At 41.8% G+C, this 288,358-nt stretch overlaps 1 protein-coding gene, 1 long non-coding RNA gene, 2 other non-coding genes and 1 pseudogene across 18 annotated transcripts; 3 read left to right on the top strand and 2 right to left on the bottom strand.

Annotated features, from left to right (window-relative positions):
- The first annotated feature begins 63,596 nt into the window (after positions 1 to 63,596).
- LOC115894231 lies at positions 63,597 to 89,059 on the top strand. 2 transcript variants are annotated; one of them, XR_004054264.1, is made up of 4 exons: positions 63,597 to 63,961; positions 64,098 to 64,232; positions 69,718 to 69,821; positions 88,324 to 89,059. It is a non-coding gene; the product is annotated as an uncharacterized LOC115894231 (long non-coding RNA). The 2 variants fall into 2 exon arrangements; XR_004054265.1 differs by having other exon boundaries at positions 88,320 to 89,059.
- On the bottom strand, positions 71,040 to 71,143 carry LOC115894457. Its single transcript, XR_004054575.1, has one exon. It is a non-coding gene; the product is annotated as a small nucleolar RNA U13 (small nucleolar RNA).
- An 11,242-nt stretch (positions 89,060 to 100,301) lies between the features above and the next one.
- On the top strand, positions 100,302 to 282,326 carry AAK1 (AP2 associated kinase 1). 14 transcript variants are annotated; one of them, XM_030920851.1, is made up of 22 exons: positions 100,302 to 101,265; positions 101,783 to 102,172; positions 188,403 to 188,521; positions 204,404 to 204,512; positions 206,247 to 206,389; positions 214,181 to 214,302; positions 215,638 to 215,719; positions 216,203 to 216,335; positions 219,034 to 219,137; positions 221,232 to 221,311; positions 225,359 to 225,513; positions 227,073 to 227,362; positions 231,500 to 231,778; positions 236,455 to 236,687; positions 238,432 to 238,589; positions 240,322 to 240,426; positions 249,764 to 249,859; positions 263,220 to 263,321; positions 265,407 to 265,508; positions 267,204 to 267,314; positions 269,597 to 269,707; positions 280,379 to 282,326. In XM_030920851.1, the coding sequence occupies exons 2-22, from the start codon at positions 102,010 to 102,012 to the stop codon at positions 281,491 to 281,493; spliced, it is 3,912 nt and encodes a 1,303-aa protein (XP_030776711.1). In that variant the 5' UTR covers positions 100,302 to 101,265; positions 101,783 to 102,009; the 3' UTR covers positions 281,494 to 282,326. The 14 variants fall into 14 exon arrangements, with proteins under 14 accessions (XP_030776711.1, XP_030776712.1, XP_030776709.1 ...); XM_030920852.1 differs by having other exon boundaries at positions 100,302 to 101,482; positions 236,458 to 236,687; XM_030920849.1 differs by having other exon boundaries at positions 100,302 to 101,482.
- On the bottom strand, positions 146,056 to 155,207 carry LOC104665729 (annotated as a pseudogene).
- On the top strand, positions 226,169 to 226,299 carry LOC115894439. The gene has a single exon (XR_004054558.1). It is a non-coding gene; the product is annotated as a small nucleolar RNA SNORA36 family (small nucleolar RNA).
- Positions 282,327 to 288,358: the final 6,032 nt, after the last annotated feature.

Here is a 288,358-nt window from a genome sequence, read left to right as displayed (position 1 = left end):
TTTTTTTTTTTTTTTTTTTGAGACGGAGTCTCGCTCTGTCGCCCAGGTTGGAGTGCAGTGGCCGGATCTCAGCTCACTGCAAGCTCCGCCTCCCGGGCTTACTGCCATTCTCCTGCCTCAGCCTCCCAGGTAGCTGGGACTACAGGCGCCCGCCACCTCGCCCGGCTAGTTTTTTGTATTTTTTAGTAGAGACGGGGTTTCACTGTGTTAGCCAGGATAGTCTCGATCTCCTGACCTCGTGATCCGCCCGTCTCGGCCTCCCAAAGTGCTGGGATTACAGGCTTGAGCCACCGCGCCCGGCCCAAGCCCATTAGTTTTTAAATGTGCACAAAAATGGTCGTAATATATAACCAGCTGAACTTCCAGAAAACTTGGTATGCCTTGGAGCTTTTCCATGTTTTAAAATATATAAGCCAGGGGCCCATGGATTTTTCGGCTCCTTTTATGTTAGGGGAAGGGAGAACAGAGAGGGGTTAAGGTCTAGAGGTGATTGGTGACCACAGACATCTGGGCATCAGCAGGGGTCCGAAGAGGTTGCGAAACTTCTTTGTTCATGGTCAAATGCTTGTTAGGTCCACCTTATTGCTATAAATCGTTAAGACAGCATTGTTTAAATGTTGTGTGCATACTTCCTTATCTCCTCAGGGGCCTATTTCAAAACAGAGGTAATCATTAGTTCTACAGTTAAACTATAATCTAAATTCTTTCCATGATTAGCTTAGCCTACATGTAGGAACACATGAAGGCTGTTAGCTTGTGAGGTTAGAAGCAAGATGGAGTCAGCTATGTTTGATTCCTCTCACTGTTACAATATTGGCAATGGTAGTCTCAGGAGGATGGCCAGGCCACATCCAGTCTGGCTGTAGTCCCAGCTACTCGGGAGGCTGAGGCAGGAGAATGGCTTGAACCCAGGAGACGGAGCTTGCAGTGAGCCGAGATCGTGCCACTGCACTCCAGCCTGGGTGACAGAGCGAGACTCCATCTCAAAAAAAAAAAAAAGTCACAGATCATGGTCTCCGAGGAAAAGGTGACACCCACAGCTTGCTCTACATCCAACCTAGGCCTCTAAATAATGTAAGGCATAGCAAGGCAACTGATAAGCAACATGCCTTCGATCAGCACAACTTCTTGACTGGGGTCCGCTTTTGGCACTGTAATAATGGTTTTTCTTTTTTCTTTTTTAGAGATGGATTTTTGCTCTTATTGCCCAGGCTGGAGTGCAATGGTGTGATCTCGACTCACTGCAACTTCCACCTCCTGGGTTCAAGTGATTCTCTTACCTCAGCCTCCCGAGTAGCTGGGATTACAGGCATGTGCCACCAGGCCTGGCTAATTTTGTATTTTTAGTAGAGACGGGGTTTCTCCCTGTTGGTCAGGCTGGCCTCGAACCCCCAATCTCAGGTGATCTGCCCACCTTGGCCTCCCAAAGTGCTGGGATTACAGGCGTGAGCCACTGCGCCGGGCCGGCACTGTAACAGTCTTTACTCGATGAACTCTACTGCTGTTTGGGAAGAGGCATTGCCGGTTTATGTCACTTCTAGATATCAGATATTAGATATTCTCAGAACTTCTTGTTTACCTGATCTACAGACACAGTGAACAACACCCCCAAACCCACTCCCATCAAGGGTAAAACCTAATATTCTACAGAACATGTAACTAAGAAATAGCATCAGCATTTGGTATTTCTGTTTTTTCCTGCCCCAAAAGAGTGGCACCTTTTCTTTCCTTCCCCAAAACCTGTTTTGCTTACCATGCACTGCTGCAGCTCAACAAAAAGAGGAACCTTATTTGACCACAGGGAGGTTAATCATTTGCATTATATCAGTATAAAGTCCAGCATAGTTTGACAGTCAAATATGCATTTGCAGACCATTGCTTCCGAGGAAGTGTCCTACCCTACCCTTTACTCAGATGCATGACAGCTGACCAGGAAGGCAGTTTTTATTCAATTATTGGTTTTTTAAAAAACATCTGCTCTTTGAGGTTGTGCCCTTCTGCTGCTGAGCTGCAGCTCATATTCAAGTGTCATCAAACCAAGCCATCATTATGAAAATAAACTCTGATTACAGGGGTCAACATGGTCTCATTTGTTTTCACAAATATTCTAGGTGGATGTGGATCGCCCTGAAGTGACTGCAGTTAAGTTGGCTATTTTCAAAAACAAAGCAGCTGCAAATAGTCCAGGGTGAAAGTCAGCATCATCACTTAGTTCTTTCATACAGGTTTTTGTAGTAGAGCTTTCAGCTTGAGCTAAGTTTGTGGCCACTGCTAAGTTGGAGCAAGTCTGGGTTGGTCTGGCAGATGGATGGAAAAAGTCCACCAGAGGTCGGAGAAGCCTCATGCACAAAGGGAAGGGAAATAGTTGCGCTGAAGTTAATTAACAAAGACCCGGTCATTGCGGGAAACTCCACACCCCAAGAATAAAACTAGGACCCAGCCTCTAGGAAATAAGTCTCAAACACTAAGTGGGATGGAACCAGGCCCTATGTTGTTACCTTCTGCATCCTGGTAGACACAGGGAGGCCTACTGGTGGCTACAACAGACTCATGAATTTTAATATAAATAGTGACATTGTGGCTTTTGGCTTCTCGGGGCCAGCACTCCTCAGGGCCAGCACTTCAAACCCATCGACCTAAAAGGCAGCTTTGGGGAACTGTTGATGGAGACGTAATTTTGCCTTACCCAGCAGCACTTCCCTGTCATCACTAATGGATGGAGAAAGTGAATATATGACATTAGTAGTGCCTCGTCCCCTTCCTACGTTGGCAGTGGGCCTTGCTAATGGGCCATTATTGAGCGATCCCTAAGCAGCAGACATTACTGCAGCTGTTAGATCAGTTTACCAGTCTTCCATTCAGTAAGGAGACAACACACCCAGACAGACAGTTTCTCACAGTGCAGCTGGCAGCATGAGCATTATGTTTATGTAGGTTCTCGTTTACCTCCAAGTCACATAGGGGCCATGCGGAGGCAGGCCCAGGTGGATACTGAGCAGACAGTGGATCTACGTCACAGCTGAAGAACATTGAACCTTAGAAACCCGGATCTTAGAAGGAGACTGCTCACAAATCTGCTTGTCCTTCTGGGTTTTTTGGTTTTGTTTTGTTTTGTTTTTTGGTGTTCTTTTTGTTGTTGTTGTTGTTGTTGTTGAGATGGAATTTCATTCTTGTCGCCCAGGCTGGAGTGCAATGGTACAATCTCGGCTCACTGCAACCTTTGCCTCCCAGGTTCAAGCAATTCTCCTGCCTCAACCTTCCAAATAGCTGGGATTATAGGCATGCACCACCACGCCCAGCTAATTTTTGTATTTTTAGTAGAGAGGGGGTTTCCTCATGTTGGCCAGGCTGGTCTTGAACTCCTGACCTCAGGTGATCCACCCGCCTTGACCTCCCAAAGTGCTGGGATTACAGGTGTGAGCCAACGTGCCCAGCCCTCCTGGGTTTAAAAAACAGATTTTTTTTTTTTTTAAAATAAAAGTAGAGGTGGGGTCTCACTATGTTGTCCAGGGTGGTCTCAAACTCCTGGCCTCAAGCGATCCTCCCACCTTGGCCTCCCAAAGTGCTGGGATTACAGGTGTGAGCCATCGTGCCTGGCCCCTCCCTGGAGAATGTAAGCAAATGTCCAGGGAATAAAGGGCACGGTCTCTAGCTCTGTTACCCTGGAATATGTCAGGAAGAGGCATCTCCAAATCTCTTTGCAGAGAGTCACTATCTTTATCTTTCCAAGACTGTCTGTTATACAAGTATCTGTGAACAAAACTGTCAGTGCCTTTTGCTCAGAAGGTGTCCAGAAACACAAAAGCCATGGAGAATTATCTCCCAACAATTATAACATCTTTTTATAAACTGAACACAGTATGTTTTATTCACACCCCAGTAATAAAAACTAACTTTAATATGATGAAAATGTCACTGTATATAACTTCGTGTGAAATATAAAAATCCATGAACAGCATATAAAAATAATGACTATGAAGTGATATCTTTCTGGTAGTTCTTAACTCTACCCTGGGATTTCTTGAGAATAGCATTGTTGATATTTTGGGCTGGATGTTTTCTTTGCTGTGGGGCGGCTGTCCTGGCATTGCAGGATGTTAGGCAGCACTCCTGCTTATCCACTAGACACCTATAGCACTATCCCTAAGTCGTGCCAAAAATGTCTCCAGACATTGTCAAACATGTCCTGGGAGGCAAAATCACTTCCCATTGAGAACCACTGCTCTATGCGATTCTCTTCTCATATAGTCATGCTTTAAGAATAAATTGTCAAACATCAAATGCCTAGGAATAAATCAGTGGAAGTTGTATAAGACTACTACGCTGAAAATTACAAGACATTATTGAGGGCCATGCACGGTGGCTCACACCTGTAATCCCAGCACTTTGGGAGGCTGATTCACTTGAGGTGAGAAGATAGAGACCAGACTGGCCAACTAAAAATGCAAAAATTAGCTCTGCATGGTGGCTTGCAACTGTAGTCACAGCTACTCGGGAAGCTGAGGCACGAGAATCGCTTGAACCCGGGCGGTGGAGGTTGCAGTGAGCTGAGATCATGCCACTGCACTCCAGCCTGGGCGACAGAGCAGACTCCATCTCAAAAAAGAAAAATATTATTGAGGAAAAATACAGAAGATCTAATGGAAGAAGGTACTTATGATTTCATATTGTAAATATGTAATGCTCCCAAATTGATCCATAAATTCAGTTGATCCAAATCATCTCATCAAGGGTTTGAGTTACATATGTAGAAACTGACAAACTGATCCTAAAATTTAGACCAAAATGCAAACGGCCAAAAATAGAAAAGTCTATCTTGAAGAAAAAGATTAATGCCAGAGATGTAAAACTATCAAGACTCAATAATATAACACTTAAAGTCGGTGTGGTATTCATACAAAGATAAACAAATAGACAAATGGAATGGAAGACAGTGGGCAGAAACAGACCCTCACCTCTATGGTCACCTGATTTATGACAAAGGTGACAGTGTAGTGAGGAAAAGACAGACTTTTCTATAAATGATGCTAGATCAATTGGATATCATATGAAAAAATAATGAATCTTGATACCTATTTAAATAAGAATGAATTACAGATAGATTGGCAATTCAAACATGAAAAGAAAAAGAAATTTTTAGAAGAATGCATAGGTTAATATCTTCATGACCTTGTGGTAGGTAAAGGTTTGATTTCTTAAACAGGACATAAAAAAGACTAACCATAAAGAAAAATACATAAATTTATTTATATTAAACTTAAGAATTTCTCCTCATCAAGACATTAAGAGAGTAAGCAAGACTTAGAGTAGGATAAGATATTTACAATATATATATCAAAAAAGGGCTCATAGCAAGATCATATCGAGGAGCAATGAAGTAAAAGCACTGTGGAGCAAAAGCATGAGAGGAAGAGGATATTGCCTTATTATATATTTATTAACTACAAAAGAAATAATACAGTAACTGTACAGTAGAGACACAAGACAGATACCACCTTCACCAACTGATCCAAGCTAACTTTACCAGTGATAAAGTATATCGACATTATGTTCTTCCTGATATCATGAACTGAGAAGGATATGTTATTTCTTGCAAAGAGGCATAACCTGAGGGTTTCCTTTAGACAAATACAAATTGAGGGCGTTTTACAAACTAAGTGACCAGTACTCTTCAAAAACGTTAAGGTCATGAAGGACAGACTGACGAGCTTCAGGTTAATGGAGACTTAAAGAGACATGACAAGTAAATACAATGTATAATCCTGGCTTGATTCCTGGTCCAGAAAAAGATATTAGCAAGCCAACCGATAAAATTTTAATAAGCTCTGAAGATAGATACAAATGTTAATTTCTTGATTTTGAGATTAACTACAGTTATGTAAGGTATCAAGATATCAAGCCAGATGAAGGAAACATAAGATTTTTTGTATGCTTTTTGCTAAGGTCTAAAATTATCTCAAAATGAAAAGCTAAAAATAAAGAAAAAATAAAATTTTTATAAAGTGCCTATTCAAATATTTTGCAGTAAATTGGTAAAAGACTTAAACAGCACTTTACAAAAGAGAATATCCAAATAGCCAATACAGCACATTAAAAAAAAAACCTCGGCCGGGCGTGGTGGCTCAAGCCTGTAATCCCAGCACTTTGGGAGGCCGAGACGGGCGGATCACGAGGTCAGGAGATTGAGACCATCCTGGCTAACATGGTGAAACCCCGTCTTTACTAAAAAATACAAAAAACTAGCCGGGCGAGGTGGCGGGCACCTGTAGACCCAGCTACTCGGGAGGCTGAGGCAGGAGAATGGCGTAAACCCGAGAGGCAGAGCTTGCAGTGAGCTGAGATCCGGCCACTGCACTCCAGCCTGGGCGACAGAACAAGACTCCGTCTCAAAAAAAAAAAAACAAAAACAAAAACAAAAAAACACAAAACCTCAACTTGATTAGTCTTCAGGGCAATGCAAATCAAAACCTGGTGAGATACTACTGCACACACCAGAATGTCCAACATGAAAAAGACTAGTTGTACCAAATTTTATCATATTGGAGCAACTGCTACTCGGTACACTGCTGGTGGGGATGTAAATTGGTAGAACCACACTGAGAAACAGTTTGGCAGCATCAATTTCAGCTGAACAAATGTGTATCCTATGACCCAGCAATGTGTAACAGTGTTCATGAAAAGACATTTTCAAAGAATTTTATAGCAGCATTATTTGTAATAACCAATAACTGAAATAATTTACATATCCATCAATAGTGAAACAAGGCTAGGCACAGTGGCTCACGTCTGTAATCCCAGAACTTTTGGAGGCCAAGGTGGGAGGATTGCTTTAGCCCAGGAGTTCAAGGCCAGCCTGGGCAACATAGGGAGAGCCAGTGTCTAAAAAAATTAGCTGTGTGTGGTGGTGCACACCTGTAGTCCCAGCTACTCGGGAAACTGAGGTGGGAGGATCACTTGAGCCCAGAAGTTCTAGGCTGCAGTGAGCCAGGATCGTGCCACTGTACTCCAGCCTGGGTGACAGAGCAAGACCCTGTATATATATACACACACACACACACACATATATACATATATATATATACACACACACACATATATATTTGCATGTGTGTGTGTGCAATGAATAGATTGTGGCATAGTCACATAATGGAAAACAATACAGCAAGAGAAATATCAAATTACAAGTACACACCACAACATGATGCTTTTCTCAAAATATTGTGTGATGAAAGCCACGCACACAACAGTACTTCTTGTTTTATTTTATTGATGGAAAATTCAAAGGCAGGTGCAATTCATCTATAGTTTTAGAAGTCAGGATAATGGTTACCCTTGGAGTGACTAGAAGGGTTTCTGGGGTTCTGATAATATTGTTTCTTGATCTAAGCACTGATTACATGGTTGTGTTCACTTTTTGCAAATTCACTGAGCTGTGTGTTTCTCTGTATGTATGTTATGCTTCCATTCAAAGTTTATATTAAAGAAATCAATCTTTTAGGATAAATCATTGCATTTTTCTAGCATAGTAATAAAGACACAGCTAGTATAAGCTAAGAAATGAGTTAAGCTCCTGAGCTGAAGAATGCTTGGATTGGCCCTGTATTAGTCTGTTTTCACACACTATAAAGAACACCCAAGACTGGGTAATTTATAAAGAAAAGAGGTTTAATTGACTCACAGTTCTGAATGGCTGGGGAGGCCTTAGGAAACTTACAATTATGGCAGAGGGTGAAATGGAAGCAAGGTGTGTCTTACCTGTTGGCAGGAGAGAGTGAGGGGGGATGTGCCACTTTTAAACCATCAGATCATATGAACTCACATCACAGGGGAAACCGCCCAAATGATCCAACTACCTCCAGGTCCTTCCCTCGACACCTGGGGATTACAATTCATGATGAGATTTGGGTGGGGATACCCAAGAGCACCCAGAGCAAAACCATATCAGTCTCTTCAGGAAAAATTATTTTCAAAATACACAATTTATCTCACTGAATAGCTTTGATAATTTTCTCAGCTGCATCCTAACAACTGCATAGTGAAAAAAATGTCACAAGAACCAAATCATGAAGCAAGGACTAAACATATTTTACAGAATTCTGCGCATTTATATATGTGAAAGAAAAACTGATAAAATGCCAGGTAAAATGAGCTGGTTCTTAAAATGCCATTGTTTTCCTTAAAAATAAATGATTGCCTGATTTTTCTAGGAAAATACAAAACAGAGGCTGTGAGTGATCAAGAGTCGCATTTAGCCTCTTACTGTGCACATTAGCCTGAAGGCCACACACTCCGTTCACCCACTGTTTGCTCTTCTCTGAGCCTTGAGCCTCTTCAGCTCATAGGAATTGACTTTGAAGGTGGACAAGACCATGTACCAGCGTAATGGAAGTGTTCTGTGCCCTAACTGGGGCGGCGGCTACACTGGTACTTGTATTTATTAAACTCACTGAACGGTACACTAAAGGCACACGTTTAAATACACTTAAAGGCACACATTTGAAGTGTATGGTATATTTATTTGGGGCACCATTCATATATTTAAATATATATTTATATTTAAATAAATATACAATAAATATATAAATAATAAATGTACCATATATTTATATGTAAATAATTTCATATATTTATATATTTAAATATGGTATATTTATTTGGGGCATCATTTATATATAGTTAAATGTATAAATAATGCCTCAAAAAGATGCTAAAATGATTAACGCTAAATGATAGATGTTAATATATATGTTAATACGTTATATCTTTGTAAATACCTATATGTCACCTTGAGTCAGAATTTATTAAATTGACATCCATTATATTATCAGTAAGACCTCCTGGCATTTCTCAGGTGGATGTCAGGAAGCTGAGCTCCGTGTGGGCTTGACCTGTGTCTCCCAGGTTTAAACATCGGCTGACTGCAGGAGTCAAAGGGAGAAGAAAAGGAGACAGGCTGTGCATGAACTTGACGAGTGCCGTGAAACTGTTATTCCACTCAATAAAATTTCTTGACGGGATGAGCACGTATTTTCAAATCGCATAATGATGAAGCTGGGATCCGCTAAACATTCCACACGGACAGCCCCTGCAGCACAGCTTCCTCTCTCAAATTGCATCATCAGGAAAGGGTTTCCAGAACCTAGGCAAGGACGTCATCTAGTGGCAAAAGAAGCAACCACAGGGCGAGAGCAGGGTGGCCGAATGAGCTTATTTTTTTCTTGCTCCAGCTTGTCTTTCTTTCTTTGCCTTTTTACAGAACTAAGGTCTGTCGGCGAAAGGTAATTTTCCACCAGTGGACTGCCGGTGGTGGGTTAGTCACCCACCAGAGGGCTTGAAAGGATCTTCTGAAAAGATGCTTTGACACTGAAGAGAATTGAGGGGGCTCTTTAGAAGGAACAGAGTCAGACATGAACTCTCCCCTAGCCAGGACAGTAATGGTGACAGCTGGGGACACAGGGCTGCAATTAGCCCAAACTGCCTGACGAATTTGTACTAATTAGAAAAAGTCTTCTTTTAGATGGGTGGATGAAGCCCCAGGGTGCACGGCTTGGTAAATGGAATACTGGCTGTATTTCAGCGGACCTCCCTGCTTCTGCCAGGAACAGTGGACAACCTGCACTACCATGTGCTGCAGCCCTTAGGCAGCAATAGTACCTTCTCCTGGCACCTCATTTGCCCACAGCAAACACCAATTTCTAGGAGATGGGGCACAAGATGGGTACAGCCACCCTCAAATGGATCCCTAAGGTATTTGGATAGCCGTTGTTGCATATGGATATCCATTTCTTTTCTTTTCTTTTCTTTTCTTTTCTTTTCTTTTCTTTTCTTTTCTTTTTTGAGATAGAGTTTCGTTCTTGTTGTCTGGGCTGGAGTGCAATGGTGCGATCTCCGCTCACTGCATCCTCCGCCTCCTGGGTTCAAGTGATTCTCCTGCCTCAGCCCCTCAAGGAGCTGGGATTACAGGCGTGCGCCACTGCGCCCGGCTAATTTTTTGTATTTTTAGTAGAGATGGGGTTTCACCATGTTGGCCAGGCTGGTCTTGAACTCCTGACCTCAGGTGATCCGCCCGCCTCGGCCTCCCAAAGTTCTGGGATTACAGGTGTGAGCCACCGTGCCCGGCCCCGTTTCAACAGTTCAGAAGTTTTTAGCTTTCAGGCCTAGGTTTTGAAAGCCTCTTTCAGCTGAAACGGAGAAAGAGTAGGAGCTTCTCATGTAGTGTCTTTAGGAAAATAGCGTCACAGGCTGGGTGCAGTGAGTGGTGCATGCCTGTAATCCCAGCACTTTGGGAGGCCAAGGTGAGAGGATGACTTGAGCCCAGGAGTTTGAGATCAGCCTGGGGAATATAGCAAGACCCTGTCTCTATTGGAAGAAAGAAAACAAAATAAAATAGCATCACACAGCTGTGTCATAAAAGACTGTAGTGTGGGATTGGACATCCAAAGTTATAGATAAAGAGCATAAGAAATTTTATATCATAAAATTTATAGATAGACAAAAGACGCATTGTAGAACTAAAGGAAAATGTTTGTTCATTTAGCAAATATTTCATAAGTACCCTGGTTGGAGACATTGGGCTAGGAAAAGGGAACAATAGTGACTAGAACAAGAGTCCCTCTGCTTGCAGGGCAGAATCCCTGGTCGTCACCACATCCTGTGCCCTAGAAAACACCTGCTCTCCTCCCCTAGTCCACAGTTCAAAAAGCTTGTCTTTTTTTGAAGCCTTCTGGAGTTGAGGAGTTTCTTCATATCACTTAGGAAAGCATCTTTTAGCACATCTTATTATAATTACTACATATTTATTTAGTAGCTTTTAGCTCCCCCTGAATCAGCTTTTGGTTTGTTGAATTTCTCTATTGTTTTTTTGTTTTCTATTTCATTGGTATTTTCTTTATTATTTCCTTCATTATACTTTTTTTTTTTTTTTTTTTTGAGGCAGAGTCTTGCTCTGTCGCCCAGGCAGGAGTGCAGTGGCACGATTTTGGCTCACTGTAACCTCTGCCTCCCAGGTTCAAGCAATTCTCCTGCCTCAGCCTCCCTAGTAGTTGGGACTACAGGAGCGTGCCACCACATCTGGCTAATTTTTTTTTTTTTTTTTTAGTAGAGATGGAGTTTCACTGTGTTAGCCACGATAGTCTTGATCACAGATCCGCCCACCTTGGCTCCCAAAGTGCTGGGATTACAGGCGTGAGCCACCATACCCGGCCTATTTCCTTCATTATACTTTCTTTAGGTTTACTCTGCATTCTTTTTCTAGTGTCTTTAGCTGAACTTTGACCCATTTATTTATGTTTGCTATTTTTTATTGTAGTTAAATACATATAACATAAAATTTGCCATTTTAAACATTTTGATGTGTATAAATTCAGTGGCATGAATTAAATTCACAATGTTGTGCAACTATCATCACTATTTCTAAAATTTTTCATCACCCCCAACAGAAAGTCTGTACCCATTAAGCAGTAAATCCCCATTCCTACCTCCCCTGAGACCCAGGTAACCTCTAATCTCCTTTCTGTCTCGATGAATCTGCCTGTTCTCGATATTTTATACAAGTAGAATCATATAATATTTGTCCTCTTGTGTCTGCCTTATTTCACTTAACATAATGTTTTTAAGGCTCATCCATGTTGCAGCATATGTCAGGGCTTTACTGCTTTATATGGCTGAATAATATTCCGTCGAATATACATACCACATTCTTATCCATTCTTCTGTTGACGGACACTAAGGCTGTTTCCACTTTTTGGCTATGGTGAATAATGCTGCCATGAACACTGGCATGCAAGCATGAGTTTGAGTCTCTGTTTTAAATTCTTTTGAGTATATACCTATAATTATGTCTTTACATCACTGCTACTTCCAATAGATCGCAGACCTTTAAGGTTGGTCTCAATTATTTTTACATCCCCAGGCTTAGCACAGGCCAAGTACACAGTAGGAATGGGTGTGAGTTTGGTAAATAAATGAATAATGATAACAATATTTTACATCCACGAATCACTTTGAAGTTTATAAAACGCTGATCATATTTTTTTATTTGATCTTCCCAATGACCCTGTGAGGTACTTAGGAGAGTCCGATATTATTATTTCCATTTTATAGAAGAGGATAGCCAAGGTAAAAGCATCAGTGTAGAAGTCACTTGGGATTCAAATCCAAATCTTTCACCTTCTCGTTCAATTCCATTTTCATCTTAACTTGCTGTTTCTCCTGTTATTTCTGACAAAAATTATTGGCGAAAATATCCATTCTTACTGAAAATTAATTGCAGGAATATAATAAAGATTTTTCTATAAAAGAGCCAGAGGAGACTGGGGAGATCTTGATTCGTCCTTATTGTCTAGTCAAATAGCTGCTGTACCTGGAGTTTAAACAATCCAGAGTAACTTTTTTTTTGGGACAGGGTCTCACTGTGTTGCCCAGGCTGGAATGCAGTGGCACAATCACAGCTCACTGCAGCCTCTACCTCCCAGGCTCAAGCCATCCTCACCTCAGCCTCCCGAGTATCTGGGACTACAGACGTGTGCCACCGTGCCTGGTTAACTTTTCAATTATTTTTTGTTGAGACAGGGTCTTGCCAGCCTTGTCTCCAACTCTTGGGCTCAAACAATCCTCCTCCTGCCTCAGTCTCCCAAAGTGCTGGGATTGCAGGCATGAGCCACCAAGGCCAGCCAGAGCGATCTTTTAACATCACGGATTTGCTCATGTTATTGCTGCTCTACCTGAAACCTTCCAATGCCTTTGCAGTGCTTCCAGGGTAAATAACAAAATCCTTAACAGGCCTACCCACCCTGTAGAGTCTAGCTCTTGAGATCTAGACTCCAATCCCAATAGGAACTAGACAATTAGCTTAAATGAGCAAACCGGCTGGGGAAGAGATGAAAAACAGCAGCTGGCTCCTGGCTGCAGTGGTGGGAACTGACAGAGTGGCCTAGCTGTGGCAGCTCGGAGAGTCCATGCCACATCTGAAGCAGCAGCCAGGGCTTGATTTATTGCCATGAGGGGCATGCAGGCCTGGGGTGGCCAGACCTCCCAACTTTCTTAGAGGAGCAGAAATCTGTATATTTTGTGTGACTTCTATATATTTTTAATAATGACAATGAATTCAAATTTAAAAATCAGTTGGGCCAACACTTTGGTGAGAATCAGAGGAAACAGAACAGGCCGGTCGTTGCCCACAGAAGATGAAGACCTCAACCCTTTCCTCTGCATGTCTCTCCTGGCTTACCCCCAGTCCCTCTGTACTCTGGCCATACCAGTTATCTTCTAGGACCTCTTATGCAGTAGTTCTCAACCCTGGGTGCACACAGGAATCACTGGGCACCGGGAAGAAAAAGAAAAGTGACATTTGGACCCCTCCTCTGGGTACGTCTTTAATGATGTTCACATGTAGGCAGATTGAGAATGTCTAATTACCAACTGGGCTTCTGCCTCCAGCTGTGCCCTCCTCTGGTCAATTTCCCATCTGCAGCAAGAGGACTCTTTTAAAAACATAAATCTGATCAAGTCACTTCCCTACTCAAAATCTTCCACGGCTGCTCCTTGCCATCGGGATACATAACTTTGTACTCTTGGAAGGTCCTTCGTGCTGCATCCCCTGCAGAGCCCTCCATCCTCACCTCTTCCCCTCACCGCTTCTGCTCCTCCCCACTCTGAATGCCCTTTGCTTCAGCTCCCCTGAATTTCTTGAAGTTCCAAGGATGCACTGTGCTCCTTCACCCATGAACTTTTGAACATGCGCAGTTGGCAAAGCCTGCGTGAAAGTGATCACCAAGGCACTGATGGAGTGAGAGGAAGGACTGGGGGGATTTGAAGTGGTGCAGAGAGGTGGCCAACACTAGTACTATCTTCAAAAAGAGGAAAATTGAAGGCAGAGATTACAATTAGTATTGCTTGTTTCCCTCTCCCCAGCCCTCCAAGGGCCAAGTCCTGAGCATATGAAGCAAATTCTGAATCGAATCGGAATTACATTCTCAGGAACTAGTCTCTAGTCTGCTGCTTATTTGGGGGGGGAGCTCATTCCTAATCTGAATGAGAGTCAAAGCATAACAGTAGCACTAATAACCTATATATTCACCCAAAATGCCAGTATTTATTGATCATTTACTGGTTGCCTGGCACGTTGGAACTATAATGACAACCAGAGAACTTATTGCCAATTGGTAAAGACTTGGCCAGGCACAGTGGCTGATGTCAGTAATCCTAGCACTTTGGGTGGCCAAGGTGGGACGATCACTTAAGCAGGAGTTTGAGACCAGCCTGGGCAACACAGTGAGACCCCATCTCTACTAAAATTACAAAATTTAATACTTTTTAATTAATAATGTTTGTGTAATTAATAGTACAAAAAATAATTTTAGGCAGGGCACGGTTACTCATGCCTGTAATCCCAGCATTTTGGGAGGCCGAGATGGGTGGATCACTTGAGGTCAGGAGTTTGAGACCAGCCTGGCCAACATGGTGAAACCCCGTCTCTACTAAAAATACAAAAACTAGCCAGGCATGGTGGTGCGCACCTGTAATCCCAGCCTCTCAGTAGGCTGAGGCACAAGAATCACTTGAACCCAGGAGGCGGAGGTTGCAATGAGCTGAGATTGCGCCACTGCACTCTAGCCTGGGCAACAGAGCAAGACTCCATGTCAAAAAAATAAAATAAAATAATTTTTAAAAATTACCTTGATGTTGTGGTACATTCTGGTAGTCCCAGCTACTCAGGAGGCTGAAAGCAGGAGGCTCTCTTGAGCCCAGGAGGCTGCAATATGCTATGGTTGCACTATCACACTCCAGCCTGGGTGCAGAGGGAGACCCTGCCTAAAAAAAAAAAAAAAAAAAAAGACTGCAAAATAGTCAATGGTTAGAAAACTGTAAAAATGGGGGTGTGGCAAGGTCAGGAGTTCAAGACCAGCCTGGTCAACACAGTGAAACCCTGTCTCTACTAAAAATACAAAAACTAAACTGGGTGTGGTGGCAGGCACCTGTAATCTCAGCTACTTGGGAGAATGAGGCGGCAGAATCGCTTGAACCTAGGAGGCGGAGGTTGCAGTGAGCTGAGATTGCACCACTGCGCTCCAGCCTGGGTGACAGTGCGAGACTCCATCTCAAAAAAAAAAAATGGGGGTATGGGAGGGTAGCTAGCTTGAGACTTGGAATATCAGGAAAAGCTTTACAAGAGACTCTGGAAGGACAAGCAGAAGCTGTGCTGTGTATGCATGTGTGTGTATGCATCTGTGTATGCACATATGTGTATGCATGTATGTGTGTGCATGTGCATGTGTGTGTGTGTATGTGTGTATGCATGTGTGTGTGTGCATGCATGTGTGTGTGCATGTATATATGTGCATGTGTGTGTATGCATGTGTGTGTGTATGCATGTGTGCGTGTGTGTGTGTGTGTATGCATGCATATGTATACATGTGTGCATGTTTGTGTATGCATGTGTGTGCCGTGGATAGGGTTGGTGGGAGACAAGGAAACCCCAAGCCACAAGAAGCAGCAGGTATAAAGCCCTGGAGCCAAAGAAGGCATGACAGTTTCTGGAAAGTGTAAGTAATTCCACAAGTCTGAACCCGAGTGATTCTATGACCTCTTCCAGTGACCTCAAATTCTGGCTAAGCATTTCCCAAACGTAGCTGAAATAGTATCTACTTGAGAAAGTTGAATATAATTTAGTTCCTGGCTGGTGTATTACATCCCCCGAAGAATCTCTTAGGAGTCGGTCAAGTAAAGAAAGAATGGTGAAATGACAAACATCCAGAAAATGGAGGTGCCATTTATACTGCAATCCATCTCCCAGTGGTAGCCTTCTTTGGGAACTCTGACTAGCTGGGGGTATCTTTCCGCACCAACTGAAGCTTTTATCTAGCAAATCTGGGGTCCTCACTTCTGTTATGCAGACGGGAAGCAAGGTTCTCCTGGGGTTACACAGCAGGAACTTGACATTTGGATAATGTGATTGATGAGTTCTGTCCTCCCACAGAGAAGTCCCATGGTGAGAGAGGGCTCTAGAAGCCAAGTAGCCAGGGACTTTCCAAACCAAACATCTGCTATATAAGGTAAAACGCACTGAGCTATGCCTGACCTAGCTAGACACACAGCCTTGGGGCATCAAGCATCTCCCTAGCCAGAGTTTCACCATTAAAACTATTCCTTTTAATTCCAGCTTTCTTACTTAGAGGACCCCTGCTGAAACATTCTAGAGGGAAGGGAGTGCATAAGTTGTGTACATCTCTTAGTTTGCCTGTTGTCTGGTAGAAGGCCAAGACCCATAGGGATCCAGGCACATTCTAGTTTAGTCAGTGCCTGAGACAAGCAAACTGAATGAGGTACAGTCCCAGGCATCAGGAGGGCTCAGGGCAGCTGCTGCGGAGGCAAGGCTTTGTGGGGAGGGGTCACAGGGAACAACATATTCCAAAGAAGATGAAATGAAGAAAAACGACGTTTCCAGTTAGATATGTGGTGTTAAAGAGGAAATGGCGGTAACAGAAAGATGAAGCGACGGGCAATTCCAGAAATGAAAAGGACGGGACATCAGGCCTTTCTGCTTCAACTCAAAGTCAGATCCCTTGAACTCATGAAATAATATTGGCTGATACCCTGGAGAGAAAGGCCTTTGTTACCCTCATTTATGATGCAGGAATAATGATCAAATGCCACCTGCTTGTGTCGATGAGCCAGGCCTAACAATTAAAGGGTGGGTGCCAGGATGGGCTTTGGGAGCGTGGGATGAAAGGCACTGGATGAGAACAAAGGGGCCATGGTGGGAGTTTTCCAGCACCAGCCTCAGTTTTCTGCACAGAAGCCTCCTGCCACCTCAATGCCAGCTTTGAAGGCATAGCCAGGCAAAGAAAACCAAGAGGCCAAACAAAATGCATATGGATGCTTTTAAATGGGCATGTTCCTATTCAGTGGGCATGAATTGGAGAGTATTCATCTTTAGCCACCTCCTGCATCCTCAGGGCGTCAGCTCCTCCTTCCAGGACCACTGAAGGGATGGAGCCCACACCCCGGCCCCTCTGCCACATGATGCTGCTTTACTGTCTCCCCTGCACTTCCCTTGTTTATTGATTGGTGTCTCTGGTTATCATGTTTTGTCTTGACACAGTGTGATGCCGGGGAGCAGAGGTTGGACGGTGTTCTCCTCCACACACTGCTTGGCCAGTAGTAGGCAGGCAACAAACAGTTGAATTGATGACTCAGAAAAACTTAAAAATCTCCAACTCTGTCATCTCTTTTAGTAAACCTACTGGACAATTCCATTTAAATGTATGATACTTCAAACTGCACATGAACAAAACACAACGCTATTGGTTCTTGCCCTCCCCTCTGGCCAATGACCAAGTCAAAAAAGTCGAGTCCTTTTCCATGCTGAGCTCTTCACCTGGATTCCTGGAGCAGCCTCGTAACTATTCCGCTGCCCTCCTGTTGTGCCGTCTCTCAGACCGTTCTCCCGAGTGACCTTCTCAAAACGAGCTTGAGAATGTCACACCACTGCTTGAAACCTTTTGGGGGCTCCCTGTTGCCCTCACATAAAGACTAAACATTTTAACCTGACAAATAAGGCCTTCCCTGATGTGGCTCTCGCCCGTCTCTCTACCCCCTCCACACATCTCGGCTCAAGTCATCCTGAGCTGCTCGCAGTTCCTCGAGTGTAGCTGCTGCTACATTCACCCTCTGCCTCTCTTCTTATCTTTCTGGTGAATCCCTTTTTTCCTGCTTCACCTGTTCTATGAATACTTTTTTTTTGACCAATATTGTATTTCTCAGGACTCTTGACTTTAAGGGACAGAAACCCAACACAAACAAGCTTCAGTTAAAAGGGGATGTATTAACTCATATAAGTAAGGACTAGATGGAGCCGCCACAGGAATGGCTAGATCCAGACACTCAAACAATGCTGTCAGCTCTCTCTCTGTCTCTCTGTCTCTCTCTCTCTCTCTCTCTCACACACACACACACACACTCATATGTACACGTATTTTGGCTTCTTATTATGAGTTGGTCTCATCCATTCGTGCGAGGGGAGACTGTACTCACAGGGAACTCTAGACTTACATACAGTTTGATAACCCCAGGAGAGAGTGAGGCTTCTTTCTCCCAGGCTCAGGTTATTAAAATTATGGAAAAGGCTAAGAGTAACCTGACTTGTGACATGTGCCCAGCACTTGGCCCATGACTGGAGGGACAGCATTGTTATTGACCATGCCTTGGACACTCTTTCTTGACCTAGGAAGAAAGAATGGGTATTCCTCTTATCAGAGAGCGGCTGTCAGATAAAAGAGGGAGTCTGTTATCACATAAAGAGGGTAGACCACTGATATCTCCTTCTTACCGCTCCCTCCACCTCCATTCACGTTCCCACTGCCCTCTGCGCATAGGCACAGAAGGGGACAAAACAGATTTTGGAGTCAGATAGACATACAGCCAGTTACTGGCTTTATAGTAACTATGTGACTTTGGGGATGTTTTAAGCCTCTTTGTGCCTCTGCGTTTGCATCTGTACAATGTTTTAGGGATGTGTTGTGAGGGTTAAAAACCTAGGCAAAGTATCTAGCACATAGTAGGTACTATGGCAGTCATAACAATCATATTTGACCATCTCCCTTTTCTAAACCATGATTTGTCCAGGCGTGATGGCTCACGCCTATAATCCCAGCACTTTGGGAGGCCAAGGTGGGAGGATCACTTGAGGCCAGGAGTTCAAGACTAGCCTGACCAACATAGGTGAAACCCTGTCTGTACTAAAAACACAAAAATTAGCCAAGCATGATGGTGTGTGCCTGTGATCCCAGCTACTTGGGAGGCTGAGGTGAGAATCGCTTGAACCCAGGAGGTGGAGGTTGCGGTGAGAGGAGATGGTGCCACTGCACTCCAGCCTGGGTGACAGAGTGAAACTCCATCTCAAATAAAATAAAATAAAATAAAATAAAAAATAAACCATGATCTGCTTGAGGCAGGGCCTTATTTTAGGCAAAATTTAACTGATTATAAGAACAGGGCTCAAATATATGATGGATTGATTTCTGTCCACTGAAACAGGATGATACTGAAAGATAAGGTAAGTTTTGCAGATAAGGGAGGCATTCAGTCCTGTCTTCTTCAATCTTGGCTTTATGATACTGGCCCATTGTCATTATGTAGTCTTCTGTTTCAAGCTCTCCAAAGCATCTCCACATCTGTTACTTGACTTCACTGTGTCACCCTGGAGGGAGGACCTTGCATTAGGCTTCATGAACAGATCTGATGAGGGATTCACAAGACACAAGGTTAACCAATGGGCAGCAGGGAGCGCTGTGGACAAGCCCCGGGAAAGCCAAGGGAAAAGCTGCGGAGGTTCTGAACCTACACCTGCCCAACGTCCTGCTGACGGACTCAGACACCTCCGGACCTGGGTGTCTGGCTATTGATCGGTTACACGCTGAAGCACGCTTGCCTCCCAGGGCATCCCATCACAAATTAGGTCCCAGCTCTGGGATCTGGCCCAACTCAGGCCCTCTCCCACGTGTAGGAGCTGTGGGGAAAACACAGGAGGTTAATGGGAGCCCGGCCAGGACCCCAGGAAATAAAGCGCTGAGGTTTGATACACTGATGGGCACACTGTGGACAGCAGGCTGGCTGGTCTGGGGCAGGTGGAGTGTTATGTGAGGTTTCGGTCACGTGCCTTCTCCAAAGCCTCAGTCTCTTATACTCTTATGCTTCCTCCAGCGTCGGTTGCCGGGAGTAGGTGCTTGTACTCTACAGAGTCGTTTATATCTGAAATCCTGCATGGATGCATTTGGTCCTCACCACATTCTTCCTCCCTTCCGGAAACTGTAGGCTCCAATCCTTTGGAGCAGATCACTTCTCCACTCCATGGGGTTCTAGTGCGGCTGCCAATCACTATGAGCTCCCATCTCCACCCTGACCCCACCCCTCGGCCCACCCAGGCACCGGAGGTGGGAAAGAGCTAGGGCTTGTCAGAAGGTAGACCTTGAAGGAGAAGAGCCTCCCGGTAGGGAGATCAGGAATGTGCTCAAAATCCAGGCTCAGATGTCTTCAAAAGCCTGGAGAGATGTCACCCACCAGGCACTGCGGTCTTTGGCAACTCGTGTGGGACAGAGGTATAGACTAAAGAATGTTCTGCCCCACTCTTTTGTGAAGTACAGAGTAGGGGAGAGTAGAGCTCCTTTCATATTCGAATTTCCCTTTCTCCTCTTCACAGCACAGAGTCTGATGTTCCTCCATCAGGTGGAATTTGTGCTAGAGGGTAGACAGCAAAAGCTGCTGAGACACAACCTTTTCCCCCCTTTCTTTCTTTTTGTGAAAGGCAAAACTCAAAGTCCTAAACTGTTAAGAGAGTTAGGCGCCCCAGGAGGAGAGGGGAGAGCGGTGATGCCTTCAGGGCAGCAGCAGAAGCAATGGAAGGATGGATGAGGAACCCTGCAAAGGGGAGAGAACGCTGGAGTCTGTGAAGAGTGGAGAGCTGAGACCCAGCTCACCATGTTACAGGTTGTGTGTTGCTGGATCCAGCAGGTAACAGCTTGCTGGAATGAATGTTCAAGTCTCAAGAGTTTTACAAACTGGTTGACTTTACTTTTTAAATTGGCTTTATTGAGGTGTACAATTTACATACTTGGAAGCAGCTGTGGTAGAAGTGTTTTTACACCATGGAGATTGACACATGCTGCAATTCAGGGCTTTCTCTTTGCCCCAAAGCCAGCTGCTAAACGTTTACCAACACACCACTGAATGTAAGAGTGGTTTCTTCCAATCATCATCCACATATCGCGTCTTCCTTGGGGAGAATGAGCGATAGGAATGGGAGAGACAGGGCCAGAAAGTGTGTTACACCAATAGCACTCCCCTGAAAATGGAGTGGAAGTTCTTCATGGAAACAAATAATGGAGATAGAAGGGCTCCCTCTACCTTCCTTCCTTCCTTTACACTTTCTTTTTTTACTTCATAATAATGACTATACTGAAGATTTCAGGAAAGAATAGGAGGCAGCAGAGTGGTGGTTGAGAGTAAGGCTTTGGAGTCAGACAGCATTTGGGTTCCCACGGCAGCTCTGCCACTCTCTGACTGTGTGGTATTGGATAAAGTGGAGCAAGGTCAGAGTGGAAAATCTCCTGATGTGTGTTTAGGGTAGAAGCCAGTCCACTCTGGTCAGCTGAGCTCTGTTGGGGATCTTCATTGGCCACGAAGAGTCCTCTTTTCATCCTCTCTGAGCCACTGCAATGAATGAATGGTGGTAGGCGCCCACAAACCTGGTGCACAAAATGTGGATAGGATTTAGGTGATATCTTGACAACTCAAGCAGAACCCAGGCTTCAACAGTCCAAGCAGATGTTGTCTCCTTCTTCTAGGCCCATCTGAAAATGAAATGCCAAACGGGAGGTCCTGTCGCTAACATTGGTCATCCGGTTCTTTATGAGGGAGTGGGTAGATCCCATGGTCTGTCTGAATGTCACTTTTCTTATCCATAGGGTAGAAATGACAGGATAGCCTCATTATCTTTTGTGAATCCATATTAAAAGGCCCAGAACCATTGCAAATTTGCTACTGAGACTTTCTGGAGTTCCCCAGTTGGATCCAATTAGCATCATTACTGAGATGGTTGCCTCCCCTAGGCTGAAAGAAAAATGCCACTGTTAACCTTTAATCATTCACAACAAACCCAAAGGAAAAGTCCTTGGCCCAGGTCCTAATAGGGCTATTAAAGCTATTTTCCTATTCAACTGCTTAGACTCGGGGCAAATAACCCAGTAATTTTCTACTGCTCCCCATGGAATGTAAAGGACCAAGAGTGAACTCTCCCAACCAATGCACTTTAGGGCAGGGGCCAGATTTTACCTTCTTGTCTCTTGGTTTGCTTCCGCCCCCCATTTTTCTCCTTTGGTTGTTTTATTTTAGTGTGAGGGGTGTGTGTTTGTGTGTATGTGGTGGGGGCATTGGGGAAGATTGAGTTGTGTGTGGTGTGTCTGTAGGTATGTGTGTGGTCTGTTTAGTGGAAGACTTTGGAAGCAATAGTTACACATGGTGTCTAAAACCCCCCAGGAAAAGGAGCGACCAAGAGAATGAAGATAAAAAAATAAAAATAAATTGAGACAAAATAGGCAGCACATACAAAAATCCTATGTATAAAAACTAAGCGTTTTCTCAATTTCTTGCTCTCCTTTTTCCTTTTTGCTGCAGTAGAGATCCCCCCCATGCCCCACATTTCTCTATGTCTCTTTTCTCTCTCTGTGCCCTCATTAACTCAACCTCCTTAACACTTCCAAAACCAGAAATCATTGTCCTGACACCATCCGCCACACCTTTCAAGTCCTATTTCTCTTTCTGAATTCCCCAATCTGTTTTCAGGTTCTACTTTAGGTCAGCTGCCCATACAAACAAACACAACCCAAAAAACTATATAGCAGAACCTTTTCTTATTTTCTTAATTGGCTTTATTGAGGTACAGTTTACATACTACAAACTCACTCATTTTAAGTGTTCAGTTTAATTCATTTTGACAAATGTACGTAGTCATATAACCACCACCATAATCAGGGTGTAGAACATTTCCTTCATTCCAAAAAGTTCTTACCTCCACTCCCAAGCCCAGGAAACTACAAATATCACTATAGTTTTGCCTTTTCTAAAATGCCATATAAATGGATTTATACAGTAGGTACTCTTTGATGCCTGGCTTCTTAGCACACTGCTTTTGAGATTTATCTATGCAGTTACATGTATCAGTAGCTTATTCATTTTTACTGCTGAGAAATATTGCATTAAATAGACACATCACAATTGTTTGTTTATCCTTTCACCAGTCGATGGACATTTGAGTTGTTTCTTGGCTCACTGCAACCTCTGCCTCCTGGGTTCAAGTGGTTCTCCCGCCTCAGCCTCCCAGGTAGCTGGGATTACAGGCGTGTGTCACTATGCCTGACTAATTTTTGTATTTTCAATAGAGACAGAGTTTCACCATGTTGACCAGGCTGGTCTCAAACTCCTGATCTCAAGTGATTTGCCCGCCCTGGCTTTCCAAAGTGCTGAGATTACAGGTGTGAGCAACTGTGCCTGGCCAGTTTGGGCTATTATTAGTTAAGTGCTCTGAATATTCACATATGGGTTTTCGTGTGGATGTATTTTCACTTCTCTGTGGAGTAGAATTTTATTTTATTTCTAGGAGGAGAGTTGCCGGGTTTTATAGTAAGTGTAGTTTAACTTTATAAAACACTGGATAAACTTTTTTCCAAAGGGGTTGTATCATTTTCATTTCCACCAGCAATGTATGAGAATTCCAGTTGCTCCATGTCATTGCCAACACTTTGTATTGTCAGTTAAAAAATGTTAGTCTGTAGTATTTGTATCATTACCTCATTGTCCTTTTACTTTGTATTTCTCAGGTGACTAATGTGGAGTATATTTTCACGGGGTTATTTTCCTTAAGTATATCTTCTTGGGTAAATTATCTGCTCGCTTTTTTTTTACCCATTGAAAAATTGACTCATTTGTCTTCTTATAATTGATTTGTAAGAGTTATTTATATATTCTGGATGCAAGACCTTTATCTGATACATATTTTGCCTATGGAAATAATCTGAAATACAAAGAATCATGCATAAGGATTATCATATCAATGTTACTTGTAATTGTGATGAAATTGGAAACAAGTTACAATAAAAGGAAAACTTCATTTCTTTATGATTCAAAGGGATATTTTACAGCCATTTAATGATATAAAAAAATTACAGACATGGAAATCTACTTTTAATATAATTTTAAGCAGAAAGTAAAATTACATATAATATCAGCAATGCATTTAAAAAGCCTGGAAGTGGGCAGGGCATGGTGGCTCATGCCTGTAATCCCAGCACTTTGGGAAGCCGAGGTGGGCAGATCACGAGGTCAGGAATTCAAGACCAGCCTGGCCAATATGGTGAAACCCTGTCTCTACTAAAAATACAAAATTAGCCAGGCGTGGTAGCACATGCCTGTAATCTCAGCTACTCAGGAGGCCGAGGCAGGAGAATTGCTTGAACCTGGGAGGCAGAGGTTGCGGTGAGCCAAGTTCACGCCATTACACTCTAGCCTGGGCAACAAGAGCAAAACTCTGTCTCAAAAAAAGAAAAAAAAAAAGCCTGGAAGTGAATGTCACCATAATAACTGATACCATCTATGTGGTAAGATTATGGCTGGTGTTTAAATTATCTATTGTTTGTCTAAATTTATACAGCAAGCATGCTTTAGTTAAAAAGGGGGAAAATGTCAAAAATAATTAAATGGTTGAAGCAGTGCTTGGTGCTTCCCTTACAAGCACACCTGGCTTGCAGCATGATTCATGATACTATTAATAACAAAGTGAATTGGTTAATTGCATAACAGACCACCCCAAAGCTTTGAACTCTAATTCCAGCTCTTCCCTTGAACTCCAGACAGTTTTTCTGAAATGGGTTTTAGAGTTATGAGTTACCCAGCAAGGTTGCCATGTGGATTCCTGGGACGCGGCTTCCCGTGTATGTACTCTAAAATGTGCAAAAGTTCTTGATGTTACGTTCAGTGACTTGTGAAGATCGTCTTAAGAAGACAGGCATGCCTTGAATACTTAGAAGACAGAGACTCTGTGCTTCTGCTGATAGAAAACAATGACCAAAGAGAACACAGACTCAGAGGGCTGGAGGCAAAGCAATGCCGGCAGTTAATGAGAAAAGCCTTTGTTTGAGGAAAATATTGGCACTAAGAAGAAAGGTGGGGGCCGGGCGCGGTGGCTCAAGCCTGTAATCCCAGCACTTTGGGAGGCCAAGACGGGCGGATCACGAGGTCAGGAGATCAAGACCATCCTGGCTAACACGGTGAAACCCCGTCTCTACTAAAAATACAAAAACTAGCCGGGCGAGGTGGCTGGCGCCTGTAGTTCCAGCTACTCGGGAGGCTGAGGCAGGAGAATGGCGTAAACCCGGGAGGCGGAGCTTGCAGTGAGCTGAGATCTGGCCACTGCACTCCAGACCGGGCGACAGAGCGAGACTCCGCCTCAAAAAAAAAAAAAAAAAGAAGAAAGGTGGGAATGGAAAGAGGAAATGGAGGAAGAATAGAGAGGCTAAGCAAACAGGTCAGACTTCCAGGAAGTAAACTTTATAGATGCATTTTGCACATAAAGTCTTATCCTGTAAATAATTTGTATCCTTTACTCATTTTAATTTCTAACTCTAAAGTCATTTCTGTTGCCCTCTGAAGACTGTCAGGAGGATACAATTACTATTGGGTTTATTGAGAGGAAAAAACTTAAGGAGCTTAAGATGCTTCTATAGGGATTTCTCTCATACAAAGGCAATTTCTTAAAGCAACATGTTTTGCGAGGGTCAGTGATTTGGTTCATATCAAAGCATCTTTGAACCTGGTCAGTTACTTTACCTAAAGCAGACATACTATGTATTTTTGCTGATGAGTGACCTAAGAGACAAAGAAATAATATTCAAATTATTATTCAGAAGATATAGTAGAGGTTTTTTTTTTTTTTTAAGTTGGGTAGCCAATTAAAATCTAACCAAATTTTTTCTTTGAAACTTGATAAGATGGAAGTGCAAAGGGCCAAGAATAATCAACACAATCTTGAAGAACAAGATGGGAGGTTTCTTTACTATATATTTGGATGTATTGTAAATAATTTTGACATGAGGATAGACAAATTGACCAATGAAATAGAACAGAAATTTCAGAAAGATTCATGCTTATAAGGATATTTTGTTTATGACAAAGGAGGCACTGTGAAGTGCTAAAGAAGGTCTTTTCAATAGATGGTTCTGGAACAACTGGATAATTATGAGGAAGAGAAAACCTGACCCCTACCTCATACCATGCATGAATATTCACTATAGATGTATCATAGACTTAAATGTGAAAGGCAACACAATAAAGCTTCTAGAAGACAATATAGGAGAAGAGCTTCAGGACTTCAAGGGAGGAAAGACTAATTAATAAACACTAATCATAAAAGATCAATATGTTTAAGTATATTAAAATTAAAATGTCATTAAAGGTAAGGAGAGACTTCTTAAATAGGGTACAAAAAGAAATAATCATAAAAAGATTGATAAATCTGAAATTAATTTGACATTTAAATTTAACACTAATATTAAGAACTTCTATTCATTAAAAGATACAGAAAATGGAAAAGATATTTGCAATATCTGCAGCCTACAAAGAGTCCACATATGAGATACATAAAGAAATTCTACAAACCAGTAAGAAAAGACAATCAACCAAAGGAAAAACGGGGGAAAAAGGATATATAATAGACCATAAACAAATGAAAAAATTCCTAATATCAGGATATTAATAATGAAGAAATTTGAAAATAAAACCAAAACCCCAGACAGAATTACATGCCCAACATAGTAAAATTAAAAAGACCAATACTACCACATGCTGGTGAGGAAATGCACAACAGATACTCTTACGTGCTGCTAGAGGAGTGTGGACTGGTACAACACTTTTTGTTTTACAATTTTTAAAAATTTATTGTTTTATTTCAATAGGTTTTTAGGGAACAAGTGGTGTTTGGTTACATACGTAAGTTCTTTAGTGGTGATTTCTAAGATTTTGGTGCACCCATTGCCTGAGCAGTGTGTATTGTACACTGTACCCAATGTGTAGCCTTTTATCCCTCACCCTCCTCCCAACCTTTCCCCCAAATCCCCAAAGTCCATTGTATCATTCTTATGTCTTTGCATCCTCATAGCTTAGCTCTCACTTGTGAGTGAGAACATGTGATGTTTGGTTTTCCATTTCTGAGTTACTTCACTTAGAGTAACAGTTTCCAATTCCATCCAGGTTGCTGCAAATGTTATTATTTTGTTCCTTTTTATGGCTGAGTAGTATTCCATGGGAGATATATATATATACACACACACATATATATATATGTATATATATATACATATATATGTGTGTGTGTGTGTGTGTGTGTGTGTGTGTGTATATATCATATTTTCTTTATCCACTTGTTGATTGATGGGCATTTGGGCTGGTTCCATAATTTTGCAATTGCACATTGTGCTGCTATAAACATGCATGTGCAAGTATCTTTTTTGTATAATGACTTCTTTTCCTCTGGGTAGATACCTAGTAGTGGGATTGCTGAATCAAACGGTAGATCTATTTTTAGTTCTTTAAGGAATCTACACACCATTTTCCACAGTGGTTGTGCTAGTTTACATTCCCACCAACAGTGTGAAAGTGTTCCCTTTTCACCACATCCACACCAACATCTATTATTTTTTAATTTCTGATTACGGCCATTCTTACAGGAGTAAGGTGGTATCGCATTGTGGTTTGGATTTGCATTGCCCTGATCATTAGTGATGTTGAGCATTTTTCCATATGCGTGTTGGCCGTGTGTGTATCTTCTTTTGAGAATTATCTATTCATGTCCTTAGCCCATTTTTTGGTGGAATTGCTTATTTTGTTCTTGCTAATTTGTTTGAGTTCACTGTAGATTCTGGATATTAGTCCTTTGTTGGATGTATAGATTGTGAAGATTTTTTCCCACTCTGTGAGTTGTCTGTTTACTCTGCTGATTATTTCTTTTGCTGTGCAGAAGCTTTTTAGTTTAATTAAGTCCCATCTATTTATCTTTGTTTTTATTGCATTTGCTTTTGGGTTCTTGGTCATGAAGTCATTTCCTAAGCCAACGTCTAGAAGGGTTTCTCCGATGTTATCTTCTAGAATATTTACGCTTTCAGGTCTTAGATTTAAGTCTCTGATCCATCTTGAGTTGATTTTTGTATGAGGTGAGAGATGAGGATCCAGTTTCATTCTTCTGCATGTGGCTTGCCAATTATCCCAGCACCATTTGTTGAATAGGGTGTCCTTTCCCCACTTTAAGTTTTTGTTTGCTTTGTCGTTGATCTGTTGGCTGTAGTGTTTGGCTTTATTTCTGGGCTATTTATTCTGTTCCACTGGTCTATCTGCCTATTTTTATACCAATGGTACAACACTTTGGAAAAAATTTTTATCATATTTACCAAAGTTGAAGTTACATGTAACTTACAATTCAACAACCCCATTTATAGGAATATACCCAACAGAAATAGGTACACATGTTCTCTAAGAGACATATACATGAATGTTCAGAGCAGCTCTATTTTTAATGATCACAAACTAGAAACTGGCTTAAAGTCTGTCAACTTAAGAATGAATAAACAAAGAGTGGTATGCTCCAAAAATAAAAAATATATATTGAGCAAAGAGTAACAACAGTGACACATAACACTCTATTTTTTTTTTCTTCTTCTTTCTTTGAGATGGAGTCTTGCTTTATCACCCAGGCTGGAATGCAGTGGTGCTATCTCAGCTCACTGCAACCTCCATCCGGGGTGCAGGCGATTCTCCTGCCTCAACCTCCTGAGTAGCTGGGATTATAGGCACATGTGGCCATTCCTGGCTGATTTTTGTATTTTCAGTAGAGACAGGGTTTCACCGTGTTGACCAGGCTGGTTTCGAACTCCTGGCCTCAAATGATCTGCCTGCCTAGGTGGATGGGATGCAGATGCAGCCCAGGCACAAAGAAGCTGACTTCCAGTACACAGGCACCCTCAATTGTTGGAGGACTGTCTTCAGAGAGGAAAGGGGCGAAGCTTTCTTCAAGGGCATGTGGTCCTCAGAAACAGAGACCTGCTGGTCCTGTAGGATGAGCTGAAGAAAATCACCTAAATGCATCTGTCTCCCGAGTAAAAGAACCAAGAGATTAATGAAGAATACTTTCTCTCTCTTTCTTTCTCTCTTTCTTTCTTCTCCCAGGCTCAAATGATCCTCCCACCTCAGCCTCCCGAGTAGCCAGGATTACAGGCAGGTGCCACCAGCCTGGCTAATTTTTGTGTTTTTTGTAGAGACAGGTTTTCGCCATGGACAGGCTTAAAATACTTAACTGTTACAGAGCACTGACCGAAAAATTCTAATCGTCTTTATCCTAGCCAGTTCGTTCTGTAGAGGGTTGTGGAAGGCTCTAGAAAAGGAGCCCATTGTGATCACGTTTCACCATTGGCACTCGATGCCATGTATCGATCACTGAGAAGAAGGGGGGAATCATGACATCATTGTGGGCCCAAGCGGGAGTCAGCTCCACTACTCAGACCTGGAGTCCTGATGCTTGTAGGTCCTGAGTTGTGTTTAAGTATTTATTTAAAGCAAAAGAATCGTGTCTCCCATTTGTGCCTAGGTGCTAGCACCTCTTTTGCACAGTGGACTATTTGTAATTATGTTCTATGTTGGGCACTCTGCTGCAAAATACTGAAAACAGGACATGGGGGCAAGAAAACCATGTTGCGAGTCCATAAGAATAAATATTGTGTAACTTCATTTATATGAAGTGAGGTTCCAGAAATGCAGGCATGGTCCAATATTAGGAATTGTACCGGCTGGGCATGATGGCTCAGGCCTGTAATCCCAGCACTTTGGGAGCCCATGGCGGGTGGATCACCTGAGGTCAGGAGTTTGAGACCAGCCTGGCCAACCTGGTGAAACCCCATCACTACTGAAAATACAAAAATTAGCCAGGCATGGTGGCAGGCACCTGTGATCCCAGCTACTTGGGAGGCTGAGGTAGGAGAATTGTTTGAACCTGGGAGGCAGAGGTTGTAGTGAGCCGAGATCAAACCACTGCACCCCAACCTGGGTGACGGAGTGAGACTCCCCCCCAAGAAAAAAAAGGAATTGTACCAATGTGCTACTATATTAACAGATCAAAGGAAAAAGTATAATAATCACACTAGATACTGAAATGCCATTTAGCAAAATTGAACATTCATTCCTGATTTAACAAACAAACCAAAATCAAAACAAAAACCAGAGTCTTAGTATCTTAGAAATAGCTAGATTATTTTTGCCATTATAAAAATTCAGCATCATACTTTAATCTCCATTAAAGTAAGAAAGAAAATATTATGCTTTTTCCTTTTTTGTTCTCACACTACACAGATGTATATATTTTTTAATAAAAAATTTTAATTAAAAAAATTAACATGTACCATACAGCACTTTGAGGAAGTATGTGTTTTGTTTTGTTTTGTTTTGTTTTTTGAGACAAAGTCTTGCTCTGTTACCCGGGCTGGAGTCCAATGGCATGATCTCGGCTCACTGTAACCTCCACCTCCTGGGTTCAAGCGATTGTCCCATCTCAGCCTCCCAAGCAGCTGGGACTACAGGTGCCCGGCACCATGCCTGGCTAATATTTGTATTTTTAATAGAGACAGGGTCTCACCCTGTTGGCCAGGCTTCTCTCGAACTCCTGACCTCAACTGATCCACCTGCCTTGGCCTCCCAAAGTGCTGGGATTACAGGCATGAGCCACCACTCCTGGCCAGAAGTGTGTGCTTAAAAGACATGTAAGAATATATCATAAAATCAAAAGTGTTAATATGTTAACAACTACAAAATCTTTAGATTATAAGGACACTCCAATTACAAATTGTAGAACAGAGATTCTGGTTACAAGCAGGATGGTTACTGTGGCTTACACTTTGGGGTGAACTGGGACTCTCTGAGCCATCCCAAAGTGATGGTGTGCCAACAAACAAACGATTTTATTATATAAGCAACACATATTCATTGTAGAAAAAGTAGAGGCTAGCAAGAAGTGAAACAATAAAAAGGAAGCCCTATAATCCCACGACCTATTAGGTAACCATCAGTCACTTTTTCTTTCTTTCTTTTTTTAAGACAGCGTCTCGCTCTGTCACCCAGGCTGGAGTGCAGAGGCATGATCTTGGCTCACGGCAGCCCCGACCTCTCGGGCTTGAGTGATCCTCCCACCTCAGCCTCTCAAGTTGCTGTGACCACAGTCGCACACCACCACGCTCAGCTAATTTTTAAAATTTTTTTGTAGAAATAGTGGGTAGTCTCTCTATGTTGCCCAGGCTGGTCTCAAATTCCTGGCCTCCAGTGATCCTCCTCCCTGAGCCTCCAAAGTCCTGGAATTACAGGCCCATCAGAAACCTTGTAAAGTAGGATATTATACTTTCGTAATGTTCTGGAAATCCTAACCAGTACGATTAAGTAAGAAAATAATTTAAGAGTTAAAATTACCTCTTAAGGTAAGGAGGATTTATTAATTTAAATGGTATCAAATAATAACTAGAAACCTGACGAAAATAGGCCAAAAAGAAATGTTAGGATCTGGGGGAGATTGCAAAAACAGCTACAATCTTTTGCAGCTCTTCTCCGAAATGAAGTATATTTCTTCACACTATGAGCTCAACCATGTGACTTTCTTTAGAACAATGAGACATTAGCAAACATGATGCAAGCAGAAGCTTGAAAAATGTTTGTGTTTTGGAACTTGCCCTCTTTAGCATTTTAGGAGACTGAGACCACTGCTCTGTGAATGAGCCTAGGTAAGCCCATGGCATGATGAGAAGCACATAGCCTCTTCATCCCTGTTGCTCCAGCTGACACAGAACCAACTACCAGACATCTGAGTGAAGCCACTCTCATCTATCAAGGCCAATGAAAGTGCCAGTTTTCTGCAGAAATAAACCGAGTAGGCCCAGACCAGAAGAACTGCCAGTTGACCCACAGAGTTGAGAAATAATGTTTCTTATTTTAAGACACTAAGTATTGGGTGGTTTATTTTGCCAGAAAAGCTAACAGAAATTATAAGAGAATTTTAGTTAAGTAGTTAGTTACTTTTTGTATAATTACTGTACAAAATGGCTAGTTAGAAAATACAATGAAAGAAAAGATCCCATTTAAATAGCAACACTATCATCAATTTATCTGAAAATAAACTTGACAAGAAATAGGCAGGACCATGTAAAGAAAATATAAAATCTCTATTAAGGGGTATGAATTCTTGCTGAATTTAATCTATCAACTCAATGTGGTCCCAATAAAAATTTTTAAAAATTTATTTTCAACATTTTACAAGAAAATATTGGGTTCATCTGTAGAAATAAACAAGAAAGAGTAGCCAGGAAGAAAATCTCAACAGAAAGATATTAGGGGAGGGGAGGCAGTTAGATTAGATATTTAAATACATTTTGAAGTTACAAGAATTAAAACATTTAAGCTGGGTGGGGTGGCACACACCTGTAGTCCCAGCTACTTGGGAGACTGAGGCAGGAGAATGGCTTAAATCCAGCCTGAGCAATATAGTAAGACTCCATCACTAAAATAAGTAAATAAGTTAAAAAAAAAAACTAGTTTGATTCTAGCAAAGATTTAGATAGATAACAGAATAAAATAGGAAATCCAGAAATAAACTAAAATGAGAATTTAGTAGATGGTAATGGTGACATTTCTAATCCATGAGAGGAAAGATGAATTATTCAGAAACCAGTGTTGAGACTATGGCAGGACTATGTGGGAGAAAAAAGAGTCAAGCTGTATAACTCCTCTTCCTTCATTAAAGTAAATTCCAGCAAGGGTATGATGTAAAATGTTAAAATGAAACTCTAAAAGTACTAGCAATAAAAAAGTCAGACACAAAAGGCCACAGATTGTGATTCTATTTCTATGAATGTCTTGGGAATCCATAGAGACAAAGTAGATTAGTGGTTGCCAGGGACTGGGGGTACATGAAAATGGGGAGTGATCACTTAATGGGTAGAAGATTTCTTTTGTGGGTGATGAATAAAATGTAAAATTAGGTAATGGCAAAGATTGCACAACTGCGAATATACTGAAATCATTGAATTGCATACTTTAAAAAGGTACATTTTATACGTGAATTATATTTTAATAACACTCTTATTTAAAAAAAAAAAAAAAAAAAGGAAGCCAGAGGCGAAAGAGTCCATAGGAGGCTCTGACCCACATAGCGAGGTCAGGAAGGTTGTCTACAGAGGGAACAGGAGGACAGGGTCTGAAAAGGTGTTTCATGGCAGTAGATGTTTTACAGGTGAGAAAGGGGGCAGGGAAATTAACTCTCTTGGCTCTGATTACCCCGTGTCTCTGTCTCTCTCCAGGGCTTGAGAACTTTGCATGCACTGGACAATAATTTTGAATTTAATGAAAGGTTTTTGAGTAAAATAAATGCTAGAAGAAAACATGGGTGAATTTATTTATAATATTGTTATGAAGACTTTGTCAACATGGCACAAAACCCAGAAACCACATAGAAAATGATTGGTAAGTTTGCTTAGAAATGAAGTTTTATATTTAAAAACAATATACATATGATTATAGTTTTATAGTTATGTTTTAAAAGAATTTTGTCTTTAGAGATACATACTGAAAATACTTGCGGATGAAATGATGATGTCTAGGCTCTGCTTCAAAATAATTTTTTATTAAGAGACAGAGTCTCACTCTGTCACCCTGGCTGGAGTACAGTGGTACAATCATAGCTCACTTAACTTCCAACTCTTGGGCTCAAGTGATCCTCCCTCTTCAGCCTCCCAAGTAGCTGAGACTACAGGTGCACACCACCACACTCGGCTAATTTTTTAGAGATGGAGTATCACTACATTGCCTAGGCTGGTCTCCAACTCCTGGCTTTAAGTGACCCACCCACCTCTGCCTCCCAAGTGCTGGGATTACAAGTGTGAGCCACCATGCCTGGCCCTCAAAATAATTTGAGGTGTGGTGGAGATTAAACTTGGTAAACACAGAGTACTCTTTTCTCTGCTTTTAAAATATATTTGATTTATGTATTTTTATATTTTGGATTTTTTCCATAACAAAAAGTAAAAAATAGGCCAGGCGCAGTGGCTCACACCTGTAATCCCAGCAGTTTGGGAAGCCGAGGCAGGCGGATCATTTGAGGTCAGGAGTTCAATACCAGCCTGGCCAACATGGCAAAACCCTGTCTCTACTAAAAACACAAAAAAATGAGCCGTGGGTAGTGGCACACACCTGTAATCCCAGCTACTCAGGAGGCTGAGGCAGAGAATTGCTTGAACCCAGGTGGTGGAGGCTGTAGTGAGCTGAGATTGTGCCACTGCACTCCAGCCTGGGTGACAGAGTGAGACCCTATCTCAAAAAAATGCATAAATAAAATAAAAAGTAAACAGCAAGAAGAAAGATCTATGTACAAAGTAAAAAGATAAATAAATTGGGAACAGATATTTGCAGCATAAGATATTAAAAGAGCTAATTTCTTAATTTATTAAGAATGCATACAAATTGCTAAGAAAAAGACAGTCCAAGAGAAAACAGCGTGTAAAGATATCAACAGGTGGAACAATAAAAAAGAAAAAGTCGCCAATAAATCTGTGAAACAGTGACCAGCCTTACTCATACAAGCAAAGGAAAACAATAACCAGACTCCTCTTCCGTGGAGTAAACTGGCAACATGAAGAGGCTGGATAGTAAGCAGGATTGGTGAGGGTGGGGGAAGTGTGGTTGGACCTACTTGCTGTGGTGGGAGTGAAGGTATCACCTTTTAGAAGGACGATTTCAGAATATCTGTCTGCAAATTTAAAATACATACCTCCATACAGTGAATATAATATTATTCAACCTTAAAAGGAAGGAATTTCTGATACATGCTGTAACATGAATGAAACTTGACAACATTATGCTAAGTGAAATAAGCCAGTCACAAAAAGACAAATTATTCCGCTTTTACAAGGTATCCAGAGTAGTCAAAATCACACAGATAGAAAATAGAATGGTGTTTGCTAGCAGGAGGGACAGGGAGGGCAGTGGGGAAAATGGGGAGTTCATGTTGACTGGGTATAGAGTTTCAGTCCAAGATGAGAAAAAGAGTTCTGGAGATGGCTGTTGGTGAGGGTTGCGCAACAATATGAATGTACTTAAAACCACTCACCTGTACACTGAAAAAATGATTAAGACAGTAATTTTTTGGTGTGTTTTGCCACAATTAAAAAAAAAAATTAAGCCAGGCACAGTGGCTCACTCCTGTAATCCCAGCACTTTGGGAGGCTGAGGCAGGAGGATCACTTGAGGTCAGGAGTTCGAGACCAACCTGGCCAACATGGTGAAACCTATCTCTACAAAAAGTACAAAAAGATTAGCTGGATGTGGTGGCAGGCACCTGTAATCCCAGCTACTCTGGAGGCTGAGGCAGGAGAATCGCTTGAACCTGGGAGGCAGAGGCTGCAGTGAGCTGAGATCATACCACTGCACTCCAGTCTGGGTGAGAGTGGGACTCTGTCTCAAAAAAAGGAAAGAAAGGGAAAGAGAGAGAGAGAGAGAGAGAGAGAGAGAAGAAAGAAAGAAAGAAAGAGAAACAAAGAAAGAAAAAGAAAGAAAGAAAGGGAAAGAAAGAAGAAAGGGAGGGAGGAGGGAAGGAAGGAAGGAAGGAAGGAAGGAAGGAAGGAAGGAAGGAAGGAAGGAAGGAAAGAAGGAAGACACCTTGACTAAGTGATTCCACTGCCAAACATTTACCTTAGGTTACCCAAGAAAAAATATGCCAAGTATGTTCATTTCTATCACTGTAACAACAAAATCTTCAAACAACTTAAATGCCCAACAATGGCGAATTCACTAAATAACTATGTAATACCATATATATAGCACACTACTCTGTAGAGATTTTGAAAATGTGGTTTGAGCTCTGAGATATATGACTATGTAATCAAGGCCATAGCATGCCACAGAATGTGTACTGTACGACCCATGTGTATGCATTTCTAAAAGTGTGCATGTGTTGTGTATGTATGTGATAAATTATGAGTAATTTCTATATAATCGTAACATATTTTTCTGCAGTCACAAAGTGTTAATAGTGGGAAGAGTATGGATGTAGCAGTGATAGTAAGACTTTTTAAACCTTTTTGTAGTGCTTGGACTTTTTACTTTATTTGAATGTAATTATTTTTATTTATTTATTTAGAGACAGCCTTGCTCTGTCACCCAAGCTAGAGTGCAGTGGTGCCATAGCTCACTGTAGCCTCCAACTTCTGGGCTCAAGAGATCCTCCCATCTCAGCCTCCTGGGCAGCTGGGACTATAAGCATGCTTCACCACATCCAGCATTTTTAATTTTTTAAGTCTAAAATAAAAATGTGACATTTTGTATTCAAAGGCTGTGAGCTTTGTCATGGTTTACAAGATGTATTTCCATTTGGATGTTTTATCTAACCATTTTCTTTAAAAAAAAAAAAAAATTACATTTCCTCCTGCCGCCTTGTCTAAAATCTGAATGTTAAATCTTCTTTTTGTCTTTCTATACATTTCTGCAGTTTTCCCTCTCTCCTTCCATTCTCTCTGGGTGCTCACTCTGCTAACTGAACTAACTGCCTGTGGCTGTTATACACTGCATTGGGACGTCTTTGGAATGGCTGCCTTCCTGCTGGGGTGACTAAATTCCCTGGAGGTCGCCATCTTCAGGCTTTTTGTAGCATTCCTTGCTCTGGTACCTGCACAGCATGTGCTGAAAATTTTTTGTTGGTCATGATGGACCCTCTTCCTTTGAAAGCCTCAAAGCTGCAATCTTGGATTCTTTGTTCCTGGCACCTCAACCTGCACCTCTTTTTTAACCCTCAGTTTTTAGGAGTATCAAGTCCACCTCAAGTGGTAAGCCTAAATTTGTTTTTTTTTTGTTGTTGTTGTTTGTTTGTTTGTTTTTTGAGACAGGGTCTCACTGTCATCTAGGCTGGAATACAGTGGCATGATCATAGCTCACTGCAGCCTGGGTTCAAGCAATCCTCTCTCCTCAGTCTCCTGAGTAGCTGAGGTTACAGGTTCACACCACCATGCCTGGCTTGTTTATTTCTCATTTTTTGTAGAATGAGGTCTCACTGTATTGCCAGGGCTGGTCTTGAACTCCTGGGCTCAAGTGATCCTCCCACCTGGGTCTCCAAAGTGCTGGGATTACAGATGTGAGCTGCTGCATCTGGCCCTAAGTTTCTTACTATGTGGGTGTCCTCTAACTTTTCACATGTGCTTTCCACATCTTTGATCTTTTAACTCTCTTCTCCGAGTGCACAAAATAGAGAAAAGAGCCCTGGAAGGTGGGGCAAGGAGACCAAAGTTTAACCCGGCTCTGCCACCAGTTTACTGAGTGGCTCCAGACCCAGGTCCTCCTCTGTGTTGTGAACACGAGTGCCAGACCCCGTCCCACACACTCCCACTGCCAGTGCTGGCGCTTGGCAAAGACCATCACACCCTCCTGTTTACCCATGATTATAGCTTCAGTTGTCCCCCTTACCCGAATCTTTCCTTCAATCCGTCAGCCTTTTAAGATATTGGTATAGTCTATTTTCCAGGCTTTGTTGTTTAGCTCTTGTTCCACCTTTCCTGCCTCGTTCTCTTATTTCCTTTTGATTCTTTCAAACAATATTCCAAAGCATAAAAATAAACCTTGTAGGCCGGGCGCGGTGGCTCACGCCTGTAATCCCAGCACTTTGGGAGGCCGAGGCGGGCGGATCACGAGGTCAGGAGATCGAGACCATCCTGGCTAACACGGTGAAACCCCGTCTCTACTAAATATACAAAAAAACTAGCCGGGCGAGGTGGCGGGCGCCTGTAGTCCCAGCTACTCCGGAGGCTGAGGCAGGAGAATGGCGTGAACCCGGGAGGCGGAGCTTGCAGTGAAGCCGAGACCGCGCCACTGCACTCCAGCCTGGGCGACAGAGCGAGACTCCGTCTCAAAAAATAAAAATAAAAATAAAAATAAACCTTGTTTCTTTCTACTCCTTCTTCCCCCTCTTCATTGAAATTACAACTCACAGAGCTTTATGAATGAGTAGTTGTATCACCATCTTGAGAAGCAGAGACAAAGCTTGGTAGCGCAGGAAGGACGCAAGCCTCAGAGTGATAAGGGCCAGAATTGAATCCTAGCAGTCGCCCTCATGACTGAGTCTCAGTTCCTTCATCTGTATAATGGAGACAATAACAGTTTACACTTCTCCATCGCACAGTCCCGCCCTGCCCCACCTAGTCAGAGCCGACAACGCAGTTTGTCACCAGGATCCATTCACTCCATAGGTGACACTCCTGCCCCCAGGCCCTCTGGTCATCCTTCTCTGCCCCCCTAGGCTCCCACTCTCTGCACCTCATGGCTCTCCCTACTCTGTTCCAGCCTTCTCAATGAGTCAAAGCTCCCTGCGGAGAAACACAGGGGGAAGAGGCCAGCCAAGGAAATGGCGTGAGTTGAAGGGCAGTTTTTTAGCTCCATAAATTTCTGTGTGTGGGGACTTCCTAGAAAGCTGGTCTTCATCTTCCATCTGCTATAGACTGAATGTTTGTGCCCCACAAAATTCTGTAGGTTAAAATCCCAATCCTCAAGGTGATGGTATTAGGAGGCGGAGCCTTTGGGACGGAATTCATGAATGAGCAGAGCCCTTGTGAATGAGATTAGTGCTCATCTTAGAGAGACTCAGAAGAGCTTCCTCGGCCCTTCAGTCATGTGAGGACAGAGCAAGGTGATGCCATCCATGAACCAGAAAGAAGGCCACATCAGACTCTGAATCTGCCAGTGCCTTGATCCTGGACTTCTCAGCCTCCAGATCTGTGAGAAATAAATTTCTGTTGTTTTTAAGCCACCCAATCTATAGTATTCTTGTTTTCTTTTTTTTTGAAATGGGGTCTCACTGTGTTGCCCAGGCTAGCCTCAAACTCCTGGGCTTAAGAGATCCTCCCATCTCAGCCTTTCAAAGTGCTCAGGTTATACGAATGAACCACCTTGCCCGACCCCTGAGCCACCACACCTGGCCCCAGGCATCTTTGATGTTACCATTGTTAATGTTTAGGGCACCATAAACTGTGCCCATATAGAATAGCAAGGTTAATTAATAAATATTATATACTGACTGCTCCACTGCTCAGACTCAACAATATTGACATTAGGCCAATTAATAACCCTACGATGGCCTCTCAGTGTTCAAGTGAAAGGAAGAGTCATGCGCATCTCTCATTTTTGAATCCGAAGCTAGAGACGATTAAGCTTAGTAAGGAAGGTGTGTCAAAAGCCAAGACAGGCCAAAAGCCAGGCTTCTTGTGCCAAACAGAGAGCCAAGTTGTGAATGCAAAGGAAAAATTCTTGAAGGAAATTAAAAGTGCTATTCCATTGAACACAAGTATGATAAGAAAGCGAAACAGCCTCGGTATGGAGAAAGTTTCAGTGGGCTGGATAGAAGATCAAACCAGCAACAACATTCCCTTCATCCAAAGCCTAGCCTAGAGTAAAGCACTAACTCTTTTCAATCCTGTGAAGGCTGGGAGAGGTGAGGAAGCTGTAGAACAAAAGTCTGAGGCTAGCAGAGGTTGCTGCATGAGATTTAAGGCAAGAAGTCATCTCTGTAACATAAAAGTGCAAGGTGAAGCAGCAAGTGCTGATGGAGAAGCTGCAGCAAGTTATCCAGAAGATCTAGCTAAGATCATAGATGAAGGTGGCTACACTGAACAATAGCTTTTCAGTGGAGATGAAACAGCCTTCTACTGGAAGAAGATGCCATCTAGGACTTCCGTAGCTAGAGAGAAGTCAATGTCTAGCTTCAAAGCTTGAAAGGACAGGTGACTCTCTTGTTAGTGACTAATGCAACTGGTGACTTTAAGTTGAACATGGTGCTCATTTACCATTCTGGAAATCCTAGGGCCCTTAAGAATTATGCTAAATCTACTCTGCCTGTGCTGTATAAATGGAGAAACAAAGCCTGGATGACAGCACATCTGTTTATAGCATGGATTACTGAATAATGTAAGCCCACTGTTGAGACTTACTGCTCAAAAAACAAATAAAAAAAAATTACTGCTTCTTGACAATGCACCTAGTCACCCAAGAACTCCGATGGAGATGTACACGGAGCTGAATGTTGTTTTCATACCTGCTAACACAACATCCATTCTGTTGCCCGTGGATCAAGGAGTGATTTTTGACTTCCCAGGCTTGTTATTTAAGAAATACATTTGTAAGACTACAGCTGCCATAGATAGTGATTCTTCTGATGGATCTGGGCAAAGTAAATTGAAAACCCTCTGGAAAGGATTCACCGTTCTAGATGTTATTATAAAACCATCAACATTAACAGAGTTTGGAGGAAGCTGATTTTAACCCTTGTGGATGACTGCTGGGTTTGAGACCTCAATGGAGGAAGTCACTGCAGATGTGGTGAAAATAGCAAGAGAACTGGAATTCGAAGTGGTACCTGAAGATATGACTGAATTGCTGCAATCTCATGATCAAACTTGAACAGATGAGGAATTGCTTTCTATGGATGAGCAAAGAAAGTGATTTCTTCAGATGGAAGCTACTTCTGGTGAAGGTGCTGTGAACAGTGTTGAAATGACAAGAAACAATTGAGAATGTTCCATAAACTTAGTTGATAAAGCATCAGCAGGGTTTGAGAGGATTGAATCCAATTTTGAAAGGAGTTTTACTGTGGGCAAAATGCTATCAAACAACATCTCACAATACAGAGAAATCTTTTGTGAGAGGACGAGTCAATAAATGTGGCAAACTTCATTGTATTATTTTAAGAAATTGCCACAGCCACCCAATCTTCCGCAGCCACTACCCTGGTCAGTCAGCAGTCACCAGTGTTGAGATAAGATCCTCCCCTAGCAAAAAGATTTCAACTCACTAAAGGCTCAGATGACAGTTAACTTTTTCTTTTTTTTTTTTAGCAATAAAGTATTTTCAAATTAAGGTATGTACTTTTTTTTTTAGACATAATGCTATTGCACACTTCATAGACTGCAGTATAGTGTAAACATAACCTTTCTATGCACTGGGAAACCAAAAAATCTGTGTAACTTGCTTATTCCAAATATTTGTTTTATTGCAGTGGTCTGGATCAAAACCCACATAACCTCTGAGGCATGCCTTTTCTCAGAGGTAGGATTGCTGTTTGATTGGAGATTAATCTTACAGGGTAAGGTAACTCATGCTTTCAGTGCATTGTCGGAAAGTCCTCTCCCAAGGGGATGCCAGCTCTCCCCAGCCTGGTTTCTCCTCCACTTCGTTGCTTCCATTCAATCACTGTCAAGAAGAGCATGCAGGTGTTGCTGTATTTCACACTCATGGGTTGCCGTTCTATGTTGCTTATTACAACACTTTGCACAACTTCTTTTTGCTCCCACATCTCCAAAAATAGCAAACGACACTGCTTGCCCAGATTTTCCACCTGAGTTTGTTTTTCATTTTTGAGGGAAATCAGCACGGGTGCTGAGTGCTGCCTCAGCACCAAATAAATACTGGTATGAACCCCAGGACAAAGTCAAAGGTTATGCTTGTCTGCAATGCAGCTGCAAATCTGCCTTGATTCTCAGCGTGAGAAGAACGGATGCTGTTTATGGTGTGACTACTATATATGGAAATAGCTTGAATGTGCCTGGATTTCTGCATTAAATATGTCCCTGGAATTTAATGTGTACTTTTTTTTTTTTCTTTTTTGAGACAGAGTCTCGCTCTGTCACCCAAGCTGGAGTGCAGTGGTGCAATCATGGCTTTCTGCAACCTCGCCTACTGGGCTCAAGTGATACTCCCACCTCTCAGCCTCCTTAGTAGCTGGGGCTGCAGGCGTGCACCACTATGCCGGCTAATTTTTGTACTTTTTGTAGAGTTGAGGTTTCGCCTTGTTGCCCAAGCTGGTTAAATTTGTCTTATAACAGGCTGGGCATGGTGGCTCATGCCTTTAATCCCAGCACTTTGGGAGGCCGAGGCAGGTGGATCACCTGAACCCAGGAGTTTGAGACCAGCCTGGGCAACATAGCAAGACCCCATCTCTGAAATAATTTAAAATTTAATAATAAATAAATAAATTTATCTTATAACAAAGTCAAGCTTACCCAGAACGACTGGTGTCTTAGTCCATCTGGGCTGCCATAGACTGGGTATTTCATAAACAATAGAAATCTACAGTTTATAGTTCTGGATCAAAGTCAAGGCACCAACAGATGTGGTGTCTGATGAGGGCTCATTTTCTGCTTCACAGGGTATCTTCCTGCTGTGTTCTCACATCGCGGAAGGGGCAAACAAGCGCCCTTGGTTCTCTCTCACAGGGCAGTCATCCCATTCACCCCATTCACTTTAGGGCCTCATCACCTCCTCAGACCCCACTTCTTAATACTATTGCATTGGGAATTAAATATGAATGTTGCAGGGGTTGAGGGGAGACACAAACATTCAGACCATAGCAATTGGTAAACAGTGTTTCCATGGAATCAGATACATTGGAATAGGGAGACCTACTTTTTAAATAAACCATGTGTAACCTGGTTTCTCCAGGCCACAGTAGCCAGGAGATTCAAGTGGAGTTTAGGACCGCTGAGAACTCTCTGGCAGCTTCACGGGTGTGCGACTTGTACAGGTGTCCAGAGGTCTGCATTCAGAAGGGCCTGGTGCTTGGTTTAATGCTCAGCTGTCACAATCATGAAATTCTTAACTCTAAAACAAGGAGCCTGTGTTGTCATTTTGCACTGGGCCCTGCAAATATTGTTCCCCATAGCTACTTCCCCTTGTTAAACCTAACCCCAAATATGTCCAGGAACCCCCTAGGGGTGGGTGTCACAGATGTCGATGAAACTACTCAGTAACCTACTTTGTGCCTGCTTCATTTCCTGCCTCTCCTGCCCCCACAGACACTGTGGCCCTGACATGTGACAGTCCTTGGGGACCTGCAGGCAAGGTGCCATGTCCTCTGGAATCCCCAGAGGCCTGAAGACATGCTGCATGTTCCTGCAGAAGTGCTCCCAGCTCTCCTTGTTAAACATCTTATCTCTTGACCCCAAAGCCCATCTGCTTGCGCCCCAGCGTCTCACGAGCTTAGCATGGAAACGTGCTCCTCATTGCCTGCTTATGGCCCCGTCCCTCTCTCAGACCCTAGACAGTGACCTGCTACCTCCGCTGTCTTCCTGGCCAGCTGCTCCTTCTTGGGCCTTCCCTTCTACCCTTCCAGCCACTTTCCTCCCCGGGGAGCTTAGAGTTTCCCTTTGAAGTCCTCACTAAACACAGATGAGGACTCTTCAAAGAACTGCACAGACCAATTCTATGTTCTTCAGAACTGCATTTCAGGCATCTATTAATAGGAGCAACAAAAAAGGGGAGGTTCACTAGGCAAATAAATTTGGGAAACAGAGTATATTAGATGCTCTTCTTGGAGATTTAACTAGTCACTATCAAGTATGTTGAAAGTTCAGAGAAGAATCTATTTAACCTAATATAACCCAGTGTTTCCTAAATTGGGCATTAAATTGGGCATTGAACACTCTGACCGTCCCTCCCCACACCTCACACACACATTAGCAGTATGCAGATTGTATTCTTGGGTGAAACACGCTTAGAGTATAATAAAATGAATTGATACAAACCAATTCTGAACATAATTCAATATTGCTTTGAGGATTCATGAGACGCTGGCATTTATCTTTTGATCTCTGGACAAATGGAAATTAAGCATACTCCAGATGATATTTAAAATATACTAAAGACATTTAGCCTTACCTAGAGCTAGGCACATTGTAAATACTCAGTATATACTTGTGGAACTACTGAATTTATGGAAATCCTTTGGGTCTCAGTTTCGTATACTTAGAGGAACTGGATTAGTTGGTCTCTGACATCACTTAATAAACATCAAATGTCTTTTAAGTTAGTCACTGAGGTGTGAAGACTAGGTTCCTCTCCCAAAAGATAGCCTAGTAGAAAACAGCCAATACACAAACAATTGTAATACAACATAATATTGTCACAGGAAATATATATACTGTTATGGAACTGTAGAGGAGGTAATAGCATTGAGTCTTAAAAAATAAGTAGGCATTCATTAGGATGAAATGATACAGGGAAAAGGAATTCCAAGCCAAGTGCACAGCACAAACCAGTAAACGAAGACCTAAGGCATTGAATCTTTCAGGGACACTTCTAGGCCTAAATCCCTTGACTCTATAAATGTCATGGTAAATTGCATAATGCAAATCACCATGTCCCAAATTCATATTTTATAACGCCGTATGTTAGATCTCCTGACTGTGGTTTCACCTGAGGCAATCTTCTGAAATTTTCTTTAACAAACTGAAGAGTTGTCTGGGCACGGTGGCTCATGCCTGTAATCCCAGCACTTTGGGAGGCCGAAGTGGGCGGATCACCTGAGGTCAGGAGTTTAAGACCAGCCTGGCCCACATGGGGAAATCCTGTCTCTACAAAAATACAAAAATTAGCTGGGCATGATGGCAAGTGGCTGTAATCCCAGCTACTTGGGAGGCTGAGGCAGGAAAATCTCTTGAACCCAGGAGGCGGAGGTTGTAGTGAGCCAACATCACGCCACTGCACTCCAGCTTGGGCGACAGAGCGAGACTCCATCTCAAAACAAACAAACAAACAAAAAACAAAAAATCTGAAGTTACTGAATAGTAACCAATCGCCCTTCACTTCAAGACAGATGCCAGGAAGCCCAGCCACAGTGGCCAGGCAGCTCTAGTCCTGCCAGCTGCTCCTATGCTGCTAACTTCTGTCCTGTTAATGTGAGGTCTGGGCTGCTCAGAAGGCTCACTCCAGTCCTCCTGTCCAAGGCCTTTTCTAATTGTGTTCCACAGCTCTCTGGGTTTCAGTGGGTTCTGTGGCTAGTTCTAAAGAAATAACCTATAGGTGTGCATATGTGCATACACGTGTGTGTGTGTGCGTGTGCATGTGTGTGTGTGAAATCAGAGGGTTCTCATATTTTAACTTTGAGCCTATCATTTTGATGCCGTTCATTCCTGTCTTCTGTCTCCAAAGTAAACTCCCATCTTTACACTGTGGTAGTGCATCTGTTTTTCCGTGCAAAGACTACCAGGGGCTAGACGCAGTGGCTCTTCCCTGTAATCCCAGCACTTTGGGAGGCTGAGGCGGGCGGATTACTTGAGGTCAGGAGTTCAAGACCAACCTGGCCAACACGGTGAAACCCCGTCTCTACTAAAAATACAAATATTAGCTGGGCATGGAGGTGGGTACCTGTAATCCCAGCTACTTGAGAGGCTGAGGCAGGAGAATCACTTGAACCCGGGAGGAATAGATTGCAGTGAGCCGAGATAATGCCACTGCACTCCAGCCTGGACGACAAAGAGGCTCTGTTAAAAAAAAAAAAAAAGTATTGTTCCAGGAAGAGAAAGGCACACATGGTGGTTCTCCAAGGCAGAATATCTGTAAACTTGATATTACTGCTACCCACATAAGGAATATTAAAAGGGAAGAAAAACTATTGACACAGCCTTCATCTCCAGAATTCACTTATACATACGATTTACCATTATTGTTATTTCTTGGTTATTTCAGGATGTTTCTTCCCAATAAGAACCCAGGATAAATTCTGATTATTAGTTGCTTTGTTTTACAAACAGTACTAAAGCACTAAAACATGGTGCTTAATAAAGCAACTGGTGATGCCCTGGCATAGGTGGAGTTTGAGATCAAGGCTCCAGGTATTGTTACTGAGTATCGTTACTCAGGAGAGGTGACATGCGATGGGTAAATGTTTTGCAGAAATTACCTTTAAATGAACTCCTCAGCATGCATTGTCACCTAAAAAAGAATAAGGTTTTAAGGGGATGGACCAATAAAGGGCTAATCTGAGATGTCTGAAAATCATTTGAAAAATGTAAAATATTTGCTTAGGCTGGAGAGGGTATCCCAGGGGTAAGTGTGTAGGAATTGCACAAACAGGGTGGAACCACTAAATAGATGAAAAGACTGGGCTGGGCGCAGTGGCTCATGCCTGTAATCCCAGCACTTTGGGAGGCCAAGGCAGGTGGATCACTTGAGGTCAGGAGTTCAAGACCAGCCTGGTCAATATGGTGAAACCCCATCTCTGCTAAAAATATAAAAATTAGCCAGGCATGGTGGTGCATGCCTGTACCCAGCTACTTGGGAGGCTGAGGCAGGAGAATTGCTTGATCCCAGGAGGTGGAGGCTGCAGTGAGCCGAGATAGCACCACTGCACTGCAGCCTAGGCAACAGAGTGAGACTGTCTTAAATAAATAAATAAATAAATGAAAAACAAATAAAAAGGTGGAAGGACAAATTTTGAGAGACACCTGAATTCTGTTTCAGCTGACCATGCTGAAAGTTCCTTAAATTTTAATTTTGATTAAATGTGTTTAACATCCAAATGAGACTAGGTACAGTTCACATGGCAGAGTACTACACAGCTGTAAAAAAGAATGAGGAATATATGGAGTGATCCTTAGACTTTATGACTAGTGAAAACAAAACAAGGTAGAAAAAATGTCTATAGTATGCTACTGTTTATCTAAAAAGAGAGAATTTGCTATATGAAAATGTTTGCTTATTTTTTTAATGAAAGAATATGCCATACAACTTTATTTCTTTTTTTTTTTTTTTTTTTTTTTGAGATGGAGTCTCGCTCTACTGCCCAGGCTGGAGTGCAGTGGCTGGATCTCAGCTCACTGCAAGCTCCGCCTCCCAGGTTCACGCTATTCTCCTGCCTCAGCCTCCGGAGTAGCTGGGACTACAGGCGCCCACCACCTCGCCCGGCTAGTTTTTTTTGTATTTTTTAGTAGAGACGGGGTTTCACGGTGTTAGCCAGGATGGTCTCGATCTCCTGACCTCGTGATCCACCCGTCTCGGCCTCCCAAAGTGACAACTTTATTTCTTAAAAAAGATTTCACTGGGAAGTAGACAGGTTAGAGGGCCTGGGATAGAAGTCACACTCCTCTGAATATGCCTGGTGTTGTAGATTTGACTTCGGAAACTTGTAATCATTTTACATAATTATAAAATATTTTTAATTGAAAAACAATCCCTATGAAACAAAATCAAAATGAAACAAATGAACTGAAATGTACACTCTGAGTTGATGGAATAACCACACAGGAAGGAACTACTTCAAGTGACTTTAATTTGATTTTCATTATTATGATATGCCCTAAAACCAAAAGAACTACATAACAACCTTAAATGTATTTCAATAGTCATATTGTTGGTGGTGGGTGTTAGAACGGTTTTGTAAGACAGTTGCATTTTTTTTGTGAAATAAAGCAAATAAGTAATTTTATTGATGTCTTTAAGAATTGGGATTTTCAATAAATGAGAAAAAATATAAATGTGAAATTGACGAGGTTGAAAAAACATCTCGTAGCCTTGTTTGAAATGTCATATGGGCTGGGCATGGTGGCTCATATCTGCAATCCCAGCACTTTGGGAGGCCAAGGCAGGAGGATCACTTGAAGCCAGAAATTTGAGACCAGCCTGGGCAACACAGTAAGACCCTGTCTCCACAAAAATAAAAAAATTAGTCAGATATGGTGGTGTGTGCCTATAATCCCAGCTACTCACGAGGCTGAGGCAGGAGGATCACTTGAATCCAGGAGTTCAAGGCTGCAGTGGACTATGGTCACGACACTGCACTCCAACCTGAGTGATAAAGTGAGACTCTGTCTCCAAAAGAAAAAAAAAAGAAAAATAAAAAAGAAAATGTCATATGAACTCACAATATATTTTAAAAGAAGAAGAAGAGAAAGAAGAGGAGGAAGAAGAAAGGAAGAAGAAAGGAAGAAGAACTTCCTAATTCTTTCTACTAAAAAGCCTTAGAAACTATGATCAACCTAGCAGGCTGACAAACCTGCAGCCCAGAGTTTGGTCTCTAAAAATTTCATTTCCCATTGAAAGGAACCAGAACTCTTTGGAGAAATGGCCAATTCCTCATCTGGGGCAGAAAATACATGAGTTGAATATGGAATGTAAGAGATCTTGTCATATTAGAAATCAAGCAAATAAGTCAGATCATGTCAAAAAGACTTGGAAGCCAAGTTGAATATTAATAAAAATAACAATGGTGATTGATTGAAACACATCAAATATTTTTAAATCCATTAGTGCATCATAATACTTAAAACGAAACAAGGCCGGGCGCGGTGGCTCAAGCCTGTAATCCCAGCACTTTGGGAGGCCGAGACGGGCGGATCATGAGGTCAGGAGATCGAGACCATCCTGGCTAATACGGTGAAACCCCGTCTCTACTAAAAAAATACAAAAAACTAGCCGGGCGGCAAGGCGGGCGCCTGTAGTCCCAGCTACTCGGGAGGCTGAGACAGGAGAATGGCGTAAACCCGGGAGGCGGAGCTTGCAGTGAGCTGAGAGCCAGCCACTGCACTCCAGCCTGGGAGGCAGAGCAAGACTCCGTCTCAAAAAAAAAAAAAAAAAAAAAAAAAGAAACAAAACAGCTCATTGGTCTTCCTCGGCAGATGCTTGTGAACCAACTCATTGTTTTGAATTTCATAAGTAATGTAGCATTTATCTTACATTTTCTGTACTTCAGCATAACCAAATCATTGATAAGGGGATATTTCTCTTTATAAAAGTATTCCAGCTAATAATTAAAGGAGCAACGAGATAATTAAAAGATCACCATTTAGAATTGCAAATGAATTAACAGATCTAGACGCTTATCATCAGTGGCTGCTGATGTCACAATTTCTCACTATTTGTATTTCTCACTATTCTCCTAGTGAGAAATACAGAACACCACTCACAAAGCATTCCTTCCCAAAGAATCAAACATAAGCGTTATCACAGGAAATACAGGGGAAAGAGGAACTTGTTAAATATACCATAATGCAATTTTTAAAAATTCAGACTGGGAAATTCTATACGACAAATAACACAGCACCTTCAACAAATAAATAATGAAAGGGAAACTTACAGCCTAAAAGAGATTTAGGAAACACATCTCACCATGGCGATGTGTGGACCCCACATCCTGACTTGAGCAAGCTCAAATTACAAATTTATGACGCAAATGGGAAAATTTAAATAATGACTGCATATTAGATGATATTAGAGAATCAATATTAATTTCTTAAGTGTGATAAAAAGTATTGTGGGTATATTTTCAAAATGCTCTTATGTTTTAGAGATGCACACTTACGTGTTTATGGACTCAATGATATGATGTCAGGCATTTGCATTTGTTCCACAAGAATCTGGAAGAATGGGTGGTAGGAAGATGGGAGGATAGATGATATAAGATTAGATATAAAATTGATAGTTTTTGGCTGGGCGCGGCGGCTCACACCTGTAATCCCAGCACTTTGGGAGGCTGAGGCAACTAGAAAGCACAATGGATCAAAAATCAGGCAGAGACTTGGGGACATCTTCAAGATTATCCAGCCTCATTCCCTCTTTTGATGCATGAACCATCTCTACACCATCCCTAAAGGTCATTGCCCATATTCCATAGGACTGCCTTCAGTCCATTCCTCTTTTGATAGCTTTGCCTGTAACAAATTTCTTTCTTTTTTCTCCCCTCCCCCAAAAATCTTTTTTTTTTTTTTTTTTTTTTTGAGACAGGGTCTTGTTCTGTCACCTAGGTTGGAGTGCAGTGGAGCGATCTCAGTTCACTTCAACTTCTGCCTCCTGGGTTCAAGCGATTCTCTTGTCTCAGCCTCCTGACTAGCTGGGACCACAGATGTGTACCACTATTCCCAGCTAATTATTTTTATTTATTTTTAGTAGAGACTGGTCTCACCATGTTGCCCAGGCTGGTCTCGAACTCCTGAGCTCAAGCAATCTGCCCACCTCGGCCTCCCAAAGTGCTGGGATTACAGGCATGAGCCACCACACCTAGCCAGAAATGTCTTTCTTATATTGAACAGAAAATCTGTCTCCTTGTATCCTTTTCTACACACCAATTAGAGCCCTAATCCTTCCTTATACAACAGCCTCTCAAATATTTGAAAACAAGCTCTCCCCGTCCCTCTCACCCTCACCGCTCACGCAAGTGTCTTGAGCTCCAGCCTGCACAGCGCTGCTCCTTTCCGTTGTTTCACAAACTTGTGACTTTGGTTCTCTGCCATCCTCTGCTCTGATCTCAGGAAAGTGTGACTTTAAGTTATATGCTCTAGAATAAAGGGATCTGGGTGTGTCCTGAAAAATGCAGAGAACAGCAGGGTTATCACCTCCCTTCTACCAGTGACCACATTTCTGGTTACCATGGTCCAGAGCCCATGTGCACAAACTTGCAAGAGCTGATAGTTAAATGTTCAAGAATTTTCTGAGCTAGTTGTCAAATGCAGTTCTAATTAAAAGTTAAATTATGCTGGGCATGGTGGCTAATGTATCCCAGCCCTCTGGGAGGCCAAGTCCAGAGGATTACTTGAGCCCAGGAATTCACACCAGTCTGGGCAATATAGTGAGACCCCATCTCTATAGAAAATTTTAAAAAGTATTAGCCAAGCATGGTGGGGCGCATCTGTGGTCTCAGCTATCCAAGAGGCTGAGGTGGGAGGAGCGCTTGAGCCTGGGAGATTGAGGCTGCAGTGAGCTGAGATCACACCACTGTACTCCAGCCTGGGTAACAGAGCAAGACCCTGTCTCAAAAAAAAAATAATAATTTTAAAAATTAAAGTTAAATTACATAAGCCTACAATTAGATATCTTAAAAACAAAGGTGATAAGTAATTAAAATATTACTTCCTAATAATTTTACTGCTTTTTATTATTATCTCGCCTCTTGAGGTTAATCACATCCACTGCGTCTGTGTGGTGAAAATACCACATAATGGCATGCTATCGCACATCTCTTCCAAACTCTGAGCTCAGTGCCACAAAGTCAATACCTTGAAATTGGCCAAGGTGAGAGTATTTACATTACAGAGATTGGTCAGAGCTATAAATCCAAGTCCCTCCTTCTCTCCGCCCCCAACCCAGGGCCAGTTGTTAAATATTTACCACACCACTGGATACAGCCTAAAATCTTAGTTTTTTCGGCAACCACATTACACTTCTGAACTCACATTGAGTTAAGGCTCTTAGTTACCACTAAAGCAGGTATTACTTATTCTCACTAATAGATTTAATTCCTCAGACCTCATATTAATCGCTCTGAAATTTCATTCTTTTAGATTCAGTCTATGGATTTTCGTTCTGCCATTCAAGTATTCATATACCCCCTAACTTCAGGTTGCCAATAAATCTGATGAGCACGCCTTCTGTATATTTATTCTGAAAGCATTTATGAGGAGACAGTGAAGGACACAGCCTGGGACTCACCACTGCATTCTTCTTTACAGCTTGTTACCCAGCACCTGTGTGTGCAATTGACTGGTTTCTAATTCATTCAGTGTGCCAGAATTCAGTTTATATTTCTCTGACTTGTCCAAAAGAATATCATTAAAAAAAAAACTTTATTAAATGTCTAACTGATAACGAAATATTCTATATGTATGGGCATTCCCTGAGGTCCTGGGCTGGTAACTCTGTCAAATAGAAGAGATAAATTAGCCCTGACTTGTTCTTAGTGAACTCATCTGGATCTTAATCATTCCTTTTTTATCTAGTACCTGAAACTGTTTCTCTAATAACCCCCCCGCTTCTAGACTGTGGCCTAAGATTGAGATTACAGACCATTATCTACATTTTTTTCTGGCTCTGCTTTCTCTTTCTGAAAATCAGAATACTCCACTGTTGCCAGTGTTCTGGGGCATTTAAATATTGTCAGGGATATTTGAGGCATCGTATTCTCTATGATGCCCCAAATATCCCTGACAATTGTTTGGTGATCCCACAACAATGTTTTCTCAGGACCGTAAGACATCATTCTTCAAAACTGGGGACTTGAAATAGCTTGGAGCAGCTTTGGACTCTTTCTCACTCTATTATTCCATCTTGGGTTTCTATCTTCGCTTACCAAAGTTTATGCTCTTTCTCTATTTCTCCTCACCTTACTCATTCCATGTGGAGAAAAAAATGTCCTTGTCCCAAAAGTTAGAAACAGAAGAGAATTGAAGATTTCTGTTTTCACTATGTCCCCCACTGACACTGGCCCTACATTCTACTTGATGGGTTTTTATTTATTTTTTATTTATTTTTGTTTTTTTGAGACAGAGTCTTGCTCTTTTGCCCAGCCTGCAGTACCGTGGCACAAACATGGCTCACTACAGTCTCAACCTCCTGATTTCTAGTAATCCTCCCACTGGAGCCTCCTGAGTAGATGGGACTACAGGTGCACCCCACTCCACCACGCCTGGCCAATTTTTGTATTTTTTGTAGAGATGGGATCTCACTGTGTTGCCCAGGCTGGTCTTATAGGCATGAACCACTGCACTCAGCCATACCTGGCATTATTCCTCAAACTTTACTACAGAGATTGCAACACCCAAATTACATCCATCATATAATCTGATAGTTTCAGAATAACGTGAACTTATTTGGAGTTTTAGCCTTTCTGACGCAACTGTGTCCCACGTGCATTCGGGCAGATGTAATGGCAATTTGATGGTAGGATAGATATTTGATAAGAGATTCCTTTCATGAGTTGTGACACCACATCCTTGTTTGAATTTGCAACAAACTCCCTACTTTCTAAAGTGAAGCATGGTGTAAAGTAGTCTTAAGCTTTTCAATTAATTGGACTTGAGAGTTTTCATCTTAAAATTTTTGAGAAAAATTGTAAATACTTCTGAGCTCGCAAATCACAATCAAGGAGATCCACAAAAATGAAAGAATTCAGTATATTTAGGAGCTTTTCTCTTTAATTTTACGTAGCTGATCTTTAACATAAAACAACTTCTCAAAACAATCAACTCTTGTTATGCGGCATTCTCTTACCTGGAACTCTCTAAATTGCCCTTATGCATAGTTCCAAAAAAATGTGAACAATGTTTATGGGTTTTAATCCAGAGGCCCTGAGCTAAGAGATAATGAAATCTAGGTTCACCACCACTTTGTTCTGCCATAACCAGTTGTGCATTCTGAGACAAATCCTCTTGCCTTTTTTGTTGACGTCTAAGTGTTGTTGTAAGTTCCATCCAAACCCAAGAAAACAGAGTAGTACATTACCCAGCTATCTTTCTAAGGGCTCTGGCCTGTCTCCATATGCTCTCTAGTAGACGTGTGAGGGTGCAAGTATGTATGGAGGGACAGACTGAAAAACAGTCTGAGTTGGGAGTCTTGGTAGGAAGAGGAAAAGGAGGAGGAGGAGGAGGAAGAAGAAGACAGCACATATCTTTCCTCTTTGGTTTCTCAGAAGAGGTAATTTCAAAACAAAACTAAGCCAACCTATCAAAACAAGATAATGACAAGGGAGAAAGTAAAGGTTTTTGGCCAAATTCATCTCACAATCATTCTTCCTGTCCCCACAAAGCTATCTGAACTGAGATCTTATTAGCAGACTCCATTTCCAGTAAACATCACTCAATTAGAACAAAAACGGGAAGCTCCCACATGTAGCGGCTGGAAGGAGTCCCAGATGCAGGAAGAGGTTTGTATGACATCATCAGTCCTACTGCAGTTATGCAGTAGGAGGGTCTGCAGATTAGAAAAACATAGTTCACCTAAGAGTTCTTTTCACTAGGAAATTTTAGCCAGCATTTAGCAGGCCTAAGTTTGTTAGAACATATGTTTATTGATACATGTGTGCTTATTTAACCCATATGTAGAAAAGTATCTCTTGGAAATTATTTAAATGCTAAGGAAAACTTTATTCCAGTCTCTCTGTGTGTATAAACACTTAAAAGACCAGAAAAAAATATAGACAAGGCCGGGCGCGGTGGCTCACGCCTGTAATCCCAGCACTTTGGGAGGCCGAGACGGGCGGATCACAAGGTCAGGAGATCGAGACCACCCTGGCTAATACGGCGAAACCCCGTCTCTACTAAAGAATACAAAAAACTAGCCGGGCAAGGTGGCGGGCGCCTGTAGTCCCAGCTACTCGGGAGGCTGAGGCAGGAGAATGGCATAAACCCGGGAGGCGGAGCTTGCAGTGAGCTGAGATCCGGCCACCGCACTCCAGCCTGGGCGACAGAGCCAGACTCCGTCTCAAAAAAAAAAAAAAAAATATATATATATATATATATATGTATATATATATATAGACAAATACTATTATCCTTCTGTATGTAGAAAAATTTTGTTCCTGTTTTAAACAATAACGTGGTTGTTTTAGTAAAAATGATACATGCTTATTGTAAAATATTAAACAAATTAGAAAAGCACAAAAAAGATCATAAACATCATCTGACTTCTCAAGACTGAGAAATAAACACTGACAGAATTTTGGTAAGAACTCTCCAGACCTTTCTCATGCCTGGAGATAGATGTTCACTCTTACATGAGTGACATCCTTGATTTGCTGCATTGTATTTCTCCTTACTTCTCAATAATGTCGTTCATTTCTGTAAATGTCACCAAATACAGGTATGTAACATGACTTAAGGACCTCATGGTTTTCCTTTTTTTTTTTTTTTCAAGTTTTGGTTTTTTTTTTTTTTATACTTTAAGTTCTAGGGTACATGTACGCAACATGCAGGTTTGTTACATATGTATACTTGTGCCATGTTGGTGTGCTGCACCCATCAACTCATCAGCACCCATCAACTCGTTATTTACATCAGGTATAACTCCCAATGCCATCCCTCCCCCCTCCCCACCCGTCCCCCCCCCCCGCCCCGCCCCCGTGATAGGCCCTGGTGTATATTTTGACATTCTTAGTCAATTCCACATGAAAAAAAAATACAGTTGTTGAGAAAGAACTTGTTAAGCTTCAAAAGAACCATTATGTAAAGAATGTAAAGTTATTTAAAGAAACTCATTTACACAAGAATCTGGTTTAATTGTCTCTACTCCAAAAGCTTGAAATAGTGTATGTGAACAGTGAGATACTGTAAACATGTAAAAGGGTATCTTTATTATTACTGGACCATTAAATAAAATTAAATATTTTAAAAAGCAAGGATGAATCATAAAGTAAAACTCAATAGATGCCACAACATAGAAGAAATGTAAAATATCATTAAAAAAATTTTTAAAAATTTATTGAAACAAATGGAAATTGACATACAACATATGAAAACCTATGGGATACAGCAAAAGCGGTACTAAGAGGGGAGTTTATATCAATAAATATCTACATCAAAAAAGTAGGAAGGTTTCAAATAAATGATCTAAAGATGCCTTCAAGGAACTAGAAAAGAGAGAACAGGCCAGGCATGGTGGCTCACTCCTATAATACCAGCACTTTGGGAGGCTGAGGCAGGAGGTTGGCTTGAGCCCAGGAGTTTGAAACCAGCCTGGGCAACACAGGGAGACCCTATCTCTACAAAACATTAAAAAAAAAAATTAGCCAGACACAGTGGTGCACACTTGTGGTCCCAGCTACTTAGGAGGCTGAAGTGGGAGGATCACTTGAGCCCAGAAGGTCAAGTCTGCAATAAGCCATCATAGACCCATTGTACTCCAGTCTGGGCAACAGAGCAAGACCCTGACTCAAAGGGGAAAAAAAAAAAGCAAGAACAATCCAAACCCCAAATTAGTAGAAGAAAATAAATAATAAAAAATTAAATGAAATACAGACTTAAAAAACACTACAAAAGATCAATGAAATGAAAAGTCATCTTTCTGAAAAAGTAAGCAAAATTGATAAATTGCTAGCTAGACTAACCATGAAAAAGGAGAGAAGACACAAATAAATAAAATCAGAAATGGGCCGGGAACAGTGGCTCACACCTGTAATCCCAGCACTTTGGGAGGCCGAGGTGGGTGGATCACGACATCAGGAGTTTGAGACCAGCCTGACCAACATGGTGAAACCCTGCCTCTACTAAAAATACAATAATTAGCCAGCATGGTGGTGTGCACCTGTAATCCCAGCTACTCGGGAGGCTAAGGCAGGAGAATTGCTTGAATCCGGGAAGCGGAGGTTGCAGTGAGCCAAGATTGTACCACGGCACTTCAGCCTGGGCCACAGAGCGAGACTCTGTCTCAAAAAAAAAAAAAATCAGAAATGAAAAAGGAGACATTATAACTGATACCACAGAAATACAAAAGATCATCAGAAACTATTATGAACAGCTATATACTAACAAACTGGAAAACCTAGAGGAAATGGACAAATTCTTGGACACATATAGCCTACCAAGATTGAATCAGAAAAATATTGAAAACCTGAACAGACCAATAATGAGTAGTGAGATTAAATCAGTAATAAAATGTCTCTCAACAAAGAAAAGTCCAGGACCAGATGGCTTCACTGCTGAATTCTACCAAACTTACAAAGATCTAACACCAATTCTTCTCAAACTATTCCAAAAAAGTGAAGAGGAGAGAATTCTTCCTAACTCATCCTATGAGGCCAGCATTACCTTTACACCAAACTAAGACAAGGACAAAACAACAAAAAAAGAAAACTAAGGTCATTCTCCCTGATGAACACAGATGCAAAAATCCTCAGTGAAATACTAGCAAACGGAATCCAACAGCACATCAAAAAGATAATACACCATAATCAAGAGAGATTTATCTCAGGGATGTAAGGATGGTTCAACATATGCAAATCAATAAATGTGATACATTACATCAACAGAATGAAGGACAAAAACTATATGATCATCTCAATTGACACAGAAAAAGCATTTGATAAAATTCAACATACCTTCCTGATAAGAATTCCCAACAAACTAGGCATAGAAGGAACATGCCTCAACGTAATAAAGGCCATATAGGACAAAGCCACAGCTAACATCATACTGAATGGGGAAAAGATGAAAGTCTTTCCCCTAAGAACTGGAACAAGACAAGAACGCCCACTTGTACCACTCCTATGCAACATAGGATTGGAAGTCCTATCCAGAGCAATCAGGCAAGAGGAAGAAATAAAAGGCATCCAAATTGGAAAAGAGGAAATCAAATTGTTCCCCTTTGCAGATGACATGATCTTATATCTAGAAAAACCTAAAGGATGCACCCAAAAACTTTTAGAACTGATAAATGAATTCATTAAATCTGCAGGACACAAAATCAATGTATAAAAATCAGCAGCATTTCTATACACCAATAATGAACTAGCTGAGAGAGAAATCAAGAAGGTAATCCCATTTACAATAGCTACAAAAAAGAAATGCCTAAGAATAAATTTAACTAAGGAAGTGAAAGACTTCTATAAGGAAAACTACAAAACGCTAATGAAAGAAATTGAAGAGAACACAAACAAATGAAAAGACATCTTTTGTTCATAGATCAGAAGAATTAACATCCTTAAAATGACCAAACTACCCAAAGCAATAATCAGATTCAATGCAACTGCTATCAAAAGACCAATGTCATTTTTTACGGAAATGGGGCAAAAATCCTAATATTTATGTAAAACCAAAAAAAGAGCTTGAAGAGCCAAAGCAATCCTGAGCAAAAAGAACAAAGCAAGAGGCATCACACTGCCTGACTTCAGAATATATTACAAGGTCATAGCATAGCAACCAAAATAGCATGGTATTGGTATAAAAACAGACACATAGACCACGGAACACAGCATCCGGAAGTAAATCCATTTATTTCTAGCCAACTGATTGTCTACAAAGGGGCCAAGAACAGATATTGAGGAAAGGACATACTCTTCAATAATTGGTGCTTAGAAAATTGGATATGGCCGGGCGCGGTGGCTCAAGCCTGTAATCCCAGCACTTTGGGAGGCCGAGACGGGCGGATCATGAGGTCAGGAGATCGAGACCATCCTGGCTAACACGGTGAAACCCCGTCTCTACTAAAAAATACAAAAAAATAGCCAGGCGAGGTGGTGGCGCCTGTAGTCCCAGCTACTCGGGAGGCTGAGGCAGGAGAATGGCGGGAACCCGGGAGGCAGAGCTTGCAGTGAGCTGAGATCCGGCCACTGCACTCCAGCCTGGGTGACAGAGCGAGACTCCGTCTCAAAAAAAAAAAAAGAAAAGAAAATTGGATATGCTTCTACAGAAAAATGAAATTGGAACCCTAGCCATCATCATATGCAAAAATAAACTCAAGATGGAGTAAGACATAACATAAGACCTACAACCAAAAGCTACTGGAAGAAAACATAGGGAAAACACTTTAGGACATGGGTGTAGGGCAAGAGTTTAAGGTTAAGACCTCAAAAGCACAGGAAAAAACCCCACAAAAATAAGCAAATAGGACGATACTAAACTAAAAAACTTTTGCACAGCAAAGGAAACAATCAACAGAGTGAAGAGACAACCTGTTTAATAGGAGAAAATGTTTGCAAACTATTCATCCCACAAGGGAATTATATCTAGAATATACAAGGAACTCAAACAACTCAAGTAATCCCATTGAAAAGTGGGCAAAGGAGATGAATAGACACTTCTCAAAAGAAGTCATACAAATGGCCAGGCACGGTGGCTCAAGCCTATAATCTCAACACTTCTGGAGGCTTAGGTGGGAGAATTGCTTGAGCCCAGGAGCTCAAGACCAGTCTGGGTAACATAGGGAGACCCCATCTCTACAAAAAATAAAAACAAATTAGCCAGGCATGCTGGCATATGCCTGTGGTCCCAGCTACTTGGGAGGCTGAGGTGGGAGGATCACCTGAGCCCAAGAGGTTGAGGCTGCAATGAAGAGTGATCATGCCACTATACCACACTCTGGCCAACAGAATGAGACCTCGTCTCAAAACAAAACATTTTTTAATAAAATAAAATTTTAAAAACCACAAAATATTACATATACTTAATAAATATGTAATGTGTGTCAATATAAAACCAAAACACTAAAAACAACTCAAAAAATAGCTAAAGCAGAACTGACAGAAGGTTAATATAGCAATATATAAACAGATCATGTAAACCAATAAGCATGGTAATTCATAGTAGAAAAATAGCTTACAACTTACAAATACTTACAAATAACTTAAAATTTAAATATAGCTAAATATCACTATTAATAAATAAAATTAAAATAACAGACTACTTTTTCACCAACAGTATACAAGATTTTAAAGATGAGCTATTACATATACAGTAATTAGTACTCGGTTAAAAACTAAGTGCCTCATGAATATTAGGTCTTATTATTCTTACTCAGTGGTGTAATATATTTCTGTTGAAGGTATAAATTTGTGGGCTGGGCACGGGGGCTCATGCCTGTAGTCCCAGCACTTTGGCGGGCAGGAGAATTGCTTGGGCCTGGGAGTTGGAGACCAACCTGGGCAACATGGCAAAATTCAGTCTCTACAAAAAAAATACAAAAATTAGCCCAGCATGGTGCTGTGCACCTGTGGTTCCAGCTACTTGGGAGGCTGAGGTGGGAGAATCTCCCGAGCCCAGAGATCAAGGCGGCAGTGAGTCATGATGGCACCGCTACACTCCAGCCTGGGTGACAGAGTGAGAGACCCTGTCTCAAAAAAAAAAAAAAAAAGAAAAAAGAAAAAAAAAAAAAGAAAGAAAAAGAAAAGAAAGTGTAGATTTGTAATGCCCTTCTGAAAAAAAAAAAAAAGCAATTTAGTGACATAAACCAAGAGTTGTAAAAATATTTGTAATCTTTATTTGGTAATTCTACTTCTAGAACTCTCATTAAATAATAATTTGAAAGGTAGACAAAGCCTTTGTACACAAAGAAGCAGATCACCACATTATTTATAACAGAAATTGTAAATGGCCTAAATGTCATAGGGGCAAAATGTGTACAGACAAACCTTGCAGACACTGCAGGTTCAGTTCCAGACCATGAAATAAAGCAAATTATCACGTTAAGGTGAGTCACATACATTTTTTTTGGTTTCTCGGTGCATATAAAAGTTATGTTCCCTTCACAGTAGAGGAAGGGGAGAAAGTTGTGTTTTCACCATTCTGTAGTCTATCAAGGGTGCAATAGCATTATGTCTAAAATTATGAAAGTAGCACTATTTTCTCCAGGTATAGGGCAGGATACCTATCACATGAGGGTCTTCAGGGGAGAAGGGAGATACTCAGAGAGTTAATTCCTAGGTTTTATGGCTTGGTTTAGGGGTGAGAAGTTCTGGTTTCTATGACCTTCCTTAAGGACAAAGAATTCCATTTTCTATAACGTGCTTCTGAGGAGAAATGGGAGAAAGAGAAAGGATGGAGGGAGAAGGTCAGAGGGAGTTTGCTGTTTCTGAGGCTCTACCAGTCTCCTTCAGCTCAGAACGCTCAGCATGCCAAAGTGCCATCCATTAGGGTATCGTGGTCTCAGCCCCTACAATACCCAATAATAAAGAGATGGATATTAAGCAAATTATGATGTAGCTATAAGAGATAATACTCTGAAGGCATTTAAAATTATATTTATGAGGCCAGGCATGGTGGCTCACGCCTGTAATCCCAGCACTTTGGGAGCCTGAGGCTGATGGATCATCTGAGGTCAAGAGTTCAAGACTATCCTGGCCAACCTGGTGAAACCCTGTACCTACTAACAATACAAAACTTAGCCGAGTGTGGTGGCACACACCTGTCATCTCAGCTACTTGGGATGCTGAGGTAGGAGAATGGCTCAAACCCAGGAGGCAGAGGTTGCAGTGAGCCAAGATCGTGCAATTGCACTCCAGCTTGGGCAACAGAGTGAGGCTCTGTCTCAAAAAAAATTATGTATTTATGAAGAACCTTTAATAACTTAAAGAAATATGATACAATATAACATTAAGTGAAGAAAAGAAGACACAAAATTTTATGCATAATAATTTTAATTATGTGCATAAGAAATAGGCTTGGCAGGGTGTGGTGGCTCATGCCTATAATCCCAACACTTTGGGAAGCTGAGGTGGAAGGATTGCTTGAGGCTAAGGAATTTGAGACCAGCCTGGGTGATATAGTGAGAACCTATCTCTACAAAAAATAAAAGCAAAAATAAAAAAAGAAATAGCCTTAGAAGGAGATACACCAAATATTAACAAATTTTATCTATTAGGAATGGGAATGGGGTGAATTTTTTTTTTTTGAGACTGAGTCTCGCTCTGTCACCCAGGCTTGAGTGCTATCTTGGCTCACTGCAACCTCTGCCTCCCAGGTTCAAGCAATTCTCCTGCCTCAGCCTCCCTAGTAGCTGGGACTACAGGCACACGTCACCATGCCCAACTAATCTTTGTATTTTTAGTAGAGACCAGGTTTCACCATGTTGGCCAGAATGGTCTTGATCTCTTGACCTCGTGATCTGCCCGCCTTGGCCTCCCAATGTGCTGGGATTATAGGCGTGCGCCACTGTGCCCAGCCAGAGGTGATTTTTAATTTATACTTTATTTTTAAATTGTCTACAAAGGACGTATGTACTTTTATAACCAGAAAAACTATTTTTAAAAAGTTGAAGACAATATGTATTTATTCAAATACAATATAACATTTAAAAATTCAAATTCTCGGCCGGGCGCGGTGGCTCAAGCCTGTAATCCCAGCACTTTGGGAGGCCGAGACGGGCGGATCACGAGGTCAGGAGATCGAGACCATCCTGGCTAACACGGTGAAACCCTGTCTCTACTTAAAAATACAAAAAACTAGCCGGGCGACGAGGCGGGCGCCTGTAGTCCCAGCTACTTGGGAGGCTGAGGCAGGAGAATGGCGTAAACCTGGGAGGCGGAGCTTGCAGTGAGCTGAGATCTGGCCACTGCACTCCAGCCTGGGTGGCAGAGCAAGACTCCGTCTCAAAAAAAAAAAAAAAAAAAAAAAAAAAAATTCAAATTCTCAAGAGGTTGAAAACCTAAATCATTTTATACTGTCTAGTAGACATTGCCGAGGTTTTCACAAGTCTCCGTCATTCACTAGGCATGAGACTTCGAACTAGATAACTAATTACCAATTCTGGGCCTCCCAGAATTTCAAAGACGTCTTCATTTCCCGTAGGTCTGTGAACCACATCTGTTTAGTTTAGTTTTTAATTACTTTTAAGCTGAAATTCCTTTATTCACTTGTTTCTGAATCTACTATTCTGAAACTCAAGAAGTTTTTAACATTAATATATTTCTTATTCACATTTCAAAATGACTTTGAAGAAGCAAATATGATTTTCTAATGAACTTTGTTTAGTTTTTTAAAAACTTCTTTTTATTGTGGCAAAATATAGATCACATAAAGTTTGCCATTTTAACTATTTAAAAAAAATTTTTTTTTTTGAGATGGAGTCTCGTTCTGTCACCCAGGCTGGAGTGCAGTGGCGCAATCTCGGCTCACTGCAAGCTCTGCCTCCCGGGTTCACACCATTCTCCTGCCTCAGCCTCCCAAGCAGCTGGGACTACAGGTGCCCGCCACCACGCCCGGCTAATTTTTTGTGTTTTTAGTAGAGACGGGGTTTCACCGTGTTAGCCAGGATGGTCTCGATCTCCTGACCTCGTGATCCGCCCTCCTCAGCCTCCCAAAGTGCTGGGATTCTTTTTAACCATTTTTAAGCATACAGATCAGTGGCACTAGATACGTTCACGTTGCTGTGAATCATCATCTATTCCCACAGCTCTCCTGTTAAACAACAACTCTGCATTCCCGCCTCCCCGCAGCCCCTGGAAACTGTTATTCTGCTTTCGGCCCCTATGACTGACTTTTCCAGGTGTCTCACTTTTGCTCAGCTTTAGGCTCTAAACAAATCTTTTCTCTATCTTGGTTGAGAAGCCTGCCAGTGTGAAAGAGACAGCTTTTAAGAGTCTGAATGGTTTTCAAACACTGCATGTTCTCACTCACAGGTGGGAATTGAGCAGTGAGAACACTTGGACACAGGGCAGGGAACATCACACACCGGGGCCTGTTGTGGGGTGGGGAGTGGGGAGGGACAGCATTAGGAGATATACCTAATGTAAATGATGAGTTAATGGGTGCAGCAAACCAACATGGCACATGTATACATATGTAACAAATCTGCACGTTGTGCACATGTACCCTAGAACTTAAAATATAAAAAAAAATTCTGAATGGTTTTAACATTGAGATGGCATTTACGTACAATAAAAATGCACACAGATACTTTTAAAGTAAACAAAAATTTAATCTATATTTATATAAATAAATATGTGATAGAGTATTGTCAACATGACTATAAGGTCATGAGACTCACATGCCACTTTATTTTGAAGTCATATCATATACGGAAGTGAAATAACAGAACATAAAACTATACGCTGCGATTCTACTATGTAAAAAGAGTATAGGGCAGGACTGGAAAGGATGATGGAAGAAAATAAAAACAGTTTGGGCCAAGTGCGGTGGCTCACGCCTGTAATCCCAGCACTTTGGGAGGCCAAGGCAGGTGGATCATGAGGACAGGAGATCAAGACCGTCCTGGCCAACACAGCGAAACCCTGTCTCTGCTACAAAAAAAGAAAATTAGCCGGGCGTGGTGGTGCGTGCCTGTAGTCCCAGCTACTCAGGAGGCTGAGGCAGGAGCATCGCTTGAACCTGGGAGGTAGAGGTTGCAGTGAACCGAGATGGTGCCACTGCACTTGAGCGTGAGTGACAGAGCGAGACTCCATCTCCAAAAAAAACATAAACAAACAAACAAACAAAAAACAGTTTATGTTAGAGTACAATTTTTGAAATGAGATTTAAAAAAAAGTATCAATAGTTACTGAGTTGGAGAATCAATTATTTTTTATTGTAAGAGGATGACAGAGAATAGGTATTGAAGTCACAGGTTAATAATTTAGAGGAGAAAGGGCTGATAATGTCTTATATTTCAATGTTTCCAGAAAATCAGCCTGCAGGAAAACTTTTCCCAAGCTTACCCAATTTGAATCTTGAAAGTGTTTCTTTTTCCTCCCTGAATATAAACACAGAAATCGTTGAGTGCTTCTGTAAAAAGACAGAGGCATAAAATGACTGTTGTATTTCTACACATTAGGTATGTGTTCCTTCACTAGCTTGCCCAGGAACAAAAGCAAATATCATGGTTTGCTCTTATCAATTCATAATTCTTTATTTCCGTCACAGCGTGTTCCCATTGATTACACACAGGAATAAAAATAGAAAACTCTGAGCTAGTGCCTTTGCCAGTTGCGCAGATGACTTTCTGAACGAGGAAGTTTTATATGGGTGGATGGGCATAGGAACTTGCCTTGAAATGTTAAAAAAAAAAAGGCAGGAAAAAACCCAGCAGAATCTATCTTTCATTGTAGGGGAGCCCAGGTTGTCCTGCTTATCTGAAATTAAGCCCAAATCCTAAAAATTCTGAATACCTGCTGTCAGCCTCCTGCAAACGGGCCAGGTTGCCTAAGGAATGTCGCGAGAGAGCTGGCAGAGGCAGAGGACAGGACAGGCACCAGCAAACACTACTTCACCATGCAGCTATTTTCATGTCCTCCCAGCCCACTGAAGTGCTGATAATGGCTTGGGTCAATTCAACAAACACATTTTGGACACCTCCTTTGCACCAGACACAGTGTTCGCCGAGGCACACAGGGCGGCCGCAGGTAAGAAGCACAGTGGGCAGCCAGCTGGGGGAATGTGTGACGGGACCCACTCTCCCTAGCCCTTCACCCCAAAGCCTCGTGCAGGGTAAGGAACATCAAGGTGGGACGGATTCAGTCCAGCCTCATATCTCCCCAGGTGCCTTAGTCTGCAGGGGGGGCAGAATCCCAGCGGGACCCTCCCAGCCCACAGTCCTGTTTGGCACTGGGCCAGGGCCATTGAGCAGGAGAAGGAGTTGGTGCAGAAGTCAGCTCCGACTGAGAGCAGCTGCAGGTCAGCACTTTTCTCCTTCACGTTGTGTGTGTGTGTGTGTCTTTGAAAAAACTGTTTCTTTTCTTTTTTTTTTTTTTTTATACTTTAAGTTCTGGGGTACACGTGCAGAACATGCAGGTTTGTTAAATAGGTATACACGTGCCATGGTGGTTTGCTGTGCCTACCAACACGTCATCTACATTGGGTATTTATCCTAATGCTATCCCTCCCCTAGCCCACCCAACCCCCAACTCCAGTGTGTAATGTTCCCCTCCCTGTGTCCTTGTGTTCTCATTGTTCAGCTCCCACTTATGAGTGAGAGCATGTGGTGTTTGGTTTTCTGTTCTTGTGATAGTTTGCTGAGAATGATGGTTTCCAGCTTCATCCATGTCCCTGCAAAGGACATGAACTCATCCTTTTTTACGACTGCATAGTATTCCATGGTGTATATGTGCCACATTTTCTTTATCCAGTCTGTCATTGATAGGCATTTGGGTTGGTTCCAAGTCTTTGCTATTGTGAACAGTGCCGCAATAAACGTACGTGTACATGTGTCTTTGTAGTAGGATCATTTATAATCCTTTGGGTATATGCCCAGGAATGGGATTGCTGGGTCAAATGGTATTTCTGGTTCTAGATCCTTGAGGAATTGCCACACTTTGTTCCACAATGGTTGAACTAATTTACACTCCCACCAACAGTGTAAAAGCATTCCTATTTCTCCACATCCTCTCCAACATCCGTTGTTTTCTGACTTTTAAATGATCGCCATTCTAACTGGCATGAGATGGTATCTCATTGTGGTTTTGATTTGCATTTCTCTAATGACCAGTGATGAATTTTTTTTCATATGTTGTGTATACTAATTGATTATATAGAGAAAAAATTATACTGACTTCCATAAAGCCACCACCAGCATCTTAAAATCTTAGTGTGTTCCCTGAATTGTTTCAGGTTTTTTAAAAAAGAAACAAAGTGATAACACTGTTGAAACCGATTATGAACCTCTCCCCAAACCCATTTCCTTCCCTCTCTCCCCATGCCTAGTCAATATTCTGAATATCTTCTTTGGCATTTGCTAGCATGTTTTTATGCTATATTCTACATATGTAGGTATCTGCAAAAATGTTGTTTGGTTTTGCTGCTTTTAAAAGTTATAATTTATATAAACAAAATTATACTATCATGGATTTGTTAAATACACAATATTGTTTAAAATACATAATAGGCCGGGCGCGGTGGCTCAAGCCTGTAATCCCAGCACTTTGGGAGGCCGAGGTGGGCAGATCATGATGTCAGGAGATGGAGACCATCCTAACACAGTGAAACCCTGTCTCTACTAAAACTTCAAAAAACTAGCCGGGCGAGGTGGTGGGCGCCTGTAGTCCCAGGTACTTGGGAGGCTGAGGCAGGAGAATGGCGTAAACCCGGGAGGCGGAGCTTGCAGTGAGCTGAGATCCAGCCATTGCACTCCAGCCTGGGCGACAGAGTGAGACTCCGTCTCAAAAAAAAAAAAAAAAAAAAAAAACATAATAGGCTGGCTGTGGTGGCTCACGCCTGTAATCCCAGCACTTTGCGGGGCCAAGGCAGGCAAATCATTTGAGGTCAGAGTTCAAGACCAGCCTGTCCAACATGACAAAGCCCCATCTCTACTAAAAATACAAAAATTAGTCTGGCGTGGTGGCACACACCTACAAACCCAGCTACTCGGGAGGCTGAGATAGGAGAATCACTTGAACTCAGCAGGCAGAGGTTACAGTGAGCCGAGATTGCACCACTGTACTCCAGCCTGGGTGACAAAGCGAGACTCTGTCTCAAAAAATATATAAATAAATAAATAAAATACATAATAAAGTACATAATAACCTTTTGTTCACTCAGTAGTGTTTTATATTCAACCACATTGATTCATGCAACTGTAGTTCATGAATATCCCACAATTTATCTCCAATCTATAAATAATGGGTTGCTTCCAATTATGTTTGTTTGTTTGTTTGCTATAAAAACAATGTTTTAAGATCATTTCCCACATGTCTTCTGGAACCCATCCTCAGGAGTTTCTCTAGGATGTAAACATGTGAGAATTGAATCAATGAGTCTAAGGTTTGTGCACTTTTAATAAAATATCATACTGTTTTGCAAATTAGTAGTACAGTTTATACTGTCAGTTGCAGTGAATGAGAGTTCTAGTTGCTCCACATCTCATCAGCACTTGTTGGTTTCTGACTCTTTAGCAGTGATAGTATGCCTTACCAAGGATTGGTGTTGGATTTCTCTGACTATGAATGAAGTCAAGCATCTTTTTTGTATACTTATTGACAATTCATATGTGTGTATATATATATATATATTTTTGAGATGGAGTCTCACTATATCGCCCCAGCTGGAGTGCAGTGGCGCAATCTCAGCTCACTGCAAACTTTGCCTCCCAAGTTCAAGCAGTTCTCCTGTTTCAGCCCCCCGAGTAGCTGAAATTACAGGCATGCACCACTACACCCGGTTAATTTTTGGATTTTTAGTAGAGACAGGGTTTCACCATGTTGGCCAGGGTAGTCTAGAACTCCTGACCTCAGGTGATCCACTGGCCTTGGCCTCCCAAAGTGTTGGGATTGTGGGCGTGAGCCACGATGCCCAATTCATATTTTTTATTCTGTAAAATGTCTTGACAGATCTTTTTTGCATTGCTTTTTCTCTTGTATTGTTTCTTATTGATTCATAGGAGTCCTTTACATATTCAGGATGCTAAACTTTTCTGTTACTTGAGTTGCAGATATTTTTATTGAGTTTTAGTCTGTAATTTTACACATCTTATCGTACTTTTATAAACAAAAGTTATTGATTTTAATGTAGTCTCAAATTTATCATTTTTTAAAGGTTTGTGCTTTTTGTGTTTTATTTAAGGAATCCTCCACCCCAAAGTTATAAAACTATTCTACTCATTCTATTCTCTGAATATTTAAAACATTTGGCTTTCACATTTAGGTCCATTCTGAATTGATTATTGATTGTACTCTCTTTTTTTCTTCCTCTCTCTTTTTTTTTTTTTTTTTTTTTTGAGACAGAGTCTCACTCTTTCACCCATGCTGGAGTGGAGTGGCATGATCTTGGCTCACTGCAGCCTTGACCTCCTGAGCTCAAGTGATCCTCCCACCTCAGCTTCCTGAGTAGTTGAGCCTACTGGTGTGCACCACCATGACTGGCTAAATGTTGTATTTTTAGCAGAGACAGGAGTCTCACTATGTTGCCCAGGCTGGTCTCGAACTCCTGAGCTCAAGCATTCTGCCCTGTTTCAACCTCCCAGAGTGCTGGGATTACAGGTGTGAGCCACCACGCCTGACCCTGAATTGATGTTTATGATTGATGTACGGTAAGGGTCCACTTTCATTTTTTCCATAGATAACCAAATTTTCCAGTACTATTTGCTCTTTTCCCCATGTATACGTCATCTATCAGGTCTCCATTTATCCATAGGTCAATTTCTAGTCTCTCTATTCTGCCAACTGTCTATCCCTATGCCCACGCCACATTGTCTTAGTTACTATAGCTTTATAATTAGGGTGACCTTGCTTCAAGTTTACTGTGGGCCAGTCACCATCTATTTTAGCACTTGTCTCCTTTGTCTTTTTTCTTTTTTCCTTTTCTTTTCTTTTTTTTTTTTTTTTTGAGATGGAGTCTCGCTCTGTCACCAGGCTGGAGTGCAGTGGTGCAATCTTGGCTCACTGCAACCTCCACTTCCCGGGTTCAAGCAATTCTCCTGCCTCAGCCTCCCAAGTAGCTGGGACTAGAGGTGCGTGCCACTACACCAGCTAATTTTTGTATTTTTTGTAGAGACGGGGTTTCACCATGTTGGCCAGGATGGTCTCCATCTCTTGACCTCTAATGATCCACCTGCTTCGACTTCTCAAAATGCTGAGATTACAGGCGTGAGCCACCGTGCCTGGCAATTGGTCCTTTTTTAGCCACATATTCATAGTTGCATTATAATATGCATTCGTAGTTGCGTTATAATATGCATTCATAGTTGCATTATAATATGCTGGAATGAGTTTGGTAAACTTTCACTTTGTGCTTCAGTTCCTACCCTGTCTCTAGTGTATAAGACACGTGTGCAGCAAACACAGTTCTCATTGTGACACAAGGTTAAAACTGGAATATCACTAGTAATGATCAGTACTTTTCCCCCCAACTCTTCCCAGAGGCAAGATAACTATTAAGTCTCTTTTGAGGGCAGCCTGCTGGGCACTTATCAGTAAAATAAGGCAAGGAAGGTGAACTCTTTACAATCTTGAGTAGTGGTGGGAGAAGTGTTAGATGTGGCTGTCCCTGATGACTATTTGATATACGAGACAGTAGGACCAGGCCAGCCAGGCAACAGAGTCAGTGGGAAACATGAGAAATTCTAGATTAGATGATACAAACTATGTGCAGGAGATAAAGACTGAACAGTCCTGCAATAAAGAATATAGAAGGTACATGGACACTCTTGTTACAGTGGTTTTGGTATTTATTGTATGGTAAAAATCTATGATTTTTTTTTTTTTTTTTTTTTTTTTTGAGATGGAGTCTTACTTTGTCGCCCAGGCTAGAGTACAGTGGCGTGATCTCAGCTCATTGCAACCTCTGCCTCCTGGGTTCAAGTAATTCTCCTCCCTCAGCCTCCCAAGTAGTTGGGACTACAGGTGTGTACCACCATGCCTGGCTAATTTTTTGTATTTTTAGTAGAGACAAGGATTTATCATGTTGGTCAGGCTGGTCTCAAATTCCTAACCTCCAGTGATCTGCCCACCTCAGCCTCCCAAAGTGATGGGATTACAGGCTTGAGCCACCTCGCCCGGCCCCATGATTCTTTATACACAAAAATTTGTTTGGTTACACCCTTATACTGGTAATAAATTGTTTGACAAAAATGGGCTCAAAGGGCCAGGCGTGGTGACTCACACTGTAATCCCAGCACTTTGGGAGGCCGAGACGGGTGGATCACGAGGTCAGGAGGTCAAGACCATTCTGGCTAACACGGTGAAACCCTGTCTCTACTAAAAATGAAAAAAAAAAAAAAAAAAAAAAATTAGCCGGGCGTGGTGGCGGGCGCCTGTAGTCCCAGCTACTGGGGAGGCTGAGGCAGGAGAATGGCCTGAACCCGGGAGATGGAGCTTGCAGTGAGCCGAGATTGTGCCACTGTCCTCCAGCCTGGGCGACGGAGCGAGACTCCGTATTAAAAAGAAAGAAAGAAAGAAAGAAAGAAAGAAAGAAAGAAAGAAAGAAAGAAAGAAAGAAAGAAAGAAAGAAAGAAAGAAAGAAAGAAAGAAAGAAAGAAAGAAAGAAAGAAAGAAAGAAAGAAAGAAAGAAAGAAAGAAAGAAAGGCTCAAAAGGAATGGAAATAAAGTATATGTTTAAATAAATAATTTTAATTTCTCGAGAAAATACATGATGACTATATAACATTTGTGTGTCAATGTTTACCATCTTGTGGGACATGTGGTAATATTACCAACCACGTGAATACCAGAAGACAGGCCTGCTCAGAAGCCAAAGTGTCTCATTCCACAGACAGAAGTTATATACAGCATAAGACGGCTGTGCCTGGAGACAATGAATTTCCACATGCAGAAGGTGAGTTTTACGTATCACTTAGTGAAACTTAACTTCATCAAGATCAAATGACAGTTCTAAATTGTTATTTATCATTATACACATATATGTATGTATCTATACATACATATAATGAGAAAGACATATATGTGTATATTTACCTATATATAAATGTAGAGAGAAATATCTGGAAGACTGTATCTCAAGAGCGATTGTCTCTAGGAAAGGGACAATTCATACTTTTTTTTTTTTTTTAATTTTTTGTAGAGACAGGGTCTCACAATGTTGCCCCAGGCTGGTCTTAACTCCTGGTCTCAAGCAATCTTCCCACCTCAGCCTCCTAAAGTGCTGGGATTATAGGCATGAGCCACCATGCCATATATTGTACTTCTTTGTCTTCATTTAGCTTGTCCATATTCTCTTACTCATTCCTTATACCTCTGTAATAACAAATAAAAATAGAAAAAAATTTCACTTGGAGGGGGAAATGACTGAATTCATAATCTTTAGTAAACAACCTAGAGTTTATAAAACAGATAAGCATGAACTTATAAACCAGTCCACGCATTGTACTGAGGGCCCCAGTTAAAGGCTACCTGGCTTCACACTCTTTGCCTTGTAATTTTGCTGTCCCTTCCTCCTGTTACTGAACATTCCTCTGGGAACATACTCAGGCCAATGGAATGTTATCAGACATGAGACGAGCAGGGACTTGAAAAGCACCTGTGCATTTCTGCATGCTCACCAGTGCATCTCTGCCCCAGCATGATGGCTTGTCCCAGCTAGCCCACTGGAGGAAGGCAAAGACAGAAAAGCAGAGACCATCCTAGTCCCACAAGTTCCAGTCAGTCCCCAATACATGAGACAGCCCAGCCGAGATCAACTGCTGATTCCAGGTGCAGCAGCAAGTCCCATCTAGATAGGAAGAATGGCTCAGCTGCCATGGCCTTGGGAGCAATGAGAATGAGTCTTCAGTCACTTTGTTATCCACGTTGTTGGGTCAACAGAAAACTGATAATAAAGAATAGATAATATGCCGTGTGGAGAGGAGAAGAAAAGTACAAAAGAGACAAAAAAAGAGAGAGAAGAACTGACATAAATGTTGCCACAGCATCCCCCTACATCACATCACCGGATATCCTGCCCAGTTCTCCATGGATAGGCCAGAGTATTTTGTACATTAGACTAAATCAATCTATAACACCTTTATGGGACTTTTCTTTTTTCCTTTTTTTTTCAGGTCAGCTGGGTAATGTGCTGAGGTCATAACAAGGTTTGAGTGTGGCACATCTCACACATGTGCGTGAATACCCAATCATTATGCCCATGAACTACAAAAGGATCTCTTTTTTTTTATCAATAGCTTTGTCGAGACATTCACATACCGGTTTACCTGTGTGAAGTGTACAATTCAACAGTTTTTTGTATATTCACAGAGTTGTGCAACCATCACCACAATCAATTTTGGTACGCTTGTATCACCTCAAAAAAAAATCCTGTACCCATTAGCAGTCTCTTTCATTTCCCTCCCACCCTCTCTGCCTCCTCAGCTCTAGGCAACCACTAACCTACTTTCTATCTCTATAGACTTGCTTATTTTATTTTATTTTATTTTATTTTATTTTATTTTATTTTATTTTATTTTATTTTGAGATGGAGTCTCACTCTATTGCCCAGGCTGAAGTACAGTGGTGTGATCTCAGCTCACTGCAACCTCCACCTCCCAGGTTCAAGTGGTTCTCACACCTCAGCCTCCTGAGTAGCTGGAACTACAGGTGTTCACCACCATGCTTAGCTAATTTTTGTATTTTTAGTAGAGACAGGATTTCGCTATGTTGGCCAAGCTGGTCTCGAACTCCTGGCCTCAGGTGATCCTCCCACCTCGGCCTCCCAAAATGCTGGGATTATAGGCATGAGCCACCACACCCAGCCTGATGTTTTATATTTTATATGGCTCTTTGTTACTGGCGTCTTTTACTTAGCATAATGTAAATCTTTAGCATAATGCTTTAAAGATTCATCCATGTTGTAGCATGTATCAGTACTTAATTCTTTTTTATTGTGGAATAATATTGCATTGTATGAATAATCTATATTTTGTTTATCCATTCATCAGTTACTGTACATTTTGGTTGTTTCCACTTTTCAGCTACTGTGAATAATGCTGCTATGAACATTTGTGTATATGTTTTCTTTGCAGACATATGTTTTTATTCCTCTTGGGTATATCACTATGACTGGAATTCCTGTGTCATTTGGTGATACTGTTTAACCTTTTGAGAAACTGGCAAACTGTTTTCCACCAGTTGCACATTTTACATTTCTACCAGCATTGTATGAGAGTTCCAGTTTCTCCACATCTTTGTCAACACTTGTTATTGTCTGTTTTTTCAATTACAACTACCCTAATGGCTGTAAAGTAGTATCTCAGTGTGGCTTTGGTATGCATTTCCCTAATAATCAATGATGTTTAGCATCTTTTCATGTGTTTATTGGCCATGTGTGTACCTTCTTTGCAGAAATACCTATTCAGCCCATGCTGGAGTGCAGTGTTGTAATCTTGTCTCACTGCAACCTCTGCCTCCCAGGGTCAAGTGATTCTCCTGCCTCATCCTTCTGAGTACCTGGGATTACAGGTGCATACCACAACACTCAGCTGATTTTTGTATTTTTAGTAGACATGGGGTTTTGCCATGTTGGCCAGGCTGGTCTCGAACTCCTGAACTCAAGTGATCTGTCTGCCTCAGCCTCCCAAAGTGCTGGGATTACAGGCATGAGCCATTGCACCTGGCCAGCATAGCATTACTTTAGAGGTGCAGTCACAGAAACCCATCCAAGAAGCCTACCTGGGTTCAAGGGGAAAGGACACAGATGCCATCTCTTTATTGAGGTGGGGGGGTAGGGTTTTTGGAAGAGCACATAGGATTGAACATATTATTGCAACCAATTTTGAAAAATACAGTCTGCCACAGGAAGTTTAATGTGACTTGTTGAATTAATGACAATTGTATACCATCAATAGTAATACTTATTGACACCTACTCTATGCAAGAATCTAACTGATAGTGCTGTTGTGAAGATTAACTGATTGATACCATTGATGTGAGGCACCTAGAATAGTGACTGGCACATAGTAAGTGCACATAGTAAGTAAATGTTAGGTGTACTCTACAGTTAAGAAAAATTAGAAAGCTGTAACTATAGTGTTAGCTTATTACCCTTCCCACCATTCAATTTTCAGTTGTTCATTCTGCTATTCATTAAAACACACACACACACACACACGCACACACGCACACACACACACAAGCTTTCTTGGTTTATGTCCTTATTTTGGTGGAAAAGCTTTCACCATCTGAAAGCTTCTTGAGAAAAGGTACACGGGACATAAATATTTTGAAATTGTACGTGTCTGAAATACATTTACCCCCACGCTTTACATTTGGATGGGTATGAGAATCTATGTTGGAAGTTATTTTCCCTCAGATTCTAAATACATTATTCCATTGTCTTTCAGTTTCATGTGTTGCTACTGAGAAATCAGATGCCATTCTGATTCTGGATCCTTTATGTGAAACTTCATTTCCTCCTGGGTACTTGTAAGATCTTCTCTATGTCCACAGTCTTCTGAAGTTCTATCACAATGTGCCTTGCTGTGGTTCTGGTTTTGTCCATTGCACTGTGCTCAGTGAGAACTTTCAATGTGGAAATTCATGCTCTTTAGTTCTCAAAATACGTAATTGAATTATTTAATTCATTTCTTCTCCTGTTTCCCAGATGTCCAGGGCTGGCTTTCTGATCTTACCCTTTCTTATTTCTTTCCCTTCTCTTTGCCTTTTGCCTATGCATTCTAGGATATTTTCTAACTTTATCTTGTTAACATTCTACTGAGTTTTTCATTTTTGCTGTTGGATTTTTAATTTAAAGAACTCCATTTGGTTCTCTGAGTGTTCATTTTTTAGAGTACTTTTTTTTTTTTTTTATTGACACAGGGTCTTTCTATGTCACCCAGGCTAGAGTGCGGTGGCTGTTCACAGGCATGATAATAGCACACTACAGCCTCAACCTGGGCTCAAGCAATTCTCCCACCTCAGCCTGTGGAGAATACAGGGACTACAGTCTTATGTCACCATGCCCAGCATTTCTGTTTTATCTGATCTTTCTCAAAGCAGCCCAATAGTAGATTTCTCAAAGTTTTCTTCTCCCCATAGTCTTTTTCTTCCTCATTTCGTTTTTCTTGTTAGCGTGTTTTGGATTCTATCTTTATTGTCAGATCCTTCCCTTATATTGTGATGACCTTTGGTTCTCTGCTCTTATTTAAGTGTGTCATATTTAGCAAAAAAAAAAAAAAGAATGAAAGAAAAGAAAGAAAAACCAGGACATCTGGTTAAATTTGAATTTTAGATAAACAACAAACAATTTTTAGTATAGGTGTGTCTCATTCAGTATTTAGGACATACTTATAGTACATGAGTATTTTGTATTTTAGTAAAACATCACTTGGTGTTTCACTGAAAATCAAATTTAACTAAGTGTCCTGTATTTTATCTCGCAAACCTAAGAGTGAGATCTGCAAAGCTGTCTGGAAGCCCTGAGTGCGTGTGTAAGTGGGTGGGGCTTGACAAGGGTGAGTTTACCAACAGGTTCCTCCAGTTTAATTGCATAAATGATTACATCTCTTCAGGTCTTTCCTCTTAGATTCCCCAGAGAAGAGTATTCCAAACTCTCCATCTTAGTGAGTTTGATCCTGGCTGCCAGAGTTCTAGGAGCCAAGTGGGAAGAATACCAAGCAGCTCAGTAGACATCATCTTAAGTTTCATGTGGCTCTTCAATTTCAGTACAGTAGCCCTAGTCTTGTGTTCATCTATTGGCCTTGATGAAAGATGGCTGCAAGTTCTTTGCACCCTCCCACCCCTCCCCACTCAGAGATGGAGCCTAATCCCCTTCCCTCGAATCTAGGCTGGCCCTAGTGACAGGCATGACTTATTGAATGCAACAGAAATAATGTTCAACAGCTTCCAAGCCTGCATAATAAGAAGCCTTGTAACTTCTGCCTGGATGTCTTGGAGTATCCTTTCTGGAAACCCTGAGCCTCCATGAAGGAAATCTGACCCTGAGCCTGCCATGTGAAGAGGGCATGTGTAGATGCTCTAGTTGACAGTGCCAGTCGAGACCAACCTTCCAGCTCTTCTGATCATGGTACCCAATATGTGAGTTCTCCAGACTGGCCCATCTGCCAACTGGATAACACCAAGTGACCTTTCTTGATGCCAGGTGGAACAGAAGAATTGCTCAGTTCAAATTCAGACCCAGAAAATCATGAGATATAATGGTCATTGTTTTAAGTCATCTTCAAGTGTTGGGGTGGTTTTTAGGCAACCTTAGACAACCAGAACACCTCGACTACGTCTGGTGTCCCCATTCCAGAGAGCCCTGCATGATTCTTCAAACAACATGCTTCCAATCATCCGCTTTGGCGGAAGAGGAGCAGTGGCTACTGTGCAGTGTTGGGGAGGCTGACTGCTTCTTGTACAGACTTACAAGAAATCGTCCTGGGTTTAGTCTCACCTATACACCCACTTTCAGACGTATCCAGTGCAAAAAACTCTCTTATCCCAAGAAATTCTACTGTCATGTTGCTTCTTGGTTTTCCCTACTTCTGGTTTGAAAGTCGGCTTTCTCAGATCTGCTAAGTCAGTTATTACCTGTCCATGTGCTTTCCAGGTTCCAAACTCTTATTATTTTTTCTCTCTTCTTCCCTTATCCTTGTGAGATTTAAAAAATTTTTGAGATCTACCTTACTCTGTCACCCAGGCTGGAGTGCAGTGGCAAGATCATAACTCACTGTAATCATAGCTCACTGCATTGTTTTTTCTAGTGCTGGGGTCTCATCATCTTGCACAGGGTGGTCTTAAACTCCCGGGCTCAAGCAATCCTCCTGCCTCAGCCTCCCAAAGTGCTGGGATTACAGGAATGAGCCACTGTGCCTTGTTACTCTTTTTCATTTAATAATAGTTTCTTGCATTGCATTTCTTCCTCAGTTTGATTTTCTTCATTCTGAAATACAAATTTTAGTAGCTCCTTTAGGAAAGGTCTATGAGTTTAAAGTTTCTCAGCATCTTTTTTTTTTTTTTTGTCTGAAGCTTCCTTTATTTCATCTTATGCTTCAAGTATGCTTAGCTGGGTACAGAATTCTAGTTTTATTTTTATATTTTCCTACCCACTTTGAAGATATGAATCCTTTGTTTCTGGCCTATATTGTTGTCATGAGAAGGCTTCTGTCTGTCTAATTACTGTTTCCTTGTGAGTAATCTATATTTCCTCTCTTTGAGTCCTTAAGTCTGTCTGTATGTCTTTGTCAGTAAATGTAGCTATATGTGGATTTGCTTTTCTTTATGCTTTTAGGACTTATACTTCTGGAATCTGAAGAGTTATATCTTTTTTTGGTCCTGGACATTCTCAGTCATTGTCATTTGCCCCCTCCCTTCTATTATCTGTCTTATGTCTCCCTTCTATTTTAAGTATGTTTCTATCTTCCATATCTCAACTTTTCACTCATGTTTTTTTTTTTCTCTCTCTCTCTCCCTTCTGGCAAATAGCCTCAGATTTATCTTCTAGTTAATTGGTTCTTTCTCTTTCATTGTGTCTTATCTGCTATTCAACCATTTGCTTTAAATTTCGGTGATTATGTCTTTCATTTCTAAAATTTCCCTTTGGTAGTTCTCTAGATTTACCTGCTGTTTCTTCACACACTCTTTTTCCTAATCATAGGGTTTTGATTTCTCATTTCATTTGTAATTATTTTAAACAATATTTATTTTACATCACCTTTTAGAATGTTAGTCTAATATTTCAGGATTTTAAGGCTCCAATGCTCTTGTTTTGTTCTCTTAACTGAGTTCATGGGTGATTTTTTTTTTCTTGTGTTTTATGCTGTTTTTCTATGAACTCTCTTTTACACTGATTTGTTTTAGTCCATGAGACCTTCATGTGACCTTGGTTGAAGGAGTATCCAGAGTGATTTTACGTTTGCTCCTGTAAGTGCCTCTAGGGTTTACCATTGGCCCAGAATCAATTTTTATGTTAACTTCTTAATTTAAGGGTTTCTTGACCACAAGGAGAGTATAAAGCAAAGTCAAAAGCAATGTGAAAAGCAGGTCTGGGTTTTTAATGACTCCGCAGAAATTCTTTTTTCTTACTCTTTTTTCTGCATATATAAATACAGACAAGAAATCCATCCATCCATCCATACATACATGCATACATACAGATAGACAAGAAAATATCTATTTTCTTGTCACCTCTCTGGGCTGGTGAGTAGATTTTTTTCTATGTTTCTTTTCACTGAGGGTGCCACTCTTTGAGAGTCCCAGCTTCACACAGGATTATCTGTCTGTAGCAGGCCCAGGACTAGGTGCTTTATTCCTAGGTATGCCTTAAAATCCAAGTTCTTGACTTACGGCATCTTCTCCTGAGCCCCCACTGCCCCCGGCAATTGCAATGGTAGCTGGAATCATTTCCATCTGATTTCAAGACCTGCTTCCTTTCTGTCACCTGCCAACTTACATTTCTTTCTTGCAAGCACGAAAGCTATACAATTAAAATCTCATCATGTTGCCCAGACTGGTCTCGAACTCCTGGCCTCAAGCAATCCTCCTGCCACAGCCTCCCAAAGAGCTAGGATTACAGGTGTGAGCCACCATGCCCTGCTCTATTGCTGATTTTTATACATGATTCTTACTTAACTATTCTGAAAACCAAATACTTGTATTTGACACCTGTACTCCAGCCTGCGCGACAGAGCAAGACTCTGTCTCAAAAAAAAGTAAATAAATAAATAAATAAAAATAAACTTAAATCACATTATAAGAACAGCATTTTACCAAGAAATAATTGTATTGAAAAGGTGCTTTGAAATGAACATTATTTCTATTTTCTGAACTCTCTCTGAGAATCCTGGGTTAAACAAGGTACCTCTAAGAGAAATAATAGCAGTCATTTGTTAAATCTTGGTGAAACTGTTTTGATATCTTTCCTAGAAAGTGAGGGTATGAACAGCCTCAACAGCTGGGGAATAAATTTCTGCAAGAAGCGGTTTCTATTGTTTGCTTTTTATTTATTTATTTATTTATTTATTTATTTATTTATTTATTTGAGACAGAGCCTTGCTCTGTCACCCAGGCTGGAGTGCAGTGGTGCAAATCTCAGCTCACTACAGCCTCTGCCTCCCAGGCTCAAGCAATTCTCCTGCCTCAGTCTCCCAAGTAGCTGGGATTACAGGACTGTGCCACCACGGCAAGCTAATTTTTTGTAGTTTTAGTAGAGACGAGTTTTTGCCGTGTTGGCGAGGCTGGTCTCCAAATCCCGGGCTCAAGTGATCCTCCTGTCTTGGCTTTTCAAAGTGCTGGGATTACAGGTGTGTGCCACTGTGCCCTGCCTATTTTTGTTTGTTTGTTTGTTTTTGATAGAATTTAAAGAGGATTGTTCAAGTTAAAGTTGATACATTTTTAAAAATAATTTTTGAAAATAAAACCTTTGAATATTTTTGCTTATATCTCAGAAGTGCAAAGAAATAAGTAATAGTATTAAAGGGAACTTCTTCAAGCCTCATCCACTTATATATTGAACAAGTTACCCTAATGCTTATATCTATAAAAAATTTTTAAATAGGCATAGAATTGATAGAATTAGTGCACAAAAATTTTTAAATCCCCATTCACCTTGTGAACAAATGCATTTCCAGTATGTTTTTATTTTTTGTGTTTATCAAAATTTGTATTATACATATATTGTTCTAATCAATTGTATGAAGTTAATAAGTAGCATAAATCAATCCAGAAGAAAAATTTTAACACTTAGAGACTTATACTTACAGGAAGTTAAAAGCTTAAATTTAAAGGTATATCCATATTTGATCATAGAGAATTGTAATATAAAATCAATAAAAGATTCCCAGCATAAAATTATTACTTTAGAATAACATATTTGGGGAGGCAAAAATATACGTTCTAGTAGAAAAAGCAATAACGTGAAATTTCTAACTGTTGGAGAGTAAGTATCATGATGGTGAACATAGTTCATCGAATATGTGGTATTTAGTCTCCATTGCATACATAAAAATAGTAATGTAAGTTTTCTTTTATTTATAAGATGCCAAAAATTATATCCTTTGTAATTATTTAGAGTTGTGATGAAATTTCTATATGTCAACTTTAAAATATATGAGAGAGTACAAGGTGTTAAAAATTAATGTAGTGTGCCAGGCACAGTGGCTCACGCTTGTAATCCCAGCACTTTGGGAGGTCGAGGTGGGCGGATCACAAGGTCAGGAGTTTGAGACCAGCCTGGCCAAAACAGTGAAACCCCGTTTCTACTAAAAATACAAAAATTAGCTGGGCGTGGTGGTGGGCACCTGTAATGCCAGCTACTTGGGAGGCTGAGGCAGCAGAATCGCTTGAACCCAGGAGGCGGAGGTTGCAGTGTGCCGAAATTGTGCCACTGCACTCCAGCCTGGACAGCAGAGAGAATCCATCTCAAAAAAAAAAAAAAAAAAAAAAAATTAATGTAGTGATTGTATCAGCAAAAACATTGGAAAGCCACTGTAATAGTTCACAGTGTATGATATTTCACAGTTGTTTCCAGCTGAAAGGCTGTATATTTCTACTGTGGCCTAAACTCTGCCCTCCTGTTACACCAGCAAGAACTAATGACGAGGTGCAGTGACTCACACCTGTAATCTCAGCACTTTGGGAGACTGAGGCAGGCAGATCACCTGAGGTCAGGAGTACAAGACCAGCCTGCCCAACATGGTGCAACCCCATCTCTACTAAAACTACAAAAATTAGCTGGGCGTGGTGGTGCATGCTTGTAGTCCTAGCTACTCAGGAGGCTTAGGGAGGAGAATAGCTTGAACCCAGGAGGCGGAGGTTGCAGTAAGAGGAAATCAGGCCACTAAACTCTATCCTGGGGGACAGAACGAGACTCCATCAAAAAAAAACAACTGCTGTATGTTGTATTTGGAAAATATATGCAGAGAAGCACTAAACTCTGAATTTTCTAATGAACTGGGGTCAATACTGTATTCAGTAGTTCAGTAGTTATGACCAAGCATCATGTATATTTTTTTAAATTACATTTTAAGTTCTGGGATACATGTGCAGAACGTGCAGGTTTGTTACACAGGTATACACGTGCCATGGTGGTTTGCTGCGCCCATCAACCCATCATCTACATTAGGTATTTCTCCTAATACTATCCCTCCCCTAGCTCCCTACCCCCCGACAGGCCCCTGTGTGTGATGTTCCCCTCCCTGTGTCCATGTGTTCTCATTGTTCAACTCCCACTTACGAGTGACAACATGTGGTGTTTGGTTTTCTGTCCCTGTGTTAGTTTGCTAAGAATGATGGTTTCCAGCTTCATCCATGTTCCTGCAAATGACATGAATTTATCTTTTTTTTATGACTACATAGTATTCCATGGTGTAAATGTGCCACATTTTCTTTATCCAGTCTATCATTGATGGGCATTTGGGTTGGTTCCAAGTCTTTGCTATTGTGGACAGTGCTGCAATAAACATATGTGTGCATGTGTCTTTATAGTGGAATGATTTATAATCCTTTGGGTATATACCCAGTAATGGGATTGCTGGGTCAAATGGTATTTCTGTTTCTAGATCCTTGAGGAATCACCACACTGTCTTCCACAATGGTAGAACTAATTTACACTCCCACCAACAGCGTAAAACCGTTGCTCTTTCTCCACATTCTCTCCTGCATCTGTTGTTTCCTGACTTTTTTTTTTTTTTTTTTTGAGATGGTGTCTGGCTCTGTCACCCAGGCTGGAGTGCAGTGGCCAGATTTCAGCTCACTGCAAGCTCCGCCTCCCGGGTTTACGCCATTCTCCTGCCTCAGCCTCCTGAGTAGCTGGGACTACAGGCGCCCGCCACCTCGCCTGGCTAGTTTTTTTGTGTGTGTATTGTTCAATAGAGACGGGGTTTCACCGTGTTAGCCAGGATGGTCTCAATCTCCTGACCTCATGATCCGCCCGTCTCGGCCTCCCAAAGTGCTGGGATTACAGGCTTGAGCCACCGCGCCCCGCGGTTTCCTGACTTTTTAATGACCGCCATTCTAACTGGCATGAGATGGTATCTCATTGTGGTTTTGATTTGCATTTCTCTAATGACCAGTGATGATGAGCTTTTTTTTTGTATGTTTGTTGGCTGCATAAATGTCTTCTTTTGAGAAGTGTCTGTTCATGTCCTTCACTCACTTTTTGATGGAGTTGTCTGTTGTTTTCTTGTAAATTTGTTTAAGTTCCTTATAGATTCTGGATATTAGCCCTTTGTCAGATGGATAGATTGCAAAAATTTTCTCCCATTCTGTAGGTTGCCTGTTCACTCTGATGATAGTTTCTTTTGCTGTGCAGAAGCTCTTTAGTTCAATTAGATTCCATTTGTCAATTTTGGCTTTTGTTGCCATTGCTTTTGGTGTTATTGTCATGAAGTCTTTGCCCAGGCCTCTGTCCTGAATAGTATTGCCTAGGTTTTCTTCTAGGGTTTTTATGGTTTTAGGTCTTACATTTAAGTCTTTAATCCATCTTGAGTTAATCTCTGTATAATACAAGGTGTAAGGAAGGGGCCCAGTTTCCATTTTCTGCATACGGCTAGCCAGTTTTCCCATCACCATTTATTAAATAGGGAATCCTTTCCCCATTGCTTGTTTTTGTCAGGTTTGTCAAAGATCAGATGGTTGTAGATGTGTTGTGTTATTTCTGAGGCCTCTGTTCTGTTCCATTGGTCTGTATATCTGTTTTGGTACCAGTACTGTGCTGTTTTGGTTACTGTAGCCTTGTAGTATAGTTTGAAGGCAGGTAGCATGATGCCTCCAGCTTTGTTCTTTTTGCTTAGGATTGTCTTGGCTATCCAAAAACCCTCAGTAAAATACTGGCAAACCGAATCCAGCAGCACATCAAAAAGTTTATCTGCCACGATCAAGTCAGCTTCATCCCTGGGATGCAAGGCTGGTTCAACATATGCAAATCAATAAACATAATCCATCACATAAACAGAACCAATGACAAAAACCACATGATTATCTCGATACATTCAGAAAGGGCCTTCGATAAAATTCAACACCCCTTCATGCTAAAAACTCTCAATAAACTAGGTATTGATGGAACGTATCTCAAAATAATAAGAGCTATTTATGACAAACCCACACCCAATATCATACTGAATGTGCAAAAGCTGGAAGCATTTCCTTTGAAAACCGGCACAGGACAAGGATGCCCTCTCTCACCACTCCTATTCAACATAGTATTGGAAGTTCTGGCCAGGGCAATCAGGCAAGAGAAAGAAATAAAGAGTATTCAAATAGGAAGAGAGGAAGTCAAATTGTCTCTGTTTGCAGATGACATGATTGTGTATTTAGAAAACCTCATCGTCTCAGCCCAAAATCTCCTTAAGCTGATAAGCAACTTCAGCAAAGTCTCAGGATATAAAATCAATGTGCAAAAATCACAAGCATTCCTATACACCATTAATAGACAAACAGAAAACCAAATCATGAGTGAACTCCCATTCACAATTGCTACTAAGAGAATAAAATACCTAGAAATACAACTTACAAGGGATGTGAAGGACCTCTTCAAGGAGAACTACAAACCACTGCTCAAGGAAATAAGAGAGGACACAAACAAATGGAAGAACATTCCATGTTCATGGATAGAAATAATCAATATTGTGAAAATGGTCATACTACCGAAAGTAATGTGTAGATTCAATGCTATCCCCATCAAGCTTCCATCGACTTTCTTCACAGAATTAGAAAAAAACTACTTTAAATTTCATATGGAACCAAGCATCATATTTTAAGACTTCACAAGGAGGCATGGCTAAGGACTGGTGCCTGGCCCTCCAAAATACCTTCTAGGGGAAAGACAGTCACTGTTAGAGTTCTCAGCTTAGGCACGAGGGAAAGACATAGTGTCCAATCATAAGTGAGTTTCCAAGGCTGGTTTAGGAAATGGTGTCACAAGGGGCCTGGGGTAATTGCTAGGCTATGCTAAGAAGTGTATGGAGGCTGGGATTCGGGAATGAGGGTATTTTCCTCTCAGGAACAGAGAAATGCAGGAGGGCATTTGGTTCATGTGTCCCCAGGACTCTACTGCTGGTGAAATCTAAGGATGAGGTGACTACATGTTCCAGTTTACCTGGACAGTTCAGTTAATGATTTTTGTCCTAGCATAATGTTCACTGTTGCCCCTTTCACTCCCAAAGCATCTCAATTGGACTGTAAGTTATATAGTTACATATACTGCACGTGTCTATTCTCCATTTCTGTACTTATGTAACTGTGGACCAGTAACAAACAAAGTTCAAGGACCGGCACTGGTTTATGGATCAACACTTTGAGTAGCATGGTTTTAGGAGTCAGAAAAAGACTTCTAGTAGGACATCCTTTACTCTAGGGTTTAGTGATTGTTTGCTCAAATAGTCCTGAAGAACTGAATCCAGAGTTCCAGATCTGGCTCCTGTGTGGATGATGTGTAGCTTCTTGTTTTTCCCCAGACACAGATCACACCCCATAGCCAAAATGTGTTCTGTGACGCAGGGACATCCAACTAAGAGGCTGTGAACTAAGGGAGAAAGATCTTAAGAATACATGTCTCACTAAGGACAGGGCAAGAACATTTGTACTGCTCTCTCTGACCACTTCAGGAACCCCACTCTGTATTTTATGTCAAGTATAACAAGGACATCTTAGTTCAATTCTTTCTTTCTTGTGGGAGATGAAATCTTGCTCTGTCACCCGGGCTGGGGTGCAGTGGCGCTCTCTGGGTTCACTACAACCTCCGCATCCTGGGTTCAACTGATTCTCCTGCCTCAGCCTCCCGAGTAGGTGGGATTACAGGCACCTGCCATCATGCCTGACTAATTTTTGTATTTTTAGTAGAGACAAGGTTTCACTATGTTGGCCAGGCTGGTCTCGAACGCCTGACCTTAAGTGATCAGCCTGCCTCAGCCTCCCAAAGTGCTGGGATCACAGGCGTGAGCCACCACACCCAGCCTTAGTTCAATTCTTTAATATGCCCATTCCAGTCAACACAACCGGTTTTCAAAATGAAAAGGCTAAGTTCTAATTTAAGAAGCCATCTGACTAGAGGTCCCTAAGCTTCTCCCAACAATCTATTAAAATTCCTTAAAAGAAAAAGATTGACTCATAGCAACACTGCTCGTCTAAGGATGAGTAAACAGAAAAAAATTACAACTATCTCATAGGTTTATGAGAAGATTCTACAGCATATAACAAGAAAACACAACACTCAAGATGAGGAAGAGGCTGGGCGTGGTAGCTCATGTCTGTAATCCCAGCACTTTGAGAGTCTGAGGCGGGTGGATCACTTGAGGTCAGGAGTTTGAGGCCAGCCTTGCCAACATGGCAAAACCCTGTCTCTACTAAAAATACAGAAAATTAGCTGGGCATGGGCCTGTAGTCCCGGCTTCTTGGCAGGCTGAGGCAGAGAATCTCTTGAACCTGGGAGGCAGAGGTTGCAGTGAGCTGAGATTGCGCCACTGCCCGCTAACCTGGGTGACAGAGTGAGATTTCATCTAAAAAAAAAAAAAAATCCACTTTATGTTTGCAATAAAAATTCAATAAAAAGGCCGAGAATACGGTGGCTTATGCCTATAATCCCGGTGCTTTTGGAGGCTGAGACAGGATTGCTTGAATCCAGGAAGCTGAGGCTGGAATGAGCTGAGATCACGCCACTGCACTCTAGCCTGGGCAACAGAGTGAGTGAGACTCTGTCTCCAAAACACAAACAAACAAACAAAAAGACAAATAGATACTTAAAAAGAGATAATATACAGATTGAGGTAAAAAGGGAGAGTTGGCAGTAAGACAAGTAAGAATCAAAAGAAACTAGACCAGGTAATGAACATCTCTAAGAAAACAAAACTACCTCTTGCTGTGTCCCCCAGGGTGGAGTGCGGTGGTGTGATCATAGTTTACCGTAACCTCGAGTTCCTGGGCTCAAGCAATACTCTTGCCTCATTCTCCCAAGTGGGAAGGACTCTAGGCACATGGAACCATGCCTGGCTAACATCGTCATCTCTTTGTTCTTTTCCTCTACTTTCTGAGAGAGCTTCTCAAGTTTGCTGTCCAGGTCACTCAGTTTTTCACTGCTTCTAATGTAGTTTTAAATTCTGGGCTGGGTGTGGTGGCTCATGCCTGTAATCCCAGCACTTTGGGTGGTCAAGGCGGGTGGATCACGAGGTCAGGAGATGGAGACCATTCTGGCTAACATGGTGAAACCCTATCTCTATTAAAAAATACAAAAAATTAGCTGGGCGTGGTGACTGGCGCCTGTAGTCCCAGCTACTCAGGAGGCTGAGGCAGGAGAATGGCGTGAACCCAGGAAGTAGAGCTTGCAGTGAGCCAAGATCGTGCCACTGCACTCCAGCCTGGGCGACAGAGTGAGATTCCGTCTCAAAAAAAAAAAAAAAAAAAAAAATCAGCTGGGTGTGGTGGCATGTGCCTGTAATTCCAGCTACTCAGGAGGCTGAGGCAGGAGAATTGCTGGAACCTGGCAGGCAGAGGCTGCAGTGAGCTGAGATTGTGCCACTGCAATCCAGCCTGGGCAACAGAGCAAGACTCCGTCTCAAAACAAAACTAAACAAACAAACAAAAAAACCTTGTCTTAAAAAAAAAAAAAAAAAGGCCCGTGTGGTGACTCATATCTGTAATCCCAGCACTTTGGAAGGCCAAGGTGGGTGGATCACCTGAAAGGTCAGGAGTTCAAGACCAGCTTAGCCAACATGGTGAAACCCCGTCTCTACTAAAAATACAAAAATTCACCAGGTGCTGTGGCGGGCGCCTGTAATCCCTGCTACTCGGGAGGTTGAGGCAGGAGAATCGCTTGAACCTGGGAGGCGGAAGTTGCAGTGAGCCAAGATCGAGCCTCCAGCCTGGGCAACACAGTGAGACTCTGTCTCAAAAAAAAAGAAAAGAAAAGAAAATGATAACAGATGAGATCATAGACACAAAGGGTAGAGAATGGAGACTTGACATGTACCTGGTTGTTGTTCCAAAGAAGAAGATGAGATCTTCAGGGCATAAACCCATGAAGACAAGAAAACAGTACAGGGGACAATGGCACTAAACTTTTGGAAGAGGGACAGCAAATAAATGAGTGAAAAATGATTTAGCAGATCAGAGGAGGTAGTGTCAAAAACCAGTAGCAGAGAGAGTTGAGAACAAACCTGATCCATATCACTGAGTCTTCAAAAGGCTCAGGAAGTGGTTGCAAAAAGTACCTTAGAGTTCCTCCTCTGGGGGAACACAGGGCAAGGCTGAGAGACAGAGTTCAGCACTGATGCAGAGGATGAGACCTTCAGGGCGTAAACCCTGGAAGACAAGAAAATAGTACAGGGAACAACAGCACTAAACCTTTGGAAGAGGGACAGCAAATAAATGAGTGAAAAATGATTTAGCTTCTCCCCTGGGTCTCTCCGGAACTGGGTCCTCCAATACAAGTGATCAGTTTTTGCCTCCCATGCAGAACACTGAAAGCATCTTCTCTGGGGAATTCTGACAAGTCCAGGTCTAAGGAAATCAACTTTTGAGGTTCACCCTCTAGTGTCCCTTCTAGTCAATATGTTATACCTAAACACTATTTCCAATCAGCTTTTCAAATCCTCAGTTTTATTTTGTATTTGTTTTGAGACAGGGTCTTGCTCTGCGCCCAGGCTGGAGTCCAGTGGCAGGATCACACCTCACTGCAACCTCCACCTCCCAGGTTCAGGCGATCCTCCCACCTTAGCCTCCCAAGTAGCTGGGACTATAGGCACGCACCACCACACATGGCTAATTTTTGTGTTTCGTAGAGATGAGGTTTTGCCATGTTGTCCATGCTGGTCTCAAACTCCTGGGCTCAAGCAATCTGCCCACCTCAGCCTTCTAAAGTACTGGGGTTACAGGTGTGATCCCAGCCTGGAATTCCATGCACAGCCTCAAATTCCTGGTTTTAAATATGGATAACCAAGGATTATCAAATGTTAAGGAAAGACTTGAAGATGAAATATAGAGAGTAAACCGATCAAATAAGCAGCACTGAAGGAAACAGAAACCATGTAAGGAGAAAACGTTAAAAAGAAATGTTTAAGGGACAAAAAAGCACTGTTAAAATTTAAAAAATGATAAATATATCAATTATTCAATGGAAGAGTTGGAAGATAAAGGCAAGGAAATATTTCAGGAAGAACAACAAAACAAAAATATTTTTAATAGATGGACAATAGAAAATTCAGGAAGAGAAAACAGAAGAAAATACAGGGTAAAAATCAACAATGAATGAAGCAATTCAAGCAAATGTCCAGAACTGAAGGATGTGCATTTCTAGAAGAATGGTGGGGACAAAGAGAATACCCTACAAGCAGAGCATCAGAGAGAGAGAGAGAGGGAGAGAGACTGATTCACACAGAGAATCAGTTGTCAGACCAGCTTTACACTGCACAAGAACAGCACTGAAACCTAGAAGATGACAGAGCAATTTCTTTATAATTCTAAAAAAAGAAAATTCCACTCTAGAATTGCAAACTAGACAAATAATCAAGTGTCAGAGTAGTAGGAAAACATGTCAGACATGGTAATTTGAAAACATTTACCTTCTGTACACTGTTCTCAACACAGCACTGAAGATGTGCTTCATCAAAATGAGGAGAAACCAAGAAGATACAAGACACGAAAACAGAGGCTCCAGCACAGGAAGAAAGCAAAGAGAATTCCCAAGATGATGGTGAAGGGAAATCATAAGACATCAACTGCATATCAGGCCTGGAGGGCATATCAGACTGAAGCAGGTCAGAAGGCTCCTAGATTCTTATAGAAAGATGAAATTGATAGAATATCTAATGTGAATGAACATCTTGACAGGTGGTGAAGAGTTTGAAAGTAAGTTAGTGAAAGTGTATAGGAAACTAAAGGAATGAAAAAGACAGTTATTAGCTCCAAAATGTTATATGAGAAAAGAAAAGAAATAGACTTTACTACATAGCTCAGCTGTAAATAGTGTTTACTTATTAAGAATGATGTCAGGCTGGGTGCCGTGGCTCACACCTGTAATCGAAGCACTTTGGGAGGCTGAGGTGTATGAATCACTTTTGATCAGGAATTCGAGATCAGTCTGGCCAACATGGTGAAACCCCATCTTTACTAAAAATACAAAAATTAGCTGGGCCTGGTAGCGTGCACCTGTAGCCCCAGCTACTCGGGAGAGTGAGGCAGGAGAAATGCTGGAGCCTGGGAGGCAGAGGCTGCAGTGAGCCAAGATCGCACCACTGCACTCCAGCCTGGCAACAGAGCCAGTGGCAAAACAAACAAACAAACAAACAAACAAACACAAAAAAGTCTCAAACGAACAAACCCAAAACAATAAGACAAGCACTGATTATTAATCTAACCTAATAAAAATCTAACCAAAATTATGATATAGGTGTTTTTTTGTTTTGTTTTTTGAGAGACAGGGTCTTGCTTTATTGCTCAAGCAGGAATGGACTGGTGCAGTCATCCCCACCGCAGCCTGAAGCTCCTGGGCTCAAGCGATTGGATTCTCTGCCTCTGCCTCCTGACTAGCTAGGACTATGGGAGTATGCCACCATGCCCAGCTTCTTCGCCCTGAGGAGAAGAAACATCTCAATCTGTGAACAGAATTAAAAGAATCTATTGCCTAGACCTATTCTTGTGAAAGTTTTAAATTTTTAGAATAAAAAATCCTACAATAAAATTTATTACAAAGGAACAAAGATAAGTAAGGTTTTAGACTCAACAATAAACATATGTCTTCTTTTATGAAGACACAAAAATTTGAAGGGAAAAATTGTGTCCAAGAATTTTTTACCTAGCCAATGTATCTTCTCTTTTATTGATTTACTTATTTATTTTTATGTATACTTTGTTTTATTCATAATTTGTAATATTCTTGGATATCAAAAGTAATTCTAATGATGGCTGAATTTAACAAAAAAATGTTAACCTCATTTAAAAACACATACTGATCCATCTCATTCAATGGTAATAGTCTCATTTAATGATCATTTAAAGGGATGTTAAAAACAAACATGCACTCAATTGTAGTTTTCTTATGAAAACTATTTCATTATTGGTGGGTAGCGCATGTATGTATTGTTTAAATAATGTAGAGGTGACTGCACAACTGCGAGATGGGTAACTAGATCGATAACCAGCTCAATGATAAACCAGTTAACAAGTAACTAAGTATTTAAAAGGCGAAAGATTTATATGATCTGAAGAGAAACCAGAGTATTAAATATTTTAAATACAGTTCTTGTTTAGATTATCTTTTGTTTTGATCACCTTCTTGGTCGGGGGAAAAGCCTGCTGGTCACAATGAAACATATTAAGACCAAATATGATATCCATTCCTAAGGGTTTCTTTAAGCTTCCAACTCCAGGACAAGCCCAAGTTAGTAGTGATCCATCAGTAATGCTCTTCCCACCTATCTACCAGGCAGACACTGGAAGCTCCACACCAAGCCTCAGAGTCTGAGTGTAGCCCATTCCAATTAAACTAGCATTGTTGACTTTTGCATTTACCGGTCTTTTGAAAAAGGTTATTGCAAAGGATACAGATGAAAACATGCATGTGTCAAGGCATGGGAAGGGGTGCAGAGCTTCCATGACCTCTCAGGCATGGCACCCTCTAGTAACCTCCATGTCTTCAGCTCTCCAGAAGCTCTTTTCACTTATTATTATTTTTTTATGAGACAGGGTCTCACTCTGTCACCCAGACTGGAGTGCAGTGGTGCTATCATTCTCACTGCGGCCTTGAACTCCTGGGTTCAACTGATCATCCTGCCTAGCCTCCCAAGTAGCTAGGACTACAGGCAGCAGACCACCATGCCTGGCTAACTTATTTTTATTTTTATTTTTTATTATTATTATTTTTTTGAGACAGAGTCTCGCTCTGTTGCCCAGGCTGGAGTGCAGTGGTGTGATCTTGGTTCACTGCAAACTCTGCCTCCCGGGTTCACACCATTCTCCTGCCTCAGCCTCCCGAGTAGCTGGGACAACAGGTATCCGCCACTACCATGCCTGGCTAATTTTTTTTGTATTTTTAGTAGAGACAGGGTTTCACTGTGTTAGCCAGGGTGGTCTCGATCTCCTGACCTCGTGATCCACCTGCCTCAGCCTCCCAAAGTGCTGGGATTACAGGCGTGACCCACCGTGCCCGGCCCTATTTTTACTTTTTTGTAGTGACAGGGTCTCACTTTGTTGCCCAGGCTGATCTACAACTCCTGGCCTCAAGTGATTCTTCTGCCTCAGCCTCCTAAAGCACTGAGATTATAGTTGTGAGTCACCCACCCAACCCATTTTCACTTTTAAAGACAACAAAAGGACACTCACATACCCTTCTTGAAAAAATTACTTGATGAGATATTCACCTGTCTGAAAGATGACCCAACTCAATGATCATGGTATAAAAGAACTCTCAGTAGGAATGAAAATAAGGCAAAGAAAGAAAGAAATGTATTAATATATTTTATGACTGTGGTTTCAAAACAGAATTCATTTCATTATTTGATTTTATTTATTTTTAACAGTCTCACTCCATGGCCTGGGCTGGAGTGCAGTGGTTCTATCTCAGCTCACTGCAACCTCCACCTCCTGGGTTCAAGCGATTCTCTTGCCTTAGCCCTCTGAGTAGCTGGGATTACAAGTGCCCACCACCATGCCCAGCTCATTTTTTGTATTTTTAGTAGAGATAGGGTTTCACCATGTTTGCCAGTCTGGTCTCAAACTCTTGACCTCAAGCGATCCACTCACCTTGGCCTCCCAAAGTGCTCAGATTACAGGCGTGAGCCACCGCACCCAGCCTCAAAACAGAATTCAAATGTGAAAAAATATTAAAAGACAGGCTGGGCATGGTGGCTCATGCTTGTACTCCCAGCACTTTAGGAGGTTGCAGATCACTTGAGCTCAGGAGTTTGAGATCAGCCTGGGCAACATGGTGAAACCTTTCTCTACTAAAAATACAAAAATTAACTAGGCATGGTGGTGCGTGCCTGTAATTCTATCTTCTTGGGGGTTGAGGCGGGAGGATCTCTTGAGCCTGGAGAAGTTGAGGCTGCAGTGAGCCGTGATCATGCCACTGCACTCCAGCCTTTGTGACAGAATGAGATCCTGTCTCAAAAAAAAAGTTATTGAAAGACAATACATAATTTTATAGTAACAACAGCTAACACTTATTTTATTTATTTATTTTTTAGACAGGGTCTTGCCCTGTCACCTAGGCTGGAGTGCAGTGGCATGGTTCACAGCTCGCTGCAGTGTTGACATCCTGGGCTCAAGCCATCCTCCAACCTCAGTCCTCCAAGCAGCTAGGATTACAGGTTCGTGCCACTATGCCCAGATAATTTTTGTATTTTTTGTATTTTTTGAGATTACAGGTGTGAGCCCTGTGCCATGCCACTAACATTTATTTTTAAGTGTTTTATATTACGTTCTGGTCTAAATGCTTTACCTGAAGTACCTCATTTGCTTCTCAGAGCAGCCCAGTGAAGTTGGTACCATCAATATATCTATTTTACAGCTGAGGAAACTAAGGCACGGGATAAAGTCATTTGCCTGAGGTTACACAGCTAGCATACTAGTTATTTGACTATTGTCTCTATGTTCTGATCCCGAGGTTGGAATTTGCAAACTATTTCCCAGACATCCTGGCTCCTCTTTCTGCGAATAAGAGGCACTGAAGGGGAACTGGAAGGGGCAAAAAGGCTCAGCCTTCCTGCTTTCTAGTGTTGTTCTGCCATCAGCGGCAGAAAGTTGGCTTTAGCTCCTAGTATCTTTGGCTGCTCCCAGCATCTTGGGCCACTACCAGCAGGAATCTTGCTTCACTCCCTCAGAGGAATCTTCAGTTGGGGTCTGGTGGGGGACCCTCTGTTCCTTTGTGGTCCAAATGCCAGGTGCATAGTGCCTCCCCTCTGAGGTTTGAGCCCTCTCTTCTGAAATCTTAGGTTCTAGTAACTTGAATTCTTCCTTTTGTTCTTACAATCCTGAAAGGCGGTAGGTTCTTCCTGCAGTTATTCATCTCTGCTTACCTCAGCTTCTCAGTTTTTCCTATTTTAGTCATCCAGCACCTGTGTAACCAATTCCTTGTATTAATCCTCTGTTTGACACAGTTAATGTGATTTTTGCTTTGCTGACTAAACCCTGATTATTATAGTAAGTGACAAAGCTGGGGTTCAAGTACAGCAGTTTTGACTTCAGGACCTGTACTCTTAACCACTATTCGTATTATTCTCAGGTCTTACAAAGTAAACACATAAAATTAACATAAAAAAGTAAACATGACTTTATATAACTCATGGGGCAAAGAGGAACTAAAAAATGTAACATGTAATTGGAGTATTTAGAACTTAAATATGAGTACAGAAAAATTAAAACTTCTGTGACGTGTGAAAGCCGCATTTATTGAGTCAAACTGTTAGCTTTAGATGGTCAAACTCTTTAGCTTTAGCTACATTTATTGAGAGTCATAAACTCTTAGCTTTAGCTTTTATTTTGAAACAAGAAAGAAAACGACAAATAAAACATTTATTTGAATAATTAGAGACATAGCAAAATAAACCAAAATAAAGCCAAAGGAAAAATGACACATAAACAAAAGAAGAAAATAAAACAAACTTCTACTGTTGAGTTTTAAATATCTAACAGCATTTTTTACTGAAAAGATAGGCAAATATAACCAGGCACCCTGGCTCACACCTGTAATCCCAGCACTTTGGGAGGCTGAGGCAGGCGGATCACCTGAGGTCAGAAGTTCGAGATCAGCCTGGCCAATAGAAACTGCGTCTCTATTAAATATATAAAAAATTGGCTAGGTGTAGTGGTATATGCCTGTAATACAAGACACTCGGGAGGCTTGAGGCAGGAGAATCGCTTGAGCCTGGAAGGTGGCTGGAGGTTTCAGTGAGCCGAGATTGCGCCACGGCACTCCAGCCTGGATGACAGAGCAAGACTCCGTCTCAAAAGAGAGAGAGAGATAGAGAGAGAGGGAGAGAGAGGGAGAAGGAAAGAAGGAAGGAAGGAAGGAAGGAAGGAAGGAAGGAAGGAAGGAAGGAAGGAAGGAAGGAAGGAAGGAAGGAAGGAAGGAAGGAAGGAAGGAAGGAAGGAAGGAAGGAAGGAAAGAAAATATAGGCAACAAACAGTTGGTCTAATCAAAATAAAATGGGAGAAAACATAAATATATAAAATTAGGAACAAGAAATGGACATAATAACAAATACAGAAAATATTTCCACACTTATGAGAGAATGCAAAATATGAATGAATGAAAGTAAACCATTGATTCCCAACACTGTTTTATGGGTTGGGGTTACAATGGTTAATGAGATAAAATCTATACCTTCTAATTTTAAATATATTTGTGTGATTACTTGATTAACATTTATGTCCTAACCACCCTTCTGCCTCCATGACCCCTTCCCTTGCCAGTTAAAGAAATCTATGATTTTTAAAATAGGCACGTCTCATGCCTATTTTTGTTTATAATTTTGTCATTTTTTATTCCCATCAACTGACAGAGCTTCTTTGCACAAAGTGAAAAAAGCAAGTTGTAGTAGATTATATTCTCTATCAAATAAAATTACACACAGACACACAGACCACACACACACTGAAAAATGCAGAAAGGATATCCAAGTACCTGTTGATAGGGTTTACTTATAAGTAATGAAAGCAACTGAGGTTTATTTCTTTTCTGCTTTTATATGTTTCCAAATGTTGCAAAATGATGATGTATTATCATAACCAGGAAAAAAGTTTTTAAAACAACCCTTCATCCAAAAAAAAAAAAAAAAAAGGTTAATATCAAACTGGAGAAAAAGGATTTTCCATTTACGTGATAATACGTTTCAATTAACGCCATTCATAAAGAGTTGAACATCCAATCTCAAGTTGTCATTCAGACACTATCACATCATTCTAGTATAATTATTTGCACAGCATTAATCAGTATCTGACATTTGTCTTGACTCGCTGGCTTATTTATTGTGTTCTCTTTGCCCTGACCCCAACATAAGCTCTCTAGGAAGAAAAACCTTGTTTATCCTGTTTTGCACCATATTGTTTAGTACATGGTAGTTCATTACATACTGATTGAATAAAGGAGCACTCTCAAATCAATTCTTAAAAATAAATGCTCCAATGGAAAAATGGAAAAGGATACGATTTAGAAATGAAGAAATATATATATCCAATAATTACTAGATTATAAAGTCTGTGAAGGAAAATACATGTCCATCTTCTTTATCATATTTCCAGTGCCTAGCACTGTTTTGGCATATAATAGATTCTTAATAAACAACTGATGAATAAATAAATGAACATGAAAAATTGTTCAACCTCACTAATTTAAACAATGACAAAATAAACACCATTCCTACTTAACAAAATGAAATGGATTTCTTTTCAAACTGCACAAACTAACAGCTGGCAAGGGTATGGACATAGTTAGGATTTAATGTCTTCTTTTAAGATCAAAAGCTCTAGCCGGGCACAGTGGCTATGCCTGTAATCCCAACACTTTGGGAGGCCGAGGGAGGAGGATTGCTTTGAGGCCAGGAGTTCAACATCAGACTAGGCAACATAGCAACACTCTGTCTCTACAAAAAATTAAGAAATAATTAGCTGGGCGTGGTGCTGTGCACCAGTCATACAGGAAGCTGAGGTGGGTGGATCCCTTGAAAGCCTCCGGTTATGATCATGGCACTGCACTCCAGCCTGGGTGACAGAGCAAGACCCTGTCTCAAAGGAAAAAAAAGGAAACAAAAACCGCCAAAAGCTCCTTGAAGGCAAGGAGTGTAACTATCTTGTTTATTTTAATTAACTTTCTAAAGTCTAGCACATGGTGCTTAATAAATATTTGTTTACTGGATCATGAGTGGAGAACAAATCAGTATCAATCTCCTGGAGGGTACTTTGGTTCTCTAGCTGTAAAAACATTCATACCTTTTGACCCAGTTATTTCATTTATAACAAAATAGCCTTAGAAAGAAAATCAGGGGGCCAGGTGTGGTGGCTCATGCCTGTAATCCCAGCACTTTGGGAGGCTGAGGTGGGTGGATTACCTGAGGTCAGGAGTTCAAGACCAGCCTGGCCAACACGGTGAAACCCTGTGTCTACAAAAAATACAAAAATTAGCTGGCCATGATGGCAGGTGCCTGTAATCCCAGCTATTCTGGAGGCTGAGGCGGGAGAATCACTTGAACCCAGGAGGTGGTGGCTGCAGTGAGCCGAGATTGCACCATTACACTCCAGCATGGAAGACAGAGCGAAGAGTCCTTCTCAAAAAAAAAAAAGAAAAAACCCAACATCAGGCCAGGTGCAGTGGCCCACACCTTTAAACCCAGCACTTTGGGAGGCTGATGCGGGTGGATTGCTTTGAGTTCAGGAGCTCAAGACCAGCCTGGGCAACATGGTGAAACCCTGTCTCTACAAAAATAAAGTAATTTAAAAAGCCAGGCATGGTGGTGTGAGAGGACTGCTTGAGCCCAGGAGGTTGAGGCTGCAATGAGCTGAGGTCGTGCCACTGCACTCCAGCCTGGGTGGTACGGCAAGATCTTGTCTTAAAAAAAAAAAAAAAAAAAAAAAAAGAAGAAAGAAAATCAAAGAAGCATACAAGAGAATATTCGTTCTAATCATACATAAAAAGCAACATTTAAAAATAAAACATTTGACAGTAAAGCACTGATTATTAAGCAGCCACTAAAAGAATATTTTGGAGAATATACAATGAAACAGGAAACTATGAAATGAAAAAATTAAAATATTAAATATATAATGTGATCTAATATAGTAAAAATGTACTTATATATGGAAAAACGCTAAAAGGAAATTGATCAAAATGTCAATAGCAGTTATCACTGAGTGGTAGAATTATAGCTGATTTTTATTTTCTTCTATCTACTTTCTTCAATGAGCACATAATTACTTTCTTAAAATTCAAAACCCAAATCAAGTGGAAAATAAGAAGACAAGGCTCAGTTTAAAAAAGAAAATTAGGCTGGGTGTGGTGGCTCACACCTGTAATCCCAGCACTTTGGGAGGCCGAGGTGGGCAGATCACCTGAGGTTGGGAGTTCGAGACCAACCTGACCAACATGGAGAAACTCTGTCTCTACTAAAAATACAAAATTAGCCGGGTGTGGTGGTGCATGCCTGTAATCCCGGCTACTCAGGAAGGCTGAGGCAGGAGAATTGCTTGAACCCGGGAGGCGGAAGTTGCGGTGAGCCAAGATCACGCCATTGCACTCCAGCCTGGGTAACAACAGCAAAACTCCATCTCAAAAAAAAAAAAGGAAAATAAAAAGGAAAAAGAAAAAAAATTAAAAATTTAAATAAAAAGATCAAGAAATGTCTTTTTTTTTTTTTTTTTTTTGAGACCGAGTCTTACTCGTCTCCCAGGATGGAATGCAGTGGTGCAATCTCGGCTGACTGCAACCTCCGCCTCCTGGGTTAAAGTGATTCTCATGCCTCAGCCTCCTGAGCTGCTATTACAGGTACATGCCACCATGCCCGGCTAATTTTTGTATTTTTAGTAGAGACGGGGTTTCACCATGTTAGCCAGGCTGGTCTCGAAGTCCTGACCTCAGGTGATCCACCCGCCTCGGCCTCCCAAAGTGTTGGGATTACAGGCGTGAGCCAGCACACCTCGGCAAAAACTGTCATTTTTTAAAAAAGGACATGGTTCTTACAAGTTCGCTTCTGCTAAACAGTGGTTCTCAAACTTGAATGTGTGTTAGAATTACCTGAAAGGTTTGTGAACAGAAACTGCTGCCTCTGCCCCTCCCTCTTATTCAGTAGGTCTGGATGGGGCTCCAAAATTTGCATTTCTAACAAGTTCCACTTCACTAAAAGACAGCAACACAGAAAGCCTATATGGTGTAATGGAAATGATGTGGGTTTTGAGGTCAGTCTTGGCTCTGCTCTTTTCAAGATGTTTTGTAGAAACAGTTGACAGACTCTAACCCTGCTCAACCTCTGTTTCCACACCAATAAAAGTAATGCACACCTCATAGATGTATTGTGTGGGTTAAATGGTATGATTAAATACCCAACATAGTGCTTGACTTAGTTAAGAATTTTAATTAATGGTGGTCTCCTTTCCTTTGATTTCCTCAAAGATACAGCACCCTGGGTTTATGATGACATGATGTAGGAGTACCACAGGTCAAATCATTTCCTTCAAACCTAACAAACCATACATGTTCATCTGCTAACAAAATCTTCATTGTTCATCTATAAAATTGGGAATAATATTATAACAGTATTTTCTTTGATAAAATAGATAATACTGTCTACTTTGGAGGCAACCATGAAGATTAAATAAAATAATATTGGCCAGGCACGGTGGCTCCCATCTGTAATCTCAGCACTTTGGGAGGCCGAGGTGGGAGGATCACCTGAGTCCAGGAATTTGAGGTCAGCCTGAGCAACAAAGCAAGACACCATCTCTATTTTTTGTATAATTATTAAAAAAAAAAAAATAGGCCAGGCGTAGTGGCTCACGCCTGTAATCCCAACATTTTGGGAGGCCAAGGTGGGTGGATCGCCTGAGCTTCGAGACCACCCTGGGAAACATGGTAAAACCCTGTCTCTACTAAGATACAAAAAATTAGCCAGGCATAGTGGCACATACCTGTAGTCCCGGCTACTCAGGAGGCTGAGGCATGAGAATCGCTTGAGCCTGGGAGGCAGAGGTTGCAGTGAGCCGAGATCATGCCACTGCACTACAGCTTGGGCTACAGAGTGAGACTCTGTCTCAAAAAAAAAATAAATAATAAAATAAATAAATAAAATAAAAATAAAACAATAAAACAAGATAATACATACATTTTTTAATTCTGTAACTGGCATATGGAAGATACATAGTGTTAACTGAAGAATCTCAAGGTTTATAAATTTTGAGAGGACAGCTTTATTTCTTATAAAGGGTTGCAGCCTGCAGGTTGGTGATCCTGATGGGCTGGGAAGTGTAGACTCTGGCAGAGACTGAAAGCAGGTATTTAGAGGGAGGAAAGAGTGGAACACAAATTTATGCCAAATGAGTTGGCTAAGAATACACACTTAAGAAGTTACAGGAGCTTTGATTATTCACAAAGCAGGGGGCAGTACGTGCATGCATAGTGAGTAAACATGTATGTTACATATGTCCTATGTTCTCTTTGGGGTGGAGATTTAACATTTAAATGCATTACAATTAGGTGAAGCAGAGGACATGAAGGTACTCAGTGCAGGGCCTCTGTAAACCAGCCAGAACCAGTCTGTGTTTGGTAGTGTCTTACTAGGATGTTACTGAAATCTGTCTCTTGTCCAATGAAAGCGGTACTTACGGTTTGTGGAACAGGAGTGGGGGGGGGGATACAGTTAGTCAGCATCTGGTGGTCAGTGAGTTACAATTGTTTCAATATTGCTTATCTCCAGGCCAGTGTCTATTTAGCTACCAGAGAAAAAGAAAAACCTTGTGGCAGTTAGAAGATTGTTTACTCTTCAAGTGTAGGGATGTGTGACTTAACCCTTGCCTGACATAGCCTTAGGTCTTGTTTATAATTTGGCATCTTATTGCCTCAAAGAGTCTGTTCCATCAGTTATAAGATCTCTATTGTAACAATAGTAAATGTCACTTTCTTTTCACACTCCCTTTGAATATTTACCCATAGCATCTTCCACACCTAGTTCAAAACACATCTAGGATACTTCAAATCAATCTTTCCACCTTAATCAGATAGCTCTGTTTTGTGTCACATTTAAAGTAAATTATTTACTTTATTTAAGTACTGCTAAGAACACACTCTATGTAAACTATTATACTGGATGCCCAAGGAGATAAGTGGAAGACAGTTCTCTGGCTTTGAGGTGTTTGGTTGAGGCAGCAATATACATTGAAAGTTGAATAGGAATGCAAAGCAGGGTGGGACAAATTCTACAGAAAGTAAGTGTGATAGTTTTGAGATTATAGTGGCTGATCTGTTCATTATTTTGTACTCAGGAACTAAAAAATTACTAAGAGTTGTAAGAGCTCTGGTTTTATATCTGAGATAATAAGCCCAGTGACACAAGTGGTCTAAGGTCCCAGCTATGAAGTGGCAGAGGTTTCCTGTCTCCTGGTCCTATGCTGCTTGTGCATAGGTTCCTAACTACTCACTAGTCTTTTAATCAGTTAATGTTTGCTCTCTCTAAGTAGACAGTTTAGTATAGCTAGGTAAGAACTGGGCTCTGAAGCTAAAATGTTTGGATTTGAATCCTGGCTTTGCTATTTACTGTGTGACTTTGGGTAAGTCACTAATCTCTTTGCTTTACTTACCCACCTATAAAATGAGTATAATAGTGGTACTTTACTTCATAGGGTGGCTTTGAGCATCTTATACTTAATATATGTAAAGCAAGAAAAACTGTGGATTTGTCATTATAATTGCTATTTGTTTGTGAGGGAATGGAGGGCAAGGAATCTAGTCATCTGTTTTTTGTTTTTTAAACCTCTTCCCTCAGCTTCTGATCAGAGCATTCACGTGGGTGTTCAATAAATACATGTTAGCTACCTTAAGCGTATTGGGAGTTTTTGTATCACTGAAGTAAGACTTGAGATTTGTATAAGCCTGGACTAGTCTGGTACCAGGAAAGTCTAGAAAGGTAAAAACTGAGCATCAGATTGATTTTAGGACCTAGCAAAGCTTCTTTAAAAAAAAGTCAAGACAAATAAGTGCTGAGAAAAATGGGGGTCAATGAGTCTAACTCCAAAAGAGCTTTCTCATCTATTTTAAGGTCTGTTTCAAACTTCCTTAGACAAAAATCTGGCCTTTTAAGGAAAATGCAGAGAACATGCCTTCGTGGGCTTAGTTTGAGGGAATAGGTGCTGCATTTCACCCTGGAGGTGGCTTCGTGAATTTGTGAACTGAGGTGACAACACAGACTCTCTCCGGAAGAAAAGATGCTATCGCTACACGGAGTTTAATTACAATGGCATTACTTTAAACAAGCAGCAGCAGCAACACCAAATGCCACTGTTAGCCCAGTCACAGCTCAGCTCAATATTCAGAATAGAGAAAGAAAGAACCATTTTTTTCCCTGGGGCACCCTTCTCTACTCAAATACCGCTGAAAAAAATTCTGAGACAAGCACTAGGGAGTGGGGAGAGCGGGCGGAAATGAACAATAACCCATATTCAGGGGTTAGAAAAATCATATTAGTAAATCATGGTAGGTTTTTTTGTTTGTTTTTGGCAGGAACTTGCCACTCTTCAGCATCATCCATCAGGAAATCTAGGGTCGGAAAAGTGTACCAACTGGCTTTCCAAATTTTCTACATTTGACAGATGCAAATCACAGAGTCCATCCCCACCCTCAGCACTTGGACGGTATCAGGGAAACATAAGTATCAGTGGAAGAATCTTGAAGTGAGAAATAAATAATTGGTCAGGTTAGGGTTAGTGTTCTTGTGTGCAAGGGAGCTAGTGAAGGTCAGGCTTTGGGACGCACCCACAGCGTCAGCAAAGGAGGAAAAATTAAGGGGCAGCATGGGCTGAAAAGCCCCTGAGTTCGAGGTCAAGCCAACGGGCGGGGCCTCTGGTATCCTAGGATCTGCCCTGCACACAACCTTTGGCCGTTTCTCGGTTTGAATCTCGCCTGTACAATTCCAGACGAGACACTGTCTTACTGAGCGTTCTCCCGGCGCCTAGCTCAGAGCTGACAGCAGAGCCAGCTCTCAATAACCTCTAGACGCAAAAGCAGCTTTTGAGGTTAGGGGCGAAGGGCATCGGTTTTACTTATTTTAAGGCTGGCGCTCCGGTGCAGCCGGATCCAACTGCCAGCACAATGTTCCCGATCACTTCTCGCTTCCATTTCAGCCCAGGTGACGTCGGGAAACCCACAGGACCCAGTAGGGGCTAAGCGGTTAAGCTGCGTCCTTCAGGTGTCAGTCTCTATCCGTTCGGAAACCACAAAATCCAGAATCCCTTGTGCCAGGAGGCCAGGCCGCAAATAAGATGGCTCCAGAAAGGTGGAACATACAGCGGCGGGGAACCTAGTCGATGGCAGTTTCTTCACGGGATGTGTTTAAATTGCCGAGTCCCCACATATGCGCCACCCCACAAACCTCCTTCGAGGCCGTGGAGGCCACGGCTGCCGCCTCTCCCGCTCCTCCAGGAGCACGCTGGGATTTGTAGTCCACCCGCCGGACTGCGCCGAGCTACCTTTCCCAGCCTGCCCTGCGGCTCGAGTGATATCAACAGTCTTTTCCAGAACTCTGTCTGCACTGAGACCCCCTTCCCCCGGTCCTCTTCTCGCCGTCGACTCCTTCCCATCTGTGGCGACAGAGCGGCGGTTGCAGGAGAGGCCCCGGTCCCTCGCCGCGCCGCCCCGAGCGGCACTTCCGGCGGCGGTTCACTTCCTGGTTGGGTGGATGGAGCCGGGCGGGAGCGCGCGCGGGGGAGGGGCGGCGGGTCAGTCTCCGCCCGGCGCTCCCGGGATCAGCTGGCGGGCGGGCTGGAGCCGAGCGCGGCCCCGGCTCTCGCTGCAGCGCCGCCTCCTCTCTGCGTCGCAGGCTGGCCCGGCGGCCGTGACAATGTCGCGGGGCTGGTAGCTGGGCGCCGGCCGCCGAGCCGTCTCAAGTGGGTGCTGCCAGGATGCCGCCTCGAGGGGCGGTCGGGAGACCCGGGAGGAGCGGGAGGCAGTGCCCGGGAGGGTCGGCGCTGCCCCAGCAGCTCGGATCCCTCCTTTCTCCGAGCTCCCGGCTCAGGGATCCCGGGTTCTGGGGCCGGGGTCGCGTTTTCAGCCCCAGGGTTTTTCTCGCCAGGAAAATATATGAAGCGTTTCCCCAGGATGATGGCTTTTGCTCCCTCTAGGACTCAGCGGTTGAATTTTTAAGTGTGTTACTGATTCATCCTCTCTCTCTTCCTCTGTCATCACAGGTTTAAACTTACACGAATCGCTTTCTGGAGGAGGAGGGGACCCGCCGCGCGATTGACACGCATATTCCTATAGGCATCCTCCCTCAGCCCCCACCCCCACGGCCGGATTCGGGTGGCTCCTCTCCGAGCTGAAATCCGAGAAGAAATCCTTGGATCTCTTTTCTTTAAAAAAAAAAAAAAAATCTAGAAACCATCGGTATTTTGCTTTGCTGCTCCCTATTCGCAAGATGAAGAAGTTTTTCGACTCCCGGCGAGAGCAGGGCGGCTCTGGCCTGGGCTCCGGCTCTAGCGGAGGAGGGGGCAGCACCTCAGGCCTGGGCAGTGGCTACATCGGAAGAGTCTTTGGCATCGGGCGACAGCAGGTCACAGTGGACGAGGTGTTGGCGGAAGGTACGGTGTGGCTCAGTGCGCCGTAAATTAAAATCTTGTGCTGATGCGGCAGTACTGTGGTTTCTAGTTGTTGCATGTATGAATGGGCTTTGACCAGTTGACCCTCCCTTCCCCCTTCACTTGCCCTGTGAGTCATTGTCCTTGAGAGATTTAAAATTGAGATTTGAAAGTGACTGGGCTTATGGGGCTGTGGGGAGGTTGCCGAAATTGTTTACCTTAGTGGCCTTTTATTTTTATTTTTTTAATATTGAGAAGCCAAATTTTGAGGATCACGCAAGAAAATGTATGTGTGAAAGTGTAAAGCTTTATGCCAAAGGCAGGGTGATGGGCTTGTCATCGCCTAAAACTTAAAATCTTGATATGAAGGCTGAAGGGTGGGGATGGGGGGACTTTTAAGAAGAGAAGGGTTTCTCCGTCTCCTAACCAACTTTCCTACTTCCATGAGCAGGCATTGGAAGGGAGGGAGGATTTTCAGAGAATGTGAACGTGTTTTTCCAAGGGCCAAGGCTCTTGGTGGATTTCACTAGTAGGTTTGTTTCCTGACCCAACTGTAATCGGGTCCCCAGGATATAGCAAAGATAACAAAAATTATATAAAACAAATGTGGTTATTTTGAACTCAGTCTAGTAGGCCCCTCTTCCTCTCGCTTTAGGTTTTTTTTTTTTTTTAAACCAAAAGAAAAATTACTTGAGAGTGGCTCTGATTTTGTTTTTTCACTGTCAGAGAGGATGTTATTTAGATCTGCTGTGTAAATTCCTCTGTGTTTCATCTGTGTATCTATACTCACGTAGATATACATCTTTTTTCCCCCAGGCTTCTGGGAAATCTTTGCATGTCTCTTTTGGTAACCTTAACCTCGACCTTCATAATTATGCCAGACTCATACTTTTCACAGCCCATCGCCTGCCTAGTGTGCTTTTATTTTTAATAAAAGCAGCAATTTCCTTGGCATGAAGCAATTCAGACTAATTGGATGGGGCCAACCTGCTGTAGGTTGTGTTATAGACCGAGAGGGGTTGGAGGAAGGGAGAGGTCTCTATTACTGCAACATGGTGGTGGAAGGGAACAGTTTTATTACCGAGGGAAGAGAGAAAGCTAAGAGGCCTCTTTAAAAAGGGGCGTTTTGCAAGCTAAAGTTGAAGCAAGGGTCCTGACCTGGGCCTGGGAAATGCTTACCATGGTGGGTGTTGCAGGCTGGTGGGTGGGTTTGGAAGAGGAGGAAACTGTTTGGCTCTCAGCTTGTGTAAGCACTGGATTCAGCAGGGCCCAGTTTTCTGGGAATAGAGTTGAAGCCTGTACTTTAAAAACACGATTTTTTAAAAAGATGTCTGACAGTTAATGTCCGTGTGAAATTATTGCTCTTCCATCCTCAGTACTGCTCTAGCTGGGCTTTATCTGGGGCCTGAGTCACTGTCCCTTTGGATCTTTCCTGTGGACTTTGGTGCAGGTTGGGAGATGCTTCTGTGCCCGCTGCCAGATCCGCACCCTTGAGTCTGATCTGTCTCTTTCATCCCTGTGCCAAAGCCCTTAACTGCAGTGGGGTGGAGAAATGGTGAAAAGGAGAGTGTGTCAGAGAGAAATCAGGAAAAATGAAGGGCCACAGAGCACTTTCCTCCCCTCTGAATGGCCTCTGCTGACCTTATAGCCCACGAGCATTTTGTTCAGCTAGGATGTTGTCTCGTCAAGGATGATGCTGCCCTAAGCGGTGCATGTTCTCCAAGTGTGAGAAGAGTGATAGGGAAGAGAAAAGGCAAAATTGGTCTTTGTTACCTAGGCTGCCTTCCTCTTCTCTGGGATTCATCTTTGAGAACTGCGCATCACGTATTGTGATATTTTTACATGGAATTTAGGACTTGCAGCTCTGCATTTATTCATTCAACAGTTTATGGAGTTGCCTGTGAAGTGCCAGGTGCTGTGCTAGGTTCTGGGGTATGCTGTTAAACCAGACGCTGGCCTTTACCAACTGCTTTAAGAGATGGAAAATAGCCAGTTATAGTGGATTGATAAATGCCATCATAGAGATAAACTTAGGGTGCAGTGGCCCCCAGTTTTAGGGAGCCCAGGATCATTTTCTGAAGGAAGTGACTGAAGAGTGAGTAGGAGTTAGTGTGGTGGCACTGTGGGCAAAGACAGAGTAGCAAGAGAGAATGTCACGTAAAACTGGGTCTGGCTCTGCTGCCCTTTTTGTGTTCTTTGGCTTAAGTTGAGTTTGAATTTGTGGCTCTTAGAAGTATGTAGAAATGTAGGAGCCAGTATACAAAGTATTTATGCGGCACCTACCAAGTCCAAAGACCGAATGAAGTTCTCAGATGAATAAGGGAGGTCTAAAGTGTGATTGAATCTGCCTTTAAGGTTCTGCCAATGAATTTGGGAAGATGAGGCATACATTCACACATACAGTAGCATGGTTACCAGCACTCTCTGTAGAGTCAGACAGATCTAGGTTCAAATTCTGGATCTGTTCTTTACTAGCTGTGAAACTATAGGCAAGACATTCCAAACCACTCTTGAATCTCTGTTTCCCTGTGGCAGTGTTCTCAAAATGGGGCATCCTTATCACCTGCAAGCTTGTTGGAAATGGAGATTCTCAGGCCTCACTACATAGGCTGTGGGTGTGGGGCTTAATAAGTTCCTGGAGAGATTCTGATGCAAGGTCAACTTTGAGAACCACTGCCTAATGGGCTGGTCATGAAGATTAAATGAGGCAATATATATAATTCACATTTTCAGGTGTTCAATAAATGGTAGCCATTACCTACCAGCAACATTATACATCATCTGTATATATGTGGAGAGAGAGAGAGTGTGTGTGTATGTGTGTGTGTGTGTTAAAGGGGAGTGGGAGCAATGTGAAAGCTAGTTGAGCTGCAGCAATCTGAAGCAATTCCTTTCCCCCATTGTTAGGGGGAAAGAGCCATTGTTAGGGGACAGAGCCAGATGTTCTTTGCAGAGTCCTCGCCAGCTCCTTAAAGGCTTAACAGATGTTTTGGGTAGCCACGCTCCTTCCCTGCACTCTCTTCCCTGTGAGTCCCCAAGTGCTGACCTGTCTACAGTCCCAGCCAGAGTTGTTTAAGGACCACGGGAGTTATACCTTGTGTGCCCAGAGCAGTGGCCAGGCAGTTTAGGGAGGAGTGGTGTGAGAGGCTTCAAAACACAGGCCAGATTACCACCACGTTCCACTGATGATCTCTTTTTCTCTAGTGCGGGTATTGGTGTGTGCTTTTTCGTGAGGAATTGCAAGAACCCCAAGGAGCAGGTGCTGGGCAAGACAAAAAGATGCCGCACTGCCATATCTCCCCTGGTATATCAGCCTTCCTGGCCTGGTTTCACTAACTAGTCCAGCAGGGGCTGTTTGGGGGAAGTGAAGGCTTTAAGTTATGAGTTTAGAGGAATATGGCTATTTCTAGGCTGGGTGCCAGGAAGAATATTTTCTTTCTAGCTTTCTCAGCGAAGATGCCATGATGAGATGCTAAATCATGTCTAAGTTAATAGGCATATGATGTCAAGGGAAGATTTGGTTTAAGCTTCCAGAATGATCTCAATGGGAAAATTGGAGCAATGTTCAAGGAAGGATTGAGAAGCTGTGCTTTTATCATACTTCCTTAGCTATACGAGGACTTATATCTAAGCTTTAAACAATAAATGTTTATTTATTTATTACTGTATTCAAGACAACATTCTGGAGCTATAAGGTGGACTAGATGGCTCCTCAGAGCAGTTTTCTAATTTATATTCAAGGAATCCAGGTCCAAGGCTGATGAGAAGTACCAGATGTCCACATCAGTAAACTTTGATAATTTCTCCTACCTACATAGCAAACTAGTAAGGCTTAAAAATGTGTGTGAAACCACCAAAAATTCCATTAAAGGCACCTAATTCTAATGTGTTGGTGGTATCAATATGAAACACGTATGTGCCTCTTCGTGGCAGGCACTGTATTAGGTTCCAGAGATCCTAAGATGGATGGGACACAGGCCTGACTCTTAACAGAGCTCAACACCTGAGATAAGTGTCCAGCACTTAAGCGTGGCCTTTGACATACATACCTTAGATGGTAAAGGATGTTATGATAAAGAGCCTGGGGGTGAGAGTTCGCAGGTGACATGAAGTTTGAACAGGAATAGAAATTGCCCAGCAGATGTTCCAGATGGGGGTTACCCAGGCCCTCTCAGGCTGAGAGAATCGCATAGGCAAAGTGGTGAAACAGCATGATACATTTTGAAAATACTGACTAGTTTCGTGTTAACATTTTCGTCAGTACACATTTCCTCCCCAGAATCAAGGAAAGAAGGACAGAAGACACAGAGTGCTAGAATGAAATTCTTTAAGTTGCTCCCCGGAGGTGCTTGCTGCTTACTTTCTTCAGTGGCCCTGGGCCTTTTGAATGACTGATGAATAGATACCAAGAATGCACGGCGCCCTTCCGGTGCCTCAGCCCTGTGCCAATTGTGGGGAAAGGGAGCAGGGAGTGTCTGGGGAAAGAGTGGTCCCAGAAGGTTTGATAAGAGGCTAGAAGCTTAAGCAGAAGCAGGCAGGGAAGGGAATTGACCAGTGTTACCGAAAGGTATGAACAGGGGAGATAATGAGGATGTTTGACCAGAGCAGAAGGTACATTGGAGAGAAAAAGAAGGACGAATTTTGTGGAGAACCTTGAGTGCCAGGCAGAGAGATTTAGTTATAAGCACCTGAGACCTTCTCTTGACGCAAACACCAATTTGATCCCTCCCACTTCAGATGTCTCTGCCTGCTGGGAAGTCTGGTTTTTTAGAGGCAACTGCAGATTTTCAGGGGGTGGTTTGTGAATGGTGTCTTCTTCCTGGCTTTGGGCATGATGACGGTTGTAGCTTTGCTAAATATAACCAAATCTAGAATTCAGAAATGAAGTCCAGAATAAGCAATTGCCATGGTCAAACTCTTTCTTTCAGTCTTTCCAACAAAGTCAAGCTCATTTAATAAGAAATAATAATGAAGAGAGAGCAGCAGTTTCACATGGCTTTTGAGTGGGAGGGTATGAGGGGTGACATACACTTGCACCTTGATAGCTAAAACGCCATGTAGAGTACACAAGATACTAACAAAACACACAAAAAATACTACTGCATCAGAGCTGTCATTTTAACTTGCAGTATTTGAATGTTGCTGCTTCGGAAAGGATACTAGTGCCACCTTCATCTTGCACCCTTTGAAGGATGCATGCCTGGAGCCTACTTAGGAGGTGACTGTGACATTCGCATCTGAAAGAGAAAAAAATGATAATAATAGAAACGTACTGTCTAATTAAAGTAGCATCTAGCACTGTGAGCTAGCAGAGACTCACCTCCGGTCTATTTTATGGAACCATATTTTGGTGTGGTGGAAAGAATACTGCATTATGAATTGGGAGATCAAGGTTTGTCAGTTAATTCACTGCCTTATTCAGTAAATGTTACTGAACATTCACTATGTGCCAGGTATCATGTGGAGATAAATGAGACATGGCTGTGCCTTGAGGACCTCACAATCATAGGACTTCAGATATGTGAGCAAATAGCTGCAGGTGCTGTGCTGGAGTCATGTAAAAGGGCTGGGGAACAGACCCAAGGCAACAATTTTGTGGGTTGGGGAGTAGTCAGGGAAAGCTAAAGAAAGGTGACATTTGAGGTGTGTCTTCAAAAATGAGAACTTATTGCTAGATGGACAAGGTAGAAGAACATTCTAGGCAGAGAGAATAACGTGGACAGAGACACAAAAGCAGCTTACTGGGGAGCTGTATGTTTTGAGATAGTGATAATCTATTAGTGGCCTAGGGCTGTGCTGTTCAGTACAGTAGCCTACTAGCCACATATGGCTATCTGAATTATCTAAAATAGGCCGGGTGCAGTGGCTCACGTCTGTAATCCCAACACTTTGGGAGGCCAAGGTGGGTGGATCACCTGAGGTCAGGAGTTTGAGACCAGCCTGGCCAACATGGTGAAATCTTGTCTCCACTAAAAACACAAAAATTAGCCTGTTGTGGTGGTGTGTGCCTGTAATTCGAGCTACTCAGGAGCCTGAGGCCGGAGAATCGCTTGAATCCGGGAGGCAGAGGTTGCAGTGAGCCGAGATGCCGCCACTGTACTCCAGCCTGGGTGACAGAGTCAGTGTCCGTGTCAAAAAAAAAAAAAAAAAGAAAATAATAAATTATCTAAAATAGCAGTTCATCAGATACACTAATGACATTTCGATTGCTTAATAGTCACATGTGGGCCGGGCGCAGTGGCTCAAGCCTGTAATCCCAGCACTTTGGGAGGCCGAGACGGGCGTATCACGAGGTCAGGAGATCGAGACCATCCTGGCTAACACGGTGAAACCCCGTCTCTACTAAAAAAAACACAAAAAACTAGCTGGGTGTGGTGGTGGGCGCCTGTAGTCCCAGCTACTCGGGAGGCTGAGGCAGGAGAATGGCGTAAACCCGGGAGGTGGAGCTTGCAGTGAACTGAGATCCGGCCACTGCACTCCAGCCTGGGCGACAGAGCGAGACTCCGTCTCAAAAAAAAAAAAAAAAAAAAAAGTCACATGTGGCTAGTGCTTACAGTTTTGGACAGCACAGGTAAGAATATTTCATCATCACAAGTTCTGTTGGGCAGTGTTGATCTAGAGCAGTAGTCTCTAAACTTTTTGGATAGAATAGTGCTGTAGTTAAAAAACATGCCATATCTTCATGTATGTGTGCTTGTTTATTTGTAAGTTATATTCATGTCCTGCTATCATTAGCTGATACCTGAAGTCACATTATATACTTAGGATGAAGTTCATCATAGATGATAGTGGATGCAAATCTATGTTTTAAATAATCTCAACAAGATTTTGGTTAACTTATTCAATTGTGATTGTGTCTACATTGCAGTGTGACTATGCATGAAGAGTATACCAGGAACAGATATGACAGCTCTGCCATTTCTCTCATTCATTTTTGATTACATTATCTTTAATCCAAGTTTTTTTTAGTAGAAATCTTTTTAAGCCTCTAGTTTGTTTTGTGAAGATTAATTAATTTAAAACAATGTAATCAGTGAATCCATTTAACCAAGCACACATGAACTATAGTATATCTCAGTGTGCTGTAAAGATGTCACCCCATCAGCCCTCAATAGTGGACATGTGAGTGAACATGAACTGAATGGGAGGGCTAGTGTTGGGCCATATGTTATACATTAACAAGGACAAAATTTTATTTTTTCTAAAGTTTTAAATGTAAGATACACATAACCTAAAATTTGCTATCTTAATCATTTTTAAGCGTACATTTAGGTGATGTTAAATATATTCATGATGTGCAACCTTCACCACCATCCATTCCCATAACTCTTTTCATCTTGTGAAACTGAAATTGTACCTATTAAATGACAACTCTCATTCCCACCTCTCTCTAGCCTCCGGCAACCAGCACTCTACTTACTGTCTCTATGATTTTTACTACTCTGAGTAGCTCATATAAGTGGAATATTACTGTATTTGACCTTTTGTCACTGGCGTATTTCACTTAGCATAGTATCCTCAAGGTTCATTTGTTTTGTACCATGTGTCAGAATTTCCTTCCTGTTTAAGGTTCAGGAATATGCCATTGTATATATATATATATATGCCACATTCATCATTCATCAGTGGACACTGGGTTGCTTCCCTCTTTTAGCTATTGTGGATAATGCTGGTACAGTTATGAACATAGGTGTACAATTATCTCCTCAAGACCCTGCATTCAATTCTTTTGGGTATATACTCAGAAATGCAATTGCTAGATCATACGGTAGTCCTGTTTTTAATTTTTTGAGGAATTGACATATTGTTTTCCACAGCAGCTGTACCCATTTTTCTTTCCCATCAGCAGTGCACAAGAGTTCCAGTTATTCCTCATTCTCACTGACACTTGTGTTCTGTTTTGTGACAGTAGCTCTCCTAATGGATGTGAAGTGGTATTTTCTTATACTTTTGATTTGTATTTCCCTAGTAATTCGTGATGTCAAGCATCTTGTTATGTGTTTATTAGCCATTTGTACATCTTCTTTGGAAAATGTCTATTTAAGTCCTTTGCCAATTTTTGAATTGGGTTGTTTGTTATTTTAGGAGTTCTCTGTATATTCTGGACATTAATTCCTTATCAGATACATGATTTGCAGATATTTTCTCACATTCTGTGGGTTGCCTTTTTACTTGGAAAATCTTACTTTTTAAAATGAAAATAAATAAAAATAGAAGATCCTTTATTTTCTTTGTCTACCCCAGTGCATTATCATCTTGTGCACTACTGTTTTGAGACCATTGTGGTCTAGAGCAGTGGTTCTCTACTGTTTTTTGTTCCTCAAAAAAAGACCAAAAATATTGCAATACTTACTTTACTAAGAGAAGACTAGAACACAGGTAAAGATGGTGAACTAGATGCAGCAAGGTTCCATGAAGGTGAGGTTACAGAGAAAAGACTCAGTTAAGAATAGTCTGTCTTCACGCAATCTTTCATAACCATTGCAGTCCTCTCTGATCTCCTTCCCTCAAACCCAGAGTTTAGAGACTGCACCACAGACCCCAGCACTGCAAGAAATATGGAATTGCCTTGTGGGGTCCACTTATTTCTTGTGTGTTGGTCATATCATGCCAACTAGCAGGGCAGGAGCCAAGTCTTCCATTACTTCTCTATTTGCTATAGCATCTCAGACAGAGAACGTTTGAGATGCGTGGTAAAACCCTGCTGCCTCTTTCACTGGCAGGACAAGCTGCTCTTATGCGAAGTAGCCTTATATCTACATCCTCTCATTTCGTGGTTGCATCATCCCTGCAGAGGTAGAAGGCATGGTTATTACTCCAGCTGTACAGATGAGGAAACAGTGGCTGACACTGCTTGGATGACTTCTTCAAAGTTATATTGGCAAGAAGTAGTATGGAATGAACTTGAACCCAAGGCTCCTAGCTACAAGTGTAGGATTCTTCCTTAAAATTCTTCCTTGTACAAAGGATCTTTTCTCATAATATTTTATATATATATATATATATGTGTGTGTGTGTGTGTGTATATATATATATATATATATATTTTTTTTTTTTTTTTTTTTCCAGACAGAGTCTTGCTGTCGCCCAGGCTAGAGTGCAGTGGCACAATCTTGGCTCACTGAAACCTCTGCCTCCCAGGTTTAAGCAATTCTCCTGCCTCAGCCTCTCAAGTAGCTGGGACTAGAGGCATGTGCCATCACACCCAGCTAATTTTTGTATTTTTAGTAGAGGTGGGGTTTCACCATGTAAGCCAGGCTGGTCTTGAACTCCTGACCTCGAGTGATCCACCTGCCTCAGCCTCCCAAAAGTAGTGGGATTATAGGCGGGAGCCACCGTGCCCGGCCCTCTCATAAAATTGTTGACCTTTAATAACCAACCTTTTCCAGCTGAATCTCCTTATGAGCTTTTCAAGTCAGATAATGCTTCCGTCGCATTTGGAGGTTGCTCACTGGCTTAGTTCCTCTGGGCTGCTATAACAAAATATCAGAAACAAGGTAGCCTATAAACAATAGAAATATATTTCCCACAGTTCTGGAGGCTGTGAAGTCCAAGATCAGAGTACCGGGATGGTCAGATTCTAGTCAGGGCCCTCTTCTGGGTTGCAGACTACTGACTTCTTCTTTTTTTTTTTTTTTTTTTTTTGAGAAAGAGTCTCACTCTGTCACCACGCTGGAGTCCAGTGGCGCGATCTTGGCTCACTCAACCTTTGCCTCCCGGGTTCAAGAGATTCTCCTGCCTCAGCCTCCTGAGTAGCTGGTACTACAGGCGCGCACCACCATGCCCAGCTAATTTTTTGTGTTTTTAGTGGAGACGAGGTTTCACCATGTTGACCAGGATGGTCTTGATCTCCTGACCTGATGATCCACCCGCCTTGGCCTCCCAAAGTGCTGGGATTACAGGCGTGAGCCACGGCGCCCGGCATTGCTGACTTCTTGATGCGTCCTCACATAGTGGAAGGGACAGGGCTGCTTTCTGGGACCTGTTTTTGCCCTTTTTCTTTCTCTTCTTTCTTGGGGCCTCTTGTATAAAGGCATTGATCTCATTCATGAGGGTTCCCCTCTCAAGACTTAATCACCTCCCAAAGGCTCCACCTTCTAATACCTTCAATCCTAGTACCGTGGTGATTAGGATTCATACATTCAAACCAGAAGCACTCAGATAGGGGAATATGGGGGAAATTGTTTTTAAGCTCAAAGTCCATATTCAGTAAATGATAGAGTACTATTACAGCTCCTCTCAACCAGGGCCTACAAAGACTTGCCATTCTGCCTTACTTGGTTTAGTGGTTTATTTCTTCTTCTTCTTCTTCTTCTTTTTTTTTTTTTTTTTTTTTGAGATGGAGTTTTGCTCTCATGGCCCAGGCTGGAGTGCATTGGTGTGATCTTGGCTCACTGCAACCTCTGCCTCCCAGGTTCAAGTGACTCTCCTGTCTCTCAGCCTCCTGAGTAGCTGGGATTACAGGCGCCAGCCACCATACCCAGCTAATTTTAGTATTTTTATTTTTATTTTTTATTTTTTTTTTTTTTTATTTATTTTTTTTTTTGAGACGGAGTCTCGCTCTGTCGCCCGGGCTGGAGTGCAGTGGCCGGATCTCAGCTCACTGCAAGCTCCGCCTCCCGGGTTCACGCCATTCTCCTGCCTCAGCCTCCCGAGTAGCTGGGACTACAGGCGCCCGCCACCTCGCCCGGCTAGTTTTTTGTATTTTTTTTAGTAGAGACGGGGTTTCACCGAGTTAGCCAGGATGGTCTCGATCTCCGGACCTCATGATCCGCCCGTCTCGGCCTCCCAAAGTGCTGGGATTACAGGCTTGAGCCACCGCGCCCGGCCTAGTATTTTTAGTAGAGACAGGGTTTCACCATGTTGGCCAGGGAACTCCTGACCTCAGGCAATCCACCTGCCTTGGCCTCCCAAAGTGTTGGGATTACAGACATGAGCCACCATGCCTGGCTAGAGGTTTATTTCTATAAGTAGCTAGTTTGTGCAGAAAATTATGCAGAGTTTTAACCATAATAGGTTGAGAAAGATTGCTATTTCATTGAAATTCTTTTTTTTTTCTGAGACGGAGTCCCACTCTGTCGCCCAGGCTGGAGTGCAAGTGGCGCAATCTCGGCTCACTGCAAGCTCCGCCTCCTGGGTTCACGTCATTCTCCTGCTTCAGTCTGCCAAGTAGCTGGGACTACAGGTGCCTGCCACCACGCCCGGCTAATTTTTTGTGCTTTTAGTAGGGATAGGGTTTCACCGTTTTGGCCAGGGTGGTCTCAATCTCCTGACCTCGTGATCCGCCCGCCTCGGCCTCCCAAAGTGCTGGGATTACAGGTGTGAGCCATTGCGCCTGGTGCTAGTTCATTGATTCTAAGAAAACAAATTTGAAAATTAGGTGATTTGCCTAAAGTCACACCGCCAGTTAGGCCCTTCTGAGCAACTCCTAACTCCTGTCTCTTCCCACATTGGTCAACAGTCATTTGTGCTACCTTGGCACTACTAACATTTGGGTCTGGGTAACTCTTTGTTGTGGAGGGCTGTCTTGTGTACTATGGGATCTTTAGCAGTATCCTTGGCCTCTACCTACTAGGTGCCAGAATTATATAATACATACACAGCCTACTGTGGCAATGAAAAAAATGTCTTGACATTGCTAAATGTCACCTGGGGGGCAAAATTGCCTGTTTTAGGGAACATGTGTAGTTCAGCATGTTTGTATATGTTCTGGTCTTCTGTTGGTAAAGGTGAAGCAAGTATTGCAATGTTTTTGGTCTTTTTTGAGGAACAAAATGGCCTACATAAATAATTCAGATGTTCTGTGTTTATACCCAAAGCAAAAAAGCCTTTTCATTTGCTGTGAATTTAATCACTCAGGAATAATAAACTATTAGCTTGTAAGGTGATACTGGCTGTAGCATTTTATACCTGCTTTCTCTCTCCTTTATTGTTTTTATTATTATTGATCTATTATCTTTATTATTTAGCCTATTATGTATACTTTATTTATTTATTTTTGAGACAGGGTCTCACTTTTCACCCAGGCTGGAGTACAGTGGGGTGATGTCAGCTCCCTGCAACCTCCGCCTCCTGGGCTCAAGCGATCCTCCCACCTCAGCCTCCTGAATAGCTGGGACCACAGGTGCGCACACCACTCTGGCTAATCTTTGTATTTTTTCTAGAGGTGGAGTTTTGCCATGTTGCCCAGGCTGGTCTTGAACCCCCGGGCTCAAGCAATCCACCTGCCTCAGCCTCCCAAAGTACTGGAATTACAGGTGTTAGCCACTGCACCCTTAAAACAATCCCACTTCTGTTGAGTCACAAGTAATTGTTAGGAAAGAGGATTCCTTTTGAATGAGACTTCCACCTTGGCAGAGGACAAGTTCCTGAAATTCGAAGTTTCATTTGAGGTCTGCTGTGGGTGAATCAGCTTGAGCTGGTCAGTTTTCTCCTTGGGCTCTGTGTTAACCTTGGCAGACAAGGAATGGCAGTGCCAATTGAAGCTTTGTTATTTTTGTCTGAAAAGCGGAGAGATTACTGGACCAAGGAGCTCATGGTATCTGTCTATTATTATTCCAGAAGGCTAAGCATATGCTAGATTATCATTTGTCGTTATAATGATCTTAAATAATGATGCCTATCATCTAGGACTTGAATCCTGTAGAAAGCAACATAATGCCACATAATTTGTTTGCTGCATGTTTTCAAGGACACTGACAGCTACTGTACTGGGACCTTTAGGGTAAGAGAAAGATTATTGTCCTTTTGGTACTGAGCATGAATTTGAGAACAAAATGATGACTTTATTACCTATGGTGACAGGAAGAAGGAATGGAACTAAGGCATCGTAGGTTGGGTCCTTCCTGGAGGACTGGGGCCTGAGCAGCATTTACTGAGATGGCAAGTCTCCTGCTAGTAACTTGGTTTATTTTCTCTGGTCAGTGAATCTGATTGATTCAGGAAGTGCTAGTTATTTTACAGGTGTGTTAGACTTGTTTAATCTCCCCTGGGGTAACCCAACCCTGTTCCACAGACCTTGGTCCTCTGCTGTTTTTAGAAGCCTTGGAATCTTGGTGTTGGAGTAGAAGGGGACAGCATTGGAAGAAATAATTTCACTGGGCTTTTTGGCTGTAGAGAAAAATCTTAGCTTGACCAGGTGTAACTCAGTAATGATTTTGGAAAACCTGATATCCAATACTATCTTTCCTCCCCTTCCCCCCTGGAATAAAGGGAGTGCTATGATGTTCTCCTTAGGAGAAGATTTTCAAGGTTAGTACTGTGTGTGATGGTTTAAAAGCATGAGAATTGAAGGTAAATAGCCCTTGGCTGGAATCCTGGACATGTCCCTGTGATGTTAGGAAAAGTTAACTAAAATCTAGTCTTCTCATCTATAAAATGTAGATTTGTAAAATGCAAAAGCATGGGTTGTTGTAAGAATTAAATGATGTATGCAAAGCACGTCACACAGTGCCTGGTGTATGTTAGTTAGCCGTCTGTAAATGGTGACTCTTAGTATTGAGGTGCATGAATTTTGTTTTTATCAGGCCATATTTGTATCACTCTGTATATAACCTGGTGGAGCTAGAGTTTTAGAAATACACACAGGCGTCTCTCTCTCTCTCTCCCTACCCTGCTCTCCCCCTACCCCCCACCTCTCTCTCTCACCTCTCCCCCGCTCTCCCCCCACAAACCCCCAGATGAGGAATAGGGAAAAGAGAAAGAGAAATATTGTAGTTTGATTTTCTTTCTTTATTTTTGAACTCTCACCTCTTGAAAGCTACCTGTGTTTTAGGGAGTTTTTCTTAACCTATCAAGTTGTTATTAGTATGATGGGCCTCTCTACCCACCAGGAATGCCTGGCGCCTGCTGCCTATCCAATTTAAATGCTTGTGTGCTAATGCCGCAGGTCTGCTGCTTCTGCCAGGCCCGCACCCTCCTCATCATCCTTGTAGCAAGGATTTAGTTCTTTCCAGTTCTTTACTCATAGTGTTCCCTGCAGCTGGGATATCTCCTCCTTCCCCACTCACCTACCTTATTCCTACCTAAGATTTATTTTCCCTAGCCTAGGGTATTCACCACAGCTGCCTCTGGATGCCTGTCTTTTTTTGCTGACTGTGTTAACTTTTTTGGGCCCATAACCTCAAAGTTTTATTTTACTATTTATCTCATTTGTATCTACTTTCTAGTGTTAGATAATTAGTTATTGCCTTAGGTTTATTTTGTATCCAATTGAGTACTCTTAAATTTGAACATGGCAACAGTGGGTACTGGAGAATGAATTCACTGGATGAATATTACAGTAAATCAGTAGTAATTAAAACTCACTGGGCAGGCAGGAGAGACCAGACAGATTTGAGATATACAAACCTCCCTTATTTTTCCCCATTCCAGTAGTATAATAGATCTATGTTTGAGGACTTCACCTAGCTTATTACAATAAGAACTGTTGAATCTTATAGAGTTTCAGTAAAGTTGAGAAATAACAAAATCCAAAGCAAAGTGGAACATCTTTCAGAAAGCTATGTGAAGCTCTATTGGTTGGATTAAATTATCGGCATCTGGTACCATTGATCTCAAAAGTAGAGATATAAGGTGTATCTTAACCATATAAAGGAACCATATAAAGGAAACCATTTAAATGCTGTACTATAAAGATGGAGAAGATTAGATCATGTGTCAAAAACTCAGATATTACTGAAATTCATCTCTAAGGAAAGCATACATTCATTTTCTAGTTTATGATTGGCATTGGCCTGCAGTAAATTAGGACAGTGATTTTCAGCTTGTATTTGGAGTAGTGAGCATGGAGACAGGTCACAAATAGGAAGATAATATATAATTTGAAAATGTATAGATTGACTCCAGGTCCAGCCAGAAAAGGAGAGAACCCCAAAGAGGATGGGGATTGGCTGTATACCCTCCAAAGAGGCATATTGTAGACTTAAGAGGTCAGAGTATGGAGAAGACATGAGATTTTCATATTTATGAAAGAGGATATGAGGCCGGGCACGGTGGCTCAAGCCTGTAATCCCAGCACTTTGGGAGGCCGAGACGGGCGGATCACGAGGTCAGGAGATCGAGACCATCCTGGCTAACACGGTGAAACCCCGTCTCTACTAAAAAATACAAAAAACTAGCCAGACGAGGTGGCGGGCGCTTGTAGTCCCAGCTACTTGGGAGGCTGAGGCAGGAGAATGGCGTAAACCCGGGAGGCGGAGCTTGCAGTGAGCTGAGATCCGGCCATTGCACTCTAGCCTGGGCGACAGAGCGAGACTCAGTCTCAAAAAAAAAAAAAAAGAAAGAGGATATGGTTTTTAAAAGACTGATAAGTATGGCACTAAGCAGCCGAGTTATAAAATGAGTCTAGAGGGGTGGTGCCTGTAGTTGAGCACTGTATGTACCGCTGGGAACAAACATATTTCTTCCTGTTCATGCTAGTTTCAGAGAGGAGGAGTGAAAAGAGGGATCAACAGCAAATTCTGCGTGGTGGTTTGCTGTGAGCTCCACAACATTTTTGAAAGGTCAGCTCTAGGTGGCTCTCTCACCAATGATGAGAATTTCCTTGAAAAAAAGTTAATTTTAGATAATAGAGACTTCCTCAGAAGATGAAGTATTTCTTTGTCTTTTAAAATCATAGTGTTAGAATCAGTATAACATCAAATGGGTTAGTTAAGTGGCTGTCTACTCACCCAGCAATTATGGGGTGATTTTTAAGGTGGTATGAAAGAGTGTTGTTCAAGTCTACCGTCACATCCTGCTTCTAGGGTTAGCTCACAGAACACAAATGAACAACTGGATGAGGTAAGGGAAGTAGGTTATCTGGTCTCCTTCTCAATGATCTTGGACACATCACTTCCCCTCCCTCAGCTTGTCTAATATGAATAAGGAGATCACTGGGTGATCTTGAAGGTCTCTTCTAGTGCAAACATGGTTTTTAAGTTCTATGGTTTTTGTTGTCACTGTTTGGGAGGGAGAATGAGATAGGGTTGATGAGACTGAAGTGTTAGACCTATGTAGCTGGGATAAGAAAACATTAAAAAAAAAAAGAAAGAAAGAAATAGAGTCTTGCTATGTTGCCCAGGCTGGTGTCAAACTTCTGGGTTTAAGCAGTCCTCCCACCTTGGCCTCCCAAAGTGCTGGGATTACAGGCGTGAGCCGCCACGCCCAGCCAAGACAACAGTTTTGAGGTGGATTGTTAACCTTGGCCTATGTATGGTCCTCACGGGGAGGTATTACTGGAGGTGGAAGATTACATTCCTTTCTTTCTGCTTTCCTTCTTTTAATAACTTTCCCTTAAACTTAGAAAAATCAGTGTTAATAATTAGATGTTGCAGATGAGAGAAAGCTAATTGGATCTTGGGCTATTGGCCTAAGTGACTGGGTAGATAATGGTGTCAATAAAAAGAAGAAAGAGTAGTGTTTGAGGAAAAGAGGTGGACTTCAGTTAGGGACTTTTTAATGAGGCACCAGTAGAAATCCAAGTACAGATGTAGTTCAGGATGCTGTTGGATAGGAGTGGCCTGCATTGTAGAGAAAAGTTTGAGTGGGAGTTGTCATAAAACCACATGATAGGAATGAAAACTGAAATGGAGTGAGATCTCATAAGGAGACTGTGTGGAGGAAGAGGAGTTCCACCTGGAATAAAATCCAAACTCCTCACTCTGACCTGCAAACCCCTGCAATAACTTGTGTCTCTCTTCCCCTCAACCACTTGCTTTTTAGTCACAGTGATTCTTCTTCATCTTTTTTGAGCATAGAACATAGTTCCTTCTTTAGTGTCTAAGGATTGGCTGGTGTCTTTTCCTGGAATGTTCTTCCTTCTTATCTTCCCTTGGTTGGCTTCTTGTTATTCAGAGCTCACTTAAATCCCACTTCATAGAGGTCATTCTTTACTGCCCTGATGTAAGGAACCAATCCTGTTTTATTTCACCGTGTAGCGTGTATCAGCAGATTTTCTTGCTTATTATTTATCACTCCCACTCCCCCCTCTAGAATTTCAGCTCTTTGAGAATCTTTTTTTTCCTTTTTGAGACAGAGTCTCACTCTCACCCAGGCTGGAGTGCAATGGTGCAATCTCGGCTCACTGCAACCTCCATCTCCTGGGTTCAAGTGATTCTCCTGCCTCAGCCTTCCTAGTAGCCGGGACTACAGGCGCCCACCACCATGCACAGCTAATTTTTGTATTTTTTAGTAGAGATGGGGTTTCACCATGTTGGCCAGGCTGGTCTCGAACTTCTGACCTCAGGTGATCCACCTGCCTCGGCTTCCCAAAGTGCTGGTATTACAAGTGTGAGCCACCGTTCCTGGCCTCCATGAGAATCTTGTCTGATTTGTTCATGGCTGGATCCCCAGTGTCTAGAATAGTGCCTGGCACATCTGCAGAGCTCAGTGGAAACCAGTTGAATGAAAGAGTAGGCCCATGAAGGAGGCAGAAAGAATGATTGATGGTAGAATCAGGAGGATGTGAAGTGACAAAAATAAATCCTAAGTAAAATTAAAAGAAGAAGGGGCTGGGTGCCCTGGTGTCCTATGCCTATAATCCCAGCACTTTGAGAGGCCAAGGCGGGGCACGGTTCGCTTGAGGCCAGGAGTTCAAGACTAGTCTGGGCAACATGGCAAAACTCTGTCTCTACCAAAAAAAAAAAAAAAAAGCCAGGCATGGTGGAATGCACCTATAGTCCCACGTACTTAGGAGGCTGAGGTGGGAAGATCGCTTGAGCCCGGGAGGTCAAAGCTAGAGTGAGCCGTGATTGTGCCACCTCACTCCAGGCTGGGAGACAGAGTGAGACCCTGTCTCCAAAAAAAAAAAAAAAAACTTTTAATTAATTAATGTAATTTTAAAATGGAGGGAATGGATACTTTGGAGTGTTAACTCATTACAGACATCAAGATAAGGGTTCACTGGATTTGGAAATGTGGAGGTAATTTGTGAGCTTCATTGGCAGTTTCTGTGGAGCAGTGACTGAAGTCCAGGTGGCAGTGAAATTGATGACTGACTGGGAAGGGAGGTGGATGCTGAATCAGGGCAGAATTTATTACTGTTTGTTAATAATTGTATTATTTTTAATAATAATATAATTTTTATAATAATGGACAAGTCTTGAGTATATTAGGCAGAGAAGAAGCAACCGAAGACAGGAAGAGGTTGAAAATACAGTACTGGGGGATCATTGATGGAGTAACCCAAAGAAGGGATGGGAGGTCATGGGCGAGGTCATGAACTCAACTAACAGAGATGACCTTGGATAGGAGAAAGGGTACGTCATTCACTGACCTGGAAGGAAGGAGAGAAGGAGTAGATACAGAGGTAGAGAAATTGGTGAGGTTTGGTAAGTTGAGGGAGTTCTTGCTTCTGTTTTCTATTGAATGCTGTGAATGGAGTTGAATCGGATTTAAGAAGAGTGGGGAAAGGATATGGAGGAGTTCCTTAGGTTTGTGGAGAGAAGAAATGACAAAGAATAGGTAGAAGAGTGGCCTGGTCTTATGAAGAGTCCATTTGAGACAACTCATTGTTGGAAAAGAGATTTTCCTGACCCATGAAGGTGTATCAATTTTTAAAGTTTTACTATTTGGAAATATGTTATACATATATTTCCTGTCTTCCGGTTTTGAAATATGTTATACATATATTCCCTGTCTTCTGGAATGTATACCACAGAGGCAGCGTGACATAAGTGGAAAGTACTCCTGAACTGAACCTGTTTAGTGACCTCACCACATACTGTACTCTGACACATTGCTTCCCAGTTCTGTCCACCCAGTTCCCTGTGTGTCAAGTGAGGACTAGATAGTGAAGTTACTTTCCAACTCTAACATCTTCTGGTTCTTTAATTTTTACGAATGCATTTTATTAGAGTGTTACTGTTTTGTTATAGATCTGTTAGGGTGTTTGCTTGATACGGATGAGACAGACAGCTTGGTCTTCAATGAAATGGCCCTGGATTGCTATCTTTTTGAATTTCATGTTTGTGCTTTATGGTGGTTTCTGCTTCCTTATGAGACTGTTAGCTGTCCTTCTTGCTGCTATCCATGTGCCTTCCTGAATTAGCACTACTCCTCTAATTTGCTGCTTTTAATCTGCTGTGGACTGGACACCGGATGACTAAGCTTGTTAGAACTATGTGTGACGATAAAGAGGCTCTTAGTGAGAGTTCAAGGGTCTTGTCTGTGATCAAGATACATGTGTTCTATATCTCTTGTTGGCACAGAAACCATTTTTTTATGTCTCACATTCTAGAAAGGTTGAGTTTGGAAGAGATAACGGCTTACCGTTTGACACTTACTGTTAATGAAATGTGTTTATAACCATTTTTCTGAAGAGTCTCAACTTATTTCTGTTTTCTTTTTTCTTGCAATCCCTTCCCTTACTCTTCCAACCCTCCCTCTTCAGTCTCTGCCCCACACATTCAGTGTAAGGTATTGTTCTAAGCACTGTTATAATATTGTTTCGGTTATTCCATTTCTATTTATGGAAGCCACAGAGAGGGTTCCAGGATTGTAATTTACTGTTCAGTGCTGGATGTGCTTATGTCTCAATAGGGCCCTGCTAGAGACTCTTAGATGAGGTTAAAGTTGGGAACTAGAAAACTTGAAGCAATGAAATGAATGCTGGTTCCAAATACTGTATAATCTTTGGTTGATATGGAAGAAAGCAATCAAGAAGTCTTAAAATTATTTTGGACATGCAAATTAATCTATTATAATAGTGGAAAGATTAGAAGATAAAGCCGGACGAAAAGAGAAGGTGTTACCCATAGTCCCATAGATTGTCATTGTTAATATTTTGACATTATATTATTATTCAAGACTTTACAAAAAGAATATACTCCACATCATCCCCTATAATCTGCTTTCTCACTTAGCAATAGATTGCAACTCTCTTTCTGTGTTAAAGGTCTGCATCATCAATTTTAGTCCATTGTTTGGAGGTGTTGCAATTTACTTAGCCAATTTCCTATTTTTAGACATTTATGTTACTTTATAGATATTACAAAACAGCTGTAACGAATATTTTTTAAGCCTTTGAGTACTTGTTCTATTATTTCTTTAGAATAAATTTCTGGATGCGAAATGGCTGGATCAAAAGATATGCTTATTTTACCTTTTGATGCAAATTACAAACTGGCCTCCAGAAAAATTAAACTTGTATATACTTCCATCTTGTTTATGTGGTTAAATGTGTTCCCTCCCTCTCTCCCTTTCTCCTCTTGCTCCCTCCCTTCTTTCCTTCTCTTTTCTTTCTTTTTCTCCCTGCCTTCTTCCTTCCTTCCCTCCCTGTTTTTTATATTTATTTTATGGTGAATTTTTGTTTACGTTCCTTTACTTATATTCCTGTTAGGGCACTTGTCTCTTAATGATTTAATAGGAGTTCTTTACATATTTAAGACATTAATCCTTTGTTATATACATTGCAGGTTTTGTTTTTTTTTTCTGTTTTGTCATTTACCTTGTTAATGGTGGGCTTTTTGTCGATATTTTAAATTTCTGTGCTATCAAGTATGTCAGTCTTTTCCTTTATGATTTTTGTTGGCAGCCATCCTTGGAAAGGCCTGAGGAGAAAGGCATGCTCTCGATCACAGACAGCCTGAGTCTGAAGTTTATCTTTGAGTAGTATAGGAGCCATTCAGAGTTGTGGGGTTTAAAAAATATATTTTTTTCTTGTAGAGACAGGGTTTTGCTATGTTGCCCATGCTGGTCTCAAACTCCTGACCTCAAGCAGTCCTCCCACCTGGGTCTCCCAAAGTGCTTGCAGTCATGAGCCACAGCACCCAGCCCTCCATTCAGGGTTTGTCAGAGGGGCTGGCATGATCAGAAAAGCAGTTGAGTTAGATTTCTGAAAGGTGCCAGAGGGAGCCGAGTCTGGAGGCAGGGCACTTACGAGGCTGTTGACGTGATCCAGGTTCAAGACCGTGAGGGTCTGAGTGGCAGAGTGGTGATAGCAACAGAAAGAAGTGCAGACTTGGAATATTTTGGTGATCATAACATCAGGCCTTGGTACCTGGTTGGATTCAGAGTGGAGGGGAGGTGTGGAATCAAGAGTGATTCCAGGCTTTCGGTTTGAGTGCCTAACTAAGGGTGAGATGGAAGTGGCACCTACTGAGCTGCGTTACACAGCAGAGGGGGAAGGTTGAAAGAGGGAAAATACAGGTTTAATGAGGGGAGGCAACATGTTCATAGTTGGCCATGATCAGTTTGTAGTGTGCTTGGATTGTGTTTTAGTCATCTATTGCTGTGTAACAAACCACCAGAAAACCTTGTGGCCTAAACCAACAACAGCTTATAATTGCATATGATTCTGTGGGTTAACTGAGGGCTCAGCTGGACTTCTACTAGGGCTTCTGTTCATCTCATTTGAGGTCTGTCAAAATTGCTTGTACTTTTTTTTTTTTTTTTTTTTTGGTGGAGTTTTGCTCTGTTGCCTAGGCTGGGGTGGTGCAGTCGCATAATCTCAGCTCACTGCAACCTTCATCGCTTTTTTTGGTTCAAGTGATTCTCCTGCCTCTGCCTCCCAAGTAGCTGGGACTACAGGTGCGCGCCACCGTGCTTGGCTAATTTTTTTGTATTTTTGGTAGAGACAGGGTTTCACCATGTTGACCAGGCTGTTCTCGAACTCCCGACCTCAGGTGATGCCTTCGCTTCCCAAAGTGCTGGAATTACAGGCACGAGCCACCGCGCCTAACCAAAATTGCCTTTACTCCTACCACTCGACTCTACTATATACTTGAATTCAGAACATCCCAGCATGGACTAGTATATCACCTAACACTGTGCATCCTCCTTAAAAGAAATACACATGTCAGAGAAAGACAGGAAGTACTATGAGTATATATACAGGGCTGTGGTGTTTTTTACACCCTGGTGGATACACCACAGTGAGAGTTGGGCAAAGGGTATGCTTTTTAAAAATTTTATTTCGTTAAAGTTGGCTAAGGGCTTTGGGAAACTTGGGCAAATCATTTTAAGGAAATGGAAAGATACCTAGGAATAAGGAAAGATACCTAGGAAAGTTAAGTATCATGACATTAATTTGTTTGAAGCTGTCCATGCGGGGATACTTGTATTCAAGTTTAAAAATTCACTAGTCAAGAGTCAGGAAAGTAGTGGGCTGAGCATGGAATTTAGGCTTAGCAACATTTAAGGGGTAGCTTAGTAAGGAGAGCCCTTAAAGGTGACAGAGAAGGAATTTCCTGAGAGGTGGGAGGAGAATCAGTAGACTCCAGTGTCGCGCAGACATGGGATCCAACACAGTTAAAAAGTTGGAAGTAAAGAGGGTCAAATATCCCAGAGAGGTCAAGTAGGATAAAGACTGGAAAGTGTCCTCTGGATTGGCCAGTGGAGTGGCATTGACCTCTGCAAGAGCATTCAGAAGAGTGATGGAAACAGAATTATAGATTTCAGTGAGTTGGTGAGTGGGAGCACCAAGTCTAGACTATTTCTTTGAGAAATTTTCATAAGAAAAGAAAGGGAGTGATTGTAGCTTGGGAGATGCTTGAGCATATCAGTAGGCTGATGGGAAGGCACCAGGATAGAGAGAGGAGGTCAGGGGAGAGATTGAGGTTAAAACAGAAGTGAGGGTAGTTCCTCATGGAGCAAGGTCCCAGAGGAGACAGGAGGAAATGGAGTAGTCTTCATTTTTAAACACTGCAATTCCATTCTTTTAGATACTCAGGCCAAAAACCTCTTGTCATTCCGTTTATCAGAAAATCCTGTTTGCTCTATATTCACAATACAGCCAAGGTCCAACCACTTCTTACTGCCTTCGCTGCTGTCTCTCTGGGCCAGCCTGTCATTGGCCTGGATGATGGCAGCTGTTTCTTCACTGGTCTCTCCACTGCTGCCTGAGCCTCCTCAGTCTACTTAGCACAGTAGCCAGAGTGATCCTTTAAAGTGCAAATCATTCCATGTTAGTTACTCCTCTGCTCAGAACCGTCCAGTGATTCCCCATCTCACTCAGAGTAAAACTGCAAATCCTGCTGTGGCCTAGAAAGTGCTACGCTCTGCCCCACCCTTTCCTCTCTGCGTTCTTATTTTACTCTTCTCCTCTGGTTATTGCTCTCTATCCATTCTGGCTTCCTTCTTATGGTTTCTTAAAGCAGAGCAGATTCGCACCTCCCTGTTCAGGCCTCTTCTGCTTGCCGCTCCCCTTGCCTGTGGAATGTGTCCTCTAGGTAGCCCCAAAGCTTGCTCTCCCTCACCTATTTTGCTTAAATGTCACCTTCTGAGAGAGTCTTTCCCTGACCATTCTATTAAAATGTGCAACTCCTCCCTCCCCACAGCGCTCCCTGCCTCAGCTCTGCTATATAACTTGCTTGTTTGTGTATTGTCTCTCCTCTTTGGAACTTAAACTTTATATGAGCTTGTCTGTTTTATTCACAGGCCTAGAACCATGGCTGTCATAGAATATGCACACAGTAAATATTTGTTGATTAAATGGGTGGATGGATGAATAAGATCAAGGCTGAACCTTGGAAAAGAAGAAGGAAATTTCACACTCTGAGACAGGAGGAGATGAGTGAATCTGTATGGATATAGATAAATTTGTAGTGGGAAGCCTTGGGGGTGGGGTGGGAATTGAAGGCAATCATAACAGATACCCTCAATTTTCTGGAATAAGGAGGCAAAGTTGTCTGCCGAGGATAATGGTAAGTATGGGGCTGAGGATACTCCTGAGGGTTGGGCTAGTCATCGAGGAGAATGGGAGAGGGAACTAACCAAGGACAAGGAAAGGACCCAGGCCAGGATGGACACCATGAGGCAGTCTTGCAAGGCTGTGTGATTTGAGGTTAGGAACGGAGCAGGTGGATTTAGCATTGATTCGAGGTTGGGGAGGTGTGAGGGGATGCTAGGGGTGCACAGAAATCAAAGGAGTGGTGGAGATGGTCAACCATGGGGCCAGAATGGGGAGACAAGCCTGTCCAAGCAGGGGGTTGATTGGTTGATTGAAAGAAAATGGAAGAGTCAGAGCATGGAGGACTGGATGGTCAGGCCAGAATGAAAGCCTAAGAGAATGGAAGGCTTGGAGGGTGTGTCAGAATGGGGGAGATTGAGGTTTAAGATTTGTGTTGACAAGGTCAAGGGGGTGGCCATGGATGTAGGTCATTGAGAGGACCAAAGGTCAGTGTTGTAAAGAAATCTGGAGGCTGCAGTTTAGGAATAAGTGGATTTTGAGACTACCCAGAAAGATGGTAGGAGTTGCAGTGGAGAGAAGCCAGGATGCTATAGGCATCAGTGAATGTTAGAGACTGAGCCAGAGGGGGAAGTACAAAGGCAAGGCAGGGTGGAAGCCAGTGTAGCCACGTGGCATGAGCTCAAAGGAGCAGGAATTTTTACATGAGGGTGGAGGAGTGATGGTTTGGAGTCAACTCAGGAGAGCAAGGAAAGTTCTGACCTCCTGCCCTGAGCCACTGGGGTGTAGGAAAATATGGCATCAGAGGCCTAGTGATGCAAGTGATATTGGCTGGTGCAGGAGCAGGACGGAGCAAGTTGGATGATTTATCCTTTGGCTTGATTGTGGAGCTAAGTTGTTTTTATTGTTAGGTATTTATAATTTGTGGCATTTATTTGGCAGCTTAATTTCCTCTTATTAAAAGGAACCAATTTTTCTTTTGCATGTATTTTACTTATATATTAATATATTGAGTATTATATGTTTATTTATATATCTACTTATTTTTAATTTTAAGTATATATGAATTCTTTCTTCTCATTTCGGTCTTGGCTTTGTGACAGAAAAGACCTTGAATGGTTGCTGTAGAGGCATCTTTAGGAGCTGGTTTTGAATTTGCTTTTTCTATTTTATTGCTGGGAGCTCCTGCTCACCTTTCACTTTTACGCCCTCCTGGTCAGGTTGGTTGCCTTGTGGTTCTTTTTTATCACTAGACTAATGATTAATTCTTAGTGAAGCCCTTCACCTCAGAGATCGCTGAATGATGAAGGACTCCTTCCCTGAATCTTTGCTCTGCCGCCTTGAGGTAAAGGAGGAGGTATGACTCTGTCAGCCAAGAAGCCTAATCTTTGAGTTGGAAATGGTTTATTCCTTGTGTATTCTTTCTAGGTGTTCACAAACCAGAATAACAGAGGCATCTCCATTAAATGTTGCCTCCTTTATGCCCATAATGCTTCCAGCGCTTCACTTTATCCCTTCCCAGGTGCAGGCACAGCATGCTGCTGGGAATGTCTGTTGACTTCTTTTACATGTGATTAGTTGTTCCTGATGTTTGCACTCTCGTACACTCGAGCATGCGGCACATACCTCTTTAAGATTTGTTGCGTTTTACTATAGTGATTTATTTATCTGTCTTCTAAGCCATTCTCCCTTCATCCCTGACCCAACTTGGACTCCTTGAGGGTATGGTTAGGGTTAGGTTCTCACTCATCTTTTTATATGCTTTTAATAAGTAGGTATTTAGGAAGTAGGTATTAAATTAATACATTAAACTTAGAATTCAAACAGCCTAACTCACAGATCTTGCAAAGGAGAAAACTATGCCCAGAGGATTAAATGGCCTGTCCAAAGCTACACAACTTGGTTCAGTTGGGATTAGAATCCGTTTCTCCTCTCAAGCTTGTGGGGTTTTCTGAAAGATTAATGTCAAAGCAACTCGATGTGAATTGATTGTGTTCCTCAAAGTTAGATATAATTGAATTCCTTGAATATTCACCTATATCTTCTAGGGACAGGGGTTTTCAACCTTTTCATTTCACCTGTTACCCTGTTTGGGGGTGATGTGGTGGTTTGGAATTTTGTTCTTGATTGAGAATGGAGAATGAGGGCCTAGGCACAGGAAGGCTCTGTTCTACTTGTCAAACCAGTAGGTTTGCTATTTCCTTGACCTATACCTTAAGGACATCCTTCTGTCTTATGGGCCCTAGTGGAGCTATGTTACTATGCACCAGGGTTAGGATGAGGGCCCCTGCAAATCTGTGGCCTGGCAAGTGGCACAGGCAGAAAGCAGCATGTGGGTCCCTCGTGGGTAGCTTGGGGTTAGAAAAAGGGAATTATAACCAGGTGTCAGAAGTTCACAGATAGGTCATTTGTGGCTGGTAGGATTGGCAGGAAACAGTGAGTCACACTGGCAGGTATACAAGGGATAGAAAAAGAACAAATTCTTGGTAATTGCTAGAGAGGCTTTTTCCATTTAGACCAGTAGGTCTCAATTGTGGCTATTTTGCCCCCCTAGGAGACACTTGGCAATGTCTAGAGACATTTTTGATTGTCATGCCTCAGGGAGGGCTATTACAGGCATCAAATGAATGGAGGTCAGATATGCTGCTGAACATCCTGTAGTGCATGGGACGGGGACGGCCCCACAACAGGGACTTAGACAGTTCAACATCATGAGTGTCCATGATGATTTACTGCTGATTTACACCCTGGGCCCCACCAGCAGTACTCTGGTGATTAAGTCATAAAAAATAGCTTTTTATGTATACTTTACTTTGAACTCTATTGTCAATGGCAAAATCAAGTTTATTTCACCATTTTCTTTTCATTATTTTTTAAAAATGGAGGCAAAATTCACATAACATAATCAACCATTTTAAAGTGAACAGTTGGGTGGCATTTAGTACATTAACAGTGTTGTGCAGCTGGGCATGGTGGCTGGTGGCTGTGATTCCTGCTACTCAAGCGGCTGAGGCGGGAGGATCACTTGAGCCCAGAAGTTTGAGACCAGCCTGGACAACAGCAAGACTTCATCTCTAAAACAAAACCAAAACCCAAAACCAAACAATGTTATGCAACCACTACCTCTGTCTAGTTCCAAAACATTTTCATCACCCAAAAAGGAAAGTGGTACCCACTAATGACTTTTTGGTACACACAGGGTTTTGCCATATTGCCCGGGCTGGTTTCGAACTCCTGAGCTCAGGTGATTTGCCTGCCTTGACCTCTCAAAGTGCTGGGATTACAAGCATAAGCCACCACGCCCAGTCACTATGTTTAGCTTTAACATAAAATTTACCATTTTAGTATTTAACCTTTGATATAGACTGGTAATTCCACAAACACATTTTAAACCCCTGGTCATAATGGCACTGTTGAAAGCACTGCATAAATTATGATGAACAAAACAGGTATAGGCCTTTTTCTGCTAGAGCTTACAGTCTAGTGGGGAAGGCAGACACTGAACTCCCACCAGTAAGTTTTCAAGTCCTGGAAGTGAATTTAGCTGTAAAAGTATAGGAGTTGAAGCCAGTGCAGTAGGGTTGACTGTCACAATTTCTTGGTTTCCACTTTCTTTGTGTGTGAATATAGTTTCTTTCATATAGGAGGAAATTCATAGCCAAAAAGAAACAGGAAAGAAAGAAATGAAGAAAATAAATGAGAGAAAGCAAGACCCAGGAGTGAGGAGGAGGGAGGATTGGGGAGGTCCTCCCAGGAAATCCTGTGTTTCAGGTTCCTCTAGAAACTCCCCAGGCCAGTTCTTAAAATGTCTTCTACTGTGGTCTGTCTTTATCTTTTGAGTCATGTAGATGGGAATTGTATTTCCATTTGGTTAAATGGTATGGGGTTAAAAAGCAAAATAACATACCCTGCCTCCCATCCTCTGTGTCTCTCATAAGGATCAGAGCCCAAGTGACACGAGGTCAGCTGAGTGCCCAGCAGGACTGAACTGTTCTGGCCTGCGGGGCTTCTCTGCAAAGTTCTGAGGAATAGCTAAGCTGAGGTCGAAGTCCACATGGAAAGCACAGCACCAGTGGGCATGCGGTTTCCTTGGTAGACTATGTAAGTGAAGACCCTAGAAGGAAGAAGGTTTTTGGTGGTGTCCATGAGGAAAGGGGACAGCAATATGTTTTGTTTTTTCCCTCGTGGTTGGGGTCATATTAATTTCTTAGGGCCACAGTAAGAAATGACCACAAACTGGGTGGCTTACAGCAGTAGAAATTAATTAACCTTCTCACAGTTCTGGAGGCCAGAAGTGGGAAATCAAAGTGTTGACAGGGCTGTGCTCCCTCAAAAGCTCCAGGGCAGAAACATTTGTTGCCTCTTCTGGCTTCTGGTGGCTCCAGGCATTCCTTGGTTTGTGGCTCCATCACTCCAGGCCCTGTCTCAGTTTTTGCATGACCTTCTCCTCTTCTGTGTGTCTCTCCTCTGAGTGTCTCTTCTAAGGACACTTGTCATTAGATTTAGGGCCTGCCGGGATGATCCAGGATGACCCCCATCTTGAGATCTTTCAATTAATTACAGCCTACAAAGACTCTTTTTCTATATAAGGTCACATTTACAGGTTTCTGGGCTTAGGACATGGACCTTTCTTTTGGGGAACCATTATTCAACCTACCAGAGTGGTGAAGGAGACAGGGTGTTGGGAGCAAAGGTTTTTGTTCTTGTTTTTGTTTTCCTGGTTGGGAGAGAAGGAAACAAAATGCCATGGAGAATGGCATGACTCAGTCCCTCACCTGGGCCCCTACACTGTTGCTGCCACCCTTGGGAAGCTCTCAGTTTGAAATGCCAGCTCCACGGGGCAGGACTGGAATGGCCTGACCAGGTCTGGCTTCATGAGAGATAGTTTACTAGACTCCTCCTTCCAGCTGTTACACCTGTCCCTGTGTGACTCCATGTCTGCCTTCCTTCAATGAGCCCTTCCTCTTCTCTTTCTCCTTCCTTGCCTTTGTTTTCAGCCTGTTTTCTCACCAGTATTTTGTTTTTCTTTGGTATTTCTCTCTCCTCTTCGTGGACAATAAGTGAAACAGAAATAGGCATTTTAGTAATTTTAACCTTTGTTAACGAATTCTTTGTTGCTTGTCTTCTGAGCTGACTCACCTGATAATGGTGCTCAAAAGGAAAACCATTTCCTCTACTCACATTTCTGACACCAAATTTAAGTTTTTTCCACACTAATAATCCATTCTTTAACTTCCTAGACACCGTCTGGGTGTCCTACTATTCAAATTAATTCTGACACTGTCTATTTGGAGTTAGCATCAGATTTTACAGATTAAGGGCTCAAGACTGCCCTCATTTCAGATGCCAGTTGCAAGCCTCTGGTACCAGGTTAGCTACAAATTGGGGGTTCCCATTACCCCTTCCTCCTGTTGGATCATTTGCAACAGTGGCTCACACCACTCAGGGAAATACTTTAGGTTTATCAGTTTATTATATGAACAACCAGGTAAGAGCTACATAGGACAAGGGATAGGGGAAGGGGCATGGAGCTTGCATGCCCTCTCTGGGCATGCCACCTTCCAGGTACCTCCACATGTGGAGCTATCTAGAAGCTCTTTAAAGCCCTTTGTTTAGGGTTTTTATGGAGGCTTTATTACATAGATATGATTGATTAAATCATTGGCCCTTGTTGATTAACTCCATCTCTAGCTCTTGCCACTCCTCAGAGGCTAGGGGTAAGACTTAAGGTTCTAACCTTCTAATCACATGGTTGAGTTCCCTGCCAACCAGCCCCCACCCAGAAGCTACCTAGGAAGCCCAGCCACTAGCCATTTCATTCACTTAACAAAAAGATACTCTTCGTGTTCTGGAGATTTCAAGGGTTTTAGAAGCTTTTGTGTTAGGAAACAGGGACTAAGACCAAATATTAACAAAAGATGCTCCTATCACCCCTGCCACTCAGGAAATTACTACAAGGGTTTTAGGTGCTCTGTGTCAGGAATCAGGGGCAAAGACCAAATATATATTTCTTATTGTGTCATGGTGCTGTAGCTTGGAAGTGATTTCCCCTCTTCCTAGGGATCTTGATCATTGGCCCCATGATTTGGGGTGTGATTCTAGGAGCTGTTGGGATTGCACAAAGTCTGTGCCTTCAGATGCTTGCATCTCATCTTCCTTGACAAGATGCCTGTCTTAAAGTGGGCCATTGGACTAAGGGAGGTGATGGGCATTATGAGACCTTGAATTACCCACTTACACTGAATTTTCCTGGTCTCCAGATCTAGAGCTCAGGCCATTTCACATGGCTAACCTGCTTTGTTAAAATGCTGCTTTCCCTTAAGGACACTGATACTTCTAAAGGTCCAGAAGCCTAGTCAGCAGTTCTCCAGATAGTACTTTAACCTTGACTAAAACATAAAGTTGACGTCATAGTAGAGTGGAGGACACAAAACCTTTGAAGGCTTTGACTAACTGGGAGATTGTCATTGACTTGCTTTCTATAAACTGGCTCATGTCTTCCATCTTGGTATGAATGTACCAGTTTTTCATTTTCCAAGGATTGGCCTGCCTCCTCAGACAGCATTGCGACTTCCTTGGTAAAACTTACACAGCACATGGTTTAGAGTTGAACGGTGAAGGGGACAAGGGCCATAGAGACGATACTAGAAAGAACCTTTATCATAAAATATCAAAGAATGTGAAAACATTCTTCCCTAGATAATGATTCAGAAATACAACTGTTGTTGTTTTCTGGTGAAACGTCTAGAGCCAGCTGTGCCGTTCTCATAGTCATCTTCATAATAAGAGCTGACTTTTAGTGCTTATGTAGTAAGTGTCTATTGGAATTATCTCATTTATCTCCACAGTCCTATTGTTACCTCATTTTACTTCTGAGAAAGTTTAAGCAACTTGCCACAAAGTTGTCTACTAACAGGTAGAAGGACTGCTGACTCTACACCGAAGCCCTTTTTTAAAAGTTGTAGTAAAATACATAATATAACATTTACCATTTTAATCCTTTTTTAGTGTACAGTTCTATGGCATTAAGTACATTCACATTATTTTTTCTCTATAACAGATGAAAGACTTTATATATTAATAAATCCCCAGTTGAATAACATTTTTTTATTACACTTTAAGTTCTATGGTACATGTGCACAACGTGCAGTATATTCACATTATTGTGCACTCATGACCACCATCCATCTCCAGAACTTTTTCATCATCCCAACTGAAAGTCTATGCCCATTAAACACTAACTCCCAATTCCCCTTGTCCCCCCCAGCCCCTGGCAGCCACCATTCTACTTTCTGTCCCTATGAATTTGCCTACATAGATACCTCATCTAAAATGGAATCATAGAGTATTTTGCCTTTTGTGAGTGGCTTATTTCACTTAGTATAATGTCTTCAAATTTTGTCCATGTTATAGTATATGTCAAAATGTTCTTCCCTTTTAAGGCTGAATAATATTCCATTGTGTGTCTATACCACAGTTTCCTTATCCATTCATCTGTTGATGGATGGCTGGATTGCTTCTACCTTCTGGCTGTTGTGAGAAATCTTGCTGTGAACATGGGTATATGTATCTATCTTCAAGACCCCGCATTCAGTTCTTTTGGGTATTGTATTTGGGTTCTCTAGAGGGACAGAACCAATAAGGTATAAGTATATCTAAAGGGAGTTTATTAGGGAGAATTGGCTTATACAATTACAAGCCAAAGTCCCATGATAGGCCATCTGCAAGCTCAGGGAGAGAGAAGCCAATATTGGCTCAGTCCAAGCCCGAAAGCCTCACAACCAACTCTAAACCATGTGCTGTATAAGTTTTACCAAGGAAGTCTCAATGTTGTCTGACAGTACAGCCCCCAGTCTGAGGCCGAAGGCCCAAAAGCCCCCAGGAAGCCACTGGTACAAGTCCCAAAGTCCAAAAGCAGAAGAATCTGGAAGTCTGATGCCCAAGGGCAGGAGGAGAGGAAGCAAAGAGACCTGCATGGGAAGAGAGAGACAGCGAGAAGACTCTGCGGGCTATTTATCCCCCTTCTGCCTACTTTGTTCTAGCCATGTTGGCAGCCAATTGGATGGTACCCACTCACATTGAGGGTGGGTCTTCCCCTTGCAGTCCACCAACTCAAATGTCAGTCTCCTCTGGCAACACCCTCATAGATACTTCCAGAAACTGCCTCACCGGTCATCTAGGCATCCCTCAATCCAGTCAAGTTGATACCTAATATTAGCCATAACAGGTATATACCCAGAAATTGAATTGCTGGATCATAAGGTAATTCAGTGCTCAATTTTTTTAGGAATTGGCATACCGTTTTCCACAGCAGCTGCACCATATTACATTCCCATCAGCAATGCATAAGGGTTCCAATTATTCCACATCCTTACCAAAACTTGTTATTTTCTGCTGTTTTTTCTTAATAATAGCTATCCTAGTGGGTGTGAAGTGATAATCTCATTGTTGTTTGATTTAAATTTCCCTAATGACTAATAATGTTGAGCATCTTCTCCTGTGCTGCTTATTAGCTATTTGTATATCTCATTTGTATACGTTCTTTGGAGAAATGTCTATTTATAGTCCATTGTTCATTTTTCTAATAGGGCTGTTATTGAATTTTAGGAATTTTTAAATATTTTTTGGATGTTAACTCCTTATCAGATGTATGATTTATAAATACAGTATTTTCTTCCATTCCATGGATTGCCTTTCTACTCTTTTGCTAGTTGTCCTTTGATAACTCAAGAGTGTTTAATTTTTGCTATAGTTCCATTTGCATATTTTTGCATTTGTTGCCTGTGCCTTTGGTATCATATCCAAGAAGTCATTGCTACATTCGATGTCATGAAGATTTTCCCATATGTTTTCTTCTGAGGGTTTTGTAGTTTTAACTTTTTAGATATTTGATCCAATTTGAGTTAATATTTGTGTAGTCATAAGGTAAGAATGGGTCCTCCTTTTTTTGCATGTGGGTATCCAGTTTTCCCAGCTCCATTTGTTGAAGAAGTTATCCTTTCCCCCTTGAATGGTCTTGGCACCCTTGCTGAAAAATCGTTTGACCGTGTATGTGAGGGTTTATTTCTGGGATCTCTATTTTATTCTATTGGTCTCTATATCTGTCTTTATGCCAGTACCACACTGTTTTGATGACTGTAGTTTTATAGTAAGTTTTAAAATCAGAAGTTATGTGACCTCCAATTTTGTTATTTTTCTGATTTGTTTTGGTTATTCAGAGTCCCTTGAGGTTTCATGTGGGTTTTAGGTTGGATTTTTTTTATTTTTTATTTTTATTATTATTTTTTAGACGGAGTTTCACTCTGTCACCCAGGCTGGGGTGCAGTGGCACGATCTTGGCTCACTGCAACCTCTGCCTCCCAGGTTCAAATGATTCTTCTGCCTCAGCCTCCCGGGTTCAAATGATTCACCCGCCACCGTGCCTGGCTAAGTTTTATATTTTTAGTAGAGACGGAGTTTTGCCATGTTGGCCAGGCTAGTCTCAAACTCCTGACCTCAGGTGATCTGCCTGCCTCAGCCTCCCAAAGTGCTGGGATTACAGGCCTGAGTCACCGTACCCGGCCTGGATTTTTCATTTTATTGGTATTTTCTTTTTGTTTTGAGATAAGGTCTCACTCTGTCACCCAGGATGGAGTGTAGTGGCACGATCTTGGCTCACTACAACCTCCCCCTCCCGGGTTTAGGTGATTCTCCCACTTCAGCCTCCCGTGTAGTTGGGACTACAGGCACCTGCCACCATGCCCAGCTAATTTTTGTGTTTTTTGGTAGAGATGGGGTTTCACTATGTTGGCCAGGCTGGTCTTGAACTCCTGACCTCAAGTGATCCGCCTGCCTTGGCCTCCCAAAGTGCTGGGATTACAGGTATGAGCCACTGTGCCCAGCCTATTTTATTGGGATGGCATTGAGCCTGTAGATTGCTTTGCATAATATTGACATCCTAACAACCAGTCTTCCAATCCACATACACACAAGATATCTCCTTTTGTATGTGTCTTCTCTAATTTCTTTCAGCATTGTTTTGTCATTTTCAGTGTACAAGTCTTTCATCTCCTTAGTTAAGTTTATTCTTGATTATTTTATTGTTTTTGATGTTATTGTAAATGAAATGGATTTATTTCCCTTCCATATTGTTCATTGTTAGTATATAGAAATGTAACTGATTTTGTATCCTGCAACTTTGCTGAATTTATTATTTCTAAGAATTTTTTTTATTAAGCCCAAGCTTTTAATTTGCCATGTTCTTTCTCTGTCCTGTGTTAAAATTAATCTCTATCTCATTTTTGTCTTCTGACATTTCTCTGAGTTCTTGGGGAATTTGTTTTGCTTTTCCAATTTGATTGTATAGTCTTCAATTTGCTGTTCCTTTCCTCCATTACTATTTAAACCAGCATTCAAAGTTTTAATTTCCAGTCTTACCTATTTCAGAAATCCCATTTTAAAAACCACTTATTTAAGTATCATAGTTACACTGACTCCTTAAATCTTATTCTGAACATAGTTTTACAGTCATCACCATAATCTCATGGGAGATGAATTCTTAGAGAGATAATTGTGAGTTTCTGTCTTCTTCATATTCAAATGAAGGAACAAGGGGAAATTTTAGGTTGACTGAATTTACACTGGCTGCCCATGCCAGACCCAGCCCTTGAGTGCTACTCTCTCTGCCAAGCTGTTGGCCTGGGCAAGGAGCTGGGTGGGTGAATATCTGCTCAAGGCTCTGAGGAAGGCTGTTGGTGTGGGCCTTGGGTTGTGTTGTATCAGTTCTGTGTCTGCTGACCTAGCCTTCTTTTGTGTCCTGCAGATGCTGCCTGCATTTATTGCTGCCTACGTTTATTGCCAGGACACATTGCTTCTTAGAAAGCTAGCTGGGCCTTCTTTGGTCCTGCTTCATCTTGACTAAATCTAGCAGATATTTCTCTAGGCAGGTGGGATGGCATCCTTTCTGGTTTCCAACCCAAATGCATATTTTTCTCTATTTTTGTGTGCCTTTAGTTTATTTTAAAAGGACCTGGGGGCAGGAAACATATGTTCCCCTGTTGCCATTGTACCCCGAGGTCCCATAAGACAGTTCTTTTGACCAGCTCCACCTGATGAGATTATCAGGCTCTTCCCCCTCCCTGATGTAGAACATATGTCTGCTCACAGCAAGCTGAGTGGTCATGGCTAATCTCTGCCCACATGCTGGATGATCCAACCACTGGCCTGATTCATTGAGTTGTAGAAGAGAGAGTTTCTCTTGTATCACTACTCTTATGAGTCAAGGTAAAATCAATTTAAAAAAATTACTGAGTTAGAAATAGGTTGACTCATTATAAGTGTAATCTAGAAGGCTTTAATGATACTGTCCCACCTCTTGATGACCATGTTTAATAGATTTTGTATCCGGTAGCTAGCAGTGGTCGTTATCTGTGTTTGATAAATTATTTTATTACTGAGTACTATTTTGGGGGCTTGTGGGAGTCATAGAGAATAACCAAATACTCATGGGAAAGAAAAGTAGAAGAGATAAAGCATTAAAGTATCATCAGAAATCAAGGCAAAGTCTTTCCTGTTTCTTACAAGGCCATACGATGACTCCTCCTCCTACCTTTATCTTACTGTGCTCATTTTCTGATATTCACCTGCTCCACCCTTCTTTTTAGTCCTTGAGTATGCCAGGTGTGCTCCTGCCTGTCCTTCCTTCTCCCTGGGGTTCTTTTCCTCCAAATAGCCCCATGCTATGCCCACTCACCCCTTCACAGTTTTGCTTATATGTCACCTTCTTGGGGAACCCTTCTCTGACCCTTAATTTGAAATTCTTCCCCCTCTTCCCCCACATAACACTCCCTGTCAAACCTTCTTGCTTTATTTTCTCCACAGCATTTATCACAATCTAACCCACCTTTTTTTTTTTTTTTTTTTTTTTTTTTTTTTTTTTTGAGAAAAGACTGGAGTGCAGTTGTGCGATCTCGGCTCACTGCAACCTCTGCCTCTTGGGCTCAAGCCATCCTTCCACCTCAGCCTCCCAAGTAGCTGGGACTACAGGCGTGCACCACGATGCCCGGCTAATTTCTGTATTTTTTGTAGAGATGGGGTTTCACCTGGTTACCTAGGCTAGTCTTGAACTTGTGAGCTCAAGCAGTCATCCCACTTAGGTCTCCCAAAGTGTTGGGATTATAGGTGTGAGCTACCACACCTAGCCTCTAACCTAATTTTTAATGTATGTATTTATTTTATGGCCTGTCTCCCTGCTTGAGTGCAAGCTCCATGAGGGCAGAGATTTGTGTCAGTTTTGTTTATTGCTTTATCTCCAACACGTAGAGAGGTGCTTGTCATGCAGTAGTCACTTTGTAAGCATTTATTGAGTGATCAATGATTGGTGGCTTCTAGTGCCATTCAGTGGCAGCAGGATGATGTATGTCTGTTCTAGATCACTGAGCCTTCGGTTTTCAAGTGACCTCCAGATTTTTATCATTCATTCATTCAAGAAGTTGCTATGTGTATCCTCAGTGAGTCAGACATTGAGGTACTAGCCCGTAAGTCTCATCAGGGGATATTTATCTTTGTATCTCCAGCACTAAGTGCAGCAAGTGACAGGGAGTACAAGGGAAGGATTTGTGAAAGTCTGTGGCGTCAAATTGCTGAGGTCTTGTGAAGACAAAAGTGAATAATACACATCCCTGTGTTCAATTGGTTCGTGGTCAAGTGGGGAAGACATGGACACACAATAATCTTGTGACTTGAGTGCTATAAGAGAGGGATTACAGAGATGAGAAAAAACAGTTGCTTGGGGATGGTAGAAATCAGGAAGCAGCTTTTTGTAAATAAGATATTTATGCTGAACCTTAAAGATGGCTCTTCTGAGTGAATAAGCAGGGAGAGAAGGTTAGACATAGAAACAACATGAGCAAAGATACAAAGGGAGGAAAGTGCAAAGCATGTTCCTAGGACAGTGAATTGTCCTGTGTAGCTGGAATAGTGAGTTTATGGGGGTGGAGGGGAGGAATGGGTTGAACAGTAGCTCTAGATCACATCCTAAAGGCCTTGAATGCCACAGATGAGGTCTGTGAACCTTCTTCTCTAGGCAATGGGACACTGTTGAAAGTGTCCGTAGAAGAGATGGAAAACAGATTAGTGGTTGCCAGGAATTAGGGGCAGTGTGGGGGCCAGGGGAAGGTAGGGGAGGAGGATGACTATAAACAGGCAGCATAAGGGATCTTTGTGGTGATGGAACAGTTTCTGTATCTTGACTGTGGTTGTGGTTACACAAATCTGCACATTATAAATTTACATACAACTACACATACATGTAAGTGCATGTAAAACTGGTGTAAAACATCCTCAGCGTGTTTTTAAAGTCTCTGCCTCAGCCTGGAGTGAATAAGTTCTGTGGATTGTGCCAGTGGCAGTTTCCTGGTTTTGATGTTGTAAATGTCACCACTGGGGGAAACTGGATGAAGGGTACATGGGTCTTCTCTGCACTATTTTCACAACTTCCTGTGAATCTATACTTAATTCAAAATAAAAAGTTAGAAAAAAATTGCATAAGAAGGAAAAGGCAGAGCAGGGAGAATGGTTAGGGTTTCCACTAGTTTACCATGATTTCATTGTGAAATGCTATGTTCAGATACCATGTAAGATGCTTGGGAGGCATCTTTTTCTGAAGTTACAAAACACAGTGTCTACCCTTGAGAAATTTGTTGTTGAATGGAGGAAACAGACATGTTTTAAGTAGTGATCATTCTGTGTGCTGGCTTTTAGTAGTAAAGGTAAGTACACAGCAATGTGAGAGCAAGAAAAAAGGGGACAAACTGCTGGGGTAGTGAGGGCTTCATAGTGACAAAAGGACTGGACTGACTCCAGGGAAGAGTGGGAGTTTGTGTGGCACATGCTGGGGCTCTGTAAAAGCCCAGGTGAGGCCGGGCGTGGTGGCTCAAGCCTGTAATCCCAGCACTTTGGGAGGCTGAGACGGGCGGATCACGAGGTCAGGAGATTGAGACCATCCTGGCTAACATGGTGAAACCCCGTCTCTACTAAAAAAATACGAAAAGCTAGGCGGGCGAGTTGGCGGGCGCCTGTAGTCCCAGCTACTCAGGAGGCTGAGGCAGGAGAATGGTGTGAACCCGGGAGGCGGAGCTTGCAGTGAGCTGAGATCCGGCCACTGCACTCCAGCCTGGGTGACAGAGTGAGACTCCGTCTCAAAACAAAACAAAACAAAACAAAAAGCCCAGGTGAGACATAAGGCTGAAATTAGTGGTAGGAAGAATTGAGAGTAGGGAATGGATTCAAGAGCATTTTGGAGAAGCATTGATGCAAATTCTTGAAGTACTGTATGTTGAGACAGAGAGGGAAGAGTCTGAGGTGACTTAAGTTTTCAGCTTGACTGACCAAAAGCATGGTGGCTCCATTAGCCAAAAGTTAGAGTCAAGAAGGAGAAAGGTTTTGGCTAGGGTATGTTTAGTGTGAGGTATCTGAGGGACTCCATGCAGAGAGGCTGGGGTGCAGTTGGGGTGTGGCACCCGGGAGAAGCAGTGCCAGAGCTAGAGCTGTATTGGACCCTAAGGTGCAGCCCCGCTGGACTGCTTGCCACTTCCCCAGTCATCCTCCGCATGTTTTTAAAGTCTCTGCCTCAGCCTGGTGTGTTCCTCTCTTCCTTTTCCATCCTGTGAAATCCCACCCCTGTGTCAGCTCGCATGTTCCTTCAGTGTCTACTTCAGAATAGAGGTGATGGCTTTGAACCTTGCCAGCTTGTGGATTTTGTCCACTGATACTATGGTGGGGCAAGAAGATAAGAGGATGAGTTAGCAATGAGCATTTGGAGGTGTCATGCCCTAGGAGGAGGAGAGGAACAGTTGGAGAGGAGAAGCATGAAAGCAATGAGGCCACATGGAAGCTTGGCTGCTCAGCCTTTGCAGAGCTGCCCACCCAGAATTAGACATGACCAGGAGAAGAAATAGGCCGTGAGCTAAATTGTGCAAGTTCATGACAACATGAAAGATAAGCATTCACTCTGCGTCACCCCAGAGCTCCATCTCCTATGTAAATCTGCCTGACATTGAATGGTGTCTGACCAGCCTGATTAATTTTTAATATTTGATTCTCTGGTGAGTTGACTAGGCATTGAGGTGCATCAAAGGTAGCTTTTGTTTTTATAAAGTTGGTCAGAATAACACTGGAGAGTCAGATTACTGCAACCTTGAGGTCTGGTTTTCTGAAGGGATGAGATCAGACTCTCTAACCTAGTTTCAGAAGGATCTTTGCCTTTTGCAAGGGAAGTTATTTGAAACTGGAAGTGGGTATGCTTCCTCTTGGATTCTGTATCTCTTATTATCGGAAAATGCCTCATTTTTCAGCCATAGATAGAAAACAGCATCAGTGCATCAGGCTTCCAATTCTGTCCGTGACTCAAATGATGTCTGAGTTCTGAAAACCTGCTGCCAACTCCTGAAACACCGGAGAATTTAAACACAAATGTTCTCTAAATAATAAGCTTCTTACACTGTGTAGTCTGCAAAGCAGATGATGATGATGATGATTTTAATTCTGCACAGTATCTCCTTAATTCTCTAATTTCCCCATCTTTCAAATTGTATTCCTAAATGTTCTCTCTTAAAATCTTATATTTTTTACCCTGTTATCTTTCTACACAGAGCCCTTTATAGCTGAGGATGGATAGTATCTGAGTGGTGGGAACCTACATGTGAGGAGAGCTGCTCTGAAGTGACTCACATGTGGATTTGCGACCTTCTGGAGTGATGGCTGGTTAGGCAGGAGGGGGAAGATCATGGAAAGGGAGGTGATAGTGTGGACTCCATTTTATCAGTGGTATGCTTTGTGAGAGCCTGCAAACTAACAGAGGAATTGCCTTTTGTTCTCAGAATAGGGTTCTCTCTCTCTCGCCTCTGTTTCTTGCTACAAGATCTACCTACTTGTACAGATGCTTTCACAAGCTGGAAAGACTCCACAGTGTTATGGACTGTGAGGAAACTCTATTCTACCCACTTCTGCATTACTTGAAAATTTTTACAATAATCATGATTACTTTTGTAATCAGAAAAGTTACAAACAGTCCCACTGGAAAAATAAACATTTAAAAGTAAGGAAAAGATGTTCAAATATCGAAAATGCCTCTTTATTGAATTTCTAAGTCTTTGTCTTTTTTTACTTCCATAACTGATAAATTATTTTAATGAACTGCTTGGTATTTGTCCATCCCTCCATCCATTCATCCTTACTTTTTTGAACCAACTTGATTTTGCCGTGGTGTCCTATTCTTTTAATGTACTGTCTGATTCAATGTACTAGTAATTTGTAAATGGGATAATACATAGTTTTCTTTTCTCCTGTACTGAATGCCAGAGTTTTGGTATTAGGGCTGTACTTAACTTGCTCCATAAAATGAATGAGGAAGCCTTTCATATTTTTCTGTTGCTTTTTAAAAATTTGAAATAATAAATACCATCTTTTTTTAGTGAGCTTAGTTTGTGTGAGGCACAGTGATTGGAACCCAGATCTGCACAGCTCCCAAGTCTTTGCTCATCCTGTTTGTCACTGCAGTGCCAAAGGAGGAAGGCCAGCCTCAGAACCCTGAGTCTCTGTGGCCAGGAACGCCTCAGGGGGCTGGACTTTTCACTCCTCTTGTCCTTTTCTTTTCTTAATTAAAAATTTCATTTTGAAATAATTTCAGTTACATAAACAGTAGAAAAATGATATAAAAGATTCCCATATACTCTTCACCCAGATTCACCAGTGGTTAATATTTTGCTACATTTGTTTTATCATTCCATCTTTATTCACATATTTTTCTGAGTTACTTAAAAGTCAGCCACATAATATATAATATCCCTTTACAATTATTTACAGTATATAATATAAACATTTTAGTGTTTATTTCCTTAAAAAAACAAACTAAATAAAAAACAAAGTATAGATGTTACAATCAGGATATTAACTTTGATATAAACTGTTATCTAATCTGCTTATTCAAATTTTACTAATTGTCCCAGTCATGTCCATTGTAGCAAAAGAAAAACATTTTCCCTCAGTTCAGGATTTAATCTAGGATCAAACATTGTATTTACTTGTCATGTCTTTTAAATCTCTTTTAATCTGGAACAGCTCCTTAATCTTACGTTGTCTTTCATGACCTTGACATTTTTAGTGTACAGGCCAATTCTACTTTATAGGATGTTCCTTAGTTTGAGTGATTTTGCTGTTCCCTGTGCTTAGATTTAAGGTATGTGTTTTTGACTGGGATACTGCAATGTTGTGTCTTTCTAGGTGCATCATAACAAGAGGTCCTGATGCCTACTTGTCCCATCACTGATAAACAACCTAAATCATCTAGTTAACTGGTATCTGCCAGGCTTCTCCACTGTTAAGTTACTATTTTTCACTTTGTAATCAGTAAGTATTTTTTAGGTGATACTTTGTATATAAATCCTGTTCCTTACCAAACTTTCATGTCCTAATGTTAGTGTCCATCCATTTGAAGCAACAAACTGAGACGTGCAAAGTGAATAGACTCCACCCCTTGGAGCTAAAATGAAGCCAAGAGAAAGTGAACCATTTGGTCCATGTAGGCAGATAAGCCAATTTTTTTTTTTTTTTTTTTAACTCACTACCTATGGTCTTTGGGTTTTGTCTTTGCAAAGGTTAACTGAAATCTAGTCATACTCTTGAGAATAGTGATTGGCTGTAGCTTGTAACCCTTGGGCTCCTATTTTGGTCACCTAGGGCTCAAGGTGGGTCCACCCAGTTTATTCTGGACATAAGTGCCTCTTGGGGCTTTGGCTGATGGCTCTGTTCTATCTTTGGCTCTTTCATCCTTTGTCTTTGCCTCTAAGATGCTGTCAGTTGGAGTCCCAATAAACTGCCTCTATGCTGAATCACCTATAAACAAGCATTGCTTCTGGCTACAGACTCATCTTATCAGACAACTCTCTACTGAGCCCAGTTACACAGCTTATGCTATCAATGCTAAGGCTGCAGTTGTATGAGTCACACAAGTAGTTTTTAATATGTCAGAGAGTTCAGAACTGTGTACAATATGAAGAAATATTAAAAACACCCAGTGGTATACTTGGGCACACTTTAGCTATTGCAGGGTTCCAGACCCCTGCAATAAAGCAAATATCACAGTAAAGCGAGTCACACACATTTTTTGGTTTCCCAGTGCATATAAAAGTTATGTTTACACTGTACTATAGTCTACTAAGTGTTTTAAGCCTACTAAGTGTAAAGTCTAAAAAATGTACATGCCTGAATTTAAACATACTTTATTGCTAAATAGACTAACAATCATCTGAGCCTTCAGTGAGTCGTAATCTTTTTGCTGGTGGAGGGTCTTGCCTTGATGCTGATAACTGCTGACTGACCAGGGTGGTGGTTGCTGGAAGTTGGGGTGACTGTGACAGTTTCTTAAAATAGGACAACAATGAAGTTTTCCACATCCATTAACTCTTCCTTTCATGAAGAAGAAGAAGAGTTGTCTGGAGTTTTTGATGCTGTTTGATAGCATTTTACCCACAGTAGCTTCTTTAAAATTGGAGTCATCCCTCCCAAACTCTGCTGCTGCTTTATCAGCTAAGTTGATGTAATTCTAAATCCTTTGTTGTCATTTCAACAATGTTCACAACATCACAATGAGGAGTAGATTCACCTCGAGAAACCACGTTTTTTGCCATCCATAAGAAGCCACTTCCATCCGTTCAAGTTTGATCATGAGATTGCGACATTCAGTCACATCTTCAGGTTCCACTTCTAATTCTAGTTCTCTTGCTATTTTCACCACATCTGTAGTTGTTGTTACTTCCTCTGCTGAAGTCTTGAACCCCTCAAAGTCATCCATGAAAGTTGGAATCAGCTTCTTCCAAACTCCTATTAATGTTGGTATTTTGACTTCTCATGAATCATGAAATTTTTTTCCTTTTTCCTTTTTTCCTCTTTATTCACAAACTGATGGTTAGTACAAAAAAACTGAGACAGATTAAGAATGCAGCTTTGGTCTTCAGTCTTCTCTTTCCAACTCAATCCTGGAATATTCATAATATTCTAGCCACCGGATTCTCTCCTTTCTTTTTTGTCTTCAAAGTACTTTCCAAAAGGAAACATACTGCATGCATTCTATATTATTCCTAATTTCCAGGTGGAAAAATGAGACAGTGACATCTAAAAACATTGGGGAGGCTGGACCCAGTGGCTCATGCCTGTAATCCTAGCACTTTGGGAGGCCAAGGAGGGAAGATCCCTTGAGCCCAGGAGTTCAAGACCAGACTGGGCAACATAGTGAGACTCTGTCTCTACAAAAAAAAAAATTAGCTGGATGTGGTGGCATACACTTGTAGTTCCAACTATTCAGGAGGCTGAGGTGGGAGGACCGATTGCACCTGGGAGGTCAAGGCTACAGTGAGCCATGATCATACCACTGCACTCCAGCCTGGGTGACAGAGTGAGATCCCGTTTCAAAACAACAACAAACACACACACACACACACACACATTGCAGACTATATTTTTAAAAACAAGGCAATAATTCAGGCTTTTTTTTGCTTTAATTCTCTCTCTATTACCACAGTAAAATGTTTAACAAAGTCCGAGAGATTACTGACACACAATGACAACCTAAGACTTTACATTAATGGAACTATCAATAATTATCAGTGAAATAACTGGAAAAGCATCAGATGTAAAGAGTGATTTGCTATTCTGTTTATATGGTATTGAAGCTGTCATAACATTTACAGACCCAGAAAGTGTGAGGTAATATTGAATAATAATTGATAACTCTGAAATACTGCAACATCGTGAAGGACCTTCTAAATGACCAAAAACAGATGAAATTGTGTTTGATACAATTTCAGTGAAGTTTTTTTCCTTACACAGAACTATATATATTTTTTAATTGGTAATCCACATAAGTTATACACAAAATTAAGTGACTAGATTGTTAAATAAAACTCTACATTGCTTTCTTATTATGGACTAATGAGCTTATAATTCAGTGTCACTTTTAAGAAATTCTAGTCTATGGACATGTTCAAATTGGTCTCATTAGTTTCATTAGCAAAAACCACCAATTACTTTATATTTAATTCTTTTGAATATCATCTTTAAAGAGCCTGACTTGAATTTTGTCAAAATAAATCCTACCTTAACCCTCCAGTTTCTAGTTTGTGGGTTCTTCATGAGTTTCAGTTCAGTGTAAGCTAGCACACGGACCTCCCCATGAATTTTCCACAACTTTAACACTTTCCACAAAGTGTCACGTCCGTCTCCAGGCTTTTGGTGGAATGTGAAGTTAATAATGGCGTGTGATGTTCCTTAGCATAATCTACCAAAAAGTGATGATCTCCTTGAAAGAAAAGTCATGGGCTGCAATCACACATCTGAGTTGACAGACATCCACATCAACTCTACATAAAAAGAAAAGGGGTGGGACGTAGCGGCTCACACCTATAATCCCAGCACTTTGGGAGGCTGAGGCAAGTGGATCACTTGAGCTCAGGAGTTTGAGACCAGCCTGGGCAACATAGCAGGACCCCAGTCTCAACAAAAAATACAAAAATTATCTGGGTGTGGTGGTGTGCACCTGTAGTCCCAGCTACTCGGGAGGCTGAGGTGGGAGGATCACTTGAACCCAGTAGGCAGACGTTGCAGTGAGCTGAAATCACACCACTGCACTCCAGCCTGGGCACTAGAGTGAGAACCTGGAGTATAAATATCCACTTTTAAGAAATTCAAACAGATCCTGACATAAACGTCTTCAAACTTAATGGGTTTTACATGACTCATCATTTATAGATCCTTGGCACCAAACCTCTGGACATTATATAACCCAACATACTGCAGTATGGAGGGAACACCATGAAAGGATACTTCTGGTATAAAATATGGGGGTTTTGGTGAAATCCTCTGTAGGAATAATGGTTACTTAGAGGATAACCTGTGAAAAACTTCTCTGGTTTCAGTTTAAAGGATACTTTACTAAATTTCAAATATTGATGGAAACATCAGTGTCTGTATTCATGATGTACTTGCATTGGGGCAAAACTCAGTTACCCACCTGAATACCATAATGGTTTTCAAGGTCATGTTATTATATGTATCCAAAACATCTGGTTGCATTATGTCACCATAAAGAAGGTGTTCACCCTCTGAGCACAGTGCTAACATTTTGTCTTCCCTTTCAGATATAACGTAAGAATCTCTTATCTCCACCAAAACTTTTTTTTCATCTCAAGTAACTCCAGTGGCTTGCGTGGCTTTCATATTTGAGGGATGGGGGTTACTGGGATGACGAGAAATGGTTGGTTGGTTGGTTGGTTGATTTTGAGACAGGATCTCACTCTGTCGCCCAGGCTGGAGTACAGTGTGGCATGATCATGGCTCACTGCAGCCTTGACCTTCTGGGCTCAAGCGATCCTCCCAGCGAGTAGCTGGGACTAGTGGCGCATGCCACCATGCCTGGCTGTTTAAAAAAAAAAAATTTTTTTTTTTTTTTGGTAGAGATGGAATCTCCCTCTGTTGCCCAGACTGGTGTCGAACTCCTGAGTTCAAGTGATCCTCCTGCCTTAACCTCCCAAAGTGTTGGGATTACAGGCATGAGCCATTGCACTGGGTACAGAAATGGGTTTTGATGAGAGCAGTTTGAATGCTCTCAAAATGCAAAGCGAAGGTATTGTCTGTAAATTGTCTCATACTCCAGAAGCACATCCAGTTTACATGTTCTGTCACATTGTAGTGGGGGAAGGCTGAGGTAACACATCACAAGGAAACTCAGGAGCAATAGCAACAGGAGATCCCATGTGAGGGATCCTTGTGACATCCTACTTGGAAGGGCTGTCCAGGGAGCTGGGGCTGTCCAGAGAGCCGGAGCCATCCTTAGCAGCTCAGAAGCGTGCGAGCTGCAGGTTCTTCCTCTTGATTAATTTCCTGTCAATGAAATACTTTCAGTTTCACCAGTTGAACATTTAGCAGTATGTAGTTTTCAAAAATAATGCTACCAAAAAACAGAGAATCTCAGATTGGCTTAAAATTCTGCCATATACGCCTTATAAAACACACACCTGTAGAATTTCAGATGAGATTAAAGCACTAGCTGAAGTTTTTTGTTGTTTTCTGTATTCCACGCTTTAAGTAAAACACTCAGATTTGCTGTGAACACTATGAAAACAGAAAAAAATAAAAAATAAAAAGACACCATTTGGTAATATTTCCCTTTGTAATAGCTTTTCCTAACAAAGCAGCCACCTCCTAAACACAGGTATTGGTAACACCCTCACCTTCTACTCCCCCGCCACCATGGCAAAAACCCCCAGCCACTCCTGTGGGCAGTCGAAGGCAGAGAGTGCACCCTGGGACAAGACAAGGTGGCCAACATGGAGCTTCAGCCTGGACTCACCACCACATACCCCAGCATTCTTCCGCATCACCCACGGCCCCACCAGGCTCCTCCAGCACTCACCTGAGCAGGGAACTGCTAGTCACAGAGGCCTACTCCCTGAGGTTTGGTTGCTCAGCTCCTGCCATGTTCCAGAAAAGCATGAATGGTCCTAGTGGTATCTAAGATGGTGAGTCCTTTCCAGAAGGTTTTAAATTTACTTTGCCCAGATCCATCAGAGGAATCTCCTGTCTGTGGCAGCTATTGCCTTATGAAATGTATTTCTTAAATAATAATACTTGAAAGTCAAAATTCCCCAGGCACGGTGCCCCACTGCTGTAATTCCAGCACTTTGGGAGGCTAAGGTGGGCGGATCACCTGAGGTCAGGAGTTCGAGACCAGCCTGGCCAACATAGTGAAATCCTGTCTCTAGTAAAAATACAAAAATTAGCTGGGCGTGGTGGCAGCTGCCTGTAATCCCAGCTACTGGGGAGGCTGAGGTGGGGAGAATTGCTTGCAGCCGGGAGGCCGAGGTCTCAGTGAGCCAAGACTATGCCACTATACTCCAGCCTGTACAACAGAGTGAGACTTTGTCTCAAAAAAAAAAAGAAAAGAAAAGAAAAGAAAGTCAAAATTACTCCTTGATCCTTGAGCTACAGCGTGTACAGAATGTATGTTGTGTTAGCAGGTATGAAAACATTAATCTCCTTGTGCATCTCCATCAGAGCTCTTGGATGACTAGGTACATTGTCAAGGAGCAGTAATGTTTTGCAAGGAATTTTTTGTTCCTGAGTAGTAAGTCTACAGTGGGCTTAAATTATTCAGTTAACCATTCTGTAAACAGATGTGCTGTCATCCAGGCCTTGCTGTTCCATTTGTAGAGCACAGGCAGAATAGATTTAGCATAACTCTTAAGTGCCCTAGGATTTTCAGACTGGCCAATGAGCATTGGCTTTAACCTAAAGTCACCAGGTGCATTAGTTCCTAACAAGAGCGTCAGCCTGACCTTCTCAGGTTTGAAGCCAGGCACTGACTTCTCTCTAGCTATGAAAGTCTTAGACAGCATCTTCTTTCAATATAAGGCTTTTCATCTCTGTTGAGAATCTGTTGTTTAGTGAAGCCATCTTCATCAATGGTCTTATCTAGATCTTATGGATAACTTGCTACAACTACATCAGCATTTGCTGCCTCACCTTGCACTTTTATGTAATAGAGATGACTTCTTGCCTTAAATCTCATTAACCAACCTCTGCTGGCTTCAGACTTCTTCTGGAGCTTCCTTACCTCCTCAGCCTTCATAGAATTGAAGAGAGTTAGTAGTGTCTAGCTCTAGATTAGACTTTGGCTTAAGGGAATGTTTTGGCTGGTTTGATCTTATATCCAGCACACTAAAACTTTATCCACATCATTCACGTAGCCCTTCAAATTTCCTTCAAGAGGCTGGGTATGGTGGCTCACGCCTATAATCCCAACACTTTGGGAGGCCAAGGCGGATGGATCATTTGAGGTCAGGAGTTTGAGACTAGCCTAGCCAACTTGGTGAAACCCTGTCTCTACTAAAAATACAAAAATAACTAGCCAGGTGTGGTGGTGCGTGCCTGTAATCCCAGCTACTCAGGAGGCTGAGGCAGGAGAATCGCTTGAACCCAGGAAGCAGAGGTTGCAGTGAGCCAAGGTCACACCACTGTACTCCAGCCTGGGCAACAGAGTGAAACTCCATCTCAAAAACGAACAAAACAAAAAGAAACAAAATCCTAACTTTTTCCATGCTGATAGTGCTCACGCAAACATGGTGAACATTCCTAAAACCCGCTGGACTTTTGTAAGAAGTGTGGCAAGCACCAACCCCACAAAGTGACACAGTAAAGAAGGGCAAGGGTTCTCTGTATGCCCAGGGAAAGCGGCATTATTACAGGAAGCACAGTGCTATGGTGGGCAAACTAAGCCGATTTTCTGGAAAAAGGCTAAAACTACAAAGAAGATTGTGCTAAGGCTTGAGTGTGTTGAGCCCAACTGCAGATCTGAGAGAATGCTGGCTATTAAAAGAGGCAAGCATTCTGAACTGGGAGGAGATAAGAAGAGAAAGGGCTAAGTGGTCCAGTTCTAAGTGTTACCTTTTCTTTTTTTTTTTTTTTGGAGATGGAGTCTCGCTCTGTTGCCCAGGCTGGGGTGCGGTGGCCGGATCTCGGCTCACTGCAAGCTCCACCTCCCGGGTTTACGCCATTCTCCTGCCTCAGCCTCCCAAGTAGCTGGGACTACAGGCGCCCGCCACCTCGCCCGGCTAGTTTTTTGTATTTTTTAGTAGAGACGGGGTTTTACTGTGTTAGCCAGGATGGTCTCGGTCTCCTGACCTCGTGATCCGCCCGTCTCGGCCTCCCAAAGTGCTGGGATTACAGGCTTGAGCCACCACGCCCGGCCTACCTTTTCTTTTATTATGAAGACAATAAAATCTTGAGTTTATATTCACTTAGAAAAAATTCCTTCAAGAACATTTGGCTTACTGTTTGGTACAAGAGGCCTCACTTTCGGCCTGTGGTAATTAGACATAGTAGTGTTCTATTTCTTCAATAGCCACATTCCTGGCAGTAGTAACCATGAAAACATGGCTCTCTGCTATAGTGTTACCACACACCTCTGTCATGTGGTTAAGTATAAAGCACTGAATTGCAAATCATTTATTTTGAAATTCATTCATATAAATAAACAAGTAAGTTCAAAGTTATCCTCATGATAACATGACTGTCCTTCAAATTTCGATAAGTTTTCTTGAGTTGCAAAGAATTATGTGGAGGTACAGCTCTTGCCCTAAGGGGCTACACACAGTCCACAGGATCCTCCTGCTTGAACTAAAGCCCTTACGTGGGCGCCAGATGTCCGTGGGCATATGTCTTATTTTTGAATGTCTTTGGATGTATGTGTTACGGTGGAGACAGTTGAACAATTGTGCTAAAACCTTGCTTTGAATTTAGAGATATATACCACTACCTCCCCTCCCCTTCCCAAAGAAAAATTTGGGACAGTAGAAATTGGGGGCAGTAGAAAGTGCTCACAAAAGCCGATTCCAACTTGTACCTTAGGAGAGACCCTGTCCCCTCCCTCAGTCTTTTTTTCTTTCTCATTTTTATTAATGAGTTCTTATACTTTTGATTTACTGTTGAATTAAAAGCAATACATTAAAATGGAGAAGGACTCCAACGTGACAGTAATGAACAATGGCAAGAGCCACTAAGGTCAAAGACAGAAATGTTAAAGCTGGCAGAGGAGTTAAAAGAATTGCAGTCTGGAGCTACCTAATGAGTGAGGGAAGCAGCATCGTATACTCTAGTAGCCTCTGAGGCATCCCAGCATTGAGTGAAAAACGGGTAATAAATGTTCGTAATGATTTCTCCAGTTAACTAGAAAAGGTGGAATTTTATCCAGTATGCAGTTTGGAGCATTGAGATGTAAGTAGTAGCTTATCTTGAAAACTTTTCCTGCAACTAATTCACATTAATTGTAAATATTTAGAAACATGAAAGAAAAAATATATAAAACTGCTCATATCACCCATAGATTTAATTACTTGTAACACGTTGGTATGGTATTTAGCTCTTCAGCCCTTTTCTATGTATAAAGATAGTATATAATAAGATATATTTGCATATTACATAAAATACATGTTATATAATATATATACCAAATTTATGTGTGAGAACATGAAGCTTGCTTTTTTGTTTAAAAAAAATTTACTTGGGTAAAAAGACAATAAAAAGTATACCCTCTTAACTATTTTGTAAAGCCTGTTTTTTAAAACTCAATAATATGTTGTGAACATTTTTCCATATCACTGAGTATAGATGTTTATTTTAAGGCTGCATGGATATACCATAATCTAGTTAGTCAATTTCCTAGTGCTAAATATTTAGGTTTCCAACTTTGGTTATTAACACTGCATAAAGCATCTTTAAATATATGTACTTCTATATTTCATCAGAGTCCCAAAATAATTGTTGGATCAATGGATGTCTACTTTCTGAATGCTTCCAATGTATATTATCAAAGCACACTTCTGTTTCACTATACTCTTGCCAATATTTGATGTTATAATTCTTTTAAATTAATGTTTATGTAATTTAGTCTTTAATACTAAAAATGCAAACAGCAGTAGAAACTAAAGTCAATGAGAAAATTCATTTTAGGGAATGTGATGCATAAAGTTATTCAGGCTTATAAACTAGCAAACCACTGGTTCTGTAAGAGAAGAACTTATCAGTACAAAGGCATGATTAGCCTTAAGATGCTCACTTGTTCATGGAGTGTACAAAATTCATATAAGTCTTCATGAATGTGAAGAAATGCCTCATAATTTGAAGAAGAGATGTTAAATTAATCCAGTTATCATAAGCCAAATCTGTGAATCTAGGGTAGAACTGTGAATCTCAGGGTAGAACTTTATTGAATTTTGTGTAACATTTTTGATGTTGAAACTTTTTTTCAGTTGCCGCTAACTTTGTGGGTTTTGTTTTATTTGCCACAGAGAAGTTTCACATTTTAATGAGGAAGAAATGAATCAAATTTTTGGTTACTCTTTTCATGTTATGTTTATAGAAAACCGTCTCTACCTCCAAAGTTATAGTACAGTTGTAATTTTCTTTTAGTAGTTCTACAGTTTTATTTTCGACACTTAAATCGGAAGTTGCAAACATTTTTATTAAATAGACCGCTGTTGTGAGGGACTGTCCTGTGCACTATTAGGTTATGGGCATCCCTTGACCTCTGCCCACTTGATGCCAGCAGCACCCCTTGTCTCAGTTGTGACAACCAAAGATGTCTCCAGATATTGCCCCTTGCCCTCTTTGGGCCAAAACTAGCCTCTCTTGAGAAGCAGTGGTATGATAAACCTTAAAGTGGGTTGAGGCAATACCCAATAAGAAACACTGGCAGGACAAGAGACCAGTCATTGGCTGAATGGAATACTCAAGTAGACCATTTCTTGAAGATTGTATTCTAGTCTAGACATTGTAGAAACTGGGAATTTGGAGCAGTCTTCCTTTTGTTGCAGTTTTGGATTCCAAACTGCAACAGAAGATCTTGGTTCTTCTTCTTCACTTCCTCATTTGCTCTTATTGACCTCTCTGTGGACTAGAAGAACCAGGAGAGGGTAACTGGGAGTTACTAATAAAAATGTTAGGAAAATTGTCAGCAGATGCCTTGGTGACATCTTGTTCCAGCTTTGCAATTTAAGCTCCATTAAACTGGCTGTGGTCTTTGTGGTTTGAAATAGAGAACAGGCCGGGCTCAGTGGCTCACGCCTGTAGTCCCAGCACTTTGGGAGGCTGAGGCGGGCGGATCACGAGGTCAGGAATTCGAGACCAGCCTGACCAAAATGGTGAAACCCCGTCTCTACTAAAAATACGAAAATTAGCCAGGCGTGGTGGTGTGCACCTGTAATCCCAGCTACTCAGGAGGCTGAGGCAGGAGAATCGCTTGAACCCAGGAAGCAGAGGTTGCAGTGAGCTGAGATCACGCCATTGTACTGCAGCCTGGGTTACAGAGCAAGACTCTGTCTCAAAAAAAAAAAAAAAAAAAAAAAAAAAATATATATATATATATATATATATATATGTATATGTATATATATATGGAACCAACTTTAACCCCCTTGGCTCCAGAATAAAGTGATTTATGAGTCTTTTATGAAGACTTCATCCTACAACATAGTCTGATTTCTCTTTCCCTGGTTTACCATGGTTTATAGGAATGATACTTCCATGCCTTGGTGGCATACGGTAAATCTCTTGGGTAGGGTCACAGTGGTGTTGATCAGTAGACCTTACTGGTTTTGACTGATCACCAGTTATTTCATGCTCCTGTTGAGCTTGGGTGCTGAACTGGGCTTCATTTTCTTCTTTGCTGTTGTGACCTTTTGAATTGAGTTCTTTCTCCACTTTGTGCCTAAATCTCCGTATTTCTAAAAGTCATAAAGAGTGATTGTGGTGATATTTATAATGTTAACTCCTTAACTGTAGATATTCTAACTACAGTTTAAATAAATGCTCCATGCAATATGGACCTAGAAAAGAGATTTGCCTCTTCCAATCTTACCAGTCTTTCAGAAATCATCTGAAATCTATTCCCAAAAACACTTTCCCTACCAATCCAGCTAACATTCATCTTTCCATAGTAGGTGCTTGATGTAGGCTTGTATTTTTTCACAATGTCTCATGTCTTATCACTCCAATAAAGTTTGTGTTTTGGGGAGGTGGGAATGGAGATTGGAAGAGACAGTACATTTTGTTGCCATATTAAATCTCTCATGATTTCTTTCATTTGATTTTCCTACTAATTTTAAGATTGTTAGGATATACTTATTCCCATTTTACAATTGTGAAAATGAAACTTTAGAGAAGTTGAGACTTTTCCAGTTAGTAGATGGTTAAGCCAAAGATAGTATGTATTGATATTGGGAATCCTAACTAGAAAAATTGTGCAAATCTAAAAATGGTTTTTGATTTGCTTCTATATCTGCAATATGCAGAATCTCAGTGTTGCCAGTTAAAGTATTGAGACATCTAAGCCTGCTATATTAAGTAGGCTATGTACAAGGTTAGTGGGGATGGCTTATGCTGAATCACTCCTGCCCTGGCTCTGTCCTCCAGGAAGGACAGGCACTGCGGAATGGCAGTCTGGGGGTGGGTGTACAGACTGATCAAAACAGTGTCTCTGTATAGCTTTCTTGGAATGTGTGCTCTCTTCTGTTCTCAGGCATCTTTGCTAACCAAAGCCCCCAACATCCTTAGCATTTCTGCTGCTACGGAGAGGACGTTGTCATAATACCAACGAAAACTGGGTGGTTTAGGGGCAGGCTCCAGTTGGCCTCTTTTTTCACGTTTCTGATATGTACTGAAGTGACTAGGAAGTTAATGCGCCTTGTCTAGTGTGTGGAGACTGTAGAGAATGACATGATGTGCTCTGCTGGAGGAAGAGGATTGAGTCTTGTTTTTACCTGAGCTCATGCAGTGACAGCGAAGCTCCCAGCTTATCTTCCTGTCTGGCTTCCATTGCTGGTTGTCCCTAGTGAGCAGAGCCATTCAGAGGTTTTTTGACTTATTCCCTGGCCTGGCAGAGCTAGTCTTCTATGATTTTTTTTTTTTTTTTTAATCAGAACCAGTTGGACTGTGTTCTCTTTTTATTATCTTGCTTGACTTTCTTCTGTGGAGATAAAATGGAGCTACCTTAAAACAAAGTAGGAGCTGCTCACTTCCCTGTGCCTGACTCCTACTCCAGGTGCTTTGTTATCTATACCTGAACGCTCAAGGAATATCATTCCTAGGGATTGCTCTTGGCTTTCAGGACACTTCCATCAGCTTTTCGGACCCAATACCCCTCTACTTTCTTTTTCTTTTTCTTTCTTTTTTTTTTTTTTTGAAAAGGAATTTTGCTTTGTTGCTCAGGCTGGAGTGCAGTGGCACTATCTCAGCTCACTGCAACCTCCTCCTCCCGGGTTCAAGAGATTCTCCTGTCTCAGCCTCCCGAGTAGCTGGGATTACACGCATGCGCCCCCATGCCCGGCTAGTTTTTGTATTTTTAATAGAGACGGGGCTTCCTCATATTGGTCAGGCTGGTGTCAAACTCCTGACCTCCGGTGATTTGCCCATCTGGGCCTCCCAAAGTGCTGGGATTACAGGCATGAGCCACTGCACCTGGCCCCAATACTCCTTTACTTTCTTTGAGTTGCAGTGTTGCATCTGATCTGTTCACAGTCCCTAGTACTCCTTTTCCTGCTGATCTTTCTAGGTCTTGACTCTGCCTCGTTGCTTGACTGCTACCTGATTTCAGAGTCCAATCATTATATTTTCAACTTTGTCCTGTATATGCTTCACTGCTTTTCTGGAACTCTGTTCAGTTTATTTCCTGACTTTGACCCATCTCCACCTAGTGCCACCTTGTTTCCTGGTCTAAGGACTGTGCAACTCCTCTCCAGTCGGCCACATCTCTGACCAAGGGATTCAGTGAAAACTCTGGTTTCTCACCTGAACTTTGATCTTTAACCCCAGCTGACACTAGTCATGGCCTTGTGATCAGGCTCAGAAAGAAGACTGACTTCATGTGAACCATGTGAGCATATTGTTTATATATCTCTCAAGATGGATTCCTTCTATTCTAAAAGGCATCTAAAAAGCAACGGAAGTTCTTTTGAAAATCAGAGGCTGCCTTTTTGGTAGCAGTTCTTTCATTTATTGTGTAGAGGATCCAGATTGAGCTCTTTATAAAATATTCTCCTACATAATGTACTGGGATAGTCCTAACAATAGTAAACCTTGATCCACAGATCACGTGTGCCATTGGATAAAAATAAATAATGCAGAGGAACTCAATAAGACCAGCCTGTTTAAAGGAGACATCATAAAAACCTCCATTAAAAAAGCAAAAAAAAAAAAAAAAAAAAAATCATGTAGCTGTGGTAGCAAGTATAAAACAAATGTAAGAACTAAGGAGTAACAAAATGATGCAATTGGCTCAGCACCCACAGATGGTTTCAGATACACTCAGATGTCACAGGCATCCAGGACTAGGCCTGCTTTGATCATTTGGAGGGTAGGATTTCTGGATACCTGCATCACCTGAAGCCACCTATTGCTGAAACAAATGGTTATAACAGAGAGGGAGTTCTTAGTTAAAAGAGTGGGTTTTCTCTTCTTTCTTACTATAAGGGATGGGGAAACTGATGTCCATGACAAATACTGAAAGTGGAGCGTGTCCTATATCAGCAAAAGTTCCCATAACTAGAGTTTTTCTGAAGGTGCAGGTGATGTCAGGTACCCACCTGATGGGTCTTACTTAGGAAAGAAGGGGGTGGAGGAGATAGGGATGAACATTTGTTGAGAGCCTCTGTGTTTGGATGTGTGCCGGATGCTTTATGATGCTGTCTCACATAATCTTCACTCTGTGGAACAGGGGCTGGTTGCTCATTTTATATGTGAGCTCAGGTCATGTTACTATGCAGTGTTGGCTTTGGGATTTGAACCCTTATCTAACTCCAAAGTCGTGCTCCTTAGAAATGAGGCAGGTTTGACTGGACATGGTAGCACATGCCTGTAATCCCAGCACTTTGGGGAGGCTGAGGTAGGAGGATCACTTGAGGCCAGGGGTTCAAGACCAGCCTGGACAACATAGTGAGACCTTGTCTCTACAAAAACTTTTGAAAAAAAGAAAAAAGAAATGAGGCTAGGCATGGTGGCTCATGCTTGTAACTCCAACATTTTGGGAGGCCAAGGCAGGAAGATCACTTGAGCCCAGGAATTCAAGACCAGCCTGAGCAACACAGTAAAACTCTCTCTCTACAAAAAATTTTAAAAATATTAGCTGGGCGACTGGGCATGGTGGCTCACGCCTGTAATCCCAGCACTTTGGAAGGCCGAGGCAGGTCAATCACCTGAGGTCAAGGAGTTCAAGACCAGTCTGGCCAACATGGCGAAACCCCGTCTCTACTTAAAATACAAAAATTAGCTGGGCCTGGTGGTGTGCCCCTGTAATCCCAGCTACTTGAGAGGCTGAGGCAGGAAAATCACTTGAATCCAAGAGGCGGAGGTTGCTGTGAGCCGAGATCCCACCACTGCACTCCAGCCAGGGCAACAAGAGTGAAACAACATTTCAAAAATATATATATAATATATATATAAAATATAAATATATATAATATATAATTATATATAATATATGTAATATAAATATGATATAATATATAATATGTTATGTATAATATATTACATATATTATATATATATATAAGCCGAGCATGGTGGCAAGCCCCTGTAGTCCCAGCTATTCGGGAGGCTGAGATGGAAGGATTGCTTGAGCCCAGGAGGTCGAGGCTGCAGCGAGCTGTCATCATACCACTGTACTTCAGCCTGGGCAACAGAACAAGACCGTCTCTTTAAGTCTTTTTTTTTTTTTTTTTTTAAGGAAAAGAAATGAGGCAGGTTTACTTTAGAAAATGAAGGCTGCTGGCTGGGTGCGGTGGCTCATGTCTGTAATCCCAGCACTTTGGGAGGCCAAGGTGAGTGGATCACGAGGTCAGGAGATCGAGAGCATGGTAAAACCCCATCTCTACTAAAAGTACAAAAAATAAGCCAGTGCGGTGGTGGGCGCCTGTAGTCCCAGCTACTTGGGAGACTGAGGCAGGAGAATGGCGTGAACCCGGGAGGCAAAGCTTGCAGTGAACCGAGGTCGCGCCACTGCACTCCAGCCTGGACGACAGAGTGAGACTGTGTCTCAAAAAAAGAAAAAGAAAATGAAGGCTGCTGATTTGGGCAGAAAGGCAGGAGATATGGAAGAAGGACCCGGCCTCAAGTCCCTTTTTCCTTGAAGCATTTGAAAGCATGGTGCATTGGTTCTCACAGCTAGCTGCCTATTAGGCTCACCTGCGTAGATTTTAAACCCAGCCACCCCCACCCCCCACCCCAAATCCACCACCCTCAGGATTTTGAATCTCAGTAGGTTCCAGCTGGGAAACTGGAGAATTATATTTTTAAAAACTTCCAAGGTGATTCTGATGTGCTGTTAGGATTGAGAAACTTGTCTGTGTTTCTCAATGGAATGAGAACAGTGGAATGAACATGAGCCTGGGAGTGGCTCTAGAGATAATCTTTCCAACTCTTTTGTGATATAGGAGAGGAAACTAAGGCCCAGAGATCTCAGAAGCCAGACGCTCCTTCATTCAGTAGTTACCCAGCATTGACTTTGTTATTCTAGGTGATTCAGAAAATGCAAAGAAAAATACTTTGCTTGTCTTTGAAGAGTTTTTAGCCTTAGATCACATAGCTGGTTAATGAAGAGCCACAATTGGAACCCAGGTTTCCTGATGTCTTTTGTGTTTTTAAGCCTTTTGAATATTATCATTGCCAGGCCCTCTTTGAGATCCTGGAGCTCTGTAAATGGTTCCTCTTAACACTGTGGTAAGTTGCCTCCAAAGCCCATGGTTCCCTTGTGCCAAAAGTCCCCTGCCTGCCTTTCTGCCTCATTACCAGCCTGGTATTCAACCACCCACTTTGCCTTAGGTTCATAGGCCAACAACTTTTCAGTTGACTGCTTTGTTCTCAGTTCATTTTTAAGCATCTCACCTGGAAAAGGCCTGAAAAAGCTGCATAATGATTATTTTAGAAATGTAGTGCTTGGACAAAACCTGCCCCACTGGTGGTCACCCTGATCTCTTTGCTATTCTTTTTAATGAGTTCATAATCCTCTGGTTCATCTCACAGTGTTCTTGTAGACTGCATATATTTCGGAGTTTTTCCCAATCAGGCAGAGGGTGGTGCCAGAGGGAAGGTGGAGGGAAGTGTTGTTTGCCCAGCACTATGCTAGGCCCACTTTTGTATATTTTTTTCTTTGCTGCTTTTCAATAGCTTTGGGGGAGAAAGTTTGTACATCTGTAAACTATGGATAATAACTGAGGCTTATAGATGTTAAGTGGCTTTCTCAAGCTTATGTAAACAAATATCATTGCTAGAAATCAAACCCTGGAACCTACCTTCTGAAAGGTCATCCTGTTTTCCTAGTACCATATGCCACATTGTATGTAAAACTTTTGATCTAGTCCAAACATATTTTTTGGGTAAGTGATTCTTAAATTTGGTTTCTGGTATTTTTTAGTAGGTTTTAGAACTCAAGGCTTTCCTCTAACGATGCAGGAGAGATACAGGACTCTAGAGAGGAGGGTAGTGTTAGGTATTGGAGTCTGAGAATTGCAGCGATGGCAGACACCAAGCTCCTAGGCCAGCCCATTGGAACCATGGGCCGACCTAACCACTATCCCAGTCCAGTGTCAGAACTTGGAAAACTCGGTGACCAAACAAATGTTAACCAGAGGTCCTTGGGGAGTCAGAGGTGGTGTGGGGACAGGGACCTCTAGCTGAAGAATACCTCCAGGCTGGGCGCAGTGGCTCACACCTGTAGTCCTAGTACTTTGGGAGGCCGGGCTAGGAGGACTGCTTGAAGCCAGGGATTTGAAACCAGCCTGGGCAACAAAGTGAGACCCCATCTCTACAAAAAATAATTTAAAAAAGAATATCTCTCATTATATGTTATGCCAGTTGGAGATCATAGATCTCTCCTTTTCATAGAGTAGTCTCTTTTTATAATCCTCAATTAAAGCTTGAGTTTTTATGTCATTTTTTTGGATAACACTTATCTGGATCTCTCAGTTTTTGAATCTACAAAATGATAACTTGGGTTTATTGTGATGAGGAAATGGGAACATGTATGTAGATGACTTTTGTTCACTGTAGACTATTCGTACAGATATGAGACAGGTATGAGACCCAGGATCCCTAAAAACAGATTGGTAAGAATGGCAGTGTAGTTGTTGGGCAAAGGGAACAGTGATTTTTAGAGTGTGGATAGCTCCAGGAGAAGGAGGGAGACCAGAGTGGGGATGCTGCATTGGAAGTGAGATGGAAGGCTTTAGATTTCTTGGTGAGTAATCGAGGGCTCTGAGTGCCTGGGGTTGAAGGTTGAGGGAGTTCCAAGACTTGATGCTGACTTGGGATCTTACTGAGACCAGCCGCTGCCTGTGTGCGTGAGGACACCACCTTGTGCAATCTAGTTCAATGGTGAGTCACCAAGAGCCTGACCTGACACCTAAATGTGATGTCCCTTAGAAGTCGTGTCATGTGATCTAACATTTACGCTTGAGTCCTGTATTAGAACCAGTGCAACTGGGGATGGGCTTGAGTCAAGTTCCCAACTTGAAACAAGTTGGGAAACCAAGGCACCAAGAGAAAAAGTTACCTGTACAAGTCTGGACTATCCAAAACTGAAGCTGAAAGCAACCTTCTAACTCTGACTTTCCTATACTCTTACCCTGTTTCTTTTCTTTTATCAAAACATGGTATTACCGAGTTCCCAAGAGCGAATTATAATTAAAGTAACCACAGTGTAAAGCTCATCAACCCAGAGTCTCGGAATGAGGTGGAAAGAAGCTAGTTAGAGAAGAGGTATTATGTAATGACCTAATTATGAGGCCTGCCATCTGCTTAGGAGTCACGCCTGCCTGGTTAGGATTCCCTGATTGTGTTTTTTAAGGAAGATGCTAGATTGTTAAAGAGGGTAGGGAGAGAAGGTAGCTATACCAGAATCATTAGGGCCTGTCTTGAAGGAGGCAGGTGGGTTTTTTGGGGAGGGAGATGAAGCAGCTATGGAGGGCTCCAAGCAGATGTTCCCCATTAGCTTGGAGAGCAGTGTAGAAGGTTAACTATTCTCTAGAAGAGGTTCCTTACTAGGGAAGGGTGGTCAGGTGAAGCTGGCTGTCAGAACATAGCTGAGACCCCAGGTTTACCTGGAGAGACAACTAAGACATTTTTTTTTCCATTCAGGAGAAAGAGTGAGAAATCCGCTTTATTTTTTTAAGTGGACATTTTGTGCTGTGGATGAAGATCCGTATCTTGAAAAAATATCCAGAAACTTGAAAAAGTGGAACGAAGTCAACTTAGAATAGAAATACAAACCGCAATGCTCTGGGCACTTAATGAGTTGCCTCTAAAGGGACTCAGGGCCAAGAATCAGATGGAAAAATTGTACACATATCAAGAAAGTGGCAGCTGAAGAGAGTGAGTCTTTGGTCCCACTAGGGGCATAGCTCTGATGCTGAACGGGCTCTTTGGACTGTCAGCCATGAGGCTGAGACCTGGGAGGATGTGGACACACTGCTTGTGCTGCTTGTACAGTAGACATACAAGGAGTGACTTTCAAGGAAATTATTAAACTTCCTGAACACTCAGAGAATCTTTAACAGAAAATCTCTTTGCCTTCAGGTTTCAAAAATGTGCCTATATTAGGGAGATCAGAGTGATTGGAGCATAAAGAGTGAATAGCCCCAAGGAAGTAATGCTTTGCTAATTCCTGCCTCTACTTCCCACCTGTCAGGGAGCTTCTTTTAATTTACTTCCGTCCTCTGCTCACCACCACCCTCCAGTATGAAAGCAATGTTGTCTTTTAAAGAATTCGTAATTCAAATCCCTGTATAGAATTTTGGAGGCTGGTATATTTCGTATCCCTGAAGAATCACCAAAATGTGGGAAATATCCAGCTCCAAAGGTGAGAGATGTTTATGTCCCTCACTTTTACTTTATAAATAAGGAAACTGAGGGCCAGTGAAGTGTAGTGACTTGCTCAAGGTCATAGCTTGTTATTTGTGGAACTCGGACTACAACTAGGCCTCCTGACTCCTGATGGTTCTTTCTGTTGCCTTTTGGTATCTCTCACATGGAATTTTATTTGAATTGCTGCCAGGGGTTCTGTGGCTGTGGCAGTTACACATCATCACGGTGGGTGTAACTGCACCGTCTACAGATATAACCCTGTAGGGGTAATATGGGGCTCTCACTGGTGTCTTAACTTCCAGCAACAGAGTCCTCAGAGCTCCAGGGAAGAGTTTTGAGATGCTAGACATCAGCATTCTTTAAGTTCGCAATGACTTTGGAACAGAAAATTTTATTTCCACATCTGAAGTCTGTCTCTTCTCTTCCCTTTGACCAACACTTCTTGTTGGACACCATTTGTGGAGTCTGGACTAACCTTGTGTCTTTCACTTGATTTTTTTACGTTCAAACTTTAGCTTGAGCAGACAGCTGGCAAGAGGTTTCTCTGTAGGATCTTGAATAGCCATTTACAATGTGGGTTATGATATTCCACCCCCACCCCGCAGTGGCAGGTCTTTTTAGGGGAATAGGAATTTGCAAAGTCATTAGCTTCCTTCCCTAGACTAAAAGAGCCAGCATGGGTGAACTTCCTTACCACCTCTCCCACCCCCAAACCACTGGTAGGGTTTATTTAATTTAGTCTTGTGCATATGCGCGCGCGTGCGCACAAATACGCACACACAGAGGTTTTTCATGTATAGAGATACTCTGATTGTATTCTAAGTGTTCTCAGTATACTGCAGTTTCTACTTCTTATTTCAAAGAGATCTGAAATAATTTCCGCATCCTGGGCCAGTGGTTCCCTAAACTGGCAGATGATCTGTGTTGTCTGTGAGGCTTTTGTAAAAAATAGATCCAGGGCCCCACTCGGGCTTGCTGAATCAGACTCTATCAGCATTTAGCTATTTATTTACTAAGTACTTTATCAGTGATGTAATACATACTTTGTAAATTAGATACTTAATAAGTGGCTTATGAATTTTACAAAATGCAAAAGCCAAAATCTATCTTTAAAAGAATGTTTTTTCACACGACACTGATTTATCTTCAAAAATGCACTTTTTTTTTTTAAGACAGGGCACTCTGTCACCCAGTGTGGAATGAAGTGGTGCAATTATGGCTCACTGCAACTTCAACCACCTGGGCTCAAGCGATTCTCCCACCACAGCCTTCTGAGTAGCTAGGACCACAGATGCACACCACCACGCCTGGCTAAGTTTTTAAAACATTATTTTGTAGAGACTGGGTCTCGCTGTGTTGCCTAGGCTAGTCTCAAATTCCTGGGCTCAAGTGATCTACCCACTTCGACCTCCCAAAGTGCTGGAATTATAGGCATGACCCACCATGCCCAGCCCAGAAAAGATCTGTTTTTAACCTAAAGAAAGTGTTTTGTGTCAGTTTTCAACCTGTTATCATAAATGTACATTTTTTAATTACTCCCTTTTTTGAAGCTCTGAATTAAAACATTGCTCTGCAATTTAGCAATCTCATTTGACACTCTGCAGGTGGGCCAGTCCATTTTCAAATGAGCCATTTTCAAACATTTAGAGAATACTTTTCACTATTCATCCTGATTGCAAAAAAAAAAAAAAAAAAAAAAAAAAATACATTCACTCTACAATGCCACGCTGATTGTAGTGCCCTGTTTTAAAAAAAAAAAAAAAAAAACTGGCTGGGCACGGTGGCTCACTCCTGTAATCCCAGCACTTTGGGAGGCTGAGGTGGGTGGATCATGAGGTTGGAAGCCAACATGGTGAAACCCTGTCTCTACTAAAAATACAAAAATTAGCTGGGTGTGGTGGCATGTGCCTGTAATCCCAGCTATTCAGGAGGCTGAGGCAGAAGAATTGCTTGAACCCGGGAGGTGGAGGTTGCAGTGAGCTGAGATTGTGCCACTGCACTCCAGCCTGAGAGACAGAGTGAGACTCTCTCAATAAATAAATAAAATTAAAAAACAAAACCTTTTATCCTCTTAACAGGCTCTAGATAAATTCATAAGTTACTTATTAAGTAATGTATAAAGCATGTATTATATGTACTTCTGTAAAAAAAAAAATCATGTTTGTTAATTTGCTTGTAAACTTGCATAGTTTAAAAACTTGTAAAAAAAAAAAACACAACCCTAAATATGCATTTGACTGTCCTTGGCCTGGTGGTGACCATCATTTTGCATATTAGACTGAATATAGAAAAAGCACACATACTCTGCTTAAAGAATGTAATGCATTAAATCCTTTATGGAGTTCATGTAATTCAGTCTTCTGGTTTTATAGATGGGAGAATTGAGATCAAGTGAGAAGAAGTGAGTGGATTCAAATGTATTAACCAAGACACTCTGTGGGCACATAACAGTTATCTACTTAAACGAGCTGAAATAAAAAGGAAAATGTGAAAAAGACAAGTTGGTGGATGTCTCTAATGGAACCTGAAGCAAAAGTGCTACCACCCCTTGCCAAGGGTCTGAAAGTAGGAAGAAAAAGGCCATCAGGAATGTTTCTCTCTGTCTCATCTCTGCTTTTTTTTCTGCTCGTGCTTTGGTCTTCTTTTTTTCTGCAGACAGGCTTTCTCTGTTCAGTATTCCTATGGCTCTATGGTTTCCATACAGCTCCCACTTTTCACTTGCTGTAGTTTAAAGTTGTCTGCACATACTTATACCAAATTCCACTTTTCCAGGAGAGAATCTGAGTTTCCCAGTGTGGATCAGATGTCCATGATGGTCCCATGAAGTCTGGCAAGGATGGGGAAAGGGTATTCTTTAGTACAAACATAACTGGTGGAGGAGAGGGGATGTCCAGAGAAAGGTGGATCATTGAGTTGCACAGACCCCCACCAAAGGTTTCTGTTGTGAAAGTACACTAAGAAATTCTAGTAGTCTAGGAGAAAAATGAGGAGGATCTGAAATAAGCCAATGGCTGTGAGTATGGGCAGAAGTTAGCAGACTTGAGAGAGATGGAGACGAATCATCAAGGTTTGGTTGTTAGTTGGATATTGGGGAGAGAGAATTGCTGAAGACAGGAAATGGGGTAGATGGTGGTCACAGCACTGGGGAGCACAGAAAGGGAGGTTGGGAGGTATGTGTGGAGGGGACACATGGGGTTTGATTTCAGTTTTAAACATGTTGAGTTCGGGGTGCCTGTGAAAATTACAAGTGGAAATGTTTAACAGCTTAATTGAGAAAGTCAAATATATGGGTCTGGACCTCTGGAGACAGTTGTCAATATTATGAATGTAATTAAAGGATATTTAAATGCCTAATGGGTAAAATCAGCCAGGGTGCATTTATAGAGTGAACAGAGAGGACTCAGGACTGAACACTGAGGAAACACTGGCAATTAAGGAACAGGAAGAAGATGAACAATTCTAAAGGAGATCAAGAAGTAGACAGAGATGTAGGGAAATACTGAGCATGTCATGTCCTTTTCTTTGGAAGCCCAAAGGAAAGAGTGGTTTTTAAAATTCTTTATTTTAGACATGGTCTGGCTCTGTCATCCAGGCTGGAGTGCAGTGGCACAGTCTTAGCTCACTTCAACCTCCACCTCCTGGGCTCAAGCAATGCTCCCATCTCAGTCTGCTAAGTAGCTGGGTCTCTAGGCATGTACCATCACACCCAGCTAATTTTTGTATTGTTTGTAGAGATGGGGTCTTTCCATGTTGCCCAGGCTAGTCTCAACCCCTGGGCTCAAGCAGTTCTCCCACCTCAGCCTCCCAAAGTACTGGAATTATAGGCATGAGCCACCAGGCCTGGCTGGAAAGAGTGATTCAAGAATGTCACCAGTGAAAAGTGCTCAGTAGCTGACACACAAGGTACTGTCTGAAAACCATCCACTTGATTGAGCCACATAGAGGTCCAGGGCCTTGGAGAGGGCAGAATCTACTTCATGAGAGGTTTCTGAATGGGGAGAGAGTGAGAGAATAGACAGGTTGAAATGTCTGTCTGTGAAAGAGAGGAAAGGGGTGGTAGCTAGTTGGATCAAGAAAGAGGTGAAGATATTTTTGTTTCTTTTTATGATCAGAGAGACTTGGAGCTTGTTTAAACACTGGTGGGAGAACGGCAGTAGAGAGGGAACAGTTTCTTCAGGGAGTGAAGTCCCTAAACGGAGAGTGATGGGCTCTAGAGACAGGAGGGGAAGCCAAGCTGGGCTTCAGATACAGGAGACTTAGAAGCGGGGAATGTAAACGTTGAGGGATTTGGGACGTTTTAGGACTTGAGAGTGTTGGTAGATTGGGGTGGTGGAAAGAGAGGAATGGTGGCTCCTGTCAGTGTTCAGAGATTTTTAAATGGCATTTTTGACCCTGAAAGTAGCTTCAGATAAAAAAGTGGGTAGCTATGCTGTATAGATCAGTGAGAGTTGGGGAGGAGGTGGTGCACCTGCAAGCGAGATCTGATTGCATTTGAACTCTAGTCTGAGCCAGGTTGTTGATGTGCTCAGCATCGGACTCTCAGGTTTCCTTAGGATTGAATCACTAATTGCCATGAAGCAGGGTCTGACCACAGTCAGCATCTCTTACTATTCAGCATTCAGAGAAAAGCCTAAAGGCATCCTTCTATTCTATATTTCACTGAAAACATTTTCCACACCCCCATCACATCTTCTTACTAATGTAACCCTATCGGGATGTGTGCAAGATCTGATTTTGTCTAATGCTAACCATTTTTCACTTCATCTAAAGCCCTGGACTTGTAGTAATTAATTACCGCTTGAAAGCTGAGAGGTGAGGTGGCCCTGTTTCCTTTTATAGCCCGAGGGAGGGAAGGGGGTGGAGAATGCAATGAATTCTTCCTCTTCTCCACCTCTGGCCCTTCCTTCCACCTCAGACCACATTGTCTTGGGAGACTGAATTTCTTAGGGTGCCTTAGTGAAGACGAAGGTGAAAGGAATACCCAGGAATGGTGAAAATAAATAGAATTTCAGAATAAGTCCACTATCTCCACCATCCCTGCTCCCTCTCCAACCTACAGCGCTAGCCCCCATGGGAATGTGCTGGCTCTTGGTCTGAGTCCCTCCTGCCTCCTGTGGAGACAGTTGTGGTGAGTGAGGATTAAAAGAGATCTTGCCCTGGTCTCCTGTTTTGGCACAGTGTAGATTGCACCCTGCTTCCAGCTGTTGAGACAAGTACAAAGGACAAGAGTAGGGGTTAGGGCCAGGAAGGAAAGAATGTAACTCAATCTTTGTAGCCGAAATCCCTACCACAGCCTAGTCTGGGAAATGATCTCCACTGTGTACCAGTAGTTCTTGGCACTCTCCCATATCGCCACTCAGGTCTGCCTGTCATGGAGGATAGAGGGGAGGTTTCACCTGGAATGAGTGTTAGGGCACCATTTCTCCCTCACAGCGGGGGAGTAAATTCTACAGAGTAGTCTAGTTCCTCAGGATGGCACAGTGCCCCCTCTTAAGTACGTGGGGTCGGAGATCAGACAGTGGAAAGTCAGGTGAATTTCTTGCCGTGTGGTGTCTCATTTTCCTTATTGGTAAACTGGGCCTTGAGTCTCTGATGAGTGATGGGTAACTTGGTGAGAAAAGCACAGTAGAACATGCTGGAGGATCCTTTTGTAGGTGGGCTTTAAGAAATGAGCCTGCTAGGCACAGGCCAAGAGCACTGGGCAAACAACCAGATTTTGGGCAGAAGACAGGGGTTCTGCTACTCAGAGTGAACCTGCAGTTGGTTCCCCGTCGGCAAGACTGGTGTAATAATACTCGCCTCACAGGCTTGTCATGAGGATGCAGTTAGATAATGCATGTGAAAGTACTTGGCGCAGAGCTGAATCTCAATAGTGCTATTTTTGGATGTGTCCTAAACAGATGTGCTGTAAAGTAGCTGGAAGATGTGAAGGTCTGGTAGGGACTAGGCCATGTGGTCTTAATGCCATGGAGAATTATATTGCATGTATGTTTCTTCCCCTTTATATTTGGATTATATTTGTGTTGTTACCAGAGCAGTTTTTCAGACTGCTGTCTAAGGTGGAGACACTTCCATGATCATTTATTTGATCTTGTAGAAATGAGGTTCTAGAGGCCATTTTTTTCTAGGCGTGTATGGAAATGCCACCAGGTGGACCTAGACTTCGGTAAACTTCTCATAAGCATGGTGAATTGAGCTAATCATTTTAATTTACTCTGATTCACTTGTTTTTGGAATGCTTATATGTTTATACCTCCATTGAAACTCAAGCATAAAACTAATGCGGGAACAGAAAATCAAATACTGCATCTTCTCACATATAAGTGGAAGCTAAATGATGAGGACTTAGGAACACAAAGAAGGAAACAGCAGACACTGGGGTCTACTTGAGGGTGGAGGGTGGGAGGAGGGAGAGGAACAGAAAAGATAACTATTGGGTACTGGGCTTAATACCTGGGTGATGAAATAATCTGTACGACAAACCCCCGTGACATGAGTTTACCTACATAATTAATAAACCTTCACATGTACCCCCAAACCTAAAATAAAAGTTAAAAAAAAAAACCTTAAGCATAATTGTTAACATATATGTATCTTAAAATAGTATTCTGTTAAAGACTATCACTCCCCTTGTGGTTAGGGAGGGGTTGTCAATCATTGTATATTGTATATTTTCTTAATGGATTTTTCTATTTTAATCCCAGAAAGTCACTGGGGGAGAGACCTTGGGCTAGTGGGGAGTGAGGAGGGTTTTGTAGGAGTTGTGGTCTGGCAGGGCCTAAGAGAGTGTGTGGGTTTCTCTAGACCAGGCTATTCCCCTCTCCGGGCTACTTTCATTCTTCTTTTGTTCCTTTTTAGGGCTGGCATTAGAGCAGACAGGCATTGGTGTGCCCCACTGCCCTCACCATGATGGAGGGGTAGAAACATTTTCTAGGAAATTAGCCCATCGGGATTACAGTAAGCAAGAAACAGATTAATGCAAAAAGTCTTCCGTGAACAAAGTATCAGAATTTAAAACAAAGACAGGATCAGTAAGTGTGCTGAGCCTAGCCATATTGGAGCCTGAGGCAAAAAGAAAAATCAATACTGAAATACTGATCCTGTCTTTATTTAAAAATTTGAAATTTGTAGCTGGACACGGTGGCTCATGCCTGTAATCCTAGCACTTTGAGAGGCTGAGGTGGGTGGATCACCTGAGGTCAAGAGTTTGAGACCAGTCTGGCCAATGTAGCAAAACCCCGTCTCTACTAAAATTACAAAAATTAGCCTGACGTGTTGGCGCGTGCCTGTAATCCCAGCTACTTGGGAGGCTGAGGCAGGAGAATCGCCTGAACCCGTGGGCGGAGGTTGCAGTGAGCCGAGATCACGCCATTGTACGCCAACCTGGGCAACGAGGGTGAAACTCTGTCTCAAAAAAAAAAAAAAAATTGAAATTTGTTTATTTTGGATTTTATTTGCCCTAATTTCAATTTTAAAAAATATTGCAGTAAAATAGTATTTATCTGGACTACTAAGTTTTTTCGGCACCTTTCTAAATTTTGTGCCTCTAGCAAGTACCTCATTCCTCTTACCCTAGTCCTGGCCCTGGTTTTACACCAGAGACAAAGGAAGTTTTCCCCTCACATAATTCGGTTCATTGATTGGTGCTAGTGTGCTTCGGGTCCTTCTTGGAGGGTCGCCTTCTTAACAAGCCTCAAGTTTAGAGGACAGCTTTTTCTAAAAACAAACAACCAAAAATGTATTTTTATAGAAAAAAAAGATAATATATGGTTATTATAGGAAATAGATCATCATCCACAGGTAACTCAGTCTTAGAAGTTGTTTGGTTTCAGTCACAGGATTTTGTTGTGTGTTTTTTTTTTTAGTCTTATATATATATATATATATTTTTTTTTTTTGTAAAGACAGAATTTTGCCCTGTCACCCAGGCTGGAGTGCCGTGGCACAATGATAGTTCAATGTATGAACTATGTATGTGTCATAGTTTAGTGTGTGATCACTGGGCTCAAGTGATCCTCCTGTTTCAGCCTCCCGAGTAGCTAGGACCAAAAGTATGCACCACCAGCTATTTTGTTTGTTTTTGTAGAGACGAGGTCTTGCTATGTTGCCCAGCTGGTCTTTAACTCCTGGCCTCAGGAAATCCTCTCGCCTCAGCCTCCAGAAGGGCTGGGATTATGGGCATAAGCCACCACCCGTTGTGTACATTTAATATTCAATATTTTACTAGCTATAGAATGTTCTTTTGTATCAACAAACTTATTTTTTTTAAACCAAATCTCTCTCTATCATTAGTATTATTATTATTATTTTAAATGATGGGCCCTTGCTTTGTTGCCCAGGCTGGAGTGCAGTGGCTATTTGCAGGCGGAATCATTGCGCACTGTAGCCTTGAACTCCCTGGCTCCAGTGATCCTCCTGCCTCAGCCTCCCAAGTAGCTGGGACTACAGGCACACACCATCATGCCCAGCCCCAATCTCTCTCTTTCTCTTTTTTTTTTTTTTTTTTTTGAGAGGGAGTCTTACTCTGTCACCTAGTCTGAAGTGCAGTGGTATCATCTCGGCTCACTGCAGCTTCCGCCTCCCGAATTCAAGCAATTCTCCTGCCTCAGCCTCCCCAGTAGCTGGGATTACAGGTGTGCACCACTACACCCAGCTAATTTTTGTATTTTTAGTAGAAATGGGGTTTCACCATGTTGGCCAGGCTTGTCTCCAACTCCTACTCCTGACCTCAAATGATCCACCCGCCTCAGCCTCCCAAAGTGCTTGGGATTACAGACCTGAACTACCATGCCTGGCTGTAATCTCTTTTCACTGGGCATTTAAGTGACTTCTATTTTTTATGTTTGTAGTTTTTTTGTCTTGATTTTTTTTTTTTTTTTTTTTTTTTTTTTTGGAGATGGAGTCTTGCTCTGTCACCCCGGCTGGAGTGCAGTGGCGTGATCTCAGCTCACTGCTCTACCCTCCAGGTTCAGGTAATTTTCCTGCCTCAGCCTCCCAAGCAGCTGAGATTTCAGGCACCCGCAACCATACCCAGCTAATTTTTGTATTTTTAGTAGAGACGAGGTTTCACCATGTTGGCCAGGCTGGTCTCGAACTCCTGACCTCAAGTGATCTGCCTGCCTCGGCTTCCCAAAGTGCTGGGATTACAGGTGTGAGCCACTGCGCCCGGCCTATCTTAACTATTTTTGTACATACTTTGTGGATATTTCACGTTATTTCCTTAAGATGGATTCCTAGAAGTGGAATTTGGAGGTTGAAAGATCTCTTGGGCTTTTATACATATTGCCACATTGCTTTCCAGGCAGATACCAGCCAACATTCTACCAGAGGTCTTTCTGCCTCACTGAGACTGTTTGCTTGTGGATTACTCAGCTCCCATTCCTTTCCCTCTTCTCAACATTTTTTGACATGTAGCCTTACCAGTAGCGTTAGATACTTGGGTGGAATGGTCCTCGTCTTCCTTCCAGGTCAGGTGGGATCCCCTGTTCTTCTTCAGAGCTACTTCTCCTCCTTGTTTTGGCATAAATCTGGTCTAAACCCTGTGACATTTTGGTTTGTCCTGGTGCCCTGTCGTGGCTTCTGAGTGAATGAGCACTTTCCTAATTAAGCTTCAGATATTTTTTCCTTAGGCTTCTGACTGCTCTGCACTGACCTTGTGGCCTCTCTCTTCAACCCTTTGTTGAGGACCCCGAGACTCTGGTTATTGGAAGACCAACCTTCCTCCCCAGCCCACATTCTGTCTCTGTTCTGTTTTGCCTGGTACCCATTTATTATCAGTCTAGTTGATGAGTTTATACTCATTTGATTTTTAGGTTGTTAATGCTAGGTCTCTGCTTCAGGGAAGCTGGGTTTCTCTCTGTTTTATTTGGAGCCTGAGTCAAGTCTGATCTCAGCTTTGCCCAAGAGGGCTGAGTTGGCCATCCCTGGAGCTTACTGCATCGCTGGAGCTTCCACTGAGAGCCAGAAACTGACTCCTCAGTTTTGTTTCTCTTCCTGTTACCCAGCTTTCACTTCCTTGGAGTCACTGGGTTCACTAGGTTTCTGTTTACCCGGAGGAATGTCTCGACCTCTCAGGTCTTTTGGAAGCACAGTGAGAGGACGACACAGAGACCAACGCCTAGGCAGACTTCTCTCCTGTGCAGACAGCATTTTCACATGGCCAGGACTGGGGTGAGCCACTCGCCTCAAGTGCAGAATTTAAGGGGGCACTCAAAACTCAGTAATCAAGATAAAGAGTATTTGTATGCCTTTTTTTTTTTTTTTTTAAAGACAGAGTTTCATTCTTGTTGCCCAGGCTGGAGTGCAATGGCACAATCTCGGCTCACTGCAACCTCTGCCACCCAGGTTCAAGTGATTCTCCTGCCCCACCCTCACAAGTAGCTGGGATTACAGGTGTGTGCCACACCTGGCTAATTTTTGTATTTTTAGTAGAGACGGATTTCTTCATGTTGGCCAGGCTGATCTTGAACTCCTGACCTCAGGTGATCTGCCCACCTCAGCCTCCTAAAGTGCTGGGATTACAGGTATGAGCCACCATGCCTGGCCTCAGTTTTTTAAAAATAAAAATTAATGCAAACAACCACGGTGAACAAAATGTTAGAATTTAAAATAAAGACAGGATCAGTAACAGTGCTGTGCCCAGCCAGCCACCCTGCAGCCCAAGACCAAGAAAAAAATCAATAATTCTGAGTCTGTCCTTTTGTGCTCAGGGCAAGTGCCTCACTCCCCTCACCCTAGTCCTGACCCTGGTTTCACACCAAAGGCGGAGTAAGTTTTCCCCTGATGTAATTCAGTTTATCAGTTGGTGCTGGCATGCTCCTGGTCCTTCTTGGAAACTTACATTCTTCACAGGCCTTGCCAGGTTTGTCTGTGGCTGGGCTTTTATTTCAGCTGATATGCAAGACTCCAGCCTATGTGTTTCCTCCCAGTTGAGGGCTTAGTCCTTTTCTCTCTGATTGCTGTCTGATAATCCCAGGTGAAAACCATCTTCGCAGATGAGTGCTCTGAGTGGCGGAGATCTTGGCTCCTGTCCTCCCTAACACTGATCCGTCAACTCAAGAAAGGTAACAATGCAAGCCGTGTACCCCTGTCTGCTTCTCTGTGTCTGTCCTTTCCCAAATAGGTATTTGACCATTTTTCTTCCTTGGTCTTTGTACACTAATGCAAGTACTGTTTTAATGTAAATCTAGTCCTTATCTTAAAAATTCTAACTCATCAAGTGTAATTTTTAGTGTTATATTTTAATACTGTGTTCTGGGTAGTTTCTATTAAAGCTTGTAATTGTTAAAATTATTGAAACTCGCATTATTGAGCTCATACGTTCTACAGACATATTAGTGCAAGGTGACACAGAGTCATTGGGTGCAAGGAACAGGAATTTAAGTCAAATTAAAAAATTAAGTAAGAAGGAATGTATTGGATAAATACAAGGGAACCTCCCAGAACCCAACAGCAGGAAGTGAAGCTAGATTTTGTGGGTATTGGAAGTTACCAGGTGGCTCTTCTGTCCACCTCTCTGTCTCTCTCTCTGGAACACACGTGGCTGACAGTAGCAGCCATCATCCTAGTCTACATGCTTGTGTAGCACCATTTGATTACAGTTCCTGGGTCATCACTTCGGATTCTCAAGGGAGAATGCACTCCAGGTGTCCACTTCTGGTTCAGTTAGCTGTGGGAGGGAAAGGGGGGTCACTTGATATAATGCATCTCTAATCATTATTTTAGCATAGGGTGAAGAGTGTGGTAAACTAGGCTTGTTTTTCCTACAGTAAGTAAAAATAAAATCCTTGCCCTGTGAGAGAATATAGTCCTAGCGAGAAAGACTGGAATGCATATAAGTGGGATATAGTCAGAGTAAAAAAAATCAGGGTGGGCATGGAGGTGGGCATTCTGTTGGGTGAAAGTTCACAGAGAAGTCCTGGTTTGATCTACACCTAGACTTAGAGCTATGAGTTTACTAGTTAAAGAGGGGATGGGCATTCCAATACAGAGTACATGCAGAAAAGCACAGAGGCATCAGAGAACACTGGCCAGGCACTCTCAGGAGTTCACTGTGGGTTCCAGACTCTCATGGGCCTTGTACATCATATTAAGAGACTTAATCTTGTAGATGATCAAGAGCTGGAGGAGAATTATAAGTAGGGAAACAACATGATTGGATGTGCTATTAATTTACCAAACATCTATTAATCATCTACCATGTGCTAAGCACTGTATTAGCCCTGAGGATTCCAAGATAAATAAGAAGCTCTCCTTGCCAGTTTTATTTCTTTGGTGACTCGTTTTTCAGGTGCCCTACCTAGAGAACAGTCTAGAATGTTGTTTTTATGGGTTCACAGTATTCAAAATCCTTACACTGGTAGAAATAACAAGTATCATTTCTAAGCCAGAAAAGAGAGTGGTTCCCTCCTTGCCTTGTCTGTCTAATGGAGAGATTAACACATCCAAGGTAATCACAATACATTTTGAATACATTATGATACGTGCAACAAAATAGAGCTTCAGGCCACATGTATGGTAATCTGAAAATTCGGGTGACTGGCAGGGACAGGGAGGACTTTGCAAAAGAGGTATTATTTTAACAATTATAAACTCATTTTATCAAGCAGAAGACTGAGACAGGATATTCCAGGCAGAGGGAACAGCATGTGTGAACCTCCTGAGAATAAAGCAGCAGAAAGGTTAAAGTTCTGAAAGTTTGTTGGGTTGGGAGGAACAGAGGTGGGGAAGAGGGAGTATTGAAAGATGAGGCTGAGTGAGGAGAGGGCAGTATTCAAATTATAAGGGGACTGGAACTGTCTTACATTTTTGGTGGGACTATACAATGGTACAGTCACGTTGGGAAAAGGTCTGTCACTTTCTTATAAAATTAAATATATACCTATCCAGTGGCCCAGCACTTCTACTCTTAGGTATTTACCCCAGAGAAATAAAAACATGGCACAAAAAGACTTGTACAAGAGTGCTCTTAGAACTTTCTTTATAAGAGCCCCAGTCTGAAATAACCCATGTGTCCATCTGTAAGGGAGAGGACAGACAGATTTATTCAAGTAGTGAAATACTTACTAGTCAGCCATGAAAATTAACAAACTGGGCCGGGCGTGGTGGCTCAAGCCTGTAATCCCAGCACTTTGGGAGGCCGAGACGGGCGGATCACGAGGTCAGGAGATAGAGACCATCCTGGCTAACACGGTGAAACCCCGTCTCTACTAAAAAAATACAAAAAACTAGCCGGGCGAGGTGGCGGGCGCCTGTAGTCCCAGCTACTTGGGAGGCTGAGGCAGGAGAATAGCGTAAACCCGGGAGGCAGAGCTTGCAGTGAGCTGAGATCCGGTCACTGCACTCCAGCCCAGGCAACAGAGCGAGACTCCGTCTCAAAAAAAAAAAAAAAAAAAAAAAAAAGAAAATTAACAAACTGCTAATACATTCAACAATATAAACGATTATGATGAGTAAAATATCCTTACACAAAAAAGTACATACCATATAAGTCTATTTTTATGAAGTTCTAAAGTAGGCTAAACTAATACATGAAAACAGTCAGAACAGTGGTTGCCTGTGGGAGGATTTGGGTGGGATGGTCTGGAAAGGGGCTTGAGGGACTTTCTGTGAGATGGAAAGGTTTTATATTTTGATGGTGATTAGGGTTACATGAGTGTATTCACTTACCAAAACTCATCCAATAGCACACTGAAGATTTGTACATTTCACTGTAAATAAATTTTATTTACCCTCATCCCCAAAAAGAACTATGAGCCCTGAATACTAAAGATATGTATGCTGAAGCATTTAGGGTGAAATGCACTAAGGTTTGCAACTGACTCGGAAATGCATCAAAAATGAGATGAGTTGATGTTTGGATAGATGGATGATAAACAGCTGGTAAAAGAAGTGTAGCAAAATGTTAACACTTGTAGATTCTACAAGTGGTGGGTGTATGGATGTTTGCAGTTTGATCTTTTCAACTTTACTGTATGTTTGAAATGTTTCATAATGAAATAGGGAAACATATAAAGGTCTTATATTCTGCTGCATTAAGGAATTTGGACTTTCCTCTGGCTCAAAGGGACTAATGAACGCTTTTAAGAGGAGTTATTCCATAGGAGTTTTAGAAAGAGATTGGAGGCACGGAAACTTATGACTCTATTTTAGTCTTTCAGTAAGAAAACAGGAAGGCCTGAGCCAAGGGGCATCAGGGGCACAGTAGAAGGGATGGATTCTGGGTTTGGGGATAGAATTCTTATTAAACTAAAGAGCTTTTGCACAGCAAAAGAAACTACCATCAGAGTGAACAGGCAACCTACAGAATGGGAGAAAATTTTTGCAACCTACTCATCTGACAAAGGGCTAATATCCAGAATCTACAAAGAACTCAAACAAATATACGAGAAAAAAACAAACAACCCCATCAAAAAGTGGGGAAAGGATATGAACAGACATTTCTCAAAAGAAGATATTCATACAGCCAACAGACACATGAAAAAATGCTCATCATCACTCGCCATCAGAGAAATGCAAATCAAAACCACAATGAGATACCATCTCACACCAGTTAGAATGGCAATCATTAAGAAGTCAGGAAACAACAGGTGTTGGAGAGGATGTGGAGAAATAGGAACACTTTTACACTGTTGGTGGGATTGTAAACTAGTTCAACCATTATGGAAAACAGTATGGCAATTCCTCAAGGATCTAGAACTAGATGTACCATATGACCCAGCCATCCCACTACTGGGTATATACCCAAAGGATTATAAATTAGTCTACTACAAAGACACATGTACACGTATGTTTATTGCGGCACTATTCACAATAGCAAAGACTTGGAATCAACCCAAATGTCCATCTGTGACAGACTGGATTAAGAAAATGTGGCACATATACACCATGGAATACTATGCAGCCATAAAAAAGGATGAGTTTGCGTCCTTTGTAGGGACATGGATGCAGCTGGAAACCATCATTCTTAGCAAACTATCACAAGAAGAGAAAACCAAACACCGCATGTTCTCACTCATAGGTGGGAACTGAACAATGAGATCACTTGGACTCGGGAAGGGGAACATCACACACTGGGGTCTATCATGGGGAGGGGGGAGGGGGGAGGAGGGAGGGATTGCATTGGGGAGTTATACATGATATAAATGATGAATTGATGGGTGCTGACGAGTTGATGGGTGCAGCACACCAACATGGCATAAGTTTACATATGTAACAAACCTGCACGTTATGCACATGTACCCTAGAACTTAAAGTATAATAAAAAAAAAAAAAAAAAAAAAAAAAAAAAAAGACTCAGTGAAATCAACTTAGCGATAGTGGGAGTTGGGGTGGGGAAGATATTGTGAGCTGGTGCCCAGTCCTGACTGAAGGACCACGACCTAGTCATGTGACCTAGTAGTGTGGTCAGATAGCCTGAATGTCAAAGGAAAGTCTTTAACATGAAGTTAAGTCAGAATGCTCTGTAACTAATGACTGGGAGCTAAGAAAATGTCAGCCTGCTTTCCAGCATGAGAGCCCATCTTTCAGAACATAGGAGAGTCAGGGCAAAATAGGATGACCTGGAAAAAGTGGTTGTGTCTGGAGACCAGTTAATGAAACCTAAAGAGTTGAAAACAAACCCGGGCAACATAGCAAGATCCTGTCTCTACAAAAAATTTAAAAATTAGTTGGGTGTGGTGGCATGCACCTGTAGTCTCAGCTACTTGGGAGGCTGAGCCGAGAGGATCACTGAAGCCTGAGAGTTCAAGGCTTCAGTGAGCCATGATTGCACCACTGCACTTTAGCCTGGGTAACAGACCGAGACCCTGTCTCAAAAAAAAAAAAAAAAAGGTTGAAAACATTTATGTACCTTTGATGCCAGTGCGCATTCCGTAACTTGGCTACTAAACTCACATCATTACACTAGAAAGTGCTCAGGATTCACAGTTACTTAACCCGATCTTTCTACAAAAGCAGTAAGTGTGGAAAACTATGTAAGCTTTGAAGCATGAAGTTGAACTGGAATGTTCTCGAATTAACATTTGGGAACTGAGAGAATGTCAGCCAGAACTTCAGCTTTGCTGAGTCTCCCATTCTCTTTTGGAGAATGTAGTCCTCTAACATATGGTGTCCTGGTTGAAATGATCAGAGCCACAGCTTGAAGGTCTGTAGCATGGGTGGGGACTGACACATCTGAGCACCGATGCTGCTCCCTCCGGCTGACCTCTGCTGCTCTGTTTGCTCATCACTTACTAGAGATTGTGGCCCTGGTGGATTAGAGGGATGAGCACAATTTATGCCAAGAGGCTCTCCACTCCTTTAGGCAAGGGATGCTTCAGGATTGAGCATGGGGGTGTTTGATTTCTTTTCCCTCTCAACTGAAGCGTTTTGATTTCTAGCACAAGTATTATTTTTGAAAGAAGCAATAGTGTGTAGGACAAGTGTTTATTATTGTGACAGCACAGAGATTTCTGTGAAGCTCCCCTTAAAGTTCCACCTTGAGCGCTTGCCCTGGCCAAGGGTTCAGTCGGTCCTGTCTCACACTGCTCAGTTATGCCAGGCCGAGCAGTGCGGGGTTTTTCTACCTTTTCACCAAGAGGATGTTCTCTTAATATATGTCCCTTCTAGCCCATACTGGACTCTGACTTTCTGAAGGTCTGGGACTGTGTAATGTTTTTTGTTGTTGCTGTCATTGTAGTTTTGTTGGTTTTTAAAAATGTTTTATTGGTATCCTTTATGGTACTCGGCAAACACATTGTATAACAAACACTTGAGAACCTGCTGTGGAGCAGCCACTGTGCTGGGTGACAGAGATGCCACAGTGAATCAGTCATCGTCCCTGCCCTTGTGCAGTTTAGAGTATACAGGGGAAGAAGGCATGCAACCAGGAACTACCCTATAAGTATTTAATTATTTTCATGGTATGTCCTGGAGAGAAAGTAGAGGGTGCTGTGTATACCAAAGAACTTAATCATATGGGAGTGAGGGCCAGGGACCATCAGGAAAGGCTTAGCCAGGGAAGTAATGTTTAGCCTGAAATTTGAAGGATGATTACTAGGAGTGGCTCAGGCCAAGAATGAGGTGAAAGGGCCAAAGGGAGAAGCATGTGCAAAGATCCTTGGGCAGATTGGAGCATAAGCAATGCTGCAGAAGAAGGAAGGCTCTTGTGGCTGGAACAGAGTGAGCACTGGAAGATGGAGGTGTATGAGTTAGTTTGGAGAGAGACCACATCACTCTGGGCCTTGCAGGCCTTGGTCAGTATTTGGAGTTTTATTCTAAGAGGGGTGAGAAGCCATTGCGAAGTTTCAAATGATATTCAGTTTCTGATGTCTTTCAGCGTATCTCTCTACATTTGCTAGATAGTTAACTCTTTGGCAGCAGTATATGGCAAAGGTAGGGGCAGGTAGCTTGTGGAAAGGCCCTTTCTTGGTCAGCCTTAGCCGATAGCCCAGGCCCAGTGTACTATGGTTCTAGGTGCGGTAATCAACATGTCTCTGGTGTATGTGAACCAACTTGATTTCTTAAACTCTTCCCTTTTGTTCCAGGCAAGTCTTTTTCCTGGAAAAATTTTTTTTGAGGGGAGGAGGGAGACTCTTGCCAAACCCCTAAAAAGAACCTCCTGAGCTGGAGATCCTCCCTAATCAATCATTACAGTCCTGGAGAGGAAGAACCAATAGCCAGGCCAGTGTGCCATGTTCAGCCTGGGCTGTGGCCTTGATTGGGTTCTGTTGATGTTTCTGTAGCACCTCCACCACCACCACCGTTTGCCAGTCTCTGATTTTGTGCCCACAGCTTGAGTGGGGAGAAAGGGAGTTGAAAACCTCAAGTCATTCCCCATCTGGGTGTTCTGTCTGCCTGGGGAAAGGACTGCTTTGACATGTTCCCCAGAAGGAGCTGGCACATGGTGATTTTTAATTTGAGGCAAGTGAGGAGAGATTGACATTAAAAAACAAACCCCAAGCCCCCACTGAAATCAGTGTTGACACATGCTTTGCATTGACCTTTTCTCCTGGAAAAAGCTTTGCTGTGCTCCTTGCCATCTGTTCTAGAGTTTTGAAAACTTTTGTTCTGAAGCTTTTGGCAAAGTTGTCTTTGATGTGAGTAAGTTGTGGATGGGTGTTGACCAGCCTCTTGGGGGTCATTCCTTGTGGGAGCTCACAGGTGCTGTGGATAGAGCACCCAGGTTCTCACCATGGAGAGGACACTCTCCCACTGAATAGTGCACCTGAACTCTCACCGTGGAGAGGACACTCTGCCACCTGAATAGTGCACCCAGGTTCTTACCATGGAGAGGATACTCTGTCACCCGAACAGCACCCAAGATCTCACCATGAAGAGGACACTCTCCCACCTGATCAGCTAGACAGGCAGAGTTGTGGGCAGTTCCTCTTGCCTTTCATGGTGCCATTTCTCTTCTCCCTTCCTTGGGAGTGGAGGTGTTCCTGCATGATCTGTTGCTGCAGGAAGGGGACAGCAGCTTGAGAGGGGACACCAGGAGTTGGCACTCCTGCAGTCTAGCCCTGGTCCTGCCACTAGGTGGCAGTACTAAGAAGAATGCTTAGGCTTTTCTCTGTATCTTAGTTTCCCAGTTGGTCAAGTGGAGGTTGTAGTACATGACCTGCTGACTTCACAGGCCCTGGTAAAGATGGAAGCAGGGCTCTCTGGTTGAGTCCTAGCTTAGAAATATGTTTTCATTAAACTGCACAAGTTTGAAGAGATTTTTAAGAGTTTGTTGCCTGATATTTAAATCAGGAGCTCTCACCTAAAAATCCAGCTGTTTTTAGAAATCAAAAGACTTGACAACTCTTAGCCCACGCTCCTTTGTGACAGTGACTGGCTGGCATTGAGGAGTGGCAGGCCCATGAGCAGGGGAATGAACTTTCTCTGGGCCACTGGCCCCACTCCTCCCTGTGATCTTCCTGACAGTGAGTCTGTGTCATCACACACCCTCCATACGTTTTGTTAAAGCTGGACTGTTTCACTCCTTTGTGTGATCTCCCTGGCCTCTTCAGGCATTTGGGTTTGTGCTCTTGATCTCAAGAAGATATTCCAGATTTAGGATTTTGTGATAAGTAATGTGTCATACAAATACAAAGTGGTTTTTACAGGGAGGTGGCGGTGCAAGGGAAAGGCAGGAACACCTTCTTTCACCATGTTGGCCAGGCTGGTCTCAAACTCCCGACCTCAGGTGATCCACCCGCCTTGGCCTTCCAAAATGCTGGGATTACAGGCATGAGCCACCACGCCCAGCCTAATTTAGTCTTAATTTCTCCCCATGAGGAAATGAAGGCCAGAGGGATCTAGCAACTTGTTCAGTGTTCATGTACGTCTCCTGGATGAAACCCACCTTAACTGAGTTATCTGTCTGATTCCTTAGAAAAGCTTTAGAAGACTATTATTTTATGCTCATTTTCTGCATTAAGTGAGCAGCATCTGTTGAGTTTCATCTTATTTTAAAAGAGAAACCAAGAGTTTGTACGGCAGAAAATTGGAAAACAAAGAGCAGAAAGTGGGCCTGGATGCGTTTTTTCTTCATTTGGTATTCTCCAGCTCTTTTGGCTTATGTCATCTTTCCTTCTCAGACAAGTGGACTCCATTCCCAAAAGTGTATATAGGACTGATGTTAGGAAGCACAGTTTCCTTTTACCTGCAAGACATAAACAGTTGGCAATTTCAGTGCCTAGAATATAGGCCCGATTTTAAAATATCCAGCAAACCTCTTTGGCAGCAAACCCAGAATTCCTGTCTCAGCACCATGATGCGCTTCTTTGTCTCATATTCCTGGTCTAATCATTCTCATTGTCTGCCCAGCTCTTTGCCATCACTTCTCAGATAATCACTTTGGTATTTTTCTCCTCTTCCTGCTCACCTTAACTTCCCCTCCCTCACTTTTCCTTGCAAAGTAGAAGTCACTGGTGTCCTGATTCATTCAGAACAGCCCCTGGGACTTGGCACCCTCTAGGATGATTCAGTATTTGAATACAGAGCCAGGAGATATACTACTTGCTTCTTCTTCCAAAGCCCCATTGCTGAATTGAATATTATAGTGAGGCGCCCAAGGAGGGTTTTTAAATATTTTACTGTATTTATTTTTCTAGAGACAGAGAGAGTCTCGCTGTGTTACTCAGGCTGGAGTGCAGTGGTGCCATCATAGTTCACTGCAGCCTCAACCTCCTGGGCCCAAGCAATCCTCCTGCTTCAGCCTCCTGATACCTAGGACTACAGGCATGCACCAGTGCACCTGGCTAATTTGTCTTTGTTTGTTTTGTTTTGTTTTTGAGATGGAGTCTCGCTCTGTCGCCCCGGCTGGAGTGCAGTGGTGCGATCTCAGCTCACTGCAACCTCCTCCTCCCAGGTTCAAGCAATTCTCCTGCCTCAGGCTCCCAAGTAGCTGGGACTACAGGCGCACGCCACCATGCCTGGCTAATTTTTGTATTTTTAGTAGAGACAGAGTTTCACCATGTTGGCCAGGATGGTCTTGATCTTCTGACGTCGTGATCCGCCCACCTCGACCTCGCAAAATGCTGGGTTTACAGGCATGAGCCACCATGCTTGGCCTGTCTTTGTTTTTTAAAAGTTTGAAGACCATGATCTCATGTTGATATCAGAACTAAAAGAGATTTTAGAATTTATGTGATACCCTCCTCTGTGTATTACAAATTCTCACTCACTGTCTTCTCCCTACAGAGAACTAGGCACTTCTGTCATCTTTGCTTATTTAGCAGGTAGAAGTCTAGGTTATCTCAGTAATTTCATTAGTGACTCCATGATGCTATGCTTATTAAAATCTTTTATCAGGAAAGTGATGGGAAGCAGCTAATCCTAGGAGTTTAAATGTTGAAGGATCTATAGGGAAGTGCAAATTAAAACCACAACAAGATGTCACTACACATCCACTAGAATAGCTAAAATGAAACATACAATACCAAGTGTTGATAAGGCTGTGGAACAACCGGAATTCTCGTATATGGCTTTGGGAGTGTAAAATAGCACAACCACTGTGGAGTACTGCTTGGCAGTTTCTTATATGTAAAGGGAAATAGTCACTTGCCATATGACCCAACAATTCCATTCCTGGGTATATACCTAAGAGAAATAATTATCTATGTCCATAGAAAGGACTTCTGTATGAATGTTTAATTCATAATGGCCAAAAACTAGAAACAATTCACATGTCCTTCAACAGGTGAATGAATAAACTAATTGTGGAGTATGTATACAATGGACTACTAGTTGACCAAAAAAAACGAAAACTACTGATACATGTAACAAGGAAGATGTATCTCAGAAATGTTATGCTGTGTGAAAGAAGCCAGACCATAGGAGCGTATACTGTAGGATTCCACTTATTCTAGAGCAAGCAAAACTATAGGGATGGAAAGCAGATCCAAAGTTACTTAATACATGGGATGGTGAGGGAGGGTAGGGGAGATTGTCTACAAAAGTACCTGAAGAACTACCTGCAGTGATGGATTGGCTGTCACCACAGCCACTCATGAGAGTATATACAGTTGGGAAAACTCATCGAACTGTACACTTAAAATGGGTGCATTGTATTATATGTGAAGTTGATATAAAAATAAAAATTTCTGAAGACGATGGATCTTATCAGAATTCTACCACCAACTAGCTCCATGCGTTATTGCGAAAGGAACTTAATCTTTCTACGTGTCTTCCCTGTTGGGAAAATGAGTATGATAGGTTGCTCGCCTGCCTCATTCAGTTGTTGTGTGAATACAAATGAAATAATTTATTTTGAAATGCCTTTAAAATAAGTCGTATACACATGCTGGGTGGGAGGAGTATTCCGTAAACTCATCTTGAGGGAAGAAAGACAAGAACTGTGGTAATGAATGGCTGAGCTAATATTTATATATATGTTGGAATTCATTTGCAAATCATCTTTTTACTTTGTGGAACATGAGCTGTGTCACTTCCCCTCCTTGGTCTTGAGTAAAATGAAGGGGTTAGACTAGATCAGACGTAGAAAACTGGAGGCTCGGAGATTATCTAAAGCTTTTCAGATGTGTTTTCTTTAGCGCCTATGCTATGGTGACCTGAACAGCATTAATTTAAAAGGTGACTTGTTGCCAATGTTTAAATATGGAGATGTCACATACAATTTTGGGTTTCTAGCTCATTTTTAGAAATTAGCAGATCTGACAAAACCAGGTCCACATTCCCACATGGCAACAATGATCTGGAGTTGCATGGTGGCCATCCTGTTACATGAGCCATCACATTAGTTTCCCATATTGTTTACCACTATCTGTGTGTAGCCTTCTCTGTCCTCTGTAGAAACCTTAAGTGCAGAGTTAGTTCATTATTGAATGCTCACTGTGTGTTAAATACTATTTTATGGCATGACAATCCAGAGGCAAACCAAACAGACAAAACCTCTAAACTCATGGTGAGCTATAAATAGCCATCCACATCTCCATCAACAATTAGGGGGAGAAAGTTAGACGAAAAATGCTGTATATTTTAGGGAAAACGAAAGAAAACATGTTTTCTTGTGGACATAAAAAAAAAAAAATCCTACATATTTAATAGGCAAAGCATGTCTATGTCAAAATTACCCTGCCTTCTTCACATACTAGATCATATCCTTTGTATCTTTTTGAATCAGTAGATTCATGGATGAGATTATCTGAGTGTTTCAAAAAATGTCAGTAGGCAGAGACTGACCCAGGCTACTGAATGTTAAGATTTTCTTACCTCTGTCCAAACCATTAGGTTTTCCCATTTAATCAAGATCTTGGGATGCAACTCAGGCTGAAGGAAACATCTCTATTGACAGTCTTCTCTGTTGACAGCCTCCTTCCATAATAGCCTGAACCCTCTTAAGCTCTGGCTGAGAATCTCATCACCCTGATCGGTGTGGCAGACGGGGCTGTGCACGAGAAGTGTCTTGAATGGCACTCTCTCCCTCTTCTAACCTCGTAGTTTACATCTCCATTTGGCCAACTACACAGTGATAGTGACCAACATCTTTAGACTGACAAATCCTGTTAGGCGTGGATTTTGATCTCATGATTTAAATGCTTCTCATCTGCAGATAAGCTCCTTTATAGGCATAGATGCTTGACAATGTGGCTTCATCTGTGTTAAGTAAAGCGATTCACTGATTTGCTTTTAGATTTATCATGGTCACAGGCTTTGAGAATCTGGGCTGGCTCTTGTCAGCCATTGTGCTTACTGGATTGTGTGGTAGGCGACTGACCCATTTCCTCAGTCCTGGCTGAGAAGGTCATCTTGCTACCTACAAAGAAAACTGCACTGCTCCCATCTGGTGGTAGTTATCTCGAACTGCAGCGTCTGAAGGAATTGCCCTGTCTTTCAGCAGCGCCGGGCATCACTGAAGTGTAGGAAATACCTATTCCCACTTTTGTTTCACAACATTGTCAGCTGTTTCCATATTATCTAAAGGGTATCACATGGTTTTTCTAGGAGAGTGAACCACTCCAGCTTCTGCCCATAACTAGCCATGGGACTTCTAAGCCTTACTTGTTTTGTCCATGCATAAAGCAAAACACTTGGACTTAATGCTCTCTAGGAGTGCTAGTCTTGCAAAGTCTGTAGTTCTGTGATTTTTAAAAAATTCGAAATATCAATGAAACGAATCCTACTTATACTATCTACAAAACAATTATGAACATACATAGAAATTTTGCAATTTATGCTACCATTTTCCTCAATTCTAATTAATTATAAGATAACATCATGGATTTAATAACTTTGGCAGGGGGTGGGGGGAAGAAAAGATAAATACCACTGCATTAAATGCACATGTTTATTATAAGACATTCTGATACCCTAAAAAGCAAAATGTAAAAAACATGCATTTTAGAATTGAGGAATGTGTGTGGGGGGTGGGGGGGGGGGGAGGAGAGAGAGAGAGAGAGGGAGAGAGAGAGATAAGACCTCTAAGTGTCAATGCTACTTTTGAAAATGGAAAATGTTATTGAGGTAAAAGATTAGAGAGATGACAGTTAAAATTAAAGATTGTATGGTAAATTTTAGTGTTTATTTGAATACTGAGGAACATTGTAACAGGAAATATACAAACATGCAGTCTCTGGTAAATCATTATCACAGTCCACATTTGGAACCGAAGCCCATTACATTTTCTTTTTACAAAATTAGATGTGTATTTTATGAAAACATTCAACAGTGCTTTATGATTTTAAAGGCTCTTTATGGTTGCAAGGAACAAAAACCAACTCAAGCTAACTTGAAAAGAATAACTGTGTAAAGATGCAGCAGGAAATGCCATGGGCATCAACAGACAGGTACTAAAGTGCCGCCAAGCCTTGGGGGAATTCGAAGGGCATAATCAGGACCCAAGTCGTTATTTCTCAGAGGCCTAAGATCTCTATAATGGTTGTTTATTGATCTGTATCAATTTTGCATGTGGCTCCTAGCCCAGTACTACGTCATAACCTCTACTCAAATTCCCATACTGAAGACTTCCCTCTGTGTTCACCTCTATACAATTAGTGACCACCTCTGAGCAAGAATAGCATACTGATTTTTTTGCTGAACAGAGTCAATGGACAGGATATTCAAGCTAAATGATGACAATGTACAAGGCAGGCAGATGGACTGAGTGTCCAGTGTAACTGCTACTTATTCAAAAGTCTTCAACTTTGACAGTTTTGCCTCACTTTATCTAACTCCTCTCACCAATGGCATTGAACACCTCATACAGTGCTTTAGGAGTGAAGTTGAGGTTAGGGTTCTAAGAATTTGGGGAATGCTATAGTGTAACAAATTTAGAGCACTTGAGAATTCCTGTAGAGTTATATGCATTTCTTTTTTTTTTTTTTTTTTTTTTTTTTGAGACAGGGTCTCTTACCTAGCCTGGAGTTCAGTGGCGCAGTCACGGCTCACTGCAACCTCCACCTCCCAGGCTCAAGCCATCCTTCCCACCTCAGCCTCCCAAGTAGCTGGGACTACAGGTGCGTGCCCACCATGCCTGGCTAATTTTTGTATTTTTTGTAGAGACAGAGTTTCGCCTTGTTGCCAAGGGTGGTCTTGAACTCCTGAGCTCAAGTGATCTGCCTGCTTCAGCCTCCCAAAGTTCTGGGATTACAGGCATGAGCCACCATACCTGGCTTATATATTTCTATTAATGAATTGTGAACTGTCTTTTAGAGAAAGGTCAGTGTGGACATTAAAAAGTCTCCCCAATAATTGTGTCATACTTGCCTTGTGTATGCTATGTGGAATAGCACTTTCTTACCCATATCATGTATCTTCTCGATAGCCCAGGAGGCAGGGAGGGCAGAAGGAATCTTTAGGTCTGTTTTTAGGTTCAAATTGAATGATAGGATGAGAAGAAAAAAAGAAGAGATTCTTGAAATTAATCGACAACTATTTATCAATTAGTGAAATAATTTCCTAGCCTCTCTGGTATGAGGGAAAGTGTGCTCCACTTACGTCTTTAAAAATGTTTTTGGTTTGAATCAGATCTCTTTGAGCCTCTGTATTCTTCAGCTGGTAATTGTTTAAAGGGGAAAATGGCACCCAATCTCACAGAATTGTGTTAAGAATTAAATAAAAGCATCAAAATACCCAAGACAAGGCTGGTGCAGTGGCTCATGCTTGTAATCCCAGCACTGTGGAAGGCCATGGTGGGAGTCCAGGAGTTTGAGACCAGCCTGGGCAATATAACAAAAGCACTTCTCTACAAAAAAGTACAAAAATTAGCCAGGAGTGGTGGTGTACACCTGTAATCCCAGCTACTCGGGAGGCTGAGGTGGGAGGATCGATTGAACCCAGGAGGTCGAGGCTGCAGTGAGCAGTGATCGCGCCACTTCATGCCAGGTTGGGCCACAGAGGGAAACCCTGTCTCCAAAAAAAAAAAAAAAAAGTACGTAGGATAGTAGTTGTAATGTAGTTGGGTTTTTTTCGCCCATTTATCTGTTTATTTGTAGGTTATTTGGAAAATAATTACTATTCTTTTGTTATACTGAGATAGGTGTTTGGAAACAATTTCTCTGACTCTTGCCATCCCCTTCCACAAGCAATATCTCCAAGTTCTGAGAATCTAAGAACGTATTCTACAACAGGCTAGCCCTAAAGGCTGGCTGGCAGTGGCATCAGTACCATTCGCAGTGACAGCGGCAACCTCCAGCCACCACAGTCATCTGACTGACTTTTTGAACATTGACTCAAAAGAGCTTGTGTGTGTTTCTCTCACAGGTGGATTTGCTATTGTATTTCTGGTGAGGACAAGCAATGGGATGAAATGTGCCTTGAAACGCATGTTTGTCAACAATGAGCATGATCTCCAGGTGTGCAAGAGAGAAATCCAGATAATGGTAAGGCTGCCCCTTGGACTTGGGACTGTTTAAAATGGAGGCAGAGATTGTACCCTCTCATAAGAAAGTCAAGCGGGGTTTGTTCCCTTCCCTGAGATGGTACAGAGGCCTCTGGACAAAATGGGACTGAACAGCCATGAGATATAGGACACCGCCCTTGCCTTGGTCACTCTCAGCTGGAGGGTGGAGGAGAAAGGAGCATATTGAGAGAACTGACCAGTTTTAGGTCAGAAGAATCATTTTGGGCATTGGGAAAATCTTACTTAACAACATGGTTCCCACAAATTAACTGTGATATTTAATCCAGAAAGCCTGACTTTCCAATGAGCTTCTTCTTCTGATCTTGTCTCTCTCTCTCTGTTACCAGTCCCCAGTCTCAGTTCAACCTTCCTGAGCTCTTCAAAATCCTGTGAACATATCCTTATACAACTTAATATTTTTACATGTAGTTCTTTTTACCTGGAATGCTTTCCCCCTTTTTTGGCCTGGAAACCTAGACCAAAACCTAGAAACCTCATATATACTCTATGAATCTATTTATAGAAGTCCAAGAACAGGCAACATTATCTATGGAGATAGAAATCAGAACATGGTGGCCGGGCGCGGTGGCTCAAGCCTGTAATCCCAGCACTTTGGGAGGCCGAGACAGGCGGATCACGAGGTCAGGAGATCGAGACCATCCTGGCTAACACGGTGAAACCCCGTCTCTACTAAAAAATACAAAAAGCTAGCCGGGCGAGGTGGCGGGCGTCTGTAGTCCCAGCTACTCGGGAGGCTGAGGCAGGAGAATGGCGTAAACCTGGGAGGCGGAGCTTGTAGTGAGCTGAGATCTGGCCACTGCACTCCAGCGCGGGCGACAGAGCAAGACTCTGTCTCAAAAAAAAAAAAAAAAAAAAAGAAATCAGAACATGGTTATTCAGGGGTGGGAAGTTGACTAGAAAGAGGTATATGGGGGCTTTCTAGGCCATAGAAATGTTCTGTGTGTTGTTTTAGATAGTGGTTACACAGGGTACATATGTGTCAAAACTCAATTGAACACCTTAAAATCTGCACATTTTATTACGTTAATTAGACTTCAATTCTTAAAACTTACTCATTTTTCAAGATGCAGATTTTTATGTTTAAAGAAAGAGTCCCTATGTGTTAGATATACATGCTGAAATATACATGGAGGAAATAATGTAAAGTCCTTAGAACAATGAGTGGGTTTAGAAGATAAATAAGGTTGGTCAAGAGTTGACGGTGATCGAAGCAGAGTTATTTTATGGAAATTTGTTAGAGTAGCATCTTTCTTTTACCTCTGTTTGACATTATACATAATATTATACCTAATAAGTAATATAATATGTAATAGTATACACACATTATACGTAAGAAACTTTGAATATATAGTCTTTTATTCCTTTGTGCTTCCACAGTGCTTTTGTTTTATACCAATTATTTGCTTAACCCGTTATGTTGTAAGCAGTTCTGCTATCAGGGAGTAAGTTATTTAAAATCAGAAATTGTATGCTCCAACACACTGCTTGACGTGAAGTAAATGCTTAATCAACTTTGGAAGAAATTCATATTTGAATGATGATAGTAGCAGATACGTATGTTCACCTAGAGATGATGATTCCTTTTATGCCCTGGATTTTAATGCTTTTTAAATAGCAAAAAGGGATCCAAAAATGGAGAGAGTGGCATTGTAGGTATCCCACCAGGCTCCACTTGCCCCTGTTCACCGTAAGTGGCCTTTTCAGTGGCTGCTTAGAATAACTAGTTAGGCTGCAGTTGGACTACTGAAAGTACTCAGAATGTTAGACAGCCTGGCGCTACTCTAGATTTTAGAAAGCCAAAACTATGTGGGAAGGAACTGTCAGCACTGCACAACACACCAGCCAACTCCCAAGGGCCATATACATACAGTCAAGACCATGTGGGTCTGTCTGTAAGGGACCAATGCCTTCCACTCCCCTGCACATAGCTCCGGATTCCCGTTCTTGCTGTATCTTCCTTCACACACGCAGTGGGTTTTCTGAGTGCTTCTCATTATTTGTCTTCCTCCCTCCTTGCCCGTGCTTGTTCAGCTCTCACACACTTTGTTTCCTGTCTTTGCTTCTGCTGTTTCCTCTATCTAGAATGCCCTTCTTGCTCATTTACTTGTGTTACAAAAGCAATTCCATGATTTCACTTTCTCCTCCTCATTTAAAAACACACTGAGTGCTTACTTGTGCTAGGCAGGCATTGTAGTGGAGGAGCTAAGAAGCACAGGCTCACAAATTAATGGGCTTGATGAAGAGTTAAATCACACAGGTTCAAGTTTTGGCCCAGATGCGTATTAGCTGTGAGAGTTTTGTTTTTAGTTTATATTCTTTCAAAGCTTTAATATTCAAATAGGTGAGCTAAGCTTGTTACAAAAAACGTCAAGCAGTTCTCCAAGGGGAGCTCCTATGCCATTACAAGGTCCCAGAGGCAACCACTTTAGGTGATTCTTTTGATGTTTTTCTAAATAACATGCTAATATTGCTAGTTCTTGATTTTTCTTCCATTTTAGGCATTATCTCCTATGGGAAGTAAAGACATAACTGTCACTTATTCGCTGCTTGCCTCTCTCTCCAAATACTTGCAGTATATTCTCATCTTCCATTCTTTCAAAACACTAGTAAACTTCGGCAATATGTTGTTTATATGAATATTAGTTTTTACATTATTATGTAAGAAAACTATTTCAACTGAATTCCTGGTGGACTATGATTCCTCTGCCTTTCCTATATAACTTTGCTTTCACTAAAATTATTAATTGTCTTGTTTTCCCTCTCTTGGTCTGAGTTTTCTTTGTACTATTTAACAGTTTAATTCCTAGTTTTCCGTAAGTTGTGTAAACCATTTTTTGAATTTTTTAGATGCATTTAATGGTGTCTATCATTTTCAAGATTTCTCCCTCAGTCTTCTGACTGAGGGACCTGGGCTGGTTGTTCTCTGCCTAATTTACAGTTGAATCTTGGAATTTCCTGGACATTTCCTTTGCCTCTCTTTTATATTTAGAACCCATAATTCCTCTTTTGGCTAACTTCCTCATTTTGTTGGAGCTGATCCTCCAGTATCTTTTTTTTTCTCTCTCTGTTTTGAGACGGGGTCTCAGTTACCCAAGCTGGAGTGTAGTGGCACGATCATAGGTCACTGCAGCCGCCATCTCCTGGTCTCAAGCAATTCTCCTGCCTCAGCTTCCCAAGTAGCTGGGACTATAGGCACGTGCCACCAGACCCAGCTAATGGTTTTTTTTTTCTTTTCCCTTAGAGACAAGGTCTCGCTATGTTGCCCAGGCTGGTCTCACACTCTTGAGCTCAAGTGGTCCTCCCATCTCAGCCTCCCAAAGTGCTGGGATTACATGCATGAGCCACTATGCCCAGCCTCAGTAGCTTTTTGATGCATGATAGATATATTTTTTTGAACTTTCAGGTCTAGGCCGGGCGCGGTGGCTCACGCCTATAATCCCAGCACTTTGGGAGGTGAAAGTGGGCAGATCATGAGGTCAGAAGATGGAGACCATCCTGGCCAACAAGGTGGAAACCCGTATCTACTAAAAATACAAAAGTTAGCTGGGCGTGGCAGTGTATGCCTGTAATCCCAGCTACTTGGGGGGCTGAGGCAGGAGAATCGCTTAAACCCAGAAGGCGGAGGTTGCAGTGAGCCAAGATTGTGCCACTGCACTCCAGCCTGTGTGACAGAGCTACACTCCGTCTCAAAACAAGAAACAAAAAACTTTCAGGTCTAGAAGTATCTTTATTTTATGTTCGCACATCATAGTTTGAGTGCAAAATTCTGAGTTGGAAATCATTTCATTTAGATTTTTTAAAGCATGGTTCTACTATATTTTAGCTTTCGGTGTTGCTCTTGGGAAATCCTAAGTCATTCTAATGCCTAGTCTGTTGCGAGTGAGTGACCCATATTTTCTACCAGGAAATTTACAAATTTTCTCTTTGTTTCTAATGCTTTCTTGATATGCCTTTGCATATGCATTTATTTATTATGCTAGGTGTTTGGTGGTCCCTTTCAATCTAGAAACTCATATCCTTGCATTTTGGGGGATGTTTTAGTTTCATTTTTCCCCCTTTTTCTGAAATTTCTATAATTTGCATATTGGTTCTCCTGAATTGATTTTCTAATTTTCTTGTTTTCTCCCTTCTTTTTATATTTCTTTGTCATTTTGCTTCATTTTCCAGATTTCCTCAGCTCTCCAACCATCCTGTTTAATTTTATTTACCAGACTTTTAAACTCTAAGATCTTTTTTGTTTTTGTTTTATTTTTAGTTTAGATGAAGTCCAGTTTATCAATTGTTCTTTTTATGGATTGTGCTTTTGGTGTCAAACCTAAGAAATCTTTGCCTAGCCCTCTATTCTGAAGATTTTCTTTTAAGTTTTATAGTTTTACATTTAAATTTATGATCCATTTTGAGGTTAGGTTTTTTTTTTTTTTTTTTTTGGTGGGAGGACAGAGTCTCCTTGCTCTGTTGCCCAGGCTAGGGTGGTGGTGCAGTCCCAGCTCACTGCAACCTCTGCCTCCCAGGTTCAAGCGATTCTCCTGCCTCAGCCTCTCGAGTAGCTGGGAGTACAGGCACGCACCACCATGCCCAGCTAATTTTTGTATTTTTAGTAAAGATGGGGTTTCACCATGTTGGCCAAGCTGGTCCTCAACTCCTGACGTCAAGTGATCTGCCTGCTTTGGCCTCCCAAAGTGCTGGGATTACAGGCTTGAGCTACTGCACCTAGCCATTTTGACTTAATTTTTGCATAATGAGACTTAGGTTGTGGTTCATTTTTTCCTCATGGATATCTAATTGCTCTTAGTACCATTTATTGAAAAGGCTGTCATTAAATATCTTGGTTAAAAATCAGTTGAACTTAATTGTCAGGGTCCATTTCCAGGTCTTTCTCTATTCTCTATTCCCTTCCATTAATCTATGGACCTGTCCTTCTACCAATACCACACAGCCTTGATTACTGTAGCTAAATAAGTTTTAAAATGGACTGAATCTTCCCACTTTTTAAAAATTTCTTACTGTTTTAAATCTGAAGTCCTATGTGACGTTTTTAAGCCCACTAAGTCTCAGACTTCTGTCAGATAGAACCCATAACCCCAGCCCTACCTCTCTCAGCGACTGTAGGAATTGTGAAGGGAATCAGATGTAACACGCTGTGTAATATGCTGAAGCTTGGGTGTTAATACTCAAGCAGATTCCTCTCTGTACTTTCAGTGGAGGAATGATGGGCATGTTGCATCCAAACGCAAAGAGAACTGTTAGCGGTTTCACCGAGTGGTTTCACGTTTTATTTTGATAAATGCTGTCCACCATGTACTGGAGTCTGGTCTGAATTCTTTGATCCATCTGGGATGTGTGTTCTGATAGAGTTGAAGGGATCTGACTTCTGATGGACTTTTGGAGGGTAGGTTTTGGACTTCTGATCCCTTTGCCTGAAAGCAGGAAAAGATTAATTACCTTCAGACCTAAAGGGGTAAGAACAGTGATAGGAAATAGCTAAAGCTCCAGAGGCGTCAAGGCTGTTCTGTGTTCACATCTCCTGGCCCAGATGGATTACATCCTCATTGAGCTTGATAATGAGGACACTAAGCTGCTACCAGTGATGTTTGAGGATTTGCTTCGAAGAGAAGAGATCAGATGATTCAAAGCAGGCAAATGGTTTCTTATTCTACAAAGGGTGGAAGATAGATCTTCTACAGTAGGAAGCTCAGGATTGTTCTGGGGCACGAATCTAGAACAGATTATTTTATTTTTTTCTTCAACTTAAGTTCTAGGGTACATGTACAGAATGTGCAGGTTTGTTATGTAGGTAAACGTGCGCCATGGTGGGTTGCTGCACGTAACAACCCATCACCTAGGTATTAAGCCCAGCATGCATTAGCTGTTCTTCCTGATGCTCTCCCTCCCCCCACCACCCCCCACAGGCCCCAGTGTGTGTCACTCCCCACTATGTGTCCATGTGTTCTCATCATTCAGCTCCCACCTATAAGGGAGAACACAGATTATTTTCAATGATGCTTTGATTATATCTTTTGTGTAAGAAAGTTAGGAGGGGTGGGTGTGTGTATACATAATACACAATTGTTTGAATTTGCCTGAAAAAAACACAGGAAACATGAAAGAAAGAAACAATAAAAGTGGTTCACTATAGGGGATGGGGATTACAGTAGGAAAAAAATTGTCTAGTATTATGTACTATTTAAATGTTAATATATTACACCCTTTAAAAATGAATGACGGCTGGGTGTGGTGGCTCATGCCTGTAATCGCAGCACTTTGGGAGGCTGAGGAGGGTGGATCATTTGAGGTCAGGAGTTTGAGACCAGCCTGTCCAACATGGCCAAACCCTGTCTCTACTAAAAATACAAAAATTAGCTGGGCGTGGTGGTGTACACGTGTAATCAGAGCTACTCAGAAGGCTGAGGCAAGAGAAGCACTTGAGCCAGGGAGGTGGGAGTTGCAGTGAGCCAAGATTGTGCCATTGCATTCTTGCTCTGGGTGACAGAGCAAGATTCGTCTAAATAAATAAATAAATAAATAAATAAATGAGGCCGGGCACACGGTGGCTCATGTCTATAATCCCAGCACTTTGGGCAGTCAGATCACGAGGTCAAGAGATCGAGACCATCCTGGCCAACATGGCAAAACCCTGTCTCTACTAAAAATACAAAAATTAGCTGGGCATGGTGGTGCACGACTGAAATCCAAGCTACTTAGGAGGCTGAGGCAGGAGAATCGCTTGAGCCCGGGAGGCCGAGGATGCAATGAGCTGAGATCGCGCCACTGTACTCCAGCCTGGCGACTGAGCAAGACACCGTCTCAAAGAAAAAAAAAAAAAGAAAGAAAAAGACATTTTAAGCTGTTTTGTAGTCACTTGGATGAGTAAGCAGAGATCCAAAGAGTCTTCAGGTTCAGTAAGAACAAACCATGTCATAACAACATCCTGTTCTCCTTTGAGAAGATGTCTGGATAGAGAGCTCCGTGGGGTGCAGTAGATCCAGTATCTGTGGACTTTGGCCAGGTGTTTTGATAAGGACACTCACCAGACATCTGTCAGCAAAATGAAGAGTCTAGGCCGAATTGCTACTGGTTATAAAGGTTTCTGATAAGTGGTTTGATATAAATCTGGAGGAAACTTTCTAAAAAGAAAGCATTGTGGCTTACCATTAATTTTATCTTATTTTATATTTAACAAATAACTTGCTTAAAGAAATAGAAGATACGGTGATCAATTATGTGCCTTTATAAAGTTGGAAGATGTAATAACTGCATTGAGTTACAGAATCAGGCTCCAAAATGGTTCTTACGAATTGGAGAAGTAGACTGATTCTAATGAAGTAAAATAATAAGGTAAGATCATACACTTGAAATTTTAATCAACTTTACAAGCATAGTTCTTGGGAGGCAGAGATTAAAAGCAGCATGAGTGGAAAAAGACTTAGGTATTTAAGTGGTCAGTTAATTCAGAATGCATGTATAGTATGATGTGGGTGCCAAAAGACAAAAATAATGTAATTTTTAGCTACATTAATAGAATTATAGAAGGTGATAGTGCTGGTCTACTCTGTATGAGTCAGACCAAGCCTAAAGTATTTCATTCATTTCCTGGGGCCATTCTTATAAAAAGAATATAGCAGAGCAAAGCACATCAATGTAGGAGCAGCCAAAATGGTCTTAAAAACCATGTCAGAGAAAGAGGGGATGTTTCACATGGAGAAAAGAAAACTCAGTCTAAATAATATTATTTCACCTGTTTATTATATTTTACTTCTCATTTATTTATTTGTATTATTTTCTGAGACTGAGTCTCACTCTGTCACCCAGGCTGGAGTGCAGTGGCAGAATCTTGGCTCACTGCAACCTCCGCCTCCTGGGTTCATGCAGTTCTCCTGTCTTGGCCTCCCGAGTAGCTGGGACTACAGGCGTGTGCCACCACGCATGGCTAATTTTTGTCTTTTTAGTAGAGATGCGGTTTTACCATGTTGGTCAGGCTGTTCTCAAACTCCTGACCTCAGGTGATCCACCCACCTTGGTCTCCCAAAGTGCTGGGATTACAGGTGAGCCACCGCACCCAGCCTCACCTGTTTAGAAAGTGGAAAAATAAACTAGACTTGCTAATTTTGCTCTGGAGAGGACAATCTAGAAAATCAGGAGGTGGAAGATTCCAGATAGGTAAGGAAGAACTGTCTAACAGTGAGGGCTATCTGTAGATTGGCTGAGGGCCTAAGGAAGTGGTATTATTCTAAGAAAACAGATTGTCGGCTGGGCTTGGTGGCTCATACCTGTAGTCCCAGCACTTTGGGAGGCCAAGGCAGGCGGATCACAAGGTCAAGAGATCGAGACCATCCTGGCCAAGATGGTGAAACCCCGTTTCTACTAAAAATACAAAAATGAGCTGGGCGTGGTGGCGCATGCCTGTAGTCCCAGCACTCAGGAGGCTGAGGCAGGAGAATCACTTGAACCTGGGAGACAGAGGTTGCAGTGAGCCAAGATCGTGCCACTGCACTCCAGCCTGGTGACAGAGCGAGACTCTGTCTCAAAAAAAAAAAAGGAAAGAGAGAGAGAAAGCAAAGGACAGGACAGGACAGGACAGGAAAGGGCAGGACAGGAAAGGAAGAAAGAAAGGAAGGAAGGAAAGAAAGGGAGGGAGGGAAGGAAGGAAGGAAGGGAAGGAAGAAGGGAAAGAAAGGAAGGAAAGAAAGAAACAGCTTGTCAAAAGGCTGTAGTGGGGATTCAGATATGGGCTGCCTGGTTGCTCTAGATCAGTGTTACTCAAAGGATCTTTTTTTTTCTTACGCTTTTCTCCTCCTGTGTGTTGACTTACAAAAATGTATTTTCCTCCCAGTCTGTCATGTTACTTTTGTGTGTATACAAATTGAGATAAAATTCACCCTTTTAAAGCATATGGTTCAGTGATTTTTAGTATATTCACAAGGTTGTGCAACCATCACCACTATCTAATTTTAGAACACTTTTTTCTTACCCCCCGAAGGAAACTTCCAGCCTGTTAGCAGTCTTTCCTTATTCCCCCTCTCCCCAGCCCCTGATAACCACTAATCTTTTTACTGCATATTCTAGATATTTCATATAAATTGACTCATACAATATTTGACCTCTTGTGTCTGTTTTCACTTAGCATATTGTTTTTAAGGTTCATCCATGTCATGGCATGTATCAGTACTTCATTCCTTTGTGTGGCTTGTGATATTCTGTTGTACGAATGTACCACATTTTATTTATTCATTTATCAGTTGATGGAATTTGGGTTATTTTCACATTTTGGCTATTGTGAATAATGTTGCTATGAACATTTGTGTAGATATTTTTGTGTGGACATAATATTTTCACATCTCTTAGGTGAAATTTCTAGGTCATATGATAACTTGACTTTTTGAGGAACTGTCAGACTGTTTTGGCAGCTGCATCATTTTATATTCCTACTAGTAATATAAAAGGATTCCAACTTTCACATCCTTGCCAATATTTTTTTATTATTTGTTTTTTATTATAGCCATCTTAGTGGATGTGAAATAGTATTTCATTGTGATTTTGATTTACATTTCCCTAATGATTGATGATGTTGATCATCTTTTCATATGCTTTTGGCCATTTGTATATGCTCTTTGGAAAAATATCTATTCAGATCCTTTGCTAATTTTTACAATGGGTTGTCTTTTTTGTTGTTGTTGAGTTGGAAGGGTTCTTTACATATTCTGAACACTAAATCCTTATCAGATGTATGATTTGTAAATATTTTCTTCCATTCTATGTGTTGTTTTTAGACTTCCTTAGTAGTGCCATTTGAAACACAAGTTTTTTATTTCAATAAAGTGTGATTTATCTGCTTTTTGCTTGATTGCTTGAGCTTTAAGTGTCATATCTAAGAACCCATTGCCTCATCTAAAGTCACAAAGATTTGCAAATATGTTTTCTTTGAGGAATTTTTAGTTCTTTGATCCATTTTGAGTTAATGTTTGTATGTGGTATGAGGTAGGGATCCAAATAATTCCCACTTGTCTGAGCACTACTTTTTAAAAAGACCATTCTTCACCTGTTGAATTGTCTTGGCACCCTTGTCAAAAATCAGTTGAGTATAAATGTACCAATACTACTCAGAGGATCTTGTGCCATAATATAAATCACTGAACTGCTTCTCTCACAGGCAAGATCTTGCTGGGGGGAAGAAATGAGCTTAGTGATTTGATTGATTTATGTCCTGGAGCAAGCTCCTTATTTCCTTACCTTCTGGTAATAGTTTACTAACCAGCAGATGTTTGTGGACCACATTTTGAATAGCACTGCTCTACATCTTTGCTTCTTTAAGAGTTACTGACCAGCAACATAGTTACACACCTATTAGAAACTTAGAATCTCAGGCCTATCCCAGGGCTACTGGATTAGAATCTGCTTTATAACAGGATCCCCACGTAATTCATACAAATATTAAAGTTTGAGCAGCACGATTCTAGAATTAGACTCTAGAATGACTTTAAGGGTCCGTTTAGTAAGTACAAGATTAATTAATGAGTAAGACTTAGGAAAGGGGACAGGCACAGTGGCTCATGCCTATAAGCTCAGCACCAAGGAGTAGTAAAGCAGAAGACATTTATAATGCAATCTTGGTGGCCGGGCATGGTGGCTCATGCCTGTAATCCCAGCACTTTGGGAGGCCAAGGCGGGCAGATCAGTTGAGGTCAGGAGTTCGAGACCAGCCTTGCTAACATGGCAAAACCCCGTCTCTACTAAAAATACAAAAAGTTAGCCAAATGTGGTGATGCACGCCTATAATCCCAGCTACTTAGGAGGCTGAGGCATGAGAATTGTTTGAACCCAGGAGGTGGAGGTTGCTGTGAGCTGAGATCACACCACCGCACTCCAGCCTGGGTGACAGTGAGACTTTGTTTCAAAAAAAAAAAAAAAAAAAGACTTTGGAAAGGTAGAATAAATATGGGTATAGAGAAAAGGAAAGTAACTGGAACTTCTTATATAGCAGAAGTCCAACAAGGTCTCCAGTAGACTCCAAGGCCAGCCTAGATCTCAAAATGCTTTTTGTTTTACTGTTGCACTGGACTTGATAGTTTTTGTTTGCCAGTAAATAACTCCTCTTGAAAGAATTATAAAGGAAATTTAGGATTATAGAGAGAAAAGGGGAGAGGGAATAGTAAAGCAGAAGACATTTATAATGCAATCTTGGTGGCTGGGCACAGTGGCTCACACCTGTAATTCCAGCACTTTGGGAGACTGAGGTGGGTGGATCACCTGAGGTCAGGAGTTCGAGACCAGCCTGGCCAACATGGCGAAACCGTGTCTCTACTAAATATACAAAAATTAGCCAGGAGTGGTGACATGCACCTGTAATCCCAGCTACTCAGGGGGCTGAGGCAGGAGAATCACTTGAACCTGGGAGGCAGAGGTTGCAGTGAGCTGAGATCGTGCCACTGCATTCCAGCCTGGGTGACAGCAAGACTCTATATCAAAAAAAAAAAAAAAAAAAGCAATCTTGAGAGAAACTAATTCTAGACCTTGGAACTGCTTTCTTTCATCCTTAAGAAGAAGCTGAAATTTGCTTAAGAGGTTCTGTGGAACCATAATGTGATCCCAGAAGTAGACAGCAGTAGTGCTGAGTCATAAAGTCAGAAAAAGTTGAATGTTTGAAAGGAGGGTCAAAGCAGGTAGACGATGCTTCTTTGAAAACTTACTATCTGCAAATGCAAGCAGTAAGCAAATTTCCGTCATCATGGATTTGCACATGTCATGCTGAAGATCCAAGGAAGGGTAGCCTGAGCTAATGACATACAGTTATGTGCAATGTTCATTTTTACTGTTTTGAAGTGAGTGACATGTTATTGATAGGCAATTTAGAATGCTATATTTGTTTTCTTGAACATAAATATAAAGGTTTTCTTAGATATACTTAGAAATTGAGTCTTCCTTTTTTTTCATAAGTCCTTAAGATTCTTTACTAGGAATTCTTCTGTCACAGGAATTTTGAGACCAGGGATAGTATACCATGCTGCGCTTCAAGCACCATTAATTAAGGCGCCAGATAAACTTGGGATTTGTGATAATCTATAGGACCTGGGTTGAAGACCTGGTTTTCAAAACTGGTAGCTTTTGCATGTATTTATGAAAAAGGTTTTTCACTGCTTCAAGCAGTTAAATATGAAAATTAATAAGGTAACTACAAACCATTTAAAATATCTATTTAATAAAGCAGGTCTTCTAATAGTTTTTCAATACTTTATTAATGTTGTTTAATGATAGTTTAAAAATAAAGCTTAAAATAACATAAACCCTTTAAACTTATCACTACTTAAATCATGTAGTAGTGATCTTATCTATGGTTTAACTGAATGTTCCCCACTTCCCTGAAAACCACATTTTGACTAATACTCATCATAATTCTGGTACTCCAAGTAATAGTTGTAGGCAAGGGCAACAAAGCATCTTTCCCTCATCCTGCCTTTTTCTGAATAAGCAGTTTGTAGCTGAGGTATTCCCTATGTGCTTCCATTCTATACCGCTACATCCATTTCTGTACTGTAAGTCCGGATCTGGTCTTCTAACCAAAATCAGAGGAAAGCTTGGCACTCTCTGGCCTGTTGCTGCTGAGAACAGGGCAGGAGCTACTGCCAGTGTACCTTGAATGTGAGTCATTCTCAACTTGTGGTAAGATTTTCTCTTGACCTTTTCTACATTTCACAGCCATTCAAACAGATCTTCTCTATCAGAGTTATAAACTAGTGGGGTTTTACTCTAAAATCTGAGATGTTGCTGCATCATCAGGTCATTAAAGCCAAATGCCATTGTCTCTCTCCAAAGAGGGAGTCTTTTCTGCTTGGACGTATCTCAGGATATCTGCAGAAGAGAAAATGAACAGCAATTCGGACTTGAACTGTTCAGCAAACATCTTGGCAAACATCTTGGCAAGGTGCCATCTGCAGATGTTGGTTATCCAGTTTTGGTCCTTTAATGCCTCTTTACTTCCTGTTGGCCTGTGTTAGTCCATCTGTATTACTATAACAAAGTACCCGAGATTGGGTAGTTTATACAGAAGAGAAATGTATTTTCTTATTGTTCTAGAGGGTAAGAAGTCCAAAATTATCAAGGTGCTGACAGGTTCAGTGTCTGGTAGGGGCCTGGTCTCTGCTTTCAAGATGGTGCCTTGAGTGCTGCTTTCTTTGCAGGAGATGCTTTGTCTTTACATGGTGGAAGGCAGAAAGACAAACGAGCCTAGCTAGTTCCCTCCAGCCCTTTTATAAAGTTGCTTATCCCATTCATGAGGGCTCTGCCCTCATGACTTAATCACCCCCTAAAGGCCCCATCTCTTAGTACTATTGCATTGGGGATTTAAGTTTTAACATGAATTTTGGAGGGGACACAAGCCTTCAAACCATAGCATGGTTCTACCAATATTTTTTTGCTTTCTTCCAGATGCTTTATTATTCCTCTTAGGATGAGACCAACTCAGAGGCAACATTGCTGATTCTTTTTCAAATAGTTCAATGTAAGGACATGAGTCTTTCATTCATCTTTGAATATTTGGAGGATATGATCTTTATTTTGGTTGCAAAGAACTTCTCTCCAGTTCTTCTACTTTCAGGAATGTGTAAATGGAAATGAGTTCTGGATGGGTTGATGATGAGATAGAAAAGCAGAGGGAAGGATAGGCCACTAAAATGTGAATCCCAAAATCATTTTCTGTTTGGGAAAAACTTGAATTCTAAAGAATGTGTGTTAGCTTCATCATCTCCCTTATCTGTTATCCAAAGCAGATGCTCTAAGTCTTTTGTTTCATCAAACTTCTTTGTCATTCCTATACATTTAGGAAATGACCTTGTTCTCTACCAAAAATAAAACAACAGATCCAAACTCACTTGAGTTCTCTTTTTTTTCCGCCTTAAATCAACATGCACAGCCATCCTTGCCTCCTTCCTGCTTGCCAGGGGGAAAAAAAAAGTTACCCTAAGACCAGTCCCTTGAACAGTACTCTTAATCCCACCCTTCTACTTATAGGACTTTTTCTGTCAATTATCATCATCCTCTCCTGTATCTTAAAGCTCTCTTTTCTTGACTCCTTCCTCTTTCTGGTGCTCAGTTTTTTCCCATCCTAAACACCCTTTCTCCTCAGTGCTGCTGCCTTAGGCACAAATGTTCTGCAAGAGTAATCTGTAGACCCTGGCCCTACTCACTCAACTCCCATTCTGTGCAAGTCCAGTTTCATTCTCACCACCATCCCATCCGTTCTCTGAAACTACTCTCACATAAGTCTCCAGTGACTTCCATCTGCCAATTCCAAAGCCTTTCTACTTTTGTCTGCACTTTTGTTGCATCTGCCATTTCTGAGGCAATGGTCTTTCACAATCCATCACTCAGAGGAAGGCTCTAATGAGTTTTAACTTTGATGCCCAGGGTTCAGGTGTGTTCACTTCATACCATGGGGTTTTCTCTTGTTTTGTTATGAAATTTGTTCTTCACTGTAAACAGCTGAATCTAATTAGAGTGGTGGTAGTTTCTGGTCTCACTGTCCAAATTGCTAAGTTTGTATGGTGACTCTCAGGGGACCACAAGTTTTCCTTCCCCTTCACCTTTTTGAAACAAAAGTAGGACAATTTATTAAAACTAGTTTAAAAAATAAAACCTTACCTTGCATTTGTGCAAAAATCATATCACCCAGCTTGCCTTCTTTTTCTTTCCTCAACTTACTTCTGAATTACTTTGGTTTTGAACATCATCGTTACAAAGTGCTGCCTCTCTGGAGATGTTGAAAGAACTATACTAAAATGTGAGGCCACTTCCAGTTCCTAGATGGGTCCTGACACATAGGAGATGCTCAACAAATACTGGCTGGATGAATAAATTCATCCACGCAGCCCTGAGAGATCACATGCAGTTCCAACTGAAGAGCTGGAAACATGCCCATCTTATATGCCAGTTGGTTGGCTTGAAAGGCCTAATTATGAGCAAAATGCCTAGGTCTGGATGCTATTGTAGTCCCTTTAAGACTTTGTAAATAGCTTTCTTTTTTTTGGTAGATTTCCCAAAGGGAGAAAACAGTATGAACTATTTAAAAGTCAAGTTGAATTAATTTTTGTCCCCTAAAACCAGGAAAAACATCAATTTTATTTTTCTTTTTTTTTTTTTTTTTTTTTTTTTTTTTTTTTTTTTTTGAGACGGAGTCTAGCTCTGTCGCCCAGGCTGGAGTGCAGTGGCGTGATCTCCGCTCACTGCAAGCTCCGCCTCCCGGGTTTACGCCATTCTCCTGCCTCAGCCTCCCGAGTAGCTGGGACTACAGGCGCCCGCCATCTCGCCCGGCTAGTTTTTTGTATTTTTTTTTTTTTTAGTAGAGACGGGGTTTCACCGTGTAGACCAGGATGGTCTCGATCTCCTGACCTCGTGATCCACCCGTCTCGGCCTCCCAAAGTGCTGGGATTACAGGCTTGAGCCACCGCGCCCGGCCTCAATTTTATTTTTCTTAATTAGAAGTTCATATATTTAAGTAGTTCATATGGTCTCTACTCTTTACCCCCTGCAGTGTTTCTGGAGAGGGGAGTCTTTGCTTCTAGTTTACGTGGAGCATTGATGCAGTAAGCAAGTAGGCACTCTGTGCATTTGACTCTAGAATTTAGGTTCTGGAGTGTCCTCTGGTTTAGTGGGGTTATGGAATTGCTATTGAAGATCTAGCTGTGAATCTCAGGGACCGCTGGAAACCTGTTCTTGACCCTGCTCCTTAGTCTTCTCTGTCAACACTGTATCATCTCTGTATTTAAATTATCTGAGCTAATGGAACTGACTGGCTAATTCTGTCCTGTTGGCATCTGAAACTAACAATATATTTCTCATCTCTTGTTCACAGAGGGACCTGTCAGGGCACAAGAATATTGTGGGTTACATTGATTCTAGTATCAACAATGTGAGTAGCGGTGATGTATGGGAAGTGCTCATTCTGATGGACTTTTGTAGAGGTATGTATATGAACCATCCCCTTAAGCTGTCATTTCTCTAGCATTTTGATTGTCAAGGTTAGACGGGTCATTTCACTTAATGTGCACTACACTCTATGGTATGTTCTGGTTTTACAGATGAGAAAACTAAAAGATACAGTCTGCTGTCAACTCTTTGTTATTCTTATAATGGTACAGACAGTTGAAAGTGTAGATAATATAAAACTCCATTTTTGTTGGGTTTAGGAAGGTTTGGTATTTGTATATAAATGAGGATGTATAAGAATGAGAATGAATGTTCTTTGTGATGCTTTATAACAAATGATGAAGGTGCATAATAAAGACTCAACTCCAGATGGACAAAAGAAACAGTACAGCTTCCCCAACTCCCTCACTTTGTGTTCTCTTTCCCACTTACCATGTGTTACGGGGTAAAAGAATCCTTTTCTTCTAATGGAAGTGACCCTCCTCTCCTTGCTCTAAAGCTATAATTCCTAGTAAGTTGAGGCTATATTCAAATGATGCAGCTGTTAACAGTGGAGTAAAGTCATTGAAAGCTTCAAGTTTCAAAAAACATTTATCTTGGGAAATTCAGACTGTAGCATGAATTTTTTTCATAGTTAATTGCATTTTATATAACCATTGTTTGGAGGTTTGGCTTAGGTCAGTGCCTTACTGTTTGGTGCTGTGTTTTGTAATCACCCTTAGTTCCATTAACATTTTCCCTACACTTAAGATACTATCCATAGGCCGGGCGCGGTGGCTCACGCCTGTAATCCCAGCACTTTGGGAGGCCGAGGTGGGCGGATCACAAGGTCAAGAGATCAAGACCATCCTGGTTAACATGGTAAAACTCTATTTCTACTAAACATATAAAAATTAGCTGGGCATGGTGGTGCACACCTGTAGTCCCAGCTACTCAGGAGGCTGAGGCAGGAGAATCACTTGAACCCAGGAGGTGGAGGTTGCAGTGAGCCAAGATCATGCCACTACAGTCTAGCCTGGCAACAGAGTGAGACTCAGTCTCAAAAAAAAAAAGATACTATCCATAAATTAAATATGTTGCTAATCCCAAAAATATGTGATGTTAACCAGTAATTTCAGCCCTTACTGTATTAACTATTTACCTGATTTCCTAAAGTACCACCAAATTTGAACTTGACTGTTTGTTTCCTCCTGCTCATTCCTTTTTGGATACTAAAACGTTTAGAGATCAGGCAGTAGGAGCATCCAGGCATCTGGATAGTGTTGCAAGTGACAGCATCAATCTTTTGGTCCTGGAGATTAGTTGTTGGTGGTACCATTTCTGCAAGCCAAGCAGTAAGTAGTGAAGCCAGAGAGACTAAGCTGTTCCTGAAGTTCAGACTATAAAACCATCTTCTTCCTGTTCCCTGGACCTATTGTGCCATCTGATTCTTACTAAAAGATATGGCAAGTTGAGGCTGTGGCCATGTCTCATACACAATGGACACAGTATAACCAGGCAACTACAGCAGGACCATATTATCAGTTCTACTAATCTCGAAGACATAATGAGGGCAGCTCACATCTGGGGTGCTTTATAAAATAAAGAAACGATTTTTGATGCATTAGAGGAGGCACTGAATTACAAGAAAACAAACCCCAAGCTGGGAGTCAAGACAACTAGGTTTTAATCCTGGCTCAGGCAGTGGTTAGTCCAGACCGCTTCTCTTAGACTAAATGACAAGCCTGAATGTTTATAACCTCTCCTTTGTCCTGTACGTACCCCCTCAGGTGGCCAGGTGGTAAACCTGATGAACCAGCGCCTGCAAACAGGCTTTACAGAGAACGAAGTGCTCCAGATATTTTGTGATACCTGTGAGGCTGTTGCCCGCCTGCATCAGTGCAAAACCCCTATTATCCACCGGGACCTGAAGGTACAGACCATGCTCTTTCATTACGTGCATTCTTACTGAATATTTTCTGTCTGCCCCAGGGATGGAGTAGATACTGTGGGGATGTGAGAGAAATTTAAGGTATGGTCCCTGTTTTTATGTTTATATTCTGCCTGAGGAGAGAAAATAACAAAGGAAAAAGTACAGTACAGGTATAAGTTTTATTACTTAAGTAGCCTCCAGAAATTCTTTATCATTATCAAATGCCTGAGCCTGTGTTGTTTGTTTTTCCTGATATACTCCCCCCACTTTTTCAGGATTGTGAAAAATAATTCTTTTAATTTAAATACTTAGTAAATAATGATGCTTGGTTTTTAAAGTCTTATTTCATATTTTGCAAAATCAACTAATTGATTTTTTTTAGTTGTCCTAATTGCGATCACCATGCACCGTGCCTTTCATATTGTAGTCACTTGACAGTGTTTGTTGAATGGAATTGGCACCTTGTCAGGGTTCAACTTAGCATGTATCAAGCACCAATTATGTGCCATGTGTTCTACTACATTTTACGTACAGTGTCTCTTCAGGGGGAGACATTCTTTGTTACATTTTATAGTTGAAACTAAGAAGCAGAGAGGTTATGTGACTTGCCTAATAGGGTCATATAACTAGGAAGGACAGTGCCAGAATTTGAATCCTGTGACAGTGTCTTCTCCCCAGCTCCTCCTTCCCAGGCTCCTTGGTTTTCTCCTCAAATCACTAGCCTTTCCGAGCCTGAGTTTTGTCATCTGTAAAGTGGAGCCAACAGCGCCTGCTCGGTTAGGGTGATGGTGAGGCTGAATGCGGGAGTGCTTGTCAATCTCTAGGCACATCCCTGGCACGGTAAATGCCTGAAAGGGCTCGGAGGTGAGGACAAGGGGAGGAGGCAGAGGGACACAGAGGATCCTTTTAGAAAGTAATATTCCCATGTTCTCAGAGTCTTCCTTTATAATAACTTTGTTTTTTTTGGTTATTTTGAGATGAAGTCTTGCTGTCTTGCCCAGGCTGGAGTGCAGCGGCACAATCTCGGCTCACTATAGCTTCCACCTCCCGAGTTCAAATGATTCTCATGCCTCAGCCTCCCGAGTAGCTGGGATTACTGATGCCTGCCGCACGCTTAGCTAATTTTTGTATTTTTAGTAGAGACAGGGTTTCACCATGTTGGCAAGACTGGCCTCGAACTCTTGGCCTCAAGTGATCCGACTGCCTTAGCCTCCCAAAGTGCTGGGATTACAGGCATGGGCCACCATGCCCAGCCCTCTTTATATTAATTTTTAAACACTTACTGGATTAAATGAAGCCTGAATGATAATCATGTCATACCAGTAAATAACACCTGTCCAGCTTACATAGTTGCCAGGATAGCACTGCCTGGTGACATTCCCTGTGCTACAGTGAGGTGCTGGGTCAGCATCACCCAGTGATGGGGCCCTGGGGACAGAGCTTAGTGTCTTGCCTGGGATGCTGAGTAGGTTGGTGGGAGGGCTAAGGCAACGGACCCCAGCCTCCTCCTTCATGGCTGCAGGCCCCAGCCTCCTCCTTCACGGCACCGAACAGCCCACGAGATGTTTCAGCAGGGGAATGCGGAGCAAATCGGCATGAAAGGCCGAGTGAGGTTACCAGGCTTCATTCCCCAGCCAGCCCTCAGTGCTTTACCCCTTGCACCTCAGTGTTCCTAAGAGGGAGGCAGTGCAATGCTGGCTGGACACACAGTAGTTGGCCTTCTGTATCCACGAGTTCCACATCTGCAGATTGAACCATCTGCAGGTGGAGAATACACACAGTTGTCCCCTGTATTTGTGGGTTTTCATACATGGTTGGTTGCATGGAGGCAGATGTGAAACCTGCAGATAAGGAGAGCTGATTGTATTGGACTCTGTGGTTGTGTTTTCATCAATATTGAAGATCATCAGCCATGCTGCCAATTTGTTCACTGTGGTTCAGGAGACTCTTTCTCCTGTACCTTGGATATAAGGACCATGGGAAGAGGCCTGGATTGTGATTGTTGCAGAGAAGTCCTGGTCGCTGTTGTTTTTAGTCATTGACTCCCGAGATCGTACACTCGGTGCCATCTAGATGCTCTCATTAGCACGTTGGATTTTTATTGCTGTCTGCTAGTATGTCTGTGATGGACAATTACAGTTGCCTGCTGCACCTGCAGCTTCCCAAGGTCTGAGTGAAACGTCCCCAAGTGCTCCTGTTCACCCTGGCTCTGTCATTGCATTACATAGTCTCAGCCACTCTGAGCTTCATGTCACTGTGGGAACCAGCCACCACAGTTCTAGCAGCAGTCAGAGCCAAAGAGTTCTCTGTTTTCCTGTTTTCCAGAGAAAATGCTAGTTGCTTTTCTGTGAGCAGGATTTCCATTTGGTGAGGATATGCCATTGTGAATAAAAGTTAGTAGGATGTGGGAAAGAGCACAGGCCAGGCCTACCGTGGGCCTTGTGGAGCCAGTGCTACTCTGTGTATGGGTCTGCTGGTTCACACGCAGAACCGAGGAAAGCCCCCTTGCCCTCTCTACTGCCTGTGCGGTCTTTCTTTCCAATGACAGAGGAAGCAAACTGAAAGTGGTCCCTGTCCTTAAGCACCTTATGTTCTAAAAATAACCGTACCAGAGGCGCTGTTCTATTATATTGAAGATCTCTGTTCTAATACATTATTTTAACACTTTAATCGTTTTCCTCATTTTAAATTTTCATTTCTCTGAGAAAGATCAGTATTGCAGATCATGGTGCAGATGTGGAAAGGTCACCTAAGCCAGCCTTCTTCTTTACCAGTGGGGAAACCTCCGCACAGAAAGGCTGTGACCGGCACAGGTAGTTGAGTGATCAAACCAGAACGGAGACCACGGGTTTTCACTCCCATTTTATTTTGTTGTATTATACCATGCTATTTGTACAAGCACTTAAGAAAGGAGAAGAAAGGGTTAAGGCTTAACAAGCACATTCATGTCGAAAAAGTCATAGATGTCTCCTCTTTTGTCAGAATAGAGATTTTGATCTCATGAAGTATAATAGGATGAAGATTCTTGTCCCATTTTTAGAAACACAGGTTTGAAAACCTGCATTCATCTAATCCTTCAAATTTTGCAGTGGCAATACATTCTCTGACTGAAATGTCTAATGCCATACCTGTTTGGAATATCGAGATGAAGAGGTCAGTAGGAGGTAGCCTTCTAGATCTTTTTGCTAAAGCTGTAAGCAGAATTTGACAGTGACAACTTCAATAGCACTCTTAAGCTGAGAGGCTGGGAAATGAGGTCCGCAGCATCACACTCTCAAAGAATGGAAAGGTTCGGGATTGTAAGCAATGGTGACCAATCTTGAGCTTCACCCTAAGGGACTTTGCCAAAAACAAAGTCCCTCTGCAAATTCTCTGAAGCTTTCAGAAAGTGGCGTACGACTGTGTAGTAGAAGGTATAAGAGATTATACCTTCTTAATCTCACATAATCTGTCCATACCCACTTACCTCTTTCCATCCCTGTTGATTTTTCTCTATGCCCGGCCCTAGTCATCTCACACCCAGACTGCTGTACCTGCCGTCATTGCCTTCCTTCTCCTTCTCCCTCAATTTTGCCAAGCTAATTTTCCTAAAATGGCTGTCTTCATGTGCTGCTGACCTGAGAAAAATGGTGAGTGGCGCCCGAGTGCCCTTCCTCAGTCTGCTGTCTGTGTGCTTCTCTGGTCCTCTCCCTTTCTCCTTCCTCCTTCCTCGCCAATCTCAACTGTCCATCCCCCTTAATTGCACAGTTCACATGAGCACAGTGGGTGAGGGTGTGGTGCTGGCAGTCTGGTGGCCTGAGCCTAAATCCTGCCCTACCAGCCTGTGACCTCAGACAAGTTAGGTAACGTCTCTGACCTCTTTTTTCTAATCTGTTAAGGGAGACAACAAGGCTTTGTAAGGATTATATGAAATACTCTAGGTTTTTAAAAGTTTGTGGAGCAGTGTCTGGCACTTAATAAGTGCTATTAGTTATTACTGTTATTATCACTCTGGTTTCTATGCATTGTTCCTGTTATTGGTTTCACTTTTGTAAGTCCTTCACTTCCTCCACGGCTCCACATTATCTTGTCTTCTCTTTTCTGACAGCACTGGTTCAAAATAGGTCCTTTCCCATGTTTTCAGCTTTCTTTGCAGTACTGGTGCCATGCACAGCACTGTTCCAGCCACAGTGACCTGCCTCTGTGCCTCAGACCCTTCAGGCACTCTCCCATCTCAGGGCCTTTGTGCTGCTGTTTTCTGCTTGAAGTGCTCTTCCCCGAGATGGCCCATGGCTGCTCCTTCTTCATCCAGGTCTCTGTTCCCCTCAGAGAGACCTTCCCTGACTATCCTATTTAAAATAGCATTCCCCTTCACCTTATATACATTCACCTGCTGCTTTCTTGTCATAATATTTATCACTACCAGGCAAGTATAATTATTTTCTTCTTATCTCCAGTTGAACGGTAAGCTCCGTGAGAGGATAGACTTTGTTGTGTTCACAGCCTTATCCCTAGAGCCTAGAAAAGTTCTTGGCATATAGTAGGAGTTGAAACGTTTTTCTTTTGTTTTTTTTTAGTTTTGAATTTTTGTGGGTGCATAATGGGTGTATATAGGAGTTACATGAGACATTTTGATACTGGCATGCAATATGTAATAATCACATCAGGGTGAGTAGAGTATCCACCACCTCAAGCATTTATCCTTTGTGTTTATCCTTTGTGTGAAACGTGTTTCTTTGATAAATGTATGGTAATAAGAGCTTTTCTAGATGTACATGCCAGCATTAGAAGCATAGAAACTGATTCAGAAAGGGAGTGCATACATCCAATAGGAGAAGCATGATTTTACGTGAGCCCTGCCAGGTGCATGAGGCCGAGGAGGAAGATTGTTGCTGAATGATGCTGAATAAGTGATTTCATCAGCAACATTTAAGGGTCCCTGGCATGTGTACAGCACTGGACAAGGCATTATGGGAGATACATAGGCATAATACGGTAGGTACCCTTTTCTCTAAAGCTTTGTAGTCTTACTTGGGAAGGCAAGTGTAAATACATAAGAAGTTAAATACCAACCCACAGTGAAAGAAACATTGCCGAATTATAAATGATTATCAGTGGTTATTACCCACCAAAGGTTTGCAAAATTTATTCACAAAGGGCCAGATAATAAATATTTTAGGTCTGTCACAACTGCTCAACTCTGCTGTCAGAGTTGAAAAGCAGCCATAAACTTTAGGTGAGTAACAAGTGGGCATGGTTTGATTTGGCCTGAAGGCCTTCAATTCTGTAGATTTTGTGGACTGGTCATGAAAGGTTTTTCTGGGGAGTTACAACTTGAGTGAAGAGTGAGCAGTTGAATAAAAGGAGCAATTGAATAAAAGGAAAAATTAGGTTATGTATGGAATGCTTAGGAGACATGGAACAAATCAGCCTGGCTAGTGTTTAGACACTTGGTTCCTTATTAACTAGATTTCTATTGTAGGGGCATTTCTGAACATAAAGCACTAAGAAAGTCCTGTCCTTAAGCTTGCACCCAATGCATTAGACAAGTATCATCACCCCTACTATAGTTGGAAGTAAGGATGGGGGCCTTGAGTAATTGCTCTGCTTCTAACCTGCTTTCGGTAGCGGGAATATAATTTCCTGTTCTTTCTAGGGTGAGTTTGTTTAGGTTCGCTTCCCAGCTGTACCAACTATTAGCTGTGTGACATTTAGCAAGTGACTTAATCACTCTGAGCCTCATTCTCTCCATCTGTGAGAGAAGGATAATAATCATATTGGGATTATGAGGATGTAGTGGGATAATCCATGTAAAATGCTGAGTACAGTAGTACTGGCAATAATAAAGCTCAGAAAATGATGGCTGTTATTTTTATAACCTCTAAATTAGATTGAAAACATTAGTGTTGTTTTGTTGGAATTATTTTGAATTCCTAAAGTGTGTATATGCTCAGGAACCTTGACTGTGTCACTTTGTATAAGTAGATTAAACTGGTGAGCTTTATAAAAAAGACATAGATGATGGAAATATTTGCTTGCCTTAGCCTTATCTCAAAGGAACAAATCTCTTCTAATCATTCTTAATTCATAACCCTATGCTTAAGTATTGTTAATCATGGAGCATACCTGTGAAGGTTGATGGCCGTAGCTCAAACTACCTATGTGGCTGGAAATTCCAAGGTCAAAATTATAGATTAAAGTAATTCCAGGGTAGTACTGCCCCCAACTACATCAGTATATCCTCTCTGGAAGAACAATAGACTTTAAACCCAGATCTCACAAGCTTTGTACAGATTAAGTTCCAAGGAACGTAAGTTAACAAAACAACAAAACTCCTCCCAACACCACCATAAGCAAGGTTTAGTAGGAATAAGAAACAATAAACTGCAGAATCAGTTGGCAGCAGACACTTCGAATATTGGAATTGGCAGATACAGACTATAAAATATACTTAATGTAATTCTTAGAAGAATTAAAAGAAGGTATAGAAACAAGTATAGAAATTAGAGCCTATTATAATTGACTGGTTGTTTTTAAAAGAATCAGTAGTAGTACAGTAGTATGGTCTGGATATTTGGTGGCTCATATCTTGCCCCTGACAGACCAGGTTTGCTCACACATGCACACACATACACAGTGTTTTCTGGTTTATTCCATTCAACATACATTTTTTATACCAAGCATTGTGTTAGGCATTAGGTAGAGAAGACCAAGAATATGATTACAAGATGATGCTTATCAAAAAAAAAAAAAAAGATGATGCTTATCTTTAAGGAGCTTATCTTTAAGATTAGACTATCTTATAGTCTACTCTTGCCTTTGTTTTCCAAAGGCGGTCAGTCTTTGGAAGGCTGAAGACAAAAGACAATGGAGACTACAGTCTTAACGGCCTAACAAGATTTTTTGACTGCCATTTTACTGCCCACACATAGGCAGGCCTGTCCTTCAGCATACTAGTCAGCTCAGTTCATCTAGACCAAAAATCCGTACACCTTGAGTACATAGTGCCCACTATTTTGGAGTTGTCATTTCATTGGTAGAATCCTTTGATACCAGGGATTTCTCTAGATTTGGGGCGTTATAAGCTCCCTGCTGCCTAGAACTCCTAACTCACTGCCCAGAGAATTCATTTATTTAAAAAATTAGGGCAATACATTAACAGGAAAACTGCCCATTTATCCCCAGGTGTTTTATGACACTGAGAAGTAACTGAAACATAAACAGTATTAATTCTGAATATCCTAACCTAGTATAGTAAAGACATTTATATAAGTACTTATAAGGTCCAAGTGAAGTAATTCAGATCATGAGAGAATGAAATACTGAAGGACAATAGGGAAAGAGTGACATGTTATCTGAGTGGGAGCCTGAAAGTTTCAAAAAGGACATGGCATTTGAACTGGGGTTTAAAACGAGATTTTGACAGTTGGCTAAGGAGGTAGGGATTGTGGAGGGCCTCCTGGCCTAAAAGAAGAGCAAGAGCAAAGGCACAGGTCAGAGACTTGAAAGTATGAAGACGGTTTCTGCAGAGGTGAGAAATGTGGCTGAAATTTACAAAAATGGCACTCTTGCATCCCCCACTGTGGAGTTTCCTCCTTTTGCCCTCTCCACCCACTTTTCCCTGTTACTCTGCATCTCCTGTGTTCCACTTGGGATGACCCCTGTTGAGATACTTGGAGAGGAATAACTTTCCTGTGCACATTAATGAGACTGCCAGAAATAAAACGTTTTATTTATGTGACTGTGAAACCAAATTTTCACGTGCATTACTAAATGATATCTTGGAATGGATGGTTGGGGAATGTTTTTCAGGTTGAAAATATCCTCTTGCATGACCGAGGCCACTATGTCCTGTGTGACTTTGGAAGTGCCACCAACAAATTCCAGAATCCACAAACTGAAGGAGTCAATGCAGTAGAAGATGAGATTAAGAAGTAAGCTTTTTCTCCTTTCGTGGAGTTTTGTCCACAATCAGATGAGCAACTTTACTTTCAGCTTATGGGTGAGAAGATCAGGGTGGGGAGAGAATGGTGATAGTTGTCCTTCGTCTCAGAGCATCACGGTCACAGTTGGGTTGTTTGACTTTAAGTGAAGAATGAGGAGGGGTTTACAAGCATACATCAGAGTAAAAGGAAGGACTCTTAGAGCTGTTTATCAGTGGTCCTGTGGTCATTGCACATAGATGTTTTGATTTGTGATGTCACAGAGCCTATAAAAAGCTGAGAGGTGCACACATTATAAAAACACTAGGATGTTTTTAAGTATGATCACAGCAGCCATGACATTATCAGTCAAACAGATGTGCTTTTTACTGAACCCTAAATTGCTCCTTCCTTCCTGCTCATAAGGCAATCTAAGTGGAAATAATGGTGAGTAGGTTATTAAAGTCTCTGCAGATACTGAATCACAGACTTTCATGAGAAAAAGCTTATTTAGATTTGTGACTCCAATAAGAGCCTGACCCATTTTCTCCTCATGTCCACAATGTTGGATTTTTTACAGGTAACAGCACTCACTATTACTACTAATAAGTCAACAGTCTAGCCTGCACACCTACATCCTGATCTTCTCTGTCCTTTTCATGCATCACCCCAGACAACCATGCCTGGGGCAAGAAGACCCTGATCGACTCAAGGCCCTGAGGGATGCCTAGACCTGTCCCATCTGGGATCTAGAGACTAAAGCAGCATAAATCACATGCTTGGTAACACCAAGACACTCACTTTGAGGATGTGCTTGTACTACTTTTTTCTGGAGCGAGAGATAAAACTGTTATTTCAGCCTGATTCCAGGAGCAAAGAGGAAGGGCTCTTGATTCCGTCCACTCCTCACCCCAGCCAGGGCCCACTTTCTGCTCTTCTCCAGAGTACCACAGTCAGTATTACATCTCTGTGTTGAGCCACATGTAAAGGCCATTTTTAAAACAACAAATTGGCAAAATATAGTATCAGAATAAGAATTGGTAAGAGAAGATTTTGTCATTTGAGGACCCAAGAAAAGTTGCTTTTAGAAATTATTTAATGTATTAGTGTCTGAGTCCCCACGTGTTCTTAAACTAGGAGGACTGCTGCCAGAAGGCCATGGTGTGATGATATGATTGTACCAAGGACAGCCTTTCATTTTATCTGTACTAATATTTCATACTCTCTTCTGCAGATTGCTCCCAGGGATTCTATTAATGTAAAAAGAAAAAAAAAGTGTTTCTGCTGCTCCTGGTTTTTAATTATAGTATTGACATATTTAATAAAAAATGAATCTCTTGATTGTAGATACACAACGCTGTCTTATCGAGCACCAGAAATGGTCAACCTGTACAGTGGCAAAATCATCACTACGAAGGCAGACATTTGGGTAGGTGTCGAGTAACCTATCCATACCTAAGATAGCAGCAGTCTTGACTGTAAATTCCCAAGGTTAATGCACACAGCGCTATAGCATGGTGGCTACCGTACCATATCATTGTCTACTTGCCCCTCAAGGTTCTTGATGTGAGGATACCAGCCACTGCTTCTTGAAGCATGATAAAGAAAATTACTTCCAAGCTCTGTGGAAATTAGTTAGATTTTTTTTTCATGCATATGTTACTGGTTCTTAAGAGCAAAACAGGTAAATACTTATTCTTTACTGGAGCACGATTTGGTAATAATGGTAGAAATATTGTAACTCAGCTGCTAGCAGTGGTGTTGGGTTCTAAAACTCACGTTTCTAATATATTAATAGTCTATAGTTTTTATATCTGCTAGTAAATGTGGATGGTGCCAGTTTCTCATTAGATCCATTTAGAGTCATGATAAATAAACCACTAGTAGCAATCTGCTATCTTTATTTTTTTAGGCTCTTGGATGTTTGTTGTATAAATTATGCTACTTCACTTTGCCATTTGGGGAGAGTCAGGTGGCAATTTGTGATGGAAACTTCACAATTCCTGATAATTCTCGGTATTCTCAAGACATGCACTGCCTAATTAGTAAGTATTTTAAGCTTCTAGTTTCATATTTTTATTTCTGATCACAAAGAATGAATTGGGGGATAAAGCGATTAGATTCCAGGAGTAATGAGTTAGATGCAAAGGTAAAGAAATTAGTTGATAATGATTGGGAACTCAAAGACAATGTAACAATGTCTAGTTAGAGTGGTGGGTCTTTTTGCTAGAAATCTGAAGTTGTTTCACACCTGAGCCCAGCCACCCAAGCAGAAATCCTAACTGCCTGGAGCAGAAGAGTGCTTCTATATTCTGTTGTAGTCTCTATGAAAGCTCCGGTACCAAAGGAGTCCAGCTGACTCATATCAAGTGATAAGAAATTCATCTTTGCAAAACTGGAAGCAACTCAAATGAAAATGATTGCAGTGCATTCACTGGGGTGAATACATAATTAAGACTATATAACTCCATGGAACCAGGTTTTTCCTCTCATTTAGGTTAATCATGGGATTTTGATAACATGCATCTAAACTCAATGCTCTCTTAAAAATAGTCTTAAGATTCCCCACTATTTGGTATCATCATAGCAAGCATATGTACTAACATTCATTAACCAGATGGTAGAATAAGTAATCTTTAAAAAAAAAAAAAGAATAATAATCTTTGCACAAAACCCCTATACTAAAATGCTAAAGAAGCAGAGATTTTTATCATCTTTCCACATTGGTCAAGACTCTTAACATCTAAGTTTTAACTTATGGATTGATTATAAATCTTGAGTAACCCAGTTTGGGTCCTGCATGGGGATATACTGGAAAAAATAGAAGCAGCAAATGTGGGTGGAGCATCTGACATTTGTTGAGGGCCTACTTATGCCTCATTTAATTCTTAAAATCCTTTATATATTAAGTATAATTATTCCCATTATGCAAATGAGAAAATTGAAACTGAGAAAATGTAGGTAACTTATCCACTTAACATAGATACAGCTTTTAAGGTGCTGCCCATTCCATTGTGCTAGTTTTGTCAATCAGCCTCTTCCATTTATTAACAAAAAAAAGGAGGAATATTTAAAGGACTAGATTATGACATTTAACAATTGTTGGATTGTTTTAAGAGATAAAGCATTATATTCATGTTAGAATTCCAAGTATATAAGTGAGATTGGTAGGAAATATGGGAAAATGGCCAACATTGATATTAGACTAGTATTATTTTTTGATAATTTTTAAAACATTTATGCAGTAAATTCATATTGGGAAAAACAACTCTTTATGAATATCTATACCATGGACATCTTTCCCAAACTGCTTGCAGAACATTTGGCAACTCCACTGTCACCCTAAATGCACAGATCTAAAACTAAGTTTATCATCATTAGCCCTCTTTCCTTCTTTTTACCCTCAGTACCCAGTTCCCCTGCCCTCTTTTCAGTTTCTCTCAGTGGTGTCAGCATTGAAGCCTAGAAAAGTGAAATTTAAGATTTCTTTGGATCCAGCTAGCAAGAGAGAGGAAAGGTTCAATCATTTTCTCGGTCATATTCCTTTTTTGGAGTTTCTACTATTTTCATTACATTCTTTACACGTACATCACTGTCACCATAGTATATACAGACTCTGTCAGCTCATGCCTCTACTGTTGGACTGGTCACCAGCTTTTCTCCTCTCTCTTCAACCCATCCAGCACACCCTCACCAAAAGATTCCTCTTATAAAACACCACCTCTCATGTCCCTGATTAGGAAACTCTAGCGGCTTGCCAATGGTCCCACAGTAGGGCTCAGCTTCTTAGCATGGCATTTAAGATTCTGATTCTGATTGCATGCCACCCACTCAGCCTTCTCTCTACCCTGTCCTTCTGGCTCCTCTGTTTACTTGCAGCAAGACACTCTCTTGTCTTTCTCCAAGTCCTTCTTTGCTCAGACTATTCTCTCAACTGGAATGTCTTTTTCACTGCTTCCCACCTGACTAAATTCTGTCTTGCCTTCAAGGGCCAGCTCAAGCTCTGCCTCTTCTGCAGGGCGGTCACAAGGCTGCAGCCTCACTGATCTTTTTGGAACTTAGTGTCCAGAGCATTCACTTTATTATTTAAGCAGTCAGCTGCCTTGTGTTTTTGTTTGCATATATATGTGTATGTTTGTGGTCTTCTCAAAGATTTTTTTTCCTCCTAAGGATTTTTCCAGCCTCAGGGAGGCAGAAGCGTAAAGGACCTGGAAATAGACAATTGATCTATAGGTCACAGGAAAAGTAAATATGCATATGTTACTTTGTAATTTTTTAAAATCTGGAAACCAGCTAATATTTCCAACAAAAGAATAAGTCAATTCATGAAGTTTGGGTTTTGGTTATAATTATTAAGAATAATCATTCATTTAGTAAGATAAGATGAACCAAGGAAGCCCGTGGTAAGACCTGTGTAACCTCCTAGGTATTGGAGTATGCAGGTGGTAACTTTCATATTGAGAGCTTGAGTCCCTCTGGTGCAAAGCATAGAATATGAACTTTAAGTATCTTTGCTACAATCCACATATTTTATTTTTATTTTCTTATAGATATTAAATATTTCAGGAACATTAGAGCTTCTCTTTCTAAGGGGGAGAAAAGGGGCTAATTATACTGTCTGAGTTCTATGAAAAATAAAAGTTTAAAAACAAAACATTGGGAATAGAGAGAGGAATGATGCTTCCTAACTAGTGTAATAACTGTTGGAATATTATTAAATAAATTCACGTATGTTTGCCTTAGGGTATATGTTGGAACCAGACCCTGACAAAAGGCCGGATATTTACCAGGTGTCCTACTTCTCATTTAAGCTACTCAAGAAAGAGTGCCCAATTCCAAATGTACAGGTACGTGAATGGTGCTACTTAAAGGGAGTAAACATTATCAAATTGCCATTCTGAGTTCCTGGGGTGTTCATCAGCTGTTTAAATGAATATAGATGTCCCTTGCTTTAACTACTAGGGGGCGTTCAAGCAAAGCTAACTGTGAAGCAATTGCCATAAAGGGAATCCAGTTTTCCCATGGAATTTAATTATAAAACTGAAGCAATTGTACTGAACAAAAAAAATGCCCTAGGGATTGAGTTGGACACTTTGAATGAAGATTGACCAACTTCATGTCTGTCAACTCTTCTAGTTCTCTAAGAGCCACATGCCTGTTGTAGTCACTTGGAGGTGATTAGGCAGGCTGCTTTCCCAAGGCGAGGCCTTGGACATGCCCCCATGCCTGTTAGAACCTACGCCCCCTGTCCCTGTTCTCCTTCCTTGCAGCAGAGCTTTCTTGATTTTGCTTCTGCTGTTGGCCATTTATAACTCACACTCCTCTTTCTCTGTCCTTCCAGCACATCAAGCCATAAGAATGTTTTCTACATTTAGTAATCCTAAACTCTGCACTCACAGTTTTCAGAGTAAAACGCTTGCATATGTCCTTTTTACAGACTTTAAATGTTGGTAATACGGCTGGGCGTGGTGGCTCATGTCTGTAATCCCAACACTTTGGGAGGTTGAGGAGGGTGGATCACCTGAGGTCAGGAGTTCAAGACCAGCCTGGCCAACATGGCAAAACCCCATCTCTACTAAAAATCCTTGCATATTTTTCATGTCATATTGTGATCTATTTTTCTTAAATATTTTGTGAATGGATGCTATAATAAATAGATTCTCACCTGCAATTTTCTTGCTAGTTCCTCCAATAATGAACTTTTGATTTCACTGCTGGGGCTTAAGGGTGCTGCTCCTCTTTCACTCTCACATTTGAAATCAGATGTGGGGTTCATCCAGGTGGAGCTCAGAATATTGGCTTTATTACTAATAAGCTTGAGTCAGAAGATGCAGCTTGACCAGTCAGGCTCCCTAGCATTAGACCCACATGACTGAGATGTAAACACCTGATTCCTGGGGGACTGGCTCTTCTCTAAAGGAAGGAGGGCAACAGCAAACGGGACCAGCTCAGTTTTTCCACAGTCTTGTCAGTCACAGAAGTCAACTCTTCTCCTTTTGAAGAGGAATGCTTGAAGAAGAGAAAGTGCTAGAAGTTTTCCAGCAGAAAAATCTCCCCCCACCTGGAAACGTGAAGGAAGCGAGAGGACCCTCCTAAAAGGCCAGTTTTATAACTAGTATTGTGTGTTGGGTTTCCCAGATTAAAACGAGGGATACTGTGCGGTAACCAAACATGATTGTCTTCTTTTGTAGTCCCACTTTCCCATTCGTAAAGTTAAATAATGTGAGATCTAAGTGGAAGCATTCAGATTGGCAGCTAGTTTTTTAAAAGTACACCTCACAAGTCTCATATCATTTGGTACTCAGTAGTGGTAAGCACCTGTTTTAGGGTTAGGGACAGCTAGCTGGTGCTCCCTCATGAGGCATTATTAGATGGATAGTGCAGATTTCAAGCCAGAGGAACTCTCCTTGGCTTGTGGACTGAGTAGTGCCTCACATGTTGGAAAGGGTACTGGCTCAGCAGCCATACACAGGGGTGGCTGTGATTTTCTCTGAGCATTCTGACTAGCAGATGCAGTGCACCCTGGTTTGACACACTGATAAGCTCGAACGAAGATCTTTCTGGGATCCAGAATAATACCAGCTACAGACTTTTCCTTCCCATTCCTTTCATAGCATCACTTCTAAGCTGTGGCATAGGAGAAGGGTACTGAGATCAAGCCCCAGTGACTCAGCGTGGTACAGAAGGTAGAGAATAATCAGGGAATGTGTGCTGCACACAAGCTACTCTCTCCTCTTCTTTCCTGACTATGGCTGAGTCTGACATGCATTTGGTTAACTTTCCTTCTCTCTACCAGACAGACCGCAGGGCCTGAAAGCTGCTCCAGAAGATCCCAAAATATGTTTCCATCAGCTCTCAGTCCCAATCAGGCTGCTTATTCTTTAACAAAGAAATCTACGATGTCCTTGTTGTTTTGTTTTGTTTTGTTTGCAATTCTGTAGAACTCTCCCATTCCTGCAAAGCTTCCTGAACCAGTGAAAGCCAGTGAGGCAGCTGCAAAAAAGACCCAACCAAAGGCCAGGTAAGAAATGCCTTCATGAGCACATGTCCTCCTTGGATTGCCACAGCAGCAGGGAAGGATGCCTGTGTTTCTTGATTCTTACATATGCTGTTGTGACCAGGGGCTGCACAGATCAGGAAAGCAAGCTCTGTCTTGCCTAGGCAGAAACTGTTCTTTGGGAATGCAAAAAGGAATATCATAAAACATTGTGATCTACATTTGAAAGAGAATCAAGAACTCTAAAGCTATTTTCTTTGCATGGGAATAGGCTCAGGGGCATTCAGAGATGAGGCAACAGCAGACTTTAAATGTTGCTAGTATGGCCAGGCGTGGTAGCTCACATCTGTAATCCCAGCACTTTGGGAGGCCAAGGAAGGTGAATCACCTGAGGTCAGGAGTTCAAGACCAGCCTGGCCAACATGACAAAACCCTGTCTCTACTGAAAATACAAAAATTAGCCGGGTATGGTGGCACACACCTGTAGTCCCAGCTACTTGGGAGGCTGAGGCTGGAGAATCACTTGAACCTGGGAGGTGGAGATTGCGGTGAGCTGAGATCATGCCACTGCACTCCAGCTTGGGTGACAGAGCAAGACTCCATCTCAAAAAAAAAAAAAAAAAAAAAAAAATTGTTGCTAGTACAAGAGTATCCTAAACATTAGCCAGGCATGGTAGCACGTGCCTATGGTCCCAACTACCCTGGAGGCTGAGGCAGGAGAATTACTTGAGGTCAGGAGTTTGGGATCAGCCTGGGCAATACAGCGCGACCCTTTTTAAATTTTTAAAATTTAAAATTAAATCTTTTTAAAATTTGTAAAAAGTATACTAAACATGCATCCTGACTTTTGGTTAGCCACATTCTCCACTCTAATACTCAACCTCCCTTTCCTTCTTACTTTCTATGGCTCCAACCACATGAGGAAAGTGCAGGTCAAAGCACCAGGTCCACGAACAGCAGAAGACTCTCCGGGTCTTAGCTAATCACAGTCTGTTGAACCTAGGTTCTTCCGAAAAGCAGATGCCAAAAGAGGATTAAACAAAGATGTTATTTGGGGAAATGCCCATGTGAGAGAAAACAGGGAGGGAGTCAGGAAAGCCTGGGAGCGCCATCAGAAGGCAGTGCAAGTCTGACCCAGAGAGAGGGAGGAGAAGCATGGGTGAAGTGACCTAGACTGTGACACAGCTTATGTAAGACTCACCAAAGGTGTTGGGGTCCTTGTGCCAGTGAGCCAGCAGATGGTCCCTCATCTCCTAGGAATTCCTGTGGGTTGGAGGTTAGGGCTGGCAGCAACCTATGGGAAGCATGGCGCCAGGGCAAACACCACAGCAATGGTGGATTTAGTGCTGCATTTTAGGAATGCAGCATCTGGGCATCGGGGTTTTATGCTCCCTGTAGATGAAGCTCTACAAGGCACATTGGCATGGCTGCCACACCTTCCAAATGGCGGATTCTAGAGGTAGCACTGGAGTTATTTATACTCCTCTTTTTTATACCACCATGGCGAGGAAGTGCTAGCAGCAAACTGCATCAACAAAGTATCCGGGTTGGGAATATGTGAATTTTAATAGAACAGTAAAATAACATCTGTATCCTAAAAAGTTCTTTAATATTTATTAAATGCCTGCTGTGTACATGAAGTTATTTCAGATGTGCCTCTAAAATAGTGAGACTTTGATTTTTAATAAACGTAGCAAACTTGCTTAACAAACAAAACTTGTTACTTTGTAGTCCATTTCTTTCACTAATTCGGCCATGCTTACCTCTTTGGGAGTTGTTTTTGGGCTGATTTAAGTAGCTTAGTCTTTTGTGCTCATGGCTGTCTCGTAGTAGGCTCAAACATGATATGTGCAGAGGCTAAGCAATGATCCCTTTCCCCACTCCACTCCACAAAACAGACACATTGAAGTCCATACAAACTAATATTTTGGACATTCTACAATTAATAAAACAGATTCATAGTTACTGATACATTTGATGTTCACATCTGCCTTACGATGTAGGCATATGTGTTTTTTCCCTTTTACATATAAAGGACCCAAAGCTGAAAGAGGGTAAGTGACATGCCCATTATCACACAGTTACTTAGTGAGGAGCTAGAACTCAAATATAGTTTTCTTCAGCTCCAGATCCCATTGCTCTAAGATGTTCCCCTCAAGAGATGATCAACATGGAGGTTCTGCTGTTTGGGTTTCTACAGAAGCCTGTTCACCTCCCTCACCCTTGGCTTTTTCTTTTTTCCCCTTTTTCTTTTTGAGATGGAGTCTCACTCTGTCACCCAGACTGGAGTGCAGTGGCATGATCTTGGCTCACTGCAACCTCCGCTTCCCAGGTTCAAGCAATTCTTCAGCCTCAGCCTCCCAAGTAGCTGGGACTACAGGCACGTGCCACCACACCTGGCTAATTTTTGTATTTTTAGTAGAGATGGCGTTTCGCCATGTTGGCCAGGCTGGTCTCAAACTCCTGACCTCAAGTGATCCACCCGCCTTGGCCTCCCAGAGTTCTGGGATTACAGGCGTGAGCCACCATGCCCGGCCAGCTTTTTCTCTCTTACACCTTTCTTCTTTTCTCCAGCACATGTCCCATTTTTCTTCCCACCTCCCTTGCCCAAGTTATAGCCCCCCAGACATGATAGCCTTTATGTCACCACTTCCCCAGCCAGCACAAGAGCATCCCTCTAACAGGTTGCCAGTGCAAAGTTTCTGGGCCCAGGATGGAACTTGGAGGTACGTCATGGGAAGGATATGAGGCCAGCTGCTTTGCTTCCTGTTTTACATTCATGGAGGCTGTTTTGGAAATATTTTGACAAAACATGCTTTGGAAATATTCTTGAAACTTGTTAATTTTGGCCTAACCTGTTATACTCTCTAAAGTGGAGTTTCAAAGGATGGCCAACTCTGATGTCAGTTAGGTAGTAGCTAGCTGCCTGGACTACTGTAAATTCGTGAAACTTAGCATCTGCACCCTCACAAGGAGCAAGCAGTCTTCCCTATATTAGTTTGAAAGTGTCAGTCTGGCTGTGAGTTACAGAAAGTCCAAAATGACAGTTGTGTATAAAAGATAGATGTTTATTTTTTTCTCTCAAGTAAACAAAATCTGGAGATAAGTAGTCCAAGGCCAGCATGGCAGTTCTGCTCCATGAAGCCCTCAGGGATCTAGACTTCTTCAAGCTAACCACATCACCATTCCTACAGTGTAGCCCTGACTGCATGGATCAATATGGCAACATCCCTGCTCTTAGCAGCAGGACCAAGGAATAGTCAAAGAAGAAGACAGAAGGCTTGAACCAGTTATTTCTTATGGTTTATGAAAACTGCCGCATGATAATCTTCTTACATCTCATGTAATGCCAGGACTTAGAAACGGGTTCACACCTATTTGCAAAAGACACTGGGCAATGTGATTTTTACTCTGGGTGACCCTGTGCCCAGCTAAAACTTTTGCTACTGTGGAAAAAAAGATAGTATGTATATTGGAAGAAATGGAGTTTCTGTCACACTTCCCAATTTTAAATCCTTTGACTTGAATTATTTACTTTTTCCTTCCAGTTCCCGTGTTGGATTCACTCCTCTGCATGCTTTTCATTGTAGAAAGACCACTTTGACAGCTAGTTGCAGCCAAGTTTGAATTCTCTTTGCATCTGAAAACCACGTGCCTCGAACCCCTCTTTACATTATCACCCCAAGGGTATTTTGGGAAATCCTAGGAAGTACTAGGTAAAAGGGCCACAAGATGAAATAAACTTGAGAATGCTTAGAGAATGCAAAGAGAATGCATTCTACATAGCCTTCTTTTTGAGATTCTTCTTGCATATTCACACAAGAAAAGTTCTGCTAGAAGGAGAGCCACTCAGTATATTTTGATCAGTGTGTTAAAAATTTATTTGCCCACCAAGCCTGTTTTCAGAAGGTCTAGTAACAGTGGTATCCTGTGGGAGATCCTTTGGGAAGCATCGATTAAGCAGACCTGGAAGGTTTAGGTCGATGTGGAAGCGGAAGCATTGTGTCCTCTGCCCACCCGCTTCCATTTTTTGCATACTTTAATACGAACCTTTCTCTTTTCCCTTTCTAGACTGACAGATCCCATTCCCACCACAGAGACTTCAATTGCACCCCGCCAGAGGCCTAAAGCTGGGCAGACTCAGCCGAACCCAGGAATCCTTCCCATCCAGCCAGCCCTGACACCCCGGAAGAGGGCCACTGTTCAGCCCCCACCTCAGGCTGCAGGTTTGTATCTAGATTGGTTTGAAACTCACTACACCTCTTTGTTATTCTGGACAACAGGAAAGTCTTGGAAAGCCCGGTTTGCTTTAGGATTGGAACCCAGAGGCACATAGAGATAACAGTGTTCCTTGAGGAACAGGTGGCAGCTGCCGTTGAAATTGTATGGCAATGGCCAGGCGTGTTGGCTCACGCCTGTAATCCCAACACTTTGGGAGGCCAAGGCAGGTGAATCATCTGAGGTCAGGAGTTAAATTTCGAGACTAGCCTGGCCAACATGATGAAACCCCGTTTTGCCAAAAAAAAAAAAAAAAAAAAAGCCAGGCATTGTGGTATGCACCTGTAATCCCAGCTGCTGGGGAGACTGAGGCAGGAGAATCACTTGAACCTGGGAGGCAAAGGTTGCAGTGAGCCGAGACCGCACCATTGCACCCCAGCCTGGGTGACAAGGGTGAAACTCCATTTCAAAAAAAAAAAAAAAGAAATTGTATGGCAAATGGCTGGCAAAAGGGGAGGCCTCCTTGAATTCTGAGATACATCTCCAAGACCACTAAAGCCCGTTGTCTCTTTTTCTAGACTTGCCCCTGATTTTTGCAGTTTGGAACCTTATCCTGCCTCTTTATTTCATATATTTCCCTTTGCTTTTAAAGAAATAAGACTCTTCCAAAGTGTTGAGTTCAGTCCAGGGCAGCTTCCCTGTTCTGTTAATTAAACTTTGGGACATTGAAATGGGCTGGGGAGATGATTGGGTAGAAAGCATTATTTTATTCATTTGCCTCCCAGCCTACAAAAATGCCTGGTTGGGTCTAATACATCAACAGTTAAAGATGCCTGGAAGAGACAGGACTGAAGAGGCTGAAGAGCTTGGACTAGCAGACAAGTTACTTTCAATTTTAGGAAGTTTGGGGTCTGATGGGCTGAGATACAAAGAAACTGAATTATTTTCATACATGCCTGAAAAAAAAAAATAGAAACGAGACTCCTCTCTTAATGCTTTGTCTCTTGAAGTATCTACCACCCTTCATGTTTTGGCATGCTGTTTCTCATGAGAGGAGGGAGCTTTGTTTCATAAAAAGGATGGATCCAAAATATTGAATAACTGAACCCTACCAGGAAGCTGCTTTTGGGGAATTTGGTGGCCGTCTACTTATAGCCAGGCCTCCAGACTGGGATAAGCTACATGTAAAACACCAGGGAATGATTTTGTCATGCTGCATGCCAAGAGGGGCAAAGCTTGTGCATATGTACCAAAGGCCAGCTGAATATGTAGACATTTGGGGTGCCAACTAAATTTGTAATTGACTAAATGAGATGATTAATAACGGAAGACTTTCTTAAGGAGGCAATATTGAACCTTGGTTTGAAAAATTTGTAACACATAATTTAGCAAGAAGATAGAAAGACGTTCCAGGTGGGACAGAGCATGTGGAAAGACAGTGAGGAGCACGTGAATCTGGGGATACTCTGCCCACTTGTCACCCCCTATTAATTGTTTTGGCAAGACAGAAAGCCATTTTTGTGTGGAAGAGTTTGGAACCCTTACATGGACTTTATTCTTATTGCAGGATCCAGCAATCAGCCTGGCCTTTTAGCCAGTGTTCCCCAACCAAAACCCCAAGCGCCACCCAGCCAGCCTCTGCCACAAACTCAGGCCAAGCAGCCACAGGCTCCTCCCACTCCACAGCAGACGCCTTCCACTCAGGCCCAGGGTCTGCCCACTCAGGCCCAGGCCACACCCCAGCACCAGCAGCAACTCTTCCTCAAGCAGCAACAGCAGCAGCAACAGCCACCACCACCACAGCAGCAACCGGCAGGCACGTTTTACCAGCAGCAGCAGCAGGCCCAGACTCAGCAGGTAAGGTGGTCAGAGTGTGGCCCTTGCTTGCATATCTGAGTCATGACTGTGAAAAAGCCCACTAGGTAAAGGTATCTTCCCAGAGAGCCATTACATCACCATTTCTCATGGATGTAGATACTAAAGCATTGAGAAGCAGATCTATCATTCACACCCCTTTCACCCTGTTTCTCAGGCCATGAGGAATCCGTCACCTGATTGAGGGACATCAGTACAAGAGTTATTTTTTGGCCGGGTGCGGTGGCTCACGCCTGTAATCCCAGCACTTTGGGAGGCTGAGGTGGGCGGATCACGAGGTTAGGAGATCGAGACCATCCTGACCAACATGGTGAAACCCCGTCTCTACTAAAAATACAAAAATTAGCTGAGGGTGGTGGCGCAAGCATGTAGTCCCAGCTATTTGGGAGGCTGAGGCAGGAGAATCGCTTGAACCCAGGAGGTGGAGGTTGTGAGCCAAGATCGCACCATTGCACTCCAGCCTGGGCAACAAGAGCGAGACTCTATCTCCAAAAAAAAAAAAAAAAAAGCTATTTTTTTAAGGACTGCTTTTTTTTCTTCTTTTTTCTAATATAACTGTAACACCATTATCATAAGAGAGGAAAAAATAACAATAATTTTTTATTATCAAATATGCATTAGTATTTAACTGTTTCTGATGCCTCATAATTAAGTTGGCTTGTTTGAATCTGTATCCAATACTAACAGAATGTATTTAGTTGGTCTATATTGTTTTCCATTATCTTTTCATATATTTTTTTCACATTTTTTACTATGAATTTTATAATGGTGAGTATATCTATTTTTTTTTTTTGGAGGTAGGGGTCTGCTCTGTTTCCCAGGCTGGAGGGAAGTGATGCAGTATAGCTCACTGCAACCTCCAGTTCCTGGGCTCAAGTGATCATCCCAGCTGGGTCTCTCAAGTAGCTAGGACTATAAGCATGTGCCACCATGCCTGGCTAATTTTTACTGATAGAGATGGGGGTCTCATTATTTTGCCCAGGCTGGTCTCAAACTCTTGGCCTCAAGCCATCCTACCACCTCAGCCTCCCAAAGTATTGGAATTACATGCATTAGCCTATGCGGCTGGCTGATATATCTTTTAAGTCCCCTTTTATCCGTAGGTTCCTCTTTTTTTTTTTTTTTTTTTTTTTGCTTTTTGTCATTTAATTTTTCAGAGAAACTGGATTATTTGTCCCGTGGAATTTTTGGCATTCTGGGTTTAGCTGATTGCATACTGTGGTGTCATTTGATATGTTTGATCATCTTCCATGTACACTGGTAATTTCTCAAGGCTTACTCAGTATTTGAGTCAGTTTGACAGTTCTTCTTCCTGTTGTGTCATGTCAGGAGGTCTGTAATGTCTCACTGGCCTCTGTTTCACTGATACTAAGATCAGGGAGCGTTTACTTTCAGATTTCCCTGAAGACTGTGTTTCCCAAAAAAAAAAGGAAAAAAAAAAAAAAGATCAATCAGTGTATTGAGGTGTTGTCTGTCTGATCCATTTGTTTAATGCTCCCCATTAGCTTAGCAGCCATCACTGATTATTTGCCAAGTTCCTTAATTCATCAGGGATGGCACAATGATAGTCTAACATTCCCTCTTCATTTGAGGGCTGGACGTTTTCCATGAAGAAATTTTTTCATCAACTCTTTAGTTACCCTGAGGTACGGTTTGTACAGAAAAGGCAGGAAAAACACTTGATTCTTTCCTTCGTTTACTAGTTTTTCAGAGTAATAAATTTGTTCTCTCTTATCATCCAAAGGTGAACAGTGAGGTTTTTGTTTTGTTTAGTTTAGTATCATTAGGAATTCTTAGATTTTAACTTATTTGATACCTTTGAATACATTGCTTTTTTTGTTGTTTTTACTAGAGATGGGGCCTTGCTGTGTTGCCCAGGCGGGAGTGCAGTGACTATTCACGGGCGGGATCCCACTACTAATCAGCCCTGGAGTTTTGACCTGCTGCGTTTCCAATCTGGGCTGGTTCAACCCTCCTTAGACAACCCGGTGGTCCCCTACTCCCAGGAGGTCCCCATACTGATTCTGACCTTAGTGCAGACACCCAACTAGCATAGCACACTACAACCCAGAACTCCTGGGCTCAAGCGATCCTCCCGCCTCAGCCTTCCGAGTAGCTGGGACTACAGGTGCATACCACCATGCCTGGAATATTAAGGTTTTAAAATATGTATTTATTTTAAAGCTCAGATTGCCCCAACTTTGGCCAGTAGAAGTCTGGTAACTCCAGTGGTCTTTAATGATTTCCTTGCTATCTAGGATCATGCTGGCCTCTAGGATCATGCTGCCCTCAACTTGAAATCATCTATTTTTTTTTTTAGGAGCTCTGTTTCTTTTAGTGGAAATAATGTTTAGAAATCACAATTTTGATGCTAGAGATACCATTTGCCTAATGGATTGGTTGTTGTTTCAAGGCCTTCTCAGTGGACAATTAGAAAATGTGTTTTGTTTTGTTTTGTTAGAGAATAGGCATTATGAATTGAGATTTATATTCCTAATCTGGATATTGCATTACTGGATTTCTGTTTAACTTCTTGGATTTTGTTGTGTTTTCATCTGGAAATCTTGATTCTTAACAGCATTAACATAGTTAATTAATTGTTCTATCGTTTTAAGATAGCAATAACCATATGATTACTGAAAACAGTTTAAGATTTCCTTGCCCATTTTACCCTTAGAATGTTTAGCACGTTATTTTCTGGAGCGTTCAGCTACCAATTTGATACACCGGCTTATTTGCATTGTTTTGCTTTTGATTTTTAGTTATTGCTTTTTAAATTTTAGTTTAATTCTGTTTTGTAGATGTGTAAAGCATTTACATAGTTTCAGAGTTAAATCTGCAAAAGTTCATCCCCGCCAACTCATGTATAGTGGTATTGCTCATTCTTGTTTACAACTTGAGGGTATTCTATTAGATATTTCCTTCAGGATATATCTATCATAGTTTATTTAATCAGCCAGTCTCCTGTTGATAGACATTTGGGTTGTTTCCAGTATTTTGCTGTTATAAGTAGGCAGCTATTTTTTTTTTAATCTTCTAATTTGTTAACCCTTTAACCTTGCCCCAGTAGACAAACAGTATCCTCCCAATTGACTCTAGTAACTACATAAAGTATACAGGATGTTCACAGATACAGTCTTGACCTTAGTTCATTGGCAGGCCCTTATTTTGAGCTCTGTTTGTGTATGTAGCACATAGCCCCTAACAGTGGGGATTAGAGAGACATATAAGAAGTGTGGGCCAGGCACAGCAGCTCATGTCTTGTAATCTCAGCACTTTGGGAGGCCGAAGCGGGAGGATTACTTGAGTGCAGGAGGTCAAAACAGCCTCGGCAACATCGTGAGACTGTGTCTCTACGAAAAATAAGAAAAAAAATTAACCAGGCATGGTGGTGTGCACCTGTGATATCAGCTACTTAGGAGGCTGAGGTGGGATGATCACTTGAGCCCAGGAGGTCAAGGGTGCAGTGAGCCGAGATTGCTTGCACCACTACATTCCAGCCTGGGCAATAGAGCGAGACACTATCTCAAACAAACAACAAAAAAAGAAGCATCATAGAGTATACTGGCTATTTTGAATGTTTAAGGAAGTTTAATAAAAATAGAGCTCTTGGGAAATAATTTTTAGTAAGACTTGAGATGAGTCTTAATAGTTGAGTTAACATTTAGGTTATTCTTTTCTGTGTCATAATTTGCTTCAACCTGTTCAGGTAGGGAAGCATTTTAATCTTGGCTGCTTTAAATCCCTGTATAAGAAGGATTACCTCTATGATTAGGAGATCGTTTATTAGCTCCTGCTATACTCTAGCTTATGGAGTCACATGATGTTTAGTCAGATAGCTTCCCTTAGGCAAGGCCTGGAAACCCACTTGGAAGGCCAGTCTGTAGTGCAAGAGGCAGCCTGGTGCAATGGATGGAGCCTAGCAGTGTAATGGACTGCTGCTGTGTTGTATTTAATGCCCTGAGGTCTCCATCATGAGATTTTAGGCCTAGCCTCAAGACTTTTCTACTTGCCCTTGCCTTTGACTTTAGCACTGGACTTCATTGTTATTGAGACATTTGTCTTTTGTGACTCTTATTCTGGGACAAGCCCTTATTCATCTTCTCATTTCTTGCTCAGTTTCAGGCAGTACATCCAGCAACCCAGCAACCAGCAATTGCTCAGTTCCCTGTGGTGTCCCAAGGAGGCTCTCAACAGCAGCTAATGCAGAATTTCTACCAGCAGCAGCAGCAGCAGCAACAACAACAGCAACAGCAACAGCTGGCCACAGCCCTGCATCAACAACAGCTGATGACTCAGCAGGCTGCCTTGCAGCAAAAGCCCACTGTGGCAGCAGGACAGCAGCCCCAGCCACCGCCAGCTGCAGCCCCACAGCCAGCCCCTGCCCAGGAGCCAGCGGTAAGAATCAGCCAGAGCTCAGAGCACAAAAGCAGCGGAGGAGTGTGCAGTGAGAGTTAGGGAAAGGGTGGGAAAGATGGCAGCAGCGGATGACGGGTCAGGTTGCTTTCCCACCTGGGTGGTTCAAATATTTGATCTGTCCTTGATATATCCAAGAATAGTATGAGATGTTCTGTAGAAGATAGAGGTTTTTAAAAAGATCATTCTAGGCTACTGATAAAGAACCTTCGTAATTTTTATCTCTCTGAAACTAGGCTAGCAGGAAGATCTGTTCGTCATCTCTCTCCCTGTCACTTTGAACAGTCAAGGACCCAGGCAGGATTAAAGCTAATCCCTTTCTCTTCTTCAAGGGGCAGTTTGATCCATTGTGCCCTTTCCAGGCCCTGAGTCCTCCATGTTGTGTTTATTCTTTGTCTTGGATGACATTACTAATCACATTATTTAAGTTTACCTTGCAGCTCCCGTCAAGGGTCTGCTTACCTGGGACCATTCACCCTGGTGTAATCACCCTGGGTACCAGAGCATCTGAGTATCCAGTCATTTGAGCCATCCTGTCAATTTAGAAATTGGGCATGTCCACTTTTAGATATTGGCTGAGTATGGCATCAGAACCCCTCGTCTAATTGTCCTCTACAGTTTCAACACACACAGGCACATCCTGCTTTGGCCTTTAATAAGTGGATTTTTTTTCTGTAGTCATATTTTTCTGAGTGATAGTGATAGAAAAATTTATGGTGTTAGAAAAAGACATTTTGCATACGCAGCTGATAGAGTGTCACAGCTACCCTGTTACTCCCAGGGAAGTCCAACCACTAGACAAACAAAGGAAAAGTAAGAAACCATCTTTCTGAGGATTGATTTGTAATAGAGTTTTGTCTCCCATCTTAAACCAGAAAACCTACATCCCTTCGAAAGGAAGCAGTGCCGTAGATTGTCTTCTTTAAGTCTCAGCTAAGTGTGTGTTTAGTGTCTTTACACCTTTGTTTCTAAAACAACTCAGACTTCCTGCAGGCGTGGAATAGACAGTGAGTCTCTGTATTTTCAACAAGAGGTAAAGTTCCTCTTGTTCATGGAAAAAGAGTTTTTAAAAAAATTAGTGCATGATGTAGCTAGGAGGGACCTTAATTATCCAGTTCAGTCTCCTCATTTTATGGAATTGGAAACTGAGTGATTGCCCAAGACATACAGACTGATGGTTGTGGAGCTGGGGCAATAATCAAAGAATCCTGATCTGTGTTTAAGTTTAATTATAACAGATGCTCATCCAGGGTGATAAAATGATCAACTACTACTGACTATACTTCTTATGAGGTTCCCCTGTGCTTTTCCTAGACAAAAGTGTCCACTTTCTTGGGAACGAATTATGAACCTTCTCCATGTTCTCTGGATGAACAAATACTTTGAACACTTTGCTCTGTGATAGTTGGATTTAGGGACAGAGAGGAAACATGCTTTGGCCAGGAGCCATAGAGCTTCTCAGCTTTGACCCATCCCTGTCTCCGCTGAGTCTTGGCAGGGCTACTCTAGAGAAGCAAGTGAGTGAAGGTAAAGCGTACCCTGTAGCCATTTTAAAGCAATAAGTAGCAAAGGGAAAATGGCCATATGCCCCAGATGTTTATTGCAGTCTTATTAATAATAGCCCAAAGAATGGAAGCAGCCTAAATTGCTGAGGAACCCAACTGTGCAGCCATTAAAAAACGTGGTTATAAAGTCTGTACAACAGTATGAAAAGAAATGCTCAGAGGTAATGTTAAAGGAATTGTGAAATTATGGAAAAACCATATACTTGAAAAGAGACTTAAAGTATAAGGTACCAAAAAGATAAGAATTGCATCTAGTTATATTAGAGTGATGGAATAGAAGTCTGTTTTCTGTATTCTTACATTTCTTGATGTGATTATACTCCTTTTATAATTACATATTTTATTTTTTAAAAAATCTTCAGCAAGATAAACATCTGAGTCTTTGTATTCCATCTCCTATGGTCTCTCTCTCCCTCCTCCCACTTTCCGATCCTGTCTGGATGGGATGGCATCATGGTGCAGAAAAGAGTCCTGAGCCATCGTCAGGAGACATGGGTTCTGCTTCCAGTTAACACTGTGACCTTGAATGAGCTCTTGTCCTCGGTACAGGAGTTGAAATCAGCGTTTTCTAAGGTCCCATTCAACTCTCACATTCTTTAATTCTAAGTGGAAGTAAAACTGTCTTCCAGGGTTGCTGAGAGGTGTAGCTGAACAGGTACAAACCACTTAGTGTCTGTAGATTGCTGTTATAGGGCAAGATGTCCTGAAGGAGGCATCTGATCTTCAGTGTGCTGCATTTGGAGAACAGAAGAGAAAAATGTTCTCCAAGTGTAAGAAAACCACCCAACCCCTTTCCTTTATGCCATCAACCTAGAGACAAAACAACTTCGGATGTAAAATGCCCTGGGGATTTCACCATCCCTTCCCTCCAGTCCTTCATCTCGGAATAGAGTTGTCACTGGACTCTTCAAAATAAAAGGACCCAACAGTTCAGTATTCTTTTCAGATTAATGAATGTCTCAGGAAATAAGCCAATTCAGTATGTCCTCAAAGCCCTCTGACACCTATGTGTGGTAGTATTCAGCCAGCTGTTACAGGCACAACTCACTCTGGACCCCCAGAGGAAGCTGTGGAGCTGGAGCTGTGGTTGTCTTCACAGAGCACTTGGCCTCTCCTGCAGCAGGGCAGCTTTGTTACCCTTCTAACTTCTGACTGATGTTAGAACCTTATATTGTAGCATTCAGCCTGTTGGTAAAGTGGATGGAATACTGACACGTGTACATAGTCTGCCTTAAATAAATTTTCCAAGTCCTGAGTACAAGATGAGGGTAGTCAATATCCCAAGCTAGAAGCATCCTGACCCGGGTATCTAGATAGTCTAGTTTCCTTAAACTCTCTCAGGGCCTGCCTTTATAGACACTGATACTGCAGGTGAACTGAGTTGCAGCTTGGAGCAGCAACTCTAATCTGAGAGGAGGGACTGGAGGGAAGGGATGGTGAAATCCCTGGGGCATTTTATATCCGAAGTTATTTTATCTCTAGGTTGTTAGAGTAAAGGAAAGGGGTTGGGTGGCTTTCTTAACATTTTTTGTTCATTTTCCTTAATATAGATGACTAATGCTTAAGGACCATTCATGTGGTCACAAGGATGTCTCACCTGTATGTTGTTCTGTGGTGGCAGTTTGGCCTGTTTTGAAAATGGCCCATATCACAAGAGTCCTTGTATTATTAGCTCAGTCACCATCAGCACCTTTTTTTTTTTCTTTCTTCTTATTATATTCTCTGCCAGTTCTTCAATATTATGTCCAAACTGAAGATTGAAACAAGTTAATCCCACTAAACTAATGCTATATATTTTCTTAGGAGTTGTCACAGAAATAGGATCTTATATACCCATCCCATCAATGAAATAAAGAGCCTTAACAACAAAACAAAAAGGGGAATGCTTATACATTCTTGATGGGAGTATAAGTTAGTTCACCCATTGTGGAAAGCAGTGTGGCGATTCTTCACAGAGCTAAAAACAGAACTACTGTTCAACCCAGCAATCCCATTACTGGGTGTATATTCAAAGGAATATAAATTGTTCTGCCCTAAAGACACATGCATGTGTATGTTCATTGCAGCACTGTTCATGATAGCAAAGACATGGGATCAACCTAAATGCCCACCAATGGGAGATTGGATAAAGAAAATGTGGTACATATACGCCATGGAATACTATGCAGCCATAAAAAGAAGGAGGATGGAGGCTTTGCAAGAACATGGTTGGAGCTGGAGGCCATTATCCTTAGCAAACTATTGGAGGAATAGAAAACCAAATAGCACATGTTCTCACTTACAAATGGGAGCTATATAATGAGAACTCACGGATGCAAAGCGGGAAACAACAGATGCTGGGGCCTCCTTGAAGGTGAAGGGTGGGAGGAGGGAGAGGATCCAAAAAAATAACTCTTGTGTACTAGGGCTTAGTACCTTGGTGACAAAATAATCTGTACAACAAACCCCCGTGACACGAGTTTACCTGTTTACCTGTATAACAAACCTGCGCGTGTACCCCGAACCTAAAATAAAAGTTTAAAACAAACAAGCAGTAACATTTATGAATCACGGTAGAATTCTCTCTGACTCACTCCCAACCTGTGGTCTCGCTATGGCAGAGAGCGAGGGATCTCTTAGCAGAAATCATTCAGCTTAAATGTGTTTTGCTGGAGATATGTCTTCATTGTCCTCTACCTGTAGTGATAGATCTATTGCCTGCCCTTTGGAAGCATTCTGAATGAGTTTGTATGTGACTCCAGAAATAGAACGTGGTCCTTTATGGTAAATTCTAGATGTTTACACCTGAAATAGCTTTTGCATTCTTATACTTTGGGCTGAATATGGTTAACTTACGGTTACCCTGTATATTATTGCTGATGAAGATTGAACTTTATGTGTATCAGACAAATACCATGTTGTTATCAGTCTCAAAGTTGCAGCACAGATTGTCAAAGCCTGGGTTTTTCTTTCTGGGCGTTATTGATAAAATTAGCCATTTGAGTCTCATGTTAGCGCTTATGTGGCATTTTTTGTTGTTCTGCTTATCTGTTTGTTTTTCCTTTAATTTTTTTTTTTTAAATTTAATGAAACATTTTCCATCTCTCTTCCTAGCAGATTCAAGCTCCAGTAAGACAACAGCCAAAGGTTCAGACAACCCCACCTCCTGCTGTCCAGGGGCAGAAAGTTGGATCTCTCACTCCACCCTCATCCCCCAAAACCCAACGTGCTGGGCACAGGCGTATTCTCAGTGATGTAACCCACAGTGCCGTCTTTGGGGTCCCTGCCAGCAAATCAACCCAGCTGCTCCAGGCAGCTGCAGCTGAGGCCAGTCTCAATAAGTCCAAGTATGTGGTGCTTCCTCTTTGTTGTTCTTACCTCTGTGAGCGAGGTCTGCCTGCGGCTGCTAGTGTGTGATTCTTTGCGTAAGTGTGTAGATGTGTGTAATGCAAATACAGTGGTGTGTACTTGTGTGTGTTTGTTTAATTATTTTTCTGGTTTGTTTATTTTTCTGGCTTCTTGCATGTACATACATACATCTTGCATGTACTTGTGTTTAATGAGCAACTGTGAATTTGTCTTTAGTGCATGGGCCATACTAATCTTAAGAAATCTTTTCCTGCTTGGCCCACTGTTCTCATTCTCTCACCTGTTCCATGCTCTGCAGTGTGTTTTCTGAACTCTCGATCTGACCGAGTCTCTCCATGCTGAAAATCTTTCATTGGCTCCTCATTACCTGTCGGATGATAGCTGAGCACCCTGCTTCACACAGAGGGCCTGTTGTGTTTCACAGGCAGACTTGCCACTCTTCACCTTCCCGAGCCCTTTGTTCCTCCTATGTCCTCTCCTGGGACTGCCGTGCTCCTCCTTGCCCCCCTAGGGAATGTTCATTTATTCATCAAGATCCATGTCAGAGGTTGACTTCTCCTTGACCCTTCCTCTGATATGATGTATAATTGCTATCTGAACCTTTTTTTGAATTTGTATGACATGTATTGTCATTCATTATTTGTATGTCTGATTGAACTGGTTTGTGAGTTCTCCAAGACAATAACCATGTCTTAGTCAACCTTTGGAAACCCAGTGACTGGTTCTGTGCCTGACGAGTAGATTTTGATGAGTGTTGAGTAAATGCAATTTCAGACCCTTAACTGGCTTGGAACCATGCACTCTAAAGTTAACATCTTTCAATGAAGTTAAGAGAGACTTTATAAGAAAATTATATCATGATACTTAGATGCACAAAGTAGTGTTAACTGTCTTTATTTCTTTTTAATTGTGATGGTGGCCCTTAACTCTATGCATGCTGGATCCTGAGAGATGAGAGACAGCCTAACTAGACCTCTTTCCTGCCCATCTAGGGATCAGTTATTATAGATGTTATGGTGGTCACCACAAGGTACACAAGTCTAAGAACAGGTTGCTTTTAGATCCTGAACTGAAACAACTTGCAGATAAGACTAAAAAGCTAAGCAAGAGATTAAGAAAGTAGTGGGAGGTAGTGAGTGAGGAAATGAAGGAAAGGAGAAAATGAAGGAAAGGAGACATTCATTTCATAAAGTGGAATGGGTATCTGTGGAAATTGTTCAGGTGCTGTGGAAAGCCCTTTTAGGAAAACACTGTGGGCCGGGCACAGTGGCTCACGCCTGTAATCCTAGCACTTTGGGAGTCCAAGGCGGGGTGGATCACCTGAGATCAGGAGTTCAAGACCAGTCTGGCCAACATGGTGAAACCTTGTCTCTACTAAAAATACAAAAATTAGCCAGGTGTGGTGGCGGGTGCCTGTAATCCCAGCTACTCAGGAGGCTGAGGCAGGAGGATCGCTTGAACCAGGGAGACGGAGGTTTCAGTGAGTCGAGATCACACCATTGTATTCCAGCCTGGGTGAAAGAGCAAAACTCTGCCTTAAAAAAAAAAAAAAAAAAAAAAAAAAAAAAAAAAACTATGGTGGAAAATGAAGGTTTGACCTGGAAAATGAAAGTTTGACCCAGAAAAGAATTTGATCCTGAAACAAAGAGAAAATAAGTTGACCCTTTTTGTTTTGTTCAACTTTTATATCTTTTTGTTTCGTGGGGGTGGGAACCTACCTAGGTCTGCAACCACCACTCCATCAGGCTCTCCTCGGACCTCTCAACAAAACGTTTATAATCCTTCAGAAGGTTCTACGTGGAATCCCTTCGATGACGATAATTTCTCCAAACTCACAGCTGAAGAACTACTAAACAAGGACTTTGCCAAGCTGGGGGAAGGTGAGTAAGCTGTGTCTTTTTTTGTGCTTCTTGATTGTAAGAAATAACCAGGAATGAGAAAGAATCGTAACTCTAGAAGGGTATGCATGTGAAAACGTAGGCTTGGGCCTTTCCATAAGGCTTGATTTCGAAGTATGCATACAAATTGGTTTTTATTTTTACCATGGCCCTGAAGTCCTCATCTTCAGGAAATCCTGATCTATTGTGGCTGGCAGCAAGGAGAGTGTGATGCTTAGGGAAGAAACTTGTAGGAAAGGTTTGTGACATAGTCCAGGATAACAGCATCAGGCATGGTCCCTCCTTGGAGGAGTGTGATGGTTCCCTTATCCTAGGTTGGTTTATTGTCCCAGAAAGTTGGCACCGCTTGTCCATGAATGTGCCTTCACATGGACACTGAATCTTTCTTTCACTATGATCAGAGTTCTGTATTACTGTATTACACAGAAAGATGATTAAATAAATAGAAGATATACTTCTGCTGAAGAACAGTCTACTTTGGAAGGCAGGACACACACACACACACACACAGAGGCACATGCACACACTTTGGAACAAATTCTAATATGCATAATTCTAATAATTCTAATAATGTTAGCGAGTACTCTAATAAAAAGAGTACTCTCAATGTAGATAAGGGCACAGGGTAAAGGAGTGATGAGAACCAATTGAGTGGTATGAGCTATTGGCCAAACATTGTGGCTTTAACTATCATTTAATAGAAATCTTTTAAAACTCCAAGGCCAGTTGTGGTGACTTGGGCCTGTAACCCAGTGCTTTGGGAGGCTGAGGCAAGAGAATCACTTGAGCCTAGGAGTTCAAGATCAGCCTGGGAAACATGCCAAGATCCCATCTCTACAAAAAATTTAAAAAATTAGCTGGGCATCCTGGCACACATCTGTAGTCCCAGCTACTTGGGAGGCTGAGGTGAAAGGATCACTTGAGCCCAAGAGGTCGACGCTGCAGTGGGCTATGAATTTACCCCTGCACTCTAGCCTGGGTGATGGAGTGAGTGAGACCCTGTCTGTTAAAAAAACTTCCTATTACTTTCTTGCTTTTTTGAACAGAAGACAGGGCATAGTACTTAACTTTCTTTGGCAACTTTGTTTCATTGTTATGTATACCAGTTGTTATTCTGGACTGTAAATAGAAATACCTCCATAGACTATTGAAAATTGTAGTATTTTTGCACCCAAATAACTAGCCCCTGAGTTTTAATAATTTCCTCTCCCTTTTCTTTACTGTTCAGCTGTCAGCTTTCACATTAAGCTACTGTCATTATGCTTATCCCTCATAACATCTCATTATTGCCATCTCCACCACTCCCTCTTCTCATTTACTCTCCTAAACTGCTTCCAACATGGAAAGCAGATCATCAAACTCATTAGAGCTATATAAAGTGAATAGATTACAAGTGAGGGCGGGAGGCATTAAATGTACAGTTCTGTAGTGTTAAGTACATTCACACTGTTGTGCAACCAAGCAATCTCCAGAACCCTTTTCATCTTGCAAAACTGATGATATGCTCTCTTTTGATTCTTAACAGTCTCCTTTTTTTTCTCAGCTGTTCTCTCAGTTATTGCAATGACTAGACAAGGACCTTTGAATGTGTCGCCGTAATGCAGTAAAAGTAGTCAAGTCCAGAAGTCAGTTCAGAGAATGCCCCTCACCTCTGCGGTGTGTGTGCCTCACAAGATTCTGCTAGAATGAACTGAGTGGTGTTTTGTCTCCCCAGGCAAACATCCTGAGAAGCTTGGAGGCTCAGCTGAGAGTTTGATCCCAGGCTTTCAATCAACCCAAGGTGATGCTTTTGCTACGACCTCATTTTCTGCTGGAACTGGTTAGTATGGCAAATAGCTGGAACATGAGGTTCACTGTTGTTACCTTCACACTGTTTTTCACTCCACAGATAACTCTAGCATGCCAGTGAAACCCAAATCCTGGCAGTAACATGTATATATATATATATATTTTTTTTTTTTTTTTCATGGTCTATTTAATTTAAAACTTACTTTCTTTAATTGAAAAGGTTTCTGATCAAAAAGGGATAAAGATCTAGGACCACTTTAAATTTAAGTGGCAGGACAGTCTGGCAGTAATATGCAGGACTTGTTCTCTCTAGTCCACAGGCATGTCTTAAGCAAGTATTTCTAGATTTGAGAAATACCCAATGTTCATTGCTTGTAATTTCTTAGGTTTCTGAGATGACGTGAAGAATTTTAAAAATTAAATGTTCTGTTATATCTAACATTCCTCTAAACTGTGTGTGTGGGCGCGCACGCGCACGCGTGTGTCTGTGTGTGTGGGCGTGTGTGTGTGTGTGGGCACGCGCGTGCGTGCACATGCTGTTGGGAAGGAGAGAGGTGTTTTTTTAATGAGACTTCTAAAAAAAGGAGGGAGATATTCTTTTAATGAGACTTTGTTAAAAGTATAGAAGCAATCATAAGAGACAAACTTTTCCCTTCTATTAATAAAAAATTATACATTTTTATTGTATAAAAGTTAGTAATTCATAGGAAAGAAAGTTAAAATTCTTCATGACCCCACCACCAAGAGATAGCCCAGGGATACCATCTTGATGTCTGTTAGTGGCATTTGACCTCCTTTTGAGAGTCACAGATATCTTTGTGAAGCTAATGAAAGTTGTAGGTCTCCCTGACCAAAATACACATGACCACAATTTTTTTTTTTTTTTTTTTTTTTTTTTTGAGACAGAGTCTTGCTCTATAGCCCAGGCTGGAGTTCAATGGCTCAATCTTGGCTCACTGCAACCTCCGCCTCCCAGGTTCAAGTGATTCTCCCGCCTCAGCCTCCAGAGTAGCTGGGATTACAGGCACCTGCCATCATGCCCGGCTGATTTTTTTGTGTTTGTAGAGGCGGGGTGTCACCATGTTGACCAGGCTGATCTTGAACTCCTGACCTCAGGTCATCTGCCTGTCTCAGCCTCCGAAAGTGCTGGGATTACAGGGGATTACAGGCGTGAGCCACTGTGCCTGGCCACATGACCACAATTTTGTATGCTCTTTGGCCCCCTGCTTAAGACTCTCAGACTCTGATATGCATCTTTTTTTTTTTTTTTTTTTGAGACGGTGTCTCATTCTGTTGCCCAGGCTGGAGTGCAATGGCACAATCTCAGCTCACTGCAACCTCTGCCTCCCAGGTTCAAGCGATTCTCATGCCTCAAGCCTCCCAAGTAGCTGAGACTACAGATGTGTGCCACTACGGCCGGCTAATTTTTGTATTTTTAGTAGAGACGGAGTTTCACCATGTTGACCAGGCTGATCTCAAACTCCTGACCTCAAGTGATCCGCCTGCCTCGGCCTCCCAAAGTGCTGAGGTTACAGGCATGAGCTACCACACCCAACCTGATATGCATCTTTATAGACATATTTTGAAGCCTAATTTTTTCATTTAATGAACCTGGCACATTTCTCTTACATCATTAAAGAAGCCCCTAAAATATAATTTTTTTTTTTTTTTTTTTTTTTTTTTTTAGACGGAGTTTCGCTCTTGTTGCTGGGGCTGGAGTGCAATGGCGAGATCTTGGCTAACTGCAACCACCACCTCCCAGGTTCAAATGATTCTCCTGCCTCAGTCTCCCGAATAGCTGGGATCACAGGCATGTGCCACCATGCCCAGCTAATTTTGTTAAAGTATAATTTTTAAAAAGTACCTGCATTAAATTCCATTGTATGGCCAGGCACGGTGGCTCACGCCTGTAATCCCAGCACTTTGAGAAGCTGAGGTGGGCAGATCGCTGGCCAACATGGTGAAACCTGGTCTCTACCAAAAAATACAAAAGTTAGCCGGGCGTGGTGGCACACACCTGTAATCCCAGCTACTCAGGTGGTTAAGGTGGGAGGATCCCTTGACCCCAGGAGGCAGAGGTTGCATTGAGCTGAGGTTACAACACTGCTTTCTAGCCTGGGCAACAGAGTGAGATCCTGTCTGATAAAAAAAAACAAAACGAAAACAAAACTTCTAGGATACACTAGATGTATGATATATCCTAGTGTATTTAACCAATCACACCTTTCTTAACATTAACTTTATTTCAGTATTTACTATTATAAATACTTCAGCAATGAATGTGAATTTTTGAAAGTATTCTTTGTAAGATATAGAATTTGGCATGCTTCTAAAAGTGATCTTTTTAATTATACTGATTAGTGTTTACTTTTAACCTTATCATATATTCTTTCTGCCTGCTTTCTTTAGGAATGTTAGTAGTTTTTCTAACCTCATAAATTTATTTGTGAATAGAACGTTGTCGTTTCATAATATTTGATATATAATATTCTCTTATTCTTATTTTCTGGATATTTTTAAATAGAAGTTTCAATTTCTTCTTTAACCAAAAGTTACTTATGTTATGTTTTCATTGCACTGTGACCAATATGGCCTGTGCAGTCTTTGCTGTAAACTGTACTGAAGGGCTGTCTGTGACCCAGTTTGCTATTCATTTTTAAATGTCTTCTGGAAATTAGCAGTTTCCGTGTCAATAAATATTAATCTACAATATGATTGTTTGTGGAAGAATGGTAACATTTATTTAATATCCTCTTTTATGAATATTTGCATTGTTACCAATTTTTCACCATATAAATATTCTTGAAGCTAAATTTTTGTTTATATCCTTTACAGTTTCTTTAAGATAACTTCTAAGAGACTATGTGCTAAATCAAAAGTATGTATGTTTTAAGATTTTTTATACATATTTTCAAGTTGTACTCTAAGAAAGCTATATAAATTTTATTTCAATTAATAGTGAATGAGAGTCATTTTCCCTACCATTTCTCCACCCAGCCCAGCACAGCCCAGGCCAAAGACGGTAGACAGAGAACCTTATTTTTATTTTATTTATTTATTTATTTATTTTGAGACAGTTTTGCTCTTGTTGTCCAGGCTGGAGTACAATGGCGCAATCTCGGCTCACTGCAACCTCTGCCTCCTGGGTTCAAGCGATTCTCCTGCCTCAGCCTCCCAGGTAGCTGGGATTACAGGCATGAACCACCACGCCAGGCTAATTTTGTACTTTACTTAGTAGACGGGGTTTCTCCATGTTGGTCAGGCTGGTCTCGAACTCCTGACCTCAGATGATCTGCCCGCCTCAGCCACCCAAAGTGCTGGGATTACAGACATGAGCCACCGTGCCCAGCCAGAGAACCTTATTTACTGACCCATTTTTAGTTCTTTGAGAGTTGTGTTGTGTCCTTTGCCTTTTAGATTCATTTTGTAAGTGTTCTTCATATGTCACATGTTATCCTTTCCTAGAAAATCATCTGCGGTTGTAAAATTTTTCATTAAAGTACAACAATATGTATGTATCTTTTAATATCTGTGTACATTAATTTTAATTGTATGTATCTGTGTTCCTCTTTTTCTTGGTAACTCTAGCTAGAGGTTGGATGTTTTATTATATTTTCAGAGACAACACTTAGATTTATACAATCTTCTGTTTTCTTTTTTATTATTTAACTTTTGCTTTTATCTTTATTACATTTTCATGTTTGTTTATTTGAGACATTGTCTCACTGTGTTGCCCAGGCTGGAGTGCAGTGGTGGGATCTCTGTTCACTGCAACCTCCGCCTCCTGGGTTCAAGCAATTCTCCTGTCTCAGCCTCCCAAGCAGCTGGGACAACAGGTGCATGCCACCATGCCTGGCTAATGTTTTGTATTTTTAGTAGAGACGGGGTTTCACCATATTGGCCAGGCTGGTCTCAAACTCCTGACCTCAGGTGATCCACCCACCTCGGCCTCCCAAATGCTGGGATTACAGGCATGAGCCACCGTGCCTGGCCATTTTCTTGTTTTTCTTCTATTTGCTTTGGTGATATTAAGAGGAACCCATAGTAATATATTTTCAAATTCTTTTTTAAAAAATAAAGTACTTGGGCTGTGAGTTTTTCTTCACAATTTGACAGTCATTTTCACCCAGCACAAAAGTGGGGAGGGAGGCTAATTATAATCTTCAGGGAGGCTTTGTCATGTGAAAATATTCCAATGTCCTGTTTTCTCTTTCTCCAGTTGCCTCACTTCAACCTTTGAAGTTTACTCTGTTTATTGAGAATGCTTTCTAATAAGTGTGTATTTCCCTAGTAAAAAAAAAAAAAATGGAGTTGTGTGGAGTTTAACCATAGCTCATAAATCTTCGTATGATATTCTCATTATTATTTTGGAGTTATGCTTTTCATTATTAAGTAGTTAAAAATTTTTGTTTCACTTTTAGCTTTGTTTGTGTAAATTTTATAAGTATATTGATATTTTGGTGAAATTTGAAAGTGTTCCAAAACCAGTTCATGCTGCTTGAAGTTTGATATGCCACAGAGTTGACCAAACATATCAAATGTGTGAAGCACTGACTGTTGTCCCTGAAAGAGAACATTGAAATGATGATTAGCCATGGACCTGGGTAGAATATAGTTTGTCTGGAAAGAGGGTCACAGAATAAGCCCTGAGAGTCTTCTTTGCTGCCGAATCCCAGAGTTTGGCACAATGTTTGGCTCCACACAGATGTGTTTAATGAATAAGAAGGGTTGCTTTGTGCCAAAGCTTAGGACCTTGGATTCACCAGCATTAACAATGAAGGTCCCTGATCATTTTCCATCTGCTCACCCTACCAACCCCAGTTTTAATGCCTAGTTCTCATCTATTACACATGGTTATGTTTCATTGTTTGTGTGAGCTGTTTTTTAATGAGATTTATTTTGTTTTTGTTTCTGCCTTTCCACTACTTTATATTTACTCTGAAGGCTGCAAATGAGTGTGTGTGTGTGTGTGTGTGTATGTGTGTATTTTTTTAAGGGATTTAAAGGCACAGCCACAAACATGTTTGAGTAAAGTTATGACAGTAATAACACTGAACATGTATCAAGCACATGAGGCATGTTAAACCCACTGGGTAAGCACTTTTCTTGCTCATTATCTCAGGTGATCCTCACAAAGACCACCTGCTCAAGGGCACAGCTGGATAATGACAGAATAGAGATTTGTACCTGTAGCCCAGATCAAAAACTGTAGTTATATCCACGTCTCAGGAATCTCATAAACCAGCAACACTAAGCTTTTGCAAACATTAAAAAGTGTCTTCATAGTTTCCTCAGTTTATCTGGTCTTTTACTATGAACATTTGATATTTTCCCCTCTCTCTTGTTTGCAGTGTAAATGTTTCCTTTCTGTGACACCTTCATTCTTTACAAATGAAAGAAAATTATGTCTAGATCCCAGGAACTCATTTGCTCTCATTTGTACAAAGGGCATGATGACATCATTTTCTATAAATTTTCTAACTGAACTCAGACTGTTTACAGATTTTAAACCTTCTGACTGATCAAAGGAGAAACTAAGCAGGAAATTTCATAATGGGTTCGGGAGGATGGCACGGGGCTATATTAAACATTTGTATGGTAAAAGCTGCAAAAATGATGGACTGTGTCTATACATTGGAGGAAAAACCGGCAAACATTTAAAACTTCATGTGGTGCCTCTTTATTAATTAATAATATGTTTTCCTGTGTGTAAGTTACACATGTTCATTTATAAAAATGTGCAGAAATGAATAAGGCCCGAAGTAAAGAAAATAAAATCTTATAACCCCACCTTGAGAGAAGAGCATTTGCTGACATTTTACAGTATTTCTATCTAGAATTTTATTTCTGCATATAAATTTTTTTCAAATATGACCTACACCGCGTATTCAGTTTTACAGTTTGCTTTTTTTCTTTTAAATATGTTTCATTGTGTCATTTTAAAATATTTCAGGGACTTAGAAGCAGTTATTTTATCTTTCTTTTCCTCCTCCTACCTTTAAAGAAACTTAGTTTAAAACTCATTTTAATAACAAAATTATAGAGACTGAGAACAGAATAGTGGTTTCCAAAGAATAGTAACAGGAATAAGTGGTGGGTGTGACTACAAAGGAGTAGAATGAGGAGGTCTTTGGTTTCATGGAACAGTTCTGTATCGTGATTGCAGTGGTGCTCATTCTAATCTACACATAGAGTCAAGTTGCAAAGAACTATACACACAGGTGGAGTTGGTAGTGTGTCAGTGGGGGTTGGAGGTGACCTTGCCTCCCATCCCCACTTCCCAGGGCAGACCTGGAGATGAAGAGGGCAGATGCTCACAGTCCTGAGAGTCCAGTGTGACAGTCACTGAGCTGGGTCTGGTGGCAACTGCTGGCACACTGGGGCTGACCGACCCCTGGGTAGGACATAGCTGTGGAGGTGACGGAGGAGGTTACCCACTGAGGGGATGCCACTGCACCTCCCCATTCCCTTCTGCCACATCTGGGCATTAACACCCCAGTCTGTCCCTGTTGCCCTTGCCTGTTACCCATCTGGTTGAGCTGGGGCTGGAGGTTCCTGCACACCTGAGGAATGGTAGGCATCACACATGCCGCCTCCTCCATGTCTGGGCCTGGGGCACTGGGTTCCCACATTTCAAGGGCCTCTGGAGTGAAAGCCCATATGTCTTTGAAGCCAGGATGCAAAGGAGGCGGCCAGATTCCAGGTGCTGGAAAGGTTGCCGGTCCATCCAGCAATCCTACCTTTGCCTTCCACTTTATCATGCATCTCAGACTACATCTTGCTGGCCCTGAGGAGGTAGCATTAAGGGTGGCAGAGGTGGCTGCTGTGACAGTGGCAGAGTCTATTCAAGAGATGCTGGGTACTGAGTAGGCAAGGGCAAGGGACTGGGGCACTGGGCTCTCGGGGGCAGGGGAGGTGGGAAGAGAGACGCCTGGTCAGCCACTGACTACGAGAAATGTGGAATAGAGGTGGGTGGGGTGGAAACTCTCCCACCTCATCACAGCTGCCCAGTAGACCCCAGAGCATCCTCCTCATGCCAGAGGCAGAACTGGAGAGAGACCAAGATTCAGAGACAGGTAAAGTCCGAGACAGGGAAAGAAGGAAATCAGAGCCAGGTGCCCACGGAGATGCTGCCAGTGATGCCCACACATGCCCAGCACTTTGACTCCTCCACAAGCCCATTTTACAGACACAACAGTGAGGCCAAGAGAGGTGAAAAGAAATGTCCCCCATCTGATGGCCCAGGCCAAGGGGATTAGTAGAGGGGATGCTGAGCCCTACGATTTCCAAATTCAACCCAGCACCACTCAGGCTGAGAAGGAGGGATTCAGGGGTCATTGAGAAAGACAGGGATGTCCAGGCAGCGAGATGAAAAGAGGCAGAGAGACATGAGTGGGGTGGGGTGAGGTGATGTGGAGGGAGAACGGAGCAGAGGGTGCGGGTGGGGTCCCAGAGCCAGAGGTATGGGTGACCTCGACACTGAGGGAAGAAGAAAAGAATAGTACGCACATGCACAAATAGGGCCACGTAACAACCGGTGAGCACCGAGGAGCCTAGGGCCGCAGTACTGTGCCGATGTTGGTGATCTCCGGCTACAGTTTATAGAAGACATCATTGGGGGAAACTGGTTGCTGGGTTCACAGGACTCTATGTGCAGGAACTTCTTGTGATTCTGTATTACTTCAAAATAAAACGTTTTTTAAAAACCCACTTTATAGAAACAAAATTACGCTTTTTTTTTTTTTTCTAGAAAGACAGCTGACAAAGTGAGATTTTAATTAATGAACAAACTGAATACTAAAATGCGGAGTAAAGAATGATAATGTGTGGCCAGGCACAGTGGCTCACGCCTGTAATCCCAGCACTTTGGGAGGCCGAGACAGGTGGATCACAAGGTCAGGAATTCAAGATCAGCCTGGCCAACATGGTGAAACTCCGTTTCTACTAAAAAATACAAAAATTAGCCCGGTGTGGTGGCAGGCGCCTGTAATCCCAGGTGCCTGCCACCTGGCAGAGAGGCTGAGGCAGAGAATTGCCTGAACCTGGGAGGCAGAGGTTGCAGTGAGCCGAGATTGAGCCACACTAGCCTGGGTGACAGAGCAAGACTCCGTCTCAAAAATTAAAAAAGAAAGAAAAGAAAAGAATGATAATATAAAGCTGCATGTGGTGGTGTGTGCCTGTAGTCCCCAGCTACTAGGGAGGCTGCAGTGGGAGGATCGCTTGAGCCCAGGAGTTTAAGTCCAGCCTGGTTAACACAGCAAGACCCCAGTCTCTTAGAGAAAAAAGAAAATAAAAACAATGATCATGTGGAAACCAAGAAACCTGGCTTCTGATCCTACCTCTGGCTAGTCTTTAACTTTTAGGCTTCATTTTCTTTTATGGGAAATAAGAAAATTGTGCCAGAAAATTCTGAGACCACATCAAGCTCTGTTATTCCATAGGGTGTATAGATTTCTGTAAATCTATATTTTGCCAAATATAGAATGAATGCCAATCGTATGTTAAATATAGTACAGAGATTAGGGCTTGTCTAACTTTGCAATAGGCAAGAAGTCTATTTCTTCCCCTTTCTGTGTGTCTGCCTATCACTGTATTAGACATCATGGTGATATAGTAGGACTTAGTCCTTAAAGGACCTCAAGAGGGTGATAGATACATAGGAAGTACCTATACACATGCTAGATTACAAAACAGATAATGTTTGTTTATGCGCTAAAATGTGTGATATGTACAATATCTCCTCTAGACATTCTGAAAGAGATACTATAGATTGCAGTATATCCAAGAAAGAAGTGGAATTTCAGACATATGAATACCCTGATTTTATCGTTAATTGCATCTCATAATATGTTACAAGGACCAGGCTGAGCCGGGCACGGTAGCTCACGCCTGTAATCCTAGCACTTTGGGAGGCTGAGGCAGGCGGATCACCTGAGATCAGGAGTTGGAGACCAGCCTGACCAACATGGTGAAACCCTGTCTCTACTAAAAATACAAAAATTAGCCATGCGTGGTGGTGGGCGACTCAGGAGGCTGAGGCAGGAGAATCGCTTGAACTGGGGAGGCGGAGGTTGCAGTGAGCCAAGATTGCACCATTGCACTCTAGCCTGGTGGACAAGAGCGAGACTTCATCTCAAAAAAAAAAAAAAAAAAAAAAAGTCGGGGAGGGGACCAGGTTGAATATCTCATAGATACTTTGCTGTTCACTGGGCTACAGCCACTCGTCCCCTTTTATTCTAGGCTTAGACTTACTCTGTAGTTTGAGCTGTTGCATTAATAGAGGGTAAACTTACCTAGATTTACTTGGTGTTTTTGCTTTTCTCTTTTTTTCTCTCCTGACTCCTCCTTCCCCTCCACCCTAACTCCAGCTGAAAAAAGGAAGGGTGGGCAGACTGTGGACTCTGGCCTCCCGCTTCTAAGTGTGTCTGATCCTTTCATTCCTCTTCAAGTACCTGATGCACCAGGTAGGTAAATAGAAATGTTCTGAGGTTAAACAGCTTGATTTGCATGTCCCAGGCCCTGTGGAAAGTTCTGCCTTAAACACCCCATGAAAAGGATCTGAATTCCAAGCCCTAATAATAGGCTGCTGTTGCATAGTTTTACTCAATAAGAGGGGTAAACTTGTCTTGGAGGGTACTAGCCCTTAGCAAAGATAAAATCAGTTCAGGTTATCCCAGATTGATTTCCATATTATATCAGTGTTCAGTTTTTCATCCTTGATGGTGTTAAAGGTGATTATAGCAATGGCGGGGAGCCTGTAAGCACATGATAAAGTGAGCAAAATATGAATAGTGGTGGTAGTGTGATAATGGGATTGTGGGTGACTTTTGTTCAGTTCTTACTTTTCTATAATGCCTTTTTATTTTATAATATAAAAACACATAATAAAAATTAGGAAATGTGATAATAATTAATAGGGAATGTGAGTCAGGAAACCTGGGTTCCCTTCCAGCCTCTGCCCCTACCTGAAAAACCTTCTGGGCTTAGATCTTCATCGGTGAAGTGCATTGGACTGCAGGAGTTTCAATATCTCTTGTAGTCCACCATATCTCAGTTTTAAGTAGCAGTCTAAAAAGTAGAAAGTGGTTGGTGTGTTCTGACGGAAAGAACTTTTGGAACAGGGACTGGATGCTTCCCATTTGGAGTTCAAGTTGCCAAAACTTTTCCTTCCAGCCTTCTTCCCCGACTCTTTTTGGTGGGAGGAGTGATGTGGGAAAGAGTAGCCGTCCTTTCTCTTATCTGTCAGTCTCTTCACAAAAGCAAATTGTTCCAGCTCCTTAGAAGCAGTTGACAGTTGTTTTGCTTCTGATCATTTGTCCTTTTTTCCCGCTGTTGCCCCTGCCAACTCTTGACCTTGAACTGATAGGACTGGCTTGGTTCTTTTTCTCTCCCAAAATATTACAGGTATTTGATTGCTTGCTTCAAGATTGGAGTGATTGCGATGTTCATATCCTTTACCAAGTCTTCCCACCATCACTTACTAAGACAGACTGCAGCTAGGGTACCAAGGCAGTTTTTATTTTTTATTTTTAGACAAATTTGTTTACCCCTCTAAGGAGAAGCAAGCACTTGCCTTGATCAGGTGGTACTCTATAACTGAATAGCTTACTGGACCTAGATGTAGCCTAAAATTATCGAAAACTACTAAGGAATGATTCAATACAGGGTAGTTAAAAGGAAGAAAGGAATGAAATAGAGGCGCTTTCTTCCTTTGCACTTTTCAGGTATGCCTGGCAGTACTTGGACAAGTTCATTTTGAACAGAAGGTTAGAAAAGTGTGGGCTGTAAACTCCAGCTGGGGCTGACTGTCTTTTCCTCCCTGTTTTGGTAATCATGGGATCAGACAAGGGAAAGAGGTGATGGAGGCATTCTCGTTTTGACACCCCTTCAGGTTCTTGCTTTGCTGTTGCTTAGGTAGCTCATGGGCTGCAGAAGCCAGGAGGAAGGCCTCTTTGCACAGGGCAGAGGATGAGGGCCCTCAGGCAAGTAACTGTCCTATGCAGCTGTCACAGGAGTCCTCTGGATCAGGGTTGAAGAACCAGGCACATGCCCCAGGTGGCTCAGGAAATCGGCTCTAGCTTGTGGAAATGCGTCTGGGGCCACCAGAGCCAGCTGGCTGCCATCCTGCCTGCCTTCTTGTCATCTTTCCTGTCTCCTGGTCCTCCATGCTTCTTTCATACCTGTGGATTCCTGCTGAAATGTTACTGGTATACACTTTAATACCAATTAAGCCAAGACCTCTCTTGGGTTTCAGTGGAAAGATCAACTAAAATGAGACATTTTAATAGAGAACTCCAGGAGTGTGCTATTTACTTTCTGCTCTGTCAGACCAGACTCATCTGTTGAAAACATGAGTTAGACAGTTAACTCTTTTGTGTGCTGGCGAATTCTCATATCACTGAGTGGGGCGTAAAATCCAGGCTGCTTACTGCAACCTGCAAGGCCCCAAGTGGTGTGGCCCTTGCCTGCCCCTCTAATCTCAGCTGATAGCGCTCTTCCTCTCCATCTTGTCTTTCTTCCAACAAGCTAAGCTCGTTCCCACCCCGGGGACTTTGCACTTGCTGGTGCTCAGCTTGGAAAGCCTTCCCTTCAGCTTTGTTCCCTTGTGTCATTCGACTTGTGGGTCTCAGTTTAAATGCCGTCTGCTCAGAAGGCCCAGTGTGGTCCAATGGGCACTCCCAATCACATGCCCTGGCACTTTTTCTTCATAGAAGAAGTCCTTATCAGGACATAGTCTGTCTTTCCCCATCTTATCACTGTCTGAGGGAGGGGCCTCATCTGTCTTATTTACCACCTGTATCAGCTGTGCCAAGGACACTGCCTGTATTCACTCAATGAGTATTTACAGATCAGACAAATGAATGAAATAAAACCAGAGGCTGGAAGCCTTTAGGTGGCCCCATTACGTTCTGTTTCTATCCCAGCTCCCGGGCACCAGACGACTGGCTCCATAGCCTTCCATCTGCACCTCTGCCAACTCCTGGGCAGTCCCCCCACACCCACTCTTTGAGAGTGAATAAAGGAAGACACAGCCCACAGTGTCAGGCAGCTGCCAGCCCCTGGGCTGATGAGAATAGTAGCTAGGCTCAGCAGGTCCTTTAGCCCCGTCCTTTCACGGTGTCCTGCAGAATTGTGCTAAGTATATTATATTACCCACGGTGGCTTTGACTATTCTGCTTAACATTCAGCCTGTAGCACATTCAGTTACACAGCTTCTATATCAAGGCCACTGCATCCTTTTTTTTAACATTTTTAAATATTGAGTGAGGAAAGGGCTCAGGGTTCCATGTCTCTGGAACCTGGGGAAACTACAAATTTGGTTTTACCCTGCAAAAAGCAAGCAGTCTGTTACACCACCAGCCCACTATGGACACCAGTCAGATTTTTTGCCTGGTTTTCTTTCTTTGTTTTGTATACATGTTCATCTTCTACTCTCAGCTATACTGATGATAAGAATCATGAAAGGCTGGGTGTGGTGGCTCACACCTGTAATCCCAGCACTTTGGGAGGTCAAGGCGGGTGGATCACCTGAGGTCAGGAGTTCGAAACCAGCCTGACCAATATGATGAAATCCCTGTCTCTACAAAAAATTAAAAAATTAGCCAGGCATGGTGGCATGTGCCTGTAGTCCCAGGTACTCGGAAGACTGAGACAGAAGAGTTGCTTGAACCCTGGAGGAGGAGTTTCCAGTGAGCTGAGATCACACTACTCCACTGTAGCCTGGGCGACAGAGCAAGACTCTGTCTCAAAAAAAAAAAAAAAAAAAAAGAATTGGCCAGGCATGGTAGCTCACACCTGTAATCCCAGCACTCTGGGAGGCCGAGGCGGGTGGATCAGAGCTCTGAGGTCAGGAGTTCAAGGCCAACCTGGCCAACATGGTGGGACCCCGTCTCTACTAAAAATACAAAAATTAGCTGGGCATGGTGGTGGGCACCTGTAGTGCCAGCCACTCAGGAGGCTGAAGCAGAAGAATTGCTTGAACCCGGGAGGCGGAGATTGGAATGAGCCAAGATCGCGCCACTGCACTCCAGCCTGGGTGACAGAGTAAGACTCCATCTCAAAAAAAAAAAAAAAGATTCGTGGACTCTCAGTCTCCTGAAGACCATGCCTTTCAATGACTTTTAACATTTTTATTTTATACTTTTAAAATGATCACATACAAGTACCTTTGATCTTACAGATACTGGGGAGTGGTAGGTGGTAATGTCAAGTAACGCCCTCATTGTGTGGGTGAGGAAGTGAGGCCTTAGTGTTGTTCTGACTGTGCTCGGCCACACATTCCTTCTCTTGCCCACAGTCCCCAAACAGCGGATGTTTCTTTTATCTTTGGGACAGTTCCTAGATCAATAAAGCCTTTGACCAGAGAGCTAAATTTAAGGCTTTGGGAAATATAAAAATAGATTTGAAACTGTTAGACCTGAGTTCTAGCCATTAGTGGCTAGGTGATTGTGGTCAAATCACTTAAATTGTGCGTTCTTATCCTTAAAATTGGCAATACTAAAACCTACCTCATGGGGTGTTCTCAAGGTTTAGATGAAATCATATATTTGAAATTTCTATGTGAATTTTAAATTACTATAAAGATGGGAAATGCTATTTCAACTTTGGTTCTACATCCCTATTCCCAGTGAGGCAGTCCTAGTTATCATAAAGTGGTATTTTTCTCTTGTTGAAATTAAGCTTGCTCTTAAGACCTTTAACTTTTGCACAACTGAGAGCCATTAAAATAGATTTCCTGGATACAGTGATTGTCAAACTATGGGTAAAGGGCACTGGATAATTATAGGTTGGTTTGCTGGTTTGTTTTAAGGAATGCTTTTATTTTTCAAAGCATTATAAAACCAATTTTCTTAGAAGGTCTGGAATATGAAAATCATAGCCATGAACATTTGTATGCTTACAAAGCTGCCAAATGATGCATGGCTAGTGAGTCTCAGAGTATTTCATTGATGCTCAAATGCTGCTTGTCCATTTATTTGCCTTCTGTATGCATTAGGAAACAGATAAGCTACAAGTAGTACCAGCGTTTTAAAATATGGTAGAAAAGAGGCTGGGCCAGGCTCATGCCTATAATCTCAGCGCTTTGCGGGATCAAAGTGAAAGGATCACTTGAGCCCCGGAGTTTGAGATGAGCCTGGGCAACATGGTGAGACCCTGTCTCTAAAAAAAAAAAGAAAAAGAAAAAACATTTTTTTAATTAGCCAGGCATAGTGGTGCATGCTTGTAGTCCTAGCTACTTGGGAGGCTGAGGCAGGAGGATCCGTTGAACCCAGAAGTTTGAGGCTGCAATCAGCTATGATCACACCACTGCACTCCAGCCTGGGTGTGACAGAGCGAGACCCTGTCTCTCAAAAAATGTGTGTGTGTGTATGTACACACACATAGATATATATTAGAAAGATTGAGGAATTTTCTCTGAAAATTGGGGACAATATTTTTAAATCATTCTTTAAATTGTAGTAAAATGTACATAATGAGATTTACCATTTTAACCATTTCTAAGTGTACAGTTCAGTGGCATTAAGTACATTCTTGTTGTTTTGCAGCCATCACTACCATCCATCCACCCACCTTTTTTCATCTTGCAAAACTGAAACTCTGTACCCATTAAACAACAACTCTCTATTTCCCCTTCTCCCCAGCCCCTGGCAACCGTCACTCTATTTTCTGTATCTATGAATTTGACTACTCTAGGAACCAAATATAAGTGGAATCATACAGTATTTGTCCTTTTGTGACTGGCTTATTTCACTTAGCATCATATCCTTAAGGTTCATTCATGTTGTAGCATATGTCAGAATTTTCTTCCCTTCTCAGGCTAAGTAATAGTCCATTGTATGTATATACCACATTTTCTTTCTCCTTTCATCTGTTAATCGACACTTGGATTGCTTCCATCTTTTGTCTTTTGTGAGTGACGCCGCTGTGAACATTGAGTGTACAAATATCACTTCCAGATCCTGCTTTCAATTCTCTTGGGTATATACCCGGAAATGGAATTGCTGGATCATATGCTAATTCTATTTTTAACTTTTTGAGGACCACTGTCTTCCATAGAGGCTGCATCATTTTACATCCCCACCAACAATGCACAAGGATTTGAGGAAACGATTTTTATAACAACTCTGCAGTACTGATCTCGGTTTTCCACAGACTAAGCAAGAAGGCAATCATTGCCCCATCAGCGCTGCTTCTTAGAATTAAAATCTTTTTTTCAAAAAGTGCCTCTTGGTTTATGGCACTTCATCATCTCTTGAGAAGTTAAGCAAGAGAAGCTGTGTTTTCTCAGTGGTTTGTCATCAAGACGGGCATTCTCATAACTTTTGGCCTGGCATCTTCTTCATTTCCAGTTGCAGTCTCGTGATACTGAGAAGTCCAAGGTTGGTCATAATATGTGCTTTTACTCTGGAAAGCTTATCTTTCTGCAGATTTAAATCTCTAAAATGAACTTGGAATGGGGCATGATGTTTGACTTTTGCTTCCAACTTGTAGATGTCACAAATGCTTTCTCAATGCTGAGAACTCTTAAGAGTGACTAGACTTCATTTTATTTCTTTTTTAGGGTGACTAGAGTTTTAGAACATCATCTCTCATCATGAAACTTCAGGGCTTACACCCCAGTCAGACAGAACATAGATTTCCAAAGCCACAAGGCTGGAGCAGCTGTGTCCTCTTTTTTGGTGGGGCTTGTATTCGGCCCTTCCACGTCTGTCCGTTCAGCCTGTTGTACTCCTCCTGGTCATATTCTTAACTAGAGTCAGAATGGGCCTTGAGCAAGCCCTTGGTTTTATTAGCCTGTATAAGTAGATACCTGTCCTCTTTTTTTTTTTTTGAGACGAAGTCTCGCTGTGTCGCCCAGGCTGGAGTGCAGTGGCGATCTTAGCTCACTGCAACCTCCGCCTCCTGGCTTCAAGCGATTCTCCTGCCTCAGCCCCCCGAGTAGCTTGGATTACAGGCGTGTGCCACCACGCCTGGCTAGTTTTTGTATTTTTCATAGAGATTGTGTTTCACCATGCTGGCCAGGCTGGTCTCGAACTCCTGACCTCAAGTAATCCACCTACCTCAGTGTCCCAAAGTGCTGGGATTACAGGGGTGAGCCCCCAGCCAGCATCTCTTTTGATATTTTAAGAGAGGGACTGGACATGGTGGCTCACTCCTGTAATCCCAGCACTTTGGGAGGCTGAGATAGGTGGATCACTTGAGGCCAGGAGTGTGAGACAAGACTGGGTAACATACAGGGACCCCATATTTTCAAAAAAAAGAAAAAGTTTTAAGTTAGCCAGGCATAGTGGCATGCATCTGTAGTTCCAGTTACTTGGAGGCTGAGGTAGGAGTGCTGGGATTACAAGCGTGAGCCACTCCGCCTGGCCATTTTATTTTCATTTTGTCAATAAGAGAACTTCAATCTAGAGAGAGTAAGAGATTTGCCCAAAGTACTACACAAACTTAGTGCAGAACAGGTCTCCTGTTCTTAGTACCTTGTCTACCTCTCTGTTAGACCGTCCTGCCTCATCCCCACCTTTCACTTTATTCTAACAGTTCTGCTTATTCTGTTCTCACCCAAGGCACTTGAGTAAAATATGGAGCTTGACCCATATTCGCTACCGTAATCACAGGCACCTCTGGCCTAGTGACCCCCTAGCCCATCTAGTCCTCTTACTTAAAAGAGACGTTAATCCCCTTTTATGTACCAAACGCTTTATTTATACACACGCATTCATTCTGATAAATACACCCTTTTAATCCCAACAACACTTTAAAGTAGTTCATAATCTGTTTACAGCTGAGAAAATTGCTTAGAAAAATCAGGCAACTTAAGTTCAGGCTCTTTTACTCTTTATTTTTTGGGATTTTGCAGGCCCCAACTAAAATTCCAAAAATGTATAGTATCACAATAAAAGGTAAAAATAAATCAATAAAATGATACTCTCTATCTTTTTTTATAACTTCCACTTATATTCTAGATTTAGGGGATACGTGTGCATGTTTGTTACCTGGATACATAGCATATGATGCTGAGGTTTGGGGTGCAACTGAGCCCATCACCCAGGTACTGAACATAGTACCTGATAGTTATTCAACCCTTGTTCACCTCCCTCAGACACCCACACGCGCGCGCACTTGCACACACACACGTTTAGAGTCTGGAGTCAGTTCTAAAAATATCAGAGTAAGCCTAAAAACTAATGCAAAACTTGGCCAAGCGTGGTGGCTCACACCTGTAATTCCAGCACTTTGGATCACCTGAGGTCAGGAGTTTGAGACCAGCCTGGCCAACATGGCGAAACCCATCTCTAATAAAAATTTAAAAAATTAGCTGGGCGTGGTGGCAGGCGCCTGTAATCCCAGCTACTTGGGAGGCTGAGACAGGAGAATTGCTTGAACCCAGGAAGCGGGGGTTGCAGTGAGCCGAGATTGCGCCATTGCACTCCAGCCTGGGCAACAAGAGCGAAACTCCATCTCAAAAACAAAACAAACCAAACAAACAAAACTAATGCAAAACTGGACCATTTTCTTCTCTTCAGAATTGTCCACTGCTTTTCACAAACATTTCTTAGGAAGATTAAATCATTTCTAAAATACAATTTATAAATAATTTGGGGGTTTCATTGGTCTGTCCCCTTAAATAATTGAGAATAACAGTGTCAGTCTTTGTACATTTCAGGTATGAACTGTCCCAGAAGAATAGCTTTTGCCTTTGCATCCAAAGAAGCTACTTCTCATAACTCATGGGGAAAAAAGATCTTTGTTCATTAGACAGCACTAAGTCACAATATGCTGATGTGAAGTTTGATGGTTTTGGATCTTAAGAAACACTTCTACAGTTTCCTGCATTCAGCACTCTCTTCTCTGTGCTGTACTTCTCCATGCCTCATCACAATACTTGGCTTCAGTGTGTTTCTATTAAGCTGTAAGAGAAAGGACAGAATTTATAAAACAAAGGACATCAGGGCCAGCCCTTGATGCAGATGGAAGGCCTCCAGGCTCCATGAGTTATAGACTGTCAGCATCCTATAGCCTTTCTTGCGCCTCCCATTATATCCTTTTCTCAAGTTCTTCATTTACAATGGCCAGAAATGACCAGTAATAGCTTTAGATGTGACCTCTTCTAAGAGTCCTTTCGTTTTTAAGCAATCAAAACTTTAGTTAAACCAGAAGAATTAATCTCTAGTGTGGTCAAATATCTGAGCCTTAGAATCAGCTAGCTAGCTCTCTTGCCTACTTGCGAGATCTTTGGCAAGCTACCTTAACTTTCTGGAGCTGGTTTCCTCATTCATAAATGAGAAGGCTGAATGACATAAGATATGAGGTTCTTTCCAGTGCTAACCTGTCTGATAACATTACCATTGTCCCTGGGGCCATGTCTGTGTGAAGACTCATATTCCTTTATTGATGGAGATAGGCAGACCCCTAGACAGCTACAGAGAGAACTTCAAAGACGAGTCCAGGCTCTACCATGTCTATTCTGTGACTTTGGGCAAGTCACACATTCTCATGGTCTCTGATCTTCATTGTGTTAAACTGTATTAGTATTCCCAAACCCGGGGTTTTTGAATAATGAATGAAACTATTCGATATTAAGCTCTACAAATGTAAGTGATGTCCATCATTGTGATGGCACCTGAAGGCCCACTGAGTCACTGGGAACCTTCCCTCTCTGTGAGAATCCTGGGAGTCCAAGCAGCTTTTTGCACAGCTGTCTGTCCACCTTACATAGATGTGGCCTGTGCTCTCACTCCCAGCTTTGTACCTGGTATTGTTCTGTCTGCAGCTCCTCCCTCCGACATTTCTTGTATTTGCGTATTCCCAAGCAGCCGTGACCATACAAGTTATCTATGTGAATAGCCTGTTACTTTGAGGTTTGGTCAGAAAACAAGCCTCCCTAAATTAGGCAGTTTACACCATTCTGTCTCGCCACACAACACGTGTACACTCATGTACTTCTTTACCCTCCCACATGCTTTTTGCTCATGACTTATAAAAATATTAGATTCTTGAGCCAGGTTCAGTGGCTTATACCTGTAATGTCAGCAACTCAGGAGGCTGAGACAGGAGGATTAACTCAGGCCAGGAGCTCAAGACTGTCCTGGGCAGCATAGCGAGACCCCATCTCTAATAAAATGAAAAATAAAAAAAATTAGGCGAGCATGGTGGTACATGCCTGTAGCCCTAGCTTCTCAGAAGGCTGTGGCAGGAGAATCTTTTGAGCCCAGGAGTTCGAGGCTGCAGTGAGCTGTGATCGTTCCATAGCACTTCAGCCCGGGTGACAGAGCACTATCCTCCTATCTCTTTAAAAAAAAGAAAAAGGAAAAAAAAAAAAAAAAAAAAAAGAAAGAAAGGCTGGGCTCAATGACTTCAGTGACTCACACCTGTAATCCCAGCACTTTCGGAGGCCAGGGTGGGTGGATCACCTGAGGTCAGGAGTTCGAGACCAGCCTGGCCATCATAGTGAAACCCTATCTCTGCTAAAAATACAAAAATTAGCTGAGTGTGGTGGTGCACACTTGTAATCCCAGTTACTGGAGACTGAGGCAGGAGAATCGCTTGAACATGGGAGGGGGAGGTTGCAGTGAGCCGAAATTGTGCCATTGCACTCCAGCCTGGGTGACAAGAGTGAAACTCCATCTCAGAAAAAAAGAAAAGAAAAGAGGGAGATTCTTCTTCAATTCCTGTTCTTTCCACCTCCCCAGTCAAGCCAAAAGGCATAGATGTGGCAAGGCATCTGAGGGGAAACCAAGAACTGGGATACAAAGGTTTGTAAGACCCTTCCCTGCCTTCAGTCATGTTTAAGGGCTGCAAGAGAATTGAGTGCAGGATGCTCCAGAAGATTCCTGATGCGGCAGGAAGGTGGGGAAAAGCTTAAGAGGAGATGGTATTGAGTGACAAGTAGAAAAAAGTAGGGGGAGGCATCTTCATTTTACAGATGAGGAGATAATGTCAGAAGGTTAAGGAACTGTGCCAGAGTCACAACATGTCACCAGAGAAGCTAGAATTCAGAATCTGAAAGAATGCTAGCCTGAAGTTTTGTACCAAGATAAACTGCTGTATGAAAGACAAGCAAGTAATTTTGGGTCATTACTTTTTATCCATTGCTTTCCAAGATTGCAAATATGTAAGTGCTAAGTTAAAGGAAGCAAATAATTTCATTTTTTTAAGTGACAGTTTTTTGAGGAGAGAGGAATGAAGCAAAAACTAGTGTTTGGAACAATGCAAAGTTAGACTTTTTAGGAAAACCATCTTATTTTTACCAGTATGCTGAAAATTATTAGAGATATTTTTCACATCTTATAATGTCATATACAGTGTAAGGTTAATGCTAATATAATTATACTTGTGTACTTGGTTAGTGCCCTGTGAGGGTTTTTTCCTGCAACTGAAAAGCTTCCTTTTTTCTTCCTTCCTTTTTTTGTTTTTATGTATTTATTATTTTATTTTATTTTTTTGAGACAGAGTCTCACTCTATCACCCAGGCTGGAGTGCAATGGCACAATCTTGGCTCACTGCAGCCTCCGCCTCCTGAGTTCAAGCAATTCTTCTGCCTCAGCCTCCTGAGTAGCTGGGACTTCAGGTGTGTGCCACCATGCCTGGCTAATTTTTGTATTTTTAGTAGAGGCAGGGTTTCGCCATGTTGGTCAGGCTGGGACTATAGGCATGCACTACCACACCCGGCTAATTTTTGTATTTTAAGTAGAGACGTGGATTTCCCCATGTTGGCCAGGCTGGTCTCGAACTCCTGTCCTCAGGTGATCCATCCACCTCGGCCTCCCAAAGTGCTGGGATTACAGGCGTGAGCCACTGCGCCCAGCTGTCCTTCCATTTTTTAAAAATATAAACGAGGTATAAGTGAGAAATGTAGCTTATTGTCATTTAATTCAAAGTTACCTATATTCCATAGACTCCAGAGATGGTGAATTGGCTTTGCATATAAGTCTTTTTCTGCAGTGTGTTAATTATACTAAAGCAAATTATCTTGCCAAGATTCTGAAATCCATCCTTTTGTTTGACCTGTGTAGTTACACATCACCTAAATCGAAGATCACCTAAAATTTGGTTCCTGTTTTTCCATGAATATCAACTTATTTCTTGCTTATCTCAATTCCCAAATGGCCTAGAAGAATACAGATTTGTTACAATGTTATATACATGTTCTTGGACTTTAAGTCACTTCTTTTTCTCAAACAAACATTTTAATTTTGGTTATCTTAATGACATTTCCATGGTTTAAAAGAACATTGTTGACATGCCTTTAATTGGGCAAGTTACAGAATTTATGTGATCTAAGTCTCCTCTTAACAGGAAATATGAGCTCTAAATTCCCTTCGTCCTGTAAGATTCTATGATTCATTATTTTGTTTCGAGTTAATGCTTTACCTTTAATAGCTTAAAGGTAAATAGAGGGTTCTTGATGGATCAGGGCTAAAAGAATCATTTTAAGTTACCAGGTGTGACAAGTCTGGTGGCTCTGGCATCCTTTAATTTCTTGGCCAGAAGACATCAAGAGTAATCCATTTTCGGGCTTAAGTGAATGTTGTGAGATTTGACCATGGAATAATATGACTGCCAGCATGTCACAGGTGCGCAGTTGGCAGACAATAAATGATCGTTGAAGTCAACTTAGGTGTGGTTGAATTGATTATCTTGGTGAGTTATAAACTGTTCCTAAATAAAGTCCCCCCCCAACCCCCCAAAAGAGAGAGAGATTCAAAACTAAGCCCAGGAAGGAAAATGAACGTACAAATATTTATATGCAGATGTTTATGGCAGCTTTATTTTTACTGGCTTAAAAACTGGAAACAACCAAATGTTTATCAGTTGGTGAATAGATCAACAAAATGTGGTACAGCCATACGATGGAACAGGACTCAGCAGAAAAACAGAGCAAACTATTGATATTTGCTACCACACAGATGAATTTCCTCTCAAAGGCATTATGCCACAGGAAGGAAACCACACTCAAAAGACTACATACTCTATGGTTCCACTTACTGGAAATTCTTTAAAAGGCAAAGCTGTAGGGACAGAAAGCAGATCTGTAAAATGTTACCAAGGTCTGTGGCAAGAGGAAGGCACTGACTGTAAAGGGGTATGAAGGAATTTTCTCAGGTTTTGGAAATGTTCTGTATCATTTCAGTGGTAATGATATGAATGTATACATTTGTCCAAACTAACCACGTTGTACACTTAAAATGGGTGACTTTTATTTTATGCAAATTACACCTCAAATAAAAACAAGCAGACACACCCAGGGCAGCATCTTGAATGCCTTACAAAGTGACTACTTCACTTGAGGAAGTAATCTTTTTTTTTTTTTTTTTTTTTTTTTTTTTTTTTTTTTTTTTTTTTTTTTTTTTGAGGCAGAGTCTCACTCTGTCGCCAGGGCTGGAGTGCAGTGGCCGGATCTCAGCTCACTCCGCCTCCCGGGTTTACCGCCATTCTCCTGCCTCAGCCTCCCGAGTAGCTGGGACTACAGGCGCCCGCCACCTCGCCCAGCTAGTTTTTTGTATTTTTTAGTAGAGACGGGATTTCACCGTGTTAGCCAGGATGGTCTTGATCTCCTGACCTCGTGATCCGCCCGTCTTGGCCTCCCAAAGTGCTGGGATTACAGGCTTGAGCCACCGTGCCTGGCCAGGAAGTAATCATTTTTAAACTTCCAATTTTGAAAGCCTGTTGTTAACAAGATATTAATAGCATTAATTTTTATGGTGAATCTATACCAAATATTGACCCCCCTAAAATGTGTTTGCATAGAGAATAGTGAATGATCCGCTGGCTTTAATATCTCATTACATTTTTGCTTTCTTTTTGTCTCTCTGCCCAACGTAGAAAAACTAATTGAGGGACTCAAATCTCCTGACACTTCTCTTCTGCTCCCTGACCTCTTGCCTATGACAGATCCTTTTGGTAGCACTTCCGATGCTGTAATTGGTAAAGTCATCATCTCTGTTTCTTCAGTCATGCATGATATGTGTGCCTGTTTCAAGAATGACAAGTACCTAGTTAACCAGTCCCCGGGGAGTAGCCCTGCCACCCCAGAAGCCAAAGCTATTTAATGTCACTTGTATCACTCCAAATGAAGTGTTTTCCCTGCGTTTCAGGGGTACAGCTCTATTTTTTGCCTTTCTTGATATCTTGAGATTTCTAAAGTAGATCTCTTATGAATGAGGAGGAATGTGAAAAGTTTCACATTTAGTTAGAAAAACTTCAAAAAGTTGGCCGGGCGCGGTGGCTCAAGCCTGTAATCCCAGCACTTTGGGAGGCCGAGACGGGCGGATCACGAGGTCAGGAGATCGAGACCATCCTGGCTAACACGGTGAAACCCCGTCTCTACTAAAAAATACAAAAAAATTAGCCGGGCGAGGTGGCGGGCGCCTGTAGTCCCAGCTACTCGGGAGGCTGAGGCAGGAGAATGGCGTGAACCCGGGAGGCGGAGCTTGCAGTGAGCTGAGATCCGGCCACTGCACTCCAGCCTAGGCGGCAGAGCAAGACTCCGTCTCAAAAAAAAAAAAAAAAGAAAAACTTCAAAAAGTTGGTTTCTAACTAGACTTTACCTTTGCTGAACTTAATGAAATTTAGCAGATTCTTCTTCTTTTTTTTATTTTTTTATTTATTTAATTTTTTTGAGACAGAGTTTCTCTCTTGTTGCCCAGGCTGGAGTGCAGTGGCATGATCTCGGCTCACCGCAACCTCTGCCTTCCAGGTTCAAGCGATTCTCCTGCCTCAGCCTCCCGAGTAGCTGGGATTACAGGCTTGCACCACCACGCCCGGCTACTTTTTATATTTTTAATAGAGACAGGGTTTCTCCTTGTTGGTCAGGCTGGTCTCAAACTCCCGACCTCAGGTGATCCACCCACCTCAGCCTCCCAAAGTGCTGGGATTACAGGGGTGAGCCACCATGCCCAGCCCAGATTCTTCTTTAGAAGGCCCATGTACATCCAGCTGCAGTGGGACCAGCCTGGGAAACATAGGAAGACCCTATCTCTACAAAAAAAAAAATTGTTAATTAGCCAGGTTTGGGGGCACACACCTGTGCTACCAGCTCTTTGGGAGGCTGAGACAGAAGATCGCTTTGAACCAGGGGGTTTGAGGCTGCAGTGAGCCCTGATCATGCCACTGCCCACCAGCTTGGGTGACAGAGACCCATCTTAACAAAATTTTAAAAATTTTATAAGGTCCATGTATATACCAAGTATCAGTAACTGAGAAAACATTTTGCCCACTGGTTAAGCCCCATAAATAGAATCCAGGGCAGGGGCTTGGTCTGCTTCCTGTCTCACATTTCCCTGTGTTCCAACAGCAAGGCAGGCAAAATTTGCAAAATGTTCAAGGCCCTTGTACTTCAGGAGGGTCCAATCATGAGACACCTAATAATGCCTTTGGGCAGAAAGTCCTAGAACTCAGAAGTGCCATGACCTTGCATAGAGGTAGGCCTGCAGCTGAGGGGTGTCACATGGTGTAAAAGGCCTCCCAGCTACATCCTGGGATGGGGTTTGAGATGGATTAATGGCCTTCACATGGCACGGAGGATATTTGCCCCCAGGTTTATCCCTTAATAGAAGCGAAATTACCAGAAAAAGTTAAGGTGCCTTTCAACCCATCTCTCCTGACATGGAAGAGGTTTGCTGAGCGGCTTATATTCCGAATTTGTTTATGAGAACCCATCATCAGTGAGACTGGCCGCAGTGTTTGACCTTGCACACGCATGCTCAGTGAAGCCGAGACATTCAGAGCAGCAGAAATAAAGGAACTTACTGTTCTTTCCACCTTGCCTGAGACTGGCATTTTAGAGACCTGTTAAAAGAAAGCCTTCACACGGCTGGGTGCTGTGGCTCACGCTTGTGACCCCAGGACTTTGGGAGGCCAAGGTGGGAGAGATCGTTTGAGCTCAGGAGCGAGACACCATCTCAAAAAATGAGAATTTAAAAAAAGAAGAAAGCTTCACAGAATTTCCTAAAGAACCTTCTGACTCCCTTTCCCTTACCCTTTCCTCTTCTTAATGCTCTGTTACGAAAGAAAAAGCTGATGTTGCTGTTGAGAGTCTCATCCCAGGACTGGAGCCCCCAGTTCCCCAGCGCCTCCCATCTCAAACGGAATCTGTGACCTCGAATCGCACAGGTCAGTCAGGGGTCTCTGCAGCTGCAGGGACTGGTCGGTGCGGTGAACCTCTGAGCCAGTCTTTTCACGTGACTTGGTCGATCCCGGGCTTCTTTTGCAGCCCAGGTAGTTCCTCGTGAAATGGACACTCTGAATTGTTACAGCCCCAGCTTCTGGATGTTGAGGGATATATTTCCTTGCTAAAGAACTGAGTACTTTTTGGAGCCATGTTCTCTGTGGAGTAATCTCTGGGCTTTCTCTGGTTACAGTATTTCTTTATTCAAGATTCTTTTCACTGGTGGCGGGATCCCTCTATGTCCTTAATTAAAGAATTCCACCGAGCTGTAAGGACACCCTTAACCCTCCAGATTGCTGTGCATCTTTCCAGTCTACCAATGTCAGTGATGGCCATGGAGCTCATCTTCTATATATTGATGTTCTGTTCCCAGCATAGTGCTTTAATCTTGTATAGGTAATTTGCTGTTAAATTGTAGGCAAAGTTGAAGTCTTCCCTAGGTCAAATATTGCTTGTACCCTAATTTCAAAATTCAGTCTTAACAGTCTTAATAGAATTTCTTAACTGCCCACAAATACAGATTTGGTAACCCTTTTTTTTTTTTTTTTTTTTTTTTCCGGTCCATAATTCCCTTGATAAAAGTATCTGGTTTTCAAACTTGGATAGAAACAATTAGAAGCCTAGGAAACGTGTGGATAAATTCATGCAGGTGAAAAAAAAAATACCTCCAAAGGCAATATGATTTATTTTCCTTGTCCTCATTTGAATGTTTTCTCCTAGAAAACTTTCTCAGAAAACAATCCCTGTGTTAAAATGCTTAAACTCAGGCCGGGTGTGGTGGCTGACACCTGTAATCCCAGCGCTTTGGGAGACTGAGGTGGGCAGATCACCTGAGGTCGGGAGTTTGAGACCAGCCTGACCAACATGGAGAAACCCCATCTCCACTAAAAATACAAAATTAGCCGGGTGTGGTGGCGCATGCCTGTAATCCCAGCTACTCGAGAGGCTGAGGCAGGAGAATCACTTGAACCCAGAGGCAGAGGTTGCAGTGAGCCAAGATCGCCCCACTGCACTCCAGCCTGGACGACAGAGCCAGACTGCATCTCAAAAAAAAAAAAACTTTGAGTTTTTGTCTTGGTTTTCTGAAATCAAAATCATGTTCAAAAGGCCAATTTCAATGTAAAGAATACTAGTAAGAAGTATTGTGGGTGGGAACCTGGTTGAGTTCTAGAAGGTACTGTTTAATCTTGTCGCATTCTGCTAATAATAAGCCAGAGGCAACCCTCTCCTAATCAGTTTGGATACTTCGTCCTATGATAACTTCTTTCAGTGAGTGTTTAGGGAAACTTTAAGTGAAAGTCTAATTGTAAAGTTTTTTCTCCCAAATGGCATTCACTAAGAACTGAGGCGCTAAAGTTAACTCAGCATCCAAATCACAGACCTGTTTAACCAGCAACCTCTGAGCAAAAAATTATCTTCTATTTCTATATTAATGTTAAGAGGAATCTAGAAAGACATGTTTCTATAGATGAAAATCCAGAAGGCTTCACAGATTTCTTTTAGTTTTCTTTCTCCCACTTTGGCTTGTATGTGTAATGTGTAAATGCAATAACTTAAAGGCTAAAATCTAATCTCATGATATTGTTGTGTGTGCCACTTAATGCCATCACTGACCTGGGATGCTGTTAATCTGGACTCAGATTCTCTCACCGGGGAAGATTCCCTGCTTGATTGTTCTCTGCTCTCTAACCCTACTACTGACCTTCTGGAAGAGTTTGCCCCCACAGCAATCTCTGCTCCAGTCCATAAAGGTAAATGCTTTCTTCTTCTCAGGCCCACATGTGTCCTTAGAGGGGAAAGAACTAAACAACTTTTGAGAGTTTTTCTTATCAAAAGTCTTTACTAGTAAAGTTTTAAAACTACCTCCTTATATGGAAAACTTGAGTTTGTACTTCTACATATTGTGTTATAATACCTCTCAGTGAGAATATTTACTAAGACTTAGACAATAGGCCAGGTGTGGTAGCTCAGGCCTGCAATCCCAGCACTTTGGGAGGCTGAGGTGGGAGGATCACTTGAGCCCAGGAATTTGAGACCGGCCTGGACAACATACGGAGTCTCAGTCTCTACAAAAAAATTTTTTAATTAGCCAGCCATGGCAGCATGCACCGATGGTACCAGCTTCTCGGGAGGCTGAGGTGGGATGATTGCTTGAGGCCAGGAGGGCAAAGCTGCAGTGAGCCATGATTATACCACTGCACTCCAGCCTGGGCAGCAGAGCAAGACTCTGTCTTAAAAAAAAAAAAAAAAAAGATAGCAGACAGGTACTAAAAATAAATAAAATTAAATCTAAAAAAAGACCTAGACAACCGATTGGTGAAAGTATTGCTTTCTGGCGAGAACATAGGATGCAGATATTCCATGTTACCTTTAAGAGCTAGGTACCTTTGCAATCAATTCTAGTAGATGGTTGAAGTGACTGTCTACTGTCTGCCTATAATGATCAATATGATGCTTGTTAGCCTTAGAATGTAAAATAGTTTTATCATATCTGATTCAAAGTTATTGCATAGTGATGACTGCAATAAAGAAATAAGCATCTTTCCTCAAAAGTCAGTCCTGTAAGTTTGAACTTGTAGAAGTTCACCTTCAAGTAATGATTGGTTACTGGATTTCTCTTTCTAATCTACCATTTTCATTTTTTAGTCTTGGGTTAATAGTGGTCTGAAATCCTGCTGGACAGAGGTAGCTTGAATCAGATTCTATTCAATGAGTAGTTTGTGACAGTGTCAGGCTCAATGCCTGGTTTACTTTGTTACTGAACTTTCTGTGATTGGGTAGGGAAAATAGTCTTCTGGAAAGAGAAAATGCATAGAAAAGGAAGAGCTTAAGTCCCTTCAGGAGAAAATTCAAGAAGGAAGACTCCCCAGGATGACTAAAAATAATCACCCCTGTGGTTTGCAATGGTAATAGCTGAGTTTTTGTTTTTACCCCGATAACATTAAAATGATTATGTTTTTATAGATTATGTAGAGGGAAGTTACCTATTTAGACAGTGATGTCTGGCAGGAGTGTGTCAGCAGCAATGTAGAATTACAGAGAAGCATCATTTGCAAAATAGGTGCTCAGGCCGGGCGCGGTGGCTCAAGCCTGTAATCCCAGCACTTTGGGAGGCCGAGACGGGTGGATCACGAGGTCAGGAGATCGAGACCATCCTGGCTAACACGGTGAAACCCCGTCTCTACTTAAAAAAAAAAAACAAAAAAAACTAGCCGGGCGACGAGGCGGGCGCCTGTAGTCCCAGCTACTCGGGAGGCTGAGGCAGGAGAATGGCGTGAACCCGGGAGGCGGAGCTTGCAGTGAGCTGAGATCCGGCCACTGCACTCCAGCCTGGGTGGCAGAACAAGACTCCGTCTCAAAAAAAAAAAAAAAAAATAGGTGCTCAGCTAGCACTTGCTTGCGGGTAGGATAGCTTTAATTAGAATGGAGAAGACTATTCTAACAAACCTTCTACTTGAGGCCTCGGTACGTGTAATCTTGTGCCTCAACATTCCCTAAGGCGTCTGAGTTGTTTCAATGTCTTTTTTTCCCCAGTCACAGTGCAGTGAGTCCTTCCAGCAGTATTTTGTTTGCCTTGTATACAGTGGTTACTTCTTAGAGAGCCACCAATTCTCTTCATCCTCCCCCCCCGGCTCCCGCTGCCATCCCGGTTTTGAGTTTTTCAAATATTGTTAGGCCTCTGTTCCCCCAGTGAAGACAAGTGACTTATTCCTATGCCTTTGTGGATTAGTGACATTGAAGAGATACCTGACAATAATTATAATTAATGCCTTATAAATATTATAATTCTTCCAAGAACGCTTCTCCCTAATCATTTATAAAAGTCTTAACATGACCAACTCTAAAGCATTTTTTTCTGTATCTCTATATTTTCCAGTTTTGCTACTTTTATTTCAACTCAGAAAGATGAGTACTTTCACCTTTGGAAATAACAGGGCTGTACAGTTGAGATCTTTGTGCCTCTTTCGCATTCTCTCATTTGCTAATCTCTACCTCTGTTGTTTCTGCTTGTGTACTTGCATTCTGTATTAAGCTGCAGAAGATAGTAATCTCATCTCAGGTTTTGATGTCCCTGAGGGCTCGGACAAGGTGGCTGAAGATGAGTTTGACCCTATTCCTGTATTGATAACCAAAAACCCACAAGGTAAGAAAAAGGATGGGGAAAAGAGAAGAGCTTGGCCTCAGTTCTCTTCAAAATAGTCATGCACCTAATCTGCAAGGGGGAAGAAAAGCATCAACATTTAATGAAGGACATTGGAAGTAATGAGAATCATTGTAGGCTGGACCAGTACAGATAGATAGAGATAGGTATCTTTAAAGTTTGACCATGGTGTTTATTTAGAGAGAAGTATTTAACAGTTGGCCAAAAGTTAGTTTTTACCATGAAGCCAAAAGCAAAATGATCTTCAGTCAGTGGAAACCTGAAGGTATATATCAAAAGCACATCACATTTTTTATCATGATTAGAATAATCCGTAATACATATTTTTCCCAAAGAGATTAACAGCTGTGTTTTGGTATCATTCACATCTTTCTGACATTCATGGAGCATCCTTTTTCAACTTTGATGGATGAAAATCATTTGAACATGCCATAAAACACTAAATTGCCATAGGACCATCTATTTATTTTTTAAAGCATGTTCTTATTGCAGTATCTTAATAACTAGTTTCTCCCCAAAGCAAAAATTATTGATTTTTACTTTATCAAAGGGAGATGGCTTGATATTATCAGGAAGTTGGTATATAGCCAGCAATTCTCAACCCAAAAAAAAGTATTGATTTGAAAATACTTTTGCAAGGACTCTTTGCAAGATGTCCTGCCTAAACTGTGGTGTGCACAGAGTGCCTGAGCTTCTGGTGGGAGGTGGTGGACAGCTAATGTATGTGTTTCAAAATCAACATGTAAGGGTTTGCAAATGTAAAATACTGCTTCTCTAGGGTTTGATTTTTTTGTTTTTTGTTTTGGTTTGGTTTTGGTTTTGGTTTGGTTTTTCTTCTTTGCTTGCTCTGCACATCTAAACCTTAACCCTCTATGTTTTGTACTGAATTCCTATCTCTCCACTTCCAGGTGGGCACTCTAGAAACAGCAGTGGGAGCTCTGAGTCCAGTCTTCCCAACCTAGCCAGGTCTTTACTGCTGGTGGATCAGCTCATAGACCTGTAGCCGTGACCCAGTAGCAGATGCAGTTCTGTAACCTTCATACCGTAAAATACATTTTCATTACGGAGTTATGAAAAAAATGATTTTTTTAAAAAAAAATGTGCAAATAAGGGGCCCTCCAGCCCTTTTCTCCTACCCCTTGCCTTCTCCTGTAGAAATGATAAGGAAAGAAAATCACTTTGGCCCTCCAGATATTCCTTGGCCAGTTCCTCCTTGTTAGTTTGCTGTGTTTTCTCATTACCCTTCTTCAATAGCATTATCTTAAATCAAGCGCTAGATGCCATGAGCTTCACCTCTGCTGGAATCGACTCCACCAAAAGCTTAACTGTAACTGAAACTAGTGAATTGACACTTTTGTCTCGTTCTTGCTAGGAATGGCCTCCCAAATCAATTCTCCCAACCCCTGTCTCCTTTGGCCAGATGCTGATGAATGTATTTCCCTGTTTTTGCTTTTTATCCTGATGCATTATCATGAGGACATGGCTACTTCAGTTGGTCTTAACTCTAGGCATGAGCCTGGAGATGGGTGTGTGGTTTAAGAAAGGGTAAAACTTACTGACTGGTAGTATACATTTGAGAAGAGAAATTGAGCCCAGCTCTAGCCAACCAACTTTGACCTTGTTTGATCATAGACTTAGCCAAGGGATTTTACACCCCATGCAACCTGCCCAGCATTCGTCCAGCTTTCTGGCTTCCATTGAACCATGATTTCTCAGATCTGGAGACGTGACTGCAAGTACTTGAGATCCTTGGATAAAATGTGTACGTTATAAAAATCCCAAGTATTGCCATTCCTTTTCATGTTAACTGTTCCAAGTGGGATCTCAGAATTAGACCAAAACAAGACAGTGGTGGTAATATGATACCTTTTATTAGAAGACTTTTCACTGGGGCGGGGGTGGGGGGAGGATGGGGAGGGGAAGGAATTGTAGCAGAAACAGATGTATTTTTCTTGTGATTTTTATTTTGAATCAAATATTGTAAATTGTGTATAAATGAAGATGCTGAAGAGTTCTGTTTCCACTTGGCATTTCAAGTCTGATATCAGGTGTCTGTACAGGGTTTTGATCTCTTCCCCTTGTATAACTACACAACAATCCTACAGTGTAACATATGGAATCATTTTGAATAGACTTGTGTGTTGCTATAAGCTTTCAGCAGGTCCTCTGTCTCTAGAATAAGCATGTTGTTTATTTTCAGATAATCAGAAATAAGTGTGCTGACAAACTGGACACAATCTGGGTGTGCCCAGCTTACCTTTCTTTCTGATGTTTAAATTGAAGGCTGCAGCCAATGGAATATGTTCAGTTGGTTTTCCTTGGCTTCCTAGATTAAAAAAAAAATTATAAAACAAAGCATAGTTCTTTATTAACTTTAGGATATTGTTCATAAAATAAATAAAGGCCCTGCACTAACATGACAACATGCCTCATGGTCACCCTCTGTATTATCACTTACTCACCACTTACTCATTAAAGTGTATTTTATTTCCTTATGTGGAAAGCACTTTTATAACATCACCCTTTTGAAAAGAAGTGGGCACAGAGAGCCCCACTCTTGTTCTCTTCCTCTAGTGCCATTGTCCATCATCAAAAGGGAAACTCTCAGTTAATCAGATTTGTACAAATAAAATTCCAAGTCCATTTGCTTGTTTTGCTATCTAGTACTTTTGTTTCTTCTTCCTCATGTTTGCACTTTAAGGGGGAAAAACGTTTAACAGCAACAACAGTCTATAAAACACTGCATTCTGGAGGGCAAGGTTTGACCCTAGGAATGTGCGAGCAGCCTTTGAAAGGCATTGGAGGAAAAGTCTGAATCTTGCAGCCTTCCTTCTGTCTCTGAATACTTCCCGTGCTGGCTGAAACAAGATGAGCTAGGTAAAGGCCTCTAGATGAATAACAGATCATTTCTAAAACTGAGAGAGGCACAAGCTTCCTGCCGAGGATTAAAAAGCAAAAGATATCCACGAAGGGCTCTCTGTGGTTGGATAGCAGTGAAAATAGGACTTGGTTTACCCCTTTATGGACAGGAAAATTGCTGCAGGTCAGAATTGTATTCTCTTTCCTGGACATAGAAAGAATGTATAAATTAATGAAGGAAATGTTTATTTTTAAATAAGAATAATGTTTGAGTTCTATGTTTTCATATTTGATTTTTTTCATATATACATGTTAAAAATATAATGAAATATCTAGTTTCTCAATTTAATTGAAACTATGAATAATACAGTTTAGAAATTAGGTATCTCTAAATTGTTCTTTTCATGCATTACCCATGATTACATTGAGATATATTATCTAGGCCGGGCGTAGTGGCTCAAGCCTGTAATTCCAGCACTTTGGGAGGCTGAGACGGGCGGATCACGAGGTCAGGAGACGAGGTCAGGAGATCGAGACCATCCTGGCTAACACGGTGAAACCCCATCTCTACTAAAAAATACAAAAAACTAGCCGGGCGAGGTGGCAGGCGCCTGTAGTCCCAGCTACTCTGGAGGCTGAGGCAGGAGAATGGCGTAAACCCAGGAGGCGAAGCTTGCAGTGAGCTGAGATCCCCCCACTGCACTCCAGCCAGGGCGACAGAGCGAGACTCCGTCTCAAAAAAAAAAAAAAAAGAGAGAGAGAGAGAGATACTATCTAGTCATTTGGCTCAGTAAAGCTTAATGGAGGCAGTTAATGAAAATGAGCAGACTAGAAGCCAGAGATGGTAGTAGAAGCCTGAGGGAGATAATGACAAGAAATCGTCTTGGGCTTATTTAGAGTAAGGCCTCCTCAAAGGGGAGAACTATTTTTCTGTTAAGGAACACATATGAGTGCTTTGGTAAATGTAGCCTTCCTTGGTTTAGAGCATCATCCCTGAGCTAAAAGAGTTTATTTGAGTTGAGCATAGTGGCCTAGTACCTGTGGAATCACAGCCTGAGCTACAAAGGGACCTTTGAGACCATCCTCTAGTCCACCATCCTCTTCATTTTACAGGTGTGGGACCTGAGCTGGATTGAACAGGGTCGGGGGAGAAGAGGCCTGGGCAGGACAGGCCACCTGGGATCTCATCCTGGCCCTTGCCAGCCACTGGCTCAGTGACTTTCAGCAGGCACTTCACCTCTCAGAGCTGCTGTTCCTTAGAGTTATACAATAGGTTTGGACTAGATGGTCTTTAAGATTATAGAAGTATAGGGACCTAAGTATATATTATTATGTTTAGAAGGGCTATGAAGGATTTATATAATCCTGATGTTCTTCAGTTATCTTCTGTAGTTCCTGCTATTATGGTAGCAGTGTTTACATTTTAAAGAATTATAATGGGCTTTTACTAACTTGCTTTCTCTTGATTATCTGAATAGAAGCCTAAATCATAGTCTTAGAGCTATTTTCCTTTTTAAGTATTACAGAAACACATGCGTCCACACACACCTACCTATTCTAATAAAATGGTCTCAGAAGATTTCTTTTTAAATGTATAATCAGGGATCTACCAGTTTAAAACGGGCAAATACTATAAGCATATGTTTCTGGTTTGCTTTTATTCCAGCTATGTAAGAGGAATAACTATAGCAGAAAACATCACAAATTGATTTTTCCCTTTACAACATTCAAATGAGTCCCAATGTTTTCGAAAATACATACCTCAGAGGAGATGAGGCTTAAGTGGACACTTCTAAGTATGATTATAATTGTTATAATTAATGATTTCTTTAGCAGACATATCAGAATTTTGACATCTAATTAAGTGTTGTTCCCTTCAATGTCATCTAGTTTTACTTAAGAAGTTAATACTTATTCTAGTGATGCTGCCATCCTTAAAGTTATTTTTGAAACTCCTCTCCTTAGAAATAATATCAAGGGAGGTAATGAGGTGTAAGAAAATCAGTTATATTATTTAATTAGTATAACTTTGAGAAAGCATCTGAAAGTGTATTCTTTCTTTATCTACCTTTTCTACTACTCTTGGTTCTGAGTAACATTTAACCATTTCCGGAAAGCAAATTCCACCCTGTAAGATGAAGAATGGTTACTGTTGAAGACAGTAGAAAAGAGTAATCCACAAAAAATTCTCAGGACCTTATAGTAGAAAGTGAACATGATTAAGACTTAATTTCTTTAATTTTCTGAATAAGGAAACTTCTCTGATTCCCTAGTCTTTAGAATGGTTTAAAAAATGGAAAGATATGGGTATTAAAACGCCTCTGAAAGAAGTTGTCACTTTGTTCAGTGCTATTTGATATTGGACTTTACTTTTCCTGAATTAGAATTACAGAACTTGGATTGCTAATACTTGTGGAAAAACAAACCCAAGAAACGAACCTACTTTTCTCAAGATGTAATATTTGTTTTGTTATTAATACTTTTGTTTGTTTTGAATACTTATTTCCTACTCTGCTGACAGATAATTGATCAACCAATATAACCTTCCCCAGGTCAGGAACAGTTCTGCCTTCAGCAGTGCTATGGGAATGAAGGGATCTCTGGGGCTGACAGCCTGTGATGTGGAGGGATCTGCACTCAGCTGAATAAATACATGCTATAGATACCTGGGGTCAAAATACAGTCTCTCTTGATAAGATTTTTCTGTGATTTCCCAGAGTCCTTAACCTTCGCAGTCTGTAAGATTATCAGGCTCCTATAGCCACCAACTTTGAGCTTTGGGATGAAAATGACAGGATTGCCCAGTGTGCCGGGTTAAGCAAATTAGAGGCTGCCTGGCAGAACAGAAAAACCATCACATGAATATTTAGAATGGAATCTTTCCTGAAACACTCCAGATACTGCAAAGCTATCTTTTCTTCCTCTCTAAAGGCTATAATTTTATCAACACAAAGTCAGCCTTTTCTTTTTCCACACTAGTAATGTTTCTGAAGTTGCACATGCTTAGGTTTCTTAAATCAGAATGAGTCCCAGAAAATCTATAACAAGAAAACTCTTTTGCTTCTCCCAGATTTCCTTTCATTAATATGGGATAGGGAGGCTCCTTGGGTAATGCTAACCTATGCAAAGAGTTACCAAATGGTGGTAGTTGCTAGAATGAAAGACACTTTCTTGGTTCACACTTTCATATAGTGTCCTGAATTTACTCTTTTCCTGTGAGTATTCTACTCTGCCCTGTTGCACTCTCCTTTGTCATGTGGATGTGTATTTATCATAAGTCTTTAACCCGTCCTTCCCAAGACGACAAAGCAGACAGTTGTACATGAAGATGCACAGTAAAAATGTGAAATTTGAACATTGCTGCACAAGTATTGTATAAAAAAAAGTCTGTAAAGAAATTTCTTATATAAACATACAGGGAAAATAAAGACTTTTATCTGTTCAAATGGGAGCATGATATTTAGAGATGTAAATAAAATAAGTTGCTCTTTTCCTGAGCTGAAAACCCACTTTTTTGCAGAAAAGATTTAATCACAGTATTGAGTGACAATAAGTACCTGGGCACAGGGAAAGTATAGCTACACGCTGAGGACGTATTAATGAATCATGGCTACCCGAGAGAATAAAACCCCTGTGGTCAAGGAGAATAAGACGCCTGCCAGCCTATGCTTGATATGTCCAGACACAGGGTTGTAAAATGGAGCACAGGTTTGCAGCCTCCTCCTCTAACTTAATCCCTAATATACCCAGGCCAACTTAATTAAACATTTTGTGTTGGCAAGATTAATTTTATCCCCAATGAGAAAGCTCACTCATTTAATTGCCTCGTTGGCCTGAGAGGCACAGCTGGCCATTTTTGGCTTCCATCAGGTCCCTCGTGTCCCAGTCGTGGGTTTTAATGCAGCTACCCAATATATGGTGGAACCAAATGCTTAATTTTATTATGTGAGCTAGAAGGTCATGGTATTTATTAGTTTGATGTACGTCTCTTGATTTCCCTAGTTTGGTTCTGAGATTTTACGTTTCAATTGCTGCTGCATTTCCAAGTTCTTGTGAAGGGATAGTTTGCTTTCTCTTTACTAACAATATATGAGAAGGCTTCTTCTCAATACTCCAAGTCTTCACTTTCTGTTTTTGGCAAGAATTATATCTTTGATACTCCCTGTAACTGTTATTTCAGATTTTGGTATGAGGAAAAGTAAACTTCTGGTTGTGCATGATGTATTTCATTAAGGAATATCCAGCCTGACATTTAAGTCTTCAGATTTTGATTCTGTAGGGAGCATTCTGATGACCTTCAGTATGTCAATCAGATGGAATTTCCAGGGGAAACCCATCCTAAATGATTCAGCACTTTGGGTTGCTTTGGAAGTGAATAGGGAGCTGGTGAGGATAGTTGCCAAGTCATCAGGTATTTTAGGAACTCCTTCTCTTCCCTGAAGCATGTGAGTTCTTGCTGAAATCTACATAATTTGGAGCCTCAAAATAGACTAATATGGACTAACCCATATTGAACGTGTCAACATCCCTAACCTGGCACACAGTCCTACATCGGAGCAAGAAAAAGAAGTGTGTTTTGACTTCTTGCTTAATTTTATGTGTGAAACCAAAATAAAAAGAGGCATGACCCAGTTTGAGGGAATTATAACAAAACCCTACCTTAGGCTCCATGATAAGTAAGACCCTGTATAGACTATGAAGCCAGGCCCTGGGCTTTATTTAGCCCCTGAGGTACAACAGGCAGTGTTTACCGAGCTCTGTGGCCACAGGGTATCTGCTGTGACATGCCATTGGTTACCAAAGGAACTGGGCCAAGGCATGTGGTTAGGTTAGTATAAATCCTTCAATGCTAGTAGAGAGACTGCTTCAAACACATTTTCTTGTTGGCACAATGCTACCTTCATATAAAGGAACTGTTCACCCTGAAAACACATTTTCTCTGTAAGAACACATTCACGTACTCAAAGACTTTGATCTGCCAACAAGATTTAATGGTTACCTTCTGTTTCTATTTGGAATTTCTCCTTCTCTTGACTACCTTGTTTCTGGTGCTACCACCACCAGAATTCCTTAAGGGAATGTGGAGGTCTGGATTTCCCCCATATTCTCTGGCATTTCTTTGCCCTTCAGAGTTCCAGGCTCGGAGAGTTGCAAAGTGTGATTGCTGTCCACCTCGGCCACACCATGCCTCCTCTAACAAGAATAGAAAGGTTAAGGGACTTGGCCTTCTCAGGAGAACCCTTTTAAGTGTACGTCTACATTCCTGCAAAGCCTCTTGATGCTGAAAGAAAGATAGGAAATAGCTCTCGTCCTTGTTTTGAAGGACAGGAGACTAATTTTCCCTTCAAACTTGATATTCTGGTGTTTTTGTGACTGATTTTGTAAATTATTCAAAGTTGTTGGAATTTTAAGTCTGATTTTCCTATTACTCATCATGAAGGTCATAGAATACGCTCAGAGTTGGAAGGTTTTCCAAGTGGGTTCTTGACCAAAAACCCACTTTTTAACAAATAATTTTGATGGGTTAGACATGTTCTTCCATCCTCTCCAACTCTGGATATGGGCACACACACACCCCTTGGTACTTCCCAGTTCTCAAAACATAATCTCACACTGCAGGCATCTAAAGTGCCCCTGGTTCAATAGATAGCTGCTTTTTGCCAGTCTCTGTGCACAAATTGTTTTGACTGAATTCAGTTTAAATTTCCAAAAAACACTGATTCTGTTCAAACTAATGTTCATTGGATTATTGACCTGTATGATGCCAGAGTTGGTCGTTGGCTTGACTAAGTTTTCCATTTTTTTTTTCCTAAGAGATATTTTGCTCTCCTGCAGAACAAGCTTAATAACATTAACTTTCAAGGTAGTTTTGGAAGATGAGAAATTGTGCTTTTGTTTTGGCAACTGAAAACTTTGTCCAACGGATACTACGTGAGGAAGGTGGTTCAAGGAGTTTTAGGGCCCTCTTGTCCTTCTTTAAGGCTCTGCAAACCTTATTTTGGAAAACTTCTTTTTCTCCCTTTTATTTGAATTTCCTCCCAGAAATTATCATCTTGGTATCACTAAGACAAATCTAGTATCAATATACTTGCCTGAGAAACTAGGATTATGTCTGTCCACATAAATTGCAAGGGAGAAGGTATTCTGTTTATTTCCTGCTGATGCTTTCATATCACCATGTAACTGCACATATTAAAATTATAATGCAAGGAAAAATTTATTCTCTTCAAAATCTTATTCTTCAAATACTATTCAGAAAGCCATTTGGCAGCAGTACAGACTTTAACTTAACGCTCCAATCTGGAATTCACTGAATGCATTCAAACTGTTAGAAAGGAAAATAAAAATGGAGGACAAACACATTTTTGTTTTGTTTCTGAAAACAATATTTAAGGTCAGAACTGTTTAAAAAGAAGCACTGCTAAAAAGTTATAGGATTCAGAGAAACATAGTATTTTTGTACAGTATCTTATAAAATGTTCAGACCTCTCTCTACATTCTCTTTACAATGTAATGTCTCTTAAGTGACTGGTTTCCCAATAAACTGATTTTAATGCCTCTTCTCCTGTGGTCTGTGTGCTTAATTCAAGCAGAAACTTTAGCAGGGGATAATTTTTGGCAGAAATTTCTGCTAGCTAATGGTTTGCATAGGAGGGGAAAGGGTCAGTATGGGAAGGGGATCATTGAGTTCCATCTCTACAGAGGTTCTGGGTCATCTATGGCTCCAAATCATTGTATCTAATATTCTTATCCTGGTGGGCTGGGCAACTCCAGTAGTATCTCTTTACTGAGCCCATGGTGAAATGATACCTTTACCCCCAACCACCTTTTCTCTGGATTCTTCTTGCTTAGTTACATATGCCTTTTTCCTGCCCTCTTGCTAACATGTGCCCAATGACATACTCCTAACCTGCTAATATTTCTTGGAAGGTAAGCTCTCTTGCATTCTGATAATTGTCTATTTGATTTTAAAAGCCAGAGCACCCTGAGGCACCTCTACCTAGATAGAAATAGACTAGTATATTGGAGTTTGCTAATGCTTCTGTAATGACCCATGCATTTTACTCTTTCTGCTTAAATAACTTTATGACAGATTCATTTAAGCAGAGGAGATCTTTATGAACTTAGAAGACTGAAAACAAAATTCTGGGGCAACTCCAACTGAAGGTGATTTATTTGGTCTGATTTTGATGCTGTATGCTCCCCTCAGAAGGTACCTTCAGTATTAATATTTGGGGCACTCTTGTGCTCTTTGAGTAGTGCTTATGATGTAAGTCATCAAGTAAACTTGCATTTATCAAGCAGCCACATTCTGCTTCTTTTCAGAGTTTGTCCCTCTGCATGTGGCGCAGATGGCCACATGCCAGATTCTGAATTGAGTCATCCCCAGACAGTGTTTCTACATAATCCAAAACTGTCATGGTATATGTGGAGATGAATGACTGGGTTTGTTTTCATTCCATAATGAGCCAGTGCCAGGTAGAGCAGGTGTCCGTGCCTGGCCCTGTGTGTAGGAGCATTGCATAGTTAACGCTGAATGTCTGTGTGCCTAACATCTTCATCTCCTTTCCTGTACGTCGTGCCTATCATGTTCCAAAACGTGAGACAGTGGTTGGTTGTGTTCCAGTTTGTGTGCAGTTTCCTTGCCTGACTTTTATTTTTATGTTTTTCCTTTTTGCATTTTCAACATCTATTATTTGGTCCCACAATGTTTTTGCCGCGGGTTGACCATTAAATGTTCCAAATAGAGTTGAATTGACCTACACATTAATTCTGCATTTTATGCCTTTCTAGGTCTCCAGAGAGAGTCCAGTCCCTGTCCTGTAATAACTGTAGAGCGCTTTAAAGAATCACTGGGCGTTAAAGGCCTTCCCCTGTATCCAGACCCCTCCAGGGTACCTGGCACAAAGACTCAGAACAACTTAGAATCTGACTACTTGGCCAGAGATGGCCCCTCAAGCAACAGCTCATTCCACAGTAGCGAAGAGGAAGGGACTGACCTTGAAGGAGATATGCTGGACTGCAGTGGGTCTCGGCCTCTCCTTATGGAGTCTGAAGAAGAAGATGAGAGCTGCAGGTCCCCCCAGGGGAAGCTGGGAGGAGCCGTTGCATTCGCTCCACCAGAGGTCTCTACTGAGCAAGCAAAGACAGTGCAAGGTGGAAGAAAGAATCAGTTTCAGCCAGCCACTGATGGGCTCAGTGAGCCAGATGTTTTTGCCATAGCTCCCTTTAGGAGCTCCAGGGTTCCAAATGATGACATGGACATTTTCTCCAAAGCCCCATTTGTCTCCAAGAGCAGTGTGGCTCCTTCCCAGCCAGAGGAGTCGGACGTGTTTTTGAGAGCTCCTTTCACTAAGAAGAAAAGCATGGAGGAGTTAACAGTTATCCAGAGCACCTCCCAGGAGCTACCTGCACAGACCGGTCTCCTCGGTCAGACAGGTGACATCCCCGTGCCCTCGGGCCGTGAGAGAGCTGTGTACACCTCTGTCCAAGCTCAGTATTCCACAGCTGGTTTTGTGCAACAATCTAACCTCCTCTCCCATTCTGTGCAAGCAGCAGACCATCTGGACAGCATCTCTCCCAGGGGATCCTGCCTGGAATCGGGGGGTCATCCTAATGACAGAAACAAAGGACCTCAGCTCCAGAAAGAAGCTGTCTCAGGCTCCGTGGCTGGCAAACCATTCCGCCCCCAGTCCTTATCCAAGTATTCCCGTCACTATAGTCCAGAAGATGAGCCAAGTCCAGAAGCCCAGCCCATTGCTGCCTACAAAATTGTTTCACAGACCAACAAGCAGTCGATAGCTGGGTCTGTTTCTATCATATCCCTTTCTTCCAGGACTACGGAGCTGCCAGCTGCTGATCCATTTGCTTTAGCACCCTTCCCTTCAAAATCAGGCAAGAAACCGTAGGAGCAAAACCTGAGCCTCAAGCCTCTGTCTCTGTCCCACCCTCAATACCTGCCACGGCACTCCCAGCTGAGCCTTCCGAAGAAGAAATATTATCAGTTCTTATCTTTCAATTCCCTGCGTCAGAGCAGAATTTCTTGAGTCAACAAACTCAGTTGCAGTGATATTTAGTTGAAGCCCCTTTAAGTTATGTTCTTTTTGTTGTTGTTGTTAGTTTGTTTATATTGATTTCTGGACTTGTAGGCATTTTCATATCCTTCACAGAGGTCATCCACTTCCACCAAGAACTCTGCTTCCCCCCACCCCCAGAAACTTTAAATCCTGAAATACTTCTTCACCCCAATCCCAAAGGGGCCCTATTGTTGCTAGTTTTAATTCCCGTAGCTCCTGTTCTAAGTCATGCCCGTCGAAGAATCAAGATTAGTCCCTCCACTAAATTAAGATTTAGTACTCCTGAAAAGGGGAGATGTCTGGAAAGAAGAGCAAGATGAAAACCCTGCACATCAACAGGAAGTATAATCCTGCAGTTACTAATGATTCTTGTAGAAGCAGAAGCTCTAGGAGTCTCTGGATCTGTTTCTGAATCTGTGTGCAAGCCAGACTGGCCCTTGTGCATGGGTGTCTGTGGGTGTGGAATGTACGTCAGAACCTATGTAGAGATACAGGCAGATGGGATAACGCCTCATTATCTAGTCATGCTGGCAGGGCTTTCCGCACATCCATGCTTTTGAAATTAGTATGAGTGTACAGGTTTGTGTGTGCATGTATGCGTGTGTGTGCACAGGAAGCATTTCTACTTGAGGGAAATCCTGCCCCATCATGCCTGCCTCCACAATCAAATCACTCGTTTTTTGGTGTTTGCTCACCTAACTGACTTGAACCTCATTTTATTTAATTAGTTTTCTTCTCCTGGCAAAATGGAATACATTGGAAGGTGTAGGAAAATCCTGCTGGAAATGATGTTTCAGAGTAATCTTTTTTTCTCTCCAAAATTTCCTGTTTTGCTATTAACAAAGTATATTTACCTGATTGTGAAACATTAATGTTCCTTATACATTTTCCCCTCACAACACTAGAAAAGAACACCTTGTTACAGTTCCGGCCTCTGAGTATGTGAGCCAAATGCCAGCATTAGGGAATTCATTCATCATACGACTAGGCTACAAACTAGGCTTGCTTGTTTCAGGGTTGTTTTGTTGTGTTGTTGTTGTTGTGTCCAAATCTCTGCTGCCCTTTGAGGAAATGTAAAGCTGAGACATGGGAATAAGTGTTTGGGAGAATGGAAAAGACCCGAATCATGGAGGCATGAGAACTTTTACATTCTCTGTCCTCTTTAGATGTTGAAATAGGCCAGACAGGTTAACTGATGTTTTTTTTTTTTTAAACTGTCTTTTATTTCTGGAAAGATCTGACTTATTCTAGCTCTTTTTTTTTTTTTTTTTTTTTTTTTTTTTGAACGGAGTCTCGACTCTGTCGCCCAGGCTGGAGTGCAGTGGCCGGATTCAGCTCACTGCAAGCTCCGTCCTCCCGGGTTCACGCCATTCTCCTGCCTCAGCCTCCCGAGTAGCGGGACTACAGGCGCCGCCAGGTCGACGGCTAGTTTTTGTATTTTTAGTAGAGACGGGGTTTCACCATGTTAGCCCGGATGGTTCGATCTCCTGACCTGTTGATCCGCCAGCTCTGCCTCCCAAAGTGTGGGATTACAGGCTTGAGCCACCGCGCCCGGCCTTCCTAGCTTTTTTCATACCCTTTATTATTAGTGCCTTAAAGCTGGCCAGGTGCAGTGCCACCCACCTGTAATCCCAGCATTTTGGAAGGCTGAAGCGGGAGGATCACTTGAGCCCAGGAAGTTCAAGTTCAAGACCAACTTTGGCAACACAGCAAGACCCTGTCCCTACAAAGAAAAAAAAAAAAAAAAAAAAAAGGCTGGGCACAGTGGCTCACGCCTGTAATCCCAGCTCTTTGGGAGACCAAGGTGGGCCAATCACAAGGTCAGGAGTTTGAGACTAGCCCGGCCAACATGGTGAAATCCCGTCTCTACTAAAAATACAAAAAATTAGCTGGACGTGGTGGTGCACACCTGTAGTCCCAGCTACTCACGAGGCCAAGGCAGGAGAATCGCTTGAACCCAGGAGGCAAAGGTTGCAGTGAGCCAAGCTTGCACCACTGCACTCCGGCCTGGGCAACAGAGCGAGTCTGAAAAATAAAATAATAAAAAAATTAGCTGGGTATGGTGACATATGCCTGTAGCTACTCAGGAGGCTGAGCTGGAAAGATCAGTTGAGCCCAGGAGTTCGAGGCTGCAGTGAGTCGTGAGTCCAGCCTGGGTGACAGAGTGAGACCCTGTCTCCAAAAATACAATAATAAAAATAAAGCCTGTATCTCAATGGGAAGATTTCTGCTAAGGCAGTTCAACTTAATGGAAAGAACTGCTGCATTAGGTTTCAGCTTGAATGCTTTCTGTCACTTCTAGCAAAAGTTAAGTGATTTTTCCATTAGCTGTAGAAGTTTGGAGTTACTTACCAAGCCAGATCAATGATTTGAAAATTATTGGAAATCCATCTAAGAATCAAGTCTGAATGCCCAATTGTATTGCAGTTAATTAGGTGTGATATTCTTTAAAGTTGAGCAATATTGGCAGTAAAATATGAGCAGCTACTTTTCAACACTTTTTCCTTTTTTGGTTGATTTCCACCTATTTCAAATGTCCAGATTAAAAGATAAATAATTGGCACTGTGCCAAGGTTTGGTTTTCCAACTAAGGTCTCAATTGTGTCATACAGGTATGTCTTTCACTTTGGTGGATGCTAAATGTTTATTCTAAGAATATGCTTTTTCCCAATTCTCATTTCTGATTTTTAGGTATTAGTGGATGCAAAATTGTCTTTCTAGTTGAATGAATAATTTTGGCTAATGCACGTGGAACTTTGCACCCCAGATTCTTCCCATGGTCATTATCAAGTGAAGCTCTCAAAAACATGAGCTAAGAGGCTAGAAATATTCAGGGATGTTTCTCACCCCAACTCAGAAATTCTTTTTTTTTTTTTTTTTTTTTTTTTTTTTTCAAGATGCCGTCTTGCTCTGTCTCTCAGGCTGGAGTGCAGTGGCGCGATCTCGGCTCACTGCAACCTCCACCTTCCGAGTTCAAGTGATTCTGCCTCAGCCTCCCAAGTAGCTGGAATTACAGGCACGCACCACCACGCCTGGCTAATTTTTGTATTTTTACTAGAGACGAGGTTTCACCATGTTGGCCAGGATGGTCTCGAACTCTTGACCTCCTGATCCGCCCACCTTGGCTTCCCAAAGTGCTGGGATTACACACCTGGCCCAGAAATTCTTAAAGTAAGAGGTCATTCTAATTCCCCTTTCCAAATATTCAGGATTATCTCTGTAACAGCCCAGCAAAATGTTTTTCCTTTGGTTATTTGATAATTCCCTTCTAATCAAGTGACTGTTTTAATTCCCAAGGTGCAAATCAGAATAAAATCATGGTGATTTTACTGCATAGTTGAATACTTTGTCGAGCATGAGCTTGTATCCTTTTTAAATTTTTCACTGGAGGCCACGCACAGTGGCTCTCGCCTGTAATCCCAGCACTTTGGGAGGCTGAGGTGGGTGGATCACTTGAGGTTAGGAGTTTGAGACCATCCTGGCCAACATGGTGAAACCCTGTCTCTACTAACAATACAAAAAGTAGCCAGGCGTGGTGGCACCAGTTACTACAGAGGCTGAGGCAGGAGAATTGCTTGAACCAGGGAGGCAGAGTTTGCAGTGAGCCAAGATTGTGTCATTGCACTCCAGCCTGGGCAACAAGAGCAAAACTCTGTCTCAAAAAAAAAAAATTGTCACTGGTGACGTGATGGGTCTACATACCTTCTTTGAATACAGAAATGGATGCAAACACATGCAAATTACTTTTTTTTTTTTTTTTTGGTGATGCATGAAAAAATTTTGACTTGTGGATTACATTAATTATTAGTAGCTGTTAGATTCTGCCAACTTTATTACAGTTGGGTCTTATTTCCTTAAAGAGAAAAAAAATAGTCATGCCCCGCTTAATGATGAGGGAAACATTCAGAGAAATGCATCCTTAGGTGATTTTGTCATTGTGTGAACATCACAGAGTGTATTTAACACAAACCTAGATGGTACGGCCTCTACCCACCTAGGCTATATATATGGTCTAGCTTATTGCTCCTGGGCTACAAACCTGTACAGCATGTTCCTGTACTGAATGCTGTAGGCAGTTGTAACACAATGGTATTTCTGTATCCAAACATTTTAGACATAGAAAAGGTACAGTAAAAATACGGTATAATCTTATCGGACCATCATGGTATATGTGGTCCATCATTGATGGAATCGTTGTTATGCAGCGCATGACTATATAATCAAGCGACTGTACTTTGTTGTTTTCGTTTGTTGTGTTTTTGCTTTACACATTTGATAGGGAACATAGCACTTGTGACCTTTCATTTCAGTGGGAAGCATTGAGCCAGAATGTATTTATTCATAAACCATCAAGCCACACATGCATTGATGAACCCTGAAAGAATCCACATTAATTGACTAACAGGCAGTATTGAATTAATGATGTCATATGTGGTGAAAAATATTTAATATATCATTTTCTTGGGCTCACACACAGCCCTTTAGATCCAAGTGCTTGGTTAGATTAGAAAATGGGATGAACACAATTTGATGCTGAGGCAGCTGCTGAGCAGCACCTAGGGAGTCTAAGTCATACACCCTGTATTGTTTTGGGCCCACTTATTATTGAGTTGAAAAGTGTCATATTTGTAGACTAGAGTGTATGTGTTTACAGGCCCATGTTGTATCTGAGTTTTCTCTGGCAACTAAGATCTCTTTCTAAACGTTCTAGAAAGATACTGGTATCTTACTGGCCCATTATTTATTTAGTAAGTTTTAGAATACATGTGTATCAGTGTTTTCAACTACTTGGTGGACATTTCACTGATGCATAATGAAAGCAGATTATAATCATCAGAGTGATCTGACAATGGAAATTCTGTATTTGCTTCCATAAAGAAAAATAATTGAAACATATATCAGATATAATATATATGCAGTATATCACATAGGAAATTTTATTATAGGAAATTAGAGAAGGATGCTCCTCTATTCTCTAGGAGGAAGAATACAACTTAAAATCATTTGGGTCCCTTTAATAAAGAAAAGTGTGATTCTCTGTTGTGTGTTCAGAATTGAAATTGGAGAACACATGCCAGTCAACTGTGAAATGGTTGCTGGATAAAAACACAGATGTGGTTTTATCCGAGAAATGTGGGACTGAAATTATTTTGATGAGAAGTACGTAAGAGAGCTGCAGAAAAGACTATAGCTTCTGAGGAGGCAGGAGTACCTTGTTAATGTCCAAACCACCCCTGAATTCTAATGTTCCAATTCCACCTGAAGGAGTAAACACTGAAAACTTTAAATGGAATCATCTAATTTAAATTCTTAGTTTTTTCTTTGTTTCTCAGCTGATACTTGTAGTTTTGTTTTGTTTTTTTTAACCACCAAGAACACTTGCAAATTTGTTACTGAAAACATCAATAAAGGAAAAGAAGAGTTTCAAAATGCTTGAAAAGAAAAAGTAGTATGTGGCGTGAACCCGGGAGGCAGAGCTTGCAGTGAGCTGAGATCACACCACTGCACTCCAGCCTGGGCGACAGAGTGAGACTCCGTCTCAAAAAAAAAAAAGAAAAGAAAAAGTAGTATGTGGTTGGGAATTGTTTTTGTTCAAGTCCCTGGAAGTCTTCCTGACTTACCTCCCTTGCTCCTATTCCCACTTCTTTTCCTTACTTGACATTCCCCTATTTTGAGCATATCAATAAGTGCATGATGAATGATCATGTTAACTTTAATTGCTTCCTTTGTAGCTGTAAACAGTTTCTTCTTCAGTTTCAGCCAAGACTGTGACAATCTCACCAAATAAGAATGAAATGGATGGGGTGTGGTGGCTCACACCTGTAATCCCAGCACTCTGGGAGGCTGAGGTGGGCAGATCGCTTGAGCTCACGAGTTCAAGACCAGCCTGGGCCACATGGCAAAACCTCGTCTCTTCAAAAAATACAAAAATTAGCCAGGCATGGTGGTGCACACCTGTAGTCCCAGCTACTTGGGAGGCTTAGATGGGAGGATGACTTGAGCACGGGAGGCAGATGTTGCAGTAAGCCAAGATCGTGTCACTGCACTCCAGCCCAGGCAACAGAGCCAGACCCTGTCTCAAAAAAACAAAACAAATCATGAATGAATGAAATGACTCACCTTCCTATTATGAACTAGAAGAAGGATGAAGGAAGGTTGGCAGGATCCTAGCCTTACTCTGTAGTGACAACCTGGAGGTACCTCTTTCGGAATGCAGCATCAAGTTTATGTGTGAAGGAACTCTAGAATAGCTGGCAAAAATGGCTACATGTTAACCATTCTTGACTTAGTCTAGTATTCCCATAATTTGTAATTCCATAAATTTATCCTCAGCTGTCTCCCAGCCATTTCTAACGGAAGGATGTGTGCCCTGATTTTGACAATGTTCTTGAAATCGTTAGTGTTACCTGCATTGCATTATAATGGAACTATGTGTACATGTTAAAGGGATCCATTTGATTCCTTTTAGCAAGGAATTGCAGAAATAGTTTTTACCCATTTATACCAGTTAAGGTAGGATAGGTTAGACTTTGGGGGCAGGGTGAGACAGTGCAGCCTTTCATTCTGAAATGGCAAACCAGCTGTATTCTTTGAGTCTACCGGAGATTCCTATTTGAGTGTGAATGGGGTATATGTGTTTGTGTGTCTGTGTGTGTGCTCATTCATCATGCTTTCTTCCATGGTGTTAATTCAAGCT

This window comes from Rhinopithecus roxellana, chromosome 17, assembly GCF_007565055.1.
Source record: "Rhinopithecus roxellana isolate Shanxi Qingling chromosome 17, ASM756505v1, whole genome shotgun sequence".
Lineage (NCBI taxonomy): Eukaryota > Metazoa > Chordata > Mammalia > Primates > Cercopithecidae > Rhinopithecus > Rhinopithecus roxellana.
Note: the sequence above shows the minus strand (reverse complement) of the source record. Positions and strands in the feature narration are given on the sequence as shown.

Bases quoted from the DNA above. Each gene is read 5' to 3' on its own strand.
- AAK1 (XM_030920851.1), top strand. From the start codon at position 102,010: ATGAAGAAGTTTTTCGACTCCCGGCGAGAGCAGGGCGGCTCTGGCCTG. The intron at 238,590-240,321 runs GTGAGTAAGCTG...TTGTCTCCCCAG, and splicing joins CTTTGCCAAGCTGGGGGAAG to GCAAACATCCTGAGAAGCTT. The intron at 263,322-265,406 runs GTAAAGTCATCA...CTGTTACGAAAG, and splicing joins CACTTCCGATGCTGTAATTG to AAAAAGCTGATGTTGCTGTT.